Raw genomic sequence first — 243793 nt, 5'->3', positions numbered from 1 at the left:
TACTGACACTCTTGTGTTGTAAATTAAGGGTTTAACATGAAGTACAAAGTTGAGGCAGAAACTCTCGCCACATCACATGAATTAATGTGTATTAAAATAGAATTCTGCCAAGTCTAAAGTTAATACATGGAGTAAAATATTTACTGATTTGGGACAGAGTTTATTAAGTCTCACTGTTCATTGACAAAGTTTTTATTCTAGTCAATTTAATCTCTACCTTGATTCTTGTATGGGTCGGTCCCTACCTGAGCACCTTCTGAGTACGTAATGATTTAGTCAGACAACACCTGTGAGACAGGGAAGTATTCTGATTTTACACATATGGAAACAGGGGCCCAGGAGGGCAGACCCTCAGCTGGTATAAACTGTCACAACTTCATTGTGCTATGACAACTTACACTAGTTGAGGATCTGTTCCAGAGGGATGGACTTTGAGTTGCCCATCATCACCCAGGAAGTCTTGTGGCAAAGCAGGGAGTAGAATCCAGCTGACCCAAGTCCTAGGCCAGTATTCTAGCCAGCACGTCATTCCTCCTACTTCCTAGCATTATTGTGTGGGAACGAGGAAGAGGGGGAAAAGGGTTATGGGGGAACTGTACTAATTTTTGTTATAAACTACATAACATGTTGTAAAAACTAGCAAAGGAATTCTCACAAATCAATTCATATTAGTGTACAGTATTTATTACCTTCTCATAATTTCTGGTCAATTATTTTGATATGACAATTTTGAAATAAACTTACATTTAAAATCTATATGAAGACTATGGTCTTGATATTACAATATTAATTTGCTGATTTGCCCTCTTAATCCACATACAAGGTTCATCATTAGAAGAGACTGTACATTTTCCTTCACTTTACATGTGTTCATAATAAAACACAAGCTCCAAAGGTGGAAGGGTGTAAGATGAAAAAGTATCATATTTTAAGTGGTTCTTTGACCAAAAATGCACCAACTATATATTAAGCCAATGTGTTTCCTTGTAATTTTGATTTACTTATAGTATACCCTTTTGCAAAATATACAGCTGAACAACCGGCACAATAATAGTGTCCTTTTAATACAGGAAAATAACAAAAGAAACAGAAAAGACTAGAGGTTATAAACGTTATATTTGAGAATACCAGACTGATTCAAAGTGTTTCCAACACAAATAAGAAAGGCCATGCACAATATTTTTGTTAACAGAATGTCCTCAGTAGTCCACAAGAGATTGGTCTGCATGCAGCATATTAACAGAAGAAGGTTCAAATCACAAGAAAAGGAACTTTCTCCAATTATCTTTTAGGTCTGTCTAGGTCATCAATTGCTGCTAGCAGTTTCTGTCTTGCTTTTTTGTTGATGTGTGATCCCAGACAAACATTCACCAGATTGGTCAACTGCTTGGTGGAATATTCCTGGCCAAATAAAGCAGATCATTTTATATCAAATAACCAGACAAAAATATGCAGTTAAATAAAAAAACTGATCAATTTTTCAGTGTATAGAAGCTTTTGGTACACAAAAAAATATATTTAAAGCTGCTAGCTTAGCCAGGTCTGGATAATATTCATGTGGTTGTAAACAAAATAATTAGTGTTTTGCTACATGGCAGATTATAATGGAAAATGCTTACAGTTTAAAAGAGTGTTGGACAGAAAGTAATTCTGTGACTACTTAAACATCTTAAGCCACTTAAAATGTATTTTCCATTCCTTAGAAAAAAATATGCTAACTGGATAAACCTTTAATACAATTGCAACAATTTGCTAAAGAAACAGTGACTAACAAATTAATGACCTGTTTTTTTGAATTCTCACTTCCACTTGGCTTTTACTTAATATTTTTACCAACAGGATTTTCAACATTAGTTTTACTGTATGATAAAGAACAAATTTTAAAAATATTATATTTTAATAGAATTTTTAACACCTGTAAAAACATCAGATTTGCCAGAATTCCCCTTTATTTTGCTGAAAAGGAGACTCCAAAATGTAACCTCCACCAGCAAATACAAATGAGAATTATTCAATGTAGGTCAACAAATGACTGCTTACTATTTCTCATAGTTCAAGATATAATGAGGCAAATGCATTGCTTTCACCCAAGTAAAGCAAACTTCTAGCTGGATTTAAAGTAATCCTGAAACATAGATTCAATGTATCATTTCAAAAGTCTTTTCATCCTAACAGTGCGTGGCCCCAAACAGTACAATTATTGATTGTTTAGACTGCAGTAGCACTAGACACTATGCAAACACAGATGGAGAAATAGCTAAGATAGTAAGTTGGATTCTGGCTCCGCATTTTGGATGAAGGAAAAAAAATTATGCTTCTTTTACTTTTTTTTGCTTTATTACTTTGTTTTAAAAATCCATTTGCAGAGACAGAGAAACTTAAAATTTATAGCTTAATTATAAACATTCATTTTGGATGATTAATCAGTGCATTTTATGTTCCATGCAACTTTTCAGATATTTTTAACTTTATTAAGGGATGGAGGCTAATAGTGAGAAAGCTTTCCACAAAACTGGCCAATTTCCTTCCATTTGTTTCCCAGAGTTCCAATAGCAGCATATAATGGACTTCTTTGCATGTCATTATCCATTATGCTCTCCAGCTCACAGCTATTTAAATTCTGGTGTGTGAACCCTGGGAACTAACTCAAAGTCCCAATTTGTCAAATTCTCATTAGACAGGATTGTGGAAGATTTTTCCAATTTTGTAGTCAACATATGGCAATTTTCTTGTACTTGGATCATAATACTGTACCAGCTTCACCTTCTCAGAATACATTGCTGTCTGTACTAACGAGGCTGAACTGGGCAGGCATTGTTTGACTGAAACACCCCCAACAATCATGCTGATGATTATGCTGGGAAAAGATTCTGCTCACTCACTGATGAGCCAACCTCGACTCGTTAACCCACTTGGACATAAGAGTGGCTCTTTGAAGGCATGGCGGTTGTACAGTATTTTGGAAAGCGCTCCAACAGGCTTAAAGGAGTGTACGATTATATAACTGGCATGAGAAAAAACTATGTACACTCAAAAGTCACTACTTACAGTATCAGAGGGAGTCTGAAGAAATGTTGGACTCTCATAGTGCGTCAAGAATTAGCGACTGAAAAGTCCTAGTAGATCATCCAGTCCACCCTCCCCTGCCAGTGCTGGCTTGTCCTCTAGCATACTTCTATTAGTGTATTGTCCGGTCTGGTTATAAATGCTCCAAATGAAGGAGGATTTCTCAGCCCTTCCCATGGAAGTATTATACAACGTTTAGATTTTTCAGGGAGATTATCCTGATATTCAGCCTAAGTTTTCCATTTCTTATTTGTATCCTTACTTCTACATATACACCCTTATACCTCACTAAGCATTTCCTCTACTTCCTTCTTGTTCTGACCCTTGAAGTATTTTAGACTTATGCTGTCACTATTCAGCCCACCAACCATATTTCATTATTGCAATGCTTTCTAAAAAGCCCCTCCAGCCCTCTTGATCGATCAACTGTCTTTGTTACAACTGGTCATGGACTACTGCTGTCAAAGTAGCAGACTCAAAGGAAAAGGAAAGAGTTGTCCCTGACTGGCTGTTCCATCCCTGTCAAGTGAACACAGAGTGCTGTGACCACTCATCTGCCCTACAGTCTTCTTGTGTGGGAGTACCAAAGGGTTTTATTTTGTTGTCTGTTGTAGCTAGTTAGGGGTGCTTCAAACTACAACCGTCAAGATGATCCCATGTCCTTTCAGTTGGTGAAGGCTGCCACTAGGTCCAGTGTGGTGGAGACTGTCAATGTCTCCTGAAGGTCGACAGGGGACTATTATTCTTAAAAAGGCTGCTGTGAGACCTTTGTTCAGGAATCCAACTCTTAATGTTGACAGTTTGTTAACTACTGACCAACCTATTTCTAACTGCTACTTTTTGTAAAGGTTATCAAGCAGATGGTGGTAAGACAACTCAGGCAGTTTGTGGCATCCTCAGATGGTCTAGATACTGGTTCATTAGGTTTCAGATCTTGTGTGGGGTAGGAACCACACTGGTAGTATTATCTGGCCTTTTCTAACAATGGATACAGAGAAAATGTTTATACACACACTCTTGAACTTAACTGCCACTTGGGACACCATTGATTAGAAGGAGTTTTTTATGCACCTGTGGACTGTGTTGCTTGAGTGGCTCTTACCTTTCTACTCCCCACTTTTTGATCTGCTACAATCTAGACCTCAATCTTTTGGCTAACACCTGCAGGATCCATATGTTTGCCACAGCATTTGGAGAGCAGAGGATTGAGGGCAAGAAGGGATTTCATTATTATTCTTTCTGTGGAGGGCTTTAATTCTTACACCTGATCAGTAAGTGTGTGTATTTACTGTTAGGGTGGCATAAGCAATTTATTACTGTAATTTTCACAATAAAATATCTTAGGTAAGAGCAATGAGAGGGTGGCATAGACACTTGTTTATGTATGCTAAACCTAATAATAAAGTAAGTAACATGTATGCAATGCCGCTGGGGTGTGTCTAATTTGCATGTGACATTCTGTTCTACTTCTTTATGTTATTGGACTCAGGGCAGCTGGTCGGCTTACCAAATCTTGCCAGCATCAGGTCTTGAATAAGGGTGACCTGTTGGTTGTTAGTTTTGCTTATATTAGGCTTACACAGTAGGCCCCAATCAGGGTCCCATTGTGCACAAACATGTATTAACTAGACAGTCCATGATCTAAAGACTTAAAATTAGGGCTATCGATTAATCGCCGTTCGCTCATGCGATTAAACGCAATTAATGTTTTTGAGTTAAAAAAAAGAATCGCGATTAATCGCACTTTTAATTGCACTGTTAAACAATAGACCAATTGAAATTTATTAAATATTTTGGATGTTTCCTACATTTTCATATATTGTATCCTGTGTTGTAATTCAAATCAGAGTGTATATTTATGATTACAAATATTTGCACTGTAAAAATGATAAAACAATAAACAGTATTTTTCAATTCACCTCATACGAGTACTGTAGTGCAATCTTTGTCCTGAAAATGCAACTTAAAAATGCAGATTTTGTTATATAACTGCACTCAAAAACAAAATAATGTAAAACTTCAGAGCCTACAAATCAAGTCCACTCAGTCCTACTTCTTGTTCAGCCAATCGCCAAGACAAACAAGTTTATTTACATTTACAGGAGATAATGCTGCCCTCTTATTTACAATGCCACCAGAAAATAAAAACAGGCATTTGCATGGCACTTCTGCTGCCGGCATTGCAAGGTATTTATGTGCCGCATATGCTAAATATTCGTATGCTCCTTCAAGGTTCGACCACCGTTCCAGAGAACATGCTTCCATGCTGATGATACTCAAAAAAATAATGCATTAATTAAATTTGTGACTGAACTCCTTGGGGGAGAATTGTATGTCCCTTCCCTGTTTTACCCACATTCTGCCATATATCTGATGTTATAGCAGACTCGGATGATGACCCACCATATGTTCATTTTAAGAACACTTTCACTGAAGATTTGACAAAATGCAAAGAAAGTACCAATGTGAGATTTCTAAAGATAGCTATAGCACTCGACCCAAAGTTTAAGAATCTGAAGAGCCTTCCAAAATCTGAGAGGGATGAGGTGTGGAGCACGCTTTCAGAAATCTTAAAAGAGCAACACTCCAATGCAGAAAATACAGAACCCGAACTACCAAAAAAGAAAATCAACCTTCTGCTGGTGGCATCTGACTCAGATAATGAAAATGAACATGCATCGGTCCGCACTGCTATGGATTGACATGGAACAGAATCTGTCATCAGCATGGACACATGTACTCTTGAATGGTGGTTGAAGCATGAAGGGACATATGAATCTTTAGTGCATCTGGCATGTAAATATCTTGCAATGCTGCCGGCTACAACAGTGCCATGAGAATGCCTGTTCTCACTTTCAGGTGACATTGTACACAAAAAGTGGGCAGCATTATCTCCTGAAAATGTAAACAAACTTGTTTGTCTGAGTGACTGGCTGAACAAGAAGTAGGACTGAGTGGACTTGCAGGCTATAAAATTTGACTTTTATTTTTGAATGCAGTGTTTTCTGACATAATTCTAACTTTGGTAGTTCAACTTTCATGATAAAGAGATTGTACTACAGTACTTGTATTAGGTGAATTGAAAAATACTATTTATTTTGATTTTTTACAGTGCAAACATTTGTAATAAAAAATAAATACAAAGTGAGCTCTGTACACTTTGTAGTTTGTGTTGTAAATTAAATTAATATATTTGAAATGTAGAATGCATCCAAAATATTTAAATGAATGGTATTCTATTATTATTTAACAATGCGATTAATCACGATTATTTTTTTAATCGCTTTACAATCCTACTTAAAATATAGGCTAATGGGAAGATGCAAGAGGGAGATGAAACTATCAAATGGGAAGGGGAAGGAAGGACAGAGGATGAATTAACAATGAGTGAGCACATATTCGTATAGACTAGCTGTGTGCACAATAAAGCTCACCACCTGCCAGGCTGTTACCAGTGCAATGGCAGGATTCTGTAGACATCCCAGCACAAATTAGTTATAAGGAAGGATTTGGAAGATGATAAAGTAGACTAATGGGTTTTTTTCCCTCCCACAGGTAATCTAGTGCCATGCATAAAAGATTAACAGTAACTCTTTGTGACATTGTGCAGTCTATGGTTCTATAAAAATATGATAAGTGAATATAATGTAACTGGGATATGCTTCATGCAAAAGGTCTCTTGTAAGGTATCATTACAAAGCTTATAATCTACTGAGTGTGATCATCCTATTTGTATAAATGTATCAGTCTTGTATCTGAAACTAGAAATATGAAATATAACTCTGAGGGCCTATTGTAATTATGCAAAGTGTGGGCCATTAATGGTGGTTTGGAATCTTGATGACTCCCATTAATCAGGACCATTGTCTACAGATGGCTGCGAGTCTTCCTGTATATGTGTGTGCTGGCAAGTGGGTAATGAAGTCTTGCAGTGACATGTGATCATGTCACCTGAACTGGAATCCATCTTTCATCTGATGCTTTTCCGGGGGGGGGGGGGGAGGCAGGAGGGGGAGAAACCCAGAGGGACAAAGGGTTCCCGCCTTATGCAAAAGATATATAAATGGGTGGAACAGAACAAAGAGAGAGAGAGGAGCATCATGAAGAATCCCTTAGCTATCACCTGAGCTGAAACAAGAGCTGTACCAGGCCTGGAAGGTGTCCAGTCTGAGGAAAAAACTTACTGAAGCATCTCTAAGGGTGAGATTATCTGTATTTAATTTGATTAGACATAGATTTGTGCATTTTATTTTATTTTGCTTGGTGACTTACTTTGTTCTGTCTGTTACTACTTGGAACCACTTAAATCCTACTTTCTATATTTAATAAAAATCACTTTTACTTATTAATTAACTCAGAGTATGTATTAATACCTGGGGGAGCAAGCAACTGTGCATATCTCTCTAACAGTGTTATAGAGGGCGAACAATTTATGAGTTTACCCTGCACAAGCTTTATACAGGGTAAAACGGATTTATTTGGGTTTAGACCACATTGGGAGTTGGGCATCTGAGTGCTAAAGACAAGTACACTTCTGTGAGCTGTTTTCAGGTAAACCTGCAGCTTTGGGGCAGGTAATTCAGACCCTGGGTCTTTGTCGGAGCAGATGGGAGTGTCTGGCTCAGCAAGACAGGGTGCTGGAGTCCTGAGCTGGCAGGGAAAACAGGAATAGAAGTAGTCTTGGCACATCAGTTGGCAGCTCCCAAGGGGGTTTCTGTGATCCAACCCGTCACGCTCTTCACTTAATAAGCTAGATATTTGTTTGGTACACACCATTATGAGACATGTATTGGTCTTCCATCTGTGAATATGTGTTTATATGTATTAAAGGCTTATAATGGAAAATTATGGCACCTTAGGTACAAAAAATGATTGAAGCATGTTTGGTGATCCATGTGTGCAATGGAAAATCAGTAGCCATGTACATATTTTACACACACACACACACACACACACACACACACACACACACACACTAAAACACTGAAAGAGTGTATTGTTATTAATGTGATACCATCACCATGAAAAAAATAGTCTTGATAAAAGAAAAGTATCAAAATTCAACTCTTACCCTGTGCTCCTTGATCCAGCGCTCCATGTCATTTTCAGTCAGATAGTAAGCTTTAATGTAGGTCTCCACGAATTCCTTATCCGGAATAGGTCTAATGTCTGTTAGCTTTTCTAGTTTCATTAAAAACTGCTGGAAGTCCAATTGCATCAGGGCACGCCCTTCATTGCTACACTTCTTGACATTGGCATAACTAAAATGGGTAACAAGTGAAAAGAAATGACTACAAGGAGGTGAACAACATCTGTGAGATAAGTGGGATTCATTTGTATCTTAGGCCTTAAAACCATAAGGATGCATATAATTATGGTTCTGACTTGAAGGCTAAGAGTTCACGCCCTCACTCTTCCAGATGCAAAATTATTTTCACTGTTTATTATTTGTATTACCATTGCACCGAGGAGTCCCACTCATGGACCACTGTGCTGTACAAATAGAACAAAAAGACAGTCCCTGCCCCAAAGAATTTACAGTCTAAATATAAGAAAAGAGACAACAGGTGGGTAAAGACAGAGAAAGGGGAGTCCCAGGAAACAATGAAACAGCATTGGTCAGCATGACAGGCAGTGGCCTCAGCACATGAGCAGCCTAACTGTTGTCAATGTTTTTTTGTTTTTTAGGCATCATGGCCAAAAAAAAAAAAAAAAAGTTTTAAAGAGAAATTTGGAGGAGGATAATGTGGGAGCGTCAGAGACATTTACAGAGAGCACCTCCCAAGCTTGAAAGGCAGCATGGGATAAACCACGAAAGTGCTTGTCTGAAAATTTGACAAGGGGGTGATGGAGGCTGGCACTGTGGGCCAATGAGAGGCAAGAGTCAACATTTTCATATTGAATGAGAGAAAAGAGAAGTAGGGTAGGGATAGGTAATGAAAGGCCTTGAAAGTGAAAACGAACAGCTTATGTTTGATGCAATAGAGAAGGGAAGAGGCAACCAGTGGAGGGATTCAAAGAGAAGATGACATGGTCAAAGTGATAGGCTAGGAAAATGGTCTTTGCAGCATCAATATGAATGGATTCAAGATGGGCGAGACTACAGCGTGTTTGTAATCTGAGGGGAAAGACAGGGAGACTAAGAGGTTAAGGAGAAGACTAAGGGACAGGATGAGAGTGGCTGCAAAGGAGATCAGGAGATGGGTTGAGGATGGCGTCACTGGGGCAAGTAGAGGGTATTAGAGGATGCGAACAGACAAGAATCTTCTACTTTTCCCCGCCCAGAGGATTCAGGGGGTGTGGGGTCTTCGGCGGCGGGTCCCGGGGCAAATTGCCCCACTTACCCCCCTCTCTGGGCGGCCCTGGACAGCAGAACTGAAGGCTGAGAGAATGAATTTGCAGTGGAAGAAGTCAGCCTTTCACAGGATTTCTGCAAGAGATGCTCAGCAGCATGAGAGCAGGAAGGGAGGAAGCGGATACTGGGGATGATCCAGGGCTGGGGGTTGGCAACGAAGACCTTTTGATGGGAGAGGAGGACAGAAGAGTTACAGGTGGAGGACACGAAAGCATGGAGAGAATCAACTCATATTGATAGAAAAGGGGAAGGAGAGGGTGGAGAGCAGATGAGACATCAGTGCTGATGGACTGGAGTCATGGAAAGACTGAATGAGAGGGCATGAGGGTGAGGCTGATGGGTGATGCTGAAAGAGGCCATGTCAAAGAGGGGACGACCAAGTCAAGTGAATGGAAGAGTTAAACCAGGGCTGCAGGCCAAATGAGGAGGTGAGGGTGAGGAGATGTGCAGCCAAGGGGTCAGATGGGTCATTAACATGGAAGCTGAAGTCACAGAGGATCAGTAGAGAAGATTGCGAGGAGGAGAAGAGAGCATCAGGAGCTGAAATCAGAAGGGACGACTGATGGGGAGAAGTTGGGTGGGCACTAGTGTAGGCCTGGCAGCAACATGCTGGGGTCGAGGAGAGACGAGGTGGATGCAGTGGTGTTCAAAAGAGAAGAAAGATGGGGGAGGAGAAAGGGAGGGATTGGAAGCAGCAGGAATGGGAATGGCGAAGGCCAATATTCCCATCACAGTCTCATTCAAGGTAAGGAGTGAGAGAGAAGGAAGGCCCTCTGTAAGAGATGGCACCTGAAGAAGCAATGTCAACTGTAGGGATCCAGGTCTCTGTAAGAGACAAGAAATGGAGGGAGCAGAATACAAAGGGGTTATGGATGGTTGTGATCTTTTTAGAGCTGGAGTGGATGTTGCAGAGACAGCAAGAGAAGGGGAGGACAAAGGAGGATGGGCGTTAGAATAGGACAGTTGGCATGAGGAGAGCTGTTGTGGTGGTGGTGAGAAGTGGAGAGGGGGGTAGAAAGGTACGGGAAGGGTTTGGGTAGATGTCATCAGAGGTGAAGAGGAGGAGGATACAGATGGGGGACCTAGGCTTATGCTGGCAGGAAAGGGAAGATCAAGTTGCAAAGGGAAAAAGGAGTGGGCAGAGGTGATGGAACTGTAAACGGGTGAGGGAAGATAGAGTCAGCAGGAAAGAAGGAAGGAAGGAAGAAGAAGGAAGTAGGAGGATGGCAGATATCATGATGCAGAAGAGAGGTGTGGTGAGAGCCACGGGTGAGTGGACAAGAACACAAACAAACAACAAAATGTCAAAAGATGTGCTGCTGTCCCCAGTGCTGAGTACAAACTGGCAGTACTGGCAGAGCCCCCCATTTACAGTCCCTGTGGGGAGTGGGGGGACTAGGACTGAGCCCCTCACTTGTTTTCCTATCTCTCCCTACCACAAACAATAGTGGATGAATGGGTAGGAAGCTTCCTGCTCCCTCGCATCTTAGTGGTACTGCTAGGCTGGTCTTCAGGATGGAACTCCATGTTAGCAAGTCTCCATGCCCTTCCTGGCAAGGGTATCATCAGACAGAAGCACAGTAATCTGGCTACCATTATATCATATATTTGTATTAGATACTATTCTGTGTTGATCTCTTCTCCTCACTACTTTGACGACGTATGGTCCTCTAAAGACTGTAAGCTATCTAAGAAAAGGGTGTGTCTTATTTTACGTCCACACTTTTGGGCACTATACAGTGTCAATCATCAGTAATAGCCATGTGTCTGCACACCCCCACACCTGTTAGCATATTTTAGGGACCAATCTTTTAATGAACTCAATGTAAGAAAGCTCCTGTGCCTGCAAAGAGCCTCGCTGACATCAGGTGCAGGAGTCCACCAAAGTGGAGTTCACAGCTTTATGGAATCTAAGGCCCTCACCTTACAAACATTGCCATTACAGAAATATTTACTGAAGACTAACTTTACAGAGGCGTTCATAGACCACTTACCCTTCCACAATCGTTCTATTGGCTAGACGTATACAATGCTCCCAAAGAATATTTGACACTGGCAATGGAATACGGACTCTTTTAGACACCTCATTCAACCTTCTGTTAAACTGTTCAAATTCCTGGTGAAATAAAAATAATACATTATTACATAAGCATAAAAGAATGATTACACTGTACACTTACCTAGCCAGGAGGAAAAGATGCAGAGAGATGAACCAGAAAAGGTGTAAGCAAAACAAGAGGCACTTAATGTAAACAGGTTACAGTGATAAACATAATAGTAAGAAAGATTGAGAGCATACCAATTTCTTCTCATCTACTGACAAATCATTTACTGTATTATTTCTTAGATATCTAAGTGTGGATTTATTTGCCTCATCTTAGACACTGAAATGTAAAAATTTTGGCCCTAATATTATGAAATCCAACCTATAACCAGTGAAAAAAAATCCAGTGATGATCCATTTATTCCCAGTCAACTACCTGTATTATCTAACTCTGCAAGAGTAGCAAGGAAATGTAATAGTTTTTCATTCATAGGGAACCTTTAACGCCAGATAATTCCAAATTACTTCAAAACTTATACCCATCCAGGACTATCATCATCCACGGAAATGAAACCAACTCTGGGGACTATGCTAACTTAGGGTTACCATATTTCAGTAAGCAAAAAAGAGGACGGGAGGAGCCCCGCCCCCGTCCTGCCCTAGCCCCGCCCCTGCCCCTCCCACTTCCCGCCCCCCTCAAAACCCCCAACCTCCCCCCGTTCCTTGTCCCCTGATTGCCCCCTCCTGGGACCCCTGCCCCTAACTGCCCCCCAGGACTCCACCCCCTACCTAAGCCTCCCTGCCTCTTGTCCCCTGACTGCCCCCTCCTGAGACCCTCCCCCCATCCTAACTGGTCCCCTAGGACCCTACCTGTACCCTGATTGCCCCAACCTTTATCCACACCCCCACCCCCAGACAGACCCCTGGGACTTCCACGCCCCATCCAACCACTCCCCACCCGACATCCCCCCCCCCGAACTCCTGACCCATCTAAACCCCTCTGCTCCCTGTCCCCTGACTGCTCCGATCCCTCTCCCCACCCCTGCCCCCTGATAGCCCCCCCCCAGAACTCCCAAACACCTTGTCCCCTGACTGCCCCCTCCTGGGACCCCTGCTCCTAACTGCCCTCCAGAACTCCACCCCCTACCTAAGCCTCCCTGTTCCTTGTCCCCTAACTGCCCCCTCCTAAGACCCCCCCCAAACTGCCCCCCAGGACCCTACCCCCTACCTGTACCCTGACTGCCCCAAACCTTCTCCACGCCCCCCCAAAAGCCCCCCCCCAAACTCCCGACCCCCCCCCCGTCTCTTGACTGCTCCCTCCAGAACCTCCCTGCCCCTTCTCCTGGCCCCTGGCCCCCTTACCCTGCCGCTCAGAACAGGGTGTTGGGCTCTGTGCGGAGCCGGACACGTGGCTGCGCTCCCCAGCGCAACACACAACACACATGAAGATGGAGATGCCTATTCCTCCATATTGGTGAAACATGAGGGAAGAAACCAACTAATTTATCTACTTCCCTTAGAAGTACATGTTCACAGTGAATAACTGGGTGGAGACTTCTGCAAAATCTATTGGCTATTATATGCAACACATTGTTTATGTCAGACACTCAATGTCAGTGCTCTCCAGATGACAACCAGTATAGGTAGCAAAAAGTTCTCTCTTCCCAACTAAATAGTCACCCAGAAACTACTGTATGTAAACTTTTTAGTTACATAACCTAGAGACCACAATGGAATAAAATTGCCTTTGTTCTTGTCCTGAGGCTCAAATATATCCGCTGTTCTGTGTTTCATGGAAGCCACTCCATTACTGAACCGTAAGTAGAAAAATTGCTTCAAAGGGCCCAGTAAAAAAATAAACAGCATAACAAAGGCAAACTGCAAAGATTTACAACCATCTTCCATTGCTATAATACATTCTCGCTTGCAGATTCTCATTTCTTTCCAATATTTTTCCTTAAAAGTGGAGACTGGATATAATGGACAAAAAGTGTAGAGGTGTCTGTTCCAATGTGTAGACTCTACGTTTTTATAAAATATATACTAGATTTCACAATTCACTGCATAAAAAGGAAGCCTTCCAACCTCTCTTTAACGAGCTGAGAAATGTTTCTGCCATTAATGTTGTAATTATTTTCTAAAGACCTTCATACAATTTAAAAAATTGTTGGTGTGAATATATATTTAAAGCAAAGTATAAATTATGCTGTGCTGTATGTGGGAGGACTAGCTTATATGTAATGAAGAGCCTTAGGCAATTAAGATGCCCATTTCTCATCAGCTTTCAGTGGGAGCTGGATGCCTAACTGTCTTAGGTTCCTTTTAAAAATCCAGCCTGTGTCTTTATATTAGTATCTTATGTTAGTATCTGATACGTACATTTTCTTGCCCTGTCTCTAGGGCCCAAGAAGGGCTTATAATGTTTTTAGGATAACTTGCAGGACTGGTTTACCCTACAGGATCTATGGTAAATGTGATGATACAACCCCTCAAAAGAATCCACTGGCCATGTCTGATGTGTTTAACAATGCAACTACTTTCCACCTGCCATTCAGAGTTTTAGCTTGAATGAAAACTGCAGAGTTATTCAGCTATGATCTCTTCCACCCAAAGAGTGCTAATGGGTAATAAGTTTTAATAAACTTGACAAACTGAATCTATGGACAACAATGGAGTATTAAATGTACCCTGAAGTTTACCGTATTTTTGCCAGTAGCAAGACAAAAAAGGAATGTGGAAAGTACACCCCATCCTAATGAACAAGAATAAATCAGCACATTGTATCCTCTAATCTTGTCTCTACTACAGCTTTACCTTAGGAATTACAGTAATAATTGTATCTTTTTGTAGGATTATATCTAATGCACTAGGTGTTTCCCAGAAAATATTCACCTTTAAAAGAGCATCAACATAGACATTGTGTTGTGACATGATCTCTTTCACATCCCACTTCACATTAGCCATGAGGAGCAGCATCTGTTCATAATCAATAGCTTTAGCAGCTACAATCCAATAAATTGGTTTGCGTAGTTCACTGGCAGTTGACACCGTCTGAAAGAGAAGTTAAATAGAATTTGGTGTAATAGAACTTCTTGCTAACAAAAAGTAATGTATGACAATACCATGTAAACACCCTCATAATATAGCACAAATTATGAAACTTCGGTTTAAAAATGAACAGTGAATGGCAGAATCCTGACCTGAGAGTAGAATTGCTGGAGAAAGGGTTTCTTGGCTGCAGGCATCACAGCATCAAGATGCGACTGAAGGAACTCAAACTGCTCAGCCAAAAACACCCTAAGAAAGCATATAAAATTCATTGTGATCCGAGTACAATATTTAACGGGCATCTACTTTTTATTTCTTTGCAGCAAATGGTCTTGGAAGCAGTCCAGGCATAAAAGCGCCTTTGAAAGCTTTTAGCTTTAAAACTTTGTTTCCATTTTTATGTCGATAGTCTGTCAGGAACTCAGTATTTTATACTTTTGCTCCTTTCCATTCCCATGTGGTTCATAGTAGATCATACATAAAAGGCCTAATCCAAGGCCAGCTGAAGTCAATGGAAAGATTTAGATCATATTAGATTCCGTCAGGTGTTAACATCCATCAATTGATGATTTACTTCTAATTTATTTGAAAACAGCAATCTATTTATTGTGTTTTATGACTTTAAGATGGACCTCTCAAAAAGATAGGCAGTGACCATAATTATTTAAACACCTCATGGATTTTAAAAAGGTGGTTTACAGTAAATAACTTACAAGGATTCTGTGGCTACCACTCTCTCTGCCAAACCATACAGTGTATTGCCAGATGTTAAAACTACAAGATGACTGAGGTGTGGGCTTGGCACTTTCTCCTTTCTCTCTTCAGCAGCTGTGAGGGTGCCAGTGGTATCAGTAGAGACCTCCTAAAACAAAAATTTTAAAGACTGAAAAAACTAATCAATTGTAAAATATGGAATTTCAGCATCAAACTAGAGTTGAATCAAATTTGACAACTGATTGTCTCAGGGAATGGGTAATATAAAGCCTCTCTAGTCTAGGTTGCAAGTGAAATCCAGTCCAGATCAATGGTGACCAAAGTGGTTACTATTAGAACATTTAATATCCCAGATGAAATGACTTGTCTTAGTCCAGTTCCTAGTGGACTGATACGCAGGCCACAGAAACTAATGCAGTTTGCACCAAATGTGGCAGTTTATCCCTACACACTTTGACTTAACTGCATAGACGGTGAACCAGCTTCTCACCCCTAGAGAGGATCTGACTTTAGACACATGAGCAGGAAGAGTGTAGGGAAGTTGACACTGCTGCTGCCTGTGCTGTCCTTGTTTGGTGGCTAATAAGGGACTCTTCTAGGTTGTGATTTTCACCTAGTCACAAAATTTACAATCAAATGGAAATTATATATTTAAAATAACTCTGATCTTATTCTGTAGGAATTCCCATCCTGCAGAAATCTCACTTTCATATTACTTAAGTGGAAAAGCAGAGGAAAATAATTTGCTCATAAAAAAAAGTGGAAGTAGTAATCACCAAATTTCTCATTACACAGTAGAATGCTCAGCTGGTACATGACTCAAGATAGAAAAAAATGCATAAGGCCAAGGAAAGGAACTAGTTATGACAAACAAGTTACACAGATATCTAAATGCAAAACTCAGGGTATGTCTACACTGGGACACGCAAGAAAATTAATCCAAATTAACTTTCAAAGTGGATTTGTACCCTTAATTCATTTTATCTTAATTCACAAAGCAAAAAACTAGATTTAATTAAGACCACTTTAATTCTGAATCAGAGTGTCCACATGGGGGTTCAATGTGGTTTAACTATCTACTTTGAAACTTAATTCAGATTAATTTTCCTGAGTGTTCCTGTGTAGACAAGCCTTTAGAAAACAATGGAAAATTTTAGGTGTGCAAATAAAAGCATCCAAAGCAGAGAGATTCAGTTCTGACATTAACCAAGATGAGCAAAATCACATCAGAGCTAGCTGATCTCATAAGATTTCCATGTTTTCCCAATCTTGCAAGATTTCTGCCATTTGGACACAAAGTTTTATGAGATTTCAACACCATCAGATCTAGTCCTGATTCCTGCTTTTCTTCACACTTGAGCACCATCCTCAACTTAATCCGTTGGCTAGAGGATCCCCAAAAAATCATGTCGCAAGAAGCTGCAATTTTATCAAACACAAAGAAAAGAAAGAAAGAAAGAAAGAAAGAAAGAAAGAAAGAAAGAAAGAAAGAAAGAAAGAAAGAAAGGAAATGAATATAGTCTTTGTAGCACAGGGCATCTGTGACCAATTGTTCCCCTCCCCCAAATTGGGATAGTACAAATGTAAAAAAAGCATCAGCCAGCCTACAGGGCATGCGCAAAGGTGCAGCTACCATAAAAATCAGCAAGGGCAATCTGTGCCAGGACTTCTTTCTATGCTACAGTGCAGTTGAAGCTAATAGTTCCCTGTATACTATGCTCTGCTGAATCTGTCTTGATAAATACCATGCAAGTGTTAAGTCAAGCAGCTATTTAAACTGTTTAAAAATGAACCACTGTTCATAACTGAAACTCCTCAAATGATTGGCAAACCTCACACCTATAATTCTCAACCTGCTAATGCTTAACACAGGTCTTTAAAAGCCGCAGTTCACAGCAAGAGCACTATGAAAATGCACTGGTTAAAAGCTTGTCTTCAAAAGCAAGATCAGGCCCACCAGAAACATTTGTGTCACAGTTCAGGGCAACTGTACCTTATTTTTCCAGTTACATAAGTAACCAATGCCAATATGACGACATTGATTATTAAACATTTACATTTTGGTAGCACCCAAAAGGTACAGGGGTATACGGTCCCCACCTAAAAGGTTTACAGTCTAAGAGACACCAGCAGAGACAAAGGGTTTGGGAAAGGGATACAACACACAAGCTGTGACATATTACAGATACATAGAATATCTTATATCAATTTTATAAATGTTATATCAGGGGTTCTCAAACTGGAGGTCGGGACCCCTCAGGGGGTCGTAAGGTTATTACATGGGGGGTCGCGAGCTGTCAGCCTCCACCCCAAACCCCGCTTTCCCTCCAGCATTTATAATGCATTTATACTAAAAAGTGTTCTTAATGTATAAGGGGGGTGGGGGGCTGCACTCAGAAGCTTGCTGTGTGAAAGGGGTCACCGGTACAGAAGTCTGAGATCCCCTGGGTTAGATGTATCCGTATGGAGTTTATATTTTAGCTCCATAGTAGAGTTTCCAGTGGGAATTAAAGTCACTGCAGGGTAATTAACAGAAATCTGTACGCAGATAAGTCTGAAGAAGTTTCACCTCCACAGGGGAAATTACATATACTAATTTGATAAACTGGTTAAAGAGAGCTAACAAAGAACCGCGAACTATATAAAGTGATTACCCTGAAGCAGGGAGAGAGATCACTCTCACTGTATTCAAGAACTACTTGTCACTGTGACCAAGAGACAGGACTGGCTCTAACTTTTTTGCTGCCCCAAGCAGCAAAAAAAAAAAGCGCCGCCCCGCCGAGCCTCCCCCCCACCCCGAGCGCCGCACGCCACCCCCCCCCCCACGCCGCTGGAGCCCAACCCGCCTCTGAGCGCCGCGCCGCCGGAACCCCACCCCCCCGCCGAGTGCCGCGCCCTGCGCCGCCGGAGCACCCCCCCCTGCGGAATGCCACGCCGTGCCACCCCCCCCCGGCACCCCAAGATTGGCCGCCCCTTACCAGGTGTCGCCCCAAGCATGTGCTTGGTTGCCTGGTGCCTGAAGCCAGCCCTGCCAAGAGAGACAGGGCCTGCAGTACTTTGCTCCTTTCAGGTTTTTCATGTGGAAGATGGGCAACTGACTGGTAAGCTAAAACCTCCATGTAAGCTCTTGATTTTATTTAAAATAGGTTTTCTTTGTAATACTTTTGTTCTGAATAAATACTTTGCTTCATGAAGACTGGCTCATCACTAGCTAACCCTGTCATAGCCCTCGAGAGAGCAGAATTGCAGGTGCTGACCTAAAATCAGACCTGCTAAGGTGATCACAGTGAATTGCAGCCTAAATACCTGGTCTAGAGGCAGAGAGTGATGGGACTGCACCACGAGAAAGGTGACCGCTAGAGGCTTGAGACCTAAGCAGGGTGCCCTCCAAGAAACCATGAAGGAGTCAGAGGTGCAATTACCTCAGAAATTGTGATACAAGAAAACACAGATAGTTGCCACAGTTTTGTTATTTTCTTTTTACTGGGGTTAGAAAGAGTGAAGAGGAATAGCAAGGATTGGGGAGCTACAAGAGTAAATGTGTAAGGAAAAGGAATCAAGAGGAACAGTCACAGCTGCCTATTCACGGTCAACCGGCAGGATGATTCTGTAGGCATCAGGCAGAAGGACTCTAGATGAGGGATCTGAAAGAGGATAAGGTACTGGCTGTACACATTTTTTCCTGGGAGCTTTTCACATATATAAAGTAGGGCTGTCGATTAGTCACAGTTAACTCACATGATTAACTCAAAAAATGCATCGTGATTAATCACAGTTTTAATCGCACTGTTAAACAATAGAATACCAATTGAAATTTATTAAATATTTTGAATGTTTTTCTACATTTTCATATATATTGTATTCTATGTTGTAATTGAAATCAAAGTGTATAGTTTTATTACAAATATTTGCACTGTAAGAATGATGAACAAAATATTTTAAATTCCTCATACAAGTACTGTAGTGCAATCTGTCATGAAAGTGCAGTTTACAAATGTAGATGTTTTTTGTTACATACTGCACTCAAAAACAAAACAATGTAAAACTTCAGAACCTACAAATCCACTCAGTTCTACTTCTTGTTCAGCCAATCACTAAGACAAACTGTGACAGGATCCCCCCGGGGTGTAGCCTGGGACTGTGGGACCACTGTGCCCCCTTAACTTTCTCCAGCCTGGGCTGTCTCTCACAATGCCTTGTTAATGACCAGCAGCAACCCCTCCAGGCATTGTGATCACTCAGCACAACAGCATGTGGAGCCCCACCCACCCAGTTAGATTGCATGAATGCTCCCAGAGCCACTCATGAATCACACAGAGAAAGGGACCAGAGTCAAATTCCCCCCGCCCCCCCCCCCAGCACTGTACCCCAGGAATATACTGTCTTGCACTGCTCAAGATGGGCAGTGCAGATTTATTAATTGGTTCACCACTTCATCAATTGAAAGTTGACATACACAGTCTTTGCAAAACCTGAGCAGATTTGCCCCACAGTTCATACAAACTCACTGGTAAAGATAAACGATTAAACAAATGTATTGACTATAAAAGATAATTTTTAAGTGATAAGCAAAAAGTCAGCTAGTTACCAAAAGAAATGAAATATAAGCATGCAGTCTAAACTCTCAACCCCATTAGACTGAGCAACATCTAGATTAACCAGTTTTTCTTACCCCAAAGAATATTGCAGTTCTTAATATAAAGGTTTGTTCATTAAACCTGGGCCAATCTCCTCTGTTGGAGTCGTGTTTTCTTTTCAGTGTCTTAGTTGCTTGCAGTGTAGGTGGGGGCAGGAGAAAAGGTGAAGTATGGGCCTGCTCTGTTCTGTTTTATACCCTCAGTCCCATGTGCTTGGGGAACAAACAAGTCCAGGTATGTCTGATATGAGTCTCTAGGCAAGGTTGAGCAATTCCCCTGGTGTGGCCTCATGCAGGTGAGTTATTAAATTGTAGCTTCCTTGCTGGACAATGGCTATTGATGGGTTGTTTGAAAACCTGCCCAGGTGTTGGTTACTTTCCTTGCTGTTGCCTCTGAGGAGCTACTACTTACAGCATGTTTTAGCGACAGGCATACAACACAATTATCATAACTTCATATATATTAATGATATACATATATGGATAGAGAAATGACTTTCAGCACATCATAACCTTTCCCCTGATACCTTACAAGGCATGCTTTATATGTAAGATCACAAACATAAAAATGAGGAATATGGGGGTTCCAGGACACTCCCCCAAGGTACAGAATGTCACACAAACAAGTTTGTTTACATTTACAGGAGATAATACTGCCCTCTTCTTATTTACAAGGTCACCAGAAAGTGGGAACAGACATTTGCATGGCACTTTTGTAGCTGGCATTGCAAAATATTTACATGCAGATATGCTAAAAATTTGTGTGCCCCTTCATGCTTCGGCCACCATTCCAGAGGACATGCTTCTATGCTGACTATGCTCGTTATAAAAATAATGCATTAATTAAATTTGTGACTGAACATAGTACTGTCTACAATGGGGGTAAGTCCGTTTAACTGTGTCACTTAGGGGCATGGATTTTTCACACCCCTGAGTGATACAATTATACTGACCTAATTTCCTAGTGTGGACCATGGCCCAGATTATGCGCCTGAGTGACTGGGAGGATGGTGGTGATTGAAGGGTAGGAGAGAGATCAAGAGTTCCGTTTTGGCCAGGCTTAATTTAAGTTCATGCCAGGCCACCCATGAGATGTCAAACACAAGCAGAGTCGCAGATTGTGACAGAAGGAGCCACGTCTAGAGTGGAGAAATAGGCCTATAAATAATAAGAGTAAAGATAACAGATCACCTGATGATAGGATGTAGAGGGACAAAAGAAGGGACAAAAGATGGAGCCAGGTGGGATCCCTGCTGAAAGTTGGAGATGAGATGAAGACCATGCACCGAGCAAAAAATTTAAGATACAGCTAGTCAGGAGAACTAATAAAAGACAAAAATCATGAAAGCTGAGGGAACATAAGATTTTTAAAGGAAGGAGCATGGTCAATAGTAGTAGACAGTCTCTCAGGAAGGGTGTGAATGGCTAACAAAAATTAACTGCACCAGCACATTATTTGAAAATGTAGCTATTCCTTTGAATTACACTCTTAACTTTCTGAATGCAAACACTTTGCAAGTATAAGGGCTAGAAAGTAAAACAAAACAAAAATAAACAAACAATGCTTGCATTCTATGGAATATAAATTTGTCATGTAGATTAGATAAATACCACACCCGGCGAGGAATTTTGGCACCACTGTTGTAAACTCTTTGAGGCAGGGATCTTGATTATCTATGCCAAGAGATCCCTAGCATATCTTCGGAGACAGTACAAATTAATGAAAAATATGTCTATTCAATCCTCTAGGCACAAACAATCCAATTCTTTAAAAATATACTTTCACCCAATGTTAACATTTAAATACAGCGAAACATCAATTTCAAATCCCTCTCTGCCTTCCTCCTTCCCAATTCACACCACCTTTCAGAGAATGCTTAAATACATACATACAGTATCCTTGCAATGTTTCCTGACAGTCAAAAATATCTGTCCTACCTGTGATGGTGCACCCATGTATGTGTGCGTGTGTAAATGACATATGTAGCATAAAACATATTCCAGTTGCCATGTAACATATCTCTGTAAAGGTTATGATCTACTGAATCTATTCATCCTATTTGCATGCGTCATTGTTGTATTCAAAGTTATGAGTATTGTCTGTGTAGCATTTGGTCAGCTTCTTGAGAAAGGAATGAGCAAATTAAATGCCCAATGAAGAAACACTTAAAAGACAATGAATCTTGGAAGGCTCCAATCCACATAAGAAGTCTACCTGAGGACATTCAGGGTAGCATGTACACAATGGCTGCTGCCTGTAAAAACGGAGTCATGCATATACATGTGACCTTCTCATGTGACTCCAAAACTCCATCTTGGAGCTGGACTTTGCATAGGAGAGCGGGGGGAGGGGGAGGTGTCTCCACCCACAAGATAAAATCTATTTAAACCCCTGGGAGACCCCTCCATTTTGTCTTCAGCTGGCTCAAGAGATAGCCTCTCCACCCCCAAGGATACCTGAAAGAAACTGGAACAAATGACAGTAACTACAGGGGGTGTGAGTGATTGCTGGACCCAGACTAGAGGGAGACTAGTCTGTAAAAGGAAGCTTACTGTAACACCTTTGAGGGCTGGAGTCCCAAGCTGGCAGGGAAAGCAGAGGTAGAAATAGTCTTGGCACATCAGTTGGCAGCCCCAAGGGGGTTTCTGTGATCCAAACCGTCACACTACCCTCAGAAGTAACATTAAATTTTCACAGATGTTTTTAGTCAGTCATTTGAAGAAACTCTACTTCTTTGGAAAATTGCCCAACAACATGATGAGCTTCATCATACCATCAAATATTTACACAAAGACAACTGAAAGAACAAAGAAAGCCTATAAGTATGCACTGACTATTTTTTGCTCCTTTCAAATATCCAAGCTCATAAAATGTGAGGACAAATGTAATAAAGATTGAGTGTTCCATCTTAGGTAATTCCAAGGTGTCTGTACCTTGGCATGCAAGTGCTATACAAAATAAAGTAGCATGGAGTATCAAAGTCTATTTAAAATAACTCTATTCTCTCCTCCTTTCCCCATGAGGTAGTGTGTGAATGTAAGCGCATAGACAATGGTAAGTGGTACAGGTGCCACTCCTAAGGAACACACCCTCAAAACGATGCATCATATATTTGGACCCGACAAAGTCAAATTTGGGTTCTGCAGTCAAACTCTGGTGTATGTGCAGTATCACACGATCAGCATGGTTCAGTATAGAACAGATATTCCCCTCGAGCACCTTTGAAGCCTTCCTGGATACAATTTTCTATGCCAGACTCATGAACAACGCACTTGACCTAACAATATTTTAGCTTATTTTTTTAAATACTAGCAATATGCTCCCACTGCCTATCACCTTCCATATTGAACATAACTCAGGCCCTTGCCATGACAGTAGAATTACAGTACAGAGGTTCTACTGTAACCTCAGAGTTACAAACACTTCAGGAACAGAGGTTGTTCATAACTCTGAACAAAACATGGTTCTTTCAAAAGTTTACAACTGAGCATTGACTTAATACACAGCTTTGAAACTTTACTATGTAGAAAAAAATGCTGCTTTCCCTTTATTTTTTAGTTGTTTATGTTTAACAGTACTCTTCTGTATTTGCCTTCTTTGAGGGGTGGTGTTGGGGTGTCTCTGCTGCTGCCTGATTGTGTACTTCTGGTTCCAAACGAGGCGTGTGGTTGACTGGCCAGCTGACTCTAGTGTTCATAACTCTGAGATTCTACTGTGTATGTTATAACTTCAACTAATAGTTTATACTAATAGGAGTTACAGACAAATAAAAATCATGCTAATCTTGTCAGATTCCAATTTCCAGACCACCAGACTAAACAATGTTATCTTCCTACTTTCTTGCACAGAAAAATGATTAGTTTTTTTGATGATCCCAAATGCATATCTGTTTATATCATATTTGCTAATAGAAGCATATAAACAAGAAGCCACTTTAGTCATTTAATCTGAGAAAATTAGTAACAAGCAAATGAAGGAGTTGTAGGGATAGAATTAAATTTTATTCCAGTAATATGAAAGTCAAATGTGGCTACTGTTTAATCTGAAACAAGTGCCACAGGGATAAATTAGGAATATAGTATCTGAACAGCCAACATAAGACTTTTCCTAATTAACTATTTTTATGCTTATTTTAAAATTAGGATTATACCAAATGTTATCTTTTCCTCTGTGTCAAATGCTTCATTTGAATTTTTCACTAGGTTAAGAGTCGTTCACATGTAGTTGTGTTATTAATTATTCTACACTATCTAAAAGCTTGCTAGGTGCTTCACAACGCAAATAAAAATTACATGGTGCCTGCCCTAACGAGTGTAATACTTAGCATTGTAAACTCTGCAGAGGGACGATATTCTAGTTCTGTGTTGTGCAGTGCCTACCACAATGAGGTCCTGGTCAATGAGTAGGGCTTAGGGGCACGATGGGAATACAAATAATTAATTTCAGACATTCGGTTTTAAGGGAAATAATCTAAACTGCTCTGCCAGGAAACATCATCCCATGTTACAGGATTAATGTACATATCAAATGTTATGACCTGTTCCTTTCCAACCACTCCCTTGTCACTCTTTCCTATAAATGAAATCTACTTCAATCTCTCCCCAGCCCTAGATCTGCACCATACACAGGGGGAATCGCTAGAATGCCAACAAATCAAGGAGGTCACCCAACATACCAGGAGATGCACACATACATCTTACTTCCTGATCCTGCAAGCATGTATGCACTTTTAATTTCGGTATGCGAGTTGTCCCATTGAAGTCAATGGAGTGATTCACATGCCTATAGTTAAGCATGTGAATAAGTGTTTATAGGACTGGGGCCATAGCTATTAGCAGGTTATAACAGGAATGAGCAGCAAGCTCCAATTGTCAGCAAGTGCCAGAAAGTACCTAGAGAAAAATACAAAGCCACAGTCTCTTCTTACTTACACCAATGAAAATTAGGAATCAGATTTTGAGTCTCTCTCCTCCTCTGCCCTTTTTAAAAACATGGCAAAGTGTTCAGAAATTGACATTAGGCACGTACTGTACCTTGCGGTGTCCTTATTTAACAATCTCTAGCTGAGAGCTTTGTAATGTCGATGTACGCTTTGACATAGTAGTTACATAAAATGACTATTAAAACACTTTGTTTTTCTATTTAATGTTTTTGCAAAAACATTTCAAGTACTGTGTTTTATTTTATCTTTTTTAATGAGATGCGACTTTGTCATGCCCTCAAATACATCTTATCCAGGCACCCTAAATGTCAATGGGTATTTATCTTGTTTAAATATCCTACATGCAATTATACACCATTAATTCTGTTGAAATTTTGATTTCAAAACATCATTTCCTTCTGAAGTACACAGGTTCATTCATAAATCTCCAAGCTTCAAAGCAAGATGAAAGATAAAAAGGACAGTTGAATGTTACTAAATTAAAGCAGAGTTGCAATATAAAAATAATCCCAGAGATGAGATTTTGAAAGCTCCCTAGGTATTTGGACACCAGATTCCCATTAAAATTAATGGGAACTGGACCTCCAAATCCCATAGGTACGAAACTGCCAATTTTAGACAATGGCTGATTCCACTGTGCATGCTCAGGCAGCCTGTTGACATTCAACCCAACAAGGACGTGACAGTGTTAATTGGCAGCAGGCCAGCTATGAATTTTTCATCACCCAATGGAGTTAAATATTAAATGGGAACAATAATAAAAGCACGTTTCCCATTCTGAATAGTGAAAGACTTTCACTGGCAGGACAACAAATTTTTAGCCATTCTCCGTATCCTTCCAAAATATATGGCAATCAACCAACCAGGGGCATATACCAAACTAGGAAAAAATTCAGAGCAGCCACCAGTAAGAGTTGGTGGCCACACTCTGAGGCCACCCAAAAATTTGTTGTGAGAACCCCTGAAGCATGCTTCTAACAAAATAGCTTAAAATTTACCAGTTTAAACCACCACCACTAGCCTACATTTAAATAGCAGATACTTCAATTCATACTTCAAACAGCATTATTGCAGATCATCTTTTTTTCCAGAGATCATGTTATTAACACCTCTACTATTTATCGTTGATAATACCCTGAAGCATAACTGTGCTCATATAGATGGGTCACTCCCATTGACTTTGGCAGGAACTGACCCCTGTCTCTGGAAGCAGAATTGGGCTCTTGGTATTTACTATATTGTTTATCAGATTAAATGTCCTAGTAAATATCTGTGAAATTCTGTCAAACCCTAAATCAAGTTATATCCAGAATATCAACTTTTTTATTTTTAGAGAGAGAGATATCTAGATATATACATACACACACACACACACACACACACACTGTGTTTTATTCATGCATATTTTGCTGCTGCAGTTTTAGCACCGAGAGACTGATTTTCAGTGGGGCCACTATCTGGTTTCCACTTGTTCCATGTGAAACGTTGGGTGAAACGCTGGGAGTGCAGACATCTGCACTCTTCTAATACGAGCACCCAGCTTAGAATTTTTGTGCATGGTAACCAGAGTCTAAAAATCAGGTGTTTCCGTTTTTTATTATTTAGAGCCCAAATTGAGACAATCAGCTGATGACCAATGAATTTATTCAAACTAACAAGTTAGAGTGGAAAGGCTCAGTATCCTATTCCAATTCCCTGGGCCATCTAGTCATTCAAAGAAAATATGTTGTGTTAGATCTAAATGAACAAACTGAAGAAGCAGTATAGTTGAGACTTCTATCACATATACAAAGCTAATGCTAAATCTTCCTTTTGTATACGGGGTTAGGGTTACCAAATGTCCGGGTTTTCCGAGACATTGCCTCTATTTTGACCCTCTGCCTGGACAGATTTTTCAAATAAGAGGCAATGTCCGGATTTTTTTTTTTATGAGCAGACACTGCAGTTCAGAAAGATCCCCGATTGGTTCACTTCCTGATGGTCCCTCCTCTATGTCTGCAGCTTATTGGTCCCTCACAGCTGCCAGATCCCACCCACCCAGGCTCCCAGCCCTGGGGAAGTAGAGAGTCCCATGGGGAGGCAGGTGACTGATGACTGTTGCAGAGTCCCAGGTCTGCGCCAGCCACCCTGCCACCATGACATGGAGCAACACTGCCCCCCAATCTCAAGAATGAGGCCCCAGGTACTCCCTCTTGTGCACCCCCCCAAATACCCCTTCCAGTACATACACATCCCTCTAGTACCCCCCAAATACCCACTCCGAGTACATATATCCCTACAGCACCACCACAATACCCCTCAATATACACACCCCTCGAGCACCTCCAGGTATCACCTCCAGCACTCCCAAATACCCCCCAATACACACTATATCTCTACAGCACCCTCCCTTCCAGTTCCCCCTCCCCAGCAGTGTTCTCTTTTGGGGAACATGAAACATGGTAACCCTATACAAGGATCGCTTCCTCTACAAGCCATTCAGTCCATACATTAAATGTCATCAGTTTCTATGCTCTATTTAGTTTTTCAAAGAAAACCATATAACATCTAAAATAAAGAAAGGTTCTTTTCTGATGAAGCATAATACTATCTTGTAGGAATTGTGAAGCTTGCAAAGATTACCTTTTAGAAGATAAAAACATCTATACAACGTGACTAGCAGCCACCACTCAAATGAGGGGCTTAGCGCCACAAATTAAAATTAAACTGTTAAAATGGAAGTCTTGACTGTGCACAAAATAAAGATTAAATATTCTTAAGGGAGCAAATCGCTGTCCAGTTTAGGATCCAACACCCTCTGTAAATCATGATCAAGTCTCCTCAGCCTTGTAACTATCTGCAGGCAATCAGGTCACACAACTGCATGGAACGGCTCTCAGTATTACTATTATTTTTATTACAGCGGCAACTAAGAAGCCCAAACGATGATCAGGGCCTCTTTGTGGTGGACACTGTACAGACAAGTAACAAAGAAGAAAGTCACTGCCCCCGAGACCTAGCCATCAATGTGTCAGACACTACAGGAAGGCCAAATGGGACGAGGGTAGGTGGGAGAACGAGATAACAAAAATAAGTTATTTTTGTTGCATGTAGTATAATATAATTAAGAAGAGTTATGGTACTTTGTAGATTCTGACCTACTGTTATTGCTAAAAGATCTATACTGTTGTGGGAAAATATCCACAGCAAAAGAAGAATGTGTTAAAATTACATTTCCATCCAACAATGATTTCCCAAGATTACTCTTCAGTCTGCCATTTTACATACTGTATTCAAATGTTTATATCCTTCTTTCTAATGGGTACTGTGGACTGTCCTGATTTACAGAAAATACAGATCAAACTATTAATTCTTAAAATATCTGATGACGTACATGAACAAATAGGTCTGAAATGAAATAAGTATTTTGTTATGTATAGTTTCCTCAAACAGCTCAATCTTAAGTCATTTGCAAGCACAATACTAGCATCAACAATATTTAGGCAACGATGAAGCCACTGTTGATTAAACTGTGCAGATCATAAAGAAGCTGTTTGGGTATTGAATGAGGTAGGGAACTGGAAGTTTCCTCTCTAGATCATCAGTAACCATAAGTAACAACCTACAGGATGTTGGGTACTTACATGAGATGACTTGATGGCATCCCTGGACTGATATTCTTATTGTTACTACTACAAAATTACACCCTTGTTGTGGGCTGCACGGCCTGAGGACTGAATGTATATGAAGACTAAGCTATACACTCATTCCCCAAGTCTTCTCCACCTGAGGATGTGGGAACCAATAGCGGATGGGATGGGATGAAGTTCTCACACGGTCAGTGACTGGGGCATCAGTTTTGTGGATGTTTGTCAAGCCAGTGCCTTTGAGAAACCATTAAATTGCTTTAAAACTCAGGACTTTTTCCATTTCCTTCAGTGCTCTCTTTAGCACCACAGCTGTACTAGCCTTTTCTGCTGACTAATATGAAGAAATGCAATCCATACAAAGATACTTCTAAAGGGTCAAATTTGTTATTAATCTACATCAGTGGTGGGCAACCTGCAGCCCGCATGCGGCCCATCAAGGCAATCTGATTGTGGGCCGTGAGACATTTTGCTGACATTGACCGTCTAGAGGAACGGCCCCCCGCAGCTCCCAGTGGCCATGGTTTGCCATTCCCGCAGGTTGCCCACCACTGGTCTACAGATTTTCAAAGGTTAATTAGATATAAAGACTAGGAGGTGAAGTATTTCCTTGAGATACATAATTTGTCCTAAAAAAATGTGTAGGAAAAAAAGTATCAGCGTACCCAAGTGTTATCTTGATTGTCGTGGTTCTTCAGTTCCAAGGTTCAGGAAAAATTGCTGATCATGTACTCCTACAGTCTTGAAGGATACTTATAAAGTAAATGTCATCTGCAGTAAGATTCTACTATAATTAGCTAGCCACTGATTCTCCTTGCATCAGTCAAAGTTTTATTTGTGTGTACTGAGTTGTGTATAGCATTCCCACATTCTAATTGCCCTCATTCTACTCAGGAAGGCAAGATTACTGAGAAATAAAGTGACATAACTAAAAATTGGAAAAAGTTAATTTAAAATATAAAACCGATACTAATCCCATTCCAAGCTTATAACACTGGTGAAAGGTTTGATGTATGATTATATCTTGAACAGGGTTTACCAGTAACATGCAGAGTTCTTGGTTTAGCAGTAACATACAGAGTTCTTGGTATGGAAGTCTGGCAGAAGATCTGCTACTTGGTGCCTGAAAATGGTATAATCAGCAGAAGGCAGCTAATCGTCACAACAGCAGAAATACCAGATTGTGGTAAACTTTCTAAATATTTTCCTAAGGGGTGCAGTAGTAGATTACTTTTTAACATACTCATTGTAGGTAGCAAGAGACCATTACCTTATAAAATTTGATTCAACTGACATCTGAAATAAAAAACTTGACATAGTACTTTTGGCAGTGCCACATTTATCTCTGTACCAAATGCTATAATATATGCTTCATGACTGCACTTCATTATAGGACTTCAATTATTTTAGACTTAATTTTATAATGATCCCATAACAAGCCTGTTTTTATTTCACTGGTTTACTCTAAGTAATGACATCAGAAATAGAGACTCTTGAAAATGAAGTTATGGAAAACTTCAACACATACAAAAAATGAATGATACGTCTTTTTAAGCCTCTTCCTCTATCATTTTTACTATTTGTGGTAATTTGAGCCTGTGTCACGCAGAGCTGGCTCCAGGCACCAGCGGAGGAAGCACGTGCCTGGGGCGGCACATGCTAAGGGGCGGCATTCCATCCATTCTTGGGGCAGCAAAGTCCGGGCGGCTTTTTTTTTTTTTTGGCGCTTCGGCAGTTCGGGTGGCAGTCTGAGTGGCTTTTTTTTTGCATGGGGCGGCAAAGATGGTAGAGCCCTGGTGTTATGCACATCTGAAGCATGGAAAGTTGAGCAATCTGATCACATGTTTCTCACAATAGATATAAATTAAAATCCAGTGTTCTTAAGTAAGCATGTACAGACTTACGACGCCTAACTTACATCGGACGCCACTTATGATGCTTTTCAATTGACTGCCTGTTTCGCCCGTACGACGCGTGTTTTGCCCTTATGACGAAAGCCGGCAGGAAGAACAGCACACATCACATGCTGAGCCTCCGCCAATCACTGATTTCACTGTTCAAGCTTTCTGATTGGCTGAGCCAATCAAAAACAAGCGGCAAGGCTACCCGGCAACTAGCTACCCTGGCCCTGGACCCCCTTCCAGTTCCATTCATTATAACGCGACCACAAAGTTATTTACAAACAACTCTGTAAAAAGCAAGCCCAATTCTGCATAGTATGTTGCCGGCATTCTGAGCCGCCACCTGCCTCTCTGGCATTCTGCCCAGCCTGACTTAAGACATTCAGTTGCTGTTCTTTGTGGTTCTAAAAATTTCTAAAAAAAAAATTTAAATGGCAGAAAAGCGTAAATCCAGTGCAGGTGGTGTTTCTTCTTCTAAGAAAGGCAGAACAATTACTACTGAATCAAAAATGGAGGTAATTAGGAGAGTCAAAGCATATGTGATTTTATATGTTTATTTGAATGCTGTTTACCAAATAAATACACTGATGTTGCTACATTAGCAAACTATAATTCATTTAGTACAAAAATCTGGGTTATTGTGGTGAAAATAGTGTATCAAGCCTTGGTTCAGGAACCAATCCCCCCTTTATACCATTGATTCCTATGGGAAAAGCCATTTCAACTTAATTTGTTCCTCAGAACTGCGTTGTGTGTTGTAAGTCCGAGGACTCCCTGTAATTCATAAATGTAAAGGACTATGATTGCTCCCCACCACATTGCATAACAGAGATATGTACTAAAGTTATCCTTTAGGGTGGAGCTATAGAAGCTTTGTATACACTGTCCAACGTTTAGTAGGACATGTTAAATATGAGAGAGTCCGAAGATCCCAGAGACAGACACAAAGCCGGTCAACCAAAATACTGAGAAAGTAAAGTTATTTTATTCTTCAGAATGTAATTGCACTCTCAGCCACTTTAAAACATATACTTTAATTGACTGTATCTGTCTGTCTGCAAATATTTTCTTAAGACAAAGATGGCAAGTAGGTAAGATGCAATTTATTACCCAATCACTATCTGAGCTCCTGGCAACCTCTTTCACATTAGCTTCTGCAAGTGAAGTACATACAAATAGGGTTGCTAAGCTGTAGATTGTGTTGGAATTTTACCAAACCTAATTATATCATTTAAATACACCTCTACCCAGATATAACGTGACCCAACACGAATTCGGATATAATGCGGTAAAACAGTGGGGGGGGGAGACGACTTCACACTCTGGCAGATTAAAGCAAGTTCGATATAACGCGGTTTCACCTTAACGTGGTAAGATTTTTTGGCTCCCAAGGACAGTGTTATGTTGGGGTAGAGGTGTATCAAAGTAACTTTTTCCATTTCAGATCATGCTGTACTAATATTTCTAGTGCTGCCATTAGAAAGATGTAGCTCTTTTGGGGAAAAAAAGAATCAGTAATGTCTTTTATTACTTCACCCACTTTGTCTCTAGAATATCCTGGGACTGACATGGCTACAACTACACTGGGTACCTTCATAATACATTTCAAAACACCTCCTTTAGTTAAATCAAACAGGGAAAATGCAGCACCAAAAGAGCATGTAAGCATAATCCTTTAAATTGCTAAGTGCCCTCAATACCAAGTGAAGTTCCCTGATAGGACCCACACAGCATCTCTTGAGCCTGGGCCCTATACAGTACAAATAAGGGAAAAAATAAAGATACAGTCAAAGCAAGTATTACAAGAAAAAAATCTTATCAGTTGATATTAGGCAACAAAGTATGACAATAAGGGGAGTTTCAAAAGTGCCTGAAATCATTGGAGATTGTGCTCCTAAATCCCTGACGTGCCTTTGAGAATCTCTGTGCTTAAGTTTTCAAATCAGAAAATGCTGTTTCAACTACACTGAAATTTTTCACAAAATCATATTGATTCTGACAAAATTTCCAGTGAAAACAAGAATTTCCAAATGAAAATTTTTTGATTCAATAAAATTTAGACAAAATTTTGACATTGATAACAAAATTTCCATTTGAAAGTTTTATTTTATTATTTTATTTTACTTTTACATTATTTCATGATGAAACATTTTGTTTTCTAGAACAAAGTGTCCCCAGGTGGTTGTTTTTTTGGAATGAAACAGTTTGACACTTTGATCTAGAAAATGAGGTAAATGCTCGGGGTACTGATTAGAGGAGCAGTTATTTTCAATATCCTAGAAAAATCCAAGTAAACAAAAAGAAACTACCTTCCTTCAACAAGCAACAGAGAAATTATTTACTAGTAACTAGAGTGTCTAAATAATAGCCTCTGCAGATCTACACCATGGAAATTGGCTGACTTGCCTGGCTGGCCCCACAAACTGCTCCAGAGCCATATGATCTACCAGTAGATAGGCATATATTGACCAAAGATATAACATTCCAAGTTCAATTCCCCGCTAGGTCACAAGAGTTCTCCAGCTAAAAAATTGTAACAGTACTTTACATCTCACAGGGATGATGTGACAATAAATATATTAAAAGACTGAGTGCTCAGATACAACAGTAATAGGAGCCATATAAATACCTTAAATAGACAGTTCCAAACAGATCTTGTAAGACAGACTACTTCCTAACTGCTCTTAAGTTTCTCTCCACATCAATTATTGAACACACCTCAAAGAAGTTTTGGTTTGTTTATTAGATGCTCTTGTGCGTTGTGACACATTAGCCAATCCAACCTTTCCACCTCCATCTAATGCCATATTTCTTGCTCCTTTATAGTTTGCTTCCATGAGAATGAACATCTTTCACAAATGTTCTTACATCTGCTGTCCTCCTCCTTTCAAGCCTTCCACCGGGCAATATCCAATCAAGGGGCTGTCTAGGAATAATAGCTTTTTTTTTTTTACATCTGGACCACACATCCTCATCACTCGACTTTCTTTCTCAAATCATTGTTTCTACAATCTACTGACCAGTCCTTGTAACACATCTACATTGGTTACTTTATCCCACCAGTATCTTTTGTACCAAGTATCCTTTGCAAGCATCTCAGGTGGAATGCATTAAGTGTACTGTTAAGTTTCTAGCATTTGCCAAGTTTCAGAACCACATATCAATGTGGATTTAACAACAGTATTATATAAACTTGGTCTTAACTCGTGTGCATTTCCTTATTTCTCCAAATATTTGCCTGTCTCAAAAAGACTATTTGCCTCCTCATTTCCTGCTTTCAATTCCTCATGGTTTTGGCAATCAGCACTTTTTGTGCTTCCAAGATATACAAACTCATTAACCATGTGTATTCTTCACTATCAATCATATATGCCTCATCATTGCTGACATCTCTTTAAAATGATCATGACTCATTTTCTTTTGGCTGATTCTTAATCCTACTTTGGCAGCCTCACATTTGACATTGATAGGGGTCTTTTCCATAGCATCTTCATCTGTGTCCAACAAAAAGTCATCTGCAAAGTGGAGATCATGAAGTTTTCTTCTAGTCCACATAATTCCTGTATCTTCCTTTAATGCTGCTTTTAGCATCACAATGCAGAAGAGGAGAGGTGATCAGATGCAGCACTGCTGCACTCCAGTAATGTATCAAACCAGTCGGTCTCTCCACTTTGTCCTAACAGCATCTTGAGCTTCCACACAGCATCCTAGCCTTTAACACATCTTTCACAGCGACTATAAATACAATCAATAGGTTTGATGAAATCTACAGTTCAAGATTAATCTTCTTGGATTGAAAGAGGGTAAAGATGTGATTTATACATGATCTTTTCGGTCTAAAGCCTGCTTGCTCAGTACACAGTTTTTCTTCTATGACCAGCTTGAGTCTGTTCAATAGTACACTACAGAACACTTTTCTGGGTATGGAAAGTAGTGTGATACCTCACCAATGGTTGCACACCAGTGGGGTGGGTTTTTTTTTAGTAATTTACAGATCACAGCTTTCTTCCACTTCTCTGGTTAGAATTCTTTCTTGCAAACTATATTACAAAGTATATGAGAGTGTACGTATTTCTTGCATCTGAAGAAGTGAGGTTCTTACCCACGAAAGCTTATGCTCCCAATACTTCTGTTAGTTTCAAAGGTGCCACAGGACCCTCTGTTGCTTTTTACAGATTCAGACTAACACGGCTACCCCTCTGATACGTCTTTCATGTACAACCTCTTTCAGTTTTAAACATTTCAGCAGTGATCTTATCTTGACCAGGTACTTTGCTGTTTTTTTAAGCTGATTAATTGTTTCTTCTATTTCTGCTTCTGACATTTCTACCAGTAAGATCTTTAATTCTTCACTTTCTTCTTTGTACCTATCAATTGGAATTGTTGGCTCTGGCTGGTTGAGTACTTCATTAAAATCTTCTCATCACTGTTGCTTCTGTTCTGCTTCCATTGCTAACAATCTTCCATCTTTTGCTTTTACAATACCATTGTGACTCTGGAACCATGATGATAGTTGCTTACACACCCGGGAATTGCCTCTGACTGATGTTTTTTCATCTTCTCTCACTTTTTTGTCAAGCCACTCTTTCTGATACTTCTTTATTTTTTTTCTACATGTTCCCCGTTGCAGCATCATTGAACTATGCTTGCCTCATTTTTAAGGCTTTTCTTTCTTGAATCAACTTCCACGTGCTTGGCTGTATCCTCTCTTCTTTCCTTGATCATCTTGGTCCAAGTGAAATTTTGGGAGCTTCCCAGTGGACATATCTGAAGTGAGCCCTTTGTTATTCTATATAATCATTCATTACTTGTAGTTCTTGGAATCCATTTGAGAGCTGGATTTTAAAATCCTCACTCATTCCGAGGTCAGACAGTTTCTTCACATCAAATACCATCTCTCTTTTCTTATAGTGTTTTTTTTAAAAAAAAGCTTTATCCTAACTGTTCTGACATGATAGTGGTCACTTTCTGTATCAGCAATTGGAGGAGACTGTGTAATCAGCACTATCTTCTCCACCATCTGCTGATGGCAATGTGACCCAATTGTTTCTCAGTAATTTCCATCATTTGATTGCCATGTTAGTTTTTTTCTTCCGAGAAGGGAAAAAAGTGTTTTATCCATCCCCTGCATGCACAAGTTATACATGACACAATTAATAAATCTTTCACCACAATCTGCTCATCCCCCAATTCTGCGTTTAACCATGAAATGCTCGTAGCCAAGGTTGTCATTATGAACTTGTGCATTCTCATCATCCATAAACAGAATGACATCATAAGCATGCACCTAATTTAGTACCGTCATGCCGTGTGCAGTGGTTCATGACGGTGAGTGCCAACCTTACGGCACACTGTCTAAAAGCAGGGCAGACACCCCAAATTGATAGTATGTTCTATAATTAAATTTCATCAACCCAGTAACAAATGTGAACTCTCGGATCACTGTAACACTCTTACCATGGAGTCACAGACATTCCCCTTGGGCACCCAGGCAAACTAGACTTAGTGATAAATCGTCACTTAAACCAAAAAAATTACAAAATATTCAGGTTGCTTTCAGTCCCAAGAGACCAGTCAGTCACTTATCCGAGGTCAATCTGCACCTTAAATCTCACACCAAAGACATCGCTGGTTGCCAATCCTATAGTAAACTAAGGATTTATTAATTAGGAAAAAGAAATGAGAATCTTTTACAAGTTAAAACAGGCAACATATAAGCACAAATGTGTTACAGTGTATGGTTCCAAAAGGTGACAGATGTAGTAATCTGTCCCCTGAATGTCTTTTAGGGAAAATCCAGGTTGACCCTGGGGATCTTTGTTTTTGTTTCTTAGCTCCAGCCCTTGTAAGAGTCCAAAAAGCAAAGAGATAACTATTTCTTCTTGTGAGCATCTTTATATGCTCTTCCCCCAGAGTTCAAACTGATGGGACAAGAGCTCCTGAACACACGTTCTTCATAGGCAGATAGGGCAATAAACTGGGTTTTTGTCCTACTGTAGCGCATTCAGTTTTGATAGTCCTTTTTGATTACCACTCTTGCTGTCTAGGTTCACAAGTTCAGATCAGGCATTCTTACAATTATAAAGCAAAACCTACATATTACCTTATAGTATGGGATATAGACATTGCAAGTAAGATTAATGCATGCAGCAACTTATAAGTGTTTTATAGTCTAAACACATCTTTACAAGTCTAACACTTATCTTGAACAATATTAACATATAGGTGAACTGGTCTGGTTTCCACCTATGAATCTGTCAGTGCTCAGCAGACACCTATAGCCTTGGCAACAACTGGCACATGGTTTACTAGCATCACAAGTACACCTTGCAACTTGCTGTAGAATGCATCCTTTACTTGTTCATCACAGCCATTAGTAGGTACATAACACTAGATGATAGTTATATTAGCATAATTTGGGAGTCGACTGGTTTCCATTCCTGTAGATCTTGTGTTGCCTTTTTGCTGAGGAGTACTCCAACTCCCTCTATATGGAGTATCATCTTGCCTTCCTGAATAGAGTACTCTGATATTATATGAATAGAATAGTCCATCTCATTTAGCTCACTCCAAGAATGCTAATATTGAACTGAGTCATTTCTCAAATTACTTTATTCAGTTTCCCAGTGAGACACACAGTTCTCATATTCCAGCATCCAATTCTAGTTTTAGCTTTAGCTGTTAGGATCTTGTTTCAGGTGATGAACTTCCTCATGAGTTTGGTTAAGCCCCTTCATACTTCATTTGGACTTATTTGAAGTTGACGTAATGGTTCTGAGAGGCTGACACAGACTCTTATCAGGGTTTTTTCCATAATTGTGACTTTTTTTACGTGGACAGATAGTTCACATGACTCACAATCATAAGTCCCTGGCTCTTCATTCAATATATTTGGAGCAGCCCATATTAAGTATAGGGTTCCCTCAAACTCGAGGGACGCACCTGGTAGCTTAGGATGCCTGAAGAAATGGGAAAGTAGGGAGGTTGAGCATGAATCCACACATGCACATGGAGAACTTCAATTATTTGTAGGTAACCTTCCTGCCACCGTCATGAAATTACCACTGCAGATTCCCATTGAAGATGATTTGCAAGTAGTACACAGCTGCAGGAGGTCTTAACTGAATAAAGATTTAAGTACTATTACCCTGCACAAGTATCTGACCTAGACTGCCAGTCAAGGAGGTAGTGCTTCATGAAAGTATTAACTGAACTCCAAACAGGTAGCTTATGAATTTCAGAAGCTGATGTGGTCCAAAGGAAAGCTATTGAGGCAACTCTTACTTTAATGAAGGGGCCCTAAATCTTCCAGATGTTCACTCCTCAGCCTGGTCATAAGTAGTTAGTAAACAGGCCTTACTTGAGCTTTGGAGCAAAGATTGGGGAAGTCCAAGGGGGAAACAAAGGCCATATTCAGCCTATATGACTTTCCAGATAGCTTAGGCCTGTCTAAATAGCTCAAGGTTCCTGACATCCAGACAACAGAGCCCAGCCTTCACAGGAAGCTGAGAATTTAGGAAAATACAAAGTTCTAGTTTAAGATGGAAATCTGACACAACCATTATCAAAAAACTAGGATAAGGATGGAATATGGCTTTCTTTATGAAAAATCAGTCTTTGAAGGATCTGCCATCAGGGGCTGCAATCACCTTCCTGGTAGAAATGACAACCACTAATAATGTTACTTTGAATGGAAGACAACGCAAAGGACAGAATACCAAACATGTGAAGAGCCTAATAAGAACCAGATTCAAACCCTAAGATTCCACTAAAAGACAAATAGGAGGAAATGTAAGCAAGAATATTTTCTGAAAGTATCTAAAGAGAACAACAGGGCATATCCCTTCCAGCCCCCTGCCATGAGCCGCTGCCATGCCCCCTGCCATGAGCCACTCAGGGAAGGGGGCTGGGAGCAACCCCACGAGCCTAGCACCCCAGCCTTCTGCCCTGCACCCCCCACCCCTCTGCCCTGAACACCCCCCACACTCAGCCTTCTGCCCTGCACCCCCCATACCCCCAGCCATCTGCCGTGAACCCCCCACCCCATACCCCCAGCCTTCTGCCCTGCACCCCCCCACCCCAACACACCCAGCCTTCTGTCCTGCACCCCCACAGCTCCATCCCTCTGCCCTGAACCCCCCCACAACCACAGCCCTCTACCCTGAACCCCCCACACCCCAACACACACCCAGCCTTCTGCCCTGCACCCCTACACACCCCCAGCCCTGACCCTTGAACCCCCTACACACCCAGTCCTCTGCCCTGCACCCCCCCAGCCCTCTGAACCCCCCCACACACACCCCAGCCTTCTGCCCTGAACCCCCTCCCCAGCCCTCTGCCCTGACCCCTGAAAGACCCCCCCCAGGTCTGGGGTCCCGGCCACAGGCCCTGATCAGCCTGCTGCTGGCTTAGGTGAACAGAACCCCAGGCTGGCAGCGAGCTGAGCAGGCTGGTGGCGTAAGATCAGCATTTTAATTTAATTTTAAATGATGCTTCTTAAACATTTTGAAAACCTTGTTTACTTTACACACAATAGTTTAGTTATATAATATAGACTTATGGAAAGACCTTCTAAAAATGTTAAAATGTATTACTGGCACGCAAAACCTTAAATTAGAGTGAATAAATGAAGACTCGGCACACCACTTCTCAAAGGTTGCCGACCCCTGAGTTAATTTGTGCTCCCTCTACTCGTTCAGCAGCAGATGAGCAAAAAGCCACCATGGGTACCATATAAATATTGCTTTTTAAACACTCTCATAAAACAGTGATTTAGGGCCTTAGAGACACAACTAAGTGACTAACAACATACGGAAGGGGTTTCAAAGGTACAAAAGGCACCTAGATGCCCCACTCCTAATGAAAGTCAATGACAATTGGACATCTATCTCCCATTGTTCTTAAATGTCTGGGAGTACCGGGCAGATAAAAGTATACAGTGCAGGTAATTCCATAATCATTTCAATATATACCTAGAGGCTTCTGTCAGCCGTCCCCCTTATCCATCCTGGTCCCCAGAGAACCTGCGGGACATCACCATCCTCCCCCCATTGAATGAGGGTTGTGTGTGTGTGGGGGGGGGTTAAAAGAGGGATGGGATGGCTCTATGCTGAACCAGTCATAGGAGCCCCCAAATACCCCTCCCCCATTTCCACTCTTAAATAATACCTCCTTTACCAATCCACTTCATCTAATCACTGTATCCCTTCCTATGGAGTACTTGCACCGGGCATCTGACCCATGTTTACACAATGAGTTGGGACATCACAGCCTAACTCCCATTTCATGTTTGCCCAACTAAACCCCATGAACCAGCTCCAGGAAAGGTGACCCACCCCACTTAACCTTGGCCTGAAGGTGAGGGAAAAAATCCTTCTCAGCGTCCGCAGAAAGAAGCAACTAGCGCAGTGCCTGCAGCGGATCCTGACCAAACCCAGTATTTCACTGCTTCCATGGGTGGGAGGGTGAGAGTTGCCCTGCTTGGCCCAGGTAAAAAAAAGGGCTTTCCCTGCACTGGCATGGACGTATATAGTCCCCACTCTGTTCTAGTCACCAGCAGGAGGATGGATCAGCATCCCCACACTTACCTGGTCTGCCACTACAGCACTCCCTGGCTCTCTAGCTCTTAAAGGGCCATACACCTTTTCCAGCTAGCCAGACAATGGACCCCACTGCTAAATATGCAGTGAGGTTGTGTGTGTCTCTGGAAAACTGTGGCTTTACAAAATAGTAAATTTTTGGGTATGTTATCATACAAACCATTTAAGACCGAGGTTGTAGGAAATTATTTCAGTGTCGTGCCTCAAGTGTTTACATTTCAAAGTAAGTAGAAGGAAAGAAATACTAAAAGCACGATTCTTCACTCCTCTGCTTCATTTCTATATGCTTTTTGCTCTCCAGTTGCATTGCACAACCCTAACATTTAATCACCTACCTAAATGCAAAAGTTCTCATATTTGCTACGCCCTCAGAGTACTATAAAGTGTAATCAGCTGCCAGTCTAATGCAAATATGGTATTTATTTACCCTTTTTCATGAAAAACAACTGTTAAAATGACTCATGGTGTCTATGTTGTAACATGTATGGCAGGCAAAGTGACTATATGTACGTTGTGAGAAATGAATTATATATCATCGTTTTTTCCTCAAGACTAAGCTGTCATTTAAAAGTTATACCACAGAAAAAATCTGTTAAACTGCTATCACAGATATACATACTTTTCTCAGGGATTTAAATGTGTGAAAATTTAGAAAGCTTGCCATTAATTTATGTAAAGGCCTCTTAGAACAGTAAGTGCATTAGAAATGGTGATAGGGATTAAAGCAAACAATCAGTTTAAAGTAAAATTTAGACATGATAAATTACCATTTGAGTGATTTAATAAATTACTTACCATGTCATTATCATCTCTCAGTCTCCTTTTGTTGTAGGTAAATTCTACAACAAACCATGATCTTGCTATTCTTCTATAGGACTTTTAGTAATGAACTTTGTAAGTAGGATGCTGGGTATCAGTTTAAAAACATCACAGCCTCCACTCTCCAATTTCAGGTTTCAGAGTGGTAGCACTGTTAGTCTGTATCAGCAAAAACAATGAGGAGTCCTTCTGGCACCTTAGAAACTAACAAATTTATTTGGGCATAACCTTTCGTGGGCTAGAACCCACTTCATCAGATGCATGAAGGTGTCAACTGTTTGAAATCAGCCACTCTTATTACCACTACAAAAGTGATTTTTCCTCCCTTGGTATCCTACTGTTAATTGAATTGTCTCGTTGGACTGACCTCCCACTTGGTATGGCAACTCCCATCTTTTCATATGCTGTGTATTTATACCTGCTACTGTATTTTCCACTCCATGCATCTGGTGAAGTGGGTTCTAGCCCATGAAAGCTTATGCCCAAATAAATGTGTTAGTCTCTAAGGTGCCACAAGGATTCCTAGTTGTTTCTCCAATTTCATTAGACTTATACAAGAAGAATTTGAGCTTTAAGCACAAGTATTAATGGTAACAAATATTAAAAGTTATTACTGAAGCATAATTAAATTAGGGAAGAATCTGGGAGTTTCATACTAGTTTTGTAGATATATGCAAAGTGATTTTGAACAAAAAAACCCAAATACAACTGCAGGAAATCTATTATGATATTCTCATCATAAACACAGAATGTGGGGAAAAAGTAAAATTAATGAACCATATTATATACTAATTGCCATACTTTTTACAATATGCCTCCTTTATTTCAACGAACATTAACAAATTCCAGTTTCTTACCAGATCAATCAGGCTCTCCTGTATCCTGTTTAGCGTAGTGCGCAGCCTGTTACTACTAAGACCCAGTCCTGTTGATTCAAACTGAAAATAAAAAAAAAACCCAACAATATTCTAAAAAACATAGGAAAGGACAAATTTTGTGTTTTAGTTTAGTGACTAACATAACCAAAAAAAAGTTCACAGTTTGTTCAATACAATATACTTGCATATAGTTTCAGCATATAACTGCAACAAAACCAAAATGAAAAGAAGAAACATGCAAAAGATCACTGCACCCAACATTACACTGATGTAAAGAATGAACTGTGCTCAGTTCACAAAGATGACCATATACAATTCATACTGACAAATGATTATCTACTTTGTCAGGGGGATACATGCCAGAATATTCTCTTGGATTGTTTTAACATGTCTCTATGCTATAAAATGAGACTGCACGCACAGGAAACAATGACTTTTTATTCCCACAGACCAGCAAGAGAGAGAGACCTCATACAATGGCACATCATACTATGCTGCCTGAGAAATTAATACGTCACAATGTAGAATGATCATGTTTATTAACTTTTCACAAACTACATTATCTTCCATAATAATTTGTTTAATATCAACTTTGAGTTGTATAATTATTTTCCATCAATCTTTATGAAAGTCATTTTTATTACTGAACATTTATTATGATCAAGCTAGGAAATGTGTCATCTTCATGCTCTGCACAGGGCCCAAAGTTCTATGGATCAGATCCTCTGTTGGTCTAAGTCAGTATAGCTTCACTAACTTCAATGTAACTACAATATTTGCTCCAGCTGAGGATCTGGCCCAACATGTTTAGATTAACAGCTACTTATTTTCTAATTTTCGCTCCAGAAGAAACACATATTACCAAACAGAACAGCTCAATCAGATGAAACTACAACGGAGATGGAAAAACTAGAAAACATACATTTATATCCAGGGTCCACATGATCTAGAAGTACCAAGATATGGTACTGGTATGTGTTTCACACCAGAAAAAAAAAATTCTGAACAATGTTTAGACACTGCTGTCCACTGTGTTGGATTTAGTACTATAAAACTTTTCCCAGACTGCATCTGGGTGAGAAATGATCAATGTTCAAGTGGTTTCCACAAATCAAAATAATTTTTACACAAATTTTACTTATTTACCACCTACACTGAATTTTAAAGAAGAATTATATAGCGAGAGTGTTCTCACACCCTTTACTGCTTCTTCATGGTGAATAGCGGCAGCCTCCATTTAAAAAATAAATAAAATGTTTTTCTGCTTGATTTTTACTTTAGAAATATCAAATCTTAGCTTTCTTGATGTTGCCGGAGGATGGAAGAACAAGAGAAATGAGATAAATCGAAGACTAATATTCTTCCTGTGTTTTTGTTAAACATCTGCTTAACTGCCGATTGGGAGAAAAGACTTCTTTGAGAGATTCACCACAGCTCTCCTCTAAGAGAGGACTGAGAAAGCTCTAGTTCCAGGGTCCCCAAACAAGAACAGAGCAGTCAAGACTTGATATTATTCACATATCTAAGGTAAAAACAAGCAAGCAGAAAGAAAACAGTTTGTTTTCTCTTTAAAAAAAATTATGCTACCACAAAGAAAAGGAGGCAAACAGGTTTTCCTTTGTTCACTTTTAAAAACTTTGTCCAGCAGCAGAATTTCCCTAGTACATACTAAGTATTTTGCTTATCCCTTTTCTTCCAAATTGTACTGTAAGCTTCTTGACAAATTAATGTTACGATGTATTAAAGTCTCTGCCTTTTTTCCCCTTCAAAAGGGTATTGGATTTCTATGCAAGGGCTGACCAGTTGTGAATCAAAGGGAAAAAATATCCAGAGATCTGTATATATGTACTTCTATAGGGAACATGAGATGAGCAGTCATCAAGGATAGGACCATGGTGAATTCATCAGGTAGAGCCTATTATATCAGTATTCAATTGTTTTGCACATGGCCTGCGGCTTCATGGGAATTTTTACAAACCATGTATGTCAGACAGTGGATACATTATTTCCACAAATTACTAATGACCTAGTAATTGACAAGCGATGGAAAAAAGCAGAGTAACAAGGGAATTACAACCAAACTTTGCTAATCAGCATTTCCCTAAGCCTATTTGTCTGCGCAAAAATGATTGGTTTCTCCCCAACCCTCAGTAATAATTTAACAGCAGATGTTTACTAAGGTTCTGACTAAGATTTCATTAGAACAAATGCTGAAGTCACTCACTGAAGTCAACAGGCTTGAGTAAGACCCAGGCACATAAATTTTACGAAATACACACTACATTTACTGCTATAGTTTACTGCTGTTATACTATCTACATTACTATCAATTAAAACTAATCTATAACTAGCAAAATGCATTAACAGTTTATTTTGGGATGTATGCCTGTGTGTGTTCACTTAATCGTTACTTAGTAAAATTCATTAATTCGGTTCTAATGCATCAGGTTCTGCCATGATTTTAGAGAAAGGTGAGGAAAAAGATTTAATGTGCATGCGATGAAAGAGAAAAGTATGAACATGGTATTTGAAATGGTATTCTGCAAGATGCTCAGCACATGAGATGACTTTCCCCATCATATATATATATAATTAATAATAGAAAAACTCTGAGTTATGAAAATCACAAATAACTGGAGATAATGTATCTAGAGTCAGCTCACTGTTGTGAGAGTTTAAACACCAGTTTCTCTGACTAATTTATTGCATGTGCATTTTGCTTTCCTAGTCATTCATATATTTGCTCTAACTGAAACATGAAGTGTAGACACAAGATTCACAATGAATTTAGGCCACTCGAAGAGGTCATATTATCAGCTTACTTCTAATAAAAACCACACTGGCATGTATTTTAACAAGAGTGACTGTCACCAGTCTAAATCACATACCACTACCCATCTCTACTCCGTAAAGAATTGTAAAAAAAAAAAAAAAACTACATGAGGGTTAGGACATTATGGCAGCATTACAAGAGGGTTTTTTAAATTTATAGGAAAAATAGTTTATCAAACAACAATTAGGCACATTACAGTAACACCACAATTTTACCCATCTGCTATAATGTTTACCTGCCTAGCACTGTACTGTTCCCTGCTAGATGTGGGAAGTGAAGAACTCTGTACAGGTTTTAAAACACAAAACAGGAGGTGCAAAAAGTACATGTAACACAATAAAAGAATATCAAAACAGTTGATTAAGCCAAAGAAAATCAATTAATTTTAAAAAATATTTACCATCCATCCTCCATACACAAACAAATCCCAAATATACTTCTCCTAACAAAGAGAACAGCTCAAAACTATTTAGAACAAGCTGTTGAGAATTTGTGACTCCAACTATTTGCCAGCATATAACGATTTTGAGCCGTTATTGTTCATGGAATTATTGTTTTCATTTTTTTAAAAATACAGGTTTCATATATACTGTTCTATGACAATCTGTCAAGAGTTGATGTAGTTATTTACAGACACTGTGGATGTGTATTAGCTTCTTAAACTAAAAGGCACAAATGTGAACAGAAATGGATTTCATTATTAGACTACGTTAGATAGAGGAGCACAAGATCTGCCCATGCATACCATGTTGTTCCCACTCCCCTTTAATCTTTAATGTTTACGTTGTTTCCTTTTGCCATTCATGACCGCGTGCCTTTTTCTGTGCAAACTTCTCTATCTGTAACAGTCTCACCTTTCTTGTGCACCCAGCATCCTCCCTCTCCTCCTCCAGACAGAGAAATATAAAATGATCAACACTCCTTGTGATGATAATACTTTTAAGGCCATTTCTCTTTCTAGTTGTTCTTACTGGCCTGTTCTCATTCATGCATCCAACCCCAGTCTATTGCTGCTGCCCCTCTGTGAGATCATACACTCAATTGTCTTCTTGATGTAGAAGTCTTACCACACACACACGAACGTGCTCTGAAAGGAATAATAATTTCTACCTACCGTGTCATTTCGGCCAAAAAACGTATACACTGCATACAGATAGTAATCAAACAGCTGGGACATGAAGTGAATCACATCAAATGCAATTGGTTTCAGAATGTTCATCATCTGCATGTATTTCCCTTGAAGATAAAATACAAAAGTTCAGTTTTCCTAGCAGAAGTGGTATGCAGACACTAGAATGCTTGGTTAATTCAAAATTAGCTTTTGCAAATCTACATATTATTTAACCTTGAGTTTTAGACACATCAATCTAGTGAGATTTCAGGGACAAGGAAGTTTAAAAAGAGGCTAGATATGGCAACTGATATAAACTAAGTGCCACAGAATTTTCTGAAAACTAGATGTCTAGGAGTTTCAGGTTTTTTTTGCATAGTATGCTAGCAGTTTACATTATATACATGTGACCAAAAAATATCAGGCAAACTTATTTTTTAATTTCTGAAAATCACTCCAAGTCACAGTCTCCAGGTATAGGATATACATTTTTTAAAAATGCTACAGAAATATCGACCAATGCATAGAACACATAAAACAAAAATCAACACTCATTCTGCCCTTCTCTATCTCTCACATCAGTCCACACCCCAAGACATGGCAGCAGAAGCAATCTGAGCTCAACCCCAGAACATGTGCTACATCAACAGATAGCCTATCCCTGCCCCCCAGGACCTGGGGGAAGGATACCATTATATACAGGGGGCAGAGAGTCTAGGGATGAGGAAGAGAACTTAAACTCTTAATTTGGAGGGGAGGGGAGTAGAGAAATGGGGGAGAGAAAATGGAGACAGCAGTGTTAAATGTCTGATGATAGACCATAAAATGATGTCCCTTGAAGACACCAGGCCTGCCGTGCTCCCACTAGCCACACCACAGTTGGTAGCAAGCCACTAAGTTTCTTCCCCAACAAGGTAACTATTGCAGGTAGGGAAAGCTTATAAGAACTAAAGTAAGCAGGTGTTAGGGGAGGATGAAGGGCTCTGGGGCCTTGTAGAAGTATTTTCATGGATTCAAATGATCACCCCCCCCCCCCTTACTTCTGGATGTTTAACCAAATCCCGGACCCAGAGCCCTGCATCAGGATAATTATATTAAAATATTCTACAAGTCACCAGAATACCTACAGCCCTCTAAGCTAACTCCAGAATCTCAGCTTTATTTTGAGAATTATTGCTAGAAAATGTTCCAGTGTTGGCAATGATGCTTAATATACCACTAAAAATAGAACATTTTTACTGGAAGGAGACTTTTCAAATTATAAAACTATGGTAACATGGGTTATATGCCAAAAATTAACATAGTAGTATGCAGCATATTAGCCACTGTTCTTGTAGTCATTATGTAACAGAGTGGTGCAAAGAGACTCTAAAATCTCCCGCCGATGGAGGGTACCACTGGCACAGGCATTATGGGAAACTACTATAAGGCCTTCCTAGACTGCGTTCCAAGGTTCTATCCACATCACAGTCTTTGTGATATCTTTACAAAATTATGTAAATCAGTGTTCTCTTTTAGAGAAAGTTGAAGAACTATGCAATTCCTCTACTCAGGAGAGAGCTTACTAACTTCCTATTTTTATTTTTCTCTCCCTTACTCTGAAGGACAAAATCATAGGTCTTTTTTTCCTTGTGCCCTGACAAGAACTCAATAGTACCTGAGGACTTAAAACTTGATTTGATGTTCAGTGGGAAGCCAGTGCATTGAACCATGTATGGAGCAATGAGCTCCTGTTGACATGCATTTGTTAGAAGACAGCCTTTTCACCAGCGGGAGATCTCTTATTATTTGTGGATTCACTCCTAAATACTGCATGCTCGCAACAAAAGACTATGATGCTCACAGATGTATGGATCACTGTGGCCATATTCATGTCTGATAGCAGGGGAGATAGGATGCTGGTTAGCTGAAGGTGAAGGAGAGTTTTTGCTGATGCTCCCATTAGAGTGTGTCTAGTATCAAGGATGAGTCCAGAAAGCACACACTGATTACTGTAACAGAAAAGCTTCTCTATACTAAATGACAAAGAAAGTCAGATTTCAGTATAATATATCAAAACAGCAAGATATATACATCTGTTGAAATAGTGGCCTGTTAGAAAATACTTAGGCTAAAAATGTTTACATTACAGTGTTGTTGATATAATTTTCTTTCTTAAAGTTAGCAGCATTACACAGGTTACGTCTACACTGCACACAAGTATCTGTGGTGGATATGGTATGTCTAGCTACAAGCCACAGTGAAAAGCAAGCTGCGTGGAAGCTACATGTGTCAGCGAAAGGCGGGGGGAGGCAGCAGGACACTACACTGTGATGGGAGAGCCAGGTAAGGTTTATACCTAGGTGCATACCCACAGTTATCAGGCAAGTCTTTACTCACCTAAGCAATGTCTCAGCGTCTACACTGCTATTTATACCCAACCTGTGGGGCTAGCCAAGTATGTACTCTGCACACCACTGGAAGAAGTGTGCAGGGTAGACATACCAAGAAAGTTAACAATGTAATGCAGAAAAAACATCAAGCAAAGTATTTTGGTATTTTGTGATAAAGAGAAGATTGCTTCGTGGAGAGAAAAATGAACCAGTAGAGCAACAAAACTAGCTTATTTTTTCTGATAACATAATTATTAGTCCAATTCAGTGAGAGCCAAACATACCTGATAGGTATATTAGAGAAATATCACTGTATTATATCTTTTAATTTCATATTCTTGCTTTCCAGATTTCTAAATAGCTCAGTTTCCATTGCTGACTATTATACTGCTTGGGCCTATTCACTACTGTGTTACTCTAGTTTATTAGTCTACTGGCAAGAAATTGGAGCAATGTAGTAATCGGAATAAACTAGTATATAAATATAAAGAAACTGATGAACATTTGTGAATCAGACATTTATGAGCTTTTGCCCAGCATGAATACACTTTCTTTGAAAACTTTGAACATGTCCTAATACTTATTATTTAGAATTCAGTTCTTTAATATTTGATTACTTTCATTTAATACTGACTTTTTTGGCCTAGAATGACAAGTAGTTTAATTATATCTGTATCAATGAAATCAGCAAACCACAAAACATTATAACATTGTATGATCTGGAAATTTAAACAAGTTTCCATGTGTGTTTTATATTTCTTATGCCCAAATGCAAAGGGATGACACCTAATCAAAGCAATGGATCATCCTCATAGGTCATTTGAAGTGAAGTCTGAATACTCTATTTCTAAAGGCTGAATTTCTCCACTCATTCTTTGTGCTAAAACACATTTCAAAACCAATATGTAGCCTGCATGTGATATAAAGATGCGTCTTTTCTGGAAAGCTTTGATTGTCAAAATTTCACTATACTTGGCACAAATATACAAGGCAGCGAAAGTATAGGACTGTAACTAGGAGACTATGGACTATACATTGCACTTTCCCCATAAGTCTTGTCCCTCTAAAATCTTTAGATGCCAAGAACATTTCTTTATCACATCACCACTCAGCATCTTGACACTACAAAATGTTCCAAGAACATTTCCTTCTTGTTCCTTTCCCTAAAATAATGCCAAGTTTGTAAATCTTTTCTATTAAAATACCGTTACCTACATGCACTAAAGAGAAGTTCAGATATCTGGTGTTAAAAAAAAGGTTTACTGGGACGTTTATTAACAGTACAAGTAGTATAATTTCCCGGTATTTCTGAAATATTTGGAGATGAAAGACCACACTTCGATTCCGCAGCAATGGGCATAATTAGAAACCCTCAGATAGATACCCTATCTAATTTGGATTGTTGAACCCTAGCATTTGATGATTTGTTAGTACAGCTAGTACAAAATTTGCTTTGCTTCCCTCAACTATAATCTACACAAGATAGTGTTTATTGTACCAATTTATATCAAAATGTTCAAATCACCAAAAATAAAAGGGTAAATACTTTTTCAACATCTAATGTATTTGAGTTTTTATATAGCTATGGTTATCAGCAAACCATTTCCTTAGTACCCAAGAATTCCAAACATCTCACTTCCTCTCAGACTTTTTGACAAACACTAGACACCAACATGACAATATGAAGGAGAGGGGGGGGGAACACAGAAAAAACTCTTAACTATACAATCATCTAATTCCTCCAACTACAAATTTTCTGCTGCTGAGATCCACACCATCCTTCCAACAGATGATGTGGAGCCATTCCTGTTACTTCTGACAATGCTGTTACTTATCACTACTCTATTATATGGACACCTGGTAATGATTCCTTAGTTAGGGCTGTTTTCTAAATGAGATAAAATAAAGGCATTCCTTCCCAAAAAAGCTTTCAGTTTGAAAGACAGGAGGCACAAGGAAGCCCAGAGGAAGAAACAGTTTTGTGTTGATTTTTCCAAAGTTCAAACTGGATAGTAATAATCATGGAATCAACAAAAATAACGATTCCTACAACTAATACTATATATTAGTCTCTAAGTTACTCTCTTTGAGACACACAGTCAAGGTCACAATATATCTTCAGAAAAGAACCAATTATTGGCTATAGGTTAGTAAGGAATTTCCAGTATTTCTAATGTAGGTCAACATTCCAAATGCTAATCTTAGCTGTATTCATGGGGAGGAGTGAGAGAGAGAGAGAGAGAGAGAGAGAGAGAGAGAGAGAGTGTGCGTACACGTGCGCATGCACATATTTGAGATTACTGTATTTTCCAGGATTCACATTCTTTTGAATAATGAAAACCATATACTGTTCATGAGTGCATCAAAGATTAAATTAATCTGTGAATGTCACGTTTTGCGATTGCTTTTTAATTTCTCTATGAAAAGCAAATTGACTAATCTGAGGGAAAACTGTGATTTGAAGAACTGGTTTGAAAATGGATTGTTATACCAGAACCTACTTTAATTCAGACTGTTTCTGTGCGCAATATACCTTGTTTATGTTTTATTCATTCAGCCTCCACCACAATATATTGTACACAAAAAGATAAACATGAAATGAAATGAGTTACCAACCTTCACTCACATCCAAGAAGTATTTCTAGCTCTGTAAGGCTCCCCCAAAAAGTTGGCTGCCCAACTATCTCAGTCCATTTGGGAAATTCACCTCCTGATTCCTAGCTCATGTTTATCCCTGGATTCCTCTTACCTCTGGTGTTTGCTAGAAAAGACACTGTTTGTTTCAGTGGTTTTAAATGGCCATATATTTGCTATTCTTTTGGAAGAAAAGTTCTGCATGAATTTGATTCTCTTCATAGCCTAGTTAAATGAAATCACTTGGTTTATGAAATCCTTATTAATATGAACCATTCAGGTTTGTGAATTCTGCAAAACTCCTCATTGAACCAAATGCTGGTCCCATGCATCCAGAGCCCACAGGATGTCACCAAAACATTGCTTTGTTACATCTACTTCACTTTTTCAGGCTTCACATTGTGGCCACTATCCTTCCAACCATATTCTGATTAAGACTCCCTTTGGAACAAAACAAAACCACATCCTTAATTACCTGGAGAGGCTGCTGTTAAAAGATGAGACTATTTTCTTCCCCAGATTCTTGGCTAGGAATCAAGAGTTCAGTTCTCTGGAATTAAATCTGGATCTCTTGCACAATAGTGCTGTACACTGCCACAGAACTGCCAAGCTGGCAATACTCTATTTTTACATCTTTGGATAAGGTGACCATATTTCCCTATGCTGAATACGGGACACCTGGTAAAATTACTCTTATTCAAGTGAGTTCAACGGCAATCAAACGTACAAACGTTCACATTAACATCAAGTTGACTGAGCCCCTGTTAAAAAGAAATGCTGCATAGTTGGATTCTTTTTAATTACCTTCTTATCTGTAAGGCTCTAGGGTTCACACTGGGAGGGGTAACACATACACCCCTACACACACACACACACACACACACACACACACACCTACCCCCCCCCACTACCATACACCTCTCACACAGGAGGGGGTGATCGACTCACCCTTCCCGGCGCTCTCCACCCTCCATGCCTGGCTGGGTCCCTTGGGGACGGACCCACTTCTCTTGGTACCTGGCACTGTGTCTTCCTGAGGCAACACATGGGTGGGGGGAGGGGGGGAAATGCAGGGTCACCACCACCACCCCTGATTTCTGCCAGCGTTCACACCAGAATGTGGCCAGCAACAGCCTTTTGGCATTGTGCAGGAGGGAAGGAATGGGAGCTGCTTCCAGCTGCAGGGGAGGAGGGAGGGAAGGGATGACCTGGTCTATGTCTTTGCAGAGCTCATCTCTTCCTTCCTCCTCCCAGCCCCCCGCCCCGGCTGGAAGCAGCTTCTCCCTTCCTGCCCGCTCAGTGTCAAAAGGCAGCTAACACCTCCAGGCTACTGCTGGCCATAGACATAACCCAGCCACCTCCTGTCCCCTGGCTACAGCACAGGCAGGAAGGGGTTAAGCCCTAAGGATGCATTGTGCACCAGGGCCCAGGGAACCTGACTGCTGGGGCTTCAGCCAACCCAGCCAGAGAGGGGGCTCAGCAGAGGAGGGTGCCTAGGGGACGGAGCAGCCCCGTGCTCCCTGGGGGCAGGACCCAGGGCTGGGTGGAGAGGGTGCTAAGCCCCTGCCCTGGGGGCTGCAGTGGAGCCTGCAGGTTTGGGGCGCGAACAGTGGCGTAGCCAGCTTCTAAGAGGAGGGAGAGCAAACATAAAAAAGGTGCCCCCCCCCTTGGCTCCTCCTCTGGCCACACCCCCTTGGCTCCTCCTCCGGCTGCACCGCCCCACCCCCAATGGCTCCTCCGGCCCTGCCGTGCCACCCCCTTGGTCCTCCAGCCGCGGCTGCCAGCCACCATGCTGCGCCCCTCCAGCCGCACACACACCCCGCTCCTCCAGCTGCGCCCCCCCCCCATGGCTGCCGGCCATGCTGCAGGCTGCCAGCCTGCGCCCCCCCCCTCACTCCTCCGGGCGCTTTTGGAAAGGCGGGGGAAGCAGCTGCTTCCCCTGCACCTCGCTAGCTACGCTACTGGGCGTGAACAGGCTGGAAAGTTTTCTCCCCCACCACTTGGGAGCTTAGCTGAGCGGCGGAGAGGCTTCCCCATGCCAGTGCTGTGCGGGGTTTTGGCACATGCAGGGCTCGGGCTCCTCCTGGCCAGCAACCTCGGCCAGAGGTCTTGGGCTTTCCCAGGCCGCTGACCCAGCCAGAGGCAGTGTGGGAAGGAAGGAGCCTGTATGCCAGGCTATTGGTGAGCTGAGCGCTCTGACCAGGGGCTGGTTCTCCACACAGCACTGGGAGCGGGACATGCCCCACCGGGAGGGATATGGAGGAGCAGTGGGGCTGGAGGAGAGGCAAAGGGGCAAAGCAGGGAGAGGACAGTGAGAGGGGAAGCCGATGGGTGTGCAGCAGAGGCGACATGTAATCGGCTGCTGCCTGGCGCCTACCCGCACTCACCAACCACTGCAGCTCACAGCCAGTGCCAGCTGGAAACAGGATTGGGGGGGGAGGGGGGGAACGGCCCTGCTGGCTGAGAGCTGGCACGCAGCAGGGGCTGTGCTGACAGACCAGCAGGGGGAGCAGCCGGCCCCGCATACTGCATCTTCGCCCCGCCACCAGCCTTGCACCCCAGCCTCCATTGCCGGCCACTGGATGCCTCCCACTCACTGCTGGTGGATGGGCGGCTGGCAAGCAGGGATCTGGCCAGCACCAAGATCCGCCAGTACTGATGTGTGGTCGGCGGGGGGGGGGGGTGCGGGAGGAAGAGGAGAGACAAATATGGGACAATTTGCCCGTTTTTAAGAAAAAGTCAGGATACCTGCAGGAGGACTTAAATATGGGACTGTCCCTTTAAAAACGGGACATCTGGTCACCTTATCTTTGGAGCGATGGTTCCAGAAAACAAAAAAGTGAAGAAAAATTAAGGGTCAAGGTTGTTGGCCAAGTGATCTTCTCTTATTTTAGTAAATAGTCACAAATATAAGGAACAACTAATACAGTCAAATAGGTTCAGCCATTAGTAGCTGCTACAGAACTTGTATAAAACATTGCTTAATGGTTTTAACCATTCAAATTAAATATAATTCCAGAAGGGGAAAAAACAAAGAACAATTAAAATAAAGTTGATATAACTTTAAGACTTTGGCTGGAATCCACAAGAACAAATCCAGACAACACCTCCAAACACTCACACTTGGCACAAGAAAAAAAAGAGAGAGGGGCTTAAAGTGCAGTAAATTAAGGCCAGATTTGTTGGCCTACCTCTGAATTTTCTTAAAGTAAAACAGACACCTGAAGTGACTAGCAATTTGTTCACAGATAATGTTAATTGTCCAGAGGACCATCCACTGGATCAATACGTACTCACAGGTGCTTAGTTTGTACATCAGTTCCCTAGAAGATGAGTCATAACAATCCATAACATAAATCAAACTGCCAAGCATATTTTCCAAGTCTATATGGTAAAAATCCTGAGAGAGAAAACTGGCAAGCATTCATATTAAAAATGAATGTCTACACAAAATAATTCAACTGCATTCCTCTACCATAGCAAAAGCAATTTTCCATATTATGGAAAGCTTTCCCTCAAAAAAAAATATTTGTAACGAAGTACCAAAAACATCTTCATAAAACCGTCTTAAAGTAATACATCAGTAGTACACATTTTGCTATTCCACATAATATGCACATACACCCAAATTTCCCCATACTTCACAGTTAAGGTTAGGTAGCAAATCACTTTAGTATTATCATTATATTAATACTTCATTACTTTTAAAAGGAATACTATGGTACATTTACTATTGTTATGGGGGAAATAATACCGTAAAATTAAGGCTGAATACATATTTCAATTTATATCTATATTTTCAGCTGTTCTTCTTACACCTTCAAGGCTAAGATTTTCTAGGATTTGCCCAAGATGAAATAGTTCAAATAATAATTAATTGGCTGGTTTTGTGTATGCACAGAGAAAAAAATAATACACTTTTCTATTAATAAAAGTTTTATGACCTTGGTGGGATAAGTCTCATGACTGGAATACTGGTAGAGCAGGGTATAGTTTGTTCGGGAAGGACAGGAAGAGTAAAAAAGGGAGGTGGTGTTGCATTATACATCAAGAATATAAACACTTGTTCGGAGGTCCAGAAGGAGGTAGGAGGCAGACCAGCTGAGTTTCTCTGCATAAAGATAAAAGGGGTAAAAAAGAACCAGGGCTGACATCTTGGTAGGGGTCTAATACAGAGCACCAAACCGGAAAAGGAGGTGGATGAGGCATTTCTAGAACAAACAACGAAAATATACAAAACAGAAGACCTGGGAGTATGGGGGACTTCAACCCAGACATATGTTGGAAAAATAATACGGCAAAACAAAATTTTCAATAAGTTCATGGAATGTACTGGGGACAAAGTTTTTGTTCCAGAAAGGGAAGGAAGTAACCACAGGGACAGCCATTTTAGACTTGATTGTAACAAACCAGGAGGAATTGGTAGTGACTTTGAAGGTGGAAAGCAATTTGGGTGAAAGATCATGAAATGAGAGATTTCATGATTCGAAGGAAGGAGTGAGAGCAGCAAAATAAGGACAACAGACTTCAAAAGTGCAGACTAACAAATACAGAGAACTGATAAGTAAGGACCCATGGGAAGAAAAATCTAAAGGAAAAAGGAGTTCAGGACAGCGGGCAGTTTCTCAAGGAGACAATATTAAAGGCACAACTTCAAACTATCTTAATACTAAGGAAAGACAGGAAGAATAGTGAGGCCAATACGTAGGGCTCTATCAATTTTACGTCTGGCAAAAACGTGTCACGGACCATGAAATTAGCCCTTCCCCATGAAATCTGATCTCCCCCTGTTGGGAGTGCCCCAGCTGAGGCGGGGGGTGGGGAGGGAGAGAGTGCTCATAGCTGCGAATACATGCTGGGCTGGAGAGGGAGATCAGACCCACCTCAGACTGCCTCCCCCTGCTGCAGGAAGCTCTGGGGCTGGGCAGCAGCACTAGAAGTTCTTGCAGCTGGAGGAGGATCTGCCTCCCTCTGCTGCTGGGAGTGCCCCAATCTGGGGGCTCCTAGCTGCGAGTCCCTGCAGGGCTGGGAGGGACAGGACTCATCCCATCCTTCCCTTGCAGGGCAGCTTGGGGGGAGAAGGAGATCAGACCGCCTGCAGGTACCTTTTGGGTTGGGACCCCCATGGTTACAACATCCAACACTGTGAAATTTCACATGTAAACATCTAAAAACATGAAATTGACAATTTAAAAACCCTCTGGCCATGAAATTGGTCAAAATGGACTGTGAATTTGGTAGGGCTCAACCAATATGGTTCCATCAGGCGCTCTTTAATGACCCGAAAATCAAAAAGGAATCCTATAAAACAAACATGGACAAATTGCTAAGCAGTACAAAAGAACAACGTAAGCATGTAGGAACAAAATCAGAAAGGCTAAACCTAGCAAGGAACATTAAAGACAATAAAAAGGAGGGTTTTTTAATAGATTAGGAGCAAGAGAAAGATAAAGGAAAGCATAGGACCTCTGCTTATTGGGAAAGAGGAGCTAATAAATGATGACATCAAGGAAGCTGAGGTGTTTAATGCCTATTTTGCTTCAGTCTTCACTAATAAGGTTAATGGTGACCAGATACTCACCACAATTAAAATTAACAACAAGGGGGAAGGAATGCAAGCCAAAATAGAGAAAGAAAAGGTACAAGAATATTTTCATAAGTTAGATGTAATCAGGTCAACAGGGTTTAATGACATTCATCCTAGAGTACTTAAGGAACTAGCTGAAGCAGTCTCAGAACCATTAGCAATTTTCTTTGCGAATTCCTGGAGTATGGATGAGATCTCAGTACAAGGGAGAAGGGCAAACATAGTACCTATCTTTAAAAAGGTGAACAAAGAGGACCCAAAGAATCAGAGGCCAGTCAGCCCTAACATCAATATCTAAAAAGATACTGGAACAAATTATTAAACAATCAATTTGTAAGCACCTAGAATATAATAGGGTCATAAGGCATAACCAGCATGGTTACTGGCCTAGTAGATGGTGGGGAAGCAGTAGATGCCATATATCTTGATTTTAGTAAAGGCTTTTGATGAAGTCCCACATGCCATTCTCAGAAAATGTGCTCTAGATGGAATTACTACAAAAGGTAAGTGCACAAATGGTTGAAAGACCTTGCTCAAAGAGTAGTTATCAAGGATTCCCTTTTAAACTGGGGAGATTTATCAAGCAGGGTCCCACAGGATTTGTCCTCAGTCCAGTACTACACAATATTTACATTAATGACTTACATAATGGAGTGGAGAGTATGCTTATAAAATTTGCAGATGACACCAAGCTGGGAGGGTTGCTGACACTTTTGAGCAGGGCTGTCCCTAGCTATTCTGGGGCCCTATGCAGTCCCCTCCTCCCCCCCCCCCCGTGGGGTGGGGGAGGAGGAAGGCCTCCATGGGGAGGAGGGGGCAGGGCTGGCCCCAGGCCTCCGTGGGGTGGGGCAGGACTGGCTTGGGGGACGGGGGGAACCACCCACCAGCACTTACTGGCGGCACGGCTGGGGCCAGGGCGCTGCACTTCCCGTCGCTGGTGAATGCAGGCCCAGCCCTGCTGCAGTCCTCAGTGGAGTGGGGGCGGGGGCCATGGGAAAGAGGTGGAGCAGGGGCTGGAGCAGCTGCGTACTTTGCATATGGGTAAGGATGGCCCTACTTTTGAAGGCAGAATTAGAATTCAAAATGACCTTGACAAATTGGAGAATTGGTCTGAATTCAACAAGATGAAATAAAATAAAGACAAGTGCAACATCCTACACTTAAGGAAAAAAATCAAATGCACAGCTACAAAATGGGGAAAAACTGGCTAAGTGATAGTACCACTGAAGAGGATCTGGGGGTTATAGTAGATCACAAATTGAACATGGATCAACAATGAGATCAGTTGCAAGAAAGACTGAAATAGTGGGGTGTATTAACAGGAGGGTCATATGTAATTGTCCCACTCTACTTGGCACTGGTGAGGCCTCAGGTGGGGAGCTGTGTCCAGTTCTGGGTGACACACTTTAAGAAAGACATGGACAAATTGGAGAGTGTCCAGAGGAGACCAACAAAAATGATAAAGGGTTTAGAAAATCTGACCTATGAAGAAAGGTTAAAAAACTGGGCATATTTAGTCTTGAGAAAAGAAGACTGAAGGGAGACCTGGTAACAGTCTTCAAAATATGCTAAGGGCTGTTATAAAGAGAAGACTGATCAATTGTTCTCCATGTCCACAGAAGTTAGGACAAGTAGTAATGGGCTTAATCTGCAGTAAGGTGATTTAAGTTACATATTAGGAAAAACTTTCTAACCTGGTAGTTAAGCTCTAGAATACGCTTCCAATGGAAGTTGTGGGATCTCTATCACTAGAAGTTTTAAAAAGCAGGTTGGACAAACACCTGTCATGGGTGATCTAGGTTTACCTGGTCCTGCCACAGTGCAGGGGGCTGGACTTGACTTCAAGGTCTCCTCCAGCCTGACATTCTATGATCCTATATGGTCAGAATTAGCCTTTCAAGCAACAGTTCACATCACTCTTAGTGGTAGATCATGAGGTAAATATAGATCATGTGTGTGCATTAGAGAGAGAAAAAAAAATGAATCCAGCTCTACTTTTGCAACCAGGTTGCTTTTAAATAAAAAAATTAATCCAACAGAATACCTCTGTAAAAAACAGATTTCTACTGTGCCCTTTTTATATTTATTGACCTTATGCACTCAACACTTTGTATACTTAATCCATTACATAGGCAATACAAACATATGCAAAGGAGTGTGATTAATCTTATTCAAAATTAATATACTGTCTCACAAGATTCATATTTGTTTTATGACCAAAAGTCAGTTTACGAATTAACATTTTCAGAATAATTAAGGAAGGTAAAATGAGTAAGGGTTTCTACTATACGGATTTTTAAAATGTTTTGAAATCCATCCAACGTATTTTCAATGATATTCAGGTATATATAGAACAACCATGAAACCATTCTACTTACCAACGAGTCTTATTACATTCAGTGTAGTGTTTGTTAGGATGGGTGCATTCACCTTGTTGAGATTATAATCTGATCGCTTCCTGCTCCTCAGGGTTTCTCGAGAAACACTTAATTAAAAGAAAGTCAATTACCCATGTATGTCTAAAAGTGTACAAATGTAACTGTAAAAAAGTATGCCCTTGTACAACATGCATTTCAGGTCTAGCCATGTGCTTTATTTATGACAATATATAACTGGATTAGGGCATGTAGACATGTTTAGAAAGAGACTTAGTCTAGTTTTCTGAACACAGGACTAGAGACAGGAACTCTTGATTTCTAGCGCTATCTAATTCTTGCATCACTTGTAAAATGGAGAAGATGAGAATTAAACAGTTCAAGATGAAAAGCACTATAAGTAAGTGGGAAGAATCAAGTGAAGATGATGAAAGCACTCAAATTCAAACAGCCCCCCATCTGCCATGCCTCAAAATTATATATGTCACTCCTGGAAAATGTGTTAAGAATTTCACAACCAATATGCATTTAGATGTATATGTAGCTACTTAGTTTGATTCCCCTTAAGTAACCTGTTGCCTTTGTTTTGTACACACGCTTAGTTTCAAGGATTATATAGGAATATATCTTTTTTGTAAAACTGCACTAAGAATATTTTAATTTTACCTGAATGACAGTATTCTACTTTCCCTACAAGCCTATTGAAAAATAATACCTTTTTGTTTTAGTGAGTATGAATAATTTCTATCTTGGTACAGTGCCAGGGGAAGGGACAAATTAGTAATCTGTTTTCTTTTAGACGATACAGAGTTGGCACAATAAAAAGAGTAAGCGATACTGAAGTGTTTGAAATTATAAATGGATACATTTGATCTATGGAAGCATTTCACTGAATACATACATAGGAATTCTACAGCACTTAAAAGTTGACTGATTTGGTCCAAAATTGAAACAGAGCATCCAACGTTGCAGCCATCTATCTTTGCACAATTACCATTGACTTGAACAGGAGTTACCTCCATGGAAAACTGTAGGATCAAGCCCTCGGTTAATGTATAATGCTCTATTAATCAATACTTCTCTTCTCTTTATGAGAATCTTTATCTTCTAACACGGCTGCTACTCTGAAACCTATCCATTCACTGTTTCTTTCTCAGATAATGCTGAGAGACAAGGTGAGAGAGGCAATATGTTTTACTGGACCAATTTCCACTGGTGAGAGAGACGAGCTTTCGCACTACACAGGACTCTTCTTCAGGTCTGGGAAAATGTACTCAGTGTCACAGCTAAATACATAGTCGAACAGATATGTTGGCATAAGTAATTAACACATATTATAAGGGACCATTCAAGTTGAAGTGGCCCATTAACACCCCTGCAGTTGTAGGACAAAAAGGAGAATTAGTGGGTTATAGATCACTGCATTTTATTTCTGTATTGAAGTAGGTTCTCTTGGGATATTGGGTGGCCCATTGCCCAATGCAATCTACTTCTTTGGTGAAGTGTCCTTATTTGGTGAAGGCAGTTTTGAGTGTGCTAAGGTGTATATCCTGTACTTTCTCCTCGGCGCATATTCTGTGGTATCTGAGTGCCTTATGTCTGTATAGATTTAGCTGTAAAATCCTCACTTCTATATTGTTTTGTATGTTTATTTGAATGGTCTCTCTCTGGTTCTGTAATTGTTTCTGTCTGCTGTGCTGTATAATTAATTTTGCTTGGTGTAAACCAATTAAGGTGGTGGAATATAATTGATTAAATAATCATGTTACAGTATGTTAAGATTGGTTAGTTAAATTTCAGTAAAATAATTGGTTAAGGTATAGCTAAGCAGAACTCAAGTTTTACTATACAGTTTGCAGTCAATCGGGAAGTAAGGGGGGAATGGGAACAGGGAATGGGGTGGGGAAATTGGAATCATGTTTTGCTAAGGGGGGAATGGGAACAGGAATGGCTCTGTGGTGTCAGAACTGGGAAGGGGGACACTGAGGAAGGAAACTGGAATCATGCTTGCTGGAAGTTCACCCCAATAAACATCAAATTGTTTGCGCCTTTGGACTTTGGGTATTGTTGCTCTTTGTTCATGCGAAAAGGACCAGGGAAGTGAGAGGGTGAAGGAATAAGCCCCTTAACATCTTGGTGCTGTTGACTCGGATGCATCGCATCGGATAGGTGAGTGGCAGCCTGTAAGTCCCCCTCCCCAACAGTCCACGCATCTGCTTGGAGGGGGTATAGCGAACTTTCGTGATGGTAGTTGCGGGTTCTGGCAAGCCAGGGTAAAGGATTTTTAGGATAAATGGATAAGGAAGAATCAGGGCCCATACCAGGTGCAGGGGTCAGCCTGGGATGAGATTAAAAAGGAAATGGAGGAAGAGTTAGGGAACCCAGAGGGATGGAGGGTGTCTGAGAAGCCCACCCTCCTTTGGTATATGGATAGTGGAAGAAAGTCCCTGCCCATTGGGACTGAATGCCTTCCAGGGAAAGGATGCACTTCAGTCCACTTGTGAGAGGTTTGAAGTAAGGGCAGCATTATGGGAAGCTGCCAGTAATCTTTCAAGTTTGGTGCTGTTTCAGCAAGGGCTGCTGAAGGGTTGTAAATTAATTAGGGGTGGTTAAAAATGATTTGGCACAACAGGGTTTAGAGTCAGAAGCAGAGTTAACAGACCACCTTTAGAGACAGGAGCTGGGACTTGGTCCTGGGGGAGTGTGTGTGTGTGTGGGGGGGAGTTTCAAAGTAAAAAATGGCAGGGTTTGCAGGAGCAGGTAACAACCCCCCACTCTTCTCCCAGAGTCAGGATGGAAACCTGAGGGTAAGGGTTCCCAACTGTTTCAACCCAGGAAGCCTACTCTTGGTTCAGAGCTAACTATATCTTTTTCTTCTTTTCCTTCTTCTTTCTCTCAGTTTACTTAATGTTCTGCTGGTAGCCTGTACTTTAAACTGACTTGACAGGCTTAATTAAAATCCTATTAGGGCTCCAAAAGGAGCCACAATAAATTGTGCTCTCTTTTTCAGATCTGTGTGTGTTTTGGAGCAGGAGATGAAAGTGAAAAGTAATCAGAACTCTGGTGGAAGTGGAATGTGGTCCTTTTTAAGACAGTCTCTAAGCTGCTGATAGCTTTGGATCCAAAGGCAAGCCAAGAAAGCCTCTGTGTGAATGCAAATTACCTACCTGATGGGGGAAGGAGGAAACTACCCATAAGCAGCAGCACAAAGAACCCGCAAATAATAAATACATCTGGTCAGCAAACAAGCTATTAGAAGACTCAAATTATGGCCCTCCAGGAAAGGGAGGTGAAAACAACAAGTCAAGCCTGCAACTAAGGGGGACAGGTTAAACCGGGGGGGGGGGGGGTGAGGGGGAGGAGAGAGAGAGTGTGTAAAGCTGAAATCTAAAGCTGTCTCTCAGCTATTACCTGAGAATAAACTTAAAGCTTGGTACAGCAAAAAAAAAAAAAAAACTATTGCAAACCTGGTCTGTTTTACAAGAGGGGAAACTGAGCCACACTACCTCAAATTTCATAAATGACCAGTGAGTGGGGTAATTCACTAGCCTGACTATAGAACAAAATAAGGACAGCCTGGAGGTAATTCTTCTGTTTTGCCTGCAATTAGCAAGGAAATTTGTAAAAGGAATTGGTATTATTATTAAGCAATAATCTGTCCCCACCAGGGGGGTGAAAATTGTTTTTTGTTTTGTTTTTCAGACGCTCTACAAGCATGCTGGCGCCAGCAAAAAAATAACCCAGAATACCATGAATCTATGTTTTGTGTTGTTTGCCTGTGGTGTCTGTATTGTTGCTAGAATAACGTAGGTGGGGGATGGCTTCAAAAGGCTGACCTGGGGGGGAAAGATGTGTACAGGAATGCAAAAGGCTCAACTAGGAGGCCAGCACCTGTGTAATAGCAAACCATGGTGCCTGGAAATAGAACGGCAACTAAGGTGGGCCCCACAAGCCCTATGGGAATAATGAGAAGGGGAGGAACTCCCTGAGAATCAATAAAGGGGTGTGGAAAATGGTGTAAATCCAGAAAAAATGTTTAAATGTGCCCGTCTCCTATGCCTATGGAGGAGCAGGATCAATGGCCTATGGCAAGGGGTGGACAATTAGGTGTACTGTGTATAAGGTGTTTTGCTAAAAATGTACATATTACTGGGGGCACAATTACACCAGCCCCTAACCAAAGTACATACATCTACATGCTGCTATCTGAACTTTGGTGCACAAATGAATCTGTAAATCTTATTGCTGTAAATAATCAAACCGGGGCATACTGCCTGATTCCATACCAAGTGGTTAAGTTGGTTTAAACAATAACCCATTTCTCTGTGGACATTCAATGGACTTATGATGTGAACAAAAGCATGCAAAACCTGCAGGGGCAGCTTGTTGCAACTGCCAGCAAATGAACACATTAAAATCTTAACTCTGTAGAAGGAGGAAAGGCAGTGTTTTGGTGGTGGCTCAAATGTTGAACCATACTGCAGTGGTCAGGACTCGGTGTTGCTGTGAATTGTGTATTGTTAACTGTACCTGTGTTATGTTGCATATGAAAATATCCTATAAGTAATGTAGTAAGCCCTCCCTACCTCGCAGTGTACTAAACAACCCGGACCCAACCTTCTCGGGCCCACTATAATGGGAAGTCTGGAACACTAATTAAAATAGGTGTGGTATGCCCGTACAAGAGAAGGTGCAGGGCACTATACTACACAAGGGGCAGTGGGACAAATGAAATATCGACACCTTCCACCTTGATGCCTGGCCCTATCAGGAAATGTGTCACCATAAGTCCTATGCTTTTCCAGGGATACCTGGGCAAGAGGATCCCAAAAGAAGAAAGATAAAAAAGGGTGGAGTGTTAGGATATAGATATTCAAGCCCGTTTGGCCTATAAAAAGAACAGGAGTACTTGTGCCACCTTAGAGACTAACAAATTTATTAGAGCATAAGCTTTCGTGGGCTACAGCCCACTTCTTCGGATGCATATAGAATGGAACATATATTGAGATATATACACACATATACACACACACACATACAGAGAGCATGAACAGGTGGGAGTTGTCTTACCAACTCTGAGAGGCCAATTAAGTAAGAGAAAAAAAAATTCTGAAGTGATAATCAAGATAGCCCAGTACAGACCGTTTGATAAGAAGTGTGAGAATACTTACAAGGGGAGATAGATTCAATGTTTGTAATGGCTCAGCCATTCCCAGTCCTTTTATTCAATCCTAAATTGATTGTATCTAGTTTGCATATCAATTCCAGCTCAGCAGTCTCTTGTTGGAGTCTGTTTTTGAAGTTTTTCTGTTGTAAAATAGCCACCCGCAGGTCTGTCATTGAATGACCAGACAGGTTCAAGTATTCTCCCACTGGTTTTTGAGTATTATGATTCCTGATGTCAGATTTCTGTCCATTAATTCTTTTGCGTAGACACTGTCCGGTTTGGCCAATGTACATGGCAGAGGGGCATTGCTGGCACATGATGGCATATATCACATTGGTAGATGTGCAGGTGAAAGAGCCCCTGATGGTATGGCTGATGTGATTAGGTCCTATGATGATGTCACTTGAATAGATATGTAGACAGAGTTGGCATTGGGCTTTGTTACAAGGATAGGTTCCTGGGTCAGTGTTTTTGTTCAGTGATGTGTGGATGCTGGTGAGTATTTGCTTTAGGTTGGGGGGTTGTCTGTAAGCGAGGACAGGTCTGTCTCCCAAGATCTGTGAGAGTGAGGGATCATCTTTCAGGATAGGTTGTAGATCTTTGATGATGTGCTGGAGGCGTTTTAGTTGGGGGCTGAAGGTGACAGCTAGTGGTGTTCTGTTATTTTCTTTGTTGGGCCTGTCTTGTAGGAGGTGACTTCTGGGTACTCATCTGGCTCTCTCAATCTGTTCTTTCACTTCAGCAGGTGAGTATTGTAGTTTTAAGAATGCTTGATAGAGATCTTGTAGGTGCTTGTCTCTGTCTGAGGGATTGGAACAAATGCAGTTATATCTTAGAGCTTGGCTGTAGACAGTGGAACGTGTGGTGTGTCCTGGATGGAAGCTGGAGGCATGTAGGTAAGTGTAGCGGTCAGTAGGTTTCCGGTATAGGGTGGTGTTTATGTGACCATCGCTTATTAGCACAGTTGTTTCCAGGAAATGGATCGCTTGTGTGGACTGATCTAGGCTGAGGTTGATGGTGGGATGGAAATTATTGAAATCATGGTGGAATTCCTCAAGGGCTTCTTTTCCATGGGTCCAGATGATGAAGATGTCATCAATGTAGCGCGAGTAGGGGCGTTAGGGGACGAGAGCTAAGGAAGCGTTGTTCTAAGTCAGCCATAAAAATGTTGGCATACTGTGGGGCCATGCGGGTACCCATAGCAGTGCCGCTGACTTGAAGGTATATATTGTCCCCAAATGTGAAATAGTTGTGGGTGAGGACAAAGTCACAAAGTTCAGCCACCAGGTTAGCTGTGACATTATCGGGGATACTGTTCCTGATAGCTTGTAGTCCATCTTTGTGTAGAATATTGGTGTAGAGGGCTTCTATGTCCATAATGGCTAGGATGGTGTTTTCTGGAAGATCACCGATGGACTGTAGTTTCCTCAGGAAGTCAGAGGTGTCTCGAAGATAGCTGGGAGTGCTGGTAGCGTAGGGTCTGAGGAGAGAGTCCACATAACCAGACAAGCCTGATGTTAGGGTGCCAATGCCTGAGATGATGGGGCGTCCAGGATTTCTAGGTTTATGGATCTTGGGTAGCAAATAGAATACCCCTGGTCGGGGTTCTAGGCATGTGTCTGTACAGATTTGTTCCTGTGCTTTGTCAGGGATTTTTTTTTAGCAGATGGTATAGTTTCTTTAGGTAATCTTCAGTGGGATCAGAGGATAATGGCCTGTAAAATGTGGTGTTAGAGAGCTGTCTAGCAGCCTCTTGGTCATATTCCAATTTATTCATGACAACGACAGCACCTCCTTTGTCAGCCTTTTTGATTATGATGTCAGAGTTGTTTCTGAGGCTGTAGATGGCGTTGTGTTCAGCATGGCTGAGGTTACGGGGAAAGTGATGTTGCTTTTCCACAATTTCAGCCTTTGCACATTGCCGGAAGCAATCTATGTAGAAGTCCAGTCCGTTGTTTCTACCGTCCGGAGGAGTCCACCTGTTCATGCTCTCTGTATGTGTCTCTCTCTCTCCCTCTCCTCAATATATGTTCCATTCTATATGCAGCCGAAGAAGTGGGCTGTAGCCCACAAAAGCTTATGCTCTAATAAATTTGTTAGTCTCTAAAGTGCCACAAGTACTCCTGTTCTTTTTGGGGATACAGACCAACATGGCTGCTACTCTGAAATTTGGCCTATAAGATATTCAAGCCTGTCTGGCCTTTAAGAATTTAGGTGTATTCTTATAACTTAGCTAGTTATAGAGGTATAAAAGAATCAAAATCATTGTCTATCTGTGTCTCTCACTGTGACAGTCTGAGGCCCTGTTTAGTCAAATTAAAATAAGGCAATCTGGGGCTGTTAGGAAGGTGATCCAATCTCTCACCTCCAGATAAAGGGAAGAGCCTAGAACATATAAAAGGAAATTTAGTGTGATAGTTTTCTGTCTGGTAAGAACTCACTTATCAATAGACACAGCTGGAAAACCCTAATGTCTGTATAGATGTAGTTGTAAAATCCTCACTTCTGTATTGTTTTGTATGTTTATTTGCATGGTCTCTCTCTGGTTCTGTAATTGTTTCTGTCTGCTGTGCTGTATAATTAATTTTGCTTGGTGTAAACCAATTAAGGTGGTGGAATATAATTGGTTAAATAATCATGTTACAGTATGTTAGGATTGGTTAAATTTCAGTAAAATAATTGGTTAAGGTATAGCTAAGCAGAACTCAAGTTTTACTATATAGTCTGCAGTCAATCAGGAAGTAAGGGGGGGGAATGGGAACAGGGAATGGGGGTGGGGAAATTGGAATCATGTTTTGCTAAGGGGGGAATGGGAACAGGAATGGCTCTGTGGTGTCAGAACTGGGAAGGGGAACACTGAGAAAGGAACCTGGAATCATGCTTGCTAAAAGTTCACCCCAATAAACATCAAATTGTTTGCGCCTTTGAACTTTGGGTATTGTTGCTCTTTGTTCATGCAAAAAGGACCAGGGAAGTGAAAGGGTGAAGAAATAAGCCCCCTAACAGTAGATAACAGATTTCTTTATGTTTTGGGTGGTTAGTGCATATATGAAGGTAGGTGTGGTGATCCGTGGGTTTCTTGTATATGGTTGTCTGTAGGGTTCCAATGCTGAAGCTGATTGTGGTGTCCAGGAAGTTGATGCTGGTGTGGGAGGGTTCCAGAGAGAGTTTAATGGATAGGTGGTGGTGGCTGTTGCAGTTGTGCCGGGACTCTATTAAATAAAACCCCCTTTGACTGCACAACCTTAGTTGTCACCTACCATCCCACAATGGAACCCATATGGGGTATCATCAAACAATTACAACCCGTACTTATTAGTGACCCCATCCCAAAAGAAATATTTCCGGAATCCCTTCTTCTGGCCTTCAAACAACCTTTCATCCTCTCTGATGTCATCATCAGAAGCAAGCTCCCCACAGACCAAGACACACCAACTCAGAGAGGCACCAGACCCTGCCAGAACAGATACAAAACCTGCAGACATATCTCCATTGCTACAATGATCAAAACCCTCCACAATACACCTTTCAAGATCCCTGAGTCCTATACATGCCTGTCATAACATATGGTCTACCTCATCCAATGCAGTACATGCCCAATGTGGGTGAAACCAGACAATCATTATGCTCTCAAATGAACGCACAGGAAAGTGATAATGGACAAAAACACTGTATCATCTATGAGTGAACACTTCACAAAGTGATCACTCTATATCTAACACTCATCCTCAAAGGAACCCTGCACAACACTTTCAAAAGACAAGCCTGGGAACTTAAATTCATAACTTTTCTAGACACTAAAACTCTATCTTAATAAAGACACTGGATTTATGGCTTATTACAACAATCTGTAACCCACTAATTCCCCCTTTTTAGCCTATGACTACAGGGTTATAACAGGGCACTTTACCTTGAATGGTCCCTTAATATGTGCTAACTACTTATGCTAAACTATCTGTTCAACCTTATATTTAGCTGTGACACTCTGAGTACCTTCCCCAGACCTGAGGAAGAGCTCTGTGTAGCTCAAAAACTTGTGTCTCTCACCAACAGAAGTTGATCCAATAAAAGATATTACCTTACCCACCTTGTCTCTCTACTATCCTGGGTCCAACATGGCTACAACAATACTACATACGTCAGACAATGCTGCACAGCTTACGGCGTCTCTATTTTGGAGAGCTACATTCCATACCGTTCAAATTATGCCTGCAGTATTAGAGATTATTTGACAGCTAAGTATTTGGTTCTATGAAAATCTTATAGAAAGGAAAGTTTAAAAAGCATAGAGCAAGAGATGCAAAAGGGCAAATAATTGTATGTTTACCTTTTTACAGGGGCATCTCCTGTCTGCTCATCCACATAATCTCTTTTCAGCTCCTCAGGAACATCACTGTCACTGTCATACTCTTGATAGGCACTCTTCTCCTGTTCATCAGATTCATACTATTAAAGAAACAAAATAACAGCTTTCACTTTTTTTTTAATTTTTTTTTTTTTTAAAGAATATCCCTGAACATCCATTTTAAAAAAAAACGAGTTGTGCTTTGTGACTTCTTTGCTTTTAGTTCTTCCACAATGCAACTGTGTTATTTGTACCTTGACTGAGTTTTCTGTATCCAGTGCATGATTAAAAACTGTCTACCCAGCTCATTAATAATACAGGAGAATTTTGACAATGGACAAAAACACATAAAATCTTTAACTAGATTTTAAAACATGCTTCTATTCCAGATGTCCTGTAAATATTTTAATCACTTTTTCTCCTAATCACTGTTTTCCTCCTTGCCTCAATATTACCTATGTTATTCAGATATTTGACATCATTTATTATTGCTTTTTTAGTCAATAATATGCTGCACAGTTTATATAAAATCTAAATTGGTCAAAATATTGGCAATAGAAAAGGCGGTGTAAAACTATTAGACTGAGTAAGAAAGTACCAAAACAGTAGGTGATTATGAAAACTTTTGGTTATTTTGTGTATCCCCTTTTAAAAAGTAATCTTTTCCATGATGTGCATATGTTTTATAGACATTTTGAAAATATTAACAAAATATTTAAGCGTTTTTAAAATCAGTTCTTGTACATTCAACAGAACACTTCCACTGGAGTATTTTTCAGTTTGTTGGACTGGTACGTAGTGATGCTACACAGAGTCACTTTGACTTTGAACAATTGTTACAAAAACTTGATTATTGCAAAACCACTGAAATTTATCTGAATATTTCTCAGGATTACAATACAGTATCATGCATTTTTTCTTCTAAAAACTTTAAATGCATGTGAAGCAGGTTCTTCAAATCTGTGTACATCAAATCCATGAAAGTAATTAACATACATGACACACAGTATACAAGGACAGTGATCCTATCACTTATTTTAACAGATACACCTTAGATAGCCCCAGATATTGTGCTCTCAAACCTGCCTAGGGAGGTTGTGGAATCTCCATCTCTGGAGATATTTAAGAGTAGGTTAGATAAATGTCTATCCGGGATGGTCTAGACCAGGGGTCACAAACACACGTCCTGCGGCCCATGGGGCTATTTCCTGCAGCCTGACAAGCTGCCTCCAGGCCAGGGGTGAGCAAACGACGGCCCGCGGGATTGCCCCCCCTCAAGCCCCGCGCCACTCCCGGAAGCGGCTGGCATCACGTCCCTGCGGCCGGGGGGGGGGGGGGGGGCTAGAGAGGGCTCCATGTGTTGCCCTGGCTTCCAGGCACTGCTCCCCCGCAGCTCCCATTGGCCGGGAACAGGGAACCACGGCCAATGGGAGCTTCGTGGGAGGTACATGGAGGAGCGGCAAGCAGCCTGCGGAACCCTGCATACCCCCTCATACACAATCCTGCCTAACCTAAGTACACAAAAAGATATCTCCTCCATTGTATTAAAATGAACTTTGTTAGAGGTTGTGGGGTTCCTTTGGATATCAAAAGTCACTCGCTTTTGTCATTGCCAAATATTAATTCACAATTTCTTACATTTTTTTTTTTAACTTGGGTGGTTGTTAGTAACCTAAAATCCACACCTAGGCACCTATAACAAATGGCTTGCTTTTTAGAAAGGTTCAGAGCACTTACAGGACATACTGATTTCAAAGGAAGCTATGGATGACACATATTAAGGTGATAACTATGGATGTAGATGCCTAATTTCAGGTAACCAAGTTTGAAAATGTTGGCCACACTGACTACTGTGTAGTTAAACAGAAATCTTATTAAAAAATTCAGCAAACTGTTACCGCACTATAGATCATTTGACATAAATCTTTAGACTTGTTATACTCCCCACAGACTTTTACATTTTAGAAAACAGCAAACAAATCTGTGAAATGAAAGTGCAAAAACTGCCTGAAATAATTACAAACTTAAGTGCTAAAAAGTGTGCCTTAAAAAAGACCAGTGCAGAAACTGCAACATAACAAGACTGAATGGATCTCCCTCCCCCACAGAGAGAGATTTTCCCTTTTGACTGAACCAATGTATTTTTCTTTAGAGCTGTATTATACAATATAAATCCTGATCTTTTTAAAATATCAGCTATGTCAGCTCTTTGGAGTACTTTGTGGGGAATGGAGGAAGACTAGTCAAGTGGATAAGGTACTGGACTGGGCCTTAGGGGGAAAAAAAACAAACAAACCTTTTACTAACCTGTTCAGTTCCTGTTGCTCTTTAAGTGATTGCACATGTCTATTCCACTTCAAGGAGTGCATAGCCAGTGCTCCAGAGTTGGAGATTTTTCCTTTGGCGGTACCCATCGGGGTAGCATGTGCAGTCAGTCATTTTCTACTGCTGCACAATGGTATAAAGGGCAGAGCCTCCCCAAACCCCCCTCCCTCGCAATTATCGTCTTCTCTGTGACTAGTTCATTTAGTGGTATTCGTTAGTGTTAGATTAGCATACGTATTTTTTGTTATTTTTCCTGCAGAGTTCGTTCCCTCTTAGTCACAGGGTACTCCACCCAGTATGGAGGTATCCCTTGGTGTCTGGGTTTTAAGACTTATGCCAGCTGCAAGAAATCTGTGCCCATGAGTGACCGTCATTCCTCCTGCTTGAAGTGCCTAAGTGAAGGTCACATTCAAGACCAATACCAGATTTGCAGGGACTTCAAACCCTGCCCCAAAAAGGACAGAATGAGACTGCATCACATTCTAATAGAGGCCCCGCTGCATATCCACCTTCTGAACCCTCCCATTCCCGGCAGGCACTGAGTACTTTGGCATGGGTGAGGAGTATCCCTCCGGACATTGCTTCTGGAAGTCAACATGAATCCCCTCCTCCGGTACTGAGAAAGCAGCACAGAAGATCAGACCTCCATTCACCAAAGATTGATGTCCCTGGAGTCAGCCACCGGTAAACAATTAGGACAAGGTAGAGCGTCATCTGGAAAGATGACCACAGGTCATCCACTCCAGCAGTGGTGCCTGGGCCATTGAGACTAACTCTCACTGCTATGCGGATTCCTTTGGTGCAACAGCAGCAGCATCATGAAAATCTCTTGGTACCAACACTGCCGGCAGCGTATGCAGCAGCACAGGACCTACTCTGCCTCCTGGAGAGCCTCCTCAGCCCCTCTCAGTTCTTTCTTACCAGACACACACTGATATAGAATGGAAGGAGGGCAGGTCATGGAATGGACACGTGCAACACATCTTGAAGAAAAAACAGTTACCTACCTTTTGTAACTGTTGTTCTTAGAGTGCTTGCTCCTGTCGATTCCATTCTAGGTGACTCGCAAGCAGTATCAATGGAGGTGGGCTCGGAGTTCACTATCGTGTACCTTGTAGTACAGCTCTGCCAAAGTAAGCGTCGTCTCGCGCCTGCTGAGTCAGTGCGCAGTGCGATGCGAACGTATGGAAGGACGACCAGGTGGCAGCCCGACAGATCTCTTGGATCGGCATCTGCGCCAGGAATGCCGCAGAAGACGCCTGCGCTCTAGTGGAATGAGCTGTCACAATCGCTGGCAAGGGCATTTTTGCCAGTTTGTAGCAGTGGCGGATGCACGCAGTGATCCGACACAAAATTCTCTGGGCTGACACCAGGTAGCCAGTCATTCTGTCTGCGACAGCAACAAACAACTGTGTTGACTTGCGGAAAGGCAGCGTTCTATCGATGTAGAAGGCCAGCACCCATCTGACGTTTAGCATATGCAACCTGCGCTCCTCATCTGGTGCGTGAGGCTTCAGACAGAGGACCAGTAAGTAAATGTCCTGCTCCGTGTGGAACTGGGAAACAACTTGAGGCCTCCTCAGGATGAATGCGCTTGTCCAAGGTCCAACATACAAAGCGCTTCCACTTGACTATATAGGTAGCCCTGGTGGAAGGTTTCCTGCTGCCCAGCAGGACCTGTTGGGCCGCTGCAGAGCACTCCCACTTGTCTGTGCTTAGCCACGGAGAAGCCATGCCGTCAGGTGCAGCAGATTGCTGTGGTTCTGGGATAGCAGATCCAGACAGAGAGAGGTAACTGCTACCGAAAGACTCAGCATCATGCCAAACTAGTGCTGGCAAGGCCATGCCAGGGCAATGAGAATGACCCATGCTCTGTTTTGCTTCACTTTTAGCGGGACTCTGTGGATAAGCGGCACTGGCGGAAAGGCGTACATCAGCACTTGGAAGGCGTATGACAGGGAACCCTTGTCCCCGCCATAAAGGGAGCAGAACATGTGGCACTTCCTGTTCTGCCTGGACGCAAACAGGTCCACCTGGGGATTCCCCCACCGTCGGAAGATCAAGTTGACCACTTCCAGATGGAGGGATCACTCGTGGTGAGAGGAGAAAGTCCTGCTGAGGCGATCTGCCAGGACATCCCTGGTTCCAGGTAAGTGAGCGGCCACCAGGTGGATGGCATTGTGCTCAAAGTTCCCAGAGTCTGAGTGCCTCTTGACACAGGGCCGAGGACCTGGCGCCACTCTGACTGTTGATGTAATACATCGCGGCTGTTGTCCATGAGGACCTGCACCACCTTGCCTTTCAGGTGGGGCAAAAATGTCTGACAGGCCGGGTGCACCGCCTTGAGCTCCCTGACATTGATATAAAGAGCTAAGACGTGCTGCATCCAGCAACCTTGGGTGCTGAGCTCGCCCAGGCTGGCTCCTCAACCCAGATCTGATGTGTCCGAGAGCAGAGTAAGTGATGGTGACGGGGACACAAAGGGAACTCCCTGCAGCACTGACTTGGGGTCTAGCCACTAGTTCAAGGATGAGAGGATGCAGTCCGGCACTGGGACTGATCGGCCTAGGGGGTGCCTACTGGAAACAGACTGTTGCTAGCCACGTTTGCAGGGATCACGGATGAAGCCGGGAGTGCCTGACCATGTATGTGCATGCTGCCATGTGACCCATCAGCTGCAGGCAAGTGCGGGCCGTAGTGATCAGATGTCTCCTCACATGGGCAATGAGATCCGCCAAGGCCTGAAAGCGTGCTTCCGGAAGGAAGGTTCTGGCTTGCATGGAATTGAGAACCGCTCAGATAAACTCTATGCGCTGGACTGGCATTAACATGGACTTTTCTGTGTTTATTAACAGACCCAATTGGTTGAAGGTGGAGCGTACCAGATCGAGGTTTCTCTGCACCTATCCCAGAGTCCTGCCCTTGAGGAGCCAGTCATCGAGGTATGGAAAGATCTGGAGCCCACGACGTCTGAGGTAAGCTGCTACTGGCGCCACGCATTTCATGAACACCCTGGGGGCCAAAGACAGGCCAAAGGGTAGCGCCATGAACTGGAAATGGCACTCTGCCACTATGAAACCCAGGACACAGACGGTTCCTAGGAATATAGAAACATGGAAGTAAGCATCCTTTAAGTCGAGAGCGGCGTACCAGTCCCCCGGATCCAGGGAGGGGATAATGGAGACCATGGAGACCCTGTGGAACTTCAACTTCTTGAGAGACTTGTTGAGGCCGTGCAGGTCCAGGATGGGTCTGAGGCCCCACTTTGGCCTTCAGGATTAGGAAGTATTGGAAGTAGAATCCTCTTCCTTCCATGTCCCGAGGAACTGCCTCCACAGCCTCCAACTGCAGGAGCTTGTCGACCTCCTGAACCAGGAGTTACTTGTGAGAAGGGTCCCTGAAGAGGGATAGGCAAGCAGGGGGGAAGAAGGGATATCCACAAACTGCAGGGTATAGCCCCGAGCTACTATGTCCAGGACCCGGTAGTCAGAGATAACCCCTGACCAAGCAGAGCTGTGGGGAGAAAGATGGTTGAGGAAATGATGGGCAGGATCTGGCCAGCTGACTGGGACATCGGTCTCGAGCGCACCATCAAAACAATTGCTTTTGGGCCCCTGGGTACTTAGCCGGTCCAGGATGGGCTGGTAAGAGGAGGAAGCGCGGCGATGGCTAAACCCGGTGTTCCTTCTCTTTGCAGATCCCTGCCAGGCTCACCAAGGCCTCAACAGTGGTGGAGGCCGGAATGGCTTTCTAGCAGACTGCTGCGTATACATGTCTAATGAGCGAAGGGTAGCCTTAGTGTCCTTCTACCCGTTTAGCCTGCCATCCATTTGATCAGAGAAGAACCCAACTCTGTCAAAGGGGATGTCCTGAATTGAGGCCTGCATCTCCTGGGAAAGACCGCCGTTTGGAGCCAGGAGCTGCATCGCATAACCATGCCGATGCGACCACCCTCGCTGCCGAGTCCACTGTGTCCCATGCCATTTGCAGGGAGCATCTGGCTGCCATGGTCCCTTCCTTTACCAGGGTACCAAACTCCTGAGCCTGACCCCAAGGAAGGGAGTCCTGGAACTTCTGGAGACTGTCCCAGAGGTTAAAATTGTATCAGCCCAGCAGGGCCTGACGGTTTGCCACCCGGAATTGTAAACTAGCTGTTGAATAAATTTTTCTGCCAAATAAATCAAGTTTTTTGGCTTCTTTGTTCTTGGGGGTAGAGGCGAACCATTTGCCGTTTGCTTGTCCTTCTCGTTGGCCGCCGACACCACTAGCGAGCCCAGGGGAGGGTGGGTATACAAGTACTCGAAACCTATGGCTGGCACAAAGTACTTTTTCCTCGGCCTGTTTTGAGGTGGGTGGGATAGAGGATGGGGTCTGCCACAGAGCCTTAGCAATCTTGTGGACCCCATGTATCAGTAGGGTGATCCAGGCAGGCGTGGAGGCCAAGGGGACATTGAAAAGGGTGTCCCCCTCCTGCTCCACCATCTCCTGCACTTCCAGCCTCAAGTTCTCGGCCACCCACCTGAGAAGGGCTTGGTGTTCTTTAAAGTCATCCAGGAGGCTGGCCATGGAAGGTCCCACAACCGCCTCATCGGGGAAAGAGGTGGATGCCCTGGCCACCAGTGGAGGAACTGAAGGCTTAGCAGACACTGGAGATGGAGGTTTGGGGGTGGGCACTGGATCCTCCACCCCGACCTCGGAGCGAGCTTCCGGTACCAGGCCTGGTGTCGGTGGGGCCGTCAATCTTCGCTCGGACGCGTCCACAGAAACATGCTGCAAAGGGAGGAGCCGTTGATGCCTGGGTCTGCTGGCTGGTCGTGGCTACTGGTGAGCCCTGACTAGGCATAAGCAACTGGTGGCTTTACTGGGGAGAACAGTCCCAGTGCCAGGGAGATCAGCATCGGGGGGGAACGGTGCTACGGAGAGCGGTAACATGGGGGGAGCAGTGCCACGGTGCCGGCGACCAAGACTGATGTCTAGATGCGGATTGGTGAGAGGGCAAACAGCATCGGTCATAATATGGGGAGTGTTGACCCCGCACTGGGGAATAACGTCTTGGCATGCAGGAGTAGAGTTTGGGCGACCGGCGGTGTGGTTGCAACCTGCCACGGATTGCTTGTCCGGCAACCAATGGTGCCCCCCCAACCCTGGAGGGGTCTTAACGGCTAGCTTGTCCTCTCAGGGAGCCTTTGCCTGGTCCTGCGGCACCGGAGATGTCATAGGAGCAGGTGCAGACCTGTGCTCTCTGCGCGCCTGGGCTTGGGATGATGATAGCGCAGGCAGGGTGGTGGGTCCCATACCACTCACCAGAGTCAGCGATGGACCTTTAAGATGGCTAAGAGCTTGGTGTGAAGTCCTCACTGGGACCTTAACTATCAGCTAACTATGCACTTAACAACTACTTAACACTAACTAGAATTGAATAAAGGCCCAATGTCCAATGGAAGAAACCGCTAGCTCTTGACAAGCAAGAGAGGCGCTCCGACTGACCACCACAAGCGGGAAGAAGAAACTGAGAGGGCGTGGGCTGGCAGTGCCGGATATACCACGGCATGAGTGTGGCATTCTAGAGGGCACTACAGCTAGCCCTAGAGGTACCGTTAAGGCAAAAATCTCTGATGGCCACGCACATTGCCGTGCACACACCCAGAATGGAATCAACATGAGCTAGCACTCCAAGAAGAACAGATACAGAACAGGTTAGTAACCTTTTTTCCCCTCCTTCAAGTGAATGCACAGGTCCATTCCACTCCAGCTGACTCTCAAACAGTTCAGTCCAGAAGTGGGTTTCAGAGTCTACCTGAAAAACTGAAAAAAGTACTTGTCCAAACTTGGCATCATTTCTGGAATGCTAAGATACAGTATAATGAGTAGTAAAGGAATGTACCAATGTCTGCTATAGTTACTTTAAGCCAAAAGAGCTGCAGAACCTGTTTGAGATCCTGTAGCGTGAGTACACTGGCAATATCATAGCAGAGATGTGTGCAGGACAAAATCCAGGATGAAATCCCCTGCATGAAGACTGGAAGGCCTTTCATCCTGTCGACAACTGACATAAGCAGCTAGGAAGACCAACCATCTAAAACACTAGTCCTGTCCAATTAAAAAATCCAACACCCTTCTAACATCCTAAGCATGGAGCCTCTTCTCATCCTTATGAGAATGGGGCTTAAGAAAGAAAGTTAGTAAGTATATGGCTTGATTGAGGTGGAATTCTGATACTAATTTAGTCACGAATTCCATAAGTGGACATAATACCCTCTCCTTATAAAAAAGAAAAGGGGGGGGGAGAAGAAGGGTCAGTTGCCAATGTTCGTAACTCTTCTCGCAGAGGTAATAGTTACCAAAAATAGATGCAGTAAAAGAGAAGTAGCCATTGGTTCAAAGGGTGGAGCAATGAACATTGTTAGCACCAGATTTAAGTCCCAGGAAGGAATGGGATCCATGACAGAGCTATAACCTGCCCAGACCTTTTAAGAATCTAACTGACATAACATCAGAAAATACTGAGTGGCCAGCAATTTCTGGGTGGAAAGCAATGATAGCTACCATGAGAACTCGGATGGAACCAATCTATAGGGCTTGTTGTTTCAGCTGGAACAGAGAGAGTCCACAACACGTTGAATAGAAATCAGGATTGGCAAAACACTTCTCTCTGTTTTGACCACAAGGAGACTCACTTCCACTTCAACAGGTGGAGTATTTTGTACATTCCCCAAACACCTCTTGAGGTGTTAACCATGGACTATCCAGGCTGTAAAATGGAGAATGGCTGGGTCAGGACATAGCATATGATTGGGGTCCTGGGAGATCAAAGTAGTCCTGGTAGAGAAGCTCAGCAGACTGTCAAACCAATGCTAGCAAGACAAAGCCAGAACTGTAAGGATCATGTTCTCATGATCCAACTTCTGAACACCAGTAAGGAAAGAGACTATGAGATTGGTGATACAAAACTCCCAAAGATGTATTGCCTCTTGACAAAGACTGATTTGGCCCATCACTCTCTGTTCATGTAGATCACCACAGTCTGTGGCAACTTGTAGAGTGTTGCCCTTGATATGAAGGAGAAAAGCTCAACAGACCAGATTAATAGCCAACAATGCCCACACATTTATGTGGAGAGCCAAATCTTGGTAAAAACCCAGACCTTCAGTTTGTAGGTTTCCTAGGCGAGCTCTCCAATTTAAAAAAATGTCCATAACTAAGAGTTAGTGTGCACAAGGAAGGTGTGAAGGTAACTCCCATACACATTGGCTGGATCCATCCACCAGACAGGCTAGTACTCCTGCAGGCATTCAAATCAGCATGTCCAATTGGTGACAATCCACTGGAATCCACGGGGAATCCACTGACTTTACCCAGCTTTGCAACTCTCTGAGACAAAGCCTGGCATGCCAAACCACATACAACAAAGAGGCCATGTGCCCTGGTAGTCTGAGGCAGCTTCTTACCATTCTAAGTGGCTTTGAAGTCTATGTAAACGTAACATTGTCTGGAATTTGGCTTGAGGTAGGAATGCCCTGGCTACTGAAGAAGCCAGAATTGGCCCTAAACACTAAATTCTCTGATCAGCAGAGAAGATTGACTTGTCCTCGTTGGTCAAGAGACCCAGAATACTGAAGAGGGATTGGATCCTGGATAGACTGACTTCTACTTAGGGTATGGATTGACCTTGTACCAGCCAGTCGTCTAAGTTAGGGCACACCTGCACCCTTGCTTTCTTTAAAAATACAGCTACCACGAACCATGCATTTTGTAAATACTCACGGGACAGCAGACAAGACAAAGGCCTAAACTTATAATGGGTGTTGTTGACCAGAAATCTTAGGAATCTCCTGCAGCTTTGATGGATAGCCATATGGAAATATGCATCCTTCAAGATGAGGGCAGTGTACCAGTCTCCAGAGAAGGGAATGATACAGTCTTTACATATTTATTCAAATTTCACAGGTCTAGGATGGTTCTGGGACCTCCTTTCACCTTTAGAATCAGGAAGTATCATGAATAGAAACCCTTCCCTCAATGGAGAGGGGGAACCTCTTCTATAGCTCCCAAATTGAGAAGAGACTGCAATTCTTGGAGATGGGAATCCTTGTGAGAATGGGTCCCGAGGAAGGACAGGGAAGGAAATTAGAGGGTCAGAGAGTGGAGGAAATAAACTGCAGGATTCAAATAAACTACTTGTCCTCAGTACTTAGGACCCATTGAGCTGTAGTAATATGGGATCAAGCACACAGGAAATGGGATAACATGTTGGGAAACAATAGGGCTGAGAGAAATGTTACATCACAAACTGGTATTCTATTCCTGACAAGACAGTCGCTTACCAGCACAAATTTCTTGCAGCCAGTACAAGACTCAAAACTCAGAGACCAAGGCACTGGGTGTCAGCACCCTGTGAATAAGAGGGAACCAACTCTGCAAGAAACGACACAACACTACAATAATCTAACTAATCTAACACCACTAACAAATACCACTAATTTAATTATTTATAAAAAGGAAGATTTCTCCCTTTGCAGGGAAGTTACCTGCAGTAGCAAGCCAATGCACTTGACTACCAATTATGGGTTGTAAGAAAAAAGTGGGGGGAGGCAGCTCCACCCTTTATACTATCATTCAGAAGCACAAGGTGGCTGAGGGCACACACACTACACCAATGGATATCACTAAGGGAAAAATCTCCAACTTGGGAGACTGAGTGCACACACACCTGCAGTGGAATGGACACATGCAATCACTTGAAGAAGCTGGGTTCAATTTCTAACTTTGTTACAGATTTCCTACGTTACTCTGGGCAAGTCACTTGATCTACCCTGTGCCCCAGGTTCCCATCTGTAAAAAATGGGGATAGGACTTCCCGACCTCACAGGGGTGTTTCAAAGATAAACTCCAACAACAATTATGAGGCACTTAGGGTATGTCTACACTACCTGCCAGATTGGCGGGTAGGAATCGATCTATTGGGGATCGATTTATCGCGTGTGGTGTAGACGCGATAAAATCGATCTCCAATCGCTCTCCCGTCGACTGCTGAACTCCAGCTCGGCGAGAGGCGGAAGCAAAGTCAACAGGGGACTGCGGCAATCGACCCCGCGCCGTGAGGACACGAGGTAAGTCGAACTAAAATACGCCGACTTCAGCTACGCTATTCTCGTAGCTGAAGTTGCGTATCTTAGGTCGATCCCCCCTCCAGTGTAGACCAGGCCATATCAGATACTACAGTGATAAGTGCCATATAAGTGCCTAGACAGATAGATAGGTGTAATACACAGAGTAACTGAACATATTGATCTACTTGTTCAGCACAGTTCCTTAGTTTCACAGCATTTCCTTTTAACACAGAAGCAATCAGCTATTTAATTCCCAAGGTGCTAAGTTTCAGTGCTGTATGGAATAAGCAGTACATTCTGTGAAAGTGTAACAGGGTTCTGTGTGGGTACAAATATAGGAAGCCACTACCAAAGATCTTTTTGCAAAGGAAAGAAAATAAAATCTCTCTGCATAAGTGAGACTGTAAACTTTGGTTTGCATAGACACCAAGGATAAATGATATTAATTTGAAAAACACTTTAATTCTACAAACTAATCTGAAGTTTCCAGAATAATTAATACCACATTTAAGGTTAATGAAACTGTTTATAATAAGAATGGCCTATGTTTATCACAAGAACAAAAACACATAAATCATGTCCTCAGTATTCCATTCTGCCCACACTGAACATTCTGTCCTGCTAGTGTCAAAGAAAGCCAAAAATCAATTACAGTTCTTCAGCAGACACAGATTCAGTTTTTATCATTTCATGACATATTTAGGTTTCACTGTAATGCAGAACACTTTATGCTGGCACACAAATATTAAAAATAGGACAACACAGCCAGCCTTGTAATCTCACAGTAGTGTGTCACCCTACAAAACAGAACATAATTCAAAATTAGAATATGGAAACCACAACATGGGCTACAGAAAGGCTGTCTTTGCTGCATATGTAACATATTAGCCTACTGCTAATACATATGATCAAGACGCCCTCCAGTGACTGATTCCAGAAAAAATACGGCCAACTACAGTTGAACAGATGAAGAACTCCTTTAGCTCAACAGGTAGAGGCGTGTGCTTTTTGATGCTCAAATCCCTGGAGATCAATCCCCAGTGAAGACCATGGAGTCTGTAACTAATTCTGGCTAAGGTATGTCACACATCTAAAGGGTGAGGTATTTATTTAATCGTGAGGACATGTTGATTATTCTTCATCCAGCATCAGCTTTGGATGGAACTGAATATCATATCCTATAATAATCGTATCATAATACTGCACGCTAGAAGCAAAAATAGGTAATTTTAATAGGATGGAATGCAGCGACCTCTAAAAACCTAATTGACAAGTGGCAAATTCAAAAATGATAAAACAAAAATACTTCTACACGGCAATTCGTCTGTGGAACTCATTGTCACGTCATGTCACTGAGGCCAATTAGCAAAATTCAGAGGGGATGGATGATTATATGTTTAACAATATATTTCAGAGTTCTAGCTAATGCTAAAATAATTAAAATGCTTTGGAGGGATATGAAAACCTCATAGAGAGTGGCTTAAGCCCTGAAGTAACTATATAAAAAGTATGAAGAGATTGGGGGGGGTGGGAAGGAAAGAGTACCTCACACTGAGGTTTCCTGAACTTTTCTATAAAGCATGTGGTGTTGGCTACTGTCAGAGAGACAGGATGGACCAGGTGTCTGATCTATTATCGCAATTCCTACACAGCTTGCCAGAGATCTGAGAAGAAATGTTTTAGGAAGATCAATTTTGGTATTTTACTGAACACAGAAGCATGTTGTATGATTTTTTTATTTAGTCAAATTAGCTCATTCTTACAGTAGGAGTCATTCACTCAGAAAGTGTAAATGATTCTCCAGCCTGTATTTGATTTATGGGTACACAAAGAGCTAAGAGACGGGTTCAGTGGTCACATTGTACTCAATACAAAAATATCAACCTCAAGAATGATCACCCTCTATCACTATCAATTTTTAACCACGTGGTAAGAAGGCGAGAAGGAGAAGCTGAATACAGATTAAGTTGGCTAAATTTGATAGGCCTAGAAGTGGCAGGATACAGCAGAACAGATTCTGAAGTGTGGGAAATCACAAAAGGAAGAGAAGCACATAAGCTTATTTTTCATTTGAATTTACAGTTTTCTGACTTCACATAGCATACAGGCTGGAAAGGAAAGTATTAGAAAAGCTGAAGTCAGAACCAAAGGCAGCTTTGACACCCCCAAATTTTACATCGTTGAGTCAGGAGAAAAGGGATGTAAGGGAGAAAAATACAGAGGCTGTAAATAAACAATATACACTTTCACTTGCTCAAATGTTGACAGTTGTAATTTGTGGACAATCCATTTTGTAATAAGAGAGGAGACATCAGACTTCACACCTTGGCTTGTATTTTGTTCCAAGAAATGAGCTGGTTTTGAGATTTCATTTGGTCTTTAAAGTAGATAAAATTAGCATCTTTAAAAACTATTTAAACCCCTTTCTAAAATGCTAAATACTAAGAGAAAGAAATATACCAGTAAGAAATTCAAGACATGCTTAGCTTTACACTATCTTTAATGGCATCAGTCCTATGCCCATCATGAGGGTTTCACAGATTCTTTGCCACAGAATCCAACCCTCAACATAAAACTTCCTTTTTTTAACCAATTCTACTTCTAACCCTTTTGGGGTGGGTCTTCAATGCACAGTTAACCTGGGTCATTGGTAGGATCCTACCAAATTCACAGACATGAAAAACACGTCACAGAGTGTGAAATCTGGTCTCCCCCAGTGAAATCTGTTCTTCCCCATAAAATCTGGTAGTTTGTGTACTTTTACCCTAAACTATAGGCAGTGTTTCTCAAACAGGGGGTCCCAATCCAAAAGGGGGGGGCCTTGGTATTGCCACCCTTACTTCTGTGCTGCCTTCAGAACTGGGCGCCTGGCCAACAGCTGCCAATTTCCAGCTGCCCAGCTCTGAAGTCAGCCAAAAGTATGGGTGACAATACCACGACCCCCCCCCCCCCCCCCACACACACACACAATAGCCTTGCGACCCCCTTTTGGGTCAGGGCCCCGTTTGAGAAACGCTGACTGAAGGGCTTTACATGTTTATATTTTACTGTTTTAAAATACATATTCATGTGCTTTGTTACGATATTGTGAAATTTAAGATTTAAATAGCTGAAACCGTGAAACTCAAGATTTTTAAAATGCTATGACTGTGAAATTTACGAAAATGGACCATGAATTGGGTAGGGCCATGGTCACTGGCACCCTGGTCTGAGCACCCACATTAGCTTAGCTTGGATGCAAGTGCTGCCACAGCAAAGCTATCCCATGTTACTATGGCCTCACTGTTTCTGAGCCTGCCCATGTGTGTCTGGGGCATATCCCATGGTTTTGTCCATGAAGACACTCTGGGATTCTTTCCCGGTCAATTGTGTCAATTGCCAGATAACTCGTCTTCTTTCAGGGGAAACAGTGGGATAGGCATTGGAGAACTTTCAGCACTTGAGGAATTTTTGCCTGCACCCTCACTGCAAAGCGGACGTATTTACTCATGTGTTTATACAGGGCATTTGGAAAAATATGCCCTTTTAAAATAAACACTTATTTAACCAACAGATAAAGCAAAAAATTTGGTCTCAAACACCTTAAAAAGATTGTTTTAGATTCCGGATAGAACAGAATTATTATGCAGCAGCCACTCTGGTCTTTTAGGTAAACAGACAATTAATAACCTTTCAAGATAGATTTATATTTTGTTTTCGATCTTATAAACTACAAGAAAATTACAAATAATCTAGGTCTACTATGTGACTTGCTTTAAAACAATTATATAATGGCGTGGTAGCTAACAACCAGTTAGAAGTCAGGAAAGAATGTCCAGAGTCCAAGTTTTGGAACAGACTCAGCTGACTTCACTGGTGTTCAGGGGCTGTGAAGATACCCGGGGGAAGAAAAGGAAGAGAGAGAACCAGGGCCACGTTGGGCCTCTCCTTGTTCTGATGCTCCTACTCCCAGCTTCTGCAGGGTGTGTTTTCATCCTGAGGGCTAGCTCTGCCACTGGGAATTCCTCCTTTCCCTCCTCCTTGCCCATTTAGCTCAGTAAGGAGAGGGGCACTGGGAGGATTTGAACCCCTTGTTATATTCTAATTCCCATAGAAGGAAGAGGTAGGGAGCTCAACAAATCATGGACAGAACAGATGGCCACCAACATATGATTCAAGAGAGAAACTGAACAAAGTTCCATTTGGAGACTGGCGACCTGATAACTTGGTTAAATCTTACAGCGTGTGCCAGGTTTGTTAAGGCACTGAGAGTAAGTCCAGTAAGACTGCCAGATGGACTGGCTCATCACATAATAAAAGAGGGGAAAATAATATTTGACCGAAGAGCAAGTTAGGACAAAGGTTTTAATGAGAAATGTACGTATGAAGTTTCTGCATGCATAACACTATATAAAATGTTTTCTTTTAAATAAACATTTGATTGTATGCTTATGATACAAATCAACAAAAAGATCAATACATTTAAAGTTAATGTTGACTATTATACCAGTAGATCTCAAACTATCATCCCCATAACATTCAAAAAATAAAAACTACTCAACAAATTACATTCTCCTTCGGAAATCATGGTAAGTTTATGTAAACAATATAGAAAGAACAATCTATGAATTATCTGTGGAGATTATTCTCTAACAAGTCAGAGGGAGCTAATCCTTCTAATATTAAACAAGGCCAAATTTACCACAACCAGGAAAGTTAAGTAAATTGCATCTAATTGTCCTGTGATAAATTAGCACTTTTCTGTTTCTGTTCTAAGTGGAACATGGCTTGCTAGTCTTCAGGAACAATTGACTTGGATGGAAAAATATTGATCCACTGCAAAACAAACATATCTGGCTTTCCACAGGAAGCCTTGCTTTTAACTGCCAACGCCAGAAAGCAGAGTGACCTATTTTAAGTAGTAAAATGGCTACTTTTGGTGCAATATAGAATGCAAAATATTAAAGACAAATGTAGTTGTCAATCACTGATTCACAAGATAATTGATCTTTCCAATATACTGTATGTCATGTTCATTTAATGATAATGAGAGCTAGCATGGTTCTTGTATTTATGAAATGCTCCATACCCCATTAGAAGCAAGTACATCTTCTGTCTCATCATCTTTGCTGTTGACCTGAATTTCAAATGGATTTCCTTCATTACAATATTGCTCAAACAAAGTTATGGTTGTTGAGATTGCTGAAGCAGGCTGCTTACTAGGCGACACAGACGGGGAACGTGACTGCTCCATGAATTTAAACTCCTGTTAATAAAAATACAGAATAATTTTTATGCCTTGTAATGTAGTTTAAATATTGATTCATAGCTTACTGTCAATTACCGCTCTGCAACAAGAGTTTACTTCTTATTTAAATACAGCTTTTAGACCGATTGATGTTAACCTTTAAGTTTGCAATCTCACATGGTTTGTCTTTCTAATTTTAGCAAGTGAGTCTTGCTGCACCATGCAATATACCTCTTGTATTATGGAAATCTTCATTTTCTAGAAATAAATAGAAAAGCTTTTACCAGAGATTAAAAGAGTATTTTCACAAGAGATAGAACAGCACCTAAATCTCAAACTATACAAATACAGCAATCAAAATGTAAAGAACATATTTCCAAAATTAAAAGTGACACTATCAGACTAAAAAAATATTTTAAAGATAATTCTCTTTACTTTTGTTACAAACATTTTAGCTTATTAATATGGAACAAATTTTTAAAATATCCTTATATCAAGTACATTTCAAAATGTTTGGACTATTACGCTGCACAATAATACAGGATTGCAAGAGACTGGGAGGATGCTCAGAACTTTTGAAAAATCAGACCACTTAATTGAAGTCCTATCTCTAGATATTAATTTCTGAAAATCTTGGCCTAATTTTTTGTTGTTGAAATCATCATTTATTTTTAGTTATTAATCTCTGAATAGTAAATTTACATAATAAACATTTAAAGATATAGATCAGAATGTACTGGGCTAACAGGACTTGAAATGTAGTAATTTCTACAAAATTTAGATGAATAGTTTCTGGGATCTGCAGCTACTCTTGAGTTTCCCTGCCAGTGCATGTGGTTTAACAATCACATTTTTCTATTAAAAATGCTTTTATTCTGTTCTATGAAAGATCTCTCTTTTTCTCTCTTGCTGCATGAATGTATATAGTCAGCTTCCTTGTACAGTCAAACTAGAAAATAGTCTTCAATCCCCCGCAACCATGTTCATCCTTAGCAAACTAGATGTTATTTGTAGCAACAACTCTAGTTATGTGACAGTCAGGCAGTCCCAAATAGGTAGATATTAAAAAAGCAAATAAAACAGAAATGTTACTATTTACCAACTTCAGCTTAGTCAGAGGCCCTGATTCAAGAAAGCACTAAAGCACATGCTTCACTTGCTTTCAGTGGAATTTTACCACATGCTTTAGTACATTCCTGAATGTTTTCTTGAATCAGGCATGTTACCATTTTAGATACATTTAAATTTGAGGTTTAGAATAGCATACAAAAATCCCTAAATAAAAATCACTAATTTTACTGTACCATTAAAATAACCCAAAAATCAGACTGCAGTTTGCATGTCCTATCACATCGCAGACAGCTGGTCTACATATATAAAACAAACTTATTTCAGAAAGAACTTTTGCATACTGAGTGGCAGTACTTACATGAAGTTGTAAAATACTAAAGCTTGACTTAACAGGACAAAGCTCCCAGGTCTCGTTCTCCAAGAACATTCGCAATTCTTCAAGACGAGTTCTGAAATACAACACTCTAGATCGTCAGAAAAAAAAGTCACAGCTGAAGTGTTTTAACATTAGAATGAAAAAGTGCCTTCAATTGAACAAAAAATCTTTAAATTACACTTGAAAATACAAAGTCATCCTTATTTAGGCTTTGCTATTAATTTTCTTAGTAGAGAAGTTCAGATCATCACCTCCCCAAAAACTTGTGGTTCCCTCCAAAATGAGCCCCTGGGAAGTTTCCCTTGTAAATTAAACAAAACAAAACAAAAACAGTGCTAGGAATACATAGTCATCACATAGCCTTGAACAAGAATCACAAAAATCCCTACTTTCCAAATCAGTAGAAAACAGTTCATGATTTGCTAAAGAAACAGAATAAGCAAAGGATAAGTTCTCAGCATATACTCTTGCTTCCCCCCCCCCATATTTTATTCAAACAGAATAGAGAGGGTTCAAAATTTGTGATTTCACAAACCACTGTTAAACTTGTCCCTTGCAGAGATGCAATATGTTCTATGGCCAAATTTCATTTAAGAGTGCTTTATGTCTATTTAACTTAAATCAGTGAGGAATCACCCACGTAAGGGGGAGGAGGAATATTTAATTAAACAAACAGATTTAATTAGATTGGTTGGACTTTTTGGGTAGACCGAGCCTTAAGAAAGGCATATTAAAATGGCCAAGTGGAGAAGGCGTTTCAGTAGAGCTTCAAATGAAGGTTTCATGAGGGTTTGAAGCTCCAAAGTGAGGTTCCAAGGCAGAAGAGGAGATTCAGGTTGAGACTTAAGGCTGGATATTACTTTGGAGAAATGGGAGCAACTACATAGTTATAAAACCTGGTATCCTGGAAAGATCGAATGCACACAAGTTTCCCTTGTAAATTAACATTATCTCAGGTTAACTAATAGAAAAGGAACTAATAGCAAGAGGCCAAGATTTGGAGTGTAAGAAAAAAAAAATATCATTTCTAGTCCATGACAGAACTTTTAGTTCTCACACGTTATCTCCTTGATTGGTCTCCTGTGAGGGACTTTGTTGAAGGCTTTAGGAAAGTCCAACTAATTATGTCATGTCCCTTTATCCACTATTTTGTTGGTGAGGTTTTCTGTGACAAGAATGGGCTTTTGCATTTTTCACAGGAAGGTTGGCTGGTCCATGTCTTTGAAGGAGCCATTGTTGAGATCAGTTAGCAGTGTACACAATTGTTCTTTGCTGGTTTACCAACAGCCAGGCAGGGGCAGACCAGTTTTGCAAGTGTTGGTTCAAATATTTCCAAAGTCCTCTTTGAACTTCATCAAATATGAAGTACAATTCAATCAGGGTGACCAATCAACATTTCTGGCATAGATTTTTCTGGCTTGGTGAGTTCCTGCAATATTTGGGTTATCTTTTCTGATAAGTAGGTAGAAGGCTTCCTTCCAGCAATCAGTGCTCTGGCCAGGATGAGCTGGTTCACTATGAAGAATTGCTCTGCCTGTTGTGATTTAGCAACTGTGATGGTAGCAAAATAGAAGTTACTGTGGCAGAGGAGTTCTGCAGAAATTTTACACTGATGTGTAGCCAATTAGTTCATTTTTGTCATCCATTAATCATTGTGTTATGGTCAATTCATATGCTATTTCATATAAAATCAATGTAGGATTACAGAGGTATAAGACTGACAAATATTTAGGACAGGTTTCAGAGTAGCAGCCGTGAGTCTGTATCCGCAAAAAGAAGAACAGGAGTACTTGTGGCACCTTAGAGACTAACAAATTTATTAGAGCATAAGCTTTCGTGGACTACAGCCCACTTCTTCGGATGCATCCGAAGAAGTGGGCTGTGGTCCACGAAAGCTTATGCTCTAATAAATTTGTTAGTCTCTAAGGTGCCACAAGTACTCCTGTTCTACTTTTTGCAAATATTTAGGAATGATTAGTGTGCATTAGGTGCATAAGTAAAGCATGGCTGCAATGCAAGGCCTATAGGCTGAGGCCTGTAAGATTTAGCTTAGCCAGACTAGACCATAAGCTTAAGAATGCTTGACATGAGTGGGTGATCTAGGAATAACCCTAGGCCAGTAAGGTCACAAAATTACTGTAAAAGATGTGCCAATAGGTAATGTTACAGAAAACTAGATTGCAATAAACCACATTGCATTATCCAAGATCACAAGACACCTTACTGCAACATCATGGAATGCCCTGCCCTGCCTGCAGGATACATATTGTGCATAGATGCTAATAAGAAACAAGAAACTTATGAAAAATGGGGCACCCCAATATTCATGGGGTATGGAAGTACAGAAAAGGAAAAGAGGGTTGAAACCCTCCTGCATATGCATAAGGTGTTTGATGTGGTCAGAAAAACAATACAAAAGAGGTTTCCTAGTTGTGTAAAAGTCAGAAGACCCCATGGGAAATCCCAGCAGGAACCATTCTTTTTCTATGATCACCTGATGAGAGATCCATGTGATCTTAGAATATCTTTGAGGATGTACGACTACAGTCTTAGGGTACATCTACACTACAGCGGGGAGTCGATTTAAGATACGCAAATTCAGCTACATGAATAGCGTAGCTGAATTCGACGTATTGCAGCCGACTTACCCCGTTGTGAGGACGGCGGCAAAATCGACTTCTGCCGCTTTTTGTCGGCGGCGCTTACTACCACCTCCGCTGGTGGAGTTAGAGCGCCGATTCGGGGATCGATTGTCGCGTCCAGACGGGACGCGATAAATCGATCCCCGAGAGGTCGATTTCTACCCGCCGATTCAGGCGGGTAGTATAGACCAGACCTTAGTAATTGCATGGGTTTTTGTAGGATTTACATATGCATGGGTAATTGTAACTTTACTTATTGCTTTAATAAAACTTGTAGTACAGTTAAGACTTTCTACTTGTGATTGTGTCTGTGGTCACTATCCTCAGACTTTGTTTGTTCCTGGAGTCTCCAAATTTGAGAAAAGCACCAGAGGTGACTTTCACTGTGTCCATTCAGTCTGCTGAACCCATCATAGTTTATACTAAATTACTACATTCAATCTAAAAAAAAGCTACAGATGCATGAGGTTGATCCAGTTTGTGCCACAGGTGTTCTTCTGATGTAGTTCAGTGAGTCACAGAGATCTTCATGGTTGGTGCAGAAGGAAAAAGTGTGATGTATCTAACACATTTTGCAAGTGTGAGGATTTATTTTGCCAGATATTTAACTCATTTTCTCAGCTTATAAATAACCACAAAATGATGCATGTTATGACATCCTGTAGAAAAGTACATTAAGAATGCACTGTCACAAAATTTGTGAAACAATTATTTTTAAAAGCCTCTACAATTAATATATAAAAACATTCATGCTTGTACAGTAGCATAATGGATTTTACTCTCTACAGGTGACATGATCAGATACCTTTAACAATGTCAATACAAAATGTAGCAACATTTATCCACTAAAGGGTAACATGAACCTACATCTGAACTTGTCAAATATTCCATGTAATAAGCAGCACTGGAAAAAGAACAGACAATGTGGAAAAACTGAAAAGCAGCACTCTACAGAATTATACATTTTTCAGACAAAATATTAAAAGGCCATTAGTCACCGAAGTTACATTTCTTCATGTGTTTAAACTTTGAGTAGGGAGGTAAGTTCATTAATGAAGGGCACTATTATGGCAATGTAATCAAAAACTGTACTTCCTTTGTTAAGTTTTCATCAGCACTACAGCCTTTCATTTAGCTACAAGCAGAAGCACCTTTAGCATTCTCTCTTGGCTAGATAGTCAGGAACTTTACTTCACTGCTGCCATTTTTATTTTTTTTAATCACTGAGGGCACATCAATAATTTTTTCTCTAAAAGATACATTATGTTGTCTTGTTCAGAATGTAGCAGTTGGTAAATTATGCACTGGATTCCAAATTAGGCTGTAAAACATTCATCACATCATTCATTAAATTAATTACTGATATAATGAATTATTTTGGCTCAGTAAGATGACCAACATGTGCTTAACTATTATTGCAGTTAGCTGTGTCTACTTACACACATTCTGTTCAACCAGAAATAGATTTGGGGCCGAATTTTCCAAGGCAGTGAGTACCCACAGCTCTCACTCAGTGTTCCCTCTAATTTTTTAGGTCCATGTGCAGAATGAATTTTGTTATCTGCACCAATATGGAGGTGATGTGTGACACATCACTTCATATTGGTGCAGATAACAAAATTCATGTGGTGGGGGTAGGGCCGAGGGGTTTGGAATGTGGGCGGGGGCTCAGGGCTGGGGTAGAGGATTGGGTGCAGGGGGGTGAGGGCTCCAGCTAGGGGTGAAGGCTCTGGGGTGGGGCCAGGAATGAGGGGTTCGGGATGCAGGAGTGGGTTCAGGTCTGGGGATGACAGGTTTGGGGTGCATGCTGCCCCAGGACTGCGGTGAGGAGAGAGGACTGCCCCCAGCCCTCTCTCGCCACAGCAGCTTGGGTCTAAGGGAAGGGCTCCTCTCCCCGGCAGGCCTAGGCTGAGGGAGGGGCTCCTCTCCCTGGCAGCTCCAGCAGGCCTGGGCCAGGCCGAGGGAGGGGCTCCTCTCCCCAACAGGCCTGGGCCAGGCCGAGGGAGGGGCTCCTCTCCCCACCTGCCTGTGCGGCCTTTGAGAGGCGGCCGCGCAACTTACAAGAAACGTAGCTCCCACTAACTTCTACTGAAGTCAGGAGTTATTCTTGTGTTGAGCATCCCTGAAAATCAGTCTTAAATTCGAAAAGCTATGAGCAGAAGGGTTGGGCAGAGGGGAAGGGGCCCTTATGGTAAAATCATATTGGAGCGAAAAGGATAAATGGAAAAGATTTTAAATATAAAGCCAGATTTTTACCTCATTTGGAAATATGAAAAATCTCATTGACTTAATGAACTTCAATGGTTACTCTTGTCTTTCACCACCATGCACAAGTTCAGAATCTGGCTCAAAAACATGATTTCAATCAAATCTATCTTTATTCTTTGAAAATTTCTGCCATTCCTGCCCAAAGCCTTTCCAAAAAAAGGCCTTCAAAAGTGAATGAATCTTAAACAGTTCCCTTGTTTGGGGTTTTTCACCATTAAAAGCCCATTCTTGCTTTTTATAAAGAAGAAAACTTTTCCCACCAAAAATGCTTTGCATACTCAATATGATCTTGAGTTACATGGTCAATTCCTCTGACTTTCCAGTTCTCTGAACCAGCTATATGTCAAAAAAAGTACCAAGGAAATAGCCTTAAATCAAACTAACAATTTTTCAAGCAGCATTTTTCTGTCTTTGCCTACATGTAAATTTAGATCATTATCAATGGAAATATTTTTTCATCAGTTGGCGTGTACGGTGAAATCAATGTTTATCGACATTTACCAATAAAAAACTAATTCTTCCAAACCTACCTATATCTAACACGCCAGTAGGATACATACATCAAACTGCACAATTAATGGGCTGATGAATCATGCTCCTTGAGCAGTTCCAGTCAGTGTAATTTTACATACTAATGCATCTTTAAAAGGTCTAGCTTTTTTCAATTAAATACACAAGGGAAGCAAAAGCCACACTTGCTTGGTTTGAACATCCAAAACACTTAAAGCTTTAAATAAATAAGTTCTAAGCACATAAGTTAGCCTGATACAGTGGTATTCACCTTCAAAGAGCTTTAGAAACATTGTCTAATTATTCTTAACAACAAAATAGGTAGGTAACCATTATTAAAAATCATGGTTTCCTCAGTGAGATTTTAAAAAACAAAACAAAAACAGTGCTAGGAATACATAGTTATCACATAGCCTTGAACAAGAATCACAAAAATCCCTACTTTCCAAATCAGTAGAAAACAGTTCATGATTTGCTAAAGAAACAGAATAAGCAAAGGATAAGTTCTCAGCATATACTCTTGCTTCCCCCCCCCCATATTTTATTCAAACAGAATAGAGAGGGTTCAAAATTTGTGATTTCACAAACCACTGTTAAACTTGTCCCTTGCAGAGATGCAATATGTTCTATGGCCAAATTTCATTTAAGAGTGCTTTATGTCTATTTAACTTAAATCAGTGAGGAATCACCCACGTAAGGGGGAGGAGGAATATTTAATTAAACAAACAGATTTAATTAGATTGGTTGGACTTTTTGGGTAGACCGAGCCTTAAGGCATATTAAAATGGCCAAGTGGAGAAGGCGTTTCAGTAGAGCTTCAAATGAAGGTTTCATGAGGGTTTGAAGCTCCAAAGTGAGGTTCCAAGGCAGAAGAGGAGATTCAGGTTGAGACTTAAGGCTGGATATTACTTTGGAGAAATGGGAGCAACTACATAGTTATAAAACCTGGTATCCTGGAAAGATCGAATGCACTCAAGGCTGAGACTTGACCCTATCAGACAACTGGAAGTGATCTCTTTACTAAAATTGCTGAGAAGATATTCTAAAGCTGACTTTCAGGAGCCTGAAGAGGATCCAAACCATATTCTTGGCACCAGAATTAAGACACTTTCCCATGCATTCTTGTAGAAAATTTTAAGATTTTATGGATTTTAGTTAAATATCAATTAATTCTCAGAACATCCATATGAAGAGAGAGTCATCTATTCAGCCTCCAGACAGAAAGCTTCAGAATGACTGGGTGGGGTGTGGCATGTGCAGAAAAATGCCCTGAACAACAGGGGCAGGATGCCATGTGAAGAAGTCTTGGGAATGCCATGTGAAGAAGTCTTGGGAACCAAGGACTTCTGGCAAGAATCATTGTGGCATCCCTCCCCCACACACATCTCTTCCTGGCTACCTAAGCAATGAAAGACAAGTGCCAGACCACTGGAATGAAAGAAGCGTCTACCTTCCAAACCTGAACACTGGGGAAATCAAAGCAAAATTATGGCAGTTTAACTTTGAAATGAAAAGCCAGCAAGTGTTGAAGCGGATACATATGCTGCCATAAAGTTAGGTCAGGTCTGCATGTAATGGAGCCAAGGGAGACTGGAATGAAATGCAGTTACAGATGGTCAACAAAGGGAAGGCTGAGAATGGGATCCAGGAGTACAAATCCATAGAATTATGAAATTCCTGATAGAAATAAACTGCATAATTATACATTTCAAAGAAATTGCCAGAGATGTCCGGAGACATGGGTGGATGGGCTCTCTTTTTATGGAATGGTATAGAAACACAAAAAATAAATAAAACAAACACTTTTGCCTGGGAGATCAGGAATAAAGGGCCTGCAGCTCCACTAGAGAAAGAGTTAAAAGGAGGAGTTTTAAGAAGTAGCTTTTAGAGGAAGCCTGAAGGGCTACTGAGAAAGTCTACGCACCACAGGTTCCCTACTTTTCCCCAACCTGCTCATTGCAGAAGTCTCCTCAGTGACTTTAGCATGAGTGTTCAGGCCCCTGACCCCCCACATTAGACAGTACCATGCCCAAGCTGTCCACCTCAGTGCAACCAGGCCACTCATTGCCTCTGGAAACCCAGTTTAAAATGAAAAAAAGGCAAATAAAAGTAATCTGACCAATCCACCGCACATTTAGTAGCCTTACCTGTGATAATTCTTGAAATAGTTAACACTTTGTTTTCTAATGGATTCTTGCAAAACTTCTGACTTACTGCCACAAAATTCTTCCCCAACTTGCATCAACCTATTGTAACAAAAGACATTTTAGAAGTTGTTATCCATTCAATTAGTTTTAACAATACTGAAGGAAACAACTATTACTTGAATGCTACTGTTTCAGCTGGAATTCCGTATCTCACCTATAAGCACACAAACCATGCTCATCCATCACCATAGTATTTGAACATCTAACAAACGAAGATCATCACCATGCAATACCAGGCCTATATATGGTCTAATTTCTTCTACTGCATATTATGGCATTTTATAAACACTCAGAGCCAGACAGCCACAAGCAATCCAAGTGTCTGCTTGGGATCCTATGGTCCAATGCAAGCTCTATAGCCCGTGACCTGAACCCATCTCTCCATACCATTCTCACTGTCCAAAAAAGGGGCAGCACACCCTGACCACCAGCACCACAACCCCAAATATAGAAGCAGGAATAAAAGGGAGCTATGCCCAGCTTCTCACACTTTTGGCTCCAGGTTTGGGGAGCCACTACGTAGGCTTTTAGAGGTACCACAACTGTAATGTTAGGGCTACAGAAAATTGCTATGAACAGCCAGGCAGATTCGTAGGCCTAGCCCAGCAGCACTCACACAGTACCTAAGGGGGCATGGGGACAGAAAGATGAATCAGCCATTTTTTACACCCCCCCCCAATCTCAAAGTTGGCCAGGTACTGAAATGGCTCAAGGACTTTTTTGGCCAAGGATCATCAGAGTGCTACAGCTCCCTTTCCATCACACCCACTATGTCTGCAGGGTAGCCCGGAAGAGCAGTTGGCTTAGAACAACTTGACACTAGTCATGAATTACCTTGCATGCAGGGAGTCCTTTGGTGCCCTATTAACTACTCTTTGCATCACCAGAACAGTGTGAAGTGGATGGAAATTGGGGCCACGATGTAGTCCCTAATATGCTAATTTATCATGTTATCTTATGCTAATTCAGGCCTGTCATGCAGATGGAGCAAATGGCCTTATTTGCCCCATCAATATACCTGCTAATGATATCTAGTACAAAGATAAAGTCATCATATTTGAAGTTAGACATGTCTGTTCCCAGCAGATACGTTTTCACTTTCAGCTGCACATCCTATAAAACACAAACATTTCAAAGTTAGTATTGAATCCTTACTAAATTTATGTGCATATTGTGAGTTTTTATATAGTAGCAGTGATTACTCTGGAGTTCAAAATGAATGGCAGTGAGTTCACTAGCATGTTTTGTTGATTTGTTTAGATGTCTGACCACTCTGAACAGCAGTTTAGGGCAGTCTTCTAGAGAAACAAGGTTTGTTGACCTGACATTTTCATTAGCATATGTGATCTTTCTTTGGCTTTCACATCACATCATTAGTTCACTAGTCAAAAATTACTTTCAGTAATGCAGTATCAATCCAAAACAACGTGAGATGCCAAGACTGTTGTTGATAATGGTTTAAAGAATGCTTTGGATTATTGCCACTCTACGCAAATCTCACAAGGTTCAGAGCTTTGGCATACAAAATTTTGGGTGTTCATTAAAAACCTTTGGGCTAGTAATCAAGTTAGAACTATCATGAAAACAGGCAGGCTCACAAGATTTCCAGTTTTCCCTAAACCTTACTGACAGAATGACACAGCCCTGTATTTCAGTAGTTCCTCTTCCAACTGATACCAGGAATGGAAGAGCTGCAAATGTACTATACTCCGCTGTATATGAACAGCTTTAAGTACCTTAAGAAAAGAATCCCTCACCTTGTTACTGATGCTCTAAAGATTATTACTCTTAACACAAGTCATACCATTTTATGATATGTGTCTTCAATGTAATGATGGGACTCATGAAAAAGTTCTATTTCATCTGTTCAAATACAAGCTTCCAAAACTGTATATAGCTACTTATACACACAGAGTATGTGCTTAAATGTCAAAAGTCTTGGTTTAAATTAAATGCAAAACTTCAGAGTTAAAACATATATATTATCCTGAATTCATACCACTGGACTTCAGCACAGCCGGTAGAAAACATAATCCCCTGATTTAAACCCTCATGAGACTTGGCAGTATTTCCTGAAATACTTGAACCTGTTCTGTTGATACCTAATGTGGTCTTTTAGTCCACTTTGACTGTTCTGTCTGTTTCTTTAAAACAAACTACCAACACTCATTTATGTTTTGTGAGTTGTTCATGTGTGTGCATTTTCTTCTTTTCATCTGGCTAGAGCTATGGATGTGAGGCTGCAGACAAGAAATGAGGTGGTCTTGGCTATTACATAATAGTCTCCCTACCACAAAAATTAGCACCACTATTGGTGCTCCTGTTGGCATTCTAACCCAAGAACTGGCTGTGTCCAGAGACCGAGCCATCCTTTTCACCCTATAATTTCTTAAATTTTAATTTCTACTTATCTACAGTAGTTTGATTTCTAACAAAGATCACCATAAGATTTATACTTTGTATTTGGAAAAGAGTATGTCCAAACAAACCTGCCATATTCGTGAAAGTCCATGTTCTAATTTCTTTTGTACATAGCTACGGTCAAAATTAGTCTCCTCAGCTCCAATCACATTGTTGCCATCTGAAACTGAAATTGGAAGATTATTGGAAATGCCCATACTATCTTGAAACCTAACTTTTAGCCTTAATGAATTTACTGCCTCTAAGTTGGCCTACAGGGTTGAGAATAGATAATGGCTAACTTTGTTTCTCTGTGGTTGAAAAGTCTGAACTTTTAAAGGGAATAACATCTTTAAAAAAAAAAAAAAAAAGACAAAGTTATGTCTAGCTAAGAAAACACAATATCCCATTCCATAAAACCAACTAAGATTAAAAAGGTAACTGACATTCATGTTTCAAATGGAGGGGGGATATAGATTGCCTAATCTAAATATCAGCCACTCTCTACTAGGAAATATCCCCTAATGTAGTCTAGCTTTATAAAGAAGAACCATTAGTTGAAAAATTGTAGAAATAAGGTTTCCAACGTGTGTCCAGCAGTATACACTGGCTTAATGTCTGGAGAAAGACTGTGCAATCTTTGCTCCACTGAGCAATGCCAACTTTCTCCTATTCTTCTCTCCATGCATTCTTCCACAGTACATCTACACATGAAACAATCTTGTAATCCCAATGCATCGAGACCCAGACATTTTCTCATTCAAATCCCATCTATTCAATTCAGATTCTTGTACAGCACTCATTATCAGACTCCTATTACCACAATCCTTCTCCGGGAACTTTAAGGCAATCTTTTGGGTATCATGGGCCCAAGCCATTGAGTGACTTGAAGATAAGGTCTAAGGCCTTGAATTGGATATGGTATCTATGGAGAGCCAATAGGACAGGTCTGATGTATTCAAGCTAGCCTGTTTTCCTCAGGAGCTGGGCTGATGTATTTCATACTACTTGGACTTTGCTGAAAGTTGACTGTTTCATGAGCAGGTCGATATCACTGCTGTAGTACAGCCAGAAGTGGGGGGGGTGGGAAGGGCAGGAGAAGTATCTCTGAGGCTAGATCTAATCTGCCAGGAGGGAACACAGTTTACTGGCCAGCCAGTGAGGATAGATCACATCACTTCAAAATGCTACTCATATTATATATATTATCACCAACAAGGAATTCAGGAGCACTCCTGACTTCAGACCAAAACTGTATAGTTGTGATTGCGCATCTTACACAAATGGAAACTACACTATGGCTGCGCACTCCACAGAATGCTTTCCTCTCCCATCCAGCTACCACCTCCATGTTGCTCAGATTCAAGTCAACCAATTGCTCTTAATACATAAGCTGATCTCATCTAAGCACTGGGCCAGTTTTTTGACAGTGTTATCTCTTGTGAAAGATAAGTTCCAGCAATATACAGATGACCTACTTAATATCATCTTATTAGTGCTTCAAGTTATATATGAGACTCAGCAAAGGAAGGAAAAGGGGGTGTCTGATGGAGTTGTACAGATCCCCATCACTATATTTTGGATACATCAATCCAGTAAAGACTCATACCTATTTAGTGCCTTCTGTTGGACCCGTGCCACCACCCTCAGACAAAAAAGCAGTTTCTCTTGATCAGCTGCGTTGAATATTGCAGAAGGGTTCAGGAGAAGGAGAACCAATGTCTTCTCACCATCAAGAGATCATCCATGAGCACTATTAATGATGTTTCTATTCCAAGTCCTGGCCTGAATCCAGAATTTGTCAAGTCTAAGATATTTTTTGTATTTATATAGATGAGCTTGAAACTAATCTATGAACTCGCTAAGGAATGGGAGGTCTGATACTGGGCAATAATTAGCCACAACTGATAGGCATGGGTTTCTTCAGTACTGGCTGGCAGTACTATTGCACATTAGAACAAGGAAGGGAAAATAAACTCACTGAATTAGGTGAGTTTATTTTGGACAGCAGAGACACCAGTTGTTGGGGACTCTTTCACTAACCAGGAAAGGTATGGATTGTATTCTTAATTTTTTTGGCCAAGTCTCTGACAGTGTCCCCAATACTTTTTTGGGGAATGAGTATATTGATCTAACAGGCATCACAGAAACTTGGTGGAATGTGGATAATCAATGGGACACTAATACCAGGGTACAAAATATATCGGAAGGACAGACTAGGTTGTACTGGTGAGGAAGTGGCACTATATGTGAAAAAAAGTGTAGAGTCAAATGAAGTAAAAGATGTTAAACGAACCAAACTAGACCATGGAATCTCTATGGATAGTAATCCCATGCTTGAAGAAGAAGAATATAGCAGTAGGGATATACTACCGACCACCTGAACCAGGATGGTGATAGTGACTATGAAATTCTCAGCAAGATTAGAGAGGCTATAAAAATCAAAAACTCAATAATAATGGAGGATTTCAACTATCCCCATATTAACTAGGTACGTCACCTCAGGACTCGATGCAAAGATACAGTTTCTTGACACTTATTGGACTGCAGCTAATCCTGGAACCCACAAGAGGAGAGGCAATTCTTGATTCAGTCCTAAGTGGAGCACAGGATCTGGTCCTCCCAAGAGGTGAATATAGCTGAACCACTTGATGACCATAATATAATAAAATTTAACATCCCTGTCGGGGCGGGGGAGGGGGAAGAGACAAGACGACACCAAAGCAGACCACCACAATAGAATTTAATTTCAGAAAAGGGAACTACACAAAAATGAGGAAGTTAAACAAAAATTAAAAGATACGGTGCCAAAAGTGAAATCCCTGCAAGCTGCATCAAAACTTTTTAAAGACACCATAACAGAGGCTCAATTTAAATGTATACCACAAATTAAAACACATAGTAAGAAGACCAAAACAGTGCCACTGTGGCTGAACAACAAAGAAAAAGAAGCAGTTTACGACATCCTTTAAAAAGTGGAAGTAAAATCCTATTGAGGAAAATAGAAAGGAGCATAAATTCTGGCAAGTGAAGTGTGTAAAAATATAATTAGGAAGGCCAAAAAAGAATTTGAAGAACAGCTAGCCAAAGCCTCAAAAATTAACAGCAAAACATTTTTAAGTACATCAGAAGAAGGAAGCCTGCTAATCAACCAGTGGGGTCACTGGACTATCGAGATACACTCAAAGATAAAGCCATTACAGAGAAACTAAATAAATTCTTTGCATCAGTTTTCACAGTTGAGGATGTGAGGGAGATTCTCAAACCTGAGTCGTTCTTTTTAGGTGATGAATCTGAGAAACTGTCCCAGATAGAAGTATCCTTAGAGGCAGTTTTGGAACAAATTGATAAATTAAACCGTAATATCACCAGGACCAGATGGTATTCACCCAAGAGTTCTGAAGGAATCCAAATGTCAAATTGCAGAACTACTAACAGTGGTATGTAACTCATTGAAATCAGCTTCTGTACCTAATTACTGGAGGATAGCTAATGCGATGCCAATTTTTAAATAAATAAATAAAAAGACTCCAGAGGCAATTCCGACAATTACAGGCCAATACGTCTAATTTCAGTACCAGGCAAATTGGTTGAAACTATACTAAAGAACAGAATTATCAGACACATAGATGAACACGAAATGTTGGGGAAGATTCAACATGGTTTTAGTAAAGGGAAATCATGCCTCAACAATCTACTAGAATTTCTTGAGGGGGTCAACAAGCATGTGGACAAGGGTGATCCAGTGGATATAGTGTAGTTGGACTTTCAGAAGGCCTTTGACAGGGTCCCTCCTCACCAAAGGCTCTTAAGCAAAATAAGCGGTCATGGGATAAGAGGGAAAGTTCTCTCATGGATTGGTAACTGGTTAAAAGAAAGGAAACAAAGGGTAGGAATAAATGGTCAGTTTTCAAAATAGAGAGGAAAATAGTGGTATCCCCCAGGGGTCTATACTGGGACCAGTCCTGTTCAACATATTCATAAATGATCTGGAAAAAGACTGAGGTGGCAAAATTTGCAGATTATACAAAACTACTCAAGATAGTTAAGTCCCAAGCAGACTGCGAAGAGTTACATAGGTATCTCACAAAACTGGGTGACTCAGCAACAAAACGGCAGATGAAATTCAATGCTGATAACTGCAAAGTAATGCACACTGGAAAACATAATCCCAACTATACATAAAAAATGATAGGGTCTAAATTAGCTGTTACCGCTCAAGAAAGATCTTGTAGTCATAGTGGATAGTTCTCTGAAAATATCCACTCATGTGCAGCAGCAATCAAAAAAGCTAAGAGAGGGATAGATAAGAAAACAGAAAATATTATATTGCCTCTATTAAATCCGTGGTACACCCACATCTTGAATACTGCATGCAGATCTGGTCGCTCCATCTCTAAAACAATATATTGGAATTGGAAAAAGTACAGAAAAGGGCAACAAAAATGATTAGGTGTATGGAACAACTTTCCATATGAGGAGAGATTACTAGGACTGAGACTTTTCAGCTTGGAAAAGAGACGAATAAAGTGGGATATGACAGAGGTCTATAAAATCATGACGGCTGTGGAGAAAGTGAATAAGGAATGTTATTTATTCCTTCTCATAACACAAGAACTAGGGGTTACCAAATAAAATTAATATGCAGCAGACTTAAAACAAACAAAAGGAAGTATTTCTTCACACAACGCACACTCAACCGGTAGAACTCTGCCAAAGGATGTTGTGAAGACCAAGACTATAATAGGGTTCAAAGAAGAACTAGATAAGTTCATGGAGGATAAGTCCATCAATAGCTATTAGACAGGATGGGCAGGGATGCAAAACCATGCTCTGAAGTGTCCCTAGTCTTTATTGGCTAGAAGCTGGGAATGGGCAACAGGGGATGGATCACTTGATGATTACCTCTTCTGTTAATTCCTTCCGAAGCACCTGGCATTGGCCACTGTCGGAAGACAAGATACTGAGCTAGATGGACCATTTGTCTGACCCAGTATGGCTGTTCTTAGTATTTCTGAGCATGACTGAGAGACTATAACCCAGGTCAGTGATCCGCTTCACTGTTCCAATGCTACGCAGGTCCTCCCTGACCCCTCCCAATGCATCTGTTCTTTTCTGTATTGGTCCTTTGCAATGCAAAGTTCTTAAGGGGAAAAAAAGTCTGTCTTACACATCACTGACCACTTTTATTAAAGTAAAAAATAAGGAAGAATACAAATCTGACTCTTGCAGAGCAAAAACCAAAATTTGCAATACAAATACATGTAAAGACATGTCACAATTGTCAACTGAAATATCATTCCAAGCCCATTTATGACACAGTCAACATCTTGGCCAAATGAACGAAAGTGAGTAATGTGGCTCTCAAAAGAGACACCATGCTACTTAACTTTCCCTTAAATGGGAAGTTATTTGGGGTAATGGATATAGTGCTCTATCACCATCTTGACTGCTGACATTCAGGGAGTTTTGCATGTGGGCTAGTGGCTTGGATAGAGAAGAGTTAAACTAACTTCACTGAGAACCTTGAACCCAATGAAGCTTAAGCCCTATACTACTTAGGAGGCTAATAGAACAGGAATACAGCAACAACAATGCAGTAACATATACACTGGAGACATGAAACCCTGAGAGCTTTAATTCCTTAAGCAATTAAGTTAACTGTTCTCTCCTGGTAAAAAAGAATAAAAATAAAATGTAGAATTTGGTCGCATTTACATATTCAGTTCAGGAATAGCAACTACAACATTCGAATTTGCTGCTTAAATTAATGGCATTATTTGTGCAAGGAAGGCACTCAGGATACGGACCCTAGTTATTTGTATTAAAATATGAAAGACATTTACGCCAAAATACATTATTTTACTCATTTTGCCAATAACCATTCTGTCATTTTCTCTTAAGAAAAAGAAATCGCCTATGAAATGTCCTGATAAAGCAATCTCTTTACTCTCTGTAGATATCTAAACTAAAGTTTAATACTCATGTCCAAAAAATTCATATTGTTCTCGTGAAGGCAGCAATTCTGAGTGACAAATGTACCTGCTTGAGCTAAGTGATTTATCATACAAAATTCAGCCAAGGTATAAACATGAAGAATGAACCACCCGGCTAGCTACACACCAAACAGATGCATCTTTTTCTCTGGATCATCAGAGTAATGTAAATAAATACTGCAGTCACTACATGTTCTTTAGAAGTTATTGTTACCTACTCTGCTGTGGCATAATTCTGCAGAGACAAATCAAGCCTGATTTACAGGTCAATTTGTCTTTGACCTACTTACAACACTAGGCCAACAATGCCTGCCTTAGACTAAAATGTTGGTCATCTCTGTTGCCAAACATGAGGGGAATGGATGGGTGGTGGATTGATACCAAACAGATGTCTAGTACACAGAGAGAGCCATAGCTATACACTTTTATTAATAAGTTTCTGAGGCTCTTGTTTTGAGCCCCATCAGGCTGGATGGGTTTTGGTCTTTTACCCAATATTATGGGGAGCTATTTCCCACATGCAGCTATATGAATTTGAAATCACCTCCTTTTGTGCTAAGTGTTAAATAAAAAACTTCTAAAAGGAATACAAAGGCATTTTGTTTTATGGAATTTAGAATAGATGGCAAACTATGTAATTGTGCATGATTTCAGGTGAAGGTAAAAATCACAGGCACCTGGAGATCTATTCTTCTAGATATCCGATTTAGGTATACAAGGTCTCCAGTTTCCCACAAAAAATTTCTACTTGGTAAACTTAGTAACTCAGTAAAGTTTTACTTCAGTCATGGGAATAAAAAGGGTTTTTTTGTTGCCTCCTTGCTAGACAGGCATGCCTCAAACCATTTTCATCTAGATTCATTCTCTGAAACTTCCTCCACCTTTGCTGGATAACAAAAGCTTTTTTCTAATAACCAAAGTTTGAGAATGAATTTTGGAAGTTGTCTTTTCAACTCTTTCCTCTCCTGTAATTTTGTTATTTCTTTTCTCTTTACAGATGTGATGCATAGGTCCAGATCCTGAAAAGGCTTATTCCTGTGATTAACTTCCCATAACAGTAAATAACGTGAAACAGATGCGCAAACCTTTTCAGGATTGGAGCCTTCCTTTCTTGATTGCTTTTGTGACTGTGGAAGTTTTAAGAGATTACCTCAGAAGGAACAAAACTATTTGTAGTCAACATCTAATTCAGCGCCTAACTGTGCAGGTAAATTTGAAAGCAACGTTATAGTAGTTCACCAAATGTTTATTAGGTATTTGGCATTGCAATCTCTCTGTCTTATATAGCCAGCATCATATACCGGGCAAAAAAATTCTGATTGTTTTGGGTTAAAGAGTTTTGTGTCATTTTAAAATTATTTTATAATGTAAGTATTTATCTGATGATCATGCTGAAAAGCCAATCCAGGATTGGGACTTTATACATTTGTACAACACCTAGCACAAATGGGGCCCTGATCCCTGACTGAGACCTTTATGTACTACCAGGATACAAATAATAGCAATAAATTGTGTTGGACACTGTACAAACAGAGAATCTCTGCCCTGGAGGGACTGCAATCTAAACATGCCATCTAAAACCTGGGTTTCGTTAACACCTATTTATCTGAAATGACCTATAAACAATAGGAAGAAAAAATTTCTTTGTTAAGATTCCACAGTCCCAACTCTTTCAATTACATGCTGGGAAAATTCACAATAAACATCCAAGACCTAATGAATCCTCCAACAAAACCTTAGAAAAGTAATCACACAGGATTACTTTCAGGTTATCTTTGTGAATCATGAAGCAGCTAAAAAAAGCACACAAGCCTATTTCCGCCTCTCGCATATTTGTGAGTCGACTTTAAATGTGTTTGTTTTTGAAAAATAGTATGGACTATTAAATATAACAGACAAAAACGATCATGCCAATTAAATCTGGAGTGCACAGCAGTATAAGAGCATATTTTTACACGATGACCAAGCTTCACTTTTCTGGGATGAAAATACCTAAGTTTGTCAAGTTTATGATTTAACATGAATTTATAAGCAAAAATGAAATTACAGAAAAAGTAGCAATGAAAACAGTGTCTCAGAATACCATCGTAGGCTGCAGTGGGGGTTATAAATTTAATTCACTAAATTTATTTTGACTTAGATTTAACAAACTATATATAATGTTAATCATGTATGATATTTCAAATATTACATTTCGCCAATTTATCGGATGTGATCACTCAGGAATAATAGTTCTATTGTAATAAAATAGAAAATTTTCATTATAATTTACCACTTCTTGGTTATATGACAGTATTCAACAAATGAAATCTGATTGCTTTATTTCCCATTTTATGTGAAGTACTAAAATATTAACATACCATAAAAATATGTTTTAGGATGTATGTGTTTGTATCTAGAGTTAACCATCTGTCTATCTTCATTAGTTAATCTTATTTTTAAGGGTATTTTTTTTAAAACTGGTCCTAAAAAAAATTTCTCTAAAGGCAAACTAACACTGTGAACCTGAAAAATTTATTTTCTTGCTTTAGGAGCTGATCTTGCAACCTACACTCACACAGTAGTTTTTACTTGCAATTCCACTGAGCTCAATGGGGTTACCTGTGTAAGGACTTTTCTACTTCCAGCTACATACGATCACAGTAGAATTCCAGATATTAATCACAAAAGCAAGTGTGGGTTACTCTTGGAAGCAAGTGAGAGTTCTTGGGGGGAGAGAGGGAGCTAAACAGAATCACTGCTGCCTTGATATTAATGACTCTGTACAACTATAAAAATGTATTAGCTAAACATTTGTAACTGCTTTCAGAGTGGTAGCCGCGTTAGTTTGTATCAGCAAAAACGAGGAGTAAATTTATTAGTCTCTAAGGTGCCACAAGGACTCCTCAATGTTTTTACTAATAACTGAGATGTTTACAGTGTTTCTAAAAATGTTCCCAGTAACTACAAGCTTACAACAAGATCCCCAGGTAAAGTATTAAGGGAAAATAGGCAATAAGAATAAAAAAAAAAAAGCACTAAACTTTCAAAAGACCCAGTTTGTATAAAGGTGCAAAAAAAGAAGAAAAAAAAAAAAGCAAACACATGCCCTGGAGTAAAAATATTTGTTGACTCTTACTACAGTACCTCAAAAATGGACTAATTTACACAGTGAAAACATGTAGGAAACTGACTGATTATTCAGATACCTTTAATTCTTCACAAATAGAAAAAATGATTATTCACATTTACATTTTAAAGTTATGTAAGCACAATTCATTTGTAATGCCCATTACAGGCATTAAAATAATTACAAGCCTAAGTATACATGAGCCATGATGAAGTACATTATGTCTATTATCCATATAAGAATCCTTTGGACAAGTTACAGTCTACTGAAATGGAAAGAGCTATGCAATTAATGTCTTCTAAACCATTGCTTCTCACTCGTACTCTTGGAGTTGTGTTCCATGAGCAAGAGACACTTGATCTATTGGCAGTACTTTGTAAACACTACTGTAAGTAAAAAAGCACAATACGGGAAGAATCTAGAGACAGCCTTAGGTTCATGCCTCAAACTGATGAGATCCAGCTACACAAAGTTATAATGCTCATTCAACAGCTTCCATTTATTGGGTTTCACTATTTGGAATACTATAATGTACACACTACAGTAAACTATCCTACAGCTCCCTCTGCTGTGTCCTCCTGCTCTACACACTGTATGTTCTTGACCAGTGATTCTTAAACTTTTGTACTGGTGACCTCTTTCACACAGCTAGCCTCTGAGTGCGACGCCCCTTATAAATTAAAAACACTTATTAATATATCTAACACCATTACAAATGCTGGATACAAAGTAGAGTCTGGGGTGGAGGCCGACAGCTCGCGACCCCCCATGTAATAACCTTGTGACCCCCTGAGGGGTCCTGACCCCCCAGTTTGAGAATCCCTGTTCTTGACCTTTATACTTTAGGCACAGAATGTATCATAGCCATTAAATAAACTAGGGCAGTGGTCTCCCAATTTTTTTGATCGGGTACCACTATCGGTAAAAAAAATTTGAGCACGAACCCCATGCTGTGCCGACTCTACCATTTTTGCCGAAGCAAAAAAAAAAATAAAAATAAAAAATAAAAGCCGCTCGGACTCCCGCCCGAACTGCTGAAACAAAACAAAAAAAGCGCTCCTCCTGCCGTGCACCCCCACGGATCCTCTTGCACACCCCACTTTGGAGACCACTGAACTAGGGAACCAGGCTGTCTGATGCAGAATTAATACCCACTGTTCCATTACCATGACATTTATTTTCTTTCAAATATTAGACTTATCAATTCCCTTGCTACGTGAATTTTTTTTTTTAAAGCTGATTCACTATTCTTATTTAAACATGGTTCACTTTTAATTCTTATGCCACACTATACAGAATAGCTAGACTAAGTGCCAAGGGCACCAGCAACTTACTATTTGTGCAACATAAGATCTAGAGTAGTACTAGTGCTGTAAATATATAAACACTCAAATGGTGAATTTAAAATGACATGCGACTGAACAGAATACTACTTTATGTAGTCTAATGCAGTGTTTCTCAAATGCAGCCACCCTGACCGTATGCGGCCACCAGGGGCTTACTGTTGGTTGCTGGGGTGGCCAGCAGGGGTTAGGCCCTGCCATCCTCTGGAGACACCTGGGGCACAACCCTGGAGGAGCAGGCAGCCGATGAATTCCCCACATACCAGGGGTGGTAGGGGTCAGGCTTTGAGCTTCAGACCTAGAATGGTGGGGTGGCAGGCTCTGGCCATGGGGCTTTGGGCTCCAGGGATTGCTGGGGCCTGCCACTGCATAAATACTCTGTCCCTGGGCCCTAGCTGCAGGGCTTTGGGCTCAGGCAATGGGGCTTCAGGTTCCAGCTCCCCACTGCCTCCCCCGACCCACCATCCTGAGCTTAATTTATCCCCAGGCTGAGTAAGTCTGCTGTAAAATGTGAAATTTGTATGTTTGTTGTGATAAGTGATATTTACTGACTTATTAGCTAGCAATAAATAAATTACGATTTGGATGTGTATATTTATTTGTTTTTCCTAAAGCTAATTAAGTATTTTAGGAAACAATCTGAGAGCGGCCACCAACATGAGTTGGTGGCTGAACTCTGAGGCCACCAAAAAATGTGTCTTGAGAACCCCTAACAGTTCTTTTAAAATGGGTTTTGCAGTAATATAGAACAGTGCTTAATTCAAAGTTTTAAGCAGCACCAAAAATAACCATACGAATGGGAATGGTCTACTATACAAATGATCTAAGGATTATAAAGAAATGGTCTATTAGAACAGTGCTGTGGCATACACTTATTTTATGATATCTGAATAATTATATAGGCAGAAAAGACAGCAAAAAAAACCAGAATACACCTCCAAAACGTAACTTAAAAACTGAATATGTTGAAGCAGCTTTAAATATTTAAAAGTATTACTGATAATGTAAAATGGAACAGAAAAGGGGATTAATAAAGACTTTTTCCCCCTAAGGTACACATCAAAAGAAACATCTGAATTTTAATTTAGTCATACTGAGAAAACATTAATGTGCAATAATTTTTAATAAATTAGCCCACATTAATTTTAAAAATACTCTACGCAATATATTAAAGGCCCTTAGAAGAAAAAAATACTTTTATTATGCTTTAAACTTTGAAGTAGGGAGGCAACCTCAATGACTGCAAATGTAATTAATTTTAATACCTAATCCCCTGGGTAAGTGACTTTAAAATATATGTTTATAAGCAGGGGTGGATTTCAAATGATAGAAAGAGTGGTAAGATTAGTCCATTTTCTCCTGTTTCTCATTCCTCCGTTTTTATTATTTCTTCACAGTTCAGTCTAAAGGATGACAATATTTTACTTGTTTTACACAAATCATGCTTTTTATATCAGAAAAGGAGAAATATCTGCAATAGCATTGCCAGAAATGCCTGTCAGAGAGAGAAACTATTGTTTCTACTGGTCTGCAGATATAAAGACTATGGGTGAAATCCTCTCCAGTTGAAGTCAATGGAACTTTTGCCATTGACTTCAATGGCGCCAGGATTTCACTTTATGACTACTGCCATATCCAAGTATCTTGGCTAACAGGAATGTAGACAATGTTTGTCTTTAGATATTCTCGTCAATTCAAGTTATGTACAGCCCAATGTGTGTATAAGAGGGCTGTGCCAGACAAACACAGGTTCAAGTGCTTGGAATGCTAAAGGAATGTACTAGGACAACATGATACCGTAGTCAATGTGCCATGGAACAGGTGGGTTTTAAGGCAGAGGTTTTGGATTTTCTGGAAGTAAAGTGAAGGAGCATTGCAGGCCTTAGGGTGGCAGTTCCAGGTCTGTAAGTTGGCATAGAAGCGCAAAGATCGGACTAAGCAAAGATGACAAAGGCTGTAGTAAGGAGAACCGCTTCCAAAACATTCCAAAAAAATAATTAAATAGATTAACAGAGAATCATATTCCTCAGTTTTAAAGCTACTTCCCCCCAATAAACATCCCAGTAGCCCAATTTACTAAACTTAAAATCTGTTGTACACATTTTGACACAGTTCCAAGAAATCTGAAACATGAAATTGATACCTTGCCTGTTTCTCACCTAAGATACAGTTGCTGCCCTTAAAATTGTCAATTTTATATATGAAGCTTTGAATAATTTTACAATAAAAACTTTAAATTGCTTAAAACACTCAAGTATTCAGCAGTATTTGTTTTTTCTTTACTAAATTCAAGGAAGTATGGATTAATAATGACTCCAAATGCAAGCAGACAATGTTAAAGGAAAAAAATTGAAGTTAAGAAGTGACCCACTCTAGTTGAAGTCTGGATAGTTTAATAAAGAATCTGATTACTTATACTCTCCAATTTAGAGAGAGAGAGAGAGAGAGAGACACACACACACACACACACTACACATATGTAAACCATAGTAACCAAGGCCGGCTCTGGATTTTGGCCGCCCCAGGCAAAAAAGCCTCCCGCCGCGGAGGTCTTTTTCTATAAGTCTAATATAGATTTATAATCCAGCCGGCCAGGGAGAGCGGTACCATGGCCAGCCTGGAAGAGCGAGGCCGCCCTTCCCCGGTGCTCCGGCCGGCCAGGGAGAGCGGGGCCTCCCGGGGGGCTCTGCATTTTAATTGAATTTAAATTAAGCTTCCTAATCATTTTAAAAACCTTATTTACTTTACACACAACAATAGTTTAGTTTTTATATATATATATATAGACTTATAGAAAAAGACCTTCTAAAAACATTAAAATGTATTACTGGCACACGAAACCTTAAATTAGAGTGAATAAATGAAGACTTGGCACACCGCTTCTGAAAGGTTGCCGACCCCTATACTAGTGGGTCAGGGCCACAGAACTACCTGGGTAGAAACTAATAACTTGAACATTTAAAGTTTGTTTTCAAACAACAAAATACAAAACAGAATTAGTTCAAAAGTCCTATCTTACCAGAAGATGAAACAGTTCCCTCATCTCGGTCATGTTTCTCATGCCATTCCATTGTTCGATAATAACTGAGCATGACTTCCCAGAGTGCTTTGCAGAGGTCAGCAAGACATGGAATGTAGCTGTCTGATGTAATATGCTACAAAAAAGAAAAAAAAGTTAGGCCTGTGAGAAAACTAACAGTTTGGCTCACTTTTCCGAATAAACAAAAGAAGAAGCTGTTCTGCCATTGGTTACCCAACACAGGATTGTGAAGTGCTTAATATTTACAAGTTTTAGTTTCAAATAAAAGTGTTTGACAGAGTTGCTTTAGGTCTTATATTGGTTGCAGAACAGATACAATACAAACTGCACCATTAAAAGTTTACACAGTCATTCCTGTTTTGGAGGGGAATACATCAATCTGTGAATGTCCACGCAATGATTGGCTCTCTACAAGGACTAATTTGTTGAGATGCTGGTTTTGATATTTGGACCACTGTTCACTAGAAACTGGACCAAGGCCAAACATTTATTTCACATGTATTTATCCTAATTGTATCTCTAGCACAGTCAGAATAAAAAGGGAGGCAGCGTGGTCTATTGGAAAGGGTACAGGACAGAGTTTGGAGATCTAGACTCTGCCCCTGGCTCCGCTATTGGTCCACTGGGTGACCTTGCTGGACAGATTACTTTCTCTCTCTGTGCCTCTGTTTCCTCTCTCACCCCTTTTCCTGCCTTGTCTATTTAGAGTGTAAGCTCCTCAAAGCAGGTTTTGTGTCTCTGCGTTTGCACAGTGCTCAGCACAATGGGGCCCCTATCTCGGTTAAAGGCTCTTGGCACCACAGTAATTAAATTATTTCAAATATGTGCAGTAACACCTCGAGGCCAACTTGATTTGGGACCAAACTGTCCAGATTGAAGGCTAAGCAAAACCCCCTCAAAGACTGACATTTGTGTTTCAAGATTTCATTGGAGAGCAGACCATCAACCTCATAAAAAGGCTTTAATTGAATACACTACCTATTTATACACTGGGGTTATGCAGCAAGAAACCAAATACATTCATCTCCTCAAATTCAGCGCCTATTTGGTAAGGGCCAGCAGAGATCATGCAATATATATGATGATAAACTCATCGTTCCGATTCATTTGCTGTCAAGAGGCAAAGCCTTAGAGCTGGATGAAAATTTGAAAGAATGTGTCTGATTGAGTCTGCATTTTAGAGTGCTGTTGCTTTATGATGTTCATGGTTTAATGTTCCCAGCTAGGCCTGAAATTAACACTTAAATTAGGTGAATCGAGTTGTGGTGAGTAGTTCATACATTTTTGCTATTTCTTTACCCAAAGTCAAACACTAGAATTACTTTGCAAAGCCTATTATGTTTTCACTATACTCCTTCATTAGCCACCTACAAAGTAACTTTTAATTCTCAGTGAAGTTTGTTCAATGCCTGTACAAGGCTTCGAACATATGAGGTACCCACTCACGTAAAAATCAATGTGTCAAAGCCTTGGCCATTCTGTTTTAAACAAACAGAATAATGGACTCCTATCCAAATTACCAAATACTATATACACAGGGCTAAAACCTTAGCACCAGTTTCACTCCAAGGGATTCACATCTTTTGATTATCTATTGATTGTTTGTGGTTTCCTAACATTGAAAATCCTTAGTGGTCAAAGGAAGTTTGAAGAAAAAGAGGGTAATCATTTGAAAATTAAGTGTGGTTTGATAGCAAATACTAAACTGGAGAGATATACAAATAAATATATGTGGAGGTTACTTAAGCCTTTCCCTTTTCTCAACTTTATCAGAAAGAATTATAATCTGAAATGGAAGCATACTTTTATTTTCTACTCAATCATGTTCACTTGTCTCTATCACTGAGTAATATTCCTGGTTTTAACACACACTGCTCAGGCCATTCATATTCACTTATACTCTGCCAGTGATTAAATACTCATGAGGATCATTCTTTAGAGTTGATATCTGTCCCTGGTGAAAGTATCTTGAGACCTCATATTAATCATTAAGTCTTTCTCAGCTTTTTTATTATTAATGTTAATTCTGGGCAGATTTCATATCAAGTCAACAGAATTGCACAGTGTAAATAAGTGGGGCACCTCCGAGTACAATCTCCAACAACCATACTGCCATCAAATACTAAGTTTTAGCACTAGTCCTCTCTAAAACATGAAGAAAAGATGGCACTGTATTTCAGATAGCAGAAAAAGACTCCTGCTGATGTTATTCACTAACATATCATAGACACTATATATATTGCCAAAACTAAGAGCAAAATTTTGTAGTATTATATTTTATTTATATTAAATTGCTACCAGATACTTAACACAATATTAACAATGATGGGGAAAGAATACAGGGAAAGAACAGGTTAAAAAATATTTAAACGAGTTAGCCGTAATCAAGTTGGCAGGCCCTGATCAAATTCATCCCAGGGTACATAAGGGACTAGCTGACGCTATCTTGGAACTGTTAGTGATTATCTTTGAGAACTCCTGGAGGACAGTTGAGGTCCCAGAGGACTGGAGAAGAAACAACATAGTACCTATATCTTTAAAAGGGGGAACAAAGATGACCCAGGGATCTGTAGATCAGAAGGTCTGACTTTGATACCTGGAAAGATATTGGAACAAATTATCACCAATATGTAACCACCTATAGGATATGTGTTAAGTAATATCCAACATGAATTTGGCAAGAATAATGCCAAACCAACCTAGTTTCCTTCTTTGACAGAGTTACTGGCCTAGTGGATAGGGGGAAGCTGTAGATGTGATATATATCCTGATTTTAGTAAGGCTTTTCACAGTTTCACATGACACTAAAACTAAACTAAAAAAAACGTGCTCTAGGTGAAATTACTATAAGGCCATACTCAAAGAGTAGTTATCAAGAGTTCACTGTTAAACTGGGGAGACGTATCAAGCAGGGTCACATAGAGGCTTGTCCTGGGTCCGGTACTATTCAATATTTTCATTAATGACCTAGATAACAGAAATCTGCAGGTGACACCAGCTGGGAGGGGTTGCTGACACTTTAGATGACAGGATTAGAATTCAAAATGATCTTAAATTGGAGAATTGGTCTGAATTCAACAAGATGAAATTAAATAAAGACAAGTGCAATATACTACACTTAAGAAGAAAAAAAAAATCAAATGCACAGCTACAAAATGGCGAAAAACTGGCTAGTGGTAGTATGGTTGAAAAGGATCTGGGGGTTATAGTGCATCACAAAGTGATGAGTCAACAATGTGATTCAGTTGCAAAAAAGGCCCTACAATTCTGTCATTTATGATTTTGCCTAACTCAGCAAGCTACCCTGCCATTTCAATTGGCTGTGTCATTCTCTATTACCTCCCCTAAATGGTTATGTAAGTTGCTCTGCGCTGCTAAAAATAGCTATATTCCACATCAAAACTGGCTGCATTTCATTTGTGAGGGGATACAGAATAATTTGGATTGATTTGTACCATATGAATGTAAATGATCTTTCAAAACTATAATGTTACTTCAAACAGTATTCATACATTAGTGCTTTAGACAGTTTAATGTGCTCCTGACATAATGAATTCTCAAGGTGGTCATGCATTACAAGAAACATAATCCAGTTTGATTGAATAAATCCATATAAATAGCACTTAGCATGTGGGGAACCATGCTGGTCCATTCACTGACCAGTAACCATAGTGCTTCTAGCATAGTTGGCAAGAACCAATATAAAAACATACTGAGAAACAGTGAACTAAGAACAAAAACTTAAATCTTTCAGATCTCTACATGGAGATGTTTCAACTTCAAGACAGCCAGCAAGCTTAGACAGAAGACAACAGTACTGATTAGGTCCCAAAATAAATCCATTTTCACAAGGCAGATAAGTAAAATGAACAGCTGAATTTCTTTGAACTAGGCTCAGGGAAACAAAAATAAATATATAGGGAACGTCTCTCAAAGCCTGTCTGCTGCAGAGCTAATCAACAGGAAAGAAGGATGGGTAACAGTTCGGACAGAACATGCCCGCAGAACAAACAAGCTCAGCAAGGAAGTTAATTGAACGACAGTTAAAAGGAGACTGGCTTGCAATATGCTATACATGGCCAAGAACCAGAGAAGAGAAAATAATGCTTTTGTACATTAGCATGCAATCAAACCTGACTTCTGAACAAAACAGAGTCAAGTATACATATAAAATAAATAGAAGAACAGGAGGACTTGTGGCACCTTAGAGACTAACAAATTTATTAGAGCATAAGCTTTCGTGGACTACAGCCCACTTCTTCGGATGCATATAGAATGGAACATATATTGAGGAGATATATATACACACATACAGAGAGCATAAACAGGTGGGAGTTGTCTTACCACCTCTGAGAGGCCAATTAATTAAGAGAAAACAAACTTTTGAAGTGATAATCAAGCTAGCTCAGTACAGACAGTTAGATAACAAGTGTGAGAATACTTACAAGGGGAGATAGATTCAATGTTTGTAATGGCTCAGCCATTCCCAGTCCTTATTTAAACCGGAGTTGATTGTGTCTAGTTTGCATATCAATTCTAGCTCAGCAGTTTCTCGTTGGAGTCTGTTTTTGAAGTTTTTCTGTTGTAATATAGCCACCCGCAGGTCTGTCACTGAATGACCAGACAGGTTAAAGTGTTCTCCCACTGGTTTTTGAGTATTTTGATTCCTGATATCAGATTTGTGTCCATTAATTCTTTTGCGTAGAGACTGTCCGGTTTGGCCAATGTACATGGCAGAGGGGCATTGCTGGCACATGATGGCATATATCACATTGGTAGATGTGCAGGTGAACGAGCCCCTGATGGTATGGCTGATGTGATTAGGTCCTATGATGATGTCACTGGAATAGATATGTGGACAGAGTTGGCATCGGGGTTTGTTACAAGGATAGGTTCCTGGGTTAGTGGTTTTGTTCAGTGATGTGTGGTTGCTGGTGAGTATTTGCTTTAGGTTCGGGGGTTGTCTGTAAGCGAGGACAGGTCTGTCTCCCAAGATCTGTGAGAGTAAAGGATCATCTTTCAGGATAGGTTGTAGATCTCTGATGATGCGCTGGAGAGGTTTTAGTTGGGGGCTGAAGGTGACAGCTAGTGGTGTTCTGTTATTTTCTTTGTTGGGCCTGTCTTGTAGGAGGTGACTTCTGGGTACTCGTCTGGCTCTGTCAATCTGTTTTTTCACTTCAGCAGGTGGGTATTGTAGTTTTAAGAATGCTTGATAGAGATCTTGTAGGTGCTTGTCTCTATCCGAGGGATTGGAGCAAATGCGGTTATATCTTAGAGCTTGGCTGTAGACAATGGATCGTGTGGTGTGTCCTGGATGGAAGCTGGAGGCATGTAGGTAAGTGTAGCGGTCAGTAGGTTTCCGATATAGGGTGGTATTTATGTGACCATCGCTTATTAGCACAGTAGTGTCCAGGAAATGGACCGCTTGTGTGGATTGATCTAGGCTGAGGTTGATGGTGGGATGGAAATTATTGAAATCATGGTGAAATTCCTCAAGGGCTTCTTTTCCATGGGTCCAGATGATGAAGATGTCATCAATGTAGCGCAAGTAGAGTAGGGGCGTTAGGGGACGAGAGCTAAGGAAGCGTTGTTCTAAGTCAGCCATAAAAATGTTGGCATATTGTGGGGCCACGCGGGTACCCATAGCAGTGCCGCTGACTTGAAGGTATATATTGTCCCCAAATGTGAAATAGTTGTGGGTGAGGACAAAATCACAAAGTTCAGCCACCAGGTCATCCTCCCTACCAGCACTACAAAAAAAAGGATTCTGCGTGGACTCCTCCGGACGGTCGAAACAACAGACTGGATTTCTACATAGATTGCTTCCGTCGACGTGCAAAGGCTGAAATTGTGGAAAAGCAACAGCACTTGCCACATAACCTCAGCCATGCAGAACACAACGCCATCTACAGGCTCAGAAACAACCCTGACATCATAATCAAAAAGGCTGACAAAGGAGGTGCTGTCGTCATCATGAATAAATTGGAATATGACCAGGAGGCTGCTAGACAGCTCTCTAACACCACATTCTACAGGCCATTATCCTCTGATCCCACTGAGGATTACCTAAAGAAACTACACCATCTGCTAAAAAAACTCCCTGACAAAGCACAGGAACAAATCTGTACAGACACATGCCTAGAACCCCGACCAGGGGTATTCTATTTGCTACCCAAGATCCATAAACCTGGATATCCTGGACGCCCCATCATCTCAGGCATTGGCACCCTAACATCAGGCTTGTCTGGTTATGTAGACTCTCTCCTCAGACCCTACGCTACCAGCACTCCCAGCTATCTTCGAGACACCACTGACTTCCTGAGGAAACTACAATCCATCGGTGATCTTCCAGAAAACACCATCCTGGCCACTATGGACGTAGAAGCCCTCTACACCAATATTCCACACAAAGATGGACTACAAGCTATCAGGAACAGTATCCCTGATAATGTCACAGCTAACCTGGTGGCAGAACTTTGTGATTTTGTCCTCACCCACAACTATTTCACATTTGGGGACCTCGCTTACAGACAACCCCCGAACCTAAAGCAAATACTCACCAGCAACCACACATCACTGAACAAAACCACTAACCCAGGAACCTATCCTTGTAACAAACCCCGATGCCAACTCTGTCCACATATCTATTCCAGTGACATCATCATAGGACCTAATCACATCAGCCATACCATCAGGGGCTCGTTCACCTGCACATCTACCAATGTGATATATGCCATCATGTGCCAGCAATGCCCCTCTGCCATGTACATTGGCCAAACCGGACAGTGTCTACGCAAAAGAATTAATGGACACAAATCTGACATCAGGAATCAAAATACTCAAAAACCAGTGGGAGAACACTTTAACCTGTCTGGTCATTCAGTGACAGACCTGCGGGTGGCTATATTACAACAGAAAAACTTCAAAAACAGACTCCAACGAGAAACTGCTGAGCTAGAATTGATATGCAAACTAGACACAATCAACTCCGGTTTAAATAAGGACTGGGAATGGCTGAGCCATTACAAACATTGAATCTATCTCCCCTTGTAAGTATTCTCACACTTGTTATCTAACTGTCTGTACTGAGCTAGCTTGATTATCACTTCAAAAGTTTGTTTTCTCTTAATTAATTGGCCTCTCAGAGGTGGTAAGACAACTCCCACCTGTTTATGCTCTCTGTATGTGTGTATATATATCTCCTCAATATATGTTCCATTCTATATGCATCCGAAGAAGTGGGCTGTAGTCCACGAAAGCTTATGCTCTAATAAATTTGTTAGTCTCTAAGGTGCCACAAGTCCTCCTGTTCTTCTTTTTGCGGATACAGACTAACACGGCTGCTACTCTGAAACTTTTAAATATAAAATAAATAGATAGTATACATTATGGTAGATTCAGTGCAAAATACAGACAAACACTTTAGCATTCCATATACAGGCTTCACTGAAGTTTTATAGACAGGATTTTTTAGTGGTAAAAAACCATTACATCATAGAACATGAATTCAGGAAATTTTGAAAACAGTTTCTCAAGTGTGGATATTCACATCTGGGACTCCAACAGTCACTATTCAAGAATGACAAGAGTACTTTTAAGGAATCTGCAAGTGCCATCACAGCATCCTAAAACTATTGATTCGGCATAAGTTTTTGTTATGCAAGCAAATGACCTTGGAGACGTTCTGAATTTCATTCCAGAACACACAACAGAGTCAAATGGGTTCATCAGAAAGATTTCCAGAAAATCACAACAGTAAATCTACTCAAAAGGAAGATTTAAAATGTAATATGACTGAAAATGTTTAATTTGACTAAGCAGCCTGTGGCTGATTAGCTACTTTTATGTAAAAAGTTTCTTGATTTTACATTGTGATGAACATACAGGGTCCTAGCTCTATTAGATACAGACAAATAAAGCTGATTTTTTTAGTCTCAGCCTACTTACTACCTGGCAACCTTGATACAAGTGCTGAATGTAGTGGGTTCCTTTTTATGAGGAAGTGGGAATGAAATAGAATTGCTGTAATGTTCCAGCCTGAAAGTTTTATTCAGTTTTACTTCTCCTATAAAGGTACTGCAACAGGCAATTACATTTAAACCTAACTAGGCCTAGTCAAAGAACTGGTTCCACCAATGGGCAGACTTAGACACCCCATCCTGCAATAGGAATACACCATAAAAGCCTATTGTTTGGGGGTGGGGGGCGTTGAACAGCAAGAGGGTTTGTTTTTTTTAAATCTTAAAAAAAAGTTAACTCTCTGTTGGGAGCTCCAAACCTTGAGTCCAGGGAGAGAAGTAATTGAAGTACCTGGGGAAAGAAGCAACTAAAGTAGACTCAGAGGGGCAGATTTGAAATCCAGAAAGTAACTCAGGAATTGTCAGTCCTGTGGAGGAACAAGGGAAGCCCAATTTTGAGAGACACCTGTTTGTTGGATTTGTATCATTGTTGACTTTTGGCATGAATTAAAGCAATTTTACACTAAGCATTTTGGTCTCAGTAAGTTTCTGCAATCATTGTCGCACAAAGTCATTCTTTTCATGATCCAAAAGTCCATGTTCAGATGTGGAAATAGAGAGGGGGGGAAAGGGTTTCCTTTTGGCTCTCAACCTGAGAATGAGTCTTATTGAAAAAATACATTTCAGTTTTTCATTAGAATATCAAAAAATGAACCAACTAATTGTGCAGCCAACATTTTACAGAATCATTTGAGATACATACCAATACTAGCCTTAATTGTCACTTTGCATTAGGTCCTTGAGATACATAGAATTTACCAAGAAAACGAAAAATGTGTTTCAAGAATTTTAAATCAACATCACACCATATTTAAGAACTATTGCCATATTCATTGTGCCTTAAATATAGGGACATCTTTTGCAGTGCATCAGATCTCTTTATACAGAGATCAGACACTAACCTCTGAAGTGCCACATAACTTGAAAATATCAGCTATTTGCTTTGTTCACAAAGAAAGAAAATAAATTAAGCTAATGACATATGAACCCATGTTGTAATTCAGAGAAGGTAAGCTGTTGTAAGAAAACATGGAATTGAGAATTTCCAGTAACATGCAAATCTTTCTACATAGTAAGCATGTAAGCAGGAGTGGAGGCTACCAACAATAAACAGTTAACAGAGTCTGAAAGAAATTGGACCAGCACATTACTACAGTCTGCAAACAATTAAATTAGGTAGTGTTGCAAATATCAGTGAAGAAAGGGAATCACTACAGAGGACCTTAGAAAGTCTTAGAAGGGAGAGGAAACAGCAGAATTCAACTTTAAAAAGCAATGCTAACAAGTTTTCAAAAAGTTTAAAAAAAAAATCTGAAGTTTAAGAGAATGAAACATGAAAAAGCAGTGGACTTGAAGGAGAGTATAGTCTAGTGCAGGGGTTATCAAACTTCATTGCACCACTACCCCCTCTGACAACAAAAATTACTACACAACCCCGGGATGGAAGACCAAAGCCTGAGCCCCCTGAGCTCCACTGCCCTGGGTGGAGTGATGGAGGGGGAGCGCAAAGCCCGGGTCCCATTGCCCTGGGCAGGGGGAACAAAGCAAAAGCCCAAGCGCTTCAGCCCCAGGCCGGGGGCTTGTAACTTGAGCCCCAGCATCCCAGGCTGAAGCCCTTGGGCTTTGGTTTTGGCCCTGGGCGGTGGGGCTTCGGTTTTGGCCCTGGGCCCCAGCAAGTCTAATGCCAGCCCTGCTGACCCCATTAAAAACAGGGCCCTGACCCACTTTGGGGTCCCGACCCACAGTTTGAGAACCACTGGTCTAGTGAACAGAGCAAGGGATTTAGTGTCTTCATACTTTTTACCATATTGTGCCTCAGTTTATCTGTATAATGGAAATGCCATCCACCATTGGACCCTGCCACTTCTCTACTCCAGCCTTCTGGATGATGGTGGAGGCAGTGAGCTTTATTGGATAAGCCCTCTCTCTCTCCTCTGAAGGTGCTTTGAAAAGCAGCTTCCCAGCACCACAGATCTTAGGGTCAGTACACCTCTTTACAAAATATATTTTTGGCCTGAAATCAACATGAGTGTCCTATTAAATAAAAAAAATCTTAAATGCAGAAGTGTTTACTGGTTAAAGCTAAGCAACGCCAGAACATTTTTGAGAAATGAAAGAGCAGCACAATAATCAGCAAAGGAATTTTAATCTTTTTGCTACTATACTGTGATTTAATAGAATGACTGAAAGAGTTGGTCAGAAGTTTGAGTTAGTCAAGGTTTGGTCAAGTGAGAGAATATTTGAGGGCTCAATCTGTGATACACAAATTTCTTTCAGTACCTTCAATCTAGAAACACATTTTCAAGTTTCATGTCAATATCCGGCTGAACTGAAGCACCTCTGAGCTCACTAATTTTCCACTATTTCTTCAAAGAGTACAGACAGCCCCCAGGTTACGCAAACCCAACTTACACAACTCTGCACTTACGGAAAAAGTTCCGTAAGCTAGAAATAGGAGGGTTTTTTGGGGGGTGGGGGAGTTTGGTGTAATTGTCGGGTATACATTTCTGACTTATGCAAAATTTGAGTTACACAAGGCAGGCATGCTTGCATAAGTCAGGGAGCGTCTGTAATGAAATCCCTCAGAGTTTAATGGTATGATAACAAATGAAGCAAGCTAAAAAGTGTATTGAAAGTAGCATTTAAAACAATCATTTTTTCGAATAAAATATTTTTGAGAAAATTCCCAGTAATAGAGGCTATTTATAAATTCATTTAATATTTTGAGGAAAGGAAAACCTTGTAATTGGTTCTCTGTTTTTTAAATAGAATAAAATTCTACATCATATGTTCAAGACATTTTAATTTTTTCAAAAGTGAGATATGCACACATACATAGCACAAATACACTGCATGTGCACATGTAAGCGTGCTGATTAAAGGAAAATGTATTGTAATCACATTCTGTAAACCTCCTTTAATCAGACTTTTGAATCTCAGTATTACAGCCATATATGGATCTATCTTTAATTTGTTGGGATTATGGACCTGACTCAAAATTAGGAGAAAAGATTCCTATTTACTTCTATCAGCTTTGGATCAAGCCTTCAGTGCAATGCACTATATTACAGCATTATTCCAACTGAGAGCCTGATCCTGAACTCACTGAAGTCAATGGCAATACCACTATTAATTTCAGTGGGTACAACATCAAGCCCTGAATGCAGCAGTATGAAGTGCTTATCTCCTATTTGTAGTCTGCAATTTCTGTCTCTTTTTTAACACTAATTTAAGTTTGAGTGTATGATCACACTTTTGAATCTCAAAGTACCAAGTATCATCTTAATCCAAACCAACACAGGATTTTGATGGACTAGTCTCTCATTAACTCTATGCAAATTTTATTAAGTAATTGTAATAACAGCTGAAATTAAGATCATTTTAATAATCATAATATCCACATACAATCTTAAAATGAGACATGTTAAAGGTTACAAGCAATGAAAAAAGTATGCAAATACTATGTAAGACAACTATGTTACCACGTACTGTGCAGAGGTCCTTGTACTGTAGCTTCTGAAATTTGGTGTCCGAGTTTCCTGCGCACAGCTCTACGTACCCAAGAACTACTTGAAACACTGTGTTGTGAATGGCTTGAGTGAAGTGCATATGTAGTTGGTCCATCGCTGTCTGAAAAGGAAGGAAAAGCAGAAGAGCATTACATTGGTTGGTTGAGTTCATCTGGTTATCTACTAGACCTTTAGGTCCTTTTCAGAGTCACTGCTTTACAGGACACATTCACCCACCTTGTAAGTGTGACCTACATTCTTTGTTCCTAGATATATAACCTAACATTTGACTCTGTTAAAACATGTTTTGTTCAAATGAGCTCACATTACCATGCAGTCTCAGTGGGTCTTATACTTTCCATCAGTCCCTATCATTATTTAGGACTTCAATTTGTGTCATCTACAGTTTTTACCAGCAATTTTATATTTTCTTCCAGATCATTACTAAAGATAGTGAATAGCACTGGAGTGAGTACAGATCCCTGTGGGATCCCACTAGGGAAAAAAAAATAATTTGATTTCCCATTTACAATTATTTTCTTAAGATTTATCAGCTAGCCTATTTGTAATCTATTTTCCATGCAATCATGCTGAGTGGCATTAAATATGTTAACACCTTTAATATTTTACTAATTTCATCCCCTATCAGATTTTCCATTATTTTGCCTGGGATCTAGATCAGGCTAACTACCCTATAGTTTCCTGGGTCTTCCCACTACCCTTTTTAAATACTGGTAAAACATTAGTTTTTCCAGTCCTCTGGAACTTCGAAGATTTTTTTTTTTTAAACAACACAGACACACACACACACACACAAAAAACATTAATGGTTCATAGAACTCCTTAGCCATTCTTTTAATATTCTTGAGTGCAAGTTATCTGGTCCTACAAGAGTTAAAAGTGTTTAACTTTAATAGTTGCCTTTTATCTTCCTCCCCAGTTACTGATGGAAGAGAGTAAGATATGAACGCCATTCTCCTTCTTTCCAAATATAGAACAGAAAAGCAAATAATCAGATCATTTTCACTAAACCTAGCTTGAATTAGATAATCTAAATAGAATGAAAAATGAAAACCTTAAAAAGGTTTGGTACTAAAGTTATCCAAAATAAACAGCAATTAAAATAGGGAGATTTCATTTTGTGCTCTGCAAATACTGAAGTGTTTTTCAGGACAAGTCTAGAATGGACATCTTTAAAATAAAAATATAGCCAATACTGCAGTCTCAGTAATGTCAGTTAAGAAAAAAAAGTTCCTGATTTATAATATATGTAAGTTCTAAAATACTATTCGCTGTTTCGTTCTGTTGATCAGAAAACTCACAAGTTAGCCACGTTCATTAAAACATGTTTAATTATTTATGTATGTTTGATTAATTTGCTTATTGACATTTCCCAACATAGCATACATTACACTTTGGAACCACAGATGGGTTATATTTACTTTTGAAGCCTCACATTTAATAAAGGAGTTAATTCTTCCAAATACACTAAAAAATTTATAGACCACCACTGGCACGGGAAAGCTAAATTCATCTTTTTCTTGACACAACTTCTTATGTTAGAGTATTTTAATACTTTTGAAAAAATCTTTAAGTTAATAAATGAAATATGACCAAAACCAAAGTACAGACACTTGAAAAATTATGTTGCTGTCATAACAATAAAACACTGAAATTAGCTAATCCTCACAGATGAAGGCACTGTTTAAAAAATTAGCATTTTAAGGACAACCAGGCCTCACACATTGCCAGATAAATTCATGACCAGGAAGAAATGGGCTAAGTCCTTCCTCATCCTCAACAGAACGCAGAAACCCTGAGTTAGTGTCCAAACTATCCCTTGCGTGGAGGGCTGTTTTATTGATAACCTAGAGACACCAACACCACAATACAAACCTCAACCTAACTTTCCTCCTCAAGCTTGTCTATTACAGGCGAGTCTCATCTTACGCGCATTTAACATGTTCGAATTCAGCTTTGCGCGGTCGGCAAAAACAAACAAAAAACCAGAGAAAAACAACAATTTAAATACTGTACCTGTAGTGCGGGCAATTTCGCCCGCCATTACACTCTATGTAATTTTAACTATACGCGATTTTTGCTTTACGCGCTGACAGCGGAACATAACCCCAGCGTAAGATGAGACTCGCCTGTACTGCAATCCTATCCAAGGTCTTAGATCGGCAAGACAGTTACATAAATGGGGTTTAAACTCCGCTGCAACCTCCAGTATGGAATGGCTACAACAGCTCCATATTGGCCACAAGCGACATTTTGCATTACCATGCAACCTATCACAACAAATATGAGCATTGCTAAAGTCTTTATAAACACATATGCAACAAGATAGAGGGCTGTCAATAAATAAGTTTCCAAGGTAGTCCTTTCCAACTTCATATTGTGGTAGCATTATTCTTCATATTTTTATTAAGAAAATAAGTACTAACCTGTGTCTTTCCAAGTAGTCTGTAAGCCTGCTGCACCTTGGTATAATGATTGATATCAAAGTTCTTGCATATTTTGGAGAGGGCTACATCTAATTGTTCCTAATGTAATTAAAGAAGTAAATGTTAAACATTCAATAAAAGGAATTCAAGGAGTTATTTTATTACAATATGATGTTCTAATCCATATTTATTACGGGGGCTGGTAGCATCATCTATTAAGGTAGCCCGACATTCCCCCTTGTAAGTCTAGGTTTTTGATTCTTTTAACTCGGATAAACTTTAATAAGTTAGACAAATCTTTCAGGCCAAATGACTGCCTCAGGCTGAATTATTTGGCAGTATTTCAGCCAAAATGGCTTAGCCATGTCTAAGATTGAGACTAGTGAAAAATATGTTGTTTTGCTCATGTTAAAAAGATTCTGGAGACTTCTTTGAAAAGCTCTATTGTCCAATACTGTGGAGCAGGGACTTGTAATTTGGCAGGGGCAGGAAGAGGTCTTCATGTCAGGTATGTACGTTTTGCCATACCCATGAAAATCCACCCAAATTTGGCCAAGTTATACGCCTTAAAAAAAAACAAAAACACACACAAAAATCACAATTTGCACATGCTCCAAAGAGACTTGTTACAGCTTTGCAGCTGAAAACTCCAAAGATTCAATCCACACTGAGCATGCTCCAGCCTGGGACCAACCAGGACTTCCTCTGCAATTGCAGCCAGGAACCAGAACTTAAAGCGTGTCTCTCCTGTGCTCTCAGTACTCCCCACTGCTGATGCCCAGAGAGCCTTCTGAAGGAAGCTGCCTGATTCAAATGTGCACAGAACAAAAGCTGGATGCCAGGTTCAGATGGGAGTAAACTGGGACAAAAGGCCTAGGAATATACAACTTGGAATGGGGATTTTCAGGCTGGTGAAGGGGGAAGGAAACTGGGACTGAGAGTTGGGACAGAGGAATACTGAGACAGGGAACAGAAGGGGAGAGTGGAATGGACTAGGCAAATAGATTGGGACAATAACAGAGCATGGGGGATATGATTCATAGATTTTTTTTTAATTGGTTTTTTTGTTTGTTTGTTTTTTAAAGACCAGAAGAGACTACTATTCAATCATCTAGTCTGACCTCAAAGCAGAAAGAACCAGAGCAAATACAAAATATTGGGTTTTTCACCTTCCTCCCAGCATTGTGGAAGCACTGGTGGGGTAAAGACAACTAGGATTTGGAAATCTAATATTAAGAGATATAGAAATGTGCAGTTTGTTACAACTTGTGGCCACTGTCCAGTGTGGATAAAGGCTAAAATGGCCAGCTCCCACAGATAAATGAGACCTGAGATTTCACTGGTAGACCCTGCACTGGTAAGGAGGAAGAGAAGCCTGAACTCTTTGCAGACAAAGATCCCTCTTGGTACTCGTCTCTATCCACCTGAGTCCTGGGTGTAGGGGGGTAGGCGAAGAGGTCCACCCCAAGTTACTGGTGATTTGGTTAGAGCTTAGTAACCCCACACCAGACTGAGTTAAATGCCTGGTATGAGAGATGGGTGAGCACATACCATCCCTACCCACTGTTAAGCTAATAAAGTTGCAGTCTACCAGTTAAAATCCATTCCAGGCTCTGTCATTCACCTGTGTATCCTGAACAATCAAGAGCTTGAGTGTTAATCATGAACTACCTGTGAATCACTGCTGCTTCAGCAGAATTTAATACAAGGCAGGATTTACTTTACAAAGCAGCGAGGGAGAACGTAGAGGTGAATGCAGCCCTTTCAGCAAATTAATTCAAAATTTGTTCAGTCGGATTAACACAAGATGAAAAGTTAGTTGCTAATAAGAATCTTGTCAGGTAGGAATCCGTGAAAGAGAAGTGGGAATGTGAAATCTGAGTGAAAACAACAACAAAATATGCCTAGCCTGTGTTAAAAGGGAAAAATAAAAGCAACACCAACCCAACAAGTTTTTTAATCATTCCCGCACAGAATGAGACCATGGAGAAGAAACCTATCACTAGAAGAAAATAAAAGGAAAGTTGTGTTGAGGTTTTAATTAGATAGAAGTGAAAAATAAAAGGGACCATGAGGAAAAAAAAAAATTAAAAATACTCTACACACTAACCTGACTTTCCACAAAGTATATAGAATGCTGTATCCCGGATAAACTTAATTCCTTTCTGACTGCTTTAAAATTAAATGCTGGCATAAACTTTAATTCAATATAGGGCCCACAAGTATAGCTATCATACCACTGTGAGTTTAACTCTGTGCACACAATTCCATATGAATTGCAGTGTCTAAAGCATTACAGAGAGACAACATTTTAAAGTAATTCGTATGTACAATAACTGCTAACGCCAAAATATTTGAATTAGGAAGTCACAATAAACATCAAAATGTAAAAATATTCACATATTATAAAAATCCAAACACTAATTCTTACCTCTATTTGTTCCAAAGTGTCTTGCAGTTTTGAATTCAATTCACTAGCAAGAAATTAAAATCCCGGTATTACATTGTGTTTAAAACCAAACTAATAACTCACAGTAATGTATCACAGCAAGATCGCTGTTCTAAAAAGTGTATGTTTGTGTAACATCATGCCACTATTATAATCCATGCTATCTTTCTAAAACCATTCATCTACCATTAAATACAGTGCAAAGTTTAGTGCAGTTACACTAGTAACACCATAGTTATGATGGAAGAGACACTCCATTGGTTTATCCAGTTGGCATCAGCTATTATTGTAGCACATTTATATTGCAATAGTATCCGGAGACTTCTATCAGGAATCAGGACTCCACTGTGCCAGATACAGAGGGCACACACAACACCACCTCTGCTTTCAGGAGCTTATGAGCTAACAGTGCTGAATCCTGCAATCTGATCTGCAAAAGTGAACCCCTGCACCTACACAGAGTCCCAATGAAATTAATGGGCACAGAAATTCCCAAGCACAGATCAAATTGCAGTAGGGTGACCAGATATCACCTGTGAAAAAACGGGACGGGTCGGGGGGTAATAGTCGCCTCTATTAAAAAAAAGTCCCAAAAAACGGGACTGTCCCTATAAAAACGGGACATCTGGTCACCCTAAATTGCAGGATCAGGGCCTGAAGATGGTGATATATAAAGGTTAGTGGGAAGACAGATGCATTTGGACATGCACACTTTCGAAACACATTTTATTATAGGTTGAGAAAGTATAAGTCAACTATTCCCATCTATTCCCTACACCTGACATTTATAACATGCAAATTGCTAGCTATTTAAAAGCACTAACAATATTTAACAAAATTCATCTTTGGCAGAGACTAAGCATGAAAAATTTAAAGTTAGAGTAAAAAATTATTTCTGATTTAAAAATACTACAGAGGTAAAATAGTTCCAACAGAAAACAAGATAACAGTTATGTTGAAAGACTCAATTAAGGATAGGGTATCTTAGAAAGTGACATATGCAGAGGAATATCTTTTTACAAGAAAAAAAATTGTTCTCCACATGAACAATGCTGTTCTCTAACTTGAGGAGATTTGTACAGTAGTAAGAAATGTTCCATTTGAATACGGTATACCCTGGAAACAGTTTTAGTTGAGCTGGTGAGCAATCTCCTCCTGACTATGGACAACGAACAAACATCCATTCTCATCTCAAGAGTGGCCAATTTATAATAGCTATATTTCAGCCAGGTTGGTAAAAGCTTGCTTAATGGGGTTTCCCCTAGAGGCACCTGTCAGAATAGAGAAGAGTCATAAACTTAATTTTTTTAGGCAAGTCACCTCCAATGCAATATTCCATCAAGAAAGCTCAGCAAGCTGCAATCAGCACAGCCAATAGAACAGAGGGAGAGACAGATGGACATCTTAGCAGCATCAAGTACTCTGTCTCGTCAGTACAAGAGAAAGGGGGTAGAAAATCTTTCAGCATTTCATAATGTATCTGCATAAGACCAAAGTACTAAGGTTGCATGGTCTTTGTAAACTGGTATAGTTACTTTTATCCAGAACTCAAAAACCTCTGAGGGCAAAATCCTCAAATACTGATCCTACAACTTCTAGAGAAATGTGATCAAAAGTGTAAATGCTTTGAACCTATCAAGTGATAATTCCCCAGGGCACTTTCAGCAGCCAGATGCAGAATATCGTTGTAAATGATATTCAGTAAATGATCTAGCATAGTACAGTAAATGTACAGAAAGCCAAGAGGGAATAAAAAAAACCTCAAAAGACCTCTTAAGAATCTGTCAGGTTTCCTTCTCTATGATATGCTTGGGAGAAGCCTCAAAATAGGGAGGGGATATTAACAAGAACAGTTCTCCATCCATCCAAGTGAATCTTCCTTGGGTACAGATATACACCTCTACCCCAATATAACGCGACCCGATATAACACGAATTCAGATATAACGCGGTAAAGCAGTGCTCCGGGGGGGCGGGGCTGCGCACTCCGGTGGATCAAAGCAAGTTCAATATAATGCAGTTTCACCTATAACACGGTAAGATTTTTTGGCTCCAGAGGACAGTGTTATATCGAGGCAGAGGTGTACATATCTGTTTCTTGTCCACAGGAAGTAAGTAATATTGTGAAACATAGACTGAGAGGGTAAATCAGAAAAAATGGCTGCACAGGTGTTTTGTTTCTGCTCTTCCGAATAAAGACATGCAGAATAAGCCTGTTTGTTTTCTTTCAAAATTTAAGGAGATTTCATGCTTAACTGATCTTACCAAACTAAGCCTTTAACAGCCTTTTTAATTTCAGAACAGCCGGTCTTTTGGACTTAAGGCACTGGCCAGCAATAAGAGAACATATTTACTGTTTAGCACTTCTCCTGCACAATAGCTATGCATGGTTCTTGGCAATACAGATGAAGTACCTTCTCCAAAGAGCTCACAACCTAAGTTCAGACAAAAAATAAGGGATAGAGAAAGCACAGTAAGATAATGTGATTACTTGAGAGACTGATGTCTTAAGGGTATCTATTTTTCATTATATTTTATTTTAAAATGTTTAAGAGGATGTAGTTTATAAACTTCATTCAAGTACTGGATTTTGAAAAGAGACTTAGAAAAGTCAGAAGGCATCGGGGTTAGTATCAGGAAAGGGATTTAGCAATTGAGAACGGTGGGAAGATAGCACGGGAAAAGGACACAAGGGAAGCAACCAGCTGAACAAACAGGGCACAAAGAGGGATAAAAGGAAAGCATGCAAGCATGTTTCTGTGGCCTGCTTGGGTCACCTGGAGTGCAGCAACACATTCCTCACTACCTGAATCCAGGGATGTAGACAGGCTGGGGTTTACAACTTCAGAGACCACATCAAAACGACAGCTAAAAAGCATGGCGTTCTAGCCAGAAAAGGAAAGTTTGGACTGGACTGTCTTACCACAGGAGGAGCATTTACTGAACTCTTATACATCAAGTCTCTCTTTTTTGCTAATTCCAATTTCTAGTCCATTACCAATCCTCCCTCTACACACACACACACACACACACACACACACACACACACACACACAAAGAGGGAAGGCTTAGCAGCCTTCTACTCTGCTATTCTACTCCTTTTGTCCAGGTGTGACATAAGTGACAACACTTCAAATAAGAGAATGATTTGTTCATTCTGGGAGGGTGGGGGACATTTACATACTTAGGGTGATAATCTCATCTCACGCTGGCATATTTATGCCAAATAAAAGGGACAGAGCAAGTAAAGAGGCACTCCTAAACCCACATACTACTGAGGAAGGATTCCCCCAGTGCAGACAATGCAGAGACAACAAAGATGCCATCCAAGAACCCCCTTGCAAGCCAGAGGGCCATGTTAGGGAAACTGCCTTAACTTAGACCGGCAGCCCTAAAGCTGTATAATTTCCTTTGGGGGCCTCTCCAGATCCAAAGAAGCCCCGCATGAGGTGGGCACAAAGTGGCTTAAAGCTCTTAGAGGCATAGAATGCACTTACCAATAGCATATAAAGAGTTTGCACATGTTGGAAGAAATTTGGCTAAAAACAGCAAAGCTATTAACATTCAAAAAAAGGACTCCGATTCATATGCAGTTTGTGAACACATGGAGCAATCACAACAAGGTAAGTAGCTGTGTTAATATCAGTTATTTACACATTAACAGAACATCACACAGTAGGAGGATTCTATGAGTTCATGACAGCTTTCAGATTAAATTAATGCACTGTTAAGATTTATCTGACAAATTTGGGTTTTTGTTGCTTTTGTTTTTAAATTAGATGAAAAACATTGTTTTCCAACATTAAGATTTGAAACGCACCATTTCCAAGAGGTCTCAAGAAAGTTGAGCCACCAGAAAACCTGCACACACCTCTGCTGCGCGCGAGCACACACACACGCCCTTCCTTAAACATGTACAGTTATTACGGGAAATTTTATCATAGGTGCCCTGTTGTCAGCAACCCCATTCCACCCATCTTTTAAAATTTTGCTTTTGATATTAAAGGATGCTCTTTTGAAACAAAGCTCCAATAGGACAGAATTATAGTTGCTACATCTCTACCTCGATATAACGCTATCCTCGGGAGCCAAAAAATCTTGCCGCGTTATAGGTGAAACCACGTTATATCAAACTTGCTTTGATCCACCGGATTGCGCAGCCCCGCCCCCCCGAGCACTGCTTTACCGCATTATATCCAAATTCGTGTTTAGCGGGTCACGTTATATCGAAGTACAGGTGTATGTCTCAATTGTATTTCCTGACTTTCATGCACTTCACTTCTTAACAGTGCTCATATGTATGTACAGATATGGTTAAGATCTCTTAACTGACTGAGGAGAAAACCAGGGGAAATGAATTTTCAATAGGAATCTAGTTTCTTATTTCCATACATTATATAAAAAATGAGTCCAAGTGACAAGAAGAAAAACTTTATTTACATTTATGATGTGTCAGCAAAAAGGAAGTAGCTCTGTATCAGTTTAAGTAGTAAGGGCATCTGACACCTAATTTTTTCTCTCTTTTTTGCAGCAACATCACAAATGGAAAACAAAATTTATATATTATATAAAAAGCATGAAACCACAATACTGAAAACTCCATTGAAAAAATCATTTGTTTTCCCTGTAGAAAGCAAACCATTATCAACCTGACATTAGATTTATGAATTACAACATCCATTTATTAAAAAATATTGTATGCATATTTTACAATGTCATTTCTGACTCAACCATTTATTAATTATTATTATTATTTATTTTGCCAGAAATGCATGAGACAACTTTGGGGAAAATTAGCTGAAATGTTTACCTTGGTAGAAATATAGGGTGGAGCAGGATAGTTAAGGCAGGGATTGTTTAAATTTTTCACAACTGAAAGTTAAACTGCCAGCTTGGCCATAGATTACAACTAATTTGCTTAGAAACAGACTACAGTCTTTCATATTATTAATACAGTGGGTGGCCAGCAGAAAGTACTGATCTGAAATTCAAGTAGGACTATAACATGAGAAGGGGGGGGTCTCAACCCCTCAGAGGCAATACTTTTAATATTAAAGTGAGAGGCTGCACTGTTGATTTCAGTGGGCTGTATTCAGCAGCACTGGCCGAAAATATTTCAACAATTTTTTTTCTGTCCAAAAACGTCATTTTTGTCTAAACCAAAGTGTTGAACGGAAATGTATCAGTTACCATGAAAATTTAGTCTGGAAGGTTCTCAGGTCCAGGATGGAATTTCTCATCAAAATGAATGTGAGAAAGAAACCCACCCCAGAATAGCTAATAGCCTTGCGGTTAGGGCACCCACTGGGGATGTGGGAGAATCATGTTCAAATCCCTGCACTGAATCAGGAAGAGCAGGGACTGAAACATGGTATCCCACCTCCCAGGCTTTTTGGAAATGAAGTTTAAAAGGTCTCATTTTCATTCCGCATCAGAACAAAAACAAGTCTTTAAATCTCCACATTTTTCACACAATGAAATTATTTTCTGACCAGCCCCAGTATTCATTCGATGGCCCTTCTTTTACCACCACTGTTAAGATGCAACAGAAGCTTGAGCCTTGATCCTGAAAACAGGCACGTATGAACTTTATTCACTGGAATAAAATAATTAATATATGTAGATGTTGGCAGGATCAGGACCCAGATTATTTTGTTGTTGTTGTTTTACATTCAACAGATACACCGCTACCTCGATATAATGCGACCCGATATAACACGAATTTGGATATAACACGGTAAAGCAGTACTCTTGGGGGGGGGGGGGGGGGGGCTGTGCACTCCGGTGGATCAAAGCAAGTTCAACACAACACGGTTTCACCTATAACGTGGTAAGATTTTTTGGCTTCCACGGACAGCGTTATATCGAGGTAGAGGTGTACATCTTTTCATTGTTATAGCTCTTAGAATAGAAGAAGTTTTATATATATGGGATTAAACTAAACCAAATTAAAAATAATACAAGCTAGAGTTTTGTTGTTGTTTTCCATCCTGAAGTTAAAACAACAACAACAACGAATTCCACACATACAAACATGGCAGATTTAGAGTAAGGGAGAGTTACAATTAAAAGTTTTGCTACAACATTAGAAAACACATCTAACAACCTCCGGGTTTCTCTTTCCACTTCTTTCCTCCATCTCTTTCCACATATACCATCTGAATATTGTTTAATCCATTTTTCTTATAGCTTTATCAAAAAATCTGAGATTAATAGAACATGTTTGCTCCATTTGGTAGCTATTATTAATAGGCAAGTACTGTAATGTTTCTTTTGGTACACTGTACATGACAGATCAAGAAAATAAGAGTTATTGCAAAAGGTGCTTTGATCAAGAATTTGTAGAAACATAGCATACATTTAAAACTCAATGTACTTTCTAAACCAAACGTTATAAATAGTTTTATAATTCTACTAGTCAGAATGCAGGTTTAAACTATTGTAAATGGTGAATTCTCTGTAACTTGACGTCTTTAAACCATTATTTGAGTATTTCCGTAACTCAGCCAGAGGTTATAAGTCTATTACAGGAGTGAGTGGGTGAGATTCTGTGGCCTGCAATGTGCAGGAGGTCAGGCTGGATGAACATGATGGCCCCTTCTGACCTTAAAGTCTATGACACTGGATGAATTTTATAAGAAGCTATTAACCATAATTTAGAAACATTAATTCATGACATTCATTTTATTCAGGCAATTACTCAAAACATGTTATAAGGGTTTTTTAAATCAACATCCATATAAATAATAAATAATAAGGGGTTCTTCAATCAACAGCCATATAAATCTTAAGGAGTGTGTGATAGGGTGGACTAGGCCCAAAGGCCCCGTGCTGGAGGCCGCAGGGTTCTGCCACACCCATCCCAGGAAAGGCGCAGTGGAGAGGTCCTCCAAGCAGCCTAGAGTGATTGCGAGGAAGCAGAGGGGCTGTTGGAATCGTCAATCAGGGGCCAGGAGGGCCATCTAAAAGGAGCTGCAGAACAGAGCAGCAGTTAGTTGCTGCTTGGAGCTGGAGAAGAAAGGCAGGGACTGGGGGAGCAAGAGGCTCCTGGCTGGCTGACTTATAGGACTGAACCAAAGACAGTTTGCTAGCTGGGACTGGGGGAGCAATGAAGGAGCTCCTGGCTGACTGCTGGGACTGAGTAAGGACTGAGCCCAGCCAGAGGGCTGCAGGAACACAGTATCTCCAGGGAAGAAGCCCTAGGGATATGGCCCCATACCAGGGCTGGGACTTCTTAAAGACTGAGCCCAGGGAGGGCTAGAGAGACACTACCAGAGGGGTACTGAGATAAGTCCTGGTGGACGGTATACCCTGGAAGAGATCTGTTCTAATTCACATGCAGACAGTGTGTAAGACTTGGCCGAAGGGCTGAGTCACTGGAAAACAAAACACAACAAAACCACACACCTGACAACCAACGAAAGGGGTCACCAAAACTGAAAGAACGCGGACACACCCAATCAGAAGGGGGCACTTGTGAGAGGTGGGTGCTGACCCCATTACACAGAGTGTATTTTAAGAGATGTATCCACTATGATATAACAGAGATAACATTTGGGCCTAATTGCAATAGCTGAAGCAGTTTTAATGTGTGACATTAAAGTTTCACAAGAGCTTTTTAAGAGAGTGTATTCCTGTAGATTTTTTCCCATAGCAATATAGTACTAAGGGTGTTTGAAATCCTACACTTGAGAAGTCTTATACGGTATAGACTTTCTATTGTTTAGAAACATTCAACTGTACAATCAAAGTGCTGCTTTAGTTCTGTGTTCATTATTTTCTTCATGTGGGAATACTTAAATTCATTTTTATTTAAAAAACTGCTGCTCAACTTCCTCACAATTCATACAAGCTTCATGTCTAGGTCTTCAATGCACAGAGATTAAACCAATAGCGAGATTTTAAACAATGGGAAATACAAGAAATGGGAGAAAGAGGAGAGTCGGGGCAGGGCCAGTTGCTCTCCTCAGCATTGTTCCCCTTCCCAACCGTCACACAAGCAAGACATCCCAGTCCAAAATAATGGTGATCCAATCTGTATTATCATGCAGGGCATGGACCAATCTATTCTGAACCCTGGAGGATTCATTTCACCGGGAAGCTGAAGAACACCTCTTTCAAGATTAGACTTCCATAGAACTAGGAAGATCCAAAAATTTAAGGAGCAGGGTCGAATTCCCCCACCACTTCAATGGGAGCCACCTCTGATCCCCAGAGGCATCCAACAAAAAAATTCTGGGGAAACCCCCCAAGTGGGAAGGCACAAAGTGTCTCATGTGGGGGGTTTTCCTGAACATGAGTTGATCATTGTTCGGATTACTAAGGCTTCACGATAAAACACAGAAGTACTGGACTGCTAATCACATGGATTGTGACATGGAGAACCACATGGGGATCTTGGAGTTGTTTTTTTAAAATGTGAGCCCTGAGAGAACCATAAGCTATACCTATTGGTGTGGCACTCTGTCCCCCTCTAGTGGTGACTAGGCTAACTAGAGATTGATGAGCCTGCTACGGCCTTAGCTAAGAGGCCTGGATCTTTTAACTCAGGCAGCACATGTTCATGCATTGAGATTCAAAGATCCCAAATTCAATACCCGCTGCTGACAACCCACCCAGGGTGTTACATAACTTCATGAGGATCCCAAGCAATAGAAAAATCCCAGAGTCCCATTAGTTCACTTAGCTCAACTGCTTGACAATAAGGGGGGTTGCAATATAATGTGCATATATTCCCAGATTTTTGGAGCTTGAGGGGTGCGCTGAGCATTGAGATTTGTGGTTGGGATCAGTGGCTGGAATGTTTGACTCCTCCTTGCTTTAGGGAAGGTTAGTGGGCAAAGATGCCCAGAGTCCTCCATAGGCACTTGTTAACATTTAGTATAATTTTGTGTGTGTTGCAAAAGGCACACTGTACTGACAATAGAGACAATGAAGTATTTTAAAAACCAAAGATTCAAATGTATGCATGTATGTAAACACACACACAAAATTTAAAAACACAGTTTAAAAGTAAATATGTTCTAAAAATAGAAGGAATATTATTCAATCTGTGCAGGCCAAAATTCAAAAGCGTAGTTTTACCAGATACGAACTGTACATTAATCTTTTCCACAATTAAACCTTTGTTACCAAGCTAATCCAACACAAAAATTCTCTCTAAAGAAACTTTATCCTTAGAACATATAAGGAGACCCTTTTAAGAGTGATAACAGCATAATCTTCTCAGCATGGTATTAGATTTATAATATGACTTCTGCAGTTGAACTTTGTCATCCATTATCTATAAAGTGACAGTTAATATCAATTTAAATTACAGCACTTTGCTTTACATACTTAAGATAAAGTTTTCAGCTTTGACAAAAGTTTCTAGAAAATAGAAAAGGGAAAAGTGATTCAGTGCTAAATGGTTCCTCACCAGCAACTTTCAAATCATTTATATGCCAAGTGAATTTTAAACAAGAAAATACCATTTAATTAACCTTAATCTCACAATATTAACAAAGGAAGCATGTCAAATGAACAAATATTTTAACAGTTTAATAAATCAAACTGTCTTTGTAAATATTTATAAGAAATCTCCCAATTTTTCCCCCACTTAAAGAAAGATTAAGTGGTTTGCAAAACAAATCAGATTACTGTTTGTTTTCTATATTATTTTCCACACTCCCTTTTGAAACAAGAAAAGCTAGACAGTTTGGTGAATAATCATCACTACCATATAGGACACTGGGTAAAGGGAGAAAGTAGGCCTCTCAACTAATGGAAGATCAATATCAGGCGAAGTATTACATGGTTGAGGTGCTACATTTTTTGCAGGATGGATATCATCATGGGAACATCAACTTTCCCAATGAAAATGAGACACTGTGCTCATTCTGTGGTAAAGATTGGTCCATGTTGACCCCACCTCCACCATGAATGAGAAGGTAGAAATGAAGTTAGCTTGTACTCAAGAGTCAGAGAAGGAAGATGAGCACTACAAATCCAAGTGGAGGCACAAATGATCATGGATAAGGAACTTAGACTATTGTACATGGAATTTCTAATGGCTGCTTTCTGAAGTACTTCAACTGATTTAGGCAAGAGCTTATGAAATTTTCTCTTTGGGCTGGTCTACACTGGGGGGGGGGGGGGGAGAATCGATCTAAAATATGCAACTTCAGCTACGCGAATAGCATAGCTGAAGTTGAAGTATCTTGGATCGAATTACCTGGGGTCCACACGGCGCGGGATCGACGGCCGCAGCTCCCCTGTCAACTGCGCTACCACCACTCACTCTAGTGGAGTTCTGGAGTCGACGGTGAGCGCGTTCACGGATCGATATATCGCGTCTTAACGAGACGCAATAGATCGATCCCCGATAAATCGATTGCGACCCGCCAATACGGCGGGTAGTCTGGAAGTACCCTTTAAATATATATTTTATAAAATCTAGACAGACTTGTCCAGTAGTTTCTAAACCCTGAAGCTGCACTCACACATAGCAATGAATTACCAAATTAAAATATGTAATGTTACATACTTTGGCTTCTTTGGCAGTAGCTTCTGGTCCTGAATGTGCATTCTAAATGCATAACTCCAACTGAAGTCAAGAATTACTCATAATTACTTCAATACTGCAATAATCCCCATATATGGCAGGAGGGAAAGTGGGGAGGAAAGAAGCCAGAGCATTAATTTTAATAAATCCTGGCCTGATTGAAGTCCATGGCAAAACTCCCTCCAATATCAATGATGCCAGAATTTCACTCAGTTTCTAATTTTTTTTTTTTTTTAAATTAACCACTTTCTCAGAAACACTGACGCACAAAAAAAACGTTAGTCATTCAGTGTCCTACGTTCCCCAAAAGAACATGAGCATGAGGCACACTACAGGGTGCTGTAGTGAACAGGGCACTGGGGTAGGACTTAGGAGTCTCTGGCACTGCACTGCTACGTGACTTTGGCCAAGACACTTCACTCTCTGTGCCCGTTTCCTCTCCAGTCGGTTCACCTGTTTTGTCTATTAAGATTGTAGACTCTTGATGGTAGGAACCAACCTCTAACTATGTGTTTGTACAGAGTCTCAATCTCAGCTGGGGCCTTCAGGTGCTAACATCTACAAATCACAACAGCTGGATAAAATGCTGACATAGACCAATCAATGTGCAGCTCATGAAAGAAGGTTAGAATCCCTTGGCATTTTCATTACTTGAAAAATCACTGCTGATAATTTTATGATTCAGTTACACTTTTTAAACGATCTTTGAATTACTTGCCTTTTCTAACCAGATAATTAAATTGCAGCACTGGTCCTTCAGTGACACCAATTAGCCAACATTGCAAATATAGGGACACAGGACTGGAAGGAATCTCCTGGGTCATCAACTTCAGTCCATCCCCTGCTACGGCAGGCAACCCTGCCACATAATCCAGTTAACAAATCTATCAAGATCCATCTTAAAACTAGTTAGGTTGTTTGCTCCCAATACTCCTATTGGCAGGCTGTTTCAGATCTCACTCCTCTACTAATATCCAGCCTAAATATATTCATGGCCAGTTTATACCCATTTGTTCTTGTACCAACACACTCTTACAGAAATAGCTCTTCTCCCTCCCTGGTGTTCACCCCCTTGATGTATTTAGAGAGCGTAATCATATTCCCACATCAGTCTTCATTTTGCTAGGCTAAACTAGCCCAGCTCTTTTAGTTTCTTCTTGTAAGACAGGTCTTCCATTCCCTTGATTATCCTTGTAGCCCTTCTCCATACCTGTTCTAATTTGAATTCATCTTTTTTGAACATGGATGACCAAAATTGCACTTAGTATTCCAAATGAGGTCTTGACAGTGCCTTGTACAATGGCATTAATACGTCCCTATTTCTACTGAAAATTCTCGCCTGCTATATCCTAGGATCACCTTTGCTTTTTCATGACCACATCATTTTGGTGACATTTTATATTCCCCAAAACACTGCATAGAAGCTAAAAGCTAGAACCTCCTTAGGAACAAAGTGTAACTTTACCTTATACAACTGTAGTGTTTGAAAGTACTGGCTGCTTTCTGGCATTCCAAGCACAATTGAATAGCTCCTGGATAGTCCTCCTCCTTAGGAAAAAAATGCAATAGATAGCTAATGTAACTTCTGAAGCAAATATTGCAACATACATTTTTAGACTAAAATTAAATGGAACTGTATGGGAAAAAAACAATGCTAAAGAGATCTGTGGTAAGCATGCTACTTGAGAGGAATGTTTTCTTAATATATTACATCAGAGTCTGCTTTTTCCCCCCACTAACGATTACACCAATTATATATCACGAGCTTCAGAGAACTTAAGTCATAGATTACAAACGAAAAATGCAAAAGGACAATTTATAAACTATTTGTTATCAGCTACTATAATAGAAACATCATTTCAGAATACCGATTCGTAGCTACATTCTTCTGCAGGCTCAAATTTAGCTACAAAAAAAAAAAAAATGTACGTTCAACTATTCATAACCACTATAACAGAAGGACAGGACACTTAAGATCAGTATCCCAATCGTCTTTTAAAAACTGCTATACTCAGATGAAGTAAGCTATTCAGTGCCATAGAGTAAAAATATATATAAGCACTACTTTGACTGGAACCCTTAAAACGCTATGGAATAAATTCAGAGGTGAGTCTAGAAGAAGTCTAAATTTATGGAATCTATTCCTCTTTCCAGTCCTTGATCAGCTTAGACCAATTTACAGTGCTCTATATATCACCTCTAAATTTGGCCCACTAAGCCTGATGGAACTCTAAAGTCATGCAATTCACATGCAAAATTGCCAGAATAGAAGGATGTAGCAACAAAAGCAAGTAAAAGTAGGTCCCAAACAACAAAAGTAAAAGTAAATACGCCTCACATCTATTAAACAATTTAGACTCCATTACTCCCACTTACTTGAGCCAAATACTTAAATGTTATAAATTCATTGACTTAAATGGACCATTGACCAGGTGTGAATCTGGCCCACTTGTGTTTAAGTTACGCCATTTTACTCATGAATTTAGACTTGTGTCAGATTCAGAACTCGCCATGTAGGCACAATTCCAAAGCTTATAACGTATCTGAATATAGTTCTATATTTTCATGTTTCCTACACAGAGCCCTCAGATTTTTTTTAAACCCACAAAATTCAGAAGCTGCAAACTTTTTTCAAAATATAAACATGCAAATTCAGTAGACTGACACCCACTTTACTTATTTGTTTTTGCAAAAGTTATACATTAAACACCATACATTAGATCATACCATATGTCAGACAAATCTAAGTTATATAATCAGTTTTTGCAATGCCACAAGGCAACAATCTCCAAGTTTGGGAGCAATACAGCATAAGTCGTTCACAAGGCTGACCTCTTTTAGTAATGCTTATGAAATATCTTCTGCTCAAAACACTCTCCTTGAGCACCAGAGATGGTAACCTGATTCCATCACAGTTAGACTTGCTGAGCAGATATCCTTTCATCCAGAGTAAAGAAAATCCAAGGAATACGTTCTCATGGTATGCCAGGATAATGAGTGCAAGACTTCGTATTTTGATGAATGAATTCCTTAGTGTCTGTACTAACATTTACTGACATTTGCTGGGGACAGAAATTCCCTTCTTGGAATAAGACGATTTAAAAAGTGCTCAGTGACTTTTCAGCAGGCCCATGCAGGAGTTTCAGATGGCTGATGCTTTACATTCCACACCTACTGTGAAGGTTTACTGTATGAAAATAAGGGGTTAATTCAAGCAGGAGCCAATGCAGGTACATGGAAAAGTGGACAATGACTTCAGATACCCCAGTTTACCAACTTTAAGGTAAATTGTCATTAGCTCTCAAGTTTGACCTCCACCCATATTGAGTTAAACAGCTTGTAAAAACTGGAGGGAGGATCCAGGTGGGAAAAATTGAAACAAAGAACTTCGGGGTGGATAAAACAAATGGACCCTGAAGGAGAAAGGAGCGAAGGCAAAGACTGAACTAAACCCCAGTCCGCAGAGGCTGGTGCGTCTGCTTTGTTCCCACTGTTGAGATTAAATGATATTTTGATTTAGGAAGGCTGTGTTGGATCACTGTATTCACCACCAGTCACATCTCCAAAAGCAAAAGACTTGAAGATGCCAAATCGATCCAGACGTGCTGAGCAATTACGGTTGTTACACAGAGTGCTCTACTCTGGGGACCCACCATGAGAGTCAGAGAACTGTAGAATTCCACTCTGAGACAGAACAGGAGTACTTGTGGCACCTTAGAGACTAAGGAATTTGAGTATAAGCTTTCGCGGGCTACAGCCCACTTCATCAGGTGAAGGTGCAGGGCCTGTCACCTCACAGCGTGCACTCAGAAAAACCTGACGAGACAAAGGTGCAGTTGGCTCTGCACTGCAGCATTTGCCTCTCTGCAACTGTCTCCTATTGCAATCCTCTTACCCACTCCATTCTACCAACGACACCCTCTTTTCATTTTCCACTCATCTGTACACTCCTCCATGCTCTTAATGGAAGGCCCTCCCCACCTCTGTTCACCAAGCCAGAACCTCTCCTCATTCAAATCCCTCCTGAAAACCCAATTTCTCCATGTTGCCTACAAGTAGCAAGTTAAACGATATAAAAAAATTAATGGAATTCTCAAAACGTGCATACATCCTGGAACCTTGAAACCCCTTGAGCTTCCTCACACTCTGCTGGCCGCCCCCACCCACTGGGGGGCGGGGGGAGAAAGAGAGTAAAAAACACAGCTGAATGTCACATAATCAATCTATTCCCATCTGTAGCAGAGCCTGTACAGTACATAATCTTGGGCAGTTACATGCTGATGTGAGTATTTTCCTTCGCCTGTACTAAACATATTTGCCAACATGCAACCAGATAAACCTCACCCTCTTTTTGTCCTCCCAGTAAAAGCACATCCTGCTTTAAAACACTGGCATCAGAAAGGACAGACACACATAAATAAGAAAGACCTAACAGAACCCTTATTGTACTAGTTAGAGCCTCAACCCTCAGACCCACATGTCTACAAGGCTCTGCTCATGCACATCCAGTGGCAGAATTGGAGCCTTGAACAGAATCGCAGGCATCTTCCAGTAGATTAGCAGTTTGTGCCATACACACAGTATTTCTGACATGAAAAAGCAAAACTTCTGGTAAATCATTTTATTTTCTTTTTTTAAAAGTGTCCTCTGTGTTAGGAAATAAGAGTGAAAGAAATAAAAAGGATGGAAACAAATGTATACCCATCTACAATAACTATAAAATAGTTGTAAGTACTTACCTCCAACATTTCACTTAAACGTACATCAGTTCTTTGCTAAAAATCGACAGAAAAAAAAAGAGCCATAAGAAAACTACATAATTAAGAAAAATATTTTTACTATTAAAAAAAATCTGCACATACCAGTGTTTTTATTGTTCTCAGAGACTTTAGCAGTCCAATCAGCAATTGTCGTTTTCTTTGATTTGCAAGAAGTCCCAAACTGGCTTGAGTAAAGCCTTCCTTTGCAATATTCAGGTGTCTGCAGAAGTTAACAATACACAGAATAGTCTTATAAAATTATTTATTTTGCATATTAGCTATCAAATAGTCTAACAGGTAGGTCTCAATGCACATTAGAAACTCTGAATGACCAGCACTACTAGTGAAATTCAGCAATTACAGTGACACTAGAGGGAAATTAGAAAGGTGCATTTATCCTTTATCTGGAGTTTGTTTTTAGGTCAATGGTCCATTCCAATAGGAGGCAGAACTTTCAGTTCACACTTTGGACTTAAGTACAGGAATTTACTAGTAATTGTGTTAGTACTGACATCAAAAATAGGAAATAGTTCTAATAAAAGTAATCATTAGTTCATATTAAAGTAAATGAAGGGGTTTCTTTTTGGGAGGGGGGAGGGAGAGTAATTGTGTTTTTAAACCATTTTATTCCCTTTCAATCTCTGAACAGCGGACAAGTGTGTCACTAAGTATGTACCATACCTTCTTCCATTTGTGCAAATGACTGCAGCTAACTGAAGACCAGTTTGTAAAGATGTAACTCGTTCAAGTTCCTACAGAGAAGCAATATTTCAATTTACTCTTCCAAGAATTATACATTGTTGTGTAAAACAAGTCAGATGCTCTCACCAATCTCAAAGTAATTTACATAAACCTATAATCTAGTCCCACATTTCTCAAGCTACAATATATTTCAATCGCCTAATCAGTAAAGGCCAAAGCACTGATGGCATAATGTGATGTTAGAGTTTCCATAAAGGGAAATAAGACAATTTAGAGGTTCTGCAGAAACACTTACAGTCACCCACACACACAAAAAAAAAAAAAAAAACAAGTATCTTCAAAAGAGAATTATTTGGAATCCATTTTTACTGAAGTTGAAAACTCAACATAAAATAGTTTTGCTATATTTATATATTGCAACATTTTCACAAGAATAATATTATTGCCATTAATGAAGTTCAGCCTAATGGAATGATCAAAGCTTCAGGCACACACACAAAGTTTAATTTGCATTAATAAACCAGATATTAGCAAAGCAGGCAAATATGCTATACACAATATTTTGTTTCACAATATTTAGGTATTCACTAGCAATTCAGTACATATCACTTTGCAATGACCCTTAACTGTGACGCACTGAATTTAGGCTGTGACCACTTCAGGGCAAGGAACGCAGCTTTAAGTTTTTTTGTGAAATTCCTACTATATTTTGGGGCTCTTAAAAATAATCACCAGGGATTTTAAACAGCTATTACTTTATCTTTATTTGGCAATACATCGTAGAAAGGTTTGCACACCCCCTATGTAAAAAAAACCTGAACATTTAAAAAAAATGTCTATTGCACTTGTGACAGGGTGTGCATACCCTTCACTAGACAAGAAAGGATTAACTCCACATTATGGGCAGAGGAAGTCCCACCCCCATCAGACCATGCTGGGCATGCTCCAACTGCTTTTCCAGTATAAAAGGGAGCAGACTAGCTCAGTCTAGGCCAGGGGTGGGCCATCTTTTTGGCCCGAGGGCCACATCTGGGTGGGGAAATTGTACGCAGGGCCATGAATGTAGGGCTGGGGCAGGGGGTTGTGGTGCGGGAGGGGGTGTGGTGTTCAGGAGGGGACTCAAGGCAGGGGGTTGGCGTGCAGCAGGGGGCTCAAGGTAGCGGGTTAGGGGACTCGGGGCAGGGGGTTGGCGTGCGGGGTGCTGGAGGGGTTTGGGGTATGGGCTCTGGCCCAGCACCGTTTACCTCGAATGGCTCCAGGGTGGCAGCAGAGCTAAGGCAGGCTCCCTTCCTGCCCTGGCCCTGCACCGCTCCCGGAAGTGGCCAGCATGTCCGGCAGTGGCTCCACCACATGCTGCCCTCGCCTGCGGGTACCACCCCCGAAGCTCCCATTCCCAGCCAATAGGAGCTGTGGGGGGCAGTGCCTGCAGGCGAGGGCAGCTCACGGAGCCCTCTAACCCTCCTCCCCAAGGGGCTGCAAGGACATGGTGCTAGCCGCTTCTGGGAGTGGTACAGGGTCAGGGCAGGCAGGGAGCCTGCCTTAGCCCCACCACGCCACAGGGCTGGCAATCCCACGGGCCGGATTGAAAACCCTGATGCAGTGGAACAGGGAGGGCCCAGGTCCCCCTACCTCAGCCATCATCTCCCGCCCCATCCCAGGTGGCAGCCCCTGACTCTGGCGATTAGGCCGCGGATCCCTGAACCCAAGTGCAGCCATATTGACTCTGGCCATTAGGCTGCAGAGCCCTGAACCCAAGGGCAGCCATACTGACTGCAGCCATTGAGCCACACAGTCTTAAATCCAAGGACAGTCTGGTAGACTAACCACAGTGACACCACACCCATGATTTACCCCAAAGGGAGACAGGGTGTGCTCACACCATGACAGCACTGTATTTCAAAATGTGACAGGTGCTTTCCAAATACAGAGAAGGGTGTGGTCTCTACTTTAAACTTCTACAATACAAAATCTGATTCAAATTTAAAAATCTGACCTGAACTAACTAGGTCATTAAATCCTAAGTCATTCTAACACCATCTTCTGTTCAAAATAATCAAAGATATACTATGGAAGTAAGATATCTTTGGTTTAGAAAAGTCAGAAACTAGATCCTGGTTTGAGCAATGGCTTAAATTCTATTCAAAGATTGTTAGGTACAGTATGAAGCAATCTCCCCTTTAAAAAAGCTTTGAATAGCAAAGGCTTTTGCAGAGGGTCATGACTTCCTTTTTCATGAAAAGTGCATTTAATAATAAATCTAATCTAATAGATGGCATTCAATTGAAATATTTCTGCCTGTATGAATGCAGTAAAACTTGTCCTTTGGACACACTCAGATTGCATAGATTAGGGACTGGGATGGAGTGCAGCTATTAGGTTCCTAGGGACAAAACCCTCAGTCCAATACCCAGACTCAAGCTGGGCAGATGTACTCCCTTCCCTCAGCCAGATACAGAGTGGCTCTGCAGTGCCACATCAACCCAGCAGCTGCAACAGTCCTTTTAAAAAAAAAAAAAAGTGCTCCTCTTTCAGGGAAGAAGATACCAGAGAATCTGCAGAATGGAAAATCCACTTGCCCTGTCTATTCCCCATTAGGCCCCACAGGAAGTCCTTACAGAAGAGGACCCTACTTTATACAGGGGATGCATATCACCTCTGTGACCTCCTTCCAAACATACAGTGGAAATGCACTCGCTTCCAGGGGATCCTGTGCAGGGTGAGGAAGCAAGGATAGGATTTGCTGCTAAATATGAGCTATCATCATGAAGTATGGAACACAGTTATTAAATACATCCCAGTGAGTCAGTTGGAATGCAAGCACTCAGCCCCTCAGATAGGATTCTCTTAGACACTTGCAGGATAGCACACCCTATTTTAAAGTTTGAAAAGTCATGATATTGAATCCAGAGACACAAATAGCTCCTAAGGAGCCCTAGCTATGCAGTTAACATGCTCAGACTTTCTAAACAGGATTATTGACTCAAACACACAACTAAGGGGCTTTTAAAGTGCCTCTTATTGGCCTGATAGATTTTTAACCATCCCTTTGGAACCACTGAAGCAGTGTGCGCTCTTGTATAAATCCATACATAGTCCTGTTTCAAGCCGCACTAAAAGGCTCTGTACTATGAAATTAATCCCTACTTGTAATGATCTGTGTGTGCACAATAGCCCATTTGGCAATGCAGGCATCTTAAAATTAAGAAGTAAGATATCGGAAGAACATTATGGAATTATGAGTGGGGAAGGGTTTGTAATAGTGAAGCTGTTGTATACAATAAAAAACAAGATCCAAAACAGAAACTCTTTGTCAGAGTCTGCCTCAATTGTCCATAAACAGCCTCTTTAAAAAAAATCTTTTTATTAAATGAAAATGCTTCTGATTCCTATAAGATGTCAGATGGGGATAAATTAATAGTAGCTGTTTTCCTTCATAGGTGTAATTATAGTTTCAATCTCTGGATTTTAACTTTGGGATGAAAAGACAATACTTGTCATTGTCAGATCTCCTCCTCCTCCAGAGAAAAGTCAGGCTAGGAACACACTCCTGTGGGGATGGAGAAACTGTTTTAATGTTTCACTCTAGGATACTGATGGACCTACCTCATCTGACACTTCCAACAGACTATGGCTCTCAGCCTTTGAACATTCTACCAATGCTTCAGTGGAATACTATGACAATGTATTATCAAGAAATATTGACAGGCTAGAATCTCGACACCCACTCACTTTATGCCTTACCAATGAATCGCCACAGTTTACAGATGCTTTGCAAATGATGAAGCAACATGGAAGAAAGCTGAAGTGTCAGTGGCAAAGGCAATACACTAACTCAAAGACTGCTGCCACAGACACTGGGTTATTCTTACACTGGGGAAACAAAAGGTTGGTTGTCCTCTCCCTCAGCTTCAGCAAAACCTCATCCAGTGCAATTCTTCAGAACTGTGGACATTTCATACTACTGTGATGGGGGCCTCATTAGAATCTACATTCAATTGGCAAAATGATGAATCCAAGTTTCCTTGATTCTAATGGTCTAATTTGTTTCTTTGAGGAATCCTCACTTTGATTTGCGGAAAAGATGAATCAGATCCTGGCTGACCGGACCAATCTCCTGAGAGCACTATCAGAATAAGAGGATATTAAAGCTATCATTGAAGTCTCTTGGAAGTGCCATGTCCAACTTACTTGTCTATTGGACACACTTCTCATGACTTGGTAGGGACCAGTGGGAAGTTTGGAATTTGTTACTGATGAGGATTGTTAATGCCTTCTTCATGGAAGCAAGGTGCAAGCCATCCTTCAACATAAACAGCAGTGAGGCTCCTGCTCAAGCCCCCTCCGTCTGCTACTTCATCTATAGCCTCCCATTTCTGGAACATCTTATGATGATGTTAGAACAGCTCCCATGATATCTCAATCTCGTGTTCTTGATTCTTATCAGTCTGGTTTTAGACATGAGTTTAGTGTAAGAATTTAGTTCCTACTGGCAATGGAAACACCACACAACTACTTTTGGATTGTCAGCTGGAGAGTCAATGCCAGATTTGTTGGATCAATAGAAAGCTTTTAAAACCACTGACCAAGTAGTTTGCCTCATCTTCAGAGGCTTGTTTGAGCTAATGGAATGCCCTTTCATTACGTTCATTCATTCCTCAGGTAATTAGTAGTAGCAGTATTCTTTGACAGGACTTTTAACTGATTTTCCCATTTTTTTAAAAAATAGGGTTGATTTGCAATTGATTACTATATTGATTTAAGCATCTAGGTGCACTGATGGTGGGTATCAACATGACTTAAGTAAAATAGCCACAGGATATAAGAATTTAAGAGACTACACTCTCCCATTGATTACATGAATGGATCCACAATTGTGTCTGAAAAACAGATCAAGTTGAATTACAGTAACATTAGCTGGTGTGATTTAATAATTCACAGAAGGCATTTACAATATAATACATCAGTTCATTATCTTACCTTAACATATGCAGGCTGCTTTTCAAGAATCAAGTCTGCAACCTTTTTAGATACCTTGAAGGGGAAAATATTATATGTGAGGTATCTGGAAAGTATCCAATCTCTATGCTGAAAGATCTGCATTAAGAACTCTGAAGATTTCCTGTAATTCTTAACATTCTTAATCATACATTGATTAATACATATGCCAAGAAAGAAGTAAACATTCTAAGATAATGACCACACTTCTCCTGCAAATAAAAACAGATGTATGTTTACAGCTCCATTTGGGAATTAGTAGATGTTTTCAAATTAACCTTTTAGCCCTTTACCAGCTAAAGAGCACACTTGAGTAAAAATAGAAAAGACATGGAGCACTGGAGCCTGATATATTCTGTTTTCCATGTTATTAGTGTGCAATTACAAATTAACCACCTACACTGGAGATTAAACAAACTACAAAGGAAACTTTCCTTTCATACAAATACCATATTATATATAATTTATGCTAGTTTATAATCATCCTGTGCATGGCAAAATCAACTTAAGTTTTCCTTTGGCGTGCAAGACATAAGCATTTTAAAATTATGTTTTGCACTGCTCTGAATTAAATCATAAACGAAGGTCTATTCTATTCTGAGAATTACACCCTATATTAAATTTAAAAAATAAGCATCTTTCCAGCATACATACACATAAGAAAGGTTGAACAAGGAAAAAATACCAAATAAACCATCAGTAATTTATATAGAAAATCATGTTCAAAACAGTTTTCTTCCAGCAAGGGTTAGGGATGTTTAAGGAGACAAGGGCTCAGCACTTGAAGTGAGAGAATGATATATGTTCTTCTTAAGCACTTCTCTCTAACCCTCCCAAAGATGGGAATCAGAGGAGAATCTGGCTGAAGCAGTCAACCAGCTCATCCATCTTGTTGGCTGAGGAGAAATGGAGATGAAGAGGTTCTTAATGTGCTAACTTAACCGGGTTAATACCTTTAGGGATCCAAGATTATTTTCAGCCCCATATCACAATAGTCTTAATAAATATAGTAAGAACTACTGGAACTCACAACACATCAGTGGCATCAAGTTCTACACACTCAACACAGGAGAAAAGAGTTTTACTTACAGCAGCTTGTTGTTGCTTTAATTTGTCTCTGTATTCTTCCATTTCTTGAAGACTAAGAACTGGAGGAAGTTTCTGTATGTAGAAGACAAAATTAAAACCAATGAAAAATGAATGTAGATGAAGTGTACATATAATAATTAAATGCATTTAGGAAACAATGTTATGCTGTCACAATCTAATCTGCATTTAAAGTAAGATAATGATAAACAATGAAAAGTCAGAGTTACATTATGGTGAGTATCCAGTAATGGATAATCAAAATCTCAGAGAGCTTTTTCTTGCATTCAGCAGATTATGTGCACATACACCCCGACCGCCGAATCAACACATAACATATTGTAATTTTGATTACTAACAAAATAAAGCCAAAAATACAGTTTTTCTGCCAAATCTAATCAATTTCCCAGTTTTGATTATTCTGGCCATTTCATAAGCAAATTTGATCTCTGAACTGTTTGGAAGCACAATGGGCCTGATCCTAAAACCACTGAATCCAATGGGAAGATTCCCATTGATATCAATGGGCTTTGGATCAGTCCCTATACAGTCACAGAAAAATCTTAATTCTAGGTTAAGGCAAAAGAGAAAAGTCACACAAATATTGAAGTCAAGATGAAAGGGTGAACATTGACTAAAAATAAATGTCATTGATTAATGTCTTTTAGAATACTGACTTTTTGGGGGGAGGGGGAGGAGGAAGACTTCTTACCTCCAACTCATACTTCACAATATCAAAGGAATCATTGGAAAAATACACTTCTTCAATGCTGTTAATTATTTCTTGCTGGGCTTGAGGATCGGTTGGTTGTTCCCGGAGTTCTCTCAGCTCCTCCTTAACAAAAATATTGATTTTAGTAAATGTTACTACATAGAAGGAACTTTGCACTCTCAAGACAACCTGCTTTCCAAAGCCATTATACAAGTGAGAGCCCTGGGTACAAAACAGAAACAGCTGTATTGTTCAGTCTGTTCCAAATATTGGAAGTGGGAGACTATCCAAATAACAGAACTCATGCTATACTGCTGTGAATTGCCTTGTTATCGCTGTACCAATATACATTTTGTTCATGAAACATGGTACAAATGTCTATGGGGTCATGTCTTTCCCTGGGTGTTCACAATACTTAAGGAACACTCAAAATAAAGCAAAATAGATCGGGGGCTATCTTTCAGAAGTGCTGAGCACTCACCACTTCAATTGAAGTCACAAGGAACCATGTAAGTACTCGGCACTACTTCAAATCACGTCAAAGGGGTTGGGTTTAAAGGCAAAGTTAACAAGCAGAGTCTTTCCTAAATAAATGATAGACATTCTCTGTTAAAATATTGTGATTATTTGTTATGTTCCTGAAAGAATCCGACAAAGTACAGTACAGCAGTCTATTTCCATGAACTAAATTGTTTCAGAATATTTCAAAGTGAATTAAATATATTTGAAAACTAAATAGAGAGCTTTGCCCTCAAAGTTAGCTTTTCTAGTTTAAATAAGCTGAGGGAATATTTGTATAAAAGATTCATGTTGACCATTTCTTAGACGTTAGTGTATTAATTTCTTAGGAGGGAAAAATGACCAGACTTATGTTAGTGAGCTTCGAGCAAGTTAGAACACACACACACACACACACACACACACACACACACACAAAAACCAGAAAGATGAGGACATCAATCGGTGACCTAACTCCTCTATAATCAGTCAAATCAGCAACATATCTATTAGATAGCAAAGAATCATGCCACACAACACCAATCCCACTGGCCCCTGCTAATGTCAGGCAATATCTTAATGGTTAATAACTAAGATTGACTGATTATTTTTTTTAAAAGAAGAAAGACATCCAACTTCTATCATTGCCCATACAAATTGCCCATAACCCTCAGGCAATTAGACAGCTACTACATCAGACACCTAACTGACAGATGATAAAAATCAGAGGACTCCAGAAATTTTGAATTGTGCTGCCACCTTCTCAACAACTGTACCCAAACAAGGTAGGTTTGGCAGGGAGAGGGATAAAAAGATCAGCCTCAAGTGATGATATAGTAAGCAAAGTCCAAATGAACATTTTTGAGGTAAAATGGTATTTTGCCATCCCCTAGGAAGTGTAAATCTTCAATACCATTGCTCCTTGCTTTAAAAAAAAAAAAAAAAAAAAAAAAGGGGCACACAGACGCACACACGCAAGCTATGCAGTTGTGCTGGATGGAACACCAAACTGCATGTAGTGCCTCAGCAAGTAAATAGGACTAAAATTCGATTTTAGACAGTTTGGCATTGGTCCCCTCCAGACATGGATCTGTACCATCAGAGCCTCAATCCAGTCCACCCTTCCTTTTAAAGTTAGAAAAGCCTTAAGAGAACAATACTCTATTTTGCCTCAGATGGATGACAGTATGGTAGCCCAAATCTACCAAGTACTTCCACCTGCAATATTTCCACTCTGCAGAAGCTAAACGAAAAATCTCATTTGTTTCCACAACCAGAGCACAGGAATTTAAACAGTCTCTCTGCCATCTCCATGCCACGTATTTTATTTGCAATAGGTTGTCTGTGTACCAATGGGAGCTTTCAGGAAGACAGACAGCATTTAGGAGGTATTTTGTTAATAACCATAGACAAATCCTATCATCCCCACCAGGTCACCAACAGAATGGTCCACTGGCTGAGTAGTACAATCCCCAATGAGCCATGTCTGGAGGGGACCAATCCCAAGTTGTCTCAAAATGAATTTCCGCCACATTCACATGCTGAGGCACTATATGTGCAGGATGGAACACCAAACTGCAACCTCATGGCTTGACAAGTACAATGAAATTACATTTATCTGCAACTTCAGATGGAGGCTATATTAAAATAAAACTGGTGGTTTGAAAATAAAAATGTGTGGGAGGTGAGAGTTCTTCTGAACAGAGGAGAAAAAAAGTCACTACTTGGCTCTCACCAATAAGAAAAAATGTGGGAATTTTTGTTTAACTTTTTATTCAGGCAAAGTTACAATAAAACATTGATATACTACATCATACATTACTTATTATATATTCAGGATCAGGTTAATATTCAAAGAATCTACTATTTTATTATGGAGAGTAGATTTGGTCCAACCCTTTACAACTTCAGATATCTACATACAGTCAACACCAAGAAATTTAAGCTAAACTAAGATATTCAGTAAATACAATGAACCATTTTCATCATTTTTGGGGTAAACCCACCAAATTCTATGCAGTTACCGAGGATGAATCTGACCAACTGAGTATGTTTTAATTATAAAGAGTGATCTTAGCTTCAAACTTTGAGAAACTGCACTAATTCCCACTGATTAATTTTTGCATGTTTCACTGTAACACTAGCCAGGAGGACTGGAGCTGACTTGCAGTTTCACTCAAACTATGCTCAGACAGCAAATCGAAGATTCCAGGAGAGGTTTGCTCCTTTAATCCAAAGCCCTTCGTGATTTTGTTTTTTCCAGGGGAGAAGACGACAATTTTTTAATTTATTGGTTTATTGCAGGGTTTTTTTCTCACCACAACACAAAAAACGCCACAAATCTCTAAAACAAAAGAAACATTTTGACTCATCCAACAGTATGCAACATTCCAGCTTGTCAATTTAGGACTAGACAGTCTAACCACTAGTGTATTATTTGGTCAACCCAACCCTCATAATTCACGTTTATAACAGCTACAACATTTAAATACTTTTCTTTATAAAGGAAATAGACCAGGTCAAAAACTATGTCTGACTTCTGTGAAAAGAACAAATCTGAAGTCAGTAAGTTGTCCACAGCCAGCCAAAAGGTTTAACAGTAGCACACACTAGCATTTAGGACATAAAAATTAAAGAGTCAGTCAATCCTTTACTCCCCAGAGCAGTAGGGGTTGGACATGATATTAGTATCTCTCATGGAAAGTTTCTCCCACTGCCTCAACTGGTTGCAACTGGGCACAGAATGTACCTAAACATCCTCGGGTTCACTGTGAGGGACTCACAATTAGCATGAGGGACCCTGTCCCAGAGGTTGTTCCTGTTAGAGGGGTAAAAGACAAACATTTCTTAGAAGGGAGGAGTAACAGGCTTGCCTTTCACAAAAAGCCAAAATACCACCCTGGGTCAAGGCTCCATAGCATAGAACACTTCACAAGTGGAGTTGTCCCAGGCTATGTACTAACTCTGCACATCTGCTGAATGCCCCACACCAAAGTGCCCAACTTTATAATCCACCCTGATTGGCTCAGAAGTCCCCCGACATAGTAGTGTGGTTGCACAACCACAATTCCACCAACAGGGGGCCTCAGTCTTTGTTCCACTGGGCAGAGACATGAGATTTTAGGCAGTAAATCTGATGCAGGATTTTTAATCTACCAGTGGCCGTGTTTTACAAATACTTAAATCCCCACAAACCCTTAAAAGTCACTGCAAAATACAAACAAAACCTCTACAAAGAGAATCCCAAATGATAAATAAATATAATAGAGAGCATGGGAAGAAAAAAAGTCTTTATGCAATCAGTTTTGACTTTAATAGGCTCACTAAATAGTCCCTAGCTCCCCACATTATTCAAAATAATGTAAATTCATACTTTACATCAAAACAAGAGAGACCCAAAAAAGCAACGCACTGAACATAAGAATGGCCATACTGGGTCAGACCAATGGTCCATCTAGCCCAGTATCCTGTCTTCAAACAGTGGCCAACTGTTTTTCTGGAAGAGTAGAAAGAGCAAAGGGGGTAACATAACAGCATGAAGTCAGTGACCCATCTGTACTAACATTTTTCACAATGGAAGAAAAATAAACCAACAGTAATTGCTTGCTCTGATATTTTGAAAAAAAAAATGGGATTTCAAGCTTCTTGAGTTGGAGAGACTTAATAGTGCTTCTGGTGAGATGCAACAGAGGGTCCTGTGGCACCTTTAAGACTAATAGAAGTATTGGAGCATAAGCTTTCATGGGTGAATGCCCACTTCAGACGCAAGTGAGATGTGCCGCTCAAGAGTTAAAGTAACAAAATAGAAGGACGCATGATTACGTGAAATAGGTTATATCACTGCGTGCAGTAATTTTTTCATCTTATTTCCATAAGTAAACAGATAGTCTCTTTGAAAATGTTACTTCTTTCAACCCCAGCTGTTGTGATTGACTATGTTTAGGTGCCATCTGGTGGAAAACCTGTGAAACTGTAGTTCAAAATATACATTTACCTAAGAAAGCTTAGTTCAGGGGCAATTTTCACAAAGTCCTACTCTTCACCCAGATTTCTAGTGGGCGTTATGGATGCATGATGAGGTTGAGGAATCTACCCAAGATCAATGACTAAAGAACAAACATTTTGGTGGTCTGATATAAGCCATGGTCATCAGTGGATAGCAATCTTAATATGCAAGTATATACATACACTGGGCAGTTGAGCAGTAAGAAAGATGTTTAATGGACTGGATGGTACATGGATTGGTAATTGGATATCAAGCCTGTTACGTCTACGTCAGGGGTCAGCAACCTTTCAGAAGTGGTGTGCCGAGTCTTCATTTATTCACTCTAATTTAAGGTTTTGCGTGCTAGTAATACATTTTAAAGTTTTTAGAAGGTCTCTTTCTATAAGTCTATAATATATAACTACTGTTGTATGTAAAGTAAATAAGGTTTTTTAAATGTTTAAGAAGCTTCATTTAAAAATAAATTAAAATGCAGAGCCCCCCGGACAGGTGGCCAGGACCCAGGCAGTAAGTGCCACTGAAAATCAACTTGCATGTCGCCTTCGGAACGCGTGCCATAGGTTGCCTACCCCTGGTCTAGGTCATTAGCTTGAATCCAGCCCATAAAAAACAAGATAAAATTTATGTCTGAAGAGCGCTGTACAATAATTGTTACCATCTTACAGCTTTTTGATGGCTTATATGAATGACTTTTGGTCTCAATTCTGTTCCCAGTGAACGTGTATGCATAACATCATACACCACTACCAAATTTGGCATCCTTGTTGGCTCTCTCAGCAAAGTGGCAAGAACTGAATGAACACAACAATTAGGTACCCTCTCACCCATAGAAGATGGTCCGCCCAGATTAGGTTTAAGGCACCTTGATATGGATGTACAGTACTGGTCCTGGAGATAACTGAAGGACTTCACTTAGCAAGAACTGTCAATCCAGCACTAAACTAACACACAAAACATGAAGTTCCCCAACTCTAGAGAAGAAAGCAGTACTGGGGTCGCTTGCACTGATCTTATTGACTGGTTGTGGAATGGATTTGCACGTTAAGGGGAGATTGCCTGCATGTAGCTGCTATACACAAAAGAGAGGAGGAGAGGCTGCTCTGGATTTAAAAGCATGAATAAACCACTTTCATCAGTCTCAACTTCTGAGCTCACCAAGGAGGTTTTCATTGCCCGAAGACATGTGCTCTAGTCAGGTGTAGCAAGGAACAGAACACATTTAGAGGCACATGGTTTCTTGCCCTCACAACACACTGTATTTTATTTTAAAAGGAGTCTACTCTAACCTGATGCTTTAATGTCCTTTAGAAAATCATTTCCTAGCAGTCTCCTGGATAAATCAGAGCTTTGTGTCAGTACACAGAGACTCCTGTTACAAGCTAGTTTAAAACTCAATGTACTGTAAAATATCATCCATAAGGAACAGGTGGCTGATTTAAAAACAACAAAATATTCAAAGGCTGGGGACTGGGACAGATTAATCTGTACTCTGGGCCACTGCAAGTGAAATCACCTAACTTTGTCATCTGAATGTTTGACTCCAAGTTTTGTTGGTGTCTTTTTTCCCGAGCTTTGCAATCACACAGGGGGGGGGGGGGGGGAGAGTATTTTAAAACACTTGAATTTCTAACATTTTCCAAACTACTGGACACAGCAAACTTTGTGAGATGGAAGAAGTGTTAAAATTCTGGACCTCTCTGAACATTTATATGGAAATCACAGATATTAAATATCCTGGATCTAGACCTACATCTAGATCTCTTTATAGAATTAGCAGTTATGCACTGGAAGATGATTCTGCACAAAACTAAAAAGTGGTAATGTTATGATGACACAACTAACAAAGTGACTGAGAAAAGGGAAAGCAATACTATATTAACCTTCCCCAGAAGGACTACAGTCTCAGGAGGTTGTTCCACCAAACATTAAGAAAAAATCCTGGGCTGTCCTACACATTCTTTTCTGGACAAGCTAGATGGCTTGGTTCTCTTTCCATGGTCTGTGCCAAACATGCTGTTCATACACACACTAATCTACAAATAGACCTCACCATACACTAGGACTACAAACACGCCATCATAAACTACAGCTCCTAGCCTGCCCAAGCTCAACTGGACTGGTTCTCAGTAACTAAAGCCACCAAGGGCTAACCCAACCCCTCACCACTGAGAGGAGAGGATGTTCCAACACACCCTGTGCGCAAAACTTAAAGATTTGTTTCTTAAAGATTCACTATCCCCCAACCCTTCAGTTAAGTTCTGAAAAAAGCTGTCTGAGACGTCCAACTAGTGCTCCAGCCCCACAAAACTTAACACACATTGGCAGGGGGGCGGGGGGGACTAGCATTCAGGCATTTTCACATCATAAAACTTTCTCCTCCTCCAGCCCCACTTGCAGGACATTTTTAAAAGAAAAAAATCAATAATGCAAGTCTTTTAATATAAAAGAGCTCATGTAAATTCATCAATCCCAACATTTATTCAGAACAGACTGCGATAAAGAAATTGGGGACAGAGTGAGTCATATGGCAGTCACACAGAGAACAACAGATACACCAAGGAACAGAAAAAATAAATTAGCATGTTATTAAAGTGTATGTGTTCAAATGCATCCATTTCTCCCAGGATGAAGTGAGTCACTTATGCATTCTTTACAGTTAGGAATTCAGCAGGCAGTGTGGTGATATTATTAAGATGTCTGTTCATGGACTGGTATATTTTTGGAAGTTTTCACATCAGGACAGCCCATCTCCTATAAAATAGGTTCAAATCACTTACGCTGCCAATATACCATTTCTCTTACCAAATGGTCTGCAAAACTAATCACATGTTCATGGTAGGAACACTTTATCCTGCCAGTTTTAATACTGCATGCATCCTTGCAGGATAACACTGCTGATCAGAGGGGTCCCTTTACTGTATAAGGTCACCAAAACACACCCAACAATGGAGAGAGATAGGCCAGTGGAGAATACTTCGTTGAACTATTACTGGTCCTGAAGTTGTGCATTTTTAAATAGACCATTACATGCTCAAATACTGGATTTGTCTCCAGACATTTCCTGTATCCCTTGCCCTTCTGAGTCCTGTGTTTTGTTTTGACTTATGCAAATAGCAAGCTATAGATGTGAAATCACCACTTCACCTGCATTTCAGAAGACGCTGCAGGGATAAGGGGTGGTTTCAGGTGGCTCATCCTGCTATTTACTAGAATGCCTCACTCAAAAGTGGCTGGACCATATTATAGAAAAGGGCAATAAAAATGATTAGGAGTATGGAAAAGCTTCCATATGAGGAGAGATTAATAAGACTGGGACTCTTCAGCTTATTAAAGAGAGGACTATGGATATGATGGAGGTCTATAAAATCATGACTGGTGTGGAGAAAGTAAATAAGGAAGTCTTATTTACTCCTTCTCATAACACAAAATCTAGGGGTCATCAAATGAAATTAATAAGCAGCAGATATAAACATGCAATCACACAGGGGGGAAAAGAGTATTTTAAAACACTTGAATTTCTAACGTTTTCCAAACTACTGACACAGCAAACTTTGTGAGATGGAAGAAGTGTTAAAATTCTGGACCTCTCTCTCTCTGAACATTTATATGGAAATCAGCAGCAGATATAAACATGAGGCTATATCCCCCAAGGATCTGTACTGGGACCTGTGCTGTTCAACTTATTCATAAATGGAAAAAGGGGAAACAGTGAAGTGGCAAAGTTTGCAGGCAATACTAAATTACCCAAGATAGTCAAGTCCAAAACTGACTGCGAAGAGTTACAAAGGGATCTCACAAAACTGGATTATTGAGCAACACAATGAAATTCTAAGTTGATAAGTGCAAAGTAACATTGATATGTGTAAAGCACACTGGAAAATATAATCCCAACTATACATACAAAATGATGGGCTCTAAATTAGCTGTCATTTCTCAAGAAAGATCTTGGAGTCATCATGGATAGTTCTCTGAAAATATCTACTCAAATGTGCAGCTGCAGTCAAAAGGAAGCTAACAGTGTTACAAACCATTAGGAAAGGGATAAAGATCATAACACCGCACATAAGTGGTGTGGAGAAAGTGAAGAGAGAAGTGGTATTTACTCCATAACAGAACACAAAAAACAGGGGTGTTACAATGTAATTAACAGGCAGCAGGTTTAAAACAAGTAAAAAGAAGTACTTCTTCACACAACACAGTCAACCTGTGGAACTCAATGCCAAGGGACGTTGTGAAGGCCAAAAAGTATAACTGGGTACAAAAAACATAAGTTGACAGAGGATAGGTCCATCAATGGCTATTAACCAAGATTATCAGGGATGCAATACCATGCTCTTGGTGTCTCTAAACCTCTGACTACCAGCAGCTGGGACTGGATGACAGGGCTTGGGTCACTTGATAATTGCCCTGCTCTGCTCCTTCCCTCTACAGCAACTAGCACTGGCCACGGCCAGAAGACCGCATACTAGGCTAGATAGATCATCGGTCTGACCCATTATGACCATTCTTATGTTCTTAATTGGCCAGGAAAGACGTGGATTTGAACTGGTACTGGAACCACACAGCTTACAGGAAGAGAGATCAGATAATGATTCACATCTACTAGAATATGCTTCCACAAATGGACTATTTTTAATGGCTATCTGGTTTCACCACACAAATTACCAGAAGTATAAATCTCAATATCCAATCCATATAGAAGGTACATGTATTTAAGAATGTATTCTGCAGCAAGATCAGCAATCATTGAATCCTAACAACAATGTTCTGTTCAACAAAGTTCCAGAGAAGGATATCTATTGCATTGAAACACTTCAATGTTGATAAGAAGCATGATGAAGTGATCGCTAACAGATATGTGATTTTCAATAAATATTTTATATTGGATGACCAGCTGTCTACTGTGAGGAAGAGTGGACTGTATTTTGGGATTCTATCAGAGACTGTGGGAGAACAACTGGGACTAAGGAGAATGAAAAAAGCAACATTGGATCACAGATCATAACATCAAATTATGGGAGGAAAAAAAAAAAAAAAGAAGAGGTGCAGTGCAGAATGGATGCACTGGAAGGTCAGATCAAGTCAGTGAAGAGAGGAGGAAACCGATAAGGAAAAGAAACGTCATGAACGAGCAGTTAAGAGAGCCTGTCAGAATCATCATAATCAATGGTGGAATGATTTGAAGCAGTGTATTGATCTGAAAGACTTGACCATAAATGTGTATTTGAGACACCGAAGCTCCTAACTGTATGTCCATTATTGGTGTTTTCACCAGTTTAAGAACAGAAATGGAAAATACTGCCAGGATATTAACTTAAGCACTAGAATGAGCATTTTTGTGAATTAATGAGCAGATCCCACCAAAACAGACTACAACTTACTCCAAAAAATGAACCCTGACAAAAGCGGCTGCAATCAGCACAGTCGATACTGCTATGCCAGCACGGGCTGCATGAGGAGTTAGCGTGCCTTGTGGAGAAACTGTATCATGATACAATTAGCAGTGTGAAGGTAAATAGTTACATTACACACTTTTTTTGTACAATCAGGAGTTCACTGAGAATGTGTTCTCTCACTAATGCTATTTAATATTCTAATAGATTACCTGACAACAGTGCTGACTAAGGCCAAAGTAGATGTGAAATTTAAAGATTAATCTTTAGAGGATCTCAAATAAGCATACAATTTTGTCTTACTTGGAGAGACTACTGACCAACGATAGCCAATGCTAGAAGAGATGTGAAGAAGTGCAGAATCTATGGGACTTAAGATCAATGGTGATAAAACCAAAGTTAAGCATGCCTCCTATAAAGCAGAAATGAATGACCAGTAGATACTGCATGTAGATGGCAAGAACAGTGAAGGGATGAACAGCTTTATCTATCTGGGTAGTCAGTTGACAGCAGGAGGTTCTATATCTGAAGAAATCATCTGCCTTGCATCAATAGCATTTCAGCATCTTCAAAGACCTCTGTTTGGGCAGCAGGATGGGCTTGTCTTCACTACCGGGGAAACAGACGCTGCTGCAATCGACGCAGCGGGTGTCGATTTAACAGTCTAGTGAAAACCTGCTAAATGGAAGGCAGAGCACTCTCCGGTACTCCAGCTCCCCAAGAAGAGTAAGGTAAGTCAACCAGAGAGCATCTCCCGTCGATGCAGCGCAGTGAAGACACCAGGGTAAATCAACTTAAGTTACATCGACTCCAGCTACATTATTCACGTATCTTGAGTAGCATAACTTAGGTTGACTTACCCCGGTAGTGAAGACATTCCCTAAGATACGAGTGACACAGTGATCACAGTAATGATGCCAACTCCATTATATGGTGCAAAAACATGGCTGCTAACAGGTCAGGAGAAGAAACAAAAGTCAAAAAGTTAGATTAAAGTTACACCACAATCTGTTGGTTTCACTTTGTCACAAATGAGGAGATACTTAGACTACCCTGGCAAGTTGCAGTCTTGCACCAGTTGAAAACAAGATGACTGCAACAGTGAGGTCATGTCCAACGTGCAGGAGATGGTACACTTTTACAGAAGGTTTACTGAGCTGAGATTGAAGGAAGCAGAGCACAAGGCTGGCCACAAATAAGGTTGGAAGAAATAATTTTGGAGCGATTTCAGAAGCCTAAACCCTCCCACATTGACTATTGCCAAAAGACAAAAGTTCAAGTTCTGCCATCCATGTCTCGCACACATACAGAAAAATGGAGATGACCAATGCATGCAGCAGTTTCAGTTTGGATTCCAGGGAGATGTTCTTATTCCTCCAAATTGGCTTTAGCTTTGCCACTGCTGCTGTTTGCGCAGTTCTTGCCCAAATTTCTGCCTTGTATCCTTCATTAGTGATGATTGCCCCCAAATACTTGAACTGTTTCACTGTCTCCAGCACTTGTCCACTGTCAGTGGACATGTGAACTGATCCCATCACATTTGTCTGTTATCAGCTTGGTTTTCTCTGCACTGATTTCCATGCCATATTTTGCAGAGGTTTCATCCAATCGTTTCACAAGGTTGGCAAGTTCATCTTCGCTGCCTGCCAGGCCATCAACGTCATCAGCGAACCGAAGATTTGAGATTGTTAGCCCCGCTAATGCTGACTGTGCATATGTGATCTTCTAAGGCATTAGTCATTATGTGCTCCAAGTATATGTAGAACAGTGTGGGCGAAAGAAGGCAGCCTTGCCGGACTCCAACAGTGGTGCGAAACCACTCTCCTATTGTGCCATTGACGAGAACAGCACTGCTGGCCTTGGCATACAGTTGTTTAACGGTAAGAATAAGCTTACGACCAACATTGTACTTCTTCATGGTTGCCCAGAGAGCTTCGCGCCATACTCTGTCAAACACCTTCTTGAAGTCAACAAAGACATGGTAGATGTCCTGCTGGTATTGTAAGTACTTCTCACATAGAACACAAAGGATGAAAATCTGTTCTGTGGTACTTCTTCCGGCATGAAAGCCAGCCTGTGCTTCAGCTATGATGTTGTCTGCTTGTGGCTTCAATCTGTTCAATATGACTTTCAACCTCACTTTGCTGGGATGGCTAATTAAGCTTATAGCCCAGTAATTTTGACACAATTGCAGGCTTCCTTTCTTTGGCAGAATGATGAGTAGTGACTGGGTCCATGTGGAGGCCATTCTGCCAGATCTTGGTGAGTACATCTATTACTATTTCTCCTCCAAAATTTCATCAATTTGGCTGGGATGTTATCAATACCTGTAGCCTTTCCGTTCTTGAGTGATTTCACAGCTGCGTCCACTTCTTCACGCAGTATTGGAAAGTCATCCTCCTCCGTTGAATCTGGACTGTAAGACACTAGAATCTCCATTTGTCTGCTGGTTGTATAGATTAGATCAGTAGTTTGTCCACCTATTGGTGATGTCTCATTCTTCTGTAAGACTGTTCCCTTGCTTGTCTTGAATTGCATTACCTTTGGTCCATCTTTCCTTCGTCAGATCTTTTACAGCCTGGAAGGCTCGTTTGCTATTTTTATTATTGATACGCTCTTCAATTTTAGAGCATTGTTTTTCAATCCATATCTCCCTGGCCACCTTCATTCCTTTCTTGATCTTTCTGCCAACTGCTCTGTATTTATCAACTCCCCCAGTGCTGTTCTTGTCTCGCTTAAGTTCTCTTCTAATGTCACACATTTGTAGTATTTCATTTGTGACTCATGGTTTTATCTTCTTACGATGTTTCCCAAGGATGTCCACTGCTGCCTCATTCATTACAGCATTGAAATTGTTGGTCATTGTTGCTACATCTTCCTCTAGAACAAGCAGCGGGGCAAATTTTCCACAGATCATTGCTTGGAATGACTCTGCAATGTTTTGATCTGAGTCTTTCTAAGTCAAACTTGGTTCTGGTGAACTTTGGCCTGATGATTTTCCTTAGCCGCAGCCAAAAACTTAGCATCACAAGGTCGTGATCACTTCCAATATCAGCACCAGGGAAGCTCCTTGTTTTAGCTCTGTTAATCCCAGAACGAAGTCAGTTTTGCACCATGATGTAGTCGATCTGGCTGTGATGTAGACCATCAGGAAGGCAAAAAAAAAAAAAAAAAAAAAAGAATTTGAAGAACAGCTAGCCAAAGACTCAAAAAGTAGCAGCAAAAATATTTTAAAGTACATCAGAAGCAGGAAGCCTGCCAAGCAACCAGTGGGGCCACTGGATGATTGAGATGCTAAAGGAGCACTCAAGGATGATAAGACCACTGTGGAGAAACTAAATGAATTCTTTGCATTAGTCTTCAAGGCTGAGGATGTGAAGAAGATTCCCAAACCTGAGACATTATTTTAGGTGACAAATCTGAGGAACTGTCCCAGATTGAGGTGTTATTAGAAGAGGTTTTGGAACAATTTGATGACTGTTTAATTTATCAGGACCTGATGGTATTCACCCAAGAGTTCTGAAGGAAATCAAATGTGAAATTGCAGAACTACTAACTGTGGTTTGTAACATATCATTTAAATCAGCTTCTGTATCAAATGACTGGAGGATAGCTAATGTGACGCCAATTTTTAAAAAGGGCTCCAGAGGTGATCCTGGCAATTACAGACCAGTAAGCCTGAGTTCAGTACCAGGCAAATTAGTTGAAACTATAGTAAAGAACAGAATTGTGAAACACACATATATTAACATAATTTGTTGGAGAAGAGTCAACATAATTTTGTAATGGGAAATCATGCCTCACCAATCTACTAGAATTGTTTGAGGAGGTCAACAAGAACGTGGACAACGGGGATCCAGTGGATATAGTGTACTTAGATTTTCAGAAACTCTTTGACAAGGTCCCTCATCAAAGGCTCTTAAGCAAAGTAAGCTGTTAGGGATAAAAGGGAAGGTCCTCTCAGGGATCAGTAACTGATTAAAAGATAGGAAACAAAGGGTAGGAATAAACGGTCAGTTTTCAGACCGGAGAGAGGTAAATAGTGGTGTCCCACAGGGGTCTGTATTGGGACTAGTCCTATTCAACATATTCATAAATGATCTGGAAAAAGGGGTTAACAGTGAGGTGGCAAAATTTGCAGATGATACAAAACTACTCAAGACAGTTAAGTCTCAAGCAGACTGTGAAGAGCTACAAAGGGATCTCACAAAACTGGGTGACTGGGCAACAAAATGGCAGATGAAATTAAATGCTGACAAATGCAAAGTAATGCCCATTGGAAAACACAATCCAAACTATACATATAAAATGATGGGGTCTAAATTGGCTGTTACCACTCAAGAAAGATCTTGGAGTCATTGTGGACAGTTCTCTGAAAACATCCACTCAATGTGCAGCAGCAGTCAAAAAAGCTAACAGAATGTTGGGAATCATTAAGAAAAGGATAGATAATACAACAGAAAATATATTGCCTCCATATAAATCCATGGTACACCCACATCTTGAGTACTGTGTGCAGATGTGATTACCTCATCACAAAAAATATATATTGGAATTGGAAAAGGTTCAGAAAAGGCAACAAAAATTATTAGGCGTATAGAGCAGCTTCCATATGAGGAGAGATTAATAAGACTGGGACTCTTCAGCTTAGTAAAGAGAGGACTGTAGATATGATGGAGGTCTATAAAATCATGACTGGTGTGGAGAAAGTGTTATTTACTCCTCATAACACAAGAAGTAGGGGTCACCAAATTAAATTAATAGGCAGCAGGTTTAAAACTAACAAAAGGAAGTATTTCTTCACATAACGCACAGTCATCTGTGGAACTCTTTGACAGAGGCCTTCATAACATCCAAGACTATCACGGGATTCAAAAAAGAACTAGATAAATTTATGGAGGATAGGTCCATCAATGGCAATTAGCCACGTTGGGCAGGGATATTGTCCCTAGCCTCTGTTTGCCAGAAGCTGGGAATGGCCATAGGGGATGGATTGTTTGAGGATTGCTGTTCTGTTAATTTCCTCTGGGGCACCTGGCATTGGTCACTGTTGGAAGACAAAACACTGAGCTAGATGAATCTTTGGTCTGACCCAATATGGCCGTTCTTACGTACCAAACCACATACCTAACCAGTGCCCATGCTTCTATATTTGACTGAAGATGGCATTAAAGTTCAGCATTACAACATGAGTTAAAGGAGGTTAGCTTGTGTATTGTGTGGCTTTGTATGCTAGAAAATTTCCCTCCATTTCCATCTGAGTTGGAGAGTCTGTTAGTATGATTAATATAATATAATGCTGATTGAAATATAATGGTTGTGTGTGTTCCATAAGATACCCTTAACAGAACTTTTTAAAAAAAAAAAAAAAACAAAAAAAAAAAACAAGGATTGGCATGGGAGCAGTTATTTGAGTAATCTTAACTGGAAACCGAAGCGGTCTGCAGACCGACAGTTTCCAAAAACCAAGACCAAAGAACTTTTCTGTTCTTTGTATCAGCAAGGCACAATCTAACTTCAACGTATTCCTCCTCTTCATAGAATATCAGGGTTGGAAGGGACCTCAGGAGGTCATCTAGTCCAACCCCCTGCTCAAAACATGACCAATCCCCAACTAAATCATCCCAGCCACGGCTTTGTCAAGCCTGACCTTAAACCTCTAAGGAAGGAGATTCCACCACCTCCATAGGTAACCCATTCCAGTGCTTCACCACTCTCCTTGTGAAAAAGATTTTCCTAATATCCAACCTTACCTCCCTCACTGCAACTTGAGACCATTACTCCTTGTTTGTCATCTGGCACCACTGAGAACAGTCTAGATCCATCCTCTTTGGAACCCCCTTTCAGGTAGTTGAAAGCAGCTATCAAATCCCTCCTCATTCTTCTCTTCTGCAGACTAAACAATCCCAGTTCCCTCAGCCTCTCCTCATAAGTCATGTGCTCCAGACCCCTAATCATTTTTGTTGCCCTCCGCTGGACTCACTCCAATTTTTCCACATCCTTCTTGTAGTATGGGACCCAAAACTGGACACAGTTCTCCAGATGAGTCCTCACCAATGTCGAATAGAGGGGAATGATCATGTCCCTCAATCTGCTGGCAATGCCCTTACTTATACAGCCCAAAATGCCATTAGCCTTCTTGGCAACAAGGGCACACTGTTGACTCATATCCAGCGTCTCATCCACTGTAACCCCTAGGTCCTTTTCTGCAGAACTGCTGCCTAACCATTCGGTCCCTAGTCTGTAGCAGTGCATGGGATTCTTCCGTCCTAAGTGCAGGACTCTGCACTTGTCCTTGTTGAACCTCATCAGATTTCTTTTGGCCCAATCCTCCAATTTGTCTAGGTCCCTCGGCATCTTATCCCTATCCTCCAGCGTATCTACCACTCCTCCCAGTTTAGTGTCATCTGCAAACTTGCTGAGGATGCAGTCCACACCATCCTCTAGATCATTAATGATGATATTGAACAAAACCAGCCCCAGGACTGACCCTTGGGGCACTCCACTTAATACCGGCTGCCAACTAGACATGGAGCCATTGATCATTACCCATTGAGACCGACGATCTAGCCAGCTTTCTATCCACCTTATAGTCCATTCATCCAGCCCATACTTCTTTAACTTGCCGGCAAGAATATTGTGGGAGACCGTATCAAAAGCTTTACTAAAGTCAAGGAATAACACGTCCACTGCTTTCCCCTCATCCACAGAGGGAGTTATCGCATCATAGAAGGCAATTAGGTTAGTCAGGCATGACTTGCCCTTGGTGAATCCATGCTGACTGTTCCTGATCACTTTCCTCTCTAAGTGCTTTCCTCTAAGTGCTTCAGAATTGATTCCTTGAGGACCTGCTCCATGATTTTTCCAGGGACTGAGGTGAAGCTGACTGGCGTGTAGTTCCCCGGATCCTCCTCCTTCCCTTTTTTAAAGATGGGCACTACATTAGCCTTTTTCCAGTCATCCGGGATCTCCCCCGCTCACCATGAGTTTTCAAAGATAATGGCCAATGGCTCTGCAATCACATCCACCAACTCCTTTAGCACCCTCGGATGCAGCGCATCCACCCCCATGGAATTGTGCTCGTCCATGTTCTCGACATCCTCTGTCTGAGCTTTAAAGTTGTTTGCCACACTTCAAAAATGTGTTTTAACAAGAGTTTATCATCCCCCCGGATGATCCTATCAATTTTTTAATGACAATTTTTTTAAATTAAAATCTGATTTATTTAAATTAAAGACAGGTTTATTTTTAAACAAATTAACCTATTTAAAATTAAATCTGAAACTGATAACCCATGTTAAGGGCTAAACATTATGAATCTATTAAAATAATTTAAATTAAATACACAAAATATTTAGTATATCTTTGCTGCCGAGTTTTAAAGAAAGTCAAACAACTAAACTGATGGAAGTCACAGGCTGAGCACCTGGAACCAAAGTTGGTTGAAAATGCTAAATTGTCTTTTCAGAGAAGTAGCCTCTTCTGCAGATGGAGAGCAAATACTTTTTTCATTTCAGTTTATTCAATTCAATGGCTAGGTCATTCAAAGTTAAGAGACTAATTGGCAGCTGAAAAAGCAGGAAAGCTTGTTTTCCCTTCTAATCTATGAATAAAAAGTAGATGTCAGAGGATGAGATCTACTAATTCTAAAATCTTAAAGGATGTGGTGATCAGAAAGTTTAATTTACTAACTACAGAAAACGTTTCCTTTGCTTAATAAAATGAGTTTTAAATTCAAAACATGTTGTTTCAAACAACTTTTTTTCTTATGTTTTCAGCACATTTAAGTTTTCTTTACTAAAAACATGCTGGTTTTGTGCATTTTAATTGAATTTGAATTTCCATCCAAACAGAGCTGTACACCAATCACAAGTAAATTAACCATCTAGTAAATAAGAAATGCATAATACATCATTTTCTAACATAAAAATGTAAAAAATTAAGAATCTGCATAAATGTAAGTTAAGCAATATAACTGCTTAAATAAATATGACTAAATATAATGTAGCCCCCTGGTTAGCAAAAGGAAGCACCAAATTTAATGTAAAGGATATATAGAGTTGCAAACCAACCTGTTTTAATTGTTACCAATGATGAAACTCAACCTTCCTTTAGGAAAATAACCAAAAAGGATAAATGGAAAACATGATTAAAAATGATAGTTTAAATCAAGGTTTCCTGCTTAGTGATTTAAATCACTGATTTAAAACAATCCACCCTAGGATTATCTATGAACAGCACATGTTCTTTCCTGTGATTCATGCAGGCTTCATGTTCTTCCAGTTTGGGCATCTTCCAATGTCATTAATACAGTTTTTGAAATTGGAGCCAGTACCAATATTTGTTTTAGCTAAATGCAGAGGTGCCACCCTGAATACAGAAGTATTCTCGTATAATAAGAGCAATACCATACTTGGGTTGTATTTGGTTGGGAAATTGTTATTCCAGATATCTAGGTTTAGGGCAAGTACATTTTATTAGAGCATGAGCAGGAAGTAATAAGCTTTGCAAGTTCCCCCTTGGAATTATTCCTACTGTTTTAAGAAATTAAAGTTCTACTTTTATATGCCCATAAAAATATTTTTTCTTTATCTTCTGGCAAAATCAGTGCATGTTTGTGTACAATTTTGTATATCATTATAAAGAAATAAATGATAAGAGGATTTAGTTTATTTCCAGTCCAGCTGCTTGATCCTACAATTACCATATATACTCGTTCATAAGCCAAATTTTTTTAGTAAAAAAAGGGAAGCACCAGAGAAGGGGGTCGGCTTATGAACGGGTACAGAGAGGGAGAGGCGGGACACAGCCCCTCCCCCCAACAGAGGGAGCAAGGAGAGGCAGCACAGCGAGCAGGGCCAGAAGGGAAGAGGCGGGGCCAGAGTCTCTCCGCTTCTGGCCATTCTGCTCTCCCCCCAGCCTCTGAAGCAGCTGCAGCTCTGGCCCAGGCCACCAGAGCAGGCTGTGGCCGTGCGCCTGGCCCGCCGGAGCAGCTCCAGCCAGGCCAGAGATCCTCCCCAGGGCCTCCCCAGATAAGGTGGGAAGGGATGGGATGGGGAGAGTGTGGGAGTCCCGGGCTAGGGGTGGGGTCATGTGCGGAGTGGTCACAGGGGTTACTCCCCTGACTCCCAGCTTCTGCCCGCCAAAAAAATTTCCCCACCAGTTGCTGTCCCCGCCCGTCAGGGTAAGCAGCTGGCACGCCGGGACACTTTGTTTACTTAGGTTTACCTCCGTGCCTGCAGACGCTCGAGGTAAACAAACCATCTCAACCCACCAGTGGCTTATTCTGATCACCCGGGAGCCAAAGTTTGCTGACCCCTGAATTATAGGGTCGGCTTATGAACGGGTTATAAAAATTTTCCATTTTTACTTATCCATATTGGGGGGGGTCAGCTTATAAACGAACCAATTTATGATCAAGTATATACAGTATATCAATCCTGTTTGTGACATCTGTGTGTTGCTATGGCAACAAATGCACTATCAGTCCCAAACACATTGGCTATCCTGTACCTCTTGGCATATGCAATCAGATAGGAACTCAGAGGGGGGGAAATCCAAAACTTTGACCAACTGAACTATCTTATTTTTACTGAAAATTGCTCTCCATTACTGTCATTCACATAGTCAAGGCCAAAGCAATTCCGGTTTACCAAACAGAAAACCATAATTTACACATCCAGAAAAGTAGGAATGTTAACCCCATGTTTTGTCCAGTCTGGGGGTGGGGTTCTATCTCTTTCAGCTATGACTATTATAAAACCTTTCCTTAAAAACAAAAATGTGAACCCATAAAGCTGCTACACTAGACTGCTTAGAGCCCACACCTAGGTATTGTGCCAGGTATAGCATAGCTGGTCAAGAGAATCTTATAATAAATTCAGATTTTAACTTGTTCCTCATTTATCTGAGCGCCTCAATAAAACCTCATACACAATCTTTGGTAGGAAAGGATTACAGCAATCTATTTAAGAAGCTAATTTGTATTTATCACTGACTTAAAAATATACCCATAACAAGTCATTTAGAAACTCACTCACCTGAAGATATTAATAAAAAAGTTTCATTGGAAGAAGAGACATTTTTCAAAGTTTTACACTAGCAACACAGGAAAGACCAACAGTTTTATTTTCAGAGGTGCTGACCATCCGCAATCACTATGATTTCTAGGAAAGTTGCAGATACTTCGCATCTCTGAAAAAATCAAGTCGCACATTTTAACAATAATGCAAATAAAGTCTGTTAGTAAATTTGAGTGCAGAATTCCCGTTAACTTTGATGGGATTCTGCTCATGGAAGAATTGCAGAATCAGGTCCCAAACAGGTAAGATAGTGAATGATTGTCACGTTTCTTACTTCACTATAAATGCCTGAGCTAAAACACTAGATAATTAAAATTAGCTTGTTTTGCCATTGTGAATGTTTCAAGACATAACTACCATACAGAAGTATAATAGCTTGATATTGTATGTAACAAAAACACAAGATAAAAGTAGCCCTGGGGTAATTCTTAGCTGAAAATACTGACTTGGCAAAAAAGACTATTTTAAATTTGACACCTCGAAACTGTAACTTAGTGGGTAGAAGGAATTTGTATAATTAAAAATTGGACCATGGAGGTGAGACAGTACTTTTGAGGTCATTTAATGTACATACTCCGTGGAATTAATGCATGCATACCACTAGAAGATATGTTATGCATCAGTTCAGATGTTATGAAAGACACTAAAGATATGGGGTATTACATTTTATTTCCTTTGGGAATATTTTTATTTTATGTGATTGATTTTCTCATTTCCCTCAACACAAGCAGTGTATTATAAAAGGTACTTTTGTGTATGTTCAGAAGCTGTAGACAGTAATTTTTATAACTCATAGGTTAAAGCCAAAATGACTGAGCTATGACATCATTTACCACAGATCATGCCAGGTTCAAGCATGTTAGTAAAATCAGTGGGGAAATGGACACAGCAAATCTTGGCACCAACACTTGGAAGATGTATTGAGAATTAAGCCCCACCTTTTCGCATGATTGTCAAGACAGCAGCATGTTTTCTGTATTTATCAGCAATTGACATTACCTGTGCAGTGAGACAGAGCAATTTGCTTTTCTGGGATCATTATATACCTCTAGTAATTGTGCCACTTATCTGTTGACATAACTGCAAAATATTATGATTAAAAATGTCCAACTATGAGGACTATACTTATGGTAATAAACGATAAAGAGGCTGAACACAGAGGGCAGAGGTGCATGCTGTACTTTCCAATGAGGGAGAGAGTATGGCTTTTGTAAATTTTAGTCTCTTAGGCCCGGTCCACACTAACCCCCCACTTCGGACTAAGGTACGCAAATTCAGCTATGTTAACGTAGCTGAATTCGAAGTACCTTAGTCCAAACTTACCGCGGGTCCAGACGCGTCAGGGAGGCTCCCCCGTTGATGCCGCGTACTCCTCTCGCCGAGCTGGAGTACCGGCGTCGACGGCGAGCACTTCCGGGATCGATCCAGGATCGATTTATCGCGTCTAGACCAGACGCAATAAATCGATCCCAGAACATCGATTGCCTGCCGCCGGACCCGGAGGTAAGTGTAGACGTACCCATAGGAAGACCACCTGGGATTAAGAGCAGTAAACAATATGAGAATTGTTGCGTTCCAAGAAGGCTCATCTAAATTTTGACTCAGTACACATTCTCACCCCCGGATACTAGACCTTTTGCAGAACTCACTCATTCAGCTTGTGGAAAAGAAAAAAAACTTCTCCAACACAAACATTTCCCAAACAGATGGGAAAAAGAAAAGAGGTGCCTACTATGTAAAAAAAAATCCAGAAACTTTAAAACAAACAAGAACCAAAAGAATATCTGTGGGTCACACCTTGCTAGGAATCCGAAAATTCTCAACAGGACTGAGGTCATGAACGTTCTCCTGTGGACTTTTGAGACCCTTAAAAAAGAAATGTAACAGTTAGTTAAGCTAGTCAATTCTATACATCTTGCAATTAAACCATGTTAAGAATCTTATTTGTAGGGGAAAATGTAAATACAATAGCTTTAACAAACATGATTACAGGATTGGGGCCATAACCTGCATCATGTCAAATATTTCAGTGGGACTAATAACATGGGTAATTTATTCAAAGTATTTGCAGGTTTGGAACCAGAGCCTGCACCACATCAGTCAAATTCATGAACAGCAAAGAGATTAGCATTTCTTTACAATTAATACTTACTTTCTATTGTACCATCTTGTCAACTCCCACATCTGTTATTCAGTGTTTAAAAGGTAAATGCAACTCAAAACATAATGTACCCTATTCTGCTAGTTTGATGAGTTAATGGCATCAAAAAAATTTAATTCAAATTAAGTGCCACCTCTTCTGTAGCATAATTGTCATTTCTGTATAATGGAACACTTAACTATTTACCACATAAAACTGTTAAACTTTTCCCTTTATATTTATTAGTGGGGGGGGAAAAAACAGTACACTCCAAATTTTAGCAATTATGTAATTATTGTTTCTTTCAAAGAATTTTAATCATGAAAACAGATGATGTTCTTATGATGCCGAGATTTGATAGAGGATACAGGCTGTATCATCCAGCCAACTAACACATAAAAGTTTATTAAATGTTAAGCATGTTAATCATTTTAAAATGTGACAGTCTAAAAGGCACACTGACGGCACGTATCTGTTCCCAACGTGTCTTCTGAATCAGGCCTGGTTAACTTTCTGATAATAGTAAAAGCTAGTTTTTTGTCAGAAACACAGAGGCAACATGGAGACAGAAAAGCAAATCGAATTCTGTTATTCTGCATGTATAAATTCTAACAGTGCATGCACAAGACTGAGAACAAGGAACTCCCAAGTTTTAAACATGGCTCTGACACCAGCTGCCTCTGAGGCCTCAGCCAAGTCACGTAGGGCCGAGTTTCAGACATACTTATCTCCCAAAACTCCCATTGACTTGTACCAGAGATACGAGTCCTGAAACTCTCTGAAAGTCAGGCATTTAATGTCTGTGCTTCAGTTTTTCCATCTGTTAAAGGGGTCTTTGTGAAGTTCTTTGAGACCCTCAAATGAAAAGCATTGTATAAATGCTAACTAATATTACATAATTTCTAATAATGCTGAAAAATGCTTAAGTATGAGTTTGCAATGAGAAAAATCTCATTTTCATTTAAAGCAGACAAATTTGACACTGATGAAGTCTCTGGCAGGGAGTAAACAGATGATTTTTGCTAAGGGCATCATTTTTCTACTCACTATATTTTTAAAGTGTTTCACCTTCCAGGTTGAAAAAACATCAATTTTATTATGAACTTTGGAAATCCAAACACATCCTCCACCTCAATTGCCCTCACCAACCAAAAGCATTCACCACCTCAATGAGGCCAAGACTCAAAATATCAAGCAACCCAAAATGGTAGCTGAAAAATAAGAAATTCAGATATCCATTTTACCCCATCGTTATTTTTAGCAGCACTTACAGTGTATCACAGTGGTTCTCAACCAGGGATCTGGGAAGCCGGGGGTGGGGGGACACGAGCTGGTTTCAGGGGGTCCGCCAAGCAGGGCCGGCATTAGACTTGCTGGGACCCAGGGCAGAAAGATGAAGCCTGGCCGTATGGGACTGAAGCACAGGGCCCCACGCCCTGCTATCCGGGGCTGACACCGAAGCCTGAGCAACTACACTTTGCAGGGCACCCTGTGGCATGGGGTCCCCAGCAATTTCCCCGATTGCTACCACTTAACACTAGCCCTGGCTTTTATATGCAGAAAAACAGTAGTTGTGGCACAGGTGGGCCATGGAGTTTTTATAGCACGTTGGGGGCCTCAAAAAGAAAAAGGTTGAGAACCCCTGGCGTATGACACCATGAGGAAGTTCTTATTGAATGTTAAATGAACCCAAAGCTTTCCCAAAGATTGAAAAGTGGTATTGATTACATGAGGGGTGCCCAACCTATGACCCGCAGGCCATACACAGAGCATTTCATAAGGCCCGCAGCCTACATCAACACAATATACCAACAGCCGATTCATTAGCATTTTGTCATGTTTACATCATTTTAGTTTACACAAGTGTGTAAACAGACAATACTGTACATGGAAACAGCCTTATAAAATCAATACAGGGGACTTTAAATCTTATTAAAATATGTAACATCTAGGTGGCCCACACAAGGTTGTGCTTAGGTTTATACGGCCCTCCTGTGTAATAAGGTTGGGCACCACTGGATCACATCATTCCTGGCCCCAGGACTAAGAATTTTAAAGTAATTCTGAAACTAAGCTTTCCCACACTGAACTAAGATTCTACCCACTCCAATGAACTGAATATTTTTTGTAGAATTACTTCATATTCTCACCATTCTTAATGTGTATGTTTTAAGAAAGTTCCCTTGCATTGCTTTTGATATCAAACCATTCTCTACATGTCTTCTTGCTTTAATTTAGTTACTGAACAACTCTGGACCCAGTTTGAAAAATCCACTCACCGGGGAAAGAAAAACTTTATAGGTGAGTGGCATAGGAGGAGCCCAAGCCATTAATTTCTAGAGAATTTAAACTTTATGGGGAGTTCCTTGCTTATACGTTTAGAAGATTATTCATGCTTTGAAGGTTAATTCATTGCTGTCTTCCTGAGTTTGCACACAAACAGCTTCAGCTTCTCTATGGCCACCCAAAGCATCTCCAAAGCAACAATAGACTGAAATCAACAAGACTGATTTTTTACCTCTGGTATTGAGAGCCCCGACAATAGTCACATATGTCAGTTTCACTCTGCTACTACTAAAATCTAGGATTAGATTAAAGGCAAAGGAGCTAGTCATAGAAAAGACCTGGGGGAAAATGGAGCTAGGAGAAGGAATGCAGAAGGGAGAGTCTCCCCTAAACTGCCAGTAGCCTGGTGCTGGAACAGAATAAGAGAGGTCTCCACCACCTCATTCACAGCAGTGAGCTGGATTGCATGCGGGATTATGGACAGGAAACTCTCAGCGGGAAAGAGACTTCAAATTGATCAGATGCCTACTAGCAGAGTGATCTAATATGGAGCCCTCAAGAAGCAATGACGACTCCAGTAAAATCCAGCATCCACCCCATTCCCAATATCTGTGTGTGTGTGAGGGGAGCTGGGTTTCTCACCAGATCATTACTTCTGGGGCTCGAATAATATCCCAGATACTTATTGAAAGCTGTCTCCACTACAGCTTTGAGAAACCTGAACTACAAGCCTGAATATAATACTGCCCTTCCCCCATATAATCATCTACAGTTCACAGATTTTTTTGACAATTAGTTATCTAGAACCCTTTGATTTTTGTGACAAACCATATTTTTCAAATTTATTAGGCACAGAGATAAAGTTAGGCACACAGGTAAAAGTGGCCTAATTTCCAGAGATTTTTACCTGACTTAAATATCTATTTAAAAAAAAACAGACCTTTGAACAAGCAGACTACAATGGGCATTAGACTGTCTGAACTATAACAATAATCAATAGAAAGTAAAGAAGGGTAACAAAGACTCAAAATACTGGAACAAGGTTTTCAAGTGCCTATCAAGAGTTGTTTCAATGTGCTCTAATATAAATGCTTCCAATACTACTTCAAAATACTGCCATAACCTGCTTCCCCCCCCTTTTTTTGGTGGGGGGGGGGGGGGAACACTTATGTTCACTAGGAAACAAAACCACATTAGAAGAAGAAAAAGTTTTAAGGTAAAACTGCCCTAGAGCAAGGGAACTCGAAGGACACCTTGTGATCTGTACCATAAAAAAGAAACAAACAACAGGACAAAATAAACCATTTAATGACCTCCCATATTTTGAAATTTATTTGCAGTTCAAAGTGCTAATAAAGGCAAAAATTGGGTACATATGCCTACCTCTGAGGCACATTAAACCTTCTCTCTTCTCAAGTGCCACTGAAACTCATGGTTTTTCCAGCACCCCACTTTAGCCCCAATATAACACACATTGGTGTTCCTTGTTCAGACATCGTGGGCCTCTATACTCTCGGATACACACGTGTTGCAATCCCCATGTAGAGACTGAGGGCACCACTTCCTCAGCCCAGCACACAGTCACCCTAAAGCCTCATCCCACCACCCACCGCCGCTACCCCGTAGAAGGGCCGCAATCCCTTTCTGCAACACTCCCATACAGTCCCCTGGGGAGCAACCTGTGACCACGCCACACCCCCAGCTCAGCAGCCCCGTCCAGTCACACGGCCCCCAACTGTGCCCTTCCTTCACCCACACACCCGGAGCTGGGTCTCACACGCATCCCTCCATCCCCCACTCCTGTGCCCCTCACGCCCCGCCCCGTTACCCCTTACCTGGCGAGCCATCAGTGACTTGATTTTCTGCATCTCCGCCCCACTTCGCGCAGCTCAGGCCCGCAGGCCGGCTGCGCTCACAAATCCCTCTCACCCGCAGGCTTAAACCCCATCTGACACTAGGAAGCCATTTTGCTCATCACGTGACATGCCTTCCTGCTGCCTGGTTCATTCTGGGATTTGTAGTCCTCCGTCGGCGCCATCACCTTTCACAGTACCGGGGAGGTGCGGCCTCAGGAAACTACAATCCCCGTCAGCACACCGAGACCCGCCCATTCTGCCCACCCCTCACGGCCGAGGCTGTAGCCTCGGTCTAACACGGTAATCATAGAGAGGAAGGGACTCGTTGTATAGAGAGCCCCTTACTGGGACGACTCACTGCCCCCTTCTGGCCGAGCTGCAGCATTCACTCAGCCAGATGCACTGTGGGCATGGCTGGCCCAGGGCAGGCCAATGTGTTCCCAGGCCAAGCCAGTGGGGTCATTGCTCATTGTCAGTCCAGGGACAGGGACACATCAGAGGACATAGAGGGCTGCCGATGGCATCAGAGGCGGTCCCTGGTTTGCAAGGGGGGATGTGCCCTGCGGGAGACTCTCCTTGGTGTGAACACTGGGTGCCCCCCCCATCAACCAAAGGGCCCTAGCAACCGCCTGCCCGCTCGGGGAGTCTCCAGGGGTCAGTTTTCCTGAGCCACCGGCCGGGCACTTCTCCTCCCCGGTTCCAGCTGCTCTGCTCCGGCGGCGCAGGGTCCGGAGGCAAGGGGGGCTGCCCGAAGCCCGTAGCGCTGGCTCGGGCAGCTTGGCTCTTAAACAGAGCCGAAGTCTGAGTCCGGGGATGAGCAGAGCAGCTGGAGCCGGGGAGAAGTGCCCGGCCAGGGGCGCAGGGTCCGGAGGCATAGGGGCTGCCCAAAGGCCGAGTGCTACCGGCTTCATGGTTTGTCAGGCAGCCTCCAGACCCTGCGCCCCCGGCTGGGCGCTTCCCCTCCCGGGCTCCAGCTGCGCTGGGGAAGCGCCGGCCAGGGGCGCAGGGTCTGGAGGCTGCCCGGCAAACCGTAAAGCCGGTAGCGCTCGGGCAGCCCTTTTCACGTGGCTGGGAGGGAGGAGGGGGAGTTAGGGCGGGGACTTTGGGGAAGGGGCGGGGAAAGGGTGAGTTGGGGCAGGGCCAGGGGTGGGAAAGGGGCGGGGCCGGGGGTGGGAAAGGGGCGGGGCTAGGGCCCGGGGAGTGTCCTCTTTTTTTATTTTTTAAATATGGTAACCCTACATTGGATCAGTAGAGAAGTACAAGAACTAAGCCTTTTTTCTCCCTCTTTCTTTTTTGGGAGAGGGAGGTACAAACAGTAGTGCAAATAGGGTGGTACTCTCCAGTACGCAGTACGGGCAAGGGATTTTTAGGGGGTACTGAGTACCGAAAAGACTTGGGGCTAGCCCCCCACCTCTAGGGGGGCAGGAGCTGTGCTCTACTCCTTAAAGGAGCAGAACAGGGCTAGGGAGGGTATTCATTCTTTATATGGATTTAACAGCTCAATGCATATACTAACAAACTTAAACAAAGCGTTAGCATATGTATTGTGCTGTTAAATTAGTCAGGAGTCCTCAAGAGGGGAGCCGTGGGGCAGGGATGACGACAGGACAGAAGGTGTTCAAACACGGTTTTAATTCTGTTTCTCCCCATTGGTCTGAATTATCCATGACATTCATATTCATCACATCAAGTCCAAATCATTAGAGGAATGCTTTTGCTTGCACTGACCAGAGGATGGTTGGATTCTGATGTCAGCCCAGTTCTGCAGCCTGACTCTTCTTTACAGCCAAACTAGTCTAAGGCCCCGTCTACACTGGCAAGTTTGTGTGCAGTAAAGCAGCTTTGAGCGCTGTAACTCCCGAGGTGCACACACTGCCAAGCCACCTAATGTGCAGAAACAGCGCTCTAAAAAAAAAAAATACTTCGATGAGAGGCGTAGAGCTTCCTGCGCCATAGCTACAGCGCTGCGGTGTCAGTGTAGACACCGTGGTGATTACAGCACTGCGAGTGGCCTTCGGGAGGTGTCCCACAATGCCTGGTCTCACTTCTCTGGCCATTGGTTTGAACTCTACTGCCCTGCCCTCAGGTGACCAACCATCAGCCCCACCCCATACATTCCTTTGCAGATTTGAAAGTCCCCTTCCTGTTTGCTCAGTGATGTGTGCAGTGGTCTCAGTGCATCTTTCCAGGTGGCCATGCCTGCTCCACGCACTAGGCAATCCCCCCGCTTGGAGCAACGCCGAGCTGCTGGACCTCATCAGCATTTTGGGGAGAGGAGGCAGTGCACTCACAGATGTGCTCCAGCTGTCGGAATTATGATACCTATGGACAGATTTCTAGATGCATGATAAAAAAGGGTCAAGACTGGGACACACTGAAGTGCAGGGTCAAAGTGAAGGAGTTGCAGAATGCCCACCACAAGGCTGGGGAGGCAAACCACCACTCCAGTGCTGCGCCCATGAGCTGCCAGGTCTACAAAGAGCTGGATGCGATACTCGGTGGTGACCCCACCTCCACTGCAAAGTCCCCTGTGGATACTTCGTTGGCTTCATTGCCAGTCAAGAGTGGACCGAGCCAGGAGGAGGCAATCTTGGATGAAGAGGGGGAGGGGGAACCAGAGGCAGAGGATGTCTCAGAGGCCAGAGATGCATGCAGCCAGGAGCTCTCTTCTACCCCAGAGGAGCCTAGCCAGTCATAGCAGTTGGATCTTGGTGAAGCGCAAACAGGAGAGGAGGCCCCAGTAAGTGGATCTGATTTTGGGAATTGCTGAAGCAAGTTGCTGGGGGCAGGAGGGTTGCAGAAAACAGGCTCGTCTCCCACCTCCTGCCTAGTTTCAGCAGCGGAACAGGCTGTTTATACACTCCCTCACTTCACGTGAATCTCCCTCAGAGATCGCCAGGAAACTCTCATGGAGATACTGGGCAATTCGCTCCTGCAGGTTCCTCGGCAGAGCTGCTTTGTTTCTTGTTCCATTAATGCTAACTTTCCAGCACCATTGTGCCGTCATGGGGGGACCATAGCTGCACACAGGCTAGCTGCATAGAGGCCAGGGTGGAAGCCACATACTTGGAGAAGACCCTCCCTTGATTCCCTGCTCACCCTCAGCAGCGAGATATCTTCCATAATGATCACCTCCTGTGGAAAGTGTGGGGATAGGAATAATTATCAGGCTCCCGCTACAGTGCTGGCTCTCCCCAAGAGCCACGTGCCCAGTAGGGTCTGGGAACAGTGATATACCCTGCCCCTACGGCTACTCACCATTTTTGGGGTCTTGTGGTTTGTGTGTGCTTGCCTGAAGTCAGCCAGTTAGCATCAGGTGTGTGAGTACTGGCTGTGTTTTAAAGCACTGAGACAGTGTTGTCTGTGTTGCAAACAATACTGCTTCTGTAAAATGTTGCATTTAAACTTCACAGAGGTGACCTTGGGAAGCCAACCTCCCTTATCAGTGGCAGAATGATTGCAAAGAATTAGAAAGCCTCTAAGAAGAACTAAGGAGGACTTTATGCGTGAGGTTTTGATGCAGTTTGCTGCCAAGAAAAAGGAATTGAAGGAGTGGCGGGACAGCAAGAAGATGAACGAAAGGAGAACGCGGCACACCAGAAAGAAGCCACAGAGTAGCTCTTAACAGTTATGGAACGCCAAGCGGACTCGCTCCAGGAGATACTAGCTCCTCAACCAGAGCAGCTCCACGCCCGCCCTCCCCTGCAGCCGCTGTCGCAAAACTCTTTCCCATGTGCCCCCCCCCCACACACACACACACACACAGCCAACACACTCTTATCAACCTCCTGGCTCCATTCTCTACCCACAGCATTCCACTCCTCCCTCCTCACAGTCCAGCAATGTGTACTCCCAGTACCCACTGCACTCAATACCCATCAATCTGCAGTTTGGCCCTGCTGTAGTACAGCACCCGCTGCATCATACTCCAGAGGAGAAGGTTGGGTATGATCCCTGAACATACACAAAACTGTAGCCATCCTGGGACCCCTCCTCCTCTTGAGACCTTCCATTCCCCCATTCCTTCATCTCCCTCCCTGCTGATGATTTTTTTCGTTTGACTCTCCTCTGGTTGTTGTCTTTCAATAAAAGAATTGTGTTTGTTTGAAAGCAATCTTTATTCTATTAAGTGAAAGCAAAAAGAGCACTGCAAAGCAACATACAATTATGTTAAGGCCCCTTCTTGCATCATGTGCACCAATCACCTCCTAGCATTACAAGCACTGCAATCCCGAGCATAGCAACAAATATTATTGGCTTTCAGCTTCAAATTGATCCTTAAAGCATCCCTGATTCTTATGGCCCCGTGCTGTGCCCCTCTAATAGCCCTGGTCTCAGCTGTTCAAACTCAGCCTCCAGGCACTGAGCCTCTGCGTTCCAGCCCTGAGTGAAGCTTTCACCCTTCCCTTCACAAATATTATGGAGGGTACAGCATGCGGCTATAAGCATAGGAATATTGTCATTGGCCATGTCCAGCTTCCCATACAGGCATCGCCAGCAGGCTTTTAAACGACCGAATGTACACTCCACAGTCATTCTGCACTTGCTCAGCCTGTTGCTGAACCGTTCCTTGCTGCTGTCAAGTTGCCCCGTGTATGGCTTCATGAGCCACGGCATTAAGGGGCTGCTAACAGGGAGTTTCGCAAGGGAATTCTCCAGGTGAAGGAGGAGCAAATACAGGACCCTTGGGATAAGTGACTGTCTGTAGTGTGTGTTTGTTTGTGTTTGGGGGTTACTTGCTGTGTGCTGAGCTTGTGTTTGTCAGTCTGTTTGTTTGTTTGGTTGTTTGAAGGACCGTGTGCTGTGGCTGGCAGTTGGAAGCTGTGAGCTTCAAAGGAAGGTCTGAAAGCTAGAAGCCTCTGGTAATTGGCTGAGCCTTAATCAGTGGGCAGGGCATTCACCCAGGCCAGGACTTTATAAAAGCAGCGCACAAGTGACCAGGGAGCTTTTGCGAACAGGGGCTGCTAACATGGAGTTTCGCAAGGGAGTTTGGAAGGGGAGCAGGAAGGGAGCGCGGGTTCCTTCCTGGTTTTATTTTATACCCTTTATTCCACTTAAAACCTATAGCCCAAACTACATTCAAAACTTCTTGCTTTAAACAACCCCTTCATTAACTAGGAGACAATGCAGGCAGAAGCCCAGCTGCAGAGTGGGGGCTATCCAGTTTATTGCACTGAGTGTAGCATGTATGATTACCTGCCCTGTGGGCGGGTGGCGTATGTGTGCATTCGATGCAAGGAGCTCCTGGCCCTCACAGACCACATACACACTCTGGAGGCAAGGGTGGCGGAACTGGAGGAGCTAAGGAAGGCAGAGAGGTATGTTGATGAGGCTTTCCGGGACACTGTAGAATTGTCCCACCTCTGGTCAGACAGCCCCTGCGCTGTTGAGGATGATGAAAGGCCCAGGGAAGCAGAGCAGTCAACAGGAGCAGAGGGAAACCTTCCCATAGTTGGGACCCTCCTTCCAGATGGTGCTGGGGTTGCCTCTCGCACTGAGGTTACCTCTCCAGGGGAGGGAACTCCAGTTGCTAGGAAAAGGCAGGTATTAGTATTGGGAGATTCGATCATTAGAAATGTAGATAGCTGGGTTTGTGATGACCGGGAGAACCGTATGGTGACTTGCCTGCCTGGTGCGAAGGTTGCGGATCTCTCGAGGCATCTAGACAGCCTTATGTGTAGTGCTGGGGAGGAGCCGGTGGTCGTGGTACATGTAGGTACCAATGACATAGGGAAGGGTAGGAGAGATGTCCTGGAGGCCAAATTTAGGCTGCTAGGGAAGAGACTAAAATCCAGGACCTTTATGGTGGCATTCTCAGAAATGCTCCCAGTTCCACGCGCAGGGCCAGGTAGCCAGGCAGAGCTTCAGAGTCTCAATGCGTGGATGAGACGATGGTGTAGAGAGGAGGGGTTTACATTCATTAGGAACTGGGGAAACTTCTGGAATGGGGGGAGCCTATACAGGAAGGATGGGCTCCACCTAAACCAAAGTGAAACCAGACTGCTGGCACTAAACATTAAAAAGGTTGTAGAGCAGTTTTTAAACTAGGAGATGGGGGAAAGCTGACTGCTGCAGAGGAGCACGTGGATCAGACAGAGACTTCTCTTAGGGGAGAGTCTAATGATAGAGAATCTCCAGGTTATAGTTAGGAGCAGAGGATGGAAGAGGATAAAGTAGGGGCCAGATCAGATGATAAACATTCACATAAAAAAGAATCTGATACATCAGAAAAGGGCAGACAAATAAACAGTGACATGTTTTTAAAGAGCTTGTACACAAATGCTAGAAGTCTAAATAATAAGATGGGTGAACTAGAGTGCCTTGTGATAAAGGAGGATATTGATATAATAGGCATCACAGAAACCTGGTGGACTGAGAGCAATCAATGGGACACAATCATTCCGGGGTTCAAAATATATCGGAAGGACAGAACAGGTCGTGCAGGGGGGGGGAGTGGCACTATATGTGAAAGAAAATGTACAATCAAATGAAGTAAAAATCTTAAGCAAATCCTCATGTTCCATAGAATCTCTATGGATAGAAATTTCATGCTCTAATAAGAATATAATATTAGGGATCTATTATCAACTACCTGACCAGGATGGTGATAGTGATGATGAAATGCTAAGGGAAATTAGAGAGGCTATCAAAATTAAGAACTCAATAATAGTGGGGGATTTCAATTATCCCCATATTGACTGGGAACATTTCACTTCAGGGTGAAATGCAGAGATAAAATTTCGATACTTTAAATGACTGCTTCATGGAGCAGCTGGTACGGGAACCCACAAGAAAAGAGGCAACTCTAGATTTAGTCCTGAGTGGAGTGCAGGAGCTGGTCCAAGAGCTAACTATAGCAGGACCGCTTGGAAATAGTGACCATAATACAATAGCGTTCAACATCCCTGTGGTGGGAAGAACATCTCAACAGCCCAACACTGTGGCGTTTAATTTCAAAAGGGGGAACTATGCAAAAATGAGGGGGTTAGTTAAACAGAAGTTAAAAGGTACAGTGACTAAAGTGAAATCCCTGCAAGCTGCATGGGCGCTTTTTAAAGACACCATAATAGAGGTCCAACTTCAATGTATACCCCAAATTAAGAAACACAGTAAAAACTAAAAAAGAGCCACCGTGGCTTAACAACCATGTAAAAGAAGCAGTGAGAGATAAAAAGACTTCCTTTAAAAAGTGGAAGTCAAATCCTAGTGAGGCAAATAGAAAGGAGCATAAACGCTGCCAAATTAAGTGCAAGAATGTCATAAGAAAAGCCAAAAAGGAGTTTGAAGAACGGCTAGCCAAAAACTCCAAAGATAATAACAAAATGTTTTTTAAGTACATCAGAAGCAGGAAGCCTGCTAAACAACCACTGGGGCCCCTTGATGATAGAGATACAAAAGGAGCGCTTAAAGACGATAAAGTCATTGCGGAGAAACTAAATGGATTCTTTGCTTCAGTCTTCATGGCTGAGGATATTAGGGAGATTCCCAAACCTGAGCTGGCTTTTGTAGGTGACAAATCTGAGGAACTGTCACGGATTGAAGTGTCACGAGAGGAGGTTTTGGAATTAATTGATAAACTTAACATTAACAAGTCACCGGGACCAGATGGCATTCACCCAAGAGTTCTGAAAGAACTCAAATGTGAAGTTGCGGAACTGTTAACTAAGATTTTTAACCTGTCCTTTAAATCGGCTTCTGTACCCAATGACTGGAAGTTAGCTAATGTAACGCCAATATTTAAAAAGGGCTCTATAGGTGATCCTGGCAATTACAGACCGGTAAGTCTAACGTCTGTACCGGGCAAATTAGTCGAAACAATAGTTAAGAATAAAATTGTCCGACACATAGAAAAACATAAACTGTTAAGCAATAGTCAACATGGTTTCTGTAAAGGGAAATCGTGTCTTACTAATCTATTAGAATTCTTTGAAGGGGTCAACAAACATGTGGACAAGGGGTATCCAGTGGACATAGTGCACTTAGATTTCCAGAAAGCCTTTGACAAGGTCCCTCACCAAAGGCTCTTATGTAAATTAAGCTGCCACGGGATAAAAGGGAAGGTCCTTTCATGGATTGAGAACTGGTTAAAAGACAGGGAACAAAGAGTAGGAATAAATGGTAAATCCTCAGAATGGAGAGGGGTAACTAGTGGTGTTCCCCAAGGGTCAGTCCTCGGATCAATCCTATTCAACTTATTCATAAATGATCTGGAGAAAGGGGTAAACAGTGAGGTGGCAAAGTTTGCAGATGATACTAAACTGCTCAAGATAGTTAAGTCCAAAGCAGACTGTGAAGAACTTCAAAAAGATCTCACAAAACTAAGTGATTGGGCAACAAAATGGCAAATTAAATTTAATGTGGATAAATGTAAAGTAATGCACATTGGAAAAAATAACCCCAACTATACATACAATATGATGGGGGCTAATTTGACTACAACAAGTCAGGAAAAAGATCTTGGAGTCATCGTGGATAGTTCTCTGAAAATGTCCACGCAGTGTGTAGAGGCGGTCAAAAAAGCAAACAGGATGTTAGGAATCATTAAAAAGGGGATAGAGAATAAGACTGAGAATATATTATTGCCCTTATATATATCGATGGTACGCCCTCATCTTGAATACTGCGTACAGATGTGGTCTCCTCATCTCAAAAAAGATATACTGGCACTAGAAAAGGTTCAGAAAAGGGCAACTAAAATGATTAAGGGTTTGGAACGGGTCCCATATGAGGAGAGATTAAAGAGGCTAAGACTCTTCGGCTTGGAAAAGAGGAGACTAAGGGGGGATATGATAGAGGTATATAAAATCATGAGTGATGTGGAGAAAGTGGATAAGGAAAAGTTATTTACTTATTCCCATAATACAAGAACTAGGGGTCACCAAATGAAATTAATAGGCAGCAGGTTTAAAACAAATAAAAGGAAGTTCTTCTTCACGCAGCGCACAGTCAACTTGTGGAACTCCTTACCTGAGAAGGTTGTGAGGGCTAGGACTATAACAGAGTTTAAAAGAGAACTGGATAAATTCATGGTGGTTAGGTCCATTAATGGCTATTAGCCAGGACGGGTAAGGAATGGTGTCCCTAGCCTCTGTTTGTCAGAGGCGGAGATGGATGGCAGGAGAGAGATCACTTGATCATTGCCTGTTAGGTTCACTCCCTCTGGGGCACCTGGCATTGCCACTGTCAGTAGACAGGATACTGGGCTAGATGGACCTTTGGTCTGACCCGGTACGGCCTTTCTTATGTTCTTATGTTAAGGGGTAGGCAGGGTCTCCCAGGATCACAATGGGCATTTCGACTTCCCCTACAGTGATTTTCTGGTCCAGGAAGAAAGTCCGTTTGTGGCTTCTTGAACAGGCCAGTGTTACGAAAGATGCGTGTCATGCACCTTTCCAGACCAGCCTGCATTAATGTCTGTGAAACGCCCACGGTGATCCACAAGCACCTGGAGAACCATTGAGAAATACCCCTTGTGATTAATGTACTCAGTGGCAAGGTGGTCTGGTGCCAGAATTGGAATGTGTGTGCCATCTGTCGCCCCTCCACAGTTAGGGAAGCCCATTTGTGCAAAGCCATCCACAATCTCACGCATGTTGCCCAGAGTCACGGTCTTTCTGAGCAGGATGCAATTAATGGCCCTGCACACTTGCATCAACACGAGTCCAACAGTTGACTTTCCCACTCCAAATTGATTAGCGACCGATTGCTAGCAGTCTGGAGAAGCCAGCTTCCACAATCCAATCGCCACGCACTTCTCCAATGGCAGGGCAGCTTTCATTCTCATGTCCTTGTGCTGCAGGGCTGGTGCGAGCTCATCACACAGTCCCATGAATGTGGCTTTCCTCATGTGAAAGTTCTGCAGCCACTGCTCGTCATCCCAGATGCACATCACAATGTGATCCCACCACTCAGTGCTTGTTTCCCGAGCCCAAAAGCGGCGTTCCACTGTGGTCAGCACCTCCATGAATGACACAAGGATTCTCGTGTCATAGTTATGACATGTGGCAAGATCAATGTCGCACTCCTCTTGCCTTTGTAGTTTAAGGAATAACTCCACTGCCACTTGTGATGTGTTGGTCAGTGCGAACAGCATTCTTGTCAACAGCTCGGGATCCATTCCTGTAGCCAGAAAGAGGCAGGGCACACAGTACACAAACTGTTGAAAGATGGCGCCAAATGCGGACAGAAGCACAAGGATTGCTGAGATGCAAAGCAATGCATCACAGGGACAGGACCCAGGATGCCCCGCAACCCCTTCCGCCTTCCCACAAGTCTTAGCGGCAAAAGAGAAAGAGGTGCTCTGTGGGATAGCTGCCCAGAGTGCACTGCTCCGAATAGCACCGCAAGTGTGAACACACTATTGCGCAGGCAGCTGTCAGTGTGAACACACAACAGCGGTTTTCCTTCGGCGCTATTTGAGCAGCGCTGTAACTGCCAGCGCTGTAACTTTGCCAGTGTAGACGTGCCCTAGCAGACTCCTGAAACTCTTACTATTGGCATGTCTATGGACCACTTTTGTGGTAAGAGTTTCAGGAGTCTGTTCTGTTCCTATAAAGGAATTTCAATCTCCCATTGAAATGCAATGTTTGAGTATAATACCATAATGCAGTTTAGGATACAGTTTTACTTAACATTTGTCTTTTAATAAGTCATACATATGCTGAAATGTCTCCTCACCCAACTCCCATATTCCATATAAACAGACAAAATACTACATATTTTGGGGGAAAGTGAGTAGTTAAGCATGTTGATGTTTGTATATGCAAAACACCCATTTCATCACGGTACTGGAAAATATAGCTGAACTTAATTTTCTATGAAATTTGAAAAAAAATTAACAGCCCCAATTGTTTTCTGTGTTAATCAGTGTGAACCTGAAAAAATTGTATGCTTTCTAAGAGAAAAGAATCGGCCCACACTTACTGAAAAAAAAAAAGTCCTTCCAACTGGTGTTCAGAAGAGTTCTACAAAACACATACATAACCTCATGATCAGAGGGCAGAGAGGATACCCTCCCACATTATAACCAGCAAAAAATAATAATAATAATAATAATAATAAAATCTCAAAGAGGCAGAGGTTCACAGATTTGCAAACCTAAAAACCTGTGTTATGCTTTAAACCACCTCAGCACATACCAGGTTTATGAACATTAAAAAGTTAACTGCAAAGGAACACTGAAGCCCATTAACCTGAATGTGTGCCAGCCAGCATGCCCTCAATGACTAAACACACCTGAACAGCTAAAAATTAACCTTGCCCCTTTAAGCTAAATGGAGTCATGTCACTAGTTCCATCTCTGTTGTTTCATAACAGATATCAAAACTCCAGCGGGGCATGGTGCAGGCACATAGGGTCTCAGATATGTGGTGTGATTTTTCAGAATCTCTTTTGGGAATAGTCCTGGAGGTGAGATAGCTGGTACTTAATATTATGCTATTTCTATGCATGTATATTCATCTTGGTATCTGAAGTTATGAATATTAGCTATGATTACTACATGTTTGCTCCTGTGGTAAAGCCCACAAGATATTTAGCCAGCACATGAAGGGACAAGTCAAGTTGAATGGCCCATTAAGGAACACTTAGCTCACAATGGACCCTGAATATGCCTGTCTACACTTAATGAACTTTTTGTGAATGTTCTAACTAGAATATGGGTGGGGGTGATGGACATGTAGCTTGCCCATGTGACTCCAAACACCATCTTTCACAGTAAGAACAGATTTCCCTTTACTTGGCACTTGGCAGAAGCTAAAAGGCCTTGGCCTGGAAACTTATCCATTTTGCCTCTTTCCTGCTTCGGCCACTTTCCTGCTCCAGCCTCTGGACTATGAACATATACTAATGGGAGCATTCTAACCAAGGGACTGAGAACTTTAAGGTAATCTGGAGTCTTCATATTTCCTTGATCCTTTGCAGATGGACTTATCAGTTGGATATGGTAGAGTGACTGTTCTAGCCTCATTGATTGCTGATTTGTTCCTTGCAATGGACAAAGATCAGATGTCTGCTGACTTTCTCACATGAGTCAGCAGCCTTTGATTCCTGTGGTATAAGCAACATAGCCCTTGCTTGCGTGGTTTTGTTCTTTCCTCTCCAAATGTCAAAGCCTGTTCCCATTGAACTCAATAGCAAAACTCCTTTTGATCTCAATGGGAACAGGATTTGGCCCCAAGAGATTAGTGATTTGGATCACTTGTTTATCTGTCCAGAGACAGTTCTCATGCATGTTCTGCCAGGCTGATTTTGATTGCCCCTCCTGTATGTCATGCTGAGGAAAATAATAAAACAATTTGGGCTGTAGTTCTATCAAGATGTACATGGCACACACAGTTCTATGCCTCTTTTCCATCAAACCCAGATGGCGCAGCATCTTTGCTTTCCTAGGGCCTGGCGGAGAGCAATACTTAGATAAAGGCAAGCTGGCAGAAGCTTACTTTGGACACTGATAGTGTGTTAAGGGAAAGTGGGGAGATTGTCCTTCCTATCCTTCTTTCATTTAAGAAGTTTTCAATTTGGGTGCTGCTGGATCCTCAATGACACCTGGAAGTACAGGTGGCACCAGGGGCCCAAGCCATCATTTTACAACTACATCTGTTTCACAGATGCAGTTGTACAATTTTAGACAGGTAAGGGGGGTGTCGGAGGGGACGGGGGCCCCGGGCTGGGGTGGGGTGGGAAGGAGTCACATGGAAGGTGACGTGGGAAGGTCATGTGCCCTCCATTGTGTTTTTCCCATGAGTGCAGTACCGGCAAGAAAATATTTCTACTTGCATCATTGGGTACAAAGCAAATCCCATTCAAATCATTTATCTGAAAAGTTGTGCTCCTATTATTATAAGACTATTCTATCTGTTTCTACAGTTCTCGCGTACTTTTTTTGAGGAAAGGAAAGCAAGCAGGAAACATTTTACTAGAGCTTGCGCTGACAGGAATACTTCCTGGTGTAGAGAGGGTCTATATTTGCAGAAAGATGTGTGATGAAATAGCATGGGAAGTGGCACTTTATCATACTATGTGGTGTGTATGCAAACCAGAGTCACACAGTACAATGTGAGAGGTTCAAAGGCCATTCCACCACAGCAGCACCTGCAGATCTTCCATTGGATTAGGCATAGAGCCCTCAGTTCTAACATGTGGCACCTGAGTTAAACATTTCCAAAAATAAATTGCCTGAGGCTCTTCCTTTATTTGAAAACACACATCTAATGAATCAGGTGGCCGCGGGACTGGCTAAAACTGGAGATGAGAGACACTGAGGTGCTCACGTATCAGAGGGGTAGCCGTGTTAGTCTGAATCTGTAAAAAGCAACAGAGGGTCCTGTGGCACCTTTGAGACTAACAGAAGTACTGGGAGCATAAGCTTTCGTGGGTAAGAACCTCACTTCTTCAGATGCATCTGAAGAAGTGAGGTTCTTACCCACGAAAGCTTATGCTCCCAGTACTTCTGTTAGTCTCAAAGGTGCCACAGGACCCTGAGGTGCTCACGTTACTCTGTGTACCTTATACTTTTGTTGTTGGAAATAAAGTGTTGGGTTTTTTTTACAGAAATATACTTTTATTAAACCTTCAGCATCACCAAGTGATTCGTAATTAATTGACTTGTACAGAAATCCACATCAGAAAAGTCACCACTACAACTGACCTTAATTTGCAGCTCTTTTGGCCATCTCAAGAGACGTCAACTCATCTGAACTGGCAAGGAAAACAAAAAATCCTCTTTCCTAGAACTGGTCTCTTCAAGTTAGGGTGTAGGCATAGTGGCACAGCAGCTCAGCAAAGACATTTTTCCACTATCCATGCTATAACTATTATGTGGATAAAGAACTTGAGTTTCCAGGATTGTCAATCCAGCACAATTCAATAACACTGAGTTGTCTTTAAACACAAACAAGGAATTTGATGCAATAATAATGTTGCCGGTTTATTATATAAAAGCACGTCGGCCAAAAAAATGATGCACCTTGACATATCTTCTGTCATATATTGTATATGTTAGCTATTTAATTATGCACGACTTGCTCAATAGGCCAAATGTTTGCTTTTTCTTAATTTTACATTTGTGTAGAAATTGTTTTTAATGTATTGTAGAGCAGCTTTCTGTGCAGATTAATTTTCAGACTTCAACTATAGCAGTTTGAAGAAACAGTATAATGTGGTGGTTCTATCCTTAAGTAGCAATAAAATATTCAAGCTCTGACAATTTTCTGGCTGCTTCAATTTCTTCTAACCAGTCATGTTCAGAGATTAGTGCATTGGGCCAGTTCAATTATTGCTAAATTCAAATCACAATATGATGCAACTTTGAATAACCAAACCAAAAAGAGAATAGGGGAAAGTATATAATGGAGCCAATTCTCCCCCTTTAATATCCCTGGCCAGATTACAATTGTTTTGGTGACCTTCTACATCCGTTAGTGGAGCAGAGAAAAAGTTACTTGTTTGTTGTAGAAATAACCCTCAAACAATTTTTAGCATAGGGCAACATGATTTATCTCTGAACAATAAAATAATTAATACTCACCAAAACTGAACCAAAACACACACAAGGTTATTACTAAAATAAAGTGTCTTTGTTTTTTAAAAAAGGATTTTGTGGAAGTCAATAATCTTGCATTAAGCACAAACACTATCAGGCCATCAGTGTATACTGGAAGCCTGTATAGAACAAAATATCTGTACATGCTTTTTGTTTACACTTTTTATTTCCATAGAATGCTTGTGCAATATAAAAATACAGCAACCTAATACGATAATAACATGAGTATTGTCCCTCCAGCCCTCAATGAAGACCCTACACTTCCAAGTACAGATACTGCTACATATCATGGATGGAGCCAAGTCAATTCCCCTCAGTGAGCCCAGATAGATATCAGTGCTGCCAATCATTTCCCAGATGCTGAAGCTGCCCGAACCCTACAAATTCCCCACCAGTTGAAGCCTATGCCAGATCTTGTAGAAGCAGTTGATGAGTCATTTATGTCCTCAGGGTCAGTGACACAGGAAACCATACTCTTAGAGGCTGTATTCCAGGAATATCAAGAGGTACTGCATTTGAATGCGATTCGCTTTCCACACTTTCCCCTGATTCTTGACATCACCTGTCTAGAGCAGCATGACCCTTACATCTCCTGTCGAGAAAAGAGGATCAGCTTCCCATCTGAACGTTGCTGAAGCATCTGCCTATCTACTTTCAATTTCAATCCTCCAGGTCCAGACACCCAATCAGAGATGACCACGCAGTGAGAGGATGCTGGACTGTGGCAGTTAGCCAGAAGGAACTGTTCCCAGGTGTAAGTCCTTGCCACCTGATACATACCAAAATTACTGAGACTTTTTTTTTGGGGGGGGGGAATGTAGACACGTTACCTCCACACCAAGACTACAACTGCCCCATAGACCTACAAAATTGGACAAAGGTCCCTTACAGGGAGATCTAAGCAATGTCCAAGCCAGAACGGGACACCCTTCGTGCATACATCCAAGACACTCTCAACAAATTTTTCATCTGACACTACCTCCCCAGTAGGGGCTCTGGTCCTTTTTGTTAAGAAAACGAATGGAAAGCTATGCCTCTGTGTACACTATCGGGTCCTGAACTAAGTGACCATCTGAAACTGTTATTCCTGCCCCTAATCTCAGAGTTGCTAAATCATGTGCAGTCTGCCAAAATTTTTACCATACTGGACTTCTGGGGGGCTTACAACCTAGGGCACATCAGGGCAGGAGATGAATGGAAGACCACCTTCCGAATCCACTGTGGACACTATGAATACTTAGTAATGTCATTCAGTCTGACCAAGGCTCCTGTGACCTTTCAACGCTTTGTAAATGACATGTTTATAGACATCCTGAACCAGTACACAATCATCTAACTTAATGACATACTGTAGGGATATTAAAGAAGGTACTAACAGTGATTCCCCCAAGAGACAGTGACCCCCTCATAATTTGGCCCTCACACTTTAAAATCCAACAGTTTCACCAAGTACAAAAATCTCTTGGGTCTTCTGTTAAAACTTGTAAGCTACTGTCTGTAGAAACCATTGATTATATCTATCCTGTGACTAATATGTAAAACTTACAAACAAGTTAACTGACTTTGTTATACAATGTAAACAAACACTATAAGCTGTTAAGTGACTTTCACTTCATTCAATGGCTCCTAGGACAGACCCCCACCCTCTGTGATTAAAGGGCCGGGAGTCTCAAATGAATTAGCACACACTCTGAAAGTGGTGAAGACAGTAAATTAAAATATGGTTAAGGGATGGAATGTATGCTGATGAATGCTTGATATACATGGATGGTTAGGGAGGTGCCAGCCTAGAAAAGGAGTATCCATCGGCCGAAGAATGTGTCAAGTGGATGACCAGAAACCCCCGGAGGGTAAACTGGGACCCACCCCATCACCTGGAAGGATGAGAAACACAAACTTTGGACAGTGTGGAGCCACCAGGAATGTGCCACTTTGGACAGGAATGTGCCATCTGCTGATTGAGTCAGCAACAGCAGGATGAAACAGCTCCCATAGACTAACATAGGAACTAATTCCTATAAGAATGGACTCTAAAGACTGATGGCTTTGAGTCTCTGGTTCTGCTGCCAACCTCCAGGAGCATCAGGTGCACCTGACACAGACTCGGCTCCATCCTCATGACCAAGATACCTGGCCAGTAACTTGGCATGAGCAACTTCTAGGCTGGTAACTATAACACCTATACAGAACTTGAATGAATGATTGTGTGAATGAATCTCTCTCTCTCTCTCTATATATATATATATATATGTATGTATGTGTGTATGTATAAGAAATAAGTAGTCAAACAACGTTGTTTACTTTTATCTTTTGCTTTATCAGTATATTTACAATAAATGTGGCATCTTTGCCTTATCCCTCTTAATAAGATCCTGCTGGTTTTTATTCTATTGGTATAACAATACTTGTATTTTCAGAGAACCTCAAGCAGCATTGCTACTACATCCTTTTCATCCTGGAAAGACTACGGGAGCACTGCCTGTATGTGAAACTGGTGAAATGTGCCTTCAACCAATCCCCCACAGAATTTTTGGGTTATATCCTTTGCTTGGAGGGCATTAAAATGGACCCCCAAAAGATGGAAACCATTCACAGCTGAGTAGTGCCCAGGTCCCCCTGAGAATTGCAGCACTTCCTGCCCTTTGTGAACTCTTTCCAACAGTTCATTCTGGGCTTCCCAGGGAAAATAGTTCCTATGAAGAACCTAGTCCAGAAGGCCATCCAATTTGTTTGGACACCCGAAGCTCACTGCACCTTTGAACAGCTCAAGGCCACTTTTACCACCATTCCCATTCTAGCAGCCCCAGCCCAGGCATTCATCATGAAAGCTGATGTATACAGTGTGGCTATGGGAATCATACTCTTTCAAGCACAGGCCACAGCAAGCACTGTACCCCTGCTCGCACTATTCCCGTAAACTAACCCCTGCAGAATGGAATTATAACATAATAGATAAGGAGCTGTTCATGATTAAATCAGCCTTCAAAGAGTAACTCCATCACCTCGAGGGAGCCTGACGCTGGTCCAAGGTTTTACTGACCATAAAAACCTCAGATATCTGTGTGAGATTCTAGCCTTCCACCCGAGACTCATGTGGACATTATTCTTCTCTCAGTTTTACTTCTTCATCACCTATTACCCAAGCACCAGCAGTGGAAAGGCCAATGCCTTATCCCAAAAGGGGGAATACTACTAAGAGGGCAAAGAGCCCAACCAAGAACCACTCCATCTCTTAAAACCCCACAACTTTCTTAGTGCTACAATACACCAAGACCTGATCAACCTAATTCAATCTGCCTCATGGGATGACCCATTAGCCCGGGATGTGACAGAACAGTCTGAACAATCCGGAACCAAAATGCAATGCTCCACACAGGTGGGATAACATACATTGATGGGCGCATATACATACCCCATTGGAGGTCCTTCAACTCTGCCATAACACTCTGCTGACATGCCATTTTGGCCACCTTAAGACTCTCCTCATGGCTTCCCATTTCTTCTGATGGCTCCATATGTGAGCCAAAGTTCACTCTTGTGACCTTTGTGCATGCACCAAGACACACCATGTTAAGCCCCTCAGCATTCTAGTACCCCTGAAGACCCCACCTAGACCCTGGGCCTTGATCACCCTGGACTTCGTGGTGCAACTCCCTGACTCTGTCAGTCTGATGGTGGACTTCACCATCATAGACCAACTGACCAAAATGGTGCACTTCATCCCCTGTGACTGCCTACCCTCTGTTGAAACAGCAGCTTAACTCCTGGTGGTGCATGTTATCCATCTCCATGGCTTCCAGACCATATCTCCTCAGATCAAGGCATGCCGTTGGTCTCATGCTTTTGGCGCAAAATGTTTCAGTTACTGCACATTCATGCTTTTACCTCCTCCACATACCACCCCCAGACAAACGGGTGGACAGAGAAAGTGAACAAAGTACTAGAGCAATATCTAGGGTGCTATGTCAACTATCATCAAGATAGTTTAGCTTAACACAGAGAAGGTTAAAGGGTGACTTGATTACAGTCTATAGGTATCAACATGTGGAACAATTATTTAATAATGGGCTCTTCAATTTAGCAGAGAAAGATATAACGCTATCCAATGGCTGGAAGTTGAAGTTAGACAAATGCAGACTAGTATTAAGGCATACATTTTTAACCATGAGAGTAATTAATCATTGGAATAATTTACTGGGGGTCATGGTCAATTCTCCATCACTGACAATTTTTAAATCAAGATTGGATATTCTTCTAAAGATATGCCCTATGAATTATTTTGGGGAGGTTTTATGGCCTGTGCTACATAGGAGGTCAGACTAGATGATCACAATGGTTCCTTCTGGCCTTAGAATCTGTGACTCTCCTAATAACGGGTCCTCCCTCCTGCCTTACACTGAGTTCTCATTCAACAGGGCTGACCATGCCTCTGGAGGGTAGAGTCCCTTATTTGCAAATTATGGGTTCCACCATTGTTTCTGGGCCTCCCTGAACCCAGCATCCACTGACTGAATCCAGTGGGATTCATCATATCCAGGAGGAGCTTAAGGACTACCTTGAAAATGCAAAAAAGGACTACTAGCAGTGTGCAGACCATTCATACCAGGAAGGCCTAGCTCTTGCAGGGGGCCAAAGAGTCTGGCTCATGGCAAAATATGTCCATATGAACATGCCAACCCACAAACTAGACCACCAGTTCCTTGAACCATTCCAGATTTGTCAGCAAATCAACCCCATCACCTTTAAATGCAGCTCACCCGGTCTCTCAAGATACACCCTGTTTTCCATGTATCCCTCTTGAAGCCTGACATGAAGGATCTCTTTCCCAACTGGTCCCAACAGCTGCCACCATCCAGGTCCAAGGGCATGAGGAATATATAATCCATGCTGTCTTTGACTCTAGACTACAGAGGGGGAGATTGTACTACCCCTTAGATTGGGAGGGCTATGGTCCTGAAGAGCACACCTGGGAATCTGCTGCCCATGTCCATGCCCATGATTGGTAAAATGGTTTCATCAGGACTTTGCCCCAACCTGAAGAAAGGGCACCCCTGAAAGATGGAGGTAATGTAAAGATCTTTAGGACTAGGACCAGGTCTGCAGAGCCTGGGGTAGCTGATGGTCTCATATCGCCAGCAGGAGGCCAGGTAGAGCCACATCCAAGGAGCACCGTGGAGATTAGGCACCTCAGAAAGTACCACCCAAAGGAGCAAAAGCGACCGCAGCCTCTGGCCCTCTGTTTGGCCCATATTTACTATTTAACCCAGGAGCATGGCCCAGGAAGTTGGCTGGGCAACCATACAGACTTCTGGCTCGCTGTGGCTCCAGACCTGGACTCTCTCAGCACTGCTTTGCTCTCTGACCTTCAGTCTCCGACCCCAGCCTGACTCTAACTCTTATTCTTGCCTGTTGATTTTGGCCCTCACAACTACTCTGATCCCTGCTCACCTACCACCACCTCATAGCCACCTCTGGACTCTGCCACATGAGCCCAGAAGTAACCACTAAGCCAGACTGCTTACGCCCTGGTCTTTTACAGGCTTGCTCTTGTTTGTACAATGTAAAATGACTATTCCAATCTTTTCTACTCCTCTGAACTTCCTTTGCTCGTGACATGTTGTTTTAGAACACCAAAATGGAGTTTATCCCACATCCATTTGTTATTGATTTCAGTGTCAAAACTCCCATTCACTTCAGTCAGAAATGAATCAGCCCCTTATAACCAACATTTCTTCATTTCTGAACCAGATTCTAAAAAGTGGTCAAATTAAAGACACCTAGCCTATTATTAGTGGATTAATTTGAGGCTACAAATCACAGCCCACAATAGAGGGTAGTAGTACAGGCATTATTACATGCTTTGTGAGGGGGCATCATATGCTCTTCCTCTGCTGGCCAGTCGATGATGGCACCATGGCCTGGGCGTACCTCCTTCCATCCCCTCTGGGGACACTGACATTATCCTGGAGCAGTTCTTGTCCTCCCGGAGCCTGATCCTACAAGGTGCTGAACCACCCCTGAAGGTGCTGAGTGCCTTCAGCTCCCATTAACTTCAGGGAGAGTTGAGAATGCTTAGCACCATGAGTAGCTCAGCACCTTGCAGAACTGAGCCCTCTGAACCCAAAGACAGGGATTGTCCCTCACCTCAGCACAGGGGCTTAAGTGAGGTGGGGAAGGGCTCCTTGCAACCTTTCCCTCCCACACAAGGCAGGGCACAACCTAGCCCAATATTTGAGAGATTTATTTGTGTCTGCCTAAGTGCTATCTAAACTTAATATTTTTATAACCACTTGTATAGGTGCAAATATTTACTGTTGGAAATTATTGCACATGGAAGGAGAGCAGAAGGGGGGTTGCCTTGGTTTGCGGCTGATTAGACTTGCACGGTGAGCCTTGGATAAAATCCAGATTGTATATGAGTATTAATTTAAGCTGTAGTAAATTAATGCAGAACACATATTGACTGGCAGCTAGCTTGGCAGTCTGAGTAAGATTCACACTTTGGACAGAAGATTCTTTGTTAGAATATACCTCATAAACACCCCACCAAGACTTCACACACACGTAGCTCAGAAAGGGATTAAAAAAAATTCTCAGGGAATAAGGCCATCCCAAAATAACCATTATTCTGTAATATTTTAAGGGATATACAAAGATAACTGCAGAGCAACAATTGTTCGGAAGCATGCATTTTACAATAGATCTAACTACAATCTTAACTTTTTTATGAATTTTTCATTTGCCTTTTTGGCTAAGATCCATCGTACATGGTATTTAATATCTCATATGACAGTGGACAGCAGAGATCCTACCATCGCAAGGGGATCAGTGGGATGATTTAACAGGTCTTTTGCATATCTGACTACTAGATTCTTATCTGAAGTTAGCATATGTATCTAGCAGGTCAGTGTTTTTTGACTGTAACTATATATGGCATAAATACCTATATAAATTTTACTCACATTAATTTTTATGAAAGCAGAGAGATTCATACTCTATACCCCATTTATCACACTCCATATTTGCTGTGAATATACCAAGGCAATATTATGATAGAGTCACAGGCAATGAAGATGTTGCGTACTAAGCTAACAGGTGTTCCCACTCCCTGTGTCCTTTGTATACACATATTCAAATCACACAAGGCAGTAGACAGGATAGGGTCTGTTAACTCATTGCTGATTTCCCTGGCAAATAAACCAGCAGCTGCTGGACCAAGCACTGACTTAGCACTGAGAAGAAGGTGATATTTGCATGGGACAGGATGCTTTCATGGAGCCCTTTAGCAACACATTTTGTGACTTACAGTGCAATATATATTTTCTGCTTTTAGGTAAGATACAGTATGTATTATTATGGTTGTTGATTTTTCACTCTGGATATATGGTTCATTTTTATACTTAAAAAAAGTAATGGATTTTCTATGTTAAATTGTCAGATTTTTTTAAAATCATCCTAGAAGTTTGTAACCTAATAGTAGATCTGGTTTTAGTAAGAAAAGCAGAAAGTCTGTAAACTATCATACACTAATATTGTACATAATTTGTAAGTAAAACATGGACATTGACTGTGTGAGACATTTTCTAATATTTACTAAGTACTGTACAGTACATTATACTTTCTTTTTAATGTCTGTACCACAAAGATGAAAATAATTAGCTCTCACCAGGACCAATCTTGCAAACCTTTACTAATTTGAGTAAGGACTTACCATGAGTAAAGGTTAGCAGGGTGAGGTCAAGGTTTAGCATGGAAGTTGTTGCTATTATCTGTTCAAAAATATGTTTGGAAAGTGGCTTTATTTTGCTTGACAGTGAAGGTATTATTTTTTTAATCCCTCCATGTAATACTTGATTGTAAATATTTAAAATTGAGACTGCATGATTTAAACATATTTTGGCATGATATTTTGATATGGGAAGTTCCTGACCCCCCCCCCCAAAAAATTCCTCCCCTAGTTTGACTTTTTTTTGCACCCTTAGGTTTTACACCCTAAAGAATAGGATTCTTTTTTTTTCTAATATTCACCATTTAGCATAAGTATGATTTTAGTTTGGGCATAAAAAGAAAATAAAATATTTTTGCTATTAAAGCTGAAGAGGTTTGTAACAACCACTACCAAAAGCTCTAACTTTATCGCTTGGTGAACTGGAGAATGTATTACCATTAATAATACCTTCCGTTCAGTATCTTGGGTGTTACTTTTATAAGCAGATATTTGTCAACTATGCATTTTGGATAAAATTGGATGTCCAATGTACTTCCATAAGAGTCTGTTGTGATTAGATATTAGATAAAATTCTACTTTAATCTCTCCAACAATTCTTCTACAGCTTTTTAGAATTAACTTCTGCTTTATTTAGATGTTTATGTAATTCCAACAGAACGAATATGTAACATTACAAGAGTATTGTGTCTTCATGTTATCTAAATGTAAAGGATATTTGCTTTACATTGCTTTCCTATATCTTTGTGAACTCAATATATTGTAGACTTTTTTGCTAGATTTCAGTCAGTCAGCATTTGGAGTGAAGGAGAGTTTGTGTCAGGTCTGCAGATTTGTACCCACAAAGTTCTGCTCTCCCAGTACCATGGTGCCACTAAAATTAAGATTATTGGTTTGAGTTTTTTTAAATAACACCCATATTTTAAGTGAATACAAAAAACTGATATTTCTTATTTGCTGTTCTATCTGTATTAATCTTTGTTAGACCACTTGACTAAAACCCTACAGAAGATCAAACTTTACTTTTATATTAGCATTTAAATATAATGCTTTGCAGCAGACACATACATTAAGAAGCATACCATACATTCTCAGATACAGATCTTTATAAGCTTCCTCATATGTTAATTGCCTTTTTTTATCAGTACAAGGGTCAAATTTTCCTGTCCTGGAGGCCATGATCTGAAGCCCACTGAATAACATGTCAGCCTTTCCAATTACTTTAGTGGGCTTTGGCTCGAATACTAGTCAAGCCAAACTCCCATGGAAGTCAATAGACATCTTGCTCAGATAAGGACTGAAGAATTTGGCCCTATAAACAGAATGTGTAAACAATGTGCTCTCGCTCTCTCTGACCCAAATGACCAAGCATTTGGATGTTTTTCTAAAATATATGTGCTCAGAATTATTTTGGGGGAAGTTCTATGGCTTGTGCTGTACACAAGGTCATAGTAGATTAGGGATCGGCAACATTTGGCACGCGACCCATCAGGGAAATCCGCTGGCTGGCCGGGACAGTTTGTTTACCTGAAGCGTCTGCAGGTTCGGTGAACTGCGGCCAGTGGGAGCTACAATCGGTTGAACCTGCGGATGCTGCAGGTAAACAAACTGTCCCGGCCTGCCAGCGGATTTACCTGATAAACCATGCGCCAAAGGTTGCCAATCCCTGTACTAGATCATAATGGTCTCTTCTGGTCTCAGAATCTATGGATTTATGAAAGTATGTGAACTCCTGGCACCATAAATACTAGGGGTCTGACACTCCACTGCTTTGCACCATGTAAATGCATTTACATCTTTGCAGAATGGGTGTAAAAATGATCAATTGAGAATTGGTAGCCTTTTACTCACTTTGCACAGGGATAGATGACTACACAGAATGCAAAGCCGTAGAGAAACAGACCTAGCTTTTTTTATGATGATAAAGTGATGAGTGCTTTAGAATCCAGAGAACAATGAAACCTCACTAGGTAGGTTTCAGTTTTTGCAGTCAACTCAGAATATGTAGACATGGTTTTTATTTAAACTAAAGCTGCATACTTTGTTTTCTGTCAACAATGATTCTGTTGTGCTTGCTAATACTTTGAAGAGTGATATGGAAGCAAAACATAGATTGCTTTGCGCTCCAGCTGGAGGTCACTTTGGTAAAACTGAACGTGTTTATAGTCAATACAGAAAAACTGGTTTTAAGAGGTCTGTGTTGCTGGAAAAATGCATGCATTATTTAGCAAGCTATACATAGCAACATGTTTAAGTTTGGAATATTCTTGATTACTGCATAAGATAAAATTTCGTGGCTCTGTAGAACAAGGACATTTTTAAAATATTGCCTTTTATGCCTAAATTTTATGATGCATTCAAGGATTTTCATAAAAATATCTTCCATATCATGGGCAGGAGCAAAATTAAAACTTGTGCATGCTAGTGACTGATTAAACAGACAATCAAGATTTTCAAAAATGATTACTTAAAGTCAGGCGTTAAGTCAGTTTTAGGTGTCTATGGGTATATCTACGCAGTAACTGGGACATGTAATTCCCAGCTCAGGTAGACATACATGGGCTAGCTCTGCTCAAGCTAGCACCTAAAAGTAGCAGTATTGCCATGGCAGCACAAGTGGTGATTTGGGCTAGCCACCTGAATACAATCCTGTCTGAGCCCCTCAAGGTACGTACATGGGTGGTTAGCCTGAGCCATCATCTGTGCTGCCATGGTCATACTGTTGTTTATAAGTGCTCACTCAAGCAAAGATAGCATGTGTGTGTCTACCCACGCTGGGAATTACACCACCCAGCTGCCATATAGATGTACCCTATAAAATAAGTTGCCTGATTTTTAAAAATGCCAAGTATCCAGCAATCCAATTGACTTTAATAGGAGCTATTCAGAGCTTCAAAACTTTTGAAACTCAGGCCATCTATTTAAGCACCACTTAACAACTTCAGGGATTTAGACACCTGAACTTAAGCAATTTTTTTTAATTTTGGCCAACTTCCATAATTAGTACTGCACCCCAAGCCCCTGGAGAACCATTTTTCCACACTGGAGGTATTTCACCGATCAAACATACCATCATTATTGTGAACAATAGTATATTACTCCTGGGATTCACCTAATATAAGTGATGAGTAAGCATCAAAGTGACTTAAGAACTGAATTCCCCTTGGCTTTTAATGGAATTTAGGTTCCTACACCAACAACACCATCACAGGACCTAACCAGATCAACTACAACATCACCGGCTCATTCACCTGCACATCCACCAATGTTATATATGCCATCATATGCCAGCAATGCCCCTCTGCTATGTACATTGGCCAAACTGGACAGTCACGACGTAAAAGGATAAGTGGACACAAGTCAGATATCAGGAATGGCAATATGCGAAAACCTGTAGGAGAACACTTCAACCTCCCTGGCCACACAATAGCAGATGTAAAGGTAGCCATCTTACAGCAAGAAAACTTCAGGACCAGACTCCAAAGAGAAACTGCTGAGCTTCAGTTCATTTGCAAATTTGACACCATCAGATCAGGATTAAACGAAGACTGTGAATGGCTAGCCAACTACAGAAGCAGTTTCTCCTCCCTTGGTGTTCACACTTCAACTGCTCGCAGAGGACCTCACCCTCCTTGATTGAGCTAACCTCATTATCTCCAGACTGTTTCTTGCCAGCATATTTATACCTGCCCCTGGAAATTTCCATTACATGCATCCGACGAAGTGGGCATTCACCCATGAAAGCTTATGCTCCAATACATCTGTTAGTCTTAAAGGTGCCACAGGACTCTCTGTTGCTAAATTACTTAGGCATTTTTGGAAGTTTTGCCTATCTTCAACAAAAGGTCAAACAAAATGTCACTTGAACCCTTGGGAACATGTTAACTGCAGACTTAATGGGACTTTTGCCTGATGGGAACATCAATAAGAAATGAATAAAGATTTGGTCCGTTGACTTCAATTCAACATAATATTGAGTAGCTCTTTGAATATGACAGGGTAACATCAATGTAAAGTTAGACCATAATAAGATTCTGTTGCTTTAATTTAATTAGAAGTATAAATGTTTGAAATGGCTCTAATATTTCAGACTGTACTCTGATGAAGTGTTGATCTCTATTTTTCCAGAGCCAAGAATCACCCAGCATTGCTCCCATAAAACATTAATCTTTGGCAAAAATACTTGCCTGATAACTTCTTCAATCTTCACTTCCCTATGATCATACACAAGTTCCCACACACTGATAACACCTGATCAAATCATCAGAGCATACCTTCAGAGAACAGTAAAGTTTGCAGTTAGCCTGTGAGAGCCCCACCCAAGCAGACTATCTCCCTGCAGCCATTGTCTTAAAAGTGAAAACAAATGTTATTTCCTTAATCTCCTCTCTGCTTTGCTAACTGGTATTCCTCAACTGTGGCTCAGTGTTCTGACAAGCTGATGTAAGGAACCACTTTTCTCCATGAATTAACTGTGGACAAGTTAAAGATCATGTGTTATCTCTGTTCCTACCTCTCTTTGTACTCCACTATACTAATAGGATTTTTCACCCAGAAGTCTCTTATTTTCCTTTGTTCTACATAAAAAGTCTTTGTAACCCAGTTGTGGGGATGGCCTTTGGAGTGATCTTCCACTTCTCAGGGTAAACACACACCTCCCACCCAGTTGTGGGGATGAATAGTCTGAGGAGTGGAGACGGGGATTGGCTAGGTGAGGGGAATGGAATGGGGACAAGGAGCCAGGGTGAGAAACAAACAGGACTGGGGCAGCAACCGGTTGGAAGGAAAGGGGCAGAAGGGATCACACTTGAGGGAAATGGGCAGTAGAGTCTGTTTCCCCTAGAGCACATTCCCCTCCAGAGCCAGGAATGGAAGCCAAGATTCCTGAGTTCCACCATTCCTCTGCAGTTAGCCAATTTCTGTGAAACCCACTGGCAAAGCATCTCATCACCTCTAGTGCTGATCCACAGAGAGGATAACAACCTACTACTGCTATCAGTTACTCCTTTAGTTCAAGTGGCAGAGGTGGATGCATAGCTCTATGGTGGATCTAAACATTTCAACCCTGCTGATTACTACATGAGTGTCCCATGGGGTGTCCTTGTTTGATGAAGGCCACCCAAATACCCTGAGAGAACTTGCTTCAATACAGATATAAAATCCCCTCTGACCACATACCCCTAGTTGTCACCTAGCACCCCACCATGGAACCCATATGGGTTATCACCAAACAACTACAACCCATACTTGATGGGGATCTCATCCTGAACAAAATCTTTCCTGAACCCCTGCTTCTGGCCTTCAACCAACCTCTCCAAGCCCATCATCAGAGGCACGCTCCCTATAGATCAGGGCACACCAACTCAAAGTGGCACCAGATGCTGTCAGAACAACAGATGCAAAACCTGCAGACATATCTTCACTGCTACAATGATCAACACCCCCTCCCAACACATCTTTCAAGATCCATGGGTCCTACACATACCTATCACAACATGTGATGTACCTCATCCAGTGCACTAAATGCCCCAATAGCAACTATCTGGGTGAAGCCAGACAATCACTCAAATGAACTCAATGAACTCAAACAGGAAAATTATAAAAGACAAAAATACCACATCATTGTTCAAAAAACAATCACTCTCTATCTGACTTATCATCCTCATCGTCAAAGGAAACCTGCACAACACCTTGAAAAGACAAGTTTGGGAACTTATATCCATAACTTTGCTAGAGACTAAAAGTCATGGACTGAATCGAGACACTGGATTTATGGTTTATTACAACAATCTATAACCTGCTAACAGCCCCTCCCAGCTGCTCCCTCCTCACCCCACTTCCTTTCCTCCCTATGACCGGAGGAAACCACTTGACCTTGAATCATCACTTGAAATATATGTTAACTACTCATACGAAACAATCTGTTCAAATCTTGTATTTAGCAGTGACACTTTGAGTTAGGCCAGGTCTACACTACAGACCTATATCAGTATAACTATGTCACTCAGGGATGTGAAAAATCCACACCCCTGAACAATATAGTTATACCAACCCTAACCCCCCCATGTAGACAATGCTACGTCAACAGCAGAGCTTCTCCCGTCAACATAGCTACCACCTCTCACAGAGGTGAATTAATTACACCCACGGGAGAGTCTCTCCCGTCGGCATAAGAGCATCTTCACTTAAGCACCGATGCAGCTTTTTAAGTGTAGACCTGCCCTTAGTTTCCCAGACTTGAAGAAGAGCACTGCATAAGCTCAAAAGCTTGTCTCTCTCACCAAAAGAACTTGGCCCAATAAAAGATATTGTCTCACCAACTTTGTCTCACAAATATTTGGAACATTTTCAACAAAGGAAATTATTACAAACACAACAACCTTAGAACTCCATTTCTAAGTTTTGTCAAACTTTTAAAAAATATCCTAGCCTATTAGACGAGAAGTGACATCTAACTTAAAACAAATCAGTTTTATTTTGTGTAAGATAGGAGAAGTGGTTTGAAAATCAAGCTATAAAAGCTGATCCGACTCCAGCTGAAGTCAATACCAATCTTTCTATTTGCATCAGTGGGAGTTGGATCAGGACCATTTTGAGAACACGACGACCACAGCTCCATAAGAGTTTCCATTTAGAATTTCCAGTGTTCCTAGTTTTGTTTTCTTTCCATTTTTATGCAGGTATTTGTTCTGCACTAAGGCTGACGGTACCATCACATACTATACATGGCATTGAAGGACAACCACTCCATCTTACAGTTGACTACAATTTCAACACTACAGCTTCTGAAATCCAGATAATATGGCTATTTGAGAAACCTCAGAGTATCCCCAAATATTTACTCGGCTCTGTGAATCAGTCAGTAGTACCTGACCTGGAATATAAACACAAGTTTACCCTCATACCACCTAATGCATCTTTGATGATCAATCCATTACATGTTACTGATGAAGGCAATTACATTGTAAAAGTCAATGTCCATGGAAATGGGACAATATCAGCCAATCAAAAGATTCAAGTCACTGTTGATGGTAAGTCAATAAAATACTGTATTTTAGTGCTGCAAATAAAATTACAACTTTTGTGAAGTTTCTAATCACCTGGAATCCAGCTATAGTTCTGTGTGATTCAGTCTGGCTGTGCATGAATAAATCAACTCACTGAAGTAATTTTATGCTTATTTTCAAAACTGCAATGATTAATTATTCAACAAAATGTGTTTATTATTGATTGGTGCCTTATTAATCCTGGGAGTATATTAAACTGGGTTTGTAGGCATCTTATAACGACTATGAAATTAAATGGACTATAGTGATCTCAGGAAATAATCTGTTTTCATAACGCCCAGTTCTGTCGCCCTTACTCACCTTGAGGCTGCATTCACTTTTGCATGAGCTTTTTTCTGTACCTGGAAACCTGACTTAGAGGAAATTCTGGAGGCAGCTGCCTGCTCAGGAGTTCATGCGGTCTAGAGGCTGGTAGGCAGGTGGCCCCAAACCCAACAGAGAAGATAATAAGGTTTGGGGGGGAAAGTTTGGCCCTAAAAAGAGGCTCATGTGGTTCACTTTCATCAAATGGTTCATTTTCTCTAGATCAATAGGTAGATGTGAATATGGATCTGTTATTCTCCTACATATGTATCTTCCATTCATGTGAGTGGGAGTTGTACATGCACAGAGAAAGAAGAGCAGGGAATGGAAAAATGCATGCAGCATGAACTTGATTAATTCGTCTATCTAATTAAAATGGAATATTTGTTTCCGGCCATTGTGTCATAACCTCAGCTAGTGTAAGTCATCCTAGCTCTAGTGAAGTTACTTGAAGTAGGCCCGTTTGGACCAGCTAAAGATATGACCCTTTGTTTTTCATTTTTAGCAGCATAACATTTGAAATCTAAGTACTTTCTTAAAAGGGTGATGAATGCCATTCATATCACCTGAGCAGTAAATGGCATATTCTCCTAATATAAATGGCAAATCTTGTTTATAACTGTTCATATCCATTTAACTTACAGTTCCTGTCGCAAAGCCAGTTGTACAAATTGAACCTTCTTCGGGAGTAGTGGAGTATGTGGGGAACATGACATTAACCTGTACTGTTGGAAAAGGTACAAGGATAGGTTACCAGTGGATGAAAAATGGGAAACCTATGCACGCCAGTTCTAGTTACACCTTTTCCCCAAACAATGACACACTTTTAATTGTCCCTGTCATGAAAGAAGACATTGGGAATTACAGCTGTTTTGCAACCAATCCTGTGAGTGCGATGGAAAGTGAGATAATTGCACCAACTATATTTTGTGAGTATATAAAATATTCATGCATACTTTTGTCTAAATGAGCTTCCCAGAGAGAGAATCTCTGACAATGGAATGGGCACAAAGCAGTTGATTCAAGTTTATATTTTGGCTTTCACTCACAGTAGATTGGTCTTTAACAGTCCTTCTATACCCTCTCCATGATAATATAATGTAGAACTTGTTAATCTTTATGTAGTTGTTAAAGATCAGCTTGAGCTGCAGAATTGAGGTTGGGATTTCAAAGTGTAGAGTTCTTCAAAATTGATGGTTTTTGTTCAGCCCATTATAACCAGAGGGACTGGCCACAACATTTAAACATAGATCCAAGTTCAGTTTTCTAGCTCCCACAAAGTTCATGGGTGTTTGGATCTCAGGTTCTGGTTCAAGACTATGTCTAATAGTTATCATTACCTTTTACTATGTCTATAGCATTATTGGTGTGCATGGTGCTTCACAAGCATACGTAAAAAAAAATCAAGAGACTTGATTCTGATTTAACTTACATTACTTACACACTGATGTAACTCCACTGACTTTAAAGGCATAACTCCTGATTTACACTGGCAACCTTTGCCACACTGCCCATCTGGGAAATCTGCTGACGGGCTGGGATGGTTTGTTTACCTGCAGCATCCACAGGTTTGGCCAATCGCAGCTTCCACTGGCCGCGGTTCGCCGTTCCAGGTCATGGGGGGCTGCGGAAAGCGGCATGGGCCAAGGGATGTGCTGGCCGCCACTTCCCGCAGCCCCCATTGGCCTGGAACGGCGAACTGTAGCCAGTGGGAGCTGCGATCGGCTGAACCTGTAGACGCTGCAGGTAAACAAACCATCCCGGCCCGCCAACACATTTCCCTGACAGGCTGTGTGCCAAAGGTTGCCAATCTCTGGTCTATATGCACCATATGCCATTGCTGCGGGGGAGTTACTGTGTGATAAAAAAGGTCACTCACAGTAAATACCTGCCATCTGCTCAGAAACTAGATGGATAACAGTCTCGTGGTGATATGAGCAATTGGAAGTGTTCCCACAGAGTAGTAAATTGTTACTAAGAACAGGTGATTTATTATTTTACAAGTCATTTAGTAAACAGGCTTCACTGAAACATGAGACTCAGTTCTGCTGAGAACGATACTGGAAAAGAGAAGTGGAGAATGTAGGATCCCAGGAAGGAATTATTTTACTGTTTCACTCAGTATCAAAAAGGTTCTTTATTTTGTTCATCCCTATTCATTAGCATTATTTGATTTGTCTATTAATTGTAATAATAATACATCACAAAGCACTTAGCAGTTAAATTGCTTCATTCAGAAATAAATCAATACAAGACTGGGAGAGAATTTATTAGTCTGGTGGTGTGGCTGCTGCAGCAGAAACTGCTGTACTATGTGGGAGTTCTGAGTTCAGGAGATAAATTGGTAGAGCCCTGTAAATTTGCAGATATCCGCTTTATATCCAAAGATCTCCGCAGACCATGTCTGCGGATCGGATGTGGATACCAATTTTGTATCTGCGCAGGGCTCTATAAATTGAGATTTCCTTCTTCTGGGCTTGTGAGAAACTAATAGAACACATTTAGACCTAGACAGAAGTTTCTGATTCCTCTGCTTCTGACAATCTCCAAATGGAGCAAGGGGGACAAGGGCCTTTAAATGGAAACTACGTTTGGGAGAATTTAAAGCCCAAGACAGTGAAAGTAATGGGTTGGGTGAGAACTACTGAATGGTTTCAAAAAGCAAAAAAGCAAGTTAATTCGTAAAATTAGTAGATTTTGAATGTTTTGCTTTGCATTTAAAAAAGAAGTTGTCTTTGAGCCTGACCCAATAACAAAAAAAACCTCCATGGTCTTCTGATCCCAGAAAAGGTGCCTATGCTGGTTTCCTGGGAAACTCCCCTTGCCCAGGGGAAAGCTCACTAAGAATGGAAACCCAAGAACTAAAAGGTGAACACAGCAAAAGTCAGGGGGATGAGAGGAAGGTTAACATGTGCTTTAAGGATCATTTATGAAAAACAATTGTCTGAAGTTATATAAGACACACCATGCTATGTCTTACTAAGGAGAGGATAGTTCCGTAAGCAAGTATTGTGTGGTAAGTACCAATATACATGTTTACATAGGTATATTTCAGTGCAATTTTACTGATCTTTATGTGTAAACAGAGATAAGTTATGCCAGTAACCTTGGCATTTAAGTATAAAGGGTCCAATTCACCCTTGTACAGACAGCCAGAAGAAGGCCTACTGCTTCATTACACTACATTACCTATGCTGCTTCAGTCCCACTACAGTTTTTTTGAGGGCTTTAAACATTGCATAGGCCTTGTGCTGAGTATCTGGGTGAATTTCATCCAAATAGATCAATATTACGTGGGTGTTTCCTGTGATAAGACTGTTACAAATCTATCTACATAAGGACAGATTAAATTAATTGGAAGCCTTTTAATCAGAATAATTGAACGTAATGGCAGCCATTTGAAAGGTTAAGTCTATACTTATCCTTGGAATTTTTAAGAGTTATTCTTTGATTTTAATTTTCTCCATTATGATAATTTTTGTTGTTCATATTAATGCAGATGGACCTTATGGACTTACAGTTAATTCAGATAAAGGGCTGAAAGTAGGGGAGGTGTTTACGGTTGACATAGGAGAAGCTATCCTATTCGATTGCTCAGCAGACTCAAATCCACCAAATACTTATTCCTGGATCCGAAGGGCTGACAATACTACACATGTTATCAAATATGGACCCCATCTGGAAGTTCTATCTGAAAAAGTGGCCCAGACAACAGTAGATTATATGTGCTGTGCTTACAACAATGTGACTGGAAAACGGGACGAAACTCATTTCACAGTGATCATTACTTCTGTAGGTAAGAACATAAAATGTATAACATAACAACATGCTGATCTAGTATAACGTATAAACACAGTACCAACCTAAGGGGAACTAAGCAACTGGAGTGCAAGCCAGGTGACGAACCAGTACACTGTCTTGATATTTTGAACTTCCCTGTCCTCAGCAAGAGGGTAGAGAGCAGGGGTGAAATCTTGGCAATAGTAATAGAATAGTAAAGTAATAGCAATAGCAATAGTAAAGTCAAAGGGAGTTTTGCCACTCACTTCAATAAGGCCAGGATTTCACCACAGTTGCGTCTTGTAATGGACTTGGTCCTTTGAGTAGAAATGCCACTGCTCTCTACCATAATAACCAATTCATGAAGCAGAAAAAAATACACATTTTTTTTACCATCTCTGCTTGAGTGTGTTCAATATAAGAAAGGAAGCTATATTGGGAGAAAGTGGCACAAAAATACAGTGAACTCTAAGGCTGGACTGCTAGCTTTGCACTGCCACGTGGATTCTATTCCAAAGCCCACTTTCCCACTCCCTCTCTTAGCAGGGGCTGTGAGTGCTCTGCAGGCAGTATGACCAGCACATGGTATGGAGAAGGTGATGCCTCTAGTCATTCAACAATGGCTGGAATGGCCAATTAGGGACCAACAAACATGGGCATCAAAAGGGCCTCTGGGACTTGGTAGAACAGACGTCTTAGTCTAGTGTGTGATGGTAATACAAGCTATCTTTGCAGAAACACAAAGGTGTTGGTGAATCAATGGTTTCATTACAAGATACATATGGAAGTTTTTTTCCCCCATGTGTTCTTATGTAGATTTATTGCTAAGTACTGATGCATGGAGTTTCTCCTTTACTTTCAATACATGATAGATTTAGGTCTTATATAATACTATGCCAAAATTAAATGACTGCAAAGCAATTTTTTGTCAGAGAATCCCAATGAAAAGCAACTGTAAATGGTACGATGCTGCTGAAGTCTGAAATCTCCTTATCTACTGCCTTTCATTACTAATTAGAAAACATTTTCTGGGTGGTTAATAATTTAATTACTAAGGAATAATAGTTTTTTTTCCAGATAATGTGGCCATATTACTAATGTACAGCAAGATGTCAGACTGTTGCCTTTTAGAAAGTTTCACAAACCTGTTTTGCTGGTACCAGACAAGAGCTCATACATTTATTATTAAGATAAACAAGGACAGCAGGTGTCTATTGTTCAGATGGATTTAATGTAATCTTCATAAATGAAAGCTCCATGCTTTCAAACACCCTGGCAGAAAACAGGTTACAATTTTTCAGTGGAAATAATACAGTTTAAAATAAAACAATGTGGTGACTAGAAGGGGGGAAATGCAAACAGAGCAGTGGTGTTTCCTTAGGAATACAAATGGCATTTTTCCTGAAAGTGAAAGTAACCAGGACTTCTGCAGTATCTGTGTGTATAAATAAACATACTCACAATCATGAGCAACAATTTTGAGATTTGTTTTTGACGCCTGATAAAAAGCAAAGTCCACATGGTGCATATTCTTTGTTTAGTTGTGCTTTAAAAAATGCAGATCTCCTTTGTTAAATTATCTCATGGGATTTAAAACCAGTTTGGAGATAATCAGCTTTTTCCATTTTATACCATTCTTCCTGTTTCTGAAGATTTATTTCAGTAATACTAAACCCTGGATCCCAGACTGCACTCCTTAATTCAGGTAAAATTCTCTTTAACTTCAGTGGGAATTCTGCCTGAGTGTGGCCTCAAAGATATGCACACCCAGTGAATTTCTCCCTGCGGACCAAACTCTGAAGTCTTACTGGTAATTTTACCTGATTAATGATTACTCTGCAAGGAAGATATTCTGTGTCTCCACTCCCCCACTACCCAAAATAGAGAGCCTGTGCAAATGTAACCCATACACCTTCTAGGTGTGGTGTTCTGTCACATCTAGTGGCACTGAGACCACTTAAAGAGAGAGAAAATGAATCTGCTCTATTCTTAGCTAACAGTCAGGTGGCTTTTAACTAATGTGGTAGAGTCTCATGCACTAAGCTCCAGAAGTCCCTGGTTTGATCCTGCCCGCCAACAGACCACAAAGCCTTACACAACACTTAAACCTCAGTAGTTAAGGCATTTATACAGAATTTAGATGTTTCAGAAGATCTTTGGCAGCTTCTCTGCACCTAGGGCTGAAATTCACCTATAGAGTTTTGTACACATATGGCCAACTAAAACTAAAAAGAGAACAGTTATAAACAGTTCATCCAATCAACTAAAGTTTTCTACTTTAGCCAAGAAGTGTTAGAGAGTTGGATTTTAAAATAAAGGTATCTATCTAATTATGGACATGATTCTGCAAGGTGCTGAGCACTAATTGCAAGACTACTTTGTAGGACTGAAACAAGATGGAATAATGTTAAATTTATGTTAACCACACAGTTGTTTTCTATACAGATTTTAGTGATGCCTTGTAGGAGTGAATTTTATTTGGCTATAAAAATGAAGTTACTCTTTTAAAGGATCCTTTAAAGATTCATCTGTTTCCCCAGACTTCTGGGCAAGGGAGAGCTTTGATTGGGAAAGAGGGGATTGATAGGGTGGAACTTTTTCTGGCTGGAATTGTGAAGGTTTGTTGCACGTTTGGATTAATGCTCATATATTTAACCTTGTAACTGACCAAGGGTGAAATGCGGTCCTGTACAGAAGACCAGTCCCAGGCCAATGTAATACTTGAAGTGGATTTACATGGTGCATAGATCTTGTGTTGCCCATCTACATGGGAATGGATGAATTTCACCCCTAAGCAGTATGAAAAGTTCAGGTAGAAACACATGTAAATAAATATTACAAATGTAAAGTTTCCATTATAGGGAAAACTGTTAGTGACCAGCTTGTAGTGCCACTTTGTGTTTATGCATTATGGTATTGTCTTTAATTACATGAGCACATGCTACTTTTTCCACATGATCCCTGCCACACGTAGGGCACAAGGGGAAAGAAACAAGGTGGTATGCACAACCATAAATCTGGCAGTTCTCAACTTTCAAGTGCTTAACTTTGAAACCTAAATTTGGTTCTTTTAACATAATTTTTGTTTGACATATACACATACACACACACTCACACATATACAGTATCTGTGTGCAGATAAGTCTCATTGGAAAAAGTTTGCTTTACTGTGACTCAGCAACAGATATGAGCAAAGGAAGCAAAGATCAGCAGTCTAATGTTAGGGAACTGTATAATTTAGCAGTTTGTGTGAGAATCTGATCAACAAACCTATCAATGATCTATAAATCCCAAAAATGAAGCACAGAGAGATAAAGTGACATACCTATGGCTACATAGTGGTAGAGTTGGGAATTAAACATCTCTCTCTTCACTTCCAGCCCAAGGACCAATCTGCTGTACCTTCAGCATGTAATAAGCTAAAGAATTCCCACATCTGTACTAGCAGAAAGGAGACTGCAGCCCTGATACATGTACAAGGCCCTGAAAGCTAGAATTGATCAAATTATGAATTGTGACTACCTTATTCAACAAATTTAGCCTATATTTCTGTTCCTGAATAGTTTGCAGACCCATCCTAAAATTACACATATATTCATGATTAACGTGGACTCAGAATAGTTCATGCTAACAATTTTTTCCATGTCTCATTTGCAAACTATTGACTTCAACTGTTTGATATTTATTTGTGATCTGTGATTAGTCACTTAAATCACATGATGCTGTTTCAAATTCCTGACTGCAAGCTTGGAACTTTTTTAACACTGAAGAATAGCAAATATCACATCTGATAGTGCTACAGTTTATAAAACTGGAGTTTTGTGAACATTTCCACTAATAAACCATCAGTCAACAGAATACTTTTGGATACATAACCCATTGTTCAGTGTTGAGTGTGTCATGGTGGCCAGCTAGGAAACTTAGTACTTTATCTCAAGCTGTAGCAACATATACCCTCAGCTCTGGAGATCTTGGTTCAGTCCCTAATGATGACTGATATGCTGCATTATTACAATCATATGTAATATGACCCCAAAATATATCTATTAATCATTTTTTCTAATATTTGGCATGACTACTGGGAGCAATGCTGCATCTGTTCCTAATCCACATTGGTTTCACTTCTCCCACAGTCATTCTTTATTTCTGACTGGCACCCTTCAGTCTGGAAACAGTCTGCTAATTACTGTCATTATAATTCTTGACCCTATTAGCAATGCCAAAATGGAAACACTGCACTTTACAAGCTATGGCATATGGTTATAATGTTACTGCATGTAATCAAACACATTTGCCGCTGTGTGATGCCATGGATACCCCATATCTCTTTTATATTTGCACTTGGTGAGATATTTCATTTTATTTATTTAACTAAGAACAGACTTTGAGAGACAAATAACATTTGCACTGGTACCTGGCAAGTTAGCCTTTCAAGCGTGAACTGGAAAATATACCCAGCACAAGTAGTGCCAGTGAGTTGCGGTTCTTTTCAGGTATCAGGGGGTAGCCGTGTTAGTCTGTATCTACAAAAACAACAAGGAGTCTGGTGGCACCTTAAAGACTAACTGATTTATTTGGGCATAAGCTTTCGTGAGTAAAAACCTCACTTCTTCGGATGCATAGAGTGAAAGTTACAGATGCAGGCATTATATACTGACACATGAAGAGTTCTTTTCAGAGGTCTGCTCCAAAAAGGAGACCTAATGAGCTACAGGGAGGGGAAGAACAAGGATTATCTAAAAACTGGATACAAATCTTTTGTATTTAAATATAATGGGAGTGGAATACTCCATCTCTGAGAACACAACAGATTTTATTTACATGTGGTTTGCTGCAAACAGAAGCATGTGTTGGCTTCCTCAAAGTTAAATCCAAGATGAAGAGTCTTTGGGTACATCTAACCTGTAATTAGGTTACCTGTAACCTGTGCCTGGCCTATGTCAGCTGACTGGGGTTTGCAGGGCTCAGGCTACAGGGCTGTTTAATTCCAGTGTAGACATTTGGGCTTGGGCTGGAGCCTCAGCTCTGGAACCCTCCCCTGAACCCGAACATCTACACCTCAATTAAACAACCTCATACCCCAAGTCCCACAAGCTCAAGTCAGCTGCCACAGGCCAGTCGTGGGTGTTTAATTGCTGTGTAAACATATCCTTAACACGCAAACCTATTGAAGCACAGTCTTGGAAACCAAGGCAAGGAAATTAAGTTATGACTCCCACTATATCTAGGCACTGCAGTATGTGTGCCATTCTGTATACGCAGTATGCGGCTCCAGCACATAGGTCCAACATGGTGCTGAGATGGCTTTAACACAGCACTTACTGACAATCAGAGTGTTCTGTTAATATAGTATTGTTGATTCTTTAACTGGAGTACAAAATGAAATGTTTCCATTGTAAAAACAATCATATCACACGTCCAGTAAGAACATTGTTACATGAGAAAGTATCCTATGAGTCATGACCAGGCAGAATTGCAGCCCTGGAGCTCCAGGGAGCAAAGAGACTGCTCCCTTTTTTTCCCATGGGGGAAATCAGTGCCCCAAAGTGGGTGAGGAAGAGGCAGGGCCTGTGCACTGCACACACAAGGCCAAAAAACTAAATTACCAACAAAAATTCCCCTGATGGTTTTGATTTCAGTGCCGTGACTGAAATGAGGAAGTCTATAGTTCTCTGGTTTGGAGACTGAATGGCAAAGTTCAACTCCAGGTCTTTCCGAGCAACATTTCATGCTATACATAAACATAAAATAGCTACAAAACAAAACGGAAGACATAGTCTATAACAAGAGCTAATGAACGTGGCCACCCTCCAGCTATGCATGGGGGAATGAAACTGCATAGAGAAACACCATTTTATCCTCTTGAAATTAGATCAGATAGCTACAATAAGTCTTTACCATCAGCTTTACCCCCACTTACCTGTTAAATAATAAAACCAGATGTTCAGTCTCTTGACCTGAGACAACTATAAATAACTTTCTCCCTATTTCATGGTGTGTCCAAAACACTTGAACTACTGATTTTCTCTGAATTGTAGATTATAAAGTGCTTGTCAAACTCCCTGTTACATATGTAACGCAGACTAAGACAAACTTCTGCCTCGGGCACTGCTGGGTGTTGTACAGACAGCATTGTGGCTCTAACTTGCAGGGTGCATACCGCCTGAGTCAGCCAAAGTTCCTCCTGAGCTTCCCTGGTAGCACACACCAGAGGGTAGTTCTGGTACCCTTTATAGGATTGCAGTGGGCTCACTGCTCCATGCCCATCTAATACTCCTGTGCCCTGGCTAGCAGATGAGACAGCTAGTGCCAAATGGGATGCTAGTAAGGTTCAGGGACCATGCTTCCTGATGAGATCTTTGCAAGGCCTCTTACCTATGCAGGGCTTAGCCAGAATCTGGCTCTGCATTTCAGAGTTGTGCTTCCTGCTTCAGGAAGTGATTCCACGATCACTATTGAATAAATGGCTGATAAAAGACAAATCTTAGAAAGAGAAACCCTGCAAAATGGGAATGACAAGACTCCCATTGACTTCAATGGGGACAGGATATCCCCCAGTATGTTTAGGAGAGAACTTGTGTTCCTCAGGGACTGGAGGGTTTGAATTTGGCCTTATGCTCCCATTTTGTTCTTTAGCATTACCTGAGAATGTTTGTGCCTTTCTGTAATCTGCCCCAGGCCTAGAAAAATAAACATGATTGTCAGTAGCTGTCAAATTCCAGTCTTGATTTGCAGACACAATAGTTTAATAGTATGCAGTGCCGGCTCTAGGATTTTTGCCGCCCAAAGCAAACACAATTTTGGCCGCCCGCCCCCCGTTCTTTAATTACGCCACCCCGGGCCCCGCCTCAACTCCGCCCCTTCCCCAAATCCCCAGCCCTGCCTCCTCCCCCCAGGCTCCTCCCCCCAAGCCTAGGAGGGAGGGAGGGGGAGAAGCGGCGCCCGCGCCGTGGCCACTCGGAGTCTCCCCCTCCCTCCCAGGCTCTCAAACCTGGGAGGGAGGGGGAGACTCCGAGTGGCCGCGGCGCTGGCGCCGCTTCTCCCCGTCCCTCCCAGGTTTGAGAGCCTGGGAGGGAGGGGGAGACTCTGAGTGGCCGCGGTGCGGGCGCCGCTTCTCCCCCTCCCTCCCAGGCTCTCAAGCCTGGGACGGAGGGGGAGCAGCGGCGTGCGAAACGGCCGCTCGGGATCTCCCCCTCCCTCCCAGGCTCTCAAGCCTGGGAGGGAGGGCAAGTAGTGGCGCGCGAATAAGCTGTTTCACGCGCCGTGGCAGCAGCAGCAGAGGTGAGCTAGGGCGGCCGGGGCACATTTTTAGGGGCGGCATTCTGGCGCCAGCCATGCCGCCCCTAAAAATGTGCCACCCCAAGCACCAGCTTGTTTTGCTGGTGCCTAGAGCCGGCCCTGATAGTATGTTATTGTCTAATAATATTGTTTACTGTATACTACCATAAAGGTAATGATAAAACTCAAACAGTTCATTTTAATTAAAGTATCTCTGTTTAGAAAGTGGAACTAACTCAGGGAGGGGAAAGAGAATTTGGCTGTCTTCCAGAACTGATGTATCTGAGTCTTGTACTTGGTGTTTAGATACTATGGTGATGGGCACATAAAAAGTGTATATTTTATAATAACAATTTACATAGGAAGAAGGGTTGTGCGGTTAATGCACAGGCTTTGAACTAAGAAAATCTGGTTTCTAGTCCCAACTACATTATTGATTTCCTGTGTAACCTTGATCAAATGATCTAGTCCCTCTGGGGCTCCATCTCCCGTGCATAGGATAGGACTATTTACATACTTCCTTGTGGAGTTGTGAGGCTAAATTCAAAAATACTTCTGAGATGCACTTTTTTTTGCATTTGGTGCCGTTTGCCATAATGTTCATAGTGGCTTCCACCTAGTTCCTGGTACCAGACATGTTTTGGAGTGGTTTCTGAAATGCACATAATTATTGTACCAAGTTGCCATTTCAGCTAAGATGAATTAACATGTTGTGTATTGTGAAGGACTAGCTATGAATCTGTTCTTCTTTGGCACAGGACTGGAGAGGCTTGCCCAGAAAGGAAAATCTTTGTCATCTCTAGCAGTAATAACAGGAATTTCATTATTTTTGATCCTATCTATGTCCCTTCTATTCTTATGGAAAAGATATCAGCCACATAAAGGTAGGTGAAACTTAAACACACTCCAGATGTATTTTCTGGACATTATAACAAAAAGGTTGATTTTCCTTTATCTCTTCTTTTCAGTTATACAACGGCAGCTGCAGAGCAGGTAGTAAAATAAATCATTCGTATGGCTTTGTGTCTTTCCCAAAAAGAGTTTTTTTTGTTTCAGGCTATATTTCTTTTCTTTGCCCATGAGATCAAACTGAAAGTCATGTTTATGTTTTCTAGGCCTGGAGCAGATTACAGAAAGGCACAAACATTCTCAGGTAATGCTAAAGAACAAAATGGGAACATAAGGCCAAATTCAAACCCTCCAGTCCCTGAGGAACAGGGCTGGGCCTCTTCATAGTGCCATGGGGGAAGAGTATTAGATCATTTCAGTGGTCAGATACATTGGGCGTGGCATGGGATGGGATGGATAGATGGGAAGGATAGCTCAGTGGTTTGAGCATTGGCCTACTAAACCCAGGGTTGTGAGCTCAATCCTTGAGGGGGCCACTTAGGGATCTTGGGCAAAAATCAGTACTTGGTCCTGCTAGTAAAGGCAGGGGGCTGGACTTGATGACCTTTCAAGGTCACTTCCAGTTCTAGGAGATAGGATATCTCCATTAATTATGATATAAATACTAAAATAGATTAGCTAAATTAGATTGAATCTTCCTTCCACAGACCATGGAGCAGCAACAGAGATGCTTTACTAGCTACATGGGTATTCCCCAGCATAGGGAATTGATCCTCATAGACCAATGTAGGAAGAATGTGAAAGGTGGCTTCGTGAAGGGGGATGGCCAGAGTATTACTGCTCTTCAGTTATCTTCAAGGTTGTAATAGCCCCTTGAATGCAGCCAAGCATAGTTTAAACATCAGTGTGGCTGCTCTAAGTTCTGAGAAATGAGCCAGCCCTAGTAGGGGTGGAACAGTAGAAGACAGCAGAACTTTCACAGTCTCCGGGTTCAAAAGTAGGCCGAATGAGTTTGCCCCTCCCTAATGAAGTGTTCTTGTTTGCATTTATATTACCTATTAATAATTTATTTATTTTTAATTTTAGGGCATGAAAATGCTACGGATGACTTTGGAATATATGAATTTGTTGCTTTTCCAGACCCCACTGGTGTTCCTACGGTATGCGTTTTACCAATAAGTCAGTAGCCAACCAATTAAGGCTCTATTTCATTCCCGAAATGTATGTAGTATTTTCACTAGAATCTCTATGCGGCTTGCTCAAAAGGGCCGCAGGAGATGCCTCTTTGGAGATCTTTCAATGGCTTATTCATCAGTACTGTTACTCACTGTACTTATATACATCAGTGTTAAGCAGCAGGGACATGCCCAGGTTCAAAGGGGTGCCAAGAAGTTAGTTCTGTTAACCAATCCTACATTTAAGCTACATCTACACTACAGCAGTCACAGCAGCACAGCTGCACTGATGCAACTGCACCGCTGTATTGCTTGTGGTGGAGATGCACTAAGCCAATGGGAGAGAGCTCTCCCAGCAGCTTAATATAGCTCTCATCTCTTGCGGAGGCAGGAGTTGTCAGCAGGAGAAGCTCTCCTATGACATAGTGTTGTCTACACCAGCACTTAGATCAATGAAACTTAGGCCTGGTCCCCACTAAGCCCCCACTTCGGACTAAGGTACGCAAATTCAGCTACGTTAATAACGTAGCTGAATTCGAAGTACCTTAGTCCGAACTTACCGCGGGTCCAGACGCGGCAGGAAGGCTCCCCCGTCGATGCCGCGTACTCCTCTCGGCGAGCTGGAGTATCGGCGTCGACGGCGAGCACTTCCGGGATCAATTTATCGCGTCTTAACCAGACGCGATAAATCGATCCCAGAACATCGATTGCCTGCCGCCGGACCCTCCAGTAAGTGAAGACGTACCCTTACATCGCTCAGGGGTGTGGATTATTCACATCCCTGAGTGACATAAATTATACTAAAGTAACCTGTAGTGTAGACAAGGAAAACAATTTTTAACATCAAGTGTCTAGATAATAGTAAGCCACTCCGAAGGTGAAACATTAAAGAAGGAGAAAGAGCATCTGTGAGTGCTCATGAAGGTAGGAGAGATGTTAGGACTAGGGTGGGAGTCAAGGGTTTAAGACCCACTTGAGCAAGGTTCTTAACACACAAGTAGACCCACTGATTTCACTTGGATTAGTCATGTCTCATAGTCAGACACATGTTTAAATACCTTAGAGTCAGGACCTTAGAGAGTAAAGAAGGAGAGACTGTACACAAGAGACTTAGAATTAGAGGCGGTGGGATGGATTCTGGAACTGGCGCAACTCCACTACCTTCAGTGCAGTCACTCTGGCTTTACACCAGTGTGGCTGAGATCAGTATTTAACCCACTGCAGTCATATTGGTCAGTAGGAAAGGGACACAGAGGTGGAAGATGAATAGTTCAGAATTGGAGTTTGGAAGTATGCAGATTGAGTGAACTCTGTATTGATGAGGGCTGAATCTAGATGTTGTAGATGTGAGAGGTAAGGACAAATTGTTATATATAACTCATTAATAAATTTAACATTTTAATACATTCTTTATGCTGGCTCACTGCAGCTCTCCTTGGACGTACGTAGACTGCACACTTCCCTGATTTTCTTAGCTTTATTTTTTTTTTAAATGTATCCTGATTCATTTCCCTGACTACTTTTGTCCTTTGTCCCCAGCTTTTATTCACCAGCTTATTTCTCCCTTTATTATTTTTGGTACAGTAATGTAAAGCACTTTTTATCCTACATGCACTAGGGGCATCCTAAAATTTCTGGGTTTCTAACTGCATTTAAGTCTGTGAAATGCCATATTGTAAGTATGATAAAATTCCCTTCCTCAAAATCAAATTGAAACTAATTAAATTGAGCTATGCAATGTGAACAAAATCCTAAAAAAGGGAGGACGGGGAGGGGAGGGGAGGGAAGGTTATTCTAGACGTTTAGTTCCTGCTCCAGCTTTTCCCATCTGTACTCATAGCAAAAATATTGCCTGTTACTTTTAGGTTCCAAGTCAATCTGTTTCTGGCTCTGACTTTGTCCAAGGGCAGGATTTACACAGTACAGTTTATGAAGTTATTCAGCATATTCCAGAGCAACAGGAAGATCATCAAGAGTAAGTCCTATATGCACTAATATGGTAACCCAAAGATTTAGAGACAAATCCAGAAGTGATGGGTAAGATGATGTAAATTACATGTTGGTAAATTAGTGAGAGTCTGAGGGAGCGCAAAAGAATCTGTTATAAGAAGACATGGCCTGAACTTCATGGAAGTTTGGATCTGAATTCAAGCATCACAGCTAAAACCCTTCTTTTAGTTATGAGGATAGATATGGACAACCACATTTTGAATGCTCTATATTATTGCTACAAGATTTAGAAAACAAAAACTTCTCAAATAAGAGCAGCACAGAAGGAAAATTTCCATTTTGCAAAGCCAAAATTAACATGCCTAGCAGAACTCATGTCCAGGCAGGTTAGTCAGGTTAGAAATGACACTGCTGCAAGCTTTCAAATTCCAAATCTGCAGCCAAGTGATCCTTAAAGCAGTGCATAAATCAGGGGAATGAGTCCCATACTTGTCCATACAACCAAATGCTTCAGTGATCAGTATAAGCAAGGGACTGAAACATCAGAACAGGAAAGGGCTTTGGGAAAGTAATTTCAGATTCCTATAGCTCAAATGATCAATATAAGCAGTGATCGCCAAAACTGAATTCCACTGTACTGATGATCAGTCATCTGCAGTCAATTGTGTTCTTGTGGAGGGACAGATGGAATGGCACTGAACTTGCAAGTAGTGGGGAAGAAACTGCGCCAACCATTCCAATTAGTGCAGGAATAACCAATTTCAATGTAATAGCCAAAGAGGTTAAATTAAACAGACCCAAATGGGCTCTTAAGTAAAAAAAGCTGTTTTACTCAGACTAAACCTTCACTGCAACGCTTACAGTAGTGCAACTGCACTGATGCAGGTGCGCTGCTACAGGGTCTGTGGTGGAAAGCCTCTGAGCAGACAGGCGAGATTATTCACACCCCTGAAACTGTAGTGTAGACAAAGTCTCAGATTCTGAATGGTTCTGGCCCAAGTTGCTTACTGAAAGAAAAATGATTCAGTATTCTTTATAGACATGTATTAAAATTAATAAACAAGCAAAAAAAGTCAAGAAAACATATCACTAGGACTAAGCTACTAAAAACTTTACTAAACTAAGGACTAATTAATACAATTATCAAACTGAAATCAAATTAAAATCAAATCAACAAATTAATCAAGAAAGGTATTGAATTAATATAAAAATCAAATTAGTTAGATCTTGCAATTAGTACAGCACATAATCAATTCTTTCAAATCCTAAACAGGAATCCAAGAAGGTGGCTGCCCATTTGTGCATATCCCAACTAAAGAACTTTTAATCCTGGCAGTATAATCAGGTTTACATAGATAAATAACATAATTCTGAGACCCAAATACTTGGTTGTGTCTGATTTACAATCTTGAAGCCAATCAAAGCTTTCTCCTTGGATTTTAAGCTAATTTTCCTAGCCCGTTGCTTTGATCATGCCACCCCTCTTTTTTCATCCCTCTACTGGGCTTCATCTTCTTTATCGCATCAAACATAAGCTACTTGTCTTCATTTCCAAGGCCCTTCATGGCCTATCCCCATCTCTCATGCAGCACTGAAAGTCAGCTCCTACCTCACATCATATCATTATCCCAGCCTCCATCTCCCACTTGTTAAATGTTCAAACAGGCACCTTCATGCTTTCTCCTATGCTGCCCTTCACACATGCATCTGCATCTACATCTGCAAGCTACATCATTAGCTTCTTTCAATGTCCCCTAAAACTCTCCTCTGCCATGAAGCATACTAAACTTAACAGTGGTTAGGCTGCTGTTTTGCTGAGACTACTGCCTATCATGCTGACCAATATAGTCTCATTGTTTCCTTGTACACTCCTGTAGGTCTGTCCGTATCAGTCTGTAGTTTCTGGTTTTATACTTAGACTGTGAGCTCTTTCGGGCAGGGACTGTCTTTTTGTTGTGTGCCTGTACAGCACCTAGCACAAAGGGATCCTGGTCCATGACTGGGGCTCCTTGGCACTATGACAATACAAATTAATAATAAAATAATATTATTAATATATAATAATACTACAGTGGTGACTAAAGGTGTTCATCTCACCCCTCCCAACAGAAATCTCAGCGAAAATCATATTAAAAAAAAGAACTAGGTAAGTTCATGGAGGATAGGTCCATCAATGGCTATTAGCCAGGATGGGCTAGGATGGTGTCCCTAGCCTCTGTTTGCCAGAAGCTGGGAATGAGCGACAGTGGATGGCTCACTTGAGGATTACCTGTTCTGTTCATTCCCTCTGGGACACCTGGCATTGACCACTGTCAGAAGACAGGATACTGGGCTAGATGGACCTTTGGTGTGACACAGAATGGCTGTGCTTATGTTCTTATGACAAAACTGTCTGATAAGCAAAAGTTTAACACTCTTGCCCAATAATTTGCATATAGGATTTTTACAATTTCTCAGGATTCCAACACAGCACTTTTTTTATAAGTAGCATTCAAGAGATAGTGATTAGTGCGATTTTAACCTGGGGAATATTTCTTTCTAGCATCTTCCCTTGGGGCGTTACAGGTGCTCACACATGCATGCAGATAGCCACACCCTAAAACAGTAGAAGTCTAGGATTTCTCCCAGCTTCTTAGGCAAAAGAAACAGGTAAAATACTTTTTTTAAAAGGGTTCTGATTCATTAGCTCTCAGTCTCACGTTGTCATCAGATCTTTTACAGTTGCAGGACCAGGCAAGGTGATAGATGGACCAGTGCTGAGATTGGACAACAGGGGATGCATCACTAGAAATTGCCGTGTTCTGTTCATTCCCTCTGAAGCATCTGGCATTGACCACTGTCCAAAGACAGAATACTGGGCTAGATGGACCATTTCTCTGACCCAGTATGGCCATTCTTATCCTAGCAAGGTTTCACAAATGGTGAGACTTCAGGCTGGTGTAGCCCATAGCAGTAGTCTTCCCCTCTTCCTTCTATAGGTGACCAGCCTGGAAAAGCAGGCGGGTTAGCTTCTTCAGGTGTCTTTGCTGGTCCGAAAAAACATAAGGCCTTTTATTATGATAGAGAGAGCTTCCCAATAGGGGGTTTTATGGTAGGATAGTACGCTTATGTATAGGGTAATGTCTAGGAATTTGGAGTACCTCTACACTTGGAGCTGGGCGTGTGATTCCCAGCTCAAGGAGACATACCTGTGCTAGCTCTCATCAAGCCAGTGCAGTAAAAATAGAAGGTAGCCATGGCAGGGTGAACAGCAGGATGGCCTAGCCACTCAAGTAAGTATTGAGGATCTCAGGTGGGCACACAGGGTGACTAGCCTGTCCTGCAGCTCACGCTGCCATGACTACATCCTACTTTTAGTGCATGAGACCTAGTGCAAGTATTTTCTCCTCAAGCCAGGAATCACACCCCCAGCTCCAAGCGTAAACATACCCTACAAGGCTTTGACTTGCAAAAAACTGCTTGATGAGAGAGGACAGTATATATGAAGAAAGGAATAAAGCCTGAATGTTGCACTCTTGGCTTTCTCTCTTTTCATGCTTGAACACTGACCACCTTCTGCCTTGACCTTCATTCTTATAGTTGTGGTCATCATTTGCTTCACCTTACACCTCCGTATGATGTCTTCAAGCAAAGCCAGGTGTGAAGAACAACTGGGGCTCCAACCATCTGGGCCAATCAAGTTGAAAAGATGCAATCTTTAAGTTAACAATAGTCTGGAAAATTCCAGCTAAAAGTGGCCATTTCCTCAAGATATTAGGCATTGCATATCACATACTTTGCAAAACCCCAAGAAGAATCAAAATAAAAACATGAGAACCATTTTGAGGAAGTTGCTCTCACCCACACCCCTTGGGTAAACAACCACAGAACACAATCTGACATCAGTGGCTAGTGGAGGGCCTGAATGGGTCCATAAAAAGAATTGTCAAATAAAACACAACCTTTCATCCAAACTTCTCATGCACCCTCAGTATCTCTTAAACTGAACTTGAATATCTATGAAAAACTGTTACATCATTTTGCCGCACACAAAACTGGGAAACTGGCAATAACAGGCTAAAGTTTACAAAGCTTTCAACTGGTGAAAGTTCACACCTCGTATCTCATCTAAGAGGAGAAAGCTGTTATAACTTCGATACAATCTTCATCTGAAAGGAAGCAAAAACACACATTCATTCCAACTCAGTTTCTCACATACTCTCTCTCTCTCTCTCTCACACACACACACACACACACACACACACAGCATTATTATGCCACAAATTTCTGCTGCGCTGACTGCCAAAGAGCAGTGGAAATCTGTATATTTCCCATCATTTCAACAGCAGACTTGTGAGAGCCTGCACTGACTCAGCATGTCCCTGCTTGTCATTAACAGTTGGTAGAGTACATTATTACTGATAATGAATGAACATGCTGAAACATTTGCAGCATCTAAAAGAGAGATCTCACCAGAGAACCACCATGATTAGGTGTTATATTAACTGGGGTGGCATAATTTTTGCCTAGTCCAGGGCTGCCTCACCACTGCACATACCTTTCTGAAATGAGACCTCTGAGACTCAGGAATGGTTGACTGTTCTGTTACTCATGTTCAGTACTGTACCTCAGTCAGTCCCTCTCTGTGAAAACACAATGCAAACAGCTAACCTCATAATTTACACCACACCATTGGCATCCTACCACAGTGAAAACTGCGTATCAGGTATACAAGGGTAGAAAGTTGCCTTGAAAAATTGTAAATGTATGGGAGTCTCTGTGAAAATGACCATGGACTGGGGACCCCGTAAAAATGTCTCTAGAAGTTCTCCCTCTCCAAGAGTATTTTTTCTGTCCGTAGCCCTCTTTCCTTGAGCTGGTAACCAGTGCCCCCTGCTGAGATGCTAGTAACCCATGGGTGCTCAGGGTCTGTGTGGCTTATAGTGATGATATGCATGTAGCATATAAACTGCACATTTGTATGTCTGGAAGAACTTTTCTGACTCTTACAATGAAGGGATATTTTAATATAACATCAAAACTACACTTTCATCACCAAGACAATCACTAAGAAGCTGGGCTGCATTAGTGTTACGTTTTGTCGCACACAGGAATGTCTGATAGCAATACCATCACAACTTTTACTCTTCTAAATTAATGCCACAGTTTACCCACAGGCATTCTAAAGGTATAAGCAATGTCAGTTCCTGAATTTGTGAGAACAATATCAGTGTCAACTTATCAGTATCGTCAGCTACTACAATACCATTCTGGAAAGTACTGTACCATTTTCATTGAGCCACAACTACTTTGACTTCTGAGGGTAAATATTCAGCATAGTGCACAGCATCTTAGTCATACAACCATCACCAATATTAACGAGCATCATACTGCTAAACCCCAGCTCATCATATTGAAAATGTACACTTGTTAATTGCATAAATATCAAAGTTCTGTTCTTTTCTAGAGGTACATGAAGATGCAAGCACAGCAAATCAAGGACATCCTAATGCAAATGTTAACTTTGGTGTCTTTACTGGAAATGGAAAGCAAATGCCTGCAGCTCTCAAAATGGCAAAGGACTAAGCTAGCATTTCTGAAATGATAATACTTTCTTAATCTAGCCATTTTTTTCTTTATTGCTCCTCCCATACTGGATTGTTATTGGTTTTGTTTAACTAATGGTTTCTTGAAACAGCTGGGATTTTTTAATTGCTGACAATGTTTTGCATTATGAACTACAAAAAGAAAACAGAGGCAAAAGAAAATATAGATAATAAATACTATAGCGTTAAGTCTGGGATTGCTGCCTAGGAGTCAGACCAAAGGACTTTCCTTGCTAGTTATATCGTAACATGGAAAGGAAATTGTATTAAACTTTCCATTGGGTGGACTTTTAAAAGAGAAGCTGTGGCACATTGGCAAATAATAAACAATACAATGTGTCAGACTGAAAAATAAATCCTTTTAAAAAAAAATCAGTATCAAAATTTTTCTTGTAACTTTAATCTGTAATTTACCAATTTATAAAAACTAATTTGTCATAGTTAGTTAAAAATGTATATATGTATATTATTCAGAATGTTTTGTTTTTATTAATTTGTGTTTCCTTTGCATGTAAGCTGTCTTCCCATTTTTATCCTCTTAAGGCCCAGATCCACAAAAGGTTCTTAGACTTTGTGATCCAGGCGAGTTGCAACACCTAACAGTTAGGTGCCTAGACAATTATGGGAACAACACTGCAATCCACAAAGCCTGAGTTAAGTACCTAGGCTCCCTGTACAATGAATGAGGAGAACTAAGCACCTTAAAGTGTGATCCACACAAGTCAGGATACTAGGCAGCTTTCTGCTTAAGCTAGCCAATGGGAGATGGCGATGAGAGGTGTGTCTGCTAAGCCCCACCCATCTCAAAGAGATAGGAACCAAAGTCTGGGCTGCAGGGAGGCACCCGTCTCTGCTAGTGATCCACAAACTAGGGGGGAAATAGGCACTCCTCCGCCTTAGTCACATGCAGGGCCTGATCCAATAGGCATGCTCAGAGGCCGTTTAACTCCACAGCTGGGGGTGGGGGTGGGGGTGGGGAGGAAGGAAGAGGAGGACATCCCTTATAACCCTTAGCCCAGTGGTTACAGCACTCACCCAAAAGGTGGGGACATGACTCCTGCATCATGTCTCCACCCTTCTGATGAGGAGAAGGGATTTGAACAGGTATCATCTACCTCTTAGGAGACTGCTCTACCCACTAAGCTATATGGGATATTCTGATGGGGGGATTCCTCAATCTCTCCTATTGAAGCTGTTCCACTTTAAGTAATTGAATAATTAAATATTAATTGGTCCCAAAAAGAGTTAGAATGACTATAGACCAGTGGTGAGGACACTCAAATGGGAAGTGGCAGATTCCTGTTCAAATCCTTTCTCCTCATCAGGTCTTGGGGATTTGAACTGGGGGGTCTCCTGCACCTTGGGTGAATACCCTAACAACTGGGATGAAGGTTCTAAGAGGGATGGTTGCTACTGCATGAAGTTAGGCAGCCTCTCATCACTCCTACTGGATTGGGCACTGCACATGACTTAGTGGCCTTTCCCCTGCTTGTGGATCACACGGGACTTAGGCAGGAGATAGGTGTCCAGGCACCCAGAGTGAGGAAGCAGTGTGCGTGCTCAGGGACTGAAACATAAGCACCTAGGGAAATTTTATTGCAAAAACTTGGACACCGAGACAGTTTAGGAGCTGATTGGATTATGTGGCAGCGGAGCAGGAGTTTTGTGGATCACAGTGGCACCCCAAAATGGGAGTTAGGTGCCTCAGTACTTTTGTGGATCCCACCCTGAGAGCCTGTTTTCTATTCGTTAGATATCAGTTAATCTATGAGTAATTATTGTGATCTGAAGGGGAGGCTAGACTAGATCAACATTTAAACATCAGGAGGCTCCAATAGTACCAAGAACCATTGTGGTAGCAGATGCATAGGAATGCAGATATTCTCTGTTGAGGCATCCTGCTATCAGGTGTTGCTATACTGCATGGAAATGCAAGTGGACCACTGACTCACCCAAACAGGTGGATTCAGTTAGAACCAACCAGGATATAAAAGGCATTTGAGCCTAAGTAGAAGATGGAACTATGCTCTGGGATAGAGTCTCTGTAAGGAAAACAAACTAACCACCCTAGTAACAGCCTGTTATGGGGGAGATGATTAGGCAGAGGTTTAGGGTTGGTTGCTATTGTTTCCATTACCAGTAACTGGTACATAAGTGCTGTACCAGCACTTATGTACTTTATTTACTAAGAGCAGCGTGGGAATGTTGCAGGCTTTTGAAACAATAAAAAACACATTTCCTATATGGAGCTTATTAAACTTTCTCTCGGTTTCCTTCTCTAAAGGAGAATGATCTCCCCTCCCTGTAAATATTTCCATCTACCATGGAGAGATCGAAAGGGAATCAGGGTGCCATCTTCTGCACTATAGGCAATGAGAATTTAGCATTTCATTGCTGCTGCTCCACAGCTTTGAAGGAAGTAGAGGGGTGATCTCAAAGATACTGTTGGTTCCACTGATCACCCTTTTGTCCTTTCAGATCCAGCCAATTGGTGAAGAGGGGTCAGGTCAGGCTGAAAGTTCCCATATCTATCCAGAACTCCTAAGAGTGCTGAAGCCACTGGGAGGAATTGGGAAACTATGTGGTCTAATCCCCTAGAACTTTGTCCTTATCCAAAATAGAGATCCACTTATGCGGTCTTAAAGGTTGGGGCGGTTTTGAAATGTGCAAAGTCTTTGAGTTGCCCCTTTGGAGCGGGCAAGATATTTGAATTTCTCCTAAAACTCTGTAGTGGAGATTTCTAAAGTGCTTTTCAACATAGCATCTAGCCACCCTTTAATATTGCTGCAGGGGCACCAGGGCTTCTTCCTGCTCCCAGGACAAAAGTGGAGGTGTTTGTATAGTGACACAAAACTGATTTATAGTACCACTGCATCACCCTGATTTTAAAATACTGCTATTTTGTCTTTCACCCAAGTGACTGTTTGTAGCTTAAATTCTAGCTGCTGCCTCTTAATTGACTCTTCTCAAATGCAGAAAAAGGGCAAATTCCCATTGGAAGAGATAGCCTTAGGGCTGGTCAGTTTCTATGACAGAGATAGGCAAACTACAGCCTGTGGGCTACATCCAGCCCATGGGACTGTCCTGCCTGGCCCCTGAGCTCCTGGCCAGGGAGGCTTACCCCCAACCCCTCTCCTGCTGTCTCCTCTCCCCCGCAGCCTCAGCTCGCTCACTCTGCCGCCGGCACAATGCTCTGGGTGGCGGGGCTATGAGCTCCTGGGGCATTGCAGTTGCAGAGCCCGGCCTGACCCGGACTCTGTGCTGCATGATGGCGGCAGCATGGCCTGGCTCCAGCCGGGCGGCGCGTCTGTAGCGCCGCCAGCCACCGGTGCTCCAGGCAGTGCAGTCAGGGGGCAAGGAGCAGTGGGGGTTGGATAAAGGGCAGGGGTTCCGGAGGCAGTCAGGGGACAGGGAGAAGGCCTGGTTGGATGGGGCAGGGTGTAAGCATGCAGACTCTGCAGCCCTGGTACTGGTCTTAGGCCCTCAGCTAGGCCCACAGCCTGGGGGTTTTCCAGGCTGGAGCACCTCAGCTCCTCTAGCCTTCCCCCAGCCCTGCTCAGCTCCCTAGCAGCCAGGCCCTTCTCTCTCTCTCTCTCTGAATGCAGAGAGAGACTGAGTGGGCTTCTGGCTCACAGCCTCTTATTGGGGTGTGGCCCAGCTGTGTCCGCTTCCCCAATCAGCCCAGCTTTTAGAGTTGCAGCCCTCTCCAGAGCTGCTTTTACCACTGCAGCCCTCTTTCAGGGCTGCTTTCAAGCCTTTCCGGGCAGGAGCGGGTGTCCACCCCGCTACACAGGGGTTCCAGGGTGGGCCGTCAGGAATGAGAGGAAGGGTTGGATGGGGCGGCAGAGGTCTGTGGGCGGTCAGGGGACAGGGAGCGGGTGTGTGTGGATGGGGCAGATGTCCCAGAGGAGCCGTCAGGGGACGGGGGTTGGATGCGGCAGGAGTCCCAGGGAGGGCAGATAGGAGGTGGAGGCCAAGTCATGACCTCCTCCCCTAACCGGCCCTCCATACAATTTACGAAACCCAATGCGGCATGCAGCCCTCAGGCCTAAAAGTTTGCCCGCCCCTGTTCTATGGGGAAGGCCAGGGAAAGAGGTGGATCTGTGTAACAATGGATATTCATCTCTATGTTTCCTGCTGCTCAGCCCCTACAGAATCCTGCCCCACATTGTGCAGCAGACCAGCACTGGCTCCACTGCTAAGAAACTCTCCATGGCCACAAGCTCAGGGATATGATTTAACCCTTAACCCTCTCAGTTACAGCAGTGTAAATCTGCAATAACTTAACTGAAGCCAGCAAGTCAGTGGCAGAGCTGCAAATAAGAACCCAGTCCTCCTGACCCCCAACCCTCTGTCCTAGCCATGCTGTCTCACTTCAATTGAAAGTTATAGATTAATTTAATATCATTAACAACCTTCTAAGTCAATTTAAAGCACACTTTTGCCTGGTATCCAAGTGTAAGATACAACTGTTCCCGCAGTGTTTGCTTTCTTGATTTTCTCTCGCCATATAAAATAACCTTGTGTAAACTTATGCCATCTATTAATGTCTTAAGTGAATAAGTCTAAATTAGATCTAGTTTAGGCCTTTGTAATATACCTGTATAAATATTTTAATAAAATAATTTAAAATATGCTATGCATTCTGTAATGTTTAATAGCTCTGTGTGTGCGCACATGTGTACAGGCACATGATCACGCAGCCATTTAAAAGAAAATCAGTAGCCAACCATTTTGTGGAAATGCCAGTTACTGGTATGAATATGTGTAGAACACCTGGAGTATAAGCACGTATGTGTATAACTTGTTCCTATTCTGGAAGCATGAGTCTTGGGGGAGCAGAACTGTGCATTTTCTGATTTCATACCTATGTCTTCTCTTCCTTTAGCAATAAGAAAAAAAATGTAATCATGCTGAAAATAAAGGGGATGATACATTAATACTTGTTCGTGCCTTGCTTCTCCCAGACGTTGCTATGCCACTATGTCTTTGATTGAAAAGACAAGACTGTTGTCTACCATTTCTTGAATCTATCTGTAATATACAAAAACTCATACTCAACTCTCTGGAGACGAAGTTGCACACATCGTGAGAGCTGAGGTCTGGCTGAAGAACCCAGTGAAGAGAGGCAGATGGGGACACAAAGCATCCAAACAACAAATCCTGAGAGGCACCATGATGGCATTTATGAAACATTTTTCGGCCAAGCACCAGAATTGTTTGGGTTTTCATGTGTTCATTTGATAAAAAGTCAAATTTTTTCACATCAATCAAAAACCCAATTTTCTGTTGTTTTTTTTTTTTGTTTTTTTTAAAAACACACCACAGTTTAGACAGAAAAAGTTGGCCAGCCCTCCTTTAAAGGCAGGCAATATAATCCATGCGAGGACAATACTATCTTCTTATTTTATTATGATCCGTTATTCATTCAGGGCTAGTTTTTCAAGGGAGCTCAGCACATTGATTGCTCAGCACTTTTGAAAATCGGACCTTTGTCTTGGTGCTTAAATGGGAGCTGAAGTCTTTTGAAAATCTGCCCCATTTGCATGTGCTGAGTTCTTTTGAAAGCCTGGTACTAAACATCTGTCTGTATTTATGTCATTTGATAATGTAGTTTGAACCATTATTGGAAAGAAGTTTGGAAAAAGTTTACATGACTTACTGTGGAGTGAATTCTGAGCGAATAGACTATGCACAGGGAAGTTCTCGGGAATCTTGGGTTGGGACTCCATTACCACCACCACCACCTGCAGCTAGGCTGCAGTGTAGCTGTGGTAGCTGCTCCGCAGCTTCCACTATAACCTATGGGCATCGTTACCGGCTTCAGCAGCTGCACTGTCCATTATGGGACACTTTGGTCAGCAGTCCCAGTCATACTGGCTGTATGCCTGGCCCTCCGCACCAACCAAATTACTCTTCCATAATAGAGCCCAATGGAGCACAGCTCTAGTGAGCACAAGTGTTGTATGCTCCCATGTAAAGGTTCATCCTATTCTACTGCCTCTCTCCTGCACAGAAAAACCACACTCATTTTGCTACCTAGCCAGATCTTCCAGCTAGCTGTAGAGAGAAAGGGTTTGCTTGTGTTTAATATGTAGATTACTATTTGCCAATAAATGTCAACTAAAAATCTAGATGTAATGCAAAAGAAAGTATGTTAAATTTTCAAATAAAGAGCTGCCACATAGTAAAGACATAATAGAACCCCAAATAGTGACATTATACACACAGCTAAAGCACCACTGATATCATCCTTGTTGTGGACCAGTAGCCCTACAATTAGGAATAGTCTGTATGAATGGCTATGCCTAGAGACCATTGTCAGTTAAGTAGTGTATGGTATACACAAATATGTAAGCCATTTGCTGACTCCTAGATTGCTCTCTGAATCCCCTATGCCTCAATCCTTTTCCAGCTCCTGCTACACAGGACCTGCAGAAGACTTTTTTCCAGGAGGGACAGAACAGAACTGACCAACTTCCATCCCATTATTCCACTGTAGGTTCTCTGTCATGTGCCTATGCACACTACCATCCATAATCTGGCATTATATGTAATACATTACTGAGAAGGTCACATTTCCCATTTATAAGCAAAATTTACACATACTAAACAAAATGCAAAAAAAAGAAATAGAATAAACTGAATTCTCCTATGGGAAGAGGAAAAAATGTCTACTTGGAATTGGACATTGCCCTGCAGAACAAAACTGTCCAGCAAAATGGCAGATAACATCACCTACACAAACAAAAATGTGTTTTTTCCATGGGATTAGCAAGCAAATACTGTATATGCAATCCGCCTTCTGCTTATATTATATTGTTCTGTTCACTTGTCTTTTGCTGTATCAGTTTATTGCTGGCTATTAAACAAAAAACACACAACACTGATCTAAAATCCCATTCAAACTCTGTTTATTCTTTGCCCTCCTGTGATAATTTAAACAATGATTTAGTTACTTTTGCTGCAAAAATCAGATATACGTGTGAAACAAGCTCTGACACACTGCAGTATTATAAAGACTTGTTAATGGATGAGAAGAAAATGCTCTTTTCCTATAAAGGAAGTTATGAACCTTTCTGCAGCAGGTGTTATCTGCAACAGATACTCCTGAACATACATGTGTTAGTTGCTTTTAGGGCCTAGTAGAGTCAGTCGCTCCACTGACTTCAAGGGGCTTTGGATCAGGCTCTTAGGATGGGAGGAGGAGGTTACTGAGAAAGTAATACCTGATCCAAACCTTTGATATGCAGACAACCAAATTAGAAAGAGTGTTTTTCTCTCTCTCTCTCGTAAAGAGATAAATAGAGATGTAAGCTTTGCCATTTAATTGTTCCCCTGTCAACTGTGAACAATTCCATTTTCTGTGGGGAAATAAATAATGTGTCCTCAAGATCAGATAGAGAGGTTGAGCCACCATGGATTCCAGCTGACGGCAAAAGATAATGATGATGATCACTGACCAGAGCAACCCAGAAACAAAGTCTCTGTAATAAGATGCTGTGAAGCATTATATCTGTTCTTAGAAGAGTTATTGTATACCACTGTGAGGCATGATATGGGGTGTTCAGGAATGCTTAACTCAGGCCTTGAGCACCTTATGAGAATGTTCCCATCTGTAGCAATTCACTGACTCACCAGGGTAACACCTCCTGCTGGTCATCCAGGAATTAGCTTGATTCCAGCCTCAGAGCACCTCCTGCTGGCTGGTGTCTTACTGCCAGTACCTGCTTTCTCCTGATCTCCACCACTTGTAGCACTTCAGGCTCCGCGTCCCCCCCCAGACCCCGGTGCCCCTTATCTTGGGGTGCTGCCCAACAACAGTGCCCCCAGCCCCCGGGTCTCCCCTCCCAGGGGAACCCCAGCCCCCTATACCCACCTTGCCTCAGTGGCTACTGCCAGACAACATCTAGCCCCTTCTCTCAGGGGCAAACTGCAGTCTGTAATGGCCACTCATCACTGGCAAGGGGGTTGGACCTGCTGCCTTTCTAGCCCCAGCTGCCTCCCTACAGCCCTAGGACCTCCCCTGGCCTTTAGCAAGGCCTCAGCCTAGGGACTCACCAGGCCAGAGCTCCTCAACTCTGCCTGCCTTTCCCTAGCCCTGCTCTGCCTGCCTTTCCCTACCCTGCTTGCTCTCCCAGGCAGCCTAATCCTCTCTGCTCCTCAGCTAGAGCAAGAGTCTCTCTCAGCCTGCCCTTTTATCAGGGCCAGCTGTGCCCTAATTGGGTCAGCCACACCCATGGCTGACTACCCAAACAGTCTCCCTTGGCTGCTTGTAACCCCTTTCTAACTGGAGCGGGACAACCGCCCCACTACACCACCCCTTAAACATCCTGGGTGTTACAAATTAACCCCACCCCTAGACACACACACACAGCCGTTTCAGCAATCAAATTAAGACTATTGCTGGGACCTCAGGGATGGGCCCCACGATTGTTGTGTGAAGGGCAAAGGTGATGGTCACTAAGAAGGGAAATCTCCTGATTGGGCTGACAAGTTCATAGGATACAAATAAGCATTAATAAGGATCATCAAAAGCTTTGTAGAACCCAGATTTTTCAGGGGAAGAAAGATGGTTTAGTGGATAGAATCCTGGACTTGGCTTCAAGAAATCTGAGCTCACATCCTGGCCCAGCCACAGACTTCATGTCACCTTGCACAAGTCAAGTCAATAATCCACCCTGTGCCTCAGTTCCCCACTTGTAAAATGGGGATAATACTACAGAGATACTGTGTGGATAAGATCCATTAAATGATTACGAGGCTTTTGATACAACTATGGTAAGGGCCATATAAGTACCAAAATAAATATATTCTACTAAATTTTACATATGGCCACAGTAGCCCAGGCAATAACAAAATGAATCATTGAACTGAAGCCATCCCTGCTGGCAGGCATGATTGGAAATACTCACATTTTTCACTCTCCCCTCATTATCTCAACCACCTGCTTTTCTCTGGCATTAAATGGAAGAATATTTTACCCCATTTGTCCCATAAAAATGACTTGATCTTTTCTACTGGGTGACTGTGCCACCAGAGATAATCCATTTTAACAGTTCAAGTCCACGTTTATCTGGAGAGGCTGGGACTTGATCAGCAATGTCATTGAAAGGGAAACTTCTAGTGGAAGACCCTGTAATTTTATACTTGTATGCAAAGTGCCTTGCTTACCTATGCCCTGTACAAATATTAATATTCACAAGTGAAGTGTCAACCAGAGCTGGGTGTTCATTTGTGATGGGATGATCCCAAAGGTTAGTTTGCAGCACAGCGTGTGTTAGGACGTAAGTTAGCACAATTTGAAATTGTACCACTTAATATTTAGCACAATTTCGAGTTGTACCATTTAATATTTACCATTAGGTGGTGCCCCTACAATTCATATAAAAGCTTAGAAATAATGGAATATGCTGCCACAATAGTAGTTGAAGAGTGCTTTAAAAAAAAAATAGGAAGCCCGAGGAACAGTTATGCAGCTTAAATACCTCACAGCTCATATATGTCTCATGTTGTGTTTGCTCAGATATGCTTAAACATGAATCCCAAGCAGTCTAGCTCCTTCTTTCTCCTACCAGTTCAGTGGAGTCTGCACTACCGTAATGAAGAAAATATTGGTGCATCCTCACCACTCATCAGTGCTTTGCTGGGGGATGTGGAGAGGAGTGGGGGAAAAGAACAAGAAACGACCCATCAAAAATCTGCAAGAGAAAGCAGGACACGAGAAGGTCTCCATGCTGGCTTACAGTGACAGATGGTTTAGGAGGCCCTGGAGCTCCAGAAGCTGGAAAATAAAAAGGAATGTGAAGGCTGCATAAATATCTGGTCCAAGAGAAAGAAGTATATAAAACAGATTTTAGTGTTCTAGTATAAAATTGACAGATTACCTGCTTCATTCAGAACTATCCATGGGCCACTCCCTCTTGTGTTCAGTGTCTGAGCATAAAAAGAGAAGGAGCCAAGACAGTACAACATTCAGTCTTTATTCCTTCCTCCACGTATACCACTCTATCGTATCAAGCCCATCCTGAAAGTAGAGTTCCCAGAAATCCTACACACATCATACTACAGCATCCCTGTCACAGGGTGCACCACTCACCGCTGGGCTGGCGCCTCCTCCTCTGGGCATTAGCTCTCAAGGCTGTCCATGGTTTGCACACCTTCACTCTAACTTTGGTGTGCAGCTCCTCTTACTCCAGAACTCTCAGTGTCTCCTTCGTGACGTAGCCCTCTGTCTAGGTCACTCAGCATTTCCCTTCCGGGGTCCAGTCCATCAGCAATCACAGGTAGTCTTCCCACTCACTGCCTCAGTTCCGTGCCACACCCTTGGTGGCTTGTAGGAAAACCCAGGCCTACTCTCTTTTCTGGGTACCAGTCCAGGGACCATCAGCTTAGCAGCCCTGGGCTTTCTCTGTCTGCCCTCACTGCTCCTTTCCTAAACTACTTCTAACCATTTTGGTTCCCCTTCACTCGCTGGGTGTATCAGCTCCAAGGAGCCTTGTCAGAGGGAGTAACAGCTACCTACCTTCCTGCAGCCTTTCCCAGCAGTCTAGCCTCTAGGCCGCTACGTGGCTTCATAGGTCCTGCCTGTTCCTGCACAGGTGAGCCTCTCTGTAATTAGCTGCCTCCAGCCTAAAGCTGCCCTGTTTGCAGCATAATTAGCTGATTGAGCCCAGGTGGCCCTAATCAGCTCTTGCCAGGCTAGTGTGGGGAGCACACCCCATCACAATCCCCCACTGGGCAGCTATTTATCATAATATCCTGATTTAAAGGAGAATCTCTGTTGGTTGTTAGGAATAGAAGGCACATGACACAACTAAGCAGTTCTGATTCCATCCCACCATCTCCATCTTATCTTCCTCCCACAAACAAATGGCCCCTTCAAACAGGAAGCAGAGTCTCCACCTTCCTCCAGACTCCCCCAGGACACGAAGCAGCAGCTGGCAAAAAGGCAGGAACAAAGACTCCAACTTGCTCTTCCTTTCTCCTTCCCCTTTTTCTCAGATACTGAGCTGCAATGTTCCTCAGCACTTCCTGGCTCAACAGCTACTCAGAAAACACTGCTTACCTTCTAGTTGGGTTCCCCTGACTCTTTCTCTCTTGTCTCTAGGCCACCCAGCTTGGCTACCTTTGCATACCTAGCAGTGCATACCTATTGTAGGTCTGGGAGATGGCAAGCCTAAGCTCCCTCATATATAAAGGTCCTCCCCCTTAGTTGTGGGGAATGGCCCAGTGAAGCTTGTCCATATGCAATTAGGGAGGACAACAAATGAGAAAACAGAGATGGGAGTGAAGGTCAGAGGGCAAGAATCAAGCAACCAGAAGGGGACACCAAGCAGAGAGCCGCCGATAGTGTCCACTGCTCCTCAAAGGCATCTAGAGGGTCAGGGGACGTAGCTCAGAGGAACTCTGCTCAGAGGTGTGGCTGTACAAGGGATCATAAGTAGGCCCCACACTTGGAAATCACCCCCCCCACACACACACACACGCCATCCAGCTTGCTCCTCCTGGTATGATGGATGGTTTTCTTGACCAGCACCAGGAGAAGGTTGACAAGGAGGTCCCATGATTTTGTGGGGCCGTGGATGGGGTGTGCATAGATCAGGAGGTGCAGGGAAAAGTGCAGCCAGAAGGGCTGCAATCTGACACACTCCACCTAGATGTGCGCCAGGGTCTCCCTCTCACTGCAGAAAGAAGAGGTGTTGGTAGAATTTGTGATCCATGCCGGGTACGCACCAATGCTTATGACTCCGTAAAGGAGCCACCAGCTGATATCCCCAGTAGGCACTGGGACCAGAGTAGAGTACAGACTGATCCACCAGGGTTCCTCACCTTTTTCAGGTGGTAGTAAGTCCCGCCACTTGGTGTCAGGGCAGAATATAAGGGTGAGGAAGTGAATAGTATGAAACACTTGAGCGAACAGATGTTTCCTGGGTGTGTAATAGTAGCATGCAAAATACTTTCCTCTTCCCCTTAAATCTCTTGTTACACTTTTAATTTGTACTAATGACCAAAGCACCAAACTTGTAGCCATAGTGGGTGGGCATTTTGATCCTAGACCCCACCCTTCTGGATTTCTGGGCTGGGGGGTGATTCATAAGTGGGAGGGTAGAGGTATACAAGGCAGCCTGTTATCTTTTGTACAATTTTGGCCCACCCTTGTCTACCAAACCTGTAGAATGATGTACTTTAGGCCTCAACCAGTCAGGGTTAAGCCATTAAAATTAGTATCTTAGAAATTATGTAAAAGGAATAAATACTCCCGCTCAAAGTAAACTGACTGTCTCCTGTGAAAAATTAGAACAAATATGGCCAGCTACCGTGGCTACTCCTTGCAAACAAACAAACGTTAAAAGTAACCACAGCATTGTGCTTCTATAATTATGTATGTGTTGCAAGGGTATCTGATAGCTAATTTGAAGAGGAAAGCTATTGTTCTGTAATATCTTTAAAAAAAAACAACAACAACAAAAAGAAGCTTCTTTTAGTAGCCAAGTTCTCCTTTTGGTTCCCTTTTACTACCTCTCAAATGAGACAATTTAAAACATTTGCTTTTTTGTTTCCTTGTATGTATTTATATTTGAGCTACACCACAAAGCTGCAACGGGATGGAGATTACTTTGTATTAAAATGCTCACATGCTCAGGGTCCAAGTGATCGCTGTATACGGGGCCAGGAAGAAAATTTTTCCCAGGTCAGATTGACGGTGACCTTGGGGTGGAGGGAGTTTGCTTTCCTCTGCAGCATTGCGCCCGGGTCACTTGTAGGGATTATCTGGGTGCTCAGGGCTCAAGCACCCACCAAAAATAAATAGGGGGTGCTCAACACCCACAGGGATGGATTAAACTTTTGTGGGCCCTGGCACCTGGACCAGGCCCCACCCCCCCACTCCTCCCATGCTCTGCCCCAAAGCCCCGCTCCCATTCAGCCTCTTCCCACCTAGGCCTTGCCTGCTGCTCACATGGTGGGTGGGGGAGGAGAGGAGCATCCATTGGCAAAAACAGAAGTCAGTGGCTGTGAGCACAGTCAAACTCCCATTGACAGCAATGGGGATTGATCAGGCCCCAAATGAAGAACATCTAACTGTTTTACATTTGAAGTGATGTGCTGTGTAACTGGAAATAATGGGCCTGACTATCTCCTATCATGAGTTTACTGAGCTGTTGCTGTGGCTTTGCAGGGAAGTAAAATGAATCTGGCAGTATTTCTCCAGTAATACACAGGAGGTTGTTTTTATGCAGTGTTGTATTTGAATAGTTTTTGAATGGTAAATTGCGCAGTCTTGTTGAATAGTGTTACATATTATTAACAATGAGATAAATTGTTAGTATGGTGCATGGACTCTAAACTGTGCAGATCCTAATGACATCAATGGAAGTTGCATGTCAAATCCTTGCCACTGCCTAAAAATTTAACCCCAAATTACAATCTGGCCAGGAATGTTTTCAATATTAGCGATGTGTGAATAATGGATTTTTCTGTTCTGTAATTCTGGAAGAAGAAAAAAAAAGTTTCAGGTCTAACCAAAAAATGGGGTGCAGGAGTATTTGTTTTTTAAATTTTCAGCAAATTGAACAGTTGAAAAAAAAATTGTCTGCAATCCTATCCAAAATGAAATATTTCAGTTTGATTTCAAGCATTTTTTAAAAATATGTTGATTAATTTTATTAAAAACAAATGATACTTTGAAAAGAAAAGTTCTGTCAAACCGAAAAAACTGAAATATTTCATCTCCAAAATGTTGAAACAAAACATTTGGGGGGGGGGGTGACCATGTATCCCATAATGCTTTATGACATAACTGGAATATGTTTTATGCTACATGTGCCATGTAACATATCTCTGTAAACGTTATGTTCTACTGAATCTATTCATCCTATTTGTACACATATATCATTTTTGTATTCAAAGTTATGAATATTGGCTGTATACTTGCTTGATTTCTAAGGAAGCTTTGTAAGGCATTTCATTAGCTTCTCTAGAAAGGGATTCCCAAAGTTAAGTGCCCAATCAAGAAGCGCTTAAGGAACAATGCATCTTGGAATGCTCCAATTCACATAAGAAGTCTTCCTGGAGACATACAAGATGCCATGTGGGCAATGGCTTCTGCCTGTAAAAACTGAGAGTCATGCGTGGACATGTGACTTTCCCAGGTGACTCCAGAACTCCCTCTTGGAGCCGCACTTTGTATAGGAGAGAGGAGGGCGTCGCCAGCCACAAGAGAAAGTCTATTTAAGCCCCTGGGAGACCCCTCCATTTTGTCTTCAGCCGTCTAAAGAGAGTGCCTCTCCACCCCAAGGATATCTGAAAGAAACTGGAACAAAGGACAGTAACCACAGGGGGTATGAGTGATTGCTGGACCCAGACTAGAAGGAGACTAATCTGTAAAAAGAATCTTACTGGTGAGGTTTTTATCTGTACTCAGTTGTATTACTGTATTAGACTTAGATTTGTGTGTTTTATTTTATTTTACTTGGTAATTCACTTTGCTCTGTCTGTTACTACTTGGAATCACTTAAATCCAACTTTCTGTATTTAATAAAAATCACTTTTTATTTATTAATTAACTCAGAGTATGTATTAATACCTAGGTGGGGGGCAAATAGCTGTGCATATTTATCAGTGTTATAGAGAGTGAACAATTTTTGAGTTTACCCTGTATACGCATTATACAGGGTAAAACTGATTTATTTGGCTTTAGACCCCACTGGGAGGTGGGCATCTGAGTGTTAAAGATAAGAACACTTCTGTAAGCTGTCAGTCAAGCATACAGCTGTTAGGGGATGTGGTTCAGACCTGGGTCTGGGTTTGCAGCAGGCTAGTGGGTCTGGCTCAAACCAGGCAGGGCACTGAAGTCCTAAGCTAACAGGGCAGGAAAGCAGGGGCAGAAGTAGTCTTGGCATGTCAGGTGGCAGCTCCCAAGAGGGTTTCTGTGATCTAACCTGTCACGGGGGGGTTAAGGTTTTGTTTTTTTGTTTTTTTTTTCAATTGACTGAAACAATTTGGCAAATCCAATGTGAATTCACTAAATGTTTTTGTGTTGCTGAATCTGCATTTTTTGCCAAAAATGCTTCAAACAAAAGGTTTTGCCCAGTTCAGGATGCAATTCCTGATAAAAATACTGTCTGTGGTACCTATTCAATAGAAAGCATGTAAAATGAGTCCAGCTTCTCTGAAAGAGGAGCCCAGCTTCCACTGTCCTTTTCTTTCTTTGTGGGTTGTTGTGCATGTCCAGACAGCAATAAAGATTCAGCAAAAGGATTTCAAAGCTCTTTACAAACAGTCTAGGAAGGGATCACATCTTATAATACTAAAAGGCACTGTGCCAGTGTTAAGAGCTTTTTTAGAAAGAAAGATAAGAATAACTTCCTCACTTAAACTATAGGAAGAACTTAGATATAAAGAAATCCCACATGTGCAGCAAAAGTCCAGAGAGCAAGTAAGGAGTTAAATACCACAGGATTTAATACAAATAAAAAGTTAAACAAGGATTCATTTCATCATACAATGTAAACACCAAAATGCTCGGGGAAGTCCTGTCCCACCTTAAAAGATAATATACACTCTACTTCCTTCAGGCTCTTTGCTCAAATTTCCAGAGTAAAACACAGTGGGTCAGATCAATTAAGGCACAAATGTAATCTAAACTAGTTAATGGGGCAGTATTAAAATAGAGCAACTAAGAATTACAGCTTGTCATGATCGAATAGTATAAATGTGACATTATTTACAAGAGTGCCACCTAGTGCCAAAGTTGAGAATTGTATTTGTCAAGATAAACATTTAGTGACACCTGCACTTCTAAATAAATAGTCACTGTATTATGATGACCTTATTACCATTTATAAATGAATCTTTAATGCTTCTCTTTTGTCCTGAGTCAAAATATAATAGATCTTGATGGAAGAGAAAATATATTGGCATTGTTGTGTAGGATTTTACATGCTTTCCTATATACAAAACACATTCCTCCACTGGGCTAAAGAGAGTGGGAAGCCCTTAAATGACTCTCTCTCTCACTCTGACATACACATATTACCAAGCTACAGATACAAAGCACAGCCCAGGCAATATTAATATTCTAGAACAACATACAAATGTTCCATCAGCACAAACTCCGTATTGAGAAGGACATAGGGACGTAAACTAGATATTAATTAAACAGATTGTTTCTTTGATCCACTAATATTGTGAATATCTTCACTGGTTTGTGGATTTTGAGTCTTGCTTTACATTTGCCTCTGTTCTCCAGAATTTAAACTCTCATTTTCAAAGAATGAAGCTTTTAGCCCTTCTAGGCCTTACCTTTAGGAGGAAAAAATTATGTCTATAACATGCCAGCCAACCTTTTAATTAAGTGCTGTTTAAAAACATAGGAACACCATTAAGTGTTTCATCTGGTCTCAAACAATGCTATGGGTGGTCAAGGGCTGAATGTGACCAGCTAACAGGTTTTTAACATGTTAAAACCTTTCTACATGGGGCAGGGGAGAAGGCGAGGGATTATGGCCCCTTTAAAGGCAATGGGTAAAACATTTGAAAGCACCTAAGCTATTTAGGAGCCTAAGTCTCATTTTCAAGAGTGACTTACTTCACCACTTAGAAGGCCAATTGAATTTAGGCTCCTAAGTGGCTTGGGGCTTGTCTATATGGGAAAATTGACCGGAATAGCTATTGTGGAATAAGTCCTCCTGCGGGCATTCTTATTACAGAATAGCTATTGTGCTTTAAATTCACACTTTAGCTTTAAATTCCATGTATCAAAGCCCTACATTGTTTTTTAAAATGGGATTTGGGAGCCTAAATCACTTAGGTGCTCTTTGAAAATTTTACCCCATGGGAGTTTGCCATTGCCTTCCATGGGGCCAGGATTTCACCTAGGTTTTTAAGCACGACTTAATTAAAACTTGTTTACTAACACTTTTTAAAAACCCCACTTTTTCCTACTCTAGACTTTAGCTTTAGAAGCTGATCCTGCTCTTCTTCCTCAGGCTGAAACTTCAGTTGACATGAGTGTGACTTTTATCTCAGTAAAGAGTACAGAACAGGGTCCTTAAGTAACTCTCACATGTAAATTATATGTGCACTTTTGAGACTGAAACAAGGCAGGCTGAAGCAATATGACACCAAGAAAAGTACTGATATCTCCTATTCGTGTTAATAGGGTGTTACCTAAAAAGCCTAATTACTACCAACAGGGGTGCTGGAACAATTTGTATAGTGGGGGTGCTGAGAGCCATTAAACCAAACTGTAAACCCTGTATATGATGGAAACCACTTCAAGCCAGGGGGTGCTGCAGCACCCTCTGCACCCCTAGTTCCAGGACCTATGACTACGAGTTACATCTATGCACTTAATTGCTTCATTGATGTACCAGATATATCCAGCAGATGTTCTTGTCCAGTTCAACTGAGTATATCCAATAAATGTTCATCTATAGAAGAGTTCTTTTAACTGGCTATGCCATAGAGATGGAGGTTGGGACACATGCACAACTATCGGGATTAAACAATATCAGGTACCTTAGCTAAACTGAGTTTTAATTTTGCTTCTGAAAATCCATCCACCAAAAGGGTAGATTTAAAATAAAATATATTCTGTTTTTTATTTCCTTAACCTTTTACATAGTTTAATAGGCATGCAATTAACAACATTCTAGCACTTACATAGAGCATTTCAACAGTAGATCTCAAAGTATTAGTATACACAATATAGCTACTCTGCCTCATATTAAAGTAAGAACTTTTGCACATGGCTGATTCATTTATTCTGGTGAAAAAGGGGAAATATGGGCACATATTTTCCTCCTGGGCTTTTTAATTTTGCTTTAACTATAATTAAGACTTCAGATGGGCCTGAGCTAAATTTGATCTAGAGTCAAAATTCTTTTGTCAGGAACCAGGGTATGGGCAGTCAGGTCCAGTGATTAGAGTCATAGGTGATTGGGCCTGAGGGGTTAAGCCAGGGTCAGTAGCCAGGGTGCAGAGCCAAGAATCACACCAAGGTCAATTGCCATGGACCGGACCCTAGGGTCACAGCAAGGTCAATAGCCATGAACCAGAGCCTAGGGTCAAGTCAGAGTCAATAGCCAGGGGCCAGAGCTAAGGGCCGGTCCAGAGTCAGAAGCCAGAAACCAGAGGGCAGGGCGAGGAGGCAGGACCTGAGAATGCAACAAGGTAGTAGAAACCAGGAACAAGGCACAGTCTGTGAAAGCAGCAGGTCAGGTATCTACTTTGTTGTACAGATAACTCCCTGGTAATCCCTGGTAATCCTTCTACACTTAAAGAGCAATCGGGGTCAATCAGAGGGGTTGCCAGTCACCTCTACCATAGGTGGCACTTCTCGCAGTGACTGGTCTCTCAGGATGTATGCTGCATTG

At 41.2% G+C, this 243793-nt stretch overlaps 2 protein-coding genes and 1 long non-coding RNA gene across 20 annotated transcripts; 1 reads left to right on the top strand and 2 right to left on the bottom strand.

Moving 5' to 3' along the window:
• Positions 1 to 668: 668 nt before the first annotated feature.
• Positions 669 to 175312, bottom strand: VPS50 (VPS50 subunit of EARP/GARPII complex). 17 transcript variants are annotated; one of them, XM_065583097.1, is made up of 30 exons: positions 175138 to 175302; positions 170674 to 170742; positions 149379 to 149481; positions 148898 to 149020; positions 148189 to 148260; positions 147082 to 147135; positions 142084 to 142154; positions 141505 to 141622; positions 141382 to 141417; positions 138108 to 138190; positions 126083 to 126125; positions 123652 to 123750; positions 121185 to 121325; positions 109657 to 109792; positions 96279 to 96376; positions 94808 to 94902; positions 93730 to 93828; positions 86145 to 86235; positions 84557 to 84733; positions 68036 to 68154; positions 58545 to 58651; positions 45577 to 45698; positions 44698 to 44745; positions 41609 to 41689; positions 15227 to 15375; positions 14666 to 14762; positions 14358 to 14516; positions 11416 to 11537; positions 8138 to 8327; positions 669 to 1401 (listed from the first exon to the last, which is right to left on the bottom strand). In XM_065583097.1, exons 5-30 carry the CDS (start codon positions 148228 to 148230, stop codon positions 1282 to 1284), a joined length of 2697 nt encoding a protein of 898 aa, XP_065439169.1. In that variant the 5' UTR covers positions 148231 to 148260; positions 148898 to 149020; positions 149379 to 149481; positions 170674 to 170742; positions 175138 to 175302; the 3' UTR covers positions 669 to 1281. The 17 variants fall into 17 exon arrangements, 15 of the variants coding, with proteins under 15 accessions (XP_065439169.1, XP_065439174.1, XP_065439173.1 ...); XM_065583102.1 differs by lacking the exon at positions 44698 to 44745 and adding an exon at positions 169815 to 169875 and having other exon boundaries at positions 175138 to 175278; XM_065583101.1 differs by lacking the exon at positions 44698 to 44745 and adding an exon at positions 168835 to 168988 and having other exon boundaries at positions 175138 to 175278.
• A 21545-nt stretch (positions 175313 to 196857) lies between these two features.
• HEPACAM2 (HEPACAM family member 2) lies at positions 196858 to 225559 on the top strand. 2 transcript variants are annotated; one of them, XM_042857182.2, is made up of 10 exons: positions 196858 to 197033; positions 204107 to 204457; positions 205441 to 205725; positions 208296 to 208592; positions 216613 to 216738; positions 216823 to 216847; positions 216970 to 217007; positions 217790 to 217863; positions 219744 to 219853; positions 225275 to 225559. In XM_042857182.2, exons 1-10 carry the CDS (start codon positions 196955 to 196957, stop codon positions 225282 to 225284), a joined length of 1395 nt encoding a protein of 464 aa, XP_042713116.1. In that variant the 5' UTR covers positions 196858 to 196954; the 3' UTR covers positions 225285 to 225559. The 2 variants fall into 2 exon arrangements, with proteins under 2 accessions (XP_042713116.1, XP_023957134.1); XM_024101366.3 differs by lacking the exon at positions 225275 to 225559 and having other exon boundaries at positions 219744 to 219857.
• Positions 225560 to 233380: 7821 nt separating this feature from the next.
• On the bottom strand, positions 233381 to 235972 carry LOC135981092 (uncharacterized). The gene is made up of 3 exons (XR_010598057.1): positions 235513 to 235972; positions 235301 to 235349; positions 233381 to 235197 (listed from the first exon to the last, which is right to left on the bottom strand). It is a non-coding gene; the product is annotated as an uncharacterized LOC135981092 (long non-coding RNA).
• Between the last annotated feature and the right edge of the window lie 7821 nt (positions 235973 to 243793).

This window comes from Chrysemys picta, chromosome 2 (genome assembly GCF_011386835.1).
Source record: "Chrysemys picta bellii isolate R12L10 chromosome 2, ASM1138683v2, whole genome shotgun sequence".
NCBI classification, from domain to species: domain Eukaryota; kingdom Metazoa; phylum Chordata; order Testudines; family Emydidae; genus Chrysemys; species Chrysemys picta.
This window is presented reverse-complemented; position numbering and strand designations above follow the sequence as displayed.

Bases quoted from the DNA above. Each gene is read 5' to 3' on its own strand.
- VPS50 (XM_065583092.1), bottom strand. From the start codon at position 175,170: ATGCAGAAAATCAAGTCACTGATGGCTCGCCAG. The intron at 109,793-121,184 runs GTACGTGGTAAC...TCTTTTTTGTAG, and splicing joins AGTACAAGGACCTCTGCACA to CATATTACATCAGACAGCTA. The intron at 11,538-14,357 runs GTGAATATTTTC...TTATTTCACCAG, and splicing joins ATGTTGATGCTCTTTTAAAG to GAATTTGAACAGTTTAACAG.
- HEPACAM2 (XM_042857182.2), top strand. From the start codon at position 196,955: ATGGGACAGGATGCTTTCATGGAGCCCTTTAGCAACACATTTTGTGAC. The intron at 216,848-216,969 runs GTAGTAAAATAA...TATGTTTTCTAG, and splicing joins CAACGGCAGCTGCAGAGCAG to GCCTGGAGCAGATTACAGAA. The intron at 217,008-217,789 runs GTAATGCTAAAG...TTTTAATTTTAG, and splicing joins AAAGGCACAAACATTCTCAG to GGCATGAAAATGCTACGGAT.